The sequence below is a fragment of the Copadichromis virginalis genome, linkage group LG2 (genome assembly GCF_057382275.1).
Source record: "Copadichromis virginalis isolate Kocher_CV1m ecotype Utaka linkage group LG2, C_Virginalis_male_GT1.1, whole genome shotgun sequence".
Classification (NCBI taxonomy): Eukaryota; Metazoa; Chordata; class Actinopteri; order Cichliformes; family Cichlidae; genus Copadichromis; species Copadichromis virginalis.
In genome coordinates, this window is record NC_140619.1 from 4,133,394 (window position 1) to 4,347,234 (window position 213,841).

General features: G+C 40.5%; 9 protein-coding genes and 1 long non-coding RNA gene across 13 annotated transcripts; 6 read left to right on the forward strand and 4 right to left on the reverse strand.

Annotated features, from left to right (window-relative positions):
* The first annotated feature begins 1,220 nt into the window (after positions 1-1,220).
* Positions 1,221-68,090, forward strand: fgfrl1a (fibroblast growth factor receptor like 1a). 2 transcript variants are annotated; one of them, XM_085468626.1, is made up of 9 exons: positions 1,221-1,685; positions 2,869-2,972; positions 27,450-27,722; positions 29,270-29,329; positions 56,018-56,095; positions 59,591-59,884; positions 63,308-63,480; positions 63,576-63,756; positions 64,856-68,090. In XM_085468626.1, the coding sequence occupies exons 2-9, from the start codon at positions 2,912-2,914 to the stop codon at positions 65,275-65,277; spliced, it is 1,542 nt and encodes a 513-aa protein (XP_085324752.1). In that variant the 5' UTR covers positions 1,221-1,685; positions 2,869-2,911; the 3' UTR covers positions 65,278-68,090. The 2 variants fall into 2 exon arrangements, with proteins under 2 accessions (XP_085324752.1, XP_085324763.1); XM_085468637.1 differs by lacking the exon at positions 29,270-29,329.
* An 8,211-nt stretch (positions 68,091-76,301) lies between these two features.
* On the reverse strand, positions 76,302-83,561 carry rnf212 (ring finger protein 212). The gene is made up of 12 exons (XM_085468661.1): positions 83,441-83,561; positions 82,778-82,839; positions 82,571-82,645; positions 82,343-82,399; positions 82,119-82,177; positions 81,980-82,039; positions 81,358-81,422; positions 79,625-79,685; positions 78,523-78,565; positions 78,308-78,353; positions 77,562-77,631; positions 76,302-76,666 (listed from the first exon to the last, which is right to left on the reverse strand). Exons 1-12 carry the CDS (start codon positions 83,559-83,561, stop codon positions 76,558-76,560), a joined length of 828 nt encoding a protein of 275 aa, XP_085324787.1. The 3' UTR covers positions 76,302-76,557.
* Positions 83,528-134,840, forward strand: LOC146716827 (uncharacterized). The gene is made up of 4 exons (XR_014922282.1): positions 83,528-83,589; positions 86,595-86,676; positions 86,884-86,952; positions 134,502-134,840. It is a non-coding gene; the product is annotated as an uncharacterized LOC146716827 (long non-coding RNA).
* Positions 84,310-88,005, reverse strand: LOC146716828 (transmembrane emp24 domain-containing protein 11). Its single transcript, XM_085468675.1, has 5 exons — positions 87,719-88,005; positions 86,855-86,946; positions 86,592-86,717; positions 86,321-86,467; positions 84,310-86,084 (listed from the first exon to the last, which is right to left on the reverse strand). The coding sequence occupies exons 1-5, from the start codon at positions 87,846-87,848 to the stop codon at positions 85,935-85,937; spliced, it is 645 nt and encodes a 214-aa protein (XP_085324801.1). The 5' UTR covers positions 87,849-88,005; the 3' UTR covers positions 84,310-85,934.
* On the reverse strand, positions 90,386-98,641 carry spon2b (spondin 2b, extracellular matrix protein). The gene is made up of 6 exons (XM_085468649.1): positions 98,538-98,641; positions 97,212-97,472; positions 96,629-96,852; positions 95,319-95,510; positions 93,808-93,994; positions 90,386-91,420 (listed from the first exon to the last, which is right to left on the reverse strand). The coding sequence occupies exons 2-6, from the start codon at positions 97,444-97,446 to the stop codon at positions 91,242-91,244; spliced, it is 1,017 nt and encodes a 338-aa protein (XP_085324775.1). The 5' UTR covers positions 97,447-97,472; positions 98,538-98,641; the 3' UTR covers positions 90,386-91,241.
* Positions 134,841-136,628: 1,788 nt separating the features above from the next.
* LOC146716830 (C-terminal-binding protein 1) lies at positions 136,629-163,403 on the reverse strand. 2 transcript variants are annotated; one of them, XM_085468705.1, is made up of 11 exons: positions 163,372-163,403; positions 148,216-148,370; positions 146,613-146,757; positions 145,463-145,566; positions 144,986-145,088; positions 144,359-144,483; positions 142,900-142,989; positions 142,269-142,399; positions 140,932-141,059; positions 140,654-140,768; positions 136,629-139,274 (listed from the first exon to the last, which is right to left on the reverse strand). In XM_085468705.1, the coding sequence occupies exons 1-11, from the start codon at positions 163,376-163,378 to the stop codon at positions 139,079-139,081; spliced, it is 1,299 nt and encodes a 432-aa protein (XP_085324831.1). In that variant the 5' UTR covers positions 163,379-163,403; the 3' UTR covers positions 136,629-139,078. The 2 variants fall into 2 exon arrangements, with proteins under 2 accessions (XP_085324831.1, XP_085324824.1); XM_085468698.1 differs by lacking the exon at positions 163,372-163,403 and adding an exon at positions 156,717-156,975.
* Positions 163,404-168,999: 5,596 nt separating this feature from the next.
* Positions 169,000-184,778, forward strand: maea (macrophage erythroblast attacher, E3 ubiquitin ligase). The gene is made up of 9 exons (XM_085468716.1): positions 169,000-170,978; positions 174,513-174,695; positions 176,297-176,500; positions 179,789-179,911; positions 180,486-180,562; positions 180,672-180,780; positions 182,322-182,455; positions 182,606-182,801; positions 182,938-184,778. Exons 1-9 carry the CDS (start codon positions 170,910-170,912, stop codon positions 183,031-183,033), a joined length of 1,191 nt encoding a protein of 396 aa, XP_085324842.1. The 5' UTR covers positions 169,000-170,909; the 3' UTR covers positions 183,034-184,778.
* Positions 184,779-185,791: 1,013 nt separating this feature from the next.
* LOC146716832 (heterogeneous nuclear ribonucleoprotein A0-like) lies at positions 185,792-189,959 on the forward strand. 2 transcript variants are annotated; one of them, XM_085468747.1, is made up of 4 exons: positions 185,792-186,961; positions 187,872-188,022; positions 188,315-188,426; positions 189,855-189,959. In XM_085468747.1, exon 1 carries the CDS (start codon positions 185,867-185,869, stop codon positions 186,770-186,772), a length of 906 nt encoding a protein of 301 aa, XP_085324873.1. In that variant the 5' UTR covers positions 185,792-185,866; the 3' UTR covers positions 186,773-186,961; positions 187,872-188,022; positions 188,315-188,426; positions 189,855-189,959. The 2 variants fall into 2 exon arrangements, with proteins under 2 accessions (XP_085324873.1, XP_085324866.1); XM_085468740.1 differs by lacking the exon at positions 187,872-188,022.
* Positions 189,960-191,221: 1,262 nt separating this feature from the next.
* On the forward strand, positions 191,222-192,846 carry LOC146716833 (heterogeneous nuclear ribonucleoprotein A0-like). The gene has a single exon (XM_085468759.1). It carries the CDS (start codon positions 191,335-191,337, stop codon positions 192,205-192,207), a length of 873 nt encoding a protein of 290 aa, XP_085324885.1. The 5' UTR covers positions 191,222-191,334; the 3' UTR covers positions 192,208-192,846.
* Positions 192,847-196,015: 3,169 nt separating this feature from the next.
* Positions 196,016-211,564, forward strand: klhl3 (kelch-like family member 3). Its single transcript, XM_085468729.1, has 15 exons — positions 196,016-196,118; positions 197,790-197,924; positions 198,803-198,909; positions 198,997-199,118; positions 202,081-202,243; positions 202,451-202,560; positions 204,655-204,771; positions 205,584-205,733; positions 205,828-205,945; positions 207,070-207,267; positions 207,823-207,924; positions 208,028-208,156; positions 208,548-208,688; positions 209,128-209,271; positions 209,389-211,564. The coding sequence occupies exons 1-15, from the start codon at positions 196,069-196,071 to the stop codon at positions 209,415-209,417; spliced, it is 1,815 nt and encodes a 604-aa protein (XP_085324855.1). The 5' UTR covers positions 196,016-196,068; the 3' UTR covers positions 209,418-211,564.
* The last annotated feature ends 2,277 nt before the right edge of the window (positions 211,565-213,841 follow it).

The window sequence follows — 213,841 nt, forward strand, 5'->3', positions numbered from 1 at the left end:
ACAAAGTGGATAAGTAGTTAAGAAAATGAATGGCTGGGTGGGTAATAGAATTTGCTCATAAAGGTTATCTATTATTTTAATTATCTGTTTGGTATTCAATGTAATAATTTTTTGCACACTCAATTAACATATTCATCATTAATCCAGACATCCTCTTCTGGTGGTGGAACAAAGAAGTAAACAAACAGCTGTGGTAATGTGACAGTTTGCACTAAACATGTGAGACTTATACACATTCAATGTAGACGCTTTCTTTTGTTCCCTGGAAACTGACTTGGTTTTTGCAATGAAAATCACTCAGCAGCATTTTTAGAGCTGCAATGTAGAAGATTTGTTTTGATAATTCTTCTGTCCAGTGGAATGAGTTAATTGCCAGACAACTCCTACAAAAACCCAACTTTCTCCAGGTTTTTTACATTTACATCAGTGATTCAGTGTGCCTTCACACTCTGAGTCACTGATCATCTCAAAGATAAAGCTGGTACGCGCCCTGTGTCTGCATATGCAAATATTATATAATTTTGAAGCATGGTATTACGTGTTAATTTCATCACAGGGAGTCATATAAAGAGGTCGACTTTTAGCCAGTGTCTGTAAGCCACTGTGCAACATATACCGCCTCTGCGTGTTGTACCTATTTATTTTGTAGCTGTAATAACGTACAAGTGCCACTAGGGGGCAATGTAGCTCCATACCTGGAGACGTCTATTGGGGTCCGCGAAATCGTAGATGGGCTTGAATAGAATAGAATAGAATAGAATAGAATAGAATAGAATAGAATAGAATAGAATAGAATAGAATAGTGAAATCATATATTATACATTAGTCAAAGTAGTATAAGTCTATATTGATAGATACCATTCATCTGATTGTTATTATTATTATTTTATTAGTAGTATTAGCAGCAACAGCAATAACAATAACAACAATAATAATAGTTGTAATAAAAATCTCCTTTTTAAAGACTCGTTCAGCTTTCCTGGAGTGCCTGTTGTAACGTTTCTGTTCTTTTGTGCATTATTGCTGTAACTAAAAATTATTAATAATAATCATTTGAGTAAGTGTCCCCCTCCTCGCAGCTATAAACCGCTCCAAATTTGTCCTGCACGCTCCTGCTCTCTGATTGGTCTATTTTCTGATTGGCCTGCCCTCTGATTGGTTGAAAGTTACGTGCTGGGACAATCCGTCGACTGGAGTTTTGTTTTCTCGCCTGCGGCTGAAATACAGACTGCGTACCGCTGCTGGAGGCGATGAGGATATGATATTAAGGTTTTTATTCTAAACATAGTTATCTCGATAGTTTACTGGAGAGTGTAGATGCATTTTTTTCCTCTCTCTCTGTTTTCTTTCCTCTTTTCCCGGTTCTCTTACTCCGCTCATTGGAGCGGTTTACATGCGGGCTGTCATTCAGAAATACTACAGACACATTTTGAGCGCTCATGTGTTTGACCGTGCTCATGAATTCAGTTTTCTGCGTTTAGTCGCATGATTGTCGCTTTACTTTGTCCAAGTAGACTTAATACAAGTTGGTATTTCAGTCACAAACACGTGTCTGCACAATCAAGTTATTGTAGTCTTCCAGTCATTGGACTTAAGGTGAATTACTTTTTTTGCGGAATAACGGCGTGGTGCCCCCCCGGCTGGTAACATACTGAGGATACCGCAACACGGCTGAGAACAGAACAGTAAGTCCGTCTTCTAAAGTCACTAAAGTACATTAATGTTAATGTTTCTGCACTTCATAGTGAGTTTCACAGTGAACTTGTTTGCTATCTTTCAGTTTTATTAGCTTGCATGTTGGAAAACAACATATCCTATAGAAATTGGTAACCGGTTAGAACTGCAACAGTAACCAAATTCCCAGGGACTAAAGTAAAAACCAATTTTTGAAGCATATTCATATCGTGCAAATGTTTTAAAACGGACAGATATTGGCAGATGTGGCTTCATGATAATACGTCCACATTTTTCATACACGTACAGATACCCAGTCTGGACTCATATTCATGAAAGCTATCACAAAATACAGAATTTTCTCCCTTTCTAAATACTTTTAATGTTTTTGGTTAGAAATAACGTGAAATTGCCTAATAGTAATAATGTACTTGTAAATGCGTAAAACACCTTATGAAAACGTTTTGTAGTAAGGTGTTTAACGCAAATAAAATTTAACCTCACTGAAGATCTCAGCTTAATTCTCAGTCCCTGCCAAATCAGTTATCTTGCACTTTAAAGTGAGTAGCAGTTCCTAGTGAGCTGAGACCCAGCGGATGACAGATACTGATCAAAGATAAAGATGTGAAGTATTGAAATAAGATCTCATAAGGTTTGGGAGGAAATTTATGGGGCAGAAAGATTAAAAACGGAGTAAGGAGAGATTTATGGACAGGTGGACAGAATAAATCTGCAAGGAAAGTAGTCTGACTTCCAGAAAGTGTTCTGACAGATTTATTCTCCTGTCTGGTCGTGGATGAACACCTTACTTTGTTGTCACTGCCACTGATTAGATCAAGAAATTGTTTTAAACATATGATGCATCAAAAAGAAGAGATTCTGGGGTTATTTCTGGGGCATTTTTTTCTTTTAAAATTCCTGGCAAGGTTTTCATTTCACCATTTGGTACTGCATTTCCTTTCACAAGCAGCTATTTTGACAGCATCTGATCATAAGAGAGCATCAAATGTTGAAATGATAAAGGTGACCAGAGACTGTGAAGACAGAAGGGAAAAGTGTGGTTGATTAAGTGATCATTTACATACAGAAATGTAAAAAAAAACTGCACCTTTAAGGCAGGAACTCAGTAGCACCACAGGTGTTATACATTAATAAGAATCTTAATATCTTTTTTGTCATTTAATTTCCTTTCAGATCAAATCGTCTGACCTTTTTTCTTCCTCATAAAAATACAAAAATGGGGCTTTTCCGGGTCTGTCTGTTGTTGGAGATGGTCCTTATTTCCACCGCTGTCAGGGGTGAGTAACAAAAGTACTGAAATCAACAACTGTAGAGTATTGCAGTCAGATTGTGTGACTATCCAACAGCCTTATAAAGGTTGGTGCAGTTAAATAGTTGTGGGGATGTTTTCATGGTGTGCATTCTTATTCACTGCTACATCAGTGTATTCTTTTTGTCAGTATCTTCCTCTGCTCCTTGGGTTTCTTAATTTCTTTTCAGAATTGATATATTTGTTCAGAAACTATAATGTATTTGCATTCCTTCATTTAACTCTACGTCACTGAATTACCATAGATCCAAACACTGTCTGGTTGTTACATTTTCTGAGATGTTCCTGTGCTGTCCTGGGACCTCTTGGTTATCCCAAGGGTGCTACTGTGACACCAATCAAGTAAAAAAACCTTTTGACTATTGGAATATTCAGATCTTCATATTTTGCAACGTTATTTGGTTTTCAGTTTCAGGATTCAGATACTCTTTTGTATATATAGCTACATGTCACCATAAGCTCCAGATGTAGTCACTGTCACTTCAGTCACTGTTGCTGCTGACTATAATTTTCTCTTTGAGTGGTTGTTTTATTCATACAGTTTTAACAGAATTGCGTGAAAAACTAACTACACCCTTATCGCTTACTGGACTCAAGAAAGTAAATTGCAGCCAGGGGTTGCTAATCAAATGCATTTGATTAATTAAAAGCAAGTGTGACCATATCTATAAAAGCAAAAGCGCTGGCAATTTGCTGGTCTGGAGCATTTGCACAATGCCGTAGTCTTTCCGGGAGTGGACATCCCAGCAAATCCACCACAGACCAAAAAATTCTGAAAGGAATTGCAAAAAGCTCAAGAGCTACTTAGTTAGCTTCTTAAATGTTAAAGTTCATGACAGTGGAATTAGAAAAATACTGAATAGGTATACAGTATGGCTTGTTTGGAAGGTGTGCCAGAAGAAAGCCTCTTTGCACTAAAAACAACATGGCAGCTTGACTCTGGCTTGCAAAACTGCATCTGAACTAACCACAAAACGTCTGGAACAATGTCCTTTGAATAAATGAGGCCAAAGTGGAGATGTCTAGTTGTAATGCACAGCACCATGTTGGCAAAATCCGAACACAGCATATCAGAGCAAACACCTCATACCAAGAATCAAGCACAATAGTGATGATTTCGATTTGCTTTGCAGTCATTGAGTTAAGCGTGAACTCCTGTACAACAAAGCACTCTAGAACAGCGGTCCCAAACCTTTTTTGCACCACAGTCCGGTTTATGTCCGACAATATTTTCACGGACTGACCTTTAAGGTGTCACGGATAAATACAACAAAATAAAACCAATACCGGTACCAAAATACGGAAGATTTATTCATAACACACGGGAAATGACCAAGGCAAACAGAGTTAACAATCAAAACGATTTAAAAAATAACACTTAAAACAGATAGAAACCCTGAAAACCATGAATTTCACACCAGAGCCTCAACTCTCGTGGCCCAGTACCAAACGACTCACAGACCTCTACCAGCTGCACTAGAATCGAATGGGAGGCCATTTGTCAGACAGCAATACGGTCATAACACAGGACAACAATCCCAAACACATCAGCAAGTTTGCAACAGAATACTGAAAAAGAAAAGAATCATGGCGTTGCAAAGTCCTGTCATCAATCCAATTGAAATGCTGTGGCATGAGAACTCTACCAGCTATTGAATCATGGGATGTACTTGAGTTTTTCACCTGACCTCATAGAGTCACGTGGCTGTAAATGAAAAAATCACCGTACAGCCTTTAACGCATAACTTATGTCTGGAGTGTCAGAGCTTCAGATAATCGTGCAGATCACAAACTGAATTCTTCAGCCGTATAGGGGGGTCTGTCACCACCATCGGTTACAGAACAGCTCCTTGTACTTTGTTCAACAATGTGTTTTTTGTCAGTGAAAATCAGTGTAATAGAGACAAACAACAACAAGCTGTACATAGATGAGAGCAATTCCCTGCTTGCCTGCAGGCTTTATGGGCAGACAGTTGTGGAGCTGGCGCCCGTTCCTCAGATCACACCAACGATGAGTTTTTAGTCGGAACAAAGCTGCATTCAGCGAGGCGAGGCAGAGCCAGCATGCAGACACGGGGCCGAAAGTAAACACAGGGCCATAGACCGCAAAGAGATGAGATTAGATTAGCCTATTAGGGATGTTTGCTGTACAATGCATATCCTCCCACTCACTGACTGCAGCCTGTCAGCTTAGTCAGGCAGCAGAGAAGGACAGAGAGCAAGATTAAGGAGAATGGAGGAAAGACGTGGAAAAGAAATCGGAAGGAAGGGGGGCAGGACTAGGGAGATTGGAGTAAGAATGGATGATAGAAGGGACCTAGTGAGAAAAGAAACCAGTGGGTACAAGTGAGGTAGGAATAGGAGGGGAAATGGACAGTGGCTGAAAACACTTTACAGCAGAGAGTGTAAGAAAGGGGGCAAGAGAGCACGAGGCGAACAGAGCTTTATAGCATTAAAAAGATTGCAAATCTCACAAATCTTCCCCGTCACCAACTTTTTTTGCATAATAGAATCCAAATTACAACAAGTTAGCAGCAGATATCATCTACAAGAATACAAGAATCTAAAAGAATCTTAATCTGACTGGCTTATTTGTTACATTTTTCCACTGCACTCTAGGAAATGATACAAAGAAACATTTTAAATGTGTGACTACTGAGATATCTCAGAGAAATATGCCAGCTATGTCAGCAATAAACAAGAAAATTAAAAATATCACAGCTCACAATAGGACATTTCAAATTGAAAACAAGGTCTCATGGTATCATTTATCAGACCATTAGCCTTTCTACACAAGATGCAGTTAAAGTAAATTTAAGCTATTTTATAATTTAGGACATTATGTAAAAAAGCATTACCTTAAAATTACCACATTGTTAAAGAGAAAATGTTTATTATAATAATAAATTATTAAACATAAGGGTCTAATAACTGTTGCTGTGGATTGTGCCGAGGAACGAGGAAGTGACACGGAGATAGTGAGACAGGCAGTTAGTGATAAAGAGGCAACTTTGGTGCCCCTTGCAACAGATGTAGAGTTGCTGCACTCCAGAGGCTTACACAACTGCACTGTGTGAACTGGGGTCTGCGTGCATAAGTGTGTGTAGCTGAGCATGAGACTGAGCAGCTGAGAGATTAGCATTCTCGCCTGTTAGCTGAACAGCACCGAGCTTGGTTTCAGGGGTCAAAAAGTAGTAGGCCAGTGGATTTGAGGCTGCCTGCAGCTTTGGACAGAGTTAGATTCCAGATCAAATCAAATATTTGACATTTCCAGGAATCCTTTGTGAACTTCAGAACTGCTCTTTGGATTTTGTCACTTTTGGCAGAATCAAACTTTTTACCTCCGTTTCTGATCTTTATGCTGTTAAGCTACCTTCTGTACCTTAATATGTACATTATAGACATGAGAGTGGTAGTGATTTTAATCATATTTCACAAAATGTTAAACCATGGCAGATTTGCACATTGAAGCAGATGTAATGCAACTTCCAAATATTTCCACTGCCGCTACAAATACACTCTCCAAGAGTTTCCTTAGACTTCGAGAATAATGGCCTCCTTCAAGTCCAATTTCCCTCAGCATTAAACAATTATACAAAGAAACCAGATTCTGTAGAGCAGATGTTGCATTTTGACTTTCTACTGACTTAAACTGCTAGCTTTGGTGCTTTCTGAAGACGCAGCTGAACGATCTACTAAATGTGTTAGACACTGAGCACATCCAGTTGTGGTTTATTAGTGTATATGCTGTTATTGTGTATGCATCTACAAATATGGAGATAGATTAATTATGTGATGAAAAATGCCATGTGTATGTCAGATGGTTATCAGTCTGTCCGTTTGGTATTTATATAAGACAGCTGTTTCAGCTTGATGGTCAAACAACTGGTGCACGACTGGTAGGATGATATTAGTGCGATTATTGAAGTTAATCCACCAGATTTTTGTTTTCCTCTTTGTACGAGCTTATATGTTGAAATGGCATTTCACAGTCTTAGATCTCTCTGGAAGCAAATTCAGAAAAAAAAAAGACGTACCCAGAAATGAGATGATTTGTGGGTTTCTGTACATGGTTTCCTGATGTACTCTTCTGTCTAAACAGTTTCATGTTTTCCATGTGATTGTGCTGTATAGACCACCCATTATTTGGACGAAGAGAGAGAAACAGACACGGCAATGAGAGGGTTCATCGCCGTGGGTTGTTGTTATAATAAGTGTAAAAAAGCCCACAGCCACATTAAAAATGCATCTTCATTCCACGAAAGCTGCCAAAGAAGCAACACTGCAAACACACACTGAGAAACAGAGGGGGAGAGAGAGAGAACAGTTCATCGTCACTGCAGGAAATGACAGACAGAAAGTGCAGAGTGTAAACAGCCACATGCACAGACGCTGGAAACATATACAAGTAGAAGATTCTACCCATAAATATAATTTAACATATAAGCAGTCACACACAGGCCCCCAATCCCTTAACAACCCTCTGCCCCACACACTCACTACTGAGGAATGTAATTAGCATGCTAACACTAACACTGTGGTTAGGTAAAGAGTGGAGAATGAGACAGTAATCAGAGGTAAGTGGAACACATAAATAGCACAGGTTTTAAGTTTTTAGAAGAGCTAAAGATGGCTGGAGGGCAGGATGAAGTGATAGGTATGAAAACTACAACTCACAATCCCTTTATTTTTCCATCAGTTATTTAAAGTTTGTCATTAATGGTTAAAAATCTGTCATCAAATTGTGAAAAATTCCTGCCACAAGTTCCCAGTACCCAAGACGACAATTTAAAATGTCTGTTTTATCCAGCCATCAGTCGAGTATACCAAGAGAGGTAAAAACAAAAGATACAACTACAGAATTGGCTTTTATTTCTAGGTGTAGTAATTAGATACTCTCTGGAACAACAACTTTAAAAAATAATGGCTACTTTAAAGATAAAATAAAACGTAGCAGTAAGTTTCTGCCCTTCTGACATTTAGTGGATTTAGATGGAAGAGAGCAGAATGATTCCTCTTTAATGGAACAGCTGCTTTTCAGACCACTGCTTTGTGCTTCATTGTAACAAGACGCATTACAAGGGCAATATAGCATCACATTTTATCACAGTGTAGCAGCAGTGTAAGTAAATGAAGGGTATTTTCCATCCTTTTCCACGAATTAGGATTATTAAGGACAGACTACCTAATTCAGAGAGTGAATCTACTAAAAGCATCGTGCTAGCTTTAGCATTATAGTGAAATAGTTTTCGCATAACAAAAGTAGCTAAGAGGTTGTATCTTGAGTTGAACTTCTTACCAAGGCCCTGCTTTTCCATCATGTAAACATATTACTAATTTCATTCACCGTTTGCTCTTCCTGTCATATGGAATAATGCTCAGTGAAGTCACTTGTATAGTTTTTGTTGCACATCACCAGTTTTCTTGCATATTTGGTAAAGTATTGCTTCGTTGGAGGTTGTCGAGGTAGTCATTTTTAGGTACCAAATTGTCACCAGAGGGTGACACGCGGCGCTCACCCTCAGTGCCCGGGCATGTCTTGTTGTGCGCACTAGGGAACATAAAAGGCATTGCTATATAATAGTATCACAATATTACAGTTTGATATATACAAATCTGGACTAGTATGCGATATGGCTCACATAAAATGAATCTCTTTCACCTCACTAGTTTAAGCATTCAAAGTGTCCTTAGTCACAGCTAACAATTGTAAATGCCATTTGACATGCTGATAACCATTATATGACCTGGGGGTGTTTACCTGCCAGTCTCAGTGTTCGCACAGGAGGTGCTAAAACTAGATTACCCAAAATGGGTGAAACATTCATCAGAATCCACGCTAGGCCTTAGAAAATGTTTCTTCTCTTGCGTGGAACCAGTATTTTTTACCTTTAACCTACAGAGTTTTTTGTTAGTGTATTATGGAAAAACTAAAGAGCCCTTTAGTAAATGGTTTAAACGATTATGCACTTTAATTTAAGATTTAACTGAGGCTTTTATCCTCTATTTGAGAGAAGAAACAGACTGTGTGTGTGTGTGTGTGTGTGTGTGTGTGTGTGTGTGTGTGTGTGTGTGTGTGTGTGTGTGTGTGTGTGCTGGTTGATTAACTGACAAAGGGAAGCTTCAAAGGATCCAAATGACTCTTTCAGTTCCTCTTGTTAAATCCTAACGTCAGGGCCAAATGTTGTTGGCTGTTTGGGCTAGTGCAGCTGTGGCTGTCAAAAAAACTCCAAATACCAACAATGCACTTTAAAGAAGAGACCTGAAATATTCGTGCATGTCCCTTTTACGTGTTAGTCTAAAGTGTGAGTTTTCAAAACCTAGAACTTATTCTACAATATGACATGTCCTACAGATTAACTAGCACTGATGTGGACCTCTTCACGGGCAACGAGCTGGGACCTTGTGGAGCAGTCCTGCAGCTCACTGTTTTATGGGGTCTGCTAATGTTGAAGGCTATTAGCCCACATTTAGATAAAGTCAATGTTTGCTTTGAGTTTGCTAATGGTGGGGTTTAATGGGGCTGTCTGGACGTTCTCTGCAGGGGCTGACGCTGTGTCGCAGTATTGCTAAGACGCGATGCCTGTTTGTGGAGGGGGTGCAGGAGAAGGAAAGGCAACAGGAGAAGATAAGATAGAAAAGGGCAGTGTGGAAAAAATACTGAGAAAGAAACAGAAATATTTAACAGACAGTTTTGAACTGACTTCATGACTAAATTTGTAATCATTTAAAAATACTGGAAATGTCTTTAGAATAATTGCACACCCCTAATAGCAGTAGTCTAACATAGGGCTGTTTGATATAACGATATATATCGGATGACGATATAAAAACATCTGTCGTTTCATTTTACGCTATCGTTTGTTTCGTGGTGTCGCAAAATAAACTGTTTACGGCAATATTTTTTCATGGTTCTGATGTCACTATAGTGGCTATATTAGTTTCTTAAAGTTCTCTCTTTCTCTTATATTTAATATAACCACACTACGGACGGACAAGCTAGTTTTTATGCGTTGTGGTTAGCAACAATGACGGTAACAGCATCGCGCGTCCGCTTGCTTATGTTCCACATAAACCTTTCACAATAAAGCTCAAGATCCTGTTGAGACTTTTCAAAATAAACTGAATCACGTGAAAGATGCAGATTATTTATGGATGAGAAGTAAAAAAAGAGCCGCCTTTTCCCCGCAGCACGCCGTGTAATAAATACTCACAAAGAAAACGGCGGCCGTTACAACTTATGTCTAAAAATGTGTTGTTTCATGCATCGTTTAAAACACTCGACTCCAGCTACATGACGCGCAGCTGGAAACACTTCTCGCAAGTCGAGCTGCCCGAGATTCACAGAATTTACAGAAAATGTTACATTTTTGTGATTTATATCGTTATCGGACGATAGAATTCTTATATCGGGATATGAGATTTTGGTCATATCGCACAGCCTAACATAAAAGGAGGATTAATGAAAGGCTGAGAGTTACAGTTGCTAGTATGATGCTGCAAGGACATAATATGAAGACAAAGTAAATTTTTGTGAACATTAAATATTATACACATTTCTCTTCTGACCAGCATGTGCAACACATCTGTAATTCCAGAAGCTTTTTAATATTATTTCTTCATTCCCGCTTTATTTATATGCAGTATTTTCCCCCAATTCCCTTTTTTTCAGCTCTCTGTCTTTCCCGGCTTCTCTGTCTCTCCCTTACATGGTGCATTATTGTGTGGCGCCACAGTGCTGTATTGTGGTCTCAGTGGGGTTGGGGTATGTTTGGTCAACGCTACAGCACAGCAGGTCAGAGGGCACCTGGCAGATCAGGGAGGGGTCAGGGAGAGTGTGAGCATCAGTTTATGTACACACACTGTGAATGTGTGTGGCTGTAACGCAGGGTCAGAGAAAGCACATGCTGGCACCAGAGGAGGCTGTAATAACACTGGTGGAACTCCACAGGACAGCACGCATTAGTTTCACTGCATTTTTACATTGTTGTCTCTAGTGTGTGTTCCAAACTTCATCAAGCATGTATTAATAGATTTAATGAGGTAATATAAATTATCCCAAACTTATAACATAGGTTTTAACAATTAAAGACCTCAGTTGTGAAGTGATTATAAGTCAACAAAAATTGCTTACAATGATTGAAATCTATTGTCTTTATTGTTTCCTATTAACTATTTATAAAACATCTGTTTAAATTATGCACTGAATTTAATAAAATTAGTTATATAGCCATAGACAGCAGTGATAATTGTAAGCAAACAGTCTCATAAATGTAATGCCATTAATCTGCTGTGCAGGTGTGAAGTATAAAATGTGTTTTTAGTCTCCAGTAGACCCACATGGACTTTCTAGATACCAGTTTGTAGTAACTGGAAATGGATAGAAAGTGTTTTTAAGCAGATGAATAGAAAGACACCATAAGCAGTGTGTATTTTAAGAAAACACTCCTGCTGACACCCCATTTTTATCCATCAATATCCCAGTGGAATGATGCTCCAGGTTACTTTGGATCATTATTAGCCTTTACACTTAAAACCTTTTACCATGAACTGTTTTATTTTAAAGGTGAAACAGTAGAAAGTGTTCACAAGAAAGTCTTTTGAGTGTCACAGACTTAACTGTATGTACTTTGCTGCCTTTTACATCTCTCTCTGCAGTGTGTCTGTTTTCACTCTCACTTTCTTTCTCTCTCTGGCATTTTAAATCCTTTCTCACTTTCTTTGTCTCTGCTGTTTTCTCGCTCCTTGTCTGCCTTTAAATCAGATCTTTTCAGACCCCTTTTAACCCCCACCTACCATGCACACACACACACACACACACACACACACACACACACACACACACACACACACACACACACACACACACACACACACACTTCAGCTGTTGATTCCTGGTGGCATTACAAATGGCATATTGAAAAGTGATCATTGGGACACTTTTTTCCCTTCAGCCTGTCATACTGACGTGAGTTGAAGTTATGCACCACTGTGGGCAGCTGTGAGCTTGTATCTATGTGTGTGTGTTTGTGTTATTTGTGTAATAAACAAAACAACAGGAACCCAACACCAGCCTGACCAGCATTATCACCATTACACCTTTGGTGTCAAATGTGATTGACATGTAATAGACATTTGGCCACACTCTCTTCATTTTGTCAAACATACTGATGACCTTTGACTCTAGGGAGTGGGAACTAATTGCACAGGATGTTAAGGTGGACAGCTTGTCTGTAGCTTTAAATTATAACAACTAAAGATTTCATATTTGGAAGGATTATGAAAGTAAATACCATGCCTACAATAGGAGGAAACGCTACAGTGCTGTTTTTTTTTCCTGAAAGAATCACGATTTCTATAGAAAGTCATTTTTCTGCTGTCTTTTTTTCCTAATTGAATTAAAAAAAATACACCGCAACAAACAGATGAAAACCTCTACATAAGAGGGGACACAAATACTCTATCTTTATCCCCAGTGCCAGCTGTTGCTGTAGAATCCATACGGCAGGGGGATGTGAGCAGCATGTGGGGGTAGAGTTACATCCGAGCCATTTTAGGCATGAAGGGATAAGTTTCATAGAAAATAAAAGGAGTGAAATTGGTGTCCAAAGTGCTCGCAAGATCCTTACACTGTGTGTTACAGCCATTTTAGTACTCGCAGCCAAAGTAGTGAGCATATCCTCTGTTGTTTATTGTCAGTGGTTTAAAAATCAGCAGAAAATTGCATAACTGACATTTCTTGCTTTTTTTCCCAAAATAAGGCAAAACATTGACCAGATCTGTAAAAGATTACAAAAACAGAGTTTGAAAACAGATATTAGTTACACTGAGGCAACTCAGGACATTAATATGCTCCAAGTAACCACATCCTGCTGATTTCTTGCTGAAGGGTCTGCAGAACAGTTAGCTGTGTTAATTATTTCCCACTACATGGCCCTTCATCACACTGGTCAGCTCAGTGCATTATTATCCAAAGGTAATCCCTCTGTTGCACTGGCACCATTATCACACCAGATCACAACGGGCCTATTCTTCTATATGTAATTAACAAAGGTCCTTATGAGCTGCTTTCTGGGATTTAACTGTTGTGTTGTTGGAGCTTTAGGGAAGGCAGTGGGATGTAGTGGAAAATGGAGAATGTGGGGGAAAGGAAAGCGCTCACATAAGAATACAGCGGCACTTCAGTTTAGGTTTGAACATTTAACAGCATCTATTACACACTGAAAATTTAACCTGGGAATTACAGTTTAACTGTCAGCTAATGGACCAGTGGGAGGAAGTTACATTTTTTTTTTCAGCTTGTTGTCCCGATGCAGCCATGTATTTCTGAATAAACAGCTTTTTGTGGTTAAGAACAGTAAGCCTGTTTGCAACATGTCTCGGATCATCGAGTCTCTAATTTGGGCGAGATGGAATAAAAGGACCATAATCCTGCGTCTGTAAAAGAAAGAGAGCTGAGGTTTCTTTTACACCACATATTGATTATGTTTTGAAAAACGTACTTTTGGTGTTTGCCTTTTGGATATTTCCAGATGCTGCTTTACATGCAATGTTAGACCTGTCAGTAATGGAGTATGCTGACAGTGTGTATCGGACTGTCTCTAAAACACATCTTCATCCTCTTACTTTTATATATAATCAACTCTATTTATCATATTAGGGTCTTTTTTTAAACGTCACTATATAATGATTGACAGACTCAACTGGTTCCTCTTGATTCAAGAGGTCAGTATCACTGGTACCAATTTACATTTTGATTATCCTTACTGTCTAAAACAGGTTATCTACTAAGAAGCTCGGGTCAGTTCTTCTATAGAGTTTCTTATGTACTTGATGCTATTTTGATTGACCTGATCAGTGCCACTGAATCCTCCTATGGCAACATTTTGACCACAGTTTTTGAATTTGTCATTGAGAGAATAACAATCAATGTTAATATTGAGACATTACATGTCAGAGGGTTTTCCCTGATAAAACTGTCTTGATAAAAAGCTCACTAGAGACACTCATAACTTTGGAGACACTCATCTGCTACTTCGAGCTACCTATAAGCATGATGCAACATTTCAGAAATGTTATGTACCTGTAGATTAAACCTGCAAGCTGCAAATTATAGAATACAAAAGCTTCAGACTAAACTAGCATAATGACTACTTTTACTTCTTACTGTGCTAGATGAAAATACACGAATGAGTGAGATCCATTTACTTACATTTAAACATCATTAAAATACTGCTACTTGGTCAACTTTATGTTGAGCTTCGCAAGATTAAGATAATGTTAGCTTTTAAGTTTTAACTGGAAAGATGTAAGTGTGGAACATGCATACACCACGGTAGTACTGAGACCACCAGTCTTGTTTCAGTCGTGTTTTATTTATTTATTTATTTATTAACCTTTATTTAACCAGGAAGATCCCATTGAGATTAAAAACCTCTTTTTCAAGGGAGACCTGGCCAAGATAGGCAGCAGCAGATGTCTCACAGTTACAGAAATGACTCAAACACAGGCAGCAACAACACACATGCAACAATAAGTGAAAGAATACAAACAAAATAAAATAAAATTCAAATAAAAATAAAAAATCTGTTAAAATGACAATCAATCTAATTGAAACAGTTGCATGTTATGGACTTGGCCTCAAGGATTCGTAGTTTAGATTTAAAAGCACTTAATGAAATGAATTCAGTCATTTTCCATTCGTTCTGCAGTTCGTTCCAAGCCGAGGGTGCTAAATGGACAAAAGCTCTTTTACCAAGTTCAGTTCGGGAAAATGGAACAGAAAGCAACAAGTAGCCATGCGGACGAAGAGAATACCGACCAGCATGTTTCATTACAAGCAGGGAACATAGATAAGAAGGCAGCAACCCAAGTATCGCCTTATATATAAAACTGTATAAATGAGAGTTCCTCCGACTTACCAAAGCAGGCCGTCCTACCTGAGAGTATAACTCACAGTGGTGAGTCTGAGATTTACGGTTAGTGATGAACCTCAGAGAAGCACGATACACAGAATCAACCATTCGAAGACATTGAGCAGAAGCATTCATATATAGAATATCACCATAATCCAGCACAGGCAAGAATGTTGCAGCAACAAGCCGCTTACAAAGGCTTTAACTTATTTGGGGTAATTTTTTTTTTTTATGGTTTTGGGGGACATTTAGATGTCAGTTGACAAGAAGAGATTAGCAAAAAGAACTATGGCTTAAGCACATGCAATCTCACACAAGCACCTTATCCCCTCTCTCAAACACAAGCAGTGGACTAAGACAGTGACCAGAGCTGAACAAATGGAGTTTAGTCATGGCTGAGGATTGGTGTGGAATGTGGGAGGGGGGCATGAATTTGTGTGTGCATGCATGCATGCGTGTGTGTGTGTGTGTGTGTGTGTGTGTGTGTGTGTGTGTGTGTGTGTGTGTGTGTGTGTTATGTGCATGCTTGGAATGTTTAACTCCCCACCCAATGAACCAGAAAACACACAGGTGGAGGAGGAGGTGGAAAGATGTGAGGGAGAGGAGGAAATGCAGGATGATGAAGGAGGGAAAAAGATGAGTGCTGGATCGCTGATCTTCAAAGTGTGATGCTCAAACTGACGAGTACAAAACAAATCCAAATAGAAAGAAAAGACATGTTTATTTAAGTGATAACCAAGTAAGTATTAATTTGATGAGCTTTACTTCTAACTCCACTCTGTCACCTTAACAAAGTAGGCTTCTCACTTTTGGACAAAACACTGCCTGAGTGAGAGTCATTTAACTGCTGACAGGTCTGGACTGCAGTCTGGTCAGTTCACCGCTCAGCCTGTTTTATTATGAAGCCATTGATGTTATGCTATGTGCAGATACGGCACGGTCTTGCCGAAATAACCAAGACTTTCCCTGAAAATCATGTTGCCAGGATGGCAGCATATGTCGCTAAACCATTCAGCACTGACGTTGCCTTCACAGAGTCTTCAATGCATAAGCCTTTGTATTGCATTGACTACAGGTCATTTCTTCAGTTCACCTTTAAATGAACTTGAGTCTGGAAAAAGGTGGCGGGAATCGTTGCTCTTGGATTTTTTGTTTTTTCTTGGCATGGTAGAGTTTTATCTTCTTACATTAGCGATGATGACCAACAATATTGTGTAATGGAAATGATGAAATACCCAAATTCTCTTTTTATGTTTTATGACAAATCGCTCTGAAATCACTGAATTGTCTAAATCTTCATCCTTTCACAACGTGGGGAGCTATAAGCTATTTTTATGACTATTGCTCTCTTTCTTGCGCCCTCGCTTATCCCTCGTCTCTTGTTTTTATAGTTATGTCAATATGGATGGCTCCCTTAGAGTAAATAGTCTGCTTTCTACCACTGAAATCAGGTGCTTAACACAGGTGGTACCGCGTGTGTGTGTGTGTGTGTGTGTGTGTGTGTGTGTGTGTGTGTGTGTGTGTGTGTGTGTGTGTGTGTGTGTGTGTGTGTATGCATTCGTTATCACTCGCTGTTAATGAGTAACAGTGTCTGCCTCCAGAATGTTGATAAATGCCAGGTCGAGGACATCGCTTTGCTTTACACACATTCACCCAAATGTGCACCTAATCAAGCGTGTTAACTATTTCTTATCTTACGTCAACTATGTCTTGGCTTATCTGTAAGGCGTAACACAAAAAGACACACAAGATACAGATGTATATATTTACAGTGGCTATTTTACAGAGATTTGTAGACTATAAATGAATGTTTTTTGCCACGTACTGTACGTGTAAATAGTGTTCCTTTTGTTGGTGCCTGGGTCGTTGCAAAGTTATGTTCACAGTGACTGTAACCTGACTGTGACTAAATAAGTAAATTGACCCCAGCCTTGGATTCCTTGCATACAATCAGACCACCTGCTCTCCTGTTCTGTTGGGGAAAAGGCTTTGCAGCCTAATGAATGTTTGTTTGAGTTCAGTACTGAAGGTTGGAGTGAAATGATCTGAAACTTTTGAACAGTTGTTTTCTTTTTAAGTCAATGTTACATTTATTAAAACCAAATAAATGTTTGTTTTGAATCAGGATGAAAGTGAGCTGAGTGTGCCATCATATTCAGGCTCAGCACATCTCTGTGTTTTACTTTGCACCATGCACTGGCCAGCCAGGAATGGTGGTAATACTTTTTACTCTATTTGAGTAGTTAAAGTATTCAAGCAGACAGTATTTCTTACTCACTGGAATACTGGAGCAGGCTGTTATTGAGCTGACAACCTTCTGATTAGGAGATATTGAACTTTGAAGGCATAAAAATACACACACTAAACTAGAAGTTTGTGGCCTTTAACCTTCGTTGAGGCCTAGCATCTATTGTTTAGTGTTTAGATATGACATGCATAAACTGTGTAAACAAACCTTATCAGGCTACGTGGATGTTTTGGAGACCCTGTCGTCACAGGAGATAGACACGGTATCTTAATGTACTTCCTGTCTTCTTTTTATCTCCAGCAATTCAAAGACAGAAGTGACAGAGGGGCATAGTTTTGTGCATTCATGAGCAACTACACGATCACCTTCCAACAAGTCAGGACTGCAAGATTTCTCCAGCACTGTCAATCTTTACCTTTTCTTTTTTCCTTTTTAACTCACAGGTTGCGAAGAAAATACAGGGTTACAGAGGCTAAAGTATATTCTCTCACAGTTTTACCCCAGGTAGTCATTAAAATGTCAGTTGCACGTCCAGTCTGCAGCTTAGTTGTAAATCCTCAAATGTTAGCAGGTAGCTGTTTATGTGGATTATTTGCTTTCTGTTCATCCTTCCTTGGCTTCATCCCTTAACTCTGCGTGAGTGGTGCCTCTCCGCTGGCTTTCACACAGTGCTTTTCTGTTTTTTTCTTCTAACTTACTGTACTTTTCTTCACTTCCCTGAGTCTGCAGTTATGTAGTTAGCCCACAGTATTCCTGCACACCCACTCTCACAAGTGCATACTGTGCATGATGTGGTTTTCATAAAGCCCTTTATAAGCTTTAAAAGAATGCTCAAGGTTTAAAGTGCTCTCAGGTTCTTGTTGGTTTGCAGAACTTTACAGTCATGTTTCCTCCAAAGGCCTCTTATACCATTTTTTCCATGTTCAAGTATCTTCTGTCTTTTCTCTATGAGTTCAAACTACTCCACTGTTTATATTTCAACAGACCAGAATTTCAATGGTTGCTTAAACATTTCTTATGAATGTAACTTTTTGTATATATTAATGTTGTCAGAAACACAGACCTGGTTGCTTTACATGTGAGAAATCACGTATTGAAGACCGGGAGGAGACGCAGGGCGTCACAAGCTAGTTTACTCACAGTACCAAGCCTGGATAAACGGGAGGGTTGGAAGGTCATACTTTGTCAAATTTGTGCCAAATCAAACATGCCGATCCATCCGCTGTGGCGATCCCTTGAAAAATAAGGGAGCAGTTGAAAATATCTTGCAGGGCATACCTAATATACTTACTGCATTTACCTTTAGGTCAGTAAGGTCCATGTAAAAACGCTAAACTGTGGAATTTTAATATGTTTTTCAAGATTTTGGCCTGAAGTTAGGCAATAATGTGTTACTCATACAATGCTGTATAGTTACAAATGAAGACATATGTTCATTTCTGAATTACATATGCGTAAGGTTCAGAAACTAGGAGCCTTAGATTACACGCAGCTGCACCAGTGAGCCGTCTGAAGAGTGACAACCTTTTTAATAACCTGATCAGCATTCATTTTCTCACAGCTGCATAATGTAAAACAAAGTGAAAATGTATTACTATTAAACTCTAAACCTAAGTAAAGTAAAATAATAGCTTTCATACCTCTCTCCTGGGTGGGGTGTGTCATTATAAATGAGTCATATCTTTTTCTCCAGCAAATGTTTTCCTCTTAACGGAGCATGAACCCGAAAAGAAGCGGTCGGTGGTAGATTTCACACCTTGCACAAGTGGTTTCAGATCATTTATCTGAAATTTGAACATTGATCATATTGATCGTTGTTTCTGGAAGGAAGTCCATAATTATGTGGTAACCGTGAAGAGTTTTCATGTTCAGCGGGATTGTTGGGTATAGTTTTGAGGGTTTATTTCTTCACAAAGGTTAGGGCAAATCTTTAACCTCAAGTTTTCCCTTGTTTTTGTAATTGAGCAACTTGTTTGGTAAGTTTCTTCTAAGTGATAGCCTTGATTCTTACTTTTGATTATGGAGGAGCTTTCCTCCAGGGAAAGGCAGACAGGTGCAGTCGAGAGAAGAGAGGAAAGCCGGAACAAAATAACTAGCTATTAGAAAGGCTATAGTGAAAGAGCACAAAGAGAAGGACAGATCAGAGACTGTAAAAAGAGAAAGAAAGTGCGAACATGTAGGAGAAAATAAATCATGTCTCTCTGAAAGGTCTGACGGTATAATTTAACTGTAAAATCTATTATAAAAGCAAAATGAAAAGGCAATAATCCAAAGTTCACAACTTTTGATTGTGCGTGTGTGTGTGTGCGCTCGGGAACTGATGGTGTGAGTCGCGGAGGGGATCAAGTTGCTGAACAAACCACTCAGCAGATTCCTCAAAGTTTTTCTGTCCGCTGTGTGTTTTTCTTTTGTGTGTGTGTGCGTGAGAGAGCGAGAGAGAGACAAGTGTATGCTTTTGGTTTACGTAAAGTGTGTGACTGTATGTGTGTCGTGCAGCCCGCAGTGTTGTGCCAGCCTCAGGCACACAGTTAACTGTCAGGATGGGGTAACAAGCAGCAGCTGACCTGCTGATGGAGTGGAAGTGAATGGGTCAGAACAAGAAGAAAGTGTCTGTGTGTCCGTCTGTGTGAGAAAGCTCCTGAAATACACAAATGATTGTACACTTTGTGCTCTGCAGTTTCTGCCTCAATTAACATAAGATCAACTTATTTTATGTTTGTGCGTTTGTGTCAGTGAAAAAGAAGGAAGAGGATAAGTGAGATTTCAGTTTTTTGTGAGTTAATTCTGTCCAATAAGCTGCCTGAAAGGCTAAATGTGGCCTTACGCAAAAAGAAGTCCTGTTGGTTTATAATCAGTTTAGAAACTATGGATGTGATAATGGAATATGGCTTATAAACAATAACAGCAAGGTTTCTCCAAAGGCATAAATAGCACACTTGTGAGTATTGGTGTAATTTAAGCCTGAGAACAGACAAATTGTCACTGAAGCGTACTGCAGGAAAGTACACATAGAGTTTGGTTTTTAAAATCTTAAGTTTTACTACAGTACAGGGCAGAACTAAAGACGTAAATGTTACTTTTCAAACATACCTGGTAATAACAATGAGCTCCTGAGGATTCGTTTGTGTTGCAGCGTTCCAAACTTTTGAGACACACAATATTTTACAGATGCACACACATGCTCACACACCTCTACCTTGATCGGTACATCAGCGCTGTGTCCCGCTGTCAAGAGCTCTCCATGAAAAGCATTCCTCGGCTCTCCCCTCTCGCCCCAGTCTCGCTTGCCTGCCAACAACAACGTTGTGTTGGACTCTGCAAACCCATCTGACTCAAAGACCATTGGAACGTTAGGGGCAATAAAAGACCAGAACTCTCAATCAAAAACATAAAGGTTCAGCCCCAGCGACCGCATTCTGCCAAAATATACAACACAACAAAAAATGACCAAATTAGCGCTTTAAAAAAAGTCATGTTTGAATGCTGCTCCTCTACTTCTGATGATATTTTGCAGCTCTTATTTTGCCATGCTAGTTACGCTATAGATAGTATTTTTACCATGCTAAGAAAATTTGTAATTTTTAAATTCTTATGTGAAATGCATTCGTGAGTTTGATTTGAATAAACAGCACAGCACTGGCAATCATCACCGAATTTCTGCAAATGCAAAATAGAGAACCAGACAAAACACATTAGAACTGCGAGTTAATTTGTCACTGTGTCATATCACAAAATGTTAGCGTGAGAAAACACAGACGTGTATTCGTGGTATTTGGCACCCAGAGCCAGAAAAACAGTCTGTTTGTACTTGAGTGTAACAACTAATTGCATTTGCATTAATTTTGCTAATAAGTGTCCAATTTTAGAGCGAATATAGAATAATGGACATGGGGCCAAACCAGGTGAGTTTACTCGACCTTCTGTGGGGCACGGCCGGTTACATCAGGGCTAACTAGCCAGAGAAGAACTACAAGACAAACATACAAGACTATTATATCGACTGAGGCCATTTTTTGGGATCCTTGCAATGCTCAGATCTTGCTCTAGTATATAAATTTAAATGTAGTCACAAGGCAGTGTGATGATGTCATAATGTCATGCATAATACATGTTTTGTCGAGCAAACTTGCACGTCATTGTCATAAAATTAAAGTCATATGATGCATTTCTAAGTTTGTACTTTTAAAATGTGTAATTTTAGCCCATAGGTAGATGGTGGCTCGGCAATATGATGGTGTCATAATATGTATTATACATGAGAACCTCCACCTCTCTATATGCCCAGCTTGGACAGTGGAGATTTGGAGTATTAGAGTAAGATACTGTAGAATTAATAACTCACAGCGTGTCTTTTATCATGTCTTCCTTCTCTCACCCCAACCGGTCACGGCAGATGGCCCCGCCCCTCCCTGAGCCTGATTCTGCTAGAGGTTTCTTCCTGTTGAAAGGGAGTTTTTCCTTCCCACTGTCGCCAAACTGCTTGCTCATAGGGGGTCATGTGATTGTTGGGTTTTTCTCTGTATTTATTATTGTAGGGTCTACCTGACAATATAAAGGTCCTAGAGGCAACCGTTGTTGTGATTTGGCGCTGTCTAAATAAAACTGAACTGCACTGGATTCAAATGAGTCAGTATAGTGCCACAGTACATATGCTATTGGATAATTGGGTGTAGTTGGTGAAAGAGAGTTTATTCGTGACATAGCTTCTGCTAAAAAAAATAAATGCTTGTAGCATATTAAGGTACTACTCTAAGTATTTGTTTACAGTAACTACAGTACAGTAACTAATATTCCCCATATTGTCTGAATATAAGGTCATCGTTTGGTGAGGGTAGTTTAGGATTTACTAAAGAACTGATGATTATACTGCTATAGTCCGTCTAAACAGCCAAACCTGCCCAGGAATTCTGTTGATAGTGTAAACTTACATAAAATAAATCCAGAATAAATTTACTGATTTTATCTTGAGAAGTAAGAGCTTAAAGTGATGAAGCTAATGTGCATGAAAGTATGTGTTTGCTCCAAATACAGACTAATTCATCATCCAGGTTGGAACTTGAGCTTCGCATTTGCCGTTGTTTTGGGAGTAACTGCTGAAAGAACAGAATGTACAGTATGAACTAATTTTTTCTTTATTTGGCCTTCAGACTTTCTCCATCAGTCCATGCAGAGATCGTGCAGCTCTGAGCAGGAAGCTTCTGTCCCTGCAGGAATAGCATGCGTCTGACGTGGGCTATATTTTCCTGTAGTTAAGCTGCAGAATACCCAACGTGCATATTCAGTCTGTCTACATACTCCGTACTGTATAACCATAGGGCAGACAGAGAGGGGGTGAGCATTTGTTTATGCATATGTGGGCACAAACAAACTATCTTCAAGGAGCTTTAAATTATTGTGGGAAGTCAGTTGTGGGCAAGAGAAGCCCATTTTAAAGCCCTGCAATTTTCTCAAAGATGCCAACTACCCAAAAAGATAAGACAGTAATGCTCAGGCACTCTGAAATTCATAATTACTGTAATTGACTATATACAATGTTAAGAAAAAGTTTGTAAATGGGATCTGTGAGTATGACCTGGTCTTCACAGTGATTGGATGTAAACTGTGGTCCAGTCTTTATCTAAATGACAAATGAGCCTGTGACCCCAAGTTCAGGTTAAGTGGTGGTCCTACAGACAGCCTACAGATAACTTTGCAGACTATAATCTATATGTTTACTGTCACCAGGGGGCAGTGTCACAAACAACCAGTCTGTGTGCTGCGCTTGCTTATGTCCATCAGCCAGCGGCAAAGAAGAGCAAAGTTATAACAAATAAAGCGCTAAAGTAAAACTAGGTGTTAAAAAAAATGCAGCCTCCATCTGTGCTTCTTACGCAGTATTTTATGTTTTTAGTGCTTTTCCAATTTGTGTTGAACTCCGCTGTTATTCGGGTCCCTATTCTGGGCCACTTTTCAACATACACACAGCCTCGTCCACATCGAGCATCTTTCTAGTCACCGCTCTGCCTGGCCTGTCTACAGTGTTGCTGACTGATGAAAAGTAAAGTCTGTCTGTTTCCAATTTACATCAATATTTAGGCTTACTATCCAACTGCTTTACTCAACTACACTGGGCTTCAGCTGGCAGACAACCACAGTGACCTAATGCTATAAAATACCTTGATAAAGCTGATTTTTTTCAGCTTTTCTGACCCATAGGCAACAATGCATTCCCAAATTATGATGCTTCCTGTTCAGTATTTTTTCATTAGGATGGTGTCAGTGTGCAGGAATCTTTTACACTTTGTGTTTACATCAGTCTGTGTAAACATCAGGTGTGTAGTGAAGTTTCTTTAATTGGAAAATAGCTGCTTTTCTATCTCATTAAAAGTGTGCGTTCATTTAAGATGAATTCTTTGTGCACATCGCAGATGACTCATTACTAAATTCTGCATTCATAGACAGTTTGTCTAACTGTGAAGTGATAAATATCTACCACCCATTAAAGTTACTTTATGCAAAGCAAATGTTTCTTGTCGGAGTCTTCCAGGACCTCTTTTTTATGAGCCGTGGTTCAATTTAGCAGATGTTTCTTGTCAATGTGAAATAAAATTGTGTTTTTTGTAAATCAACACATCTCTAACCCACACCTCCAGTATTATTCGAGTGACTGGACTTGGACTGGATGGTTAGTCACTCCTGACCCCAGTTAGCATTCGTTGGTGTCGTAATTCAAGACAAATATGCATTATATTTATTTAAATTCACATGCTTTTCTTCCTGTTGAAGGTTATGTTTTGGTTTTTTTTTATATTATATTTTTGTAAACCTACTTTCAGCTGCGTATTTACCATTTACTTAATAGGAGCCTCATGTGCAGAAGTACATAGACAACCTGAACTTCGTCTCGTGAAAAAGAAGGAAAGATTTTTGTTTTTACTTGCTTTAGTTTCACCCCCAAGAGACAGATTTAAAAAGACTTTTCTGTGGTCAAAGACCTGGGAGCAGGGGAGGAGGAGGAGGAAAAGAGGCTGCTGTTCGTGTGTTCCCATCACTGGGGAGAGAGAGAGTGGGAAGGAAGAAAATTTAGAGGTAGAGGAGGAAGATGTAGAAGAGGTTAACTGTCGAAAGTTGAGAGGTTTGGATAGAGGTCCTGTTCCTGTGATACCCTGGGGACGAAATTGAGGAAGTGTGCGTATGTGTATGCGTGTGCGCACGCAAATGTGAAAAAGCCAGGAGAGGGAGAAAAAGAAAAGAGTCTGCAGTGAACGAAGAGGACGGCGTGAATGAGTGTGCTGAAAGAGGAAAAGAGTGAGCAAAGTGGAGTGGCAGAAAGGAAAAGAGTGATGTCAGGGGAAATGAAAATGAAGGGAGGGGGTTACGGACAAGAAAAAAGATTGGTAGTGGAGTAGTTTAGAGGTAAGGGGAATAAGATTACAATCTTAGAGGAAGAAAAAAGATAGAAATAAATAAATAAATACAAAGGAGAATTAGGATTGTGTGGCAGTAATACCACCAATCAAAAGAGGTAAATGTGTGCAAGAAAAAGAAAGATGGGAAAATATTTCAGACACACTAAGTAAAGAAAAAATGGATTTTATGTGTGTTCAGAGAGATATATATCAGAAGAAAATAACAAAAGCAGACCAAAAGATCCAGCGATATGTAACCACATTACCAGGAAAGAAAAGAATAGATGTATAGGGTAGGAAAAGGAGAAAGAGTGAACTCTCGGGCCCCTAATGAGAAAGCCATACAGATGAACGAACACATTCCCTTATCCAGGAATGATGAGTTTGGAGGAGAGCAGGCTCCTCTGAATACCTGTATGACTAATGTCTTTTTCACTCATTTCACTTCCATCCATCCATCACTGTGTCCACATCCTGTTTCCATGTTTAAATAACAGCCCTCCTTGTTAGCACAAGCTAGGAACTACTGTAACGGTTCCCCCATTTTTATAACTCTCTTCTCACCTCTTTAGGATTTTTTTCTTCATCTTGTTCATCTCCTACTTCTGCAGCTGCACAGTGAAGGAATGAATCTAGTTCCAGTTTAGCCTTTTTAAGGGTTTTGTTTTTGTTTATATATTTAAACAAATCTGGTGTTGCATTCCATAACCCATAATCTGCTCTCACTCTCTACACACAAAGCCCCACCCCCAGAGTCAGCGACTAAACCAGGCCTAGCTCACTTATGTATCTTCGTCATTGCTCCAAACTACATTTAGCAACATTTTTAGCCCCACGAGGTGTTGCTTTTGTACCACAGGCACACCTCTGTCTGCAGGTTGCAGCAGCATATTCATTCACAGGGAGAACATGCAAACTCCACACAGAAAGACCCCAGCCTGATGGTGGAATTGAACTCAGGACCTTCTTGCTGTGCAGCAACAGTGCTAACCACCGTGCTGCCCCTACACTGCTGAAATGACTGAATTCAGACTGAACTGAACAGTGACAATGTCATCTTAGTTCAGTAACTGTTTAATTGTACCCAGAGCTTTAAAAAAAGATAAATATAAATAAGAACAGCTTCACTGGGAATTTGGCTTTTATGGAATCACGTCTAGGTGTGGGCAATGAGAAAAGAGACAAGTAAACAGACGCCTGGAGATGGACATGTTTATTAGCCTTAGCACTTTCTGGAAAGACTTTAGCAACATGCAGGAAGAGCGTATATTTTGAAACAGGGTAAGGAAACTATGTTTTTGTGGTGTATTTCAATCAGTGTGTTTTAATAAAAGTGCTTGTGACATCTCATGGTTTTCACTTGGCACACTTAGTAGAAAATAAAGAGATATAGATTGTGTAATGCCACTCAGCCTAAAAATACAGTCATATGATTTATGCATGTCATGCGTGCCAATGCTCCACGGCTGGACAATGATGTATTTTCTTAATGTTCAAAAACCCAATTTAATTTCGGGATTGCCCCGCACTTAATAATCTGTTGTGGCTCTCGTCGCTCCTGTTTCTCACGCCAGCCACACAGAAGTGAAAAACTGGAATGCCAGCTGTGATAAAACTAGTCAATCTTTCACTGTTCTTAGTGGATCGCTACTATAATGATTACCCCTATAACCTTTTCTGATTGCACTTAAAACAGTCTGCACTTCTTTGCCTTTTCTTCTTCACTCTCAACCCCCCACACCAGGCTACTCCTTTTCTCCCTTGCACAAAAAATCAACTACGACCTCTAACACAATCACAAGCCAACCAAAAAACAGCATAAGAAGAAGTTCCCGACAGCCAACCAATCATTTTTTGACAAGCACACATTTAAGCAGTATCAAAGGGGGCAATGAATTAAACGCACCTGAAATGTTTGAACTGTATCTGTCAGGCGCGCTGTTTTCATGGACCGCCGTTTGTCCTTTCTTTCACATGTTTAACCTACAGGACGTGACCTGAAGTTAGTTGTTTAAGGGTGGATTTTCTTGCAATTGCCTTTTGTTGTTTGCTGGGAAATTGTTTGCTACATGGTGGCCTACTGTGTGTTTTTATTGCTATATTTAGAGAGTATTGTTTTAACCTAAAGGGAGTAATGCAAGGTCAAACAGAGATGCTCAGAAACGAGTTAACTCCCACGCCACTCCTGCTTCCACCTCTCTGTGTTTCTGTTTGTCTTTCTTTGTATGCCTGTCCTATTCACTCGTATTTCATTCCCTTTCTCTTCGCAGACTTACTCCCTTAAATTCCATACTCCCTTATTCCCTTATTCATTTCCTCCTCGCTTCTCCTCTTACCTTCCCTCTTTCCTTCCTCTGTTTCTCCCCCCCTCTCTTTGTTCTGTCCCCTCCATTTCTCTCCATCATTTCCTCCCACCTTTCCAATTCAATCAGGCTACTTTAATCCCTTTTGTTTTCCTAGTGTGCTATTTCACAGTAGAGCGGCTACCGAGCGGTCAAGGTCATGCCTGGCTTCGTGTCAGTGTGGCATATCAAATGATATTAAACTTACTAATTGGCTTTGTGTTTGCTTCCAATGGATGCTTTTAAGACTGTAAATTTACCAAGGAGTAAACTTACTTCTTGAACTTCCTGGAATAATTAGATTGTATTTTGTATTTAAGTTATAATCTAACTTATGAGCTTGTCAAACAACAAATTTGTTCAAAACTGTAGTATTTTGTCTTTTTCTTGGAGGGGTCAGAATGATCCATTTTCTCGTAGATCAAGTTGCACACTCTTCATTCATGCCCAGTATACTAATATACTAATTATTCAGGTCTTACATAACCAGGCTGAATTTACTGCTGATGCTACTACCGGTACTAAAGTTTTCATTTTTCTTCTACCCTCAAGGTCCCCCCAGGGTGTCAGAGCGGGTGAACCATCGGCAGAGCGCACGTCTGGGTCGCACGGTTAAGCTGCCCTGCCCTGTGGAGGGTGACCCCCCTCCCCTCATCATGTGGACCAAAGATGGCCGCAACATCCACAGGGGCTGGACACGGTTCAGGGTGTCACAGCACGCTCTGCGTATTAAGGAGGTGGAGATGGACGATGCAGGAACTTACATCTGTAAGGCCACCAATGGGTTTGGCAGCGTAAATGTCAACTACACACTTATTGTGATAGGTAAGTGTTTGGTGCATGAGACATCAATGTGAACCTTTGGATGAATTACGTAGTAGAACTGTTTGAGCACGAAATGAATCATTTTGTGCTTCAAGTAAATGGTAAATGTAAAATTGAGTTGCACCAGTGCAGGCGATGCAAACTGTTAGTCCGGAGGCATGGAAATTCCTCATCTGTGTGTGCGTCTCAATGTTAATGCCACTATAAAAGAGGCTTTGTTGTGCCATGTTTCTTTTTCCTATACAATGCCCAGAAGGCTGTATTGTTGTTAGTGTCTGGGTGGGTGAGCTGTTATGTGGAGGCAGTAGTCTGTGACTCCTCTGACAACCTTGTTGCACAAATACAAGTGTGTATTTTATTTTATGTACATGGACTCAAATAACCACTTCCCTCAACTCTTATCCATGTAAACAAAATACCTGTTGGAGGGACAGTATGTCAGCGTACATTTACACATGCAAGCCTCTGTCTTTGCCTGCTCGTGTGTCTGGGTCTGTGTGCCGGTGAACCTCCACACCCGTCTGTGTGCGCGCGCGCTTCATTCCACGAGTTTGTGCACATGCCACCCGATTTTGTGTGTGTCTCTGTGTGTGCGTGCGCGCGTGTGTGTGTGTGTGTGTCAGGTTTCAGTCAGTAGAGTGGATGCCAGCAGAGTGATTAAGGCTGCATAGCGTTCCAGAGAATCTGACTAAAGCTGTACTCTCTATACTGCGTCGGCACTTCAAAGACTGGGTTGAGTGAAATGCTCCGATGCAAATTCATTCATTCGGTGTTTTAAAAGGACAAAAGTATCTTCAATTTGAAATTAAGTCATGCACCAAAGTTAACAGGAGCCAGGTTGAAATCTTAGACAACACAACACTCGCAGAAAACCTAATGATGCAGCGTTTTATCTATCAATGAATATGAAGATTTTCTTCCTATAGATACAGCATAGATTTTATTATCATTGAAATGACAGGTCTGAATTTCGGTTATAGTGTCAACAATACAGTTTCAGTCCCAGTTTTCCATAAATTTGCATATTGCCGGTCGAAAATATCCTTTTATTTTCCTGTAATTATTATCGGTATGCATTCAAAGCTGCATCGGTCTTGACCTGAACTTCAAAGGCAAGCTGGCATACAGAGGGCGGGGGCGGTGGTGGAAGGGTTGGGGGGCAACAGCTGCCGCTGAGGTCATCCAGGCAAGCAGCTGCTGCCCCCTTCTCCCCTCCCTCATTCACTGTCCCTTTCACTCACTTCACATATGCACACACACGTTCATGCTATGCACAGTTAATTGGGCAAATGTATGTATATTATGTGTTTGTCAGTCTCACTGGTAATGAGAACCAATCCTGTGAATTACAACATCAAAACTTGAGAATAGGATCCTTTCCACTTAAAGCAAAGTAAACTGTGCAAAAGTAGACAGTCATACAATATATTGACTTTCAAGCTCATTAGAGCAGCAAGGATTGGCTTGAGAGTTTTGCATGCATGTACATGTACATGTAATTAATTAAAAATCCAAGCAGGGTAATGTAACTTGTATGTTTCCAATAGAAAATGATCGTGGCTTGCAGACTCTGGAAACTGTTTTCGTAGCTGGATCAATCTACATTGGTAAGGATGCTCAGAGCATGGAGCAGTAGTTGTTGTAATACCTTACTCTGTGGACCTTTACCTGTTTCTCTGTTTGATGTACTTTGCTGCTCTGCTAAGGGTTCTCTCACTGTTTCGCTTCCTTGCTTCCACCACACGTCCTCTTCGCTTTCATCTCCCCTCCTTACCTGTGTGGTCCTGTGTTAATTATCTTATGACCGGTCTGTTTCACAGTAATGAGCCCACACCTGCATCTTATTGTATTTCCCTCTCAATTTCTAACCAAGAGTATCATTTAACACCTTTTTCTTATTAGCACCCAATATCAGCGCTCATTCCTCCTTCCCCCAGTCAGCTGGCTCATTTTCCTCCAACCACGTTTAATTTGTACCAATATTTTCACAGTTTCCTATTTTCCCCAGATGTTTTAGCATTCGATTGCCGTAAAACACCCACTGTACTCCGCCTCAGTGGTTGGAAGGCATGGAGAGGCATTTTGTGAAGGCAGGCTTTTGTTGATGTGGGGAAATTGGAAGATTCTTTGAAGGGTTAGTTCTTTTATTGTGTGTAGGTTGGAAAATGTTTGTAAGTAAAATGTGTGCGTGTGTTTGTGTGAGTGTGTGGTTGTTTATTTGAGGACTTTTGCATGCGCGTATGTTCATGCGTCGTTGTGAGAAGATTTATTGGACCACCAATAAAGTGAAACCAAAAAAGATTTTTTTTCTGCTCTACAAACCACAGTGACCTTCAAAAAAACTGAAAAGGCGAGGCAAGCTTCTCTTTCGTACTCCCGCAGTCTTTTCGTGGAGTTTCTTCTCTTTTGTTCTCCCTTATTCGCTTTTCTTTAACTTTGTCTTTTCATATTGTGAATTTTTTTTTCTTTTATTATAGAACATTTATAGCTTAAACCAGATGCGATGACAATGAAAGCATGTCTGGAGCAGAATTGGGAAACTGTGCATAAAAAGGACGGAAGGAAATGGCTTGGAGTCGTGTGTGTGTGCGTGCATGCTTGCATTTAGGCGTGCTTTCAGTGCATGTGCGCATAAAAATGCGGTTTTGAGTTTTAATGAGCACGTGCGTGTGTGTCAGTGTGCATATGCAGGTCTGTTCGCAAGTGGGTGACATGATGATTTGTGGTGATTTAAGAGCTCAACCATAGCAGCTGACATCTGTTCATAATTGGAGAACAAAGCGCAAAGACAGGCAGAGAAAGATATCAAACCTCGACCTAACGTATGTTTGAATAAATACGGTTGTACATGATTTATGTTCATCAAGCCGTGGCTACGTAATGAAGACTGAAGCAAGACAAATCACAACATTAAACATGACAAATGGCAAAAACCAAAGCAGGACTATGAAGAAAATTGATTTAGAAAATTATTGTTTCTTCAATAACATCTGGTGATTTAATGCCAGGATTAGCCCACTAATAGCAGTGAACTCCTGACATCACACAGCTCCGCCCTGTTTGTCATGAAACTTTAATGTGGTACTGCACACCAAATAAATGGTTTCACATCGTTGCCTGAGACTGCTTGTTTCCTGGTAGGCCTGCACTTCTTTGACAGCAAATCCAGCTCGTTTTTGCACGTTCAGTCTTTCTTCATTAAACTGCATTGCATGTGTGAGACCGCAGCTGTCTTCCGGCCAGAAGCTAACACATGAGATCACGTTGCAGACCAACATCATCTCGCCATCCGTCAGTTTCTCCATCCTGATGCCCCCTCTTATTTCGTGTTCTCAAATTTCTGATTTTTTTAATTGAGATATCTGGTGCCTCATCTGGAGAGGATGTAGTGGCAGCCAAGGTTTGCAACTTAATTGGTGTGAGTCACACGCAAAGAGAGAAAAGTATGTGTCTGTGATTGCGCAGAGCTTAAAATGAATCTCAAGTAACCCAGTGTCTTGCCCTCGCTACCTCATCCACCTACTTGACAAATTAACCATTTCTGCTCAGGTTAGTTGGTGTTCACTCTAGCATTTGAGGCCTTACAGGAAGTAGGTTCTCAGTAAAAAGCGCAAAACATTAAAAAAGCTGTCATTTTAAGATAGAGCCCAGAAATCATCACGTTGTTTACCCCTCCTCCTCTTGAACTTAAAGATGCCTTAATAGCAGGGGATCTGGTTCCAGGAGAAGTTCCCTTCCTTTGTCTCTCCTTATGGAAATACCTGTTTCATTATAGCGCATAATTTTATTAGATTCTCAACTGAAGAAGTCTCAGCTGGGAATTTTTAATAATGTATGGTAAAAATCAGAAATAAGTTACATTGTATTCCAGAAGTCTTTGCATTTAAAAATGACACGAGCTTATGCTTGATTCGGCCAACAGTTGCAGAAAGTTAGGGCAGAGTTGAAAGAGTGTATGTGCGCCTGTTTCTTCGCCTGTCACAGTCATTTTGTTCGTTTCCGCATCACATTTGTTCCGTTCTCTTTGGTCCTGCTTTTGTTACAACACGCCGCCCTTACAGTGAAGTAGACAAAGCTGTTGCTCCGGATATCAGGGTGGCACTGTGGAGATGTAAACATGCTGGTGTGTATGCGTGCGTGTTCAGGCAGATATGACGCAGCAGAAAGAACGGGTTCAGGTTTCAAAAGCTGTTTACCACCTTGTTGTTTCTTGTAACGATAAACATTAAGATGCACATGGATATATTTACTGCATCTTTTTGCATATACATGTCAACAAGACGGGACAGGAAAATATTTGTCCAATCCCTCACATGCACATGTCACCGGCAAATGTGGACAAAATACAGATGCAAACTGACATCAGCACAGTCGCACACTCCTCAGAGGCCCCTGCCTCCATTTCACGCTTGTCTGTCCCACATCCTCTCGTTCTGCCTCGTTTCACTTCCAGCAAAGAGGAGGAAAGAAGATGGACATGGGGGAGACGCAGCAAAAGAAAACAGAGCCGTCAACAATGCCGGAGAATAAAAGAGAACAATAAAATCTACGGAAGTCTTGGAAAAGCTGTCTTAACAGGTTGAGATGCATTCAAAGCAGTGTAGGGATAAGGAGAGTTGTATCTGCTGCGTCTCCTTTTACCTAACACTGAGGTGGTCTGTGGAAAATAGTAGCCACGAATACTTATCTCTCTTAACTTCTCATGCAAACTACAACCAACTCTTCTCACAGTCACCTTCTCTCTGCTTTTTTTCCCGTCCTTTTTTCATCCACCTCAAATATCCTTCTTGTATTTCTCTCAAAACCCTCCTGCAGTTGGATTCCTTCAGCATTACCAGTCAAGAGGAGACGTCTTTTCTCTTGAGCGTCTTTCACCTCCTCGTTCTTTTGCCTTCTGTTTGCCTTCATGCTCCATTAACATCTGTGTATGTCCATGTGTGTGTGTGTGTGTGTCTGAGTGCATATGGCTTTTTCTCTACTGATTGTACGCCAAGTAAAGCTCTCACAGACCCCTAATGGGTCTTAAATACCCCGTGCTAGCTTTGACTTCAATTCTCCGCACTAGATGCCATCTGTCAGTCAACAAGCCTTTTTCTCAAGGCCCAAGCAGTGACTCATTTTGAGGAGAAAATCCACCCGAAAACTGAAGTGAAGCACACGTTTCATATGATTACAGAGAGTGTAAGTGGTATGTCTAACTGAAGGCTGAAAACTCTTTAAATTACAGTTTTTCTATGAAATCCTCCCATTCCTCTCACTGTCGTGTGTCAGAGTTAGATTCAGAGTTAGGGAAAACTGACATCTGCTTCCACTTTCCCACTCGTTACTTCTAATGTAGTTACTGCTAGTAGTAGAAGCTAAATGCATATTGGTATCGACAATATATGGCCAAAACTTCGAAAAGCACCATCTGCTTGATTGTGGAAGAATCTGGAAGACTAGCAGGACGGTGTGCCCTGCTGCACCACAGCAACTGCGCGGTAACAGCTCAGAGGCCAAGGCACTGACCAGGCCTCCAAACTTCACAGATCTCAGTGCCGTCAAGAGTGTGTGCGCCGAGCAAACAGATCCACAGGAGCCAAAGTATCCATCCAGACTGCTTAAGTATTACCAAGGTAGTTTTAACATTGTGGTTGATTCATAGATGTTGTATTAATGTGTTACTGTTGGGTTATCAGGTGAGAGCCGTACGTGTGTCAGAAAGATTAATGGGCTGGGAAAAACCATTAAGCTTTAGTGCAGGTAGCTTTCTTTAAAATTACACGTTCTGACAAACTTATAATGTAGCAATTTAATGCTGTAATTGCTTTTTTTTAAGTCAACTTAATAGCAAATACAGCTGTTGAGTAAAGACAGTACTGCTCAGTATGCAGAGTATTTCTGTTTTACTGGCACTCGACCTCTACGTATCCTCTCCGTCTTGCTCTTTGCTGTATTCTGCGCTCTGTTAATTCTGTTTGAGGAAGGAATTTGATCTTAACTTCATTTACCAGCTCCTCAAAACTCTAAAGCAAACACATTTTCACCCTTGGTTTCCACAGCAACTGTCCCACAGCTAATCTGAGGTGTAATGTTACCTCTCTGTGTGTTTTGGCACAGCAGCGTCCTTTGAGTGAAAAACATGAGACTAATAAGAAATGTAGCAGGGTTTTATATGTATCATTTGATGCCCCATCACTCACATCATGAAGTGCACTCCGTCCCCAGATATGGGTAAAACTACACGAAACTGAAAATTTGAGGATGCGAGATGCTTTAAAGTATCTCGGTTTGTCAATTAAGGCGGACGTGTCCAACAGTGATAGAAGATGGGAGAATCTGAAAGGCAGGGAGGGTGAGGACATATCACAATGAAAGCAAGCTAGACTGGAGGAAATATAATTGTAGAAACTGGGTTTGAAGTGGAAGAGTGGAGAGCTATGGTTATAATTCTTTAAAAGGTCTTAAAGGTAAATGTTTTTCTATAAAAATCTACCATTTTGTATTATGGACAATTAAAAAATGTTTGGAAAAAATCTATATTTTTAATAAATTCACAGAACACATGTCGCATTACATTTATGCCGAACTAGACATCGGAACCACATCTTGTTTTTTCGATGGGGTACTAAGAATAAGTGCGCTGTGTGCTTCTGATGACCATCAATGACATAGGTAAGTGCAAATTCAGTAACATTTTATTAATTCTTATTGATTTTGGTTGTTATAAACTCATAAAATTGCTTCCAAAGGGTTTAAAACCCTTAAATCTAACTGTCTTTAACCAGAGATTACTGTGTGACAAAACATTTTAATTTAAGATGCTCTGTTTTGCAAAGTTTTTACACAGTCGTATAAGCTTAAGAGAAGCTCTTAACCTCTTAACTTTGAATAGACAGAAAATGTCAGCATGATTACCAATTTAATCTCTATTTTAAACCAAAAAAGAGTCATAATCCAAACTTACATTTTTTGATAACTGTCCATCCTGGACATCAGACACCACAAAAGATAACTGCAGATAAAAGTATACATTTTTAACAAACAAATGATACATTTAGAGATCACAGCCTGCTGTTAGAGAATCAACAAGTTAAGATGTGAGCAGGTGATTTAGCAGGGAGAGCTCGGTGCAATTGTAAGAGGCATCGACAAAGCCTCTCAAGGAGACACTCGCTGTTTCCAGAGTGGGTCCTTATGGGAGATGTGTCCTGCACCCCCATCACTTAACAGCCACCCACTGCCACTCCAAAGCCTCACCCCACCTGCAAATGAAAGCAAACAAGGTGCTTCGGAGAGCCTCTCTGCATAACTTGCAGTCCCTCACACAGAGCAACAATGACGCTACAAACTCACAGCAGTGGGGTTAACCTCTCCAAAAAAATAATTGGTGAAGTCTCTCACACACACACACACTACAAATGACTGGGAGGAGGGGAAGATGGAGGAGAGGAGGGAAGAAGGAGGGAGGAAATGAGGGATTAAGAAAGAGGAGGGAGTAGCGCAACAGATAACTAACATGTAGTACGTCAAATAAATCTGTGAATAATGTAAGTTATATAATAGTTGGATAATAGTGTATCTCTGGGTTCTGTTTAAACAGATAAACAATACTTTAAACTGCTGAAACCATGAGGGATACTGCAGCACGATATTTCCATTTAAAAATACTTAAATATGCGATTAGCTATGTGATATGAATCAAATGATATACTGATCAAGACAACAACAAAAAAAGTTTCCGAAAGTTTTACAAAGAACGAAGGAAAGGGAAGTGAATGGCTGAGTGTGGGTATTCGTGCCTGATCGGAGGAGTTAGCAGGGGAGCTGAACTTCTGAATAGACAGCTTAGTGGCCATTATACGGTCTAGAGGATTAGTCCTGTTAACTATTGTTACCCTCAGGGGGTAGCAGCACACACACACACACACAAATACGCAAGCATTCATGCTGCCATACCTAGACGCGTGTATTTTTTTCCTTTTTATACACTAATTTTATTTATTTATTTATTTATTTATTTTCTATCACATAGATATTAACTCATGCGCAGATAACTTGGAACACACATGCCATACACCCCCACCCTCCCACCCTGCCCTGTAACTCCATAATAGGCCAGTCTATTGACAGACCTGCTTGTTCGCTCGAGGAGTCTTTTCTCATTAAGACCAGGATTTTGTCGCTGGCCCCGCAGGCTCCATTGTCCACTTAGAGCACGTTATTAGGCCTTCCCTCTGTAACAACCCCCGTGCTGAATAGACCTGAGAGGAGTGGAGAGCCTGCGGAGGGCAGAACAGGGTCTGGCAATTAGCAAAGACATGTTTGAAGAGAAAAGGGGGGGGAAGAATGGAGAACTGGGGGAGAAAGAGCGAGCAGACCTGTGCTACAAAAAGCTTTCGTTTGAAGTTTTAGAAACTTTTGTCTGCTTTTGCTGCTTTCACTGTTGTGCCGTCATCAAAGCCAAAGACAGGTTCTTCAGCACACACCATCCCTCCTCCTCCTCTTCCCTTCCCCTCTGTTCTTTTCTGTTCTTCCCTCGTTTGTTACTCTTCTCCTCCAAAGTGCATTTGTGTCCACGCTGAAAGGCTCTGTATCTTCTGCGTTCGCTTTGATGTCTTAATGACGACATGGAGAGCAAATTATTCTCAGCGATTCCCTCCTTTATTCTCTTTTTGTCACTTTTTGGATTCCAGCAATTACATCTGGCTTTTCCAGATGTCACTGCACTGACAGCAAGCAGGACAGGATACGACAGAACAACTCACACTGAGCTGAATAAAAAGCAGCAGGCGTGGAAAAACTTGTTCCACTTATCAAAATGCTTATCGCAGTTTGAACTATGCATCCCAAAGCTGGTGCTCTATCTGGATTTGATGAAGCCTTGTTGACTTGTCAGTGTTTTCCTGTCATGTGTTTATAGGTATGCAGTCTAAACAGTTTTTTAAAGCTGCCTCTATTTCATATCTATTTAAGCTTCAGGAAGTTTGATTAAATGCTTTATCTCGCCTATTTCTAAACGTTCGGCATAGCTGGAATGAAATAAGCAAAGAAAAAATATGATTAGAGAAAATTGCCGCAGACAGAAATATCTTAAGAAATTACATGTAATTTGAAACAGATAACGTCACCATTAAAGAAGAAATGAGCTCCAACAGACGGGTTTTGTTCCGAGCCATCAGGTGTGCGTCTGCATGTAGTTACTTGCATAATTTTGCAGCATTCCAGCGCATTATATTTCACCAAAATGCATGCACAATACATTTCCCTCTCTGTTCTCTGGGTAAGATGTGTGTGTAGTTTTCCCCATGGTTCTTAGGCAAATACAGCAATGGGTCTACGGCGCCTCTGCTATCAGGCCTGAGTTTGATCAGTGTGACAGTATCCTGAAAACTGATACACTCACACGAAAACACACACCACACACTCTGTGGCCGTGACCTCAAGCTCCTCTCCACAATGCTGTTTTCTAACGCTGTTTGCATTTTAATGAGTATATGATATTTGGAGATTTAAGTGCTGCGTCAGCCTCCCTCCCTCCTTTTTTTTTGCCTGAACATCTCAATCCTAAATTTGTGTTGTGATTTATTCTGTGTTCATCGCCATGTAAGTGTTTATGTATCAAACATACTGAATTTAGCACTTTGACATAAGATTATACACAGTTGCATCCATCCATTCGCGTCCGCTTCTCCTTTTCAGGGTCGCGGGGGGCGCTGGAGCCTATCCCAGCTGTCATAGGGCGAGAGGCGGGGTACACCCTGGGCAGGTCGCAGGGCCAACACACAGAGACAGACAACCATTCGTGCTCACATTCACTCCCGCATTCACACCTATGGGCAATTTTGATTAATCAATTAACCTATCCCCATAAACTGCATTATCTCGGTGGGAGGAAGCCGGAGCACCCGGAGGGAACCCACGCAAACTCCACCCAGAAAGACCCCGGCCTGATGGTGGAATTGAACTCAGGACCTTCTTGCTGTGCTGTAACAGTGCTAACCACCATGCAACCGTGCTGCCTGCACAGTTGCAATCAAGGCTAATATTTTTTGACAGTTAACGTTTAGCTTTACGTGTGTCTGATTTAAACTATTGTGCTCTTAGTGACCAAAAGAATAGTTACTAGTATCAGCTATAAGGTAAAACAGAAGTAAGAATATTAGTGAGAAAGGAGTGTGTATCGCTGCTGTCAGACAATTTTTAAATAATTTAAACAAGCCAGAAAGTTAACATCCAGTCGACCCATCAGATTCCTTTCTCTTTACTATACTAGTGATGGTTTGCTACATCATGACTTCAGACACCTCATTAGGTCGAAAAGACAGCGGTCCGACATACTGCATCGATTGGATCAAGGCAGACGTCTGTTTCAGTGTCCTTCGGTCATTCACAGGCTTCCAGCAGTGTCACCATGGTTTTGCTGGTTGTTAGCAGAATTTATTCACTATCAAAGAAACGTGCTATTTTGTTTTACTTTGAAGTGCATGTCAATATGTAGTTAATAGGTCCTGGGATACAGCGTGTACTTGGAACACACACAGAATGAATGCAGTTATCTTCTCTACTAAAATGTTCTCTAGGGGAGTAAAATACGACAGTTTGAGGTGAGCAAGAAAGCATCCCACTGAGTGTAGACAAAAAAGTTGCATTGTTATTAATCCACAAACAGCTCTGAGTAACAAGAATGACTGTTGAACAAAGCAGGAATTGGGGTGAGTCATGTTGAAACATGGCCCAGCGGCGCATCGTGATGTGAGGGTTAGTTTTACATTGTTGTAAATAGTTGTTCATCAAAGACATCCTCTCAGCATGTAGCCTCACACAGCAGAGCATGCCAGCAACTTTGAAGTTCAAGAAGACAACCGCATATTGTCAGCATGTACGCAATTAAATGCATACACAACAGCATGGGGACGCACGTTGGAACACCTAATGAGCACCCGTGCAGATCCGTGCCGAAACGGTGATACGTGCATGTTTGTGCAAAGTTAACAAGCTCATCCGCACACTTGTGGCATATTCACGCTCAACAGGTTCGGTGTTCGCTTTGAAGTGTGGCTAGACAGTTACATTCCAGCACGGATCACAGCAGAGTTCAGCAGTAAGCAGAGCAGTGGTCTACAGACCGGGCTCTTTGTTAGGGAATAGTAATTTCTGGGTTTCAGACTTAAAAAAATTCTACAGTTATTATTAGAACGCCAGCTTGGTGGGGGTTTTGGCAGGTTAGGAGTTGACAAGTAAGGCCCCAGTCACACAGGCCTACACACCTATTAGCGCACAGGTGTCGAACTCCAGGCCTCGAGGGCCAGTGTCCTGCAGGTGTCCTTGATCCAACACAGCTGATTTCAATAGCTAAATGACCTCCTCAACATGTGTTGAATTTCTCCAGAAGCCTGGTAATGAACTAATCGTTTGATTCAGTTGTGTTGCCACAGGGTGAGATCTAAAACCTGCAGGACACCAGACCTCGAGGCCTGGAGTTCGACACCCCTGTATTAGCGACTGTCTGGCAACCACTGGTAACAAGGAAAAAAGGTGTAGGTGAGAGGTTGTTGGCTGTTGCTGCTTGAAATTGGTTGCAAAGAGGTATATGATGCTGCAGTTGCCTTGCTCACTAGCAGATTGCCGCAGTCGCCCACAGTTTGTATGGAAATGACTGCCAAACACTTAACGGCTAATGAAACTGAAAAGTGCACCTCACACTGGAAACAGAGACCATTTGTTCATTTAAAGTGAATATGTTGCTTCAGCAGTGAGGCATAACTTTTACTTTGAAGACAGACGCTCTCTGTTTCCAGTTTGCGTGACACGTTTAAGGTTTCGCTACTGCTCAGTGGTTTGTTTCCAAGTGTTTGCAGACAAGTCTGCATCTTCCATGCAAACTAGAGGTCTAAGCAGCAATCTGCTAGCAATCACAGCACTCAAAACTTAGCTTTTGGTGCAACACCCTCAGCTGGTCAGGAAATATATTTTTTACTTGTTGTTTGTCCACTGTGACAAAATAGCTGTCAGTCAACTTGAATTTCATTGTTGGGAAGAGGGCGTAGAAGACGGAGCCCAATTGTACATGAGAGGAAGGGAGAAATGTATAGTGAACATCTTAGAACATTGTTTTATATGGTCAGACCTTTCCAGGCTTATGTATTGTAGACTCTTCATTTCACTCTCTGCACAAATTTGAAGCAATGTGTTGTTTTTACTTCTTATGGAAGTGTTCAGAAAGAAAGTGTTTTGATCAGCTTTATCAACAGGCAAGTCCTATTTTAAGTAGAAACTGAGATTTGGGAGGAAACCCAGGTAGAAAGGTTGTTTTCAGCCTCATCTACCTCTCATTGCTCCTTAGCCGCCTTGATTGCACCGATTGCCTGTTGTGAAAATTAATTAAACAATGTAAGAAGAGAAAAAAGGTTAATTGGGGACAAAACTTTTGCTAATGAGCAGATATTTGACTAGAATATAATTTGATACAGGGCAGAGCAGGGTGGGCGAGCGAGAGCATGATTGAGAGTGCTGAGCCGAGGCCGTCGGTGTCTGTTTCAAAGGCGGCACGTGGCGATGGATGTGAGAGATTCGTTAATTCTGCAGAGCAGAGCACTGCCTTGAAGTTTACTAGGGTTACACGCGCAGCAGCTGGACGGACACACAGTCTCAAAAGCATACACAGCCAGGTACAAATGCTGTCCACACGCAGACATAAAAGAGCGCACGTATGCTTATAGGCACCCACACACACATAAATCAAGGCAGATGCAGTAATTACAAGTTCAGCACACTCAGGTAATTTTATGCATAAATACAAACCCGTCGGTACAAAAACAATAATTTGTAGGACATACATTTAACTTTATTAAATGTTTCATTTGCAGCCAGATTTATTCTTTTGCTTTTTAACGCATAATAGTCGTTTAACACTGACACAAGCACATTGCTGCTGTTTTCGCATCCTTGAGGAACTGCTGCAGCGTTTCTGCCCCCTGCTGAGCAGCAGGTTCGTCACTTGGCGAGGAAGCAATAATTTATCGATGGGGACATCATCTATTTTTGGAAGATGACAGTTGTTTTACGAGCCAGGATGATTTGAGGCTGGAGCAAATTACTAAATATATCTGACTTGGTGCAACATTAAGAGCCGGTGCATTTTCTGCATCCTATCAGATCATATACCTCAGTGTCTATTTAAGTTATCGGTCTGCAGTATATTTGTAAAGCAATGTCTCAAACAAGTTTTTCAAATAGTTTTTTAATGTAATTAATTTTTTATTTTTTTTGGTTTGTTTGTTTTTTGTTTGTTGGTTAAGTCACTGGTAACTAGTCAGACTTAACGCTTATGTAAAGCACACCGTGGGAAAATAAGTCATGCACGTTGTCCAGATCATTGCCGAATAGTGTTTTAGTCACAAATGTTTCGAGTTTGAATGCTGTTATTGTTACTACCACATTCTTTAGTGCTGTGTTTTTGCTGAAACTTGTCGCTCCAGTTCATTTACAGCAATGCATATGTGCATCCTTTCACATGCATGTTAAATATTGTTTAACCCATCTATATAGTACATTGACACACTTGGTTTCCACTTTTGTTATCTCAGAGGCCCTCCGTCATCCCCTCTGAGCAGCAAACGTGAAGTAATTCAGTAATTCCACTGAATCATTTCTGACCTTGTCTGGATTGCCTCCATCATGGCTAAAGCTTTACACTGCAGCTGTATGTTTGCCAGATTCCTGCATGGCGTCCATATTGTCTCCATTTTTGGCTAATCTCTGTTTGTGTTCAGTGCTTGACCCTGCTCCTCTTTCAGCGAAGTGTGAACAGTGATGTAAAACAGCTACACGAATAAGCGCACATGCAAAGATTTATATACCATCACAGTAACACACAGATGGAAAAAAGGGTGAAAAGGAAAAGTAAGAAGAACAAATTAAATACTTTACTTTCATACTGAGGCTTTAAAAAACTAAATAAACCTAGCCAGATGCTTGTGCTACACAGACACACACCCACGTACTTCACATTAACCAACACACAAAGAAAATTGAAAACTTGATCCTTTACTGTATGTTTTCAGAACTCATAAATCCCATTGCTGTGTGATGTTTATGAGGGAGTGTGTGGAACCACTTGTGCCTGTATGTTATTTCACCACCCTGTTGATATTTTACACTCTGACACAGTCCATGTTCGGGGTTGGAGGAGCTCAAGATACTTCATGAGTTGGTTTTTCGTGACTAAACCGAGGCCTCATTGTTGTATTAAGTCTGACCGCCAAGGGTCACAGTTTCTGAAAATATACCATACATATAAACAACTGCTGCAAAACGGATCTGCACTTATTAACACTCCATAAAAACCTAGCATGCTAATCACATATTGTGTATTTAAATAATATCAAATGGTGATTGAATAAGACAGGATTTGTGCTTTGTCAGCTGGAAGAGATATCACTGAACTCTCATTACCGTATATTCTTCTGGCACATTCTGGTGAATCTTTTTGCAACTACTGACTCATTGTAGCAGAAATGAGGAGGAAATAAAATTGCTATCGATCCCAGATGGAAAAATCCCGTTCCTTTAGTTAGGGCCTGGGCTCAGCAATAGGAAAACAGGTAGAAGCCCTCAATTGTGTATTATTATGTTGGTATATTACGTTTCAATACATTCAGGACACTATATGGATAAAACTATTCTGCCTTACTCTATTCTATAGGTTTAACGTGTAGGTAGGTTTATTAATGGTACACCGGTAAGCCACCTGAGAGATAATTTAACTATATATATTAGGGGTGCAAAGATACACAAAATTCACGGTTCGGTTCGGTTCAATACTTTGGTGTCACGGTTCGATATTTTTTCGATACAAAAAAATGTTCATGCCTTTTTAATTTGTCATTTATTAAAATTATAAATATATATTTTAACTCAAAAGTACAGTTTTTAAAATTAATGTTGCTGAAAGAACAAAATAATAATAATAAAAATAAATCTATCTGATCGAGAAATCACTCATCTTTGGAAAATAGAGTTTATTACAGAGAAATGGCTCTTTCCAAAATAAAAGCTCTACTATACGCTTCTTCTGGGATATATTCTCAGCAGCATATTAAACATATCAGGTCCCCATAAGGAGAATCATGTGCTAACACTGTCTAAATGACTCAGGTAAAGTTTGTAGCATGCGTGCTTGTTGTTTTTGTCTGCTTCCACTTGTCTTTGCGCTAGGATGATGTCGGCGTAAATGTGCAGTCATATTCGTTGTGTTCCCACTAGTGCTGTCAGCGTTAATCTCATTAAAATGACGTCAACGCCATGAAGCAGCAAATCTCCGTTAACAAGTTACCGCCCTGTGCGTGGAGCTGGACAGCGTCAACACCTTAACAAGATAACTGCGCTAACCCACTAGTTCCCACCAATTGAGCATTGCGTGGCACATCCGACATACTGTTTTACTTTAGTCCATGACGCGCTTACCATCAGGGTCATACGTCACATGAAAACCAAAATAGTTCCAAACGCCAGCTCTGAATGAGGGTGGGGGAGGTTCAATTTGCCATGTTGCAACGAGCTTAGCTTCTACCTTGCTAGCTTGTGCTGCGCTCAGTGGATCTGCACTCGACAGTGCAGCCTAGGCGGAGTAATCGAACGCAGATCCACCGAGCGCTCAACACAGACAGCATCGTCAGAAGAAAAGTTGATAAAATAAATAAAAAATGTTGTATTGTTCGATACATATGCGTACCGAACCGAAAGCACTGTATCGAACGGTTCAATATCGATACGAGTATTGTTGCACCCCTAATATATATATATATATAGATATATTTATATGTAGACATACACCCCTTAGATGTCGTGGATGTCTTGGTTAGCACTTGGTTACCACTTAATATGTATGCAACCATAATACCGATACAGTCCATTTAGTTTTCTATAGCAGTTGCATTTGAAAGTAATTTGAACTATGGCACAGACCTTCAGCTACTTTTTATTATTACTATCACTGTCGAGTTTCAGAAAAATCGAAGGATTGATTTTAAGTGTGCCATATTTTCCAAACAACACAGTAATAACGACGGCCCGCTAGCATGCTCTACCAAAAATAGTGCTTTGTTGTGTATCTGACGGACGAAAGCTAAACAGGTCCACTGAAGTTGCAGCATTTTTACAAACCAATTCTGGTTCATCCGTGTCATTCAACGAGCCGCTTTTGCTCTTCTCATTCTGCGTCTCCGCCATGTGCGTATGTAAACAAAGTCACTGCGCATGCGCGTTTTACCCATATTCTATCGCGATATTTCATTTTCCTATCGTTGCCCAAAATTACACCGGTATTACCATGAACGGTATGATATAGCCCAGCCCTACATCTCGTGTTTTTAAACGTACAATAATTTTCCATTAAACTTGAACTTTGGCAGCACAAGTGCGCTCCATTTTACAGAGGAGAAAATGTGTATCATAACAGCTTTCATTGATTATGAAAAATATAAATTCACTGCTCACTAGTGTTTCAAGTATAGTATTTATTACATACATAATGACACTGTGGTAAACGCATGTAATGAGGAGAAATTTGAGTTTATAGTCCTGCTTTATTCTTCAGACACAGTGTGGACAAGAGCACTGACTTGTAGCTTATAAACTTAATATGAATTAATTTAGAAAAGGATTTGTTAGATAGAGAACAAAGGGAACACTACAGTTTAATACAGCTGTACAGTGGATCTGTACTGAGAAGTCTGTAGCTGTTGCGAGCCTTTAGGGTGGTAGGATTTACTTCCTGGAACAATTTTTTATTGCCAAGCATTTTTAGCCAAAACCCAACTCTCTGGCTTAAATTAGTTACCTGGAAGCATCAGCTAATTGAGGATTTGGTGCATAGGAACTGGGAATTTTAAGGGCTTTTCTGTTCTCAATGGGTTTTTTGTTGTTGTTATTCAACACTCGTAGCTACACATGCAGTCAGAACTTAATCCAAGCAGGTTGTGCTTTCAAGAAAATGAAAAGGGGGGAGGGGGGTGCTTTGAGGGGCAAAACACACGAGCACCACAGCAGTTCAGGTCATAGCAACCACTGTTGGGTGTAACAAATGATTAAAGTTTGCATTAGTGTAATTGCATTCCATTTTTAAGTAATGCAGTAATGTAACAAGTTACTTTAATAATGCAGTAATCACATTACAGTTATGTTGTTACTTGTGTTGCAAAGGTTCTTCAGTTATCTGCATGCTGGTTGGTTAAAAAGTGTTTGTTTGTTTTTTCTTCCATTCATGTCACTGAGCAACATGAAAGTAACGAATGACTTTTTCCAGGAGGTAGTTAAGTAACGTGCTGCGTTAGTTTTTACAAAAGTGTTGTTTAAAGAACATTTAGGCCAAGTTACTGACACAAAGAACAACTAAGCAGATTTTTAACTTTTGTTTTATAAGCATTTTATTCCATGTGTGTTTTCAGTATAGACGTGAAAAGACATTTAGAAAGCTGAAGGTTTAATTAATTTTGTGTATTCGAAATTACCAGAAATTACTTATGTAAGTTGTAGACCAGAGCCGCATGTTCCATTATTGAATCCTTTTTATTCTTTTTGCGTTTTTACATAGTTTCAAAACTTACATTTGGTAAGATGATTGGTTATTTGTAGCAGGCTGGTTCTTAGCAAGTGTATCCTATATTAGACTATCTAAAGCAAAGAAATCTGAACTATTGCCACAAGGTCACTGTAGTAGGAAAGCTTTTTGTCGCTTTCTACCCAAGTGTTACTGATGAGATAGTACTCTGACTGTATTCCTTGCACTGTTAAAGCATGTATGCGCACTTGCACTTGATTAAAAGATCAGCAAAGAACATCATCGGTTTTTAGAGTTCAAGAAAATGTATATTTTGTGGATTTATGGAGTGCTCCCAATCTGTCAAACTCCGCTCTTTGTAGCCAGAAAATCTGGGTTTTTCGTATGATTAGCTTTAGAATATTTTCTGGTTTCTTCTTGACCTTACTGAGTGACTGACAGTTGGACATACAGACTCAGACATGCCACTGCGTGGTTATGAAATACAGCCAAGCCTCAGGTGAATGTAACAGATCTGACATAAACCAGACACACACGCACAGATGGTTAATCCAACAGTGGAAAGCAGCACCTCTACCTCCTCAACGCATGATGCTATGATAGTTTTTTCCTACAAATGTGTGTGTGCATGCGTGTGTGTGTGTGTGTAGACAGAGTGGAAACAGCAGGTTGCCTTTATTCATGACCATACAGTCACCCTCCTCTCTCATGCATCTACTCATACCTTACACACACACACACATACAGGTGGCTGTAATTAGTGTGTAGAGCCCATTCATGGCACAAGATCAAACTGTGGGCCGCTCAGTTTCAGGAACTACAGAGCCCTGTTCAGAGTTAGACATACTCACTTAACCACATTCATTGATGCACGCACCTTTGCTCTGTAGTCCTCATGCTGTGTTTCTAATGTGATGCTGGCATACGAGAGGCTTCCCCTTAAAATGTTTTTGTTTAGTCTGCTCATTCAAAAGAGTTCTGTTTGACTTAACAGCAGAAACTTACACACTGTGTAAGTATTTACTTCAGCGAGGAGAGAATACAGAGAGAGAAGGTGGAGAGCAGGGGATTATGGGTTAGATAAGCCTGAAATGTTCAACATCTCCAATCAGCCATAAGACTACACACATTTGGTTTTTGCTGCAACGGTAGGCAGAATCTACACAGCTGGGAACAAGGTTATGAAAGCAGGAATAATGCTGCTGGAGATAATCACACAGCTCTGAGCGGTCAGCTTTTTCATTCTGGTGATCAGGGAGCTTTCTCTGTGAGTTTATTTGACGTTTTTTTGGCATTCCGTCTCTCGGTTGGGTTTATTTAGTCTTCTGAAAGCCTTGATGGTAAAAACACTTAGTGGTAAAACTCCTTTATTTCATTGTGTTCCTTTAGTTCATCAATGATATACTTGGTAATAGTCCATAGATGTTCCGCCTTCATATGAGCAGAATATGTGCAGAACTGTGCAACTGGCCAGTCAGTTAACTTTACAAGGCTTTGATTTATTGTAAACATTGTTTTTTACGTTTTCTAAGACCTTATTTATGCAGCCAGCCTCTCCGAACAGCCTATCTCGGTCAATCAGGCCGGCTGACTCTGTTATTTGCTGCAAACGACTGCTGAAAACTCATTTCTATAGGTTAACCTCTCCTTCCCCTTCATTTTTGGCCATAGTTTGCAACCATTTGCATGTATGTGTGTAATTTGGAATGAATGCCTGCCGGTATGACTGATTACGTGTCTGTATGTTTGAGCAAGTTCACTTATCTTCAGTGTGTGGCTTTTATTTGAACTGTAAAGCACTTTGGAACTCTGTGTTTTGAAACATGCTATGCAAATAAAGTTATTATTGTTCTTACTTTATCTCCAATTTCCGAGGCCCACTACAGTATTTAAAAAAGGACTTCCCCCAGTTTCATTTGAAACTGGATCTAATATATAATAAAAAAAGGTTTTTGTCTGACGTATTTTGCTTAATAGCTAACTAAAATATGCCTTTGGTGCCTCTATTTCAACCCCACAGACAGTTCTGTGTTTAAAGCTGGCTTAGCTGTATCTGTTGGTGCAGCATAGCTGAATAGTGAGGTAAATGTTGCTAATTTTTGTTCCACTAAAACTTATGAGCTGATATGGATAAATGAGGAAAATGTTTTTGGAGCTTACTGAGTTTGGAAAAACTGAAAAGTAGCTGCTGCTGGTTTCCAAAATGATCTGCCATATGCACCTCTTTTCAAATTCATCCAGCGTTAAAAAGTTACATTGCATTCGGGACTCTAGTCAATCAGAGTCCTTACCTTGCTTTAAAATACAAAATCAGAATTAAAGATTTCCTGGATGTCACCCCACCTTTATCCTCACACACATGCACCCTGAGCCGTCTCAGATTTTCCCTTATTTTAAAACACATGCTGCTAAGGAATGCTAGGTAATCAACCCCATATTTAGATCGCCTCGTGAATTAGTTGAGTGCGTGTTTCTGTTGGATTTGTTCACACCAAATAGGTCAGAAAGCTGGAATCAATTTCCCTCCCGAACACTGATGTGTGTTCATCATATTTCAGAGTCCAGGATGGCACATCGTGTAGTCACATTTGTAAACAGCATCGTAAAGTTGCTCTCGTAAAAAAACAAACAAAAAAAGAAACTGGTGTACGGGGGCCAGTGGAAAGGGTTGGACAAGTGAATGGGGTTAGCTGGAAGAGAAACTCCATCAGGTGTTGGTGTGCGCATGTCTGCGTGTGTCTGCATTTGAGGGGTAATGAGATCAAATGTTCCTGAAACATTTCAGAGCAAAAGATGTTTTTCTTATGAGCATACAAAGATCTTTTTTCAGCTCAAAAATTAGTTATGCGTGTGTGCGTGTGTGTGTATGTGTGCGTGAATTAGTACTTTAATGCATGATGGAAAATGTCTTCACACGTCACCAGTGTGATCACTGGCCACTAAGTAGTCTGAGCTTGCAAATGTACAAGCAGTTAATATGTCATTTAAGCCAGTGTTGCTCCTCACACGGAGCAGAAGTTAACTGCAGTGTATGAGTGTCTGCCCTGTGGATACAGCTAATAAATCTCTCTCTCCATACTGTTGCCTTTTTCTCTCCAACTCTCTTTTCATCTTTCGCTCCTGCTGCCTCCTGACCTATTCAAAAAGTCAGTCGTATCCCGTCTTGTTTGCTCTCTCTCTCTGTGTCGCAGTCCCTTTCACTGTCTCTCACTCCCATGCTGTTAATAGAGGACAAAGCAGCACAAGTTGTAATCATTTCCATAAGGCTACACAGCATCTGCACAGCCAGTAGTGGAAATCTGCGTCTGTGTGTGTGCACTTTGGAATGAACTACACATGTGCACACGTGTACACTTACTGTTTTCTCTGGAGAACATGACAGCTTTATGCATACATAAAGTGACTGCTTTTACCTATACACCATGTATCAGGGGGCAAATCTTAATTGTGCAAACGTGTTGTGTAAAATGGGTTTTGGGCAAGCGAGCTAAAGGAGAGAAAGAAGACAGAACAGAAAGGTTGATGGAAAGGTAACAGAAGTTTAGTTAAAACTTGCTGGATAAGATCTGATCATTATTTTATTATCGCTTCATCTTTAAACTTTTAAACCGGAAAAATCTGATTTGGAGAAAACAAATGTCATCAGATTATCTGCGATTACACTGAATCCAGTTTATTGTTTTGTCTATTTTCTTCACATTTGACAAGTGGGCTCGATCAGATGTGTGTGCTGATTGACTCTCAGTCAACTCTAAACATTATTATACTTAAACACCAAGTAAATAACTGACCGGGGGAATACTAGACTGAAAAACATTAGTCGTTCGGTGCAGGCAGTTACTGGCATTTTGTTACGTTTGCAGATATGGGTCGTGGAGTTCAAAGAGTCAAGTTTGCACAGTTTTCAATGAGCCACACAAAAGTGAAAGAGGACTATAAGAAGAAATGTTTTGTCAAAATATCAACCCTGCTCTTAGGTGCTGTGTGTTATAGACCTAAACTCGGGCTTTTCACTCATTATTTTATTTTTATTGACACTTTCATATTTATAGCCATGTGTTTGATGAGGCTTTTGTTTGTTCCCACACACTTAGAGGATTACATGAGCTGCTATTTACATATTAAACACAAGCCATACTGCAGAATCTGTCCACAGTCCTATATTTATCTAGAGCTACACTGTGTATATCTAACCATTTATTATAATCACTTTGGTGTAGAGTTGCAACAGACTATGCATAAATATTCTGAAAAACAATGTTGCTGGAGAGAAAAGTATGTTTGGAACGTAGGCTCGAGATGCTATGGTGTAATACTTTGTGAAAAAGAAACAGACGGATGTAAAAAGAGAAGTTTTGGATGTTTCTCTCTTTGCCATTTAAGTTTCAAAAATGTGTGTAACCTTTGGTGTTATTCCATCTCCCACAATAGTAGGCTTATAACAAAAGACAGAAACCCACAACATGTGGTTTCATTGTTTCCAGAGTCTCATTGAACTGATTGAATTATAATGATAGTGTGTTTAGGTAGAGGGTCAGAGCACTGACAGGCCAAACAGCTGCCGAAGGACAAATGTTGTTTATTCTGCTGGCTCTTATAAAAGATGGGTTTGGAGGAAGATGTATGCTAACACAACTGTACTGAAAAAATGGGATTTAACATTGTCAAACATTCAGTTCTTTTTTTAGACTGCAATTTCACCCTCTTACCCAGGTTTCTTTTTTAAATTTTATTGTAATACTGTCCACTTTAAATGCCATCAGCCCATCTTGTGGCCATTATTAGATTAAATCAGTCACATAAATAATAAATAGGTGCCCTGCTCGGCCTAGTTGAAGGTCAGAATGTGCACAGGTGCCATTCTTTTTCACCACTGATAAACTAAAAGCAACCCAGTGGTCATGTGCATGTAAAGGCTGTAGTTGAATATTTTTAGCATATTATATTATTGCTTATTATTGGTAGATGAGATGAATTGCAATGCAAAATGTAGTATTTGGGCTTAATGAGTCTTTAAAACTAAAATATTTTGAACTTCTCATCCAGATTTCTAGGCACTGCGGTCTTGACTGCAGGTTCATAATAATGAACACCAAGTAGAAGCGAAAGTAATCAGTCATTGAGAACAACAAATTCCTTCCATCTATTTTCTTCTGCTTATTCAATTCAGCGTTCCTGGGGAGCTGGAGCCTTTTCCAGGGTACACCCTGAACTGGTCGCCAGTCTACTGCCAAACAACAAAGCATGCTCAAAAAAAAGGAAATCAAAGGAAACTATAACAGAGCTTTCAGTAAAGCTGTGCTATTATTAACTCAGGGGATTGGGGAATGGTCTTTTTGTACAGCCATCACATACAGAATAGAGACAGGTTTTCTTAATAAAATGAATAAAGTCTGACTGAAAACAGAAAGTTTTAGCTTGTCAAACTACATCTGTTGAAAAGAATAATATCTATATCTAATTCAATAATATGTTCAAAACTTTAAAATATGATTGAAAGCTACAAATATTAAATATTATTTCAAGGTAAACAGTTAATAATTACTGCTGATTTAGCTTCTTCTTTAAAGTGAAAATGTAATCTGTGTAATGTTTTAAGGTTATTTTGTGGTCTCTCTGATCATTTGCACAGCATGCACTGTGGTTTAGATCCAGCTTTGGTCAAAACTGCAACCCTCTACAACAGCGGCGACCCCAACCTTTTTTGCGCCACGGACCGGTTGATGCCCGACAATATTTTCACGGACCGGCCTTTAAGGTGTCGCAGATAAATACAACAAAATAAAACTAGTACCGGTACAGAAAAAAAGAAGATTTATTCATAACACACGTGAAAAGACCCAGGAAAACTGAGTTAACGATAAAAGTAATAACAAAATAACGCTGAAAACCGATGAAAACCCTGAAAACCAGACATTTCAGACCTGGGCCTCAACTCTCGCGGCCCAGTACCAAACGACTCACGTACCGGTCCGAGGACCGCTGCTCTACAATATTTAAAGGGAGCTTAAGTGAAACTAAGTCCTCCTTGGATGAAGGTTTAACTGAACAATGGTTCTCCTTTCAGTGTTGTGTAAAATGCCTTTGCTTGTGGTAGCTCCTGTCTGAAATAAGAAGTCAAACAAGTTAGTGAAGAAAGCTGTGGCTGCATGAAGCCTGAAACTATGACGATGGTCAATTTTAGAGGACTAACAGTGGTTTACAGGGTTTGTCAGACACACAAACTCACATCAGGACTGCTGGTTTTGGCCCTGAAGCTGCAACAACCAGCGGTCAGCAGAGGCTGACCTAGAAACATCCTTTTCTCTGTCGCCTCTGTCAGTGCGCCCCAGGGTGGCTGTGGCTACAATGTAGCTTGCCATCACCAGTGTGTGAATGGGTGGATGACTGGATATGTAAAGCGCTTTGGGGTCCTTAGGGACTAGTAAAGCGCTATATAAATACAGGCCATTTACCATTTACCATTTTCTCTCCCTCAGACATGCACACACATCAGCTTAATCGCACGCACGGAGGTTCTGTCCACATATCCAATGTCTCTCTATTAAAACGTGGAAGGACATGACCCTTTAGGAAAACACTGCCCCCTGGACACACTCGTAGATACATACACACACTGGACTGTGGGAGTCATATTTCTGAGCGTGCTCATGTACAATTGCTGCCTTTTCTCTAAAGACATGAAAGCAAATACAAGAAGAGGTTATACAAATACACACACTCTCAGAGGGGTATGCGGCCGGTTAAAGTGTGAAATGTAGCACGCTGTTGAACCATTTCCCCCCTGTAGATGTAGATTTAGACAAAGATGAATAAAAAGAAACAAAGAAGCAAAGAGGCGGAAAATGAAAAAGAGATGCAAAGCACAAGAAAGAGGAAGGAGTGAATGTTCAGTTCAGAGCCAGGCAGGAATATTTAAAGGAGCGCGACCATAAATTTTATACTCATTGTGGATTTGCACATCAGAAGCTACAAGCGCACATGTTTTTACAATTATGGCACTTCACAACAGGTAGCAAACTGCATACTTTCAGTGGAAAATATGGATTTGTATCCACTGCCTGTACAGACACAGAAATAAAGTCCTTGCACATCTTCTTCAAGGACTATAAATCTTCACAATGATACAGCAGAGACAAGCACAAAGATATTATGTACATGATGTTATAATTTGACACTGACCAGAAACATGTGGCCCAAAAACAGATGGAAAATACAAAAGGTAGGGCCAAAGTCAAACCTTTTCTTGTTTCTTGTTTTATTGTGCAGTGTTGGTTTAATTGTGGTTTTTAACCATAGTTTTTTGTACTTTCCAGACTCTTTTTAACCTGTTTTTCTACCATATACCTCACTAGTAGTGGAAACATTATGCTAAAGGGACACTTGGTGCATTCAAAGGTGATACCAAGGAATCACGAACAAGCATCTGTATGCAATGAGTAGGAAGTTAGTTTGGCCAATGTCCAACATTTTGTTATTCACCACTAGACCCTCATCATCCTCATCTTTGCTGTTTCTGAATATTTCATTGTTGGCAGTCCTTACACACTGGTCTTCATGTGTGTGTGTGTGTGTGTGTGTGTCCGTGTGTGTGTGTGTATTAGCTGTTGTCAGCACCAGGCAACGTATCTGGCCGAACATTAGAAGGTGGAACAAGATCAGAAGAAAGCATTTTGTTTATTAAAAGCAGCTGAAGCAGGGAGGGTATATTTTCGACTATGTGTGTGTTCAACTTGAAACAAACAGCAAAACGTTAAGTCTGCCCCCACAGCCCTGCACTCATGTAACCGAGCTGAAGAAAGGTATGAAACTGGCTCCGCTGGCAGAAACCGTTTGAAAGCCTGGTTGTTGAACGTGCTGACAGATTGCAGATTTCACACTGAAATATGTATTTTTACTCACTAAAGGGCAAGAAGACTGCAAATCTCATTCAGTCACATTCAAAACATGAACAATATTTAGTGCAGTTGAGTCTTGGTTTGTTCTTTTGTCTCAGAGTCTCTCAGTCGAAGTTGTCCACAAGCATCTTGTATTTATAGAAGTATTTCTAGTAGCTTTGTTTAAGTAGTAGAACCTGGTACCAGGTCCTTTTTAGTAGTCTCTAAAAAGGACCTGGTACCAGTAGTTCCAAGTGAGTTGAATTGAAAATGTGACGTGAACAAACTGCATGCCACTGATTGGCCAGAGAGTGACTGCATGAGTCATGAGAGTTCTTCGAAAGAATTAAATCGGCCATTTTTGAAACCCAGCAATGACAACGCTGTGATCCAATGACAAAATACAGACGTTTACTATGGGTTTAGCAGCAGGTATACCATCGCCTCAATGTCCTCCATTGCTGTGTTGTGGTTGTGTCACATACAAATGGCATCTTGGGACTCATCTGCAATGGAAAATGACCAGTCGAGTCAAGTTGAGCTGAGGTGCTAGTAGAAAAGAGAAATTGGAGACATTTAGACCTTTTTTTGCATCTCTGAAGAACAAGTTCATCTTAAATGTCATCACAGTTTTGAATTACAGGTAATAAATATTTCCAAGGTTTTAATGACTAAGTCACCGACAAGCCACAATCTTTTAATCATGCAACATAATCATTCATTTTTTGTAGTTTTTAAAGAAATATATGGTCACTTAAGTACTTTGGATATTCTGTTTGGCTGTGCCGTATGGACAGTTGAAGGTTTTTAAAGCCTTCATCTGTGAGTGGGTCTGCAGGAGATGGCGATGGGAGGGTTTGCTTTCTGGTAAGAGTGCTAAACCACGTTCCCCCTTTAGATTAGACCCCCTTGCCGCTCAGCTTCAAACACCCTGCCTTTTCTCAGAACTAGCCGTGCGTGTGGCAGGAGGGAGAGATGAAGGGGGAGTCCGAAAGAGGGAAGGAGGAGTGAGGTTTGACAGGAATACCGGCACCTCAAGTTACCATTTAGCTAAATAATGCTAGAACACACACATCTACACATGCACTGACACACCCACGGAGAAATTCATATCACACACGCACACACACCCATAGAGACAGGAGCCCCACCACGTGGACTCCCAGTATACTATTAATACCAACCCAGAAGATGCAGGTCATGTCTTGTATTTGCATTTCATGTGTTTTTTGTTCCATCATACAAAAAGTGATGCTTTAAAGACATTTGGCGCTGCATTAAACACTCTAAGCTTTCAGGTGGTCTTCTAAAATCCCCAAAAATGGTATAGACCAGCATGCACAATAAACATCACACACAGATACACACACATTCTGCAGGTGGTCCAAGGCTGTTTGGTTCCCTTTTCTATTCCTTTCATAACCAGCATCAGGTGTTGGTTGAAGTTTCAGGTTCAAGCCAAGCAAACCACGTACAACCCCCACATGTATTCTGACAGACCTGATATTGGACTGTATCAGACCTCCCAGCTCCCTGCCATCCCCTTTAAAGGCCCCTTTTGGATGCAATGACTCTATCTTGAAGCTTTCCCTTGCATAAAGGTTCAGACAGATGTTTGTGTCTTTTTGATAATCATTGGAGGAAGACGTGGAGAGAGAGGGAACCTGATACAGCAGCATTAAAGCAGTGTGATACTGTAGTGTGTGATTGAACACATTGTATGAAGAGAAAAGCTTGTTCCATTTCATTTTTCACCAAGGGGAAATTTTCCCTTTGCTACAAAGTTGAAGGACCAAATTTAAGACCACGGTTTCTCAGAGACGTGAGTCAGGGTTTAAAAACTGCAGGGCCTTGGGTAAGCATGGTAGGGGAGTAGCATTAATGTCAAGGCTTTCATTGCTGGTAAATGCACTAACTTACTGAATCATATTGTTTATCATTTGGTTTCCTGATTTAACAAGTATATGGTGGTGATTCACGGCTGAGCGGTTTAAAATTACACGGTGGAGAGCAGAACACTGGCTGGAAAATACGTTTGTGAAAGCCAGACTTCACAGTATACTGTAAAATAATTGTTCTCTAAATATTGCTTTGACTGAAATTACTCTTGCTTGGCTCTCAAGAAGCTTTTACACATTTAACTTGAATTTACCTGCCCTTCATCATTTCTAGGATTGTTTTACGACTTTTATTGCTGCAGAGATCTCACTTAAAAACCTGCATATCTAGAGTGAAAACAATGATGCTTCTGTATTTCTCCTTCCAGCTGTTAGGAGATAAAACAGTCCTCTGATTGTAATTTGCAGGAATCGAGCAAATAATCTTGATTTAGTTATTATTAATCTGTGACTCTCTTTCATAGTGTGTTTTTTGTTCTGTCCCCCCTCACCCCAGTCAGTCATGGCAGATGGCTGCCTGCCTGAGACTGGTTTGAGGGCGTCTTCCTGTTAAAATTGAGTTTTTCCTTCCCACTGTTGCCAAATGCTTGCTCATAGGTGGTTCTCTGTTTTTTGGGGTTTTCTCTATATTATTGTAGGGCTTTTACCTTACAGTATGTAGCGCCTTGAGGTGACTGAGGTGACTATATAAGTACATTTTAATTCAATTGAACTGAATTGATTTTACATTGAAACACTGGTCCTTTAGTGCAGCTGTAGCATGTAAAAACAGCAGTCAGACACCGATAAAATAAAACCTCCACTTTTGCATTCAGAAAGATGTTTATTTTACTTAAGCTGTACAAGTGGGCTGTTTAAAATAGTAACTTTAAAAACAAGTAATTTCAGCTATTGTTGTTTTTTTGTTTTGTTTTTTAATTTAGGGTCAATCCTCAAATCCCACCTCTTGTCTTCCTGTCTCTCTTTTTCCCTCACCAGATGATTCCAGTTCAAGAAATGGAGCAGGACCAGCCCACAGTGATTCTGAACATGCCCCAGAGCTTGCCGGGAAACTGGGTAAGCACTCGTGACTTCTCGGTTCTCATCACTATCGAGATATAAACATTTGAAAATGAGAAACAAGCTTAGAAGTGAAACCTGAGACAGCATACAGTAGCCGATTGTACAATAAACACCTTGCACACTGTCAGGAGGGGAAATGATGAGGGTTTCTGCCCACACACAGACACACAAATACGCGCGGGCACACATCGCGGTGGCTGTTTGTGCAAGTAATTGGCTCTGACAGAGTGGAGAGCAGTCTATTTGTGTGAGGTGTGATTTGGGCGGACGCATTCCTTCCTTTCCCCCCTCCCAAGTGTTCCTGGACCCACTTGTCATGTAGCTTAACCCTTCTTTCTTTACTTGTTGTTATCACTTCATCAAACTCTCTCACCTTCACCTCTTTCTTTTTGCTCTGTCAGTTCAGACACACTTCTGCTGCACTTCTGTTTCTCTTCTGTGGTCATTTAAGCAACCAAACATACGTTTATATATAAACATCAACATAAATTCTTGCTCTGTGTTTACAGGACCTTTTATGGCATATTATCTAAACTGAATGATAAATCATCTTAAGTGCATGCACTAACACAACAGTTACACCATATATGGTATTACGCTTGTAACCTTTTTTTTCCAGAGTTAAATGAAAAGTGAAGATAGTGGAAACACCGGAGAGTTATTTTCAGACATAAAAAGAATGGTATCAAAATAAATCAATTAAATATTACTGGATACACTGATACTAGGCTGTCATCTATCATACGTACTGACTTTTTACTGGGAGAAGAAACAACAGGCAAGAAAGTGTGTTAGTTCAATTAAAGAATCCGAGGAGTGTAGTGTTCAAACTAACTTTCAATAAGCTGTCAATCAGAATCCAAAAAGTTTTATTAACACCTCATAAACTTATAAAAACCTTTTAAAATTGAGCTCATAATCATTTTTGTTAAAAAACAGATTTCTAGTTTTTCAACAGGAATCAGTTGGAGGCAGCCAGTAGATCTAACTAAATTTAATCTTTATATAAGATAAAAATTGTGGTTTTTTTATTCTTTTGAACAAATTTGTCCTTACTTTTCTTTATTTAAGAATCTAGTTGGTATTATTAGTCTTATTAGTCCTGAAGTCCAATTCTTAACCTAAATCTTTACTTAAATCTTAACCCTAACTTATTTTAACCCTCCACAGAACCTCACCAGAACTACTCGCGTTGGGAATTATCTCGTCTATCTCAGTATAGCATCTAAAATCCGTGCTGGATTTCATACGGCTCTTTCTGTCCCTCGCACGCACGCTCTGTCCCACCGTGGCGCTCCTACTTTTGGTCTCTGGCACACCGCCTGATCAAAGGCAGTCAGTCGGAGGGTCAGCAGTATTTTTACACTGTGAAGTGTGGCGCTGAAGTGGCCCCCGAGACCCAGAACAAGCCTGCCCTTTTGCTCACTCTGGCTCTCACCTTCTCCCCTCTCTCGATCGTGGCTTTTTTTGTTCGCCCTTGCTTCTCTCGCCTCTGTGTTTTTTTCTTCGGCTTGTTCACGTGCCCTCTCTTTTACCTTTGCTTTTTATTGTTTTAACTCGGTCTCTTTATCGTTGTTTTTTCTAACTATCACTTCAAGTTTTATTTGTCTGTTCTTGGCAATCGATCAGTCTTCTGAAGCTGCTAACCTTAATATGAACTTCACTTTTTTGCCTTTCATCTGTTTTCCTCTTAACTTGTGTTTGATTTGGTTCATCTTAGACAGTATAAATCAGTTTATTTCCATTACACCTCGCCGTATTCTATTCATTTTCCAGTTTCATCTTTGTCCAGTCTAGTTCAACTAAACTTTGTTTTGGCTCTTTCCCAGACTGACCAGTTATTTTCAGTCTAAACACATGCACCGGTTGAATTTGTGTACCCATCAAAGCTGTACATTAAACTATGAATCATTGTCTCATCCAGGCTACTTTCTTTCCTCGCTCTTTGTTAGATATGTTGACTCTGTCTCGTCACAGCTCAGCTGTGGTCCGGTAGCTTTTCTCAGACTCAGGGTGCACAGAGGTGAGACTTAAAAGCCTTTCCGGTATGTTTGTTTTGTTATCCTGCCCAGCTTCAGGCCTGTCGGCAGAGAGCTGTGTTTCCACTGAGTAATGCAGCTGTACTGAAATCTCCTAATTTGAGCGCACAAACCCGTCACATAACTCTTCTCCCTGTTTGTTTATCCAGAGCTAGAATAATAACTGTGTCTAAAGAAAGAGATGAAACTGCACTAGTTTCAGGGTGATTTACCTTCCCGGTTGATGGCTATCTGCTGTGGCTAAAATATGAGGGCTGTAAAATCAAGCGCTCCTGTGAGTGCTTTCCTCTCCTGTCTACTGCTTAGGTTTTTCTTTACCTCTTTGATCTGTTTTCACTGATTGTTATGCTTTTTAAATACGATGTGTATGTATGAATAGACTAGACTGAGGTATTGTTCAGCAATGAAATATTTGTGGTACTAAATGGAGTTAATTCTTGCATTCGGTAGAAGGATGTGGATGTTTGAATAGCTTTATGCATGGAATGAATGGCTGTTCGGTGTGATGCTAGGTCACTGTCTAGCTTTTTATGACTTGTGCAATAACAACCGAGTATTTAAAGTGATGCTTCGCTCTTGTATAGCTGCTTTCTGGTTTTTAGAAAGCAGTTCCCATGGACGCTTGATTTCAAGTCCAATGCATGGCCTTTTTATGAGCAGGAGAGGGGTACCAATGTGGATCAGTGGAAAATGTGTGTGTTTTCAGTGATGTAAGTCTTCTGTGTCAGGGAGAAGAGGAAGCGATTCAAGTTTTTTTTCTTAAACAAAACAATTAGGGTTTATTACAGCAAATTACACTGTATATACCAAGAGGCACGTTGCCATATGTTGTTACAGCACAACATGGAATTCCTGGCACTGCCCGCAGAAATGACTTCAGTCTGCTTTATGCTCCTCGCACTGCAAAAACTGTACATCACTCACCAAGTCTCAGTCCTCGCTCAGTTAAATTTTGTTAACAGCAAAGCAGGTGATTTCATGGTGCATAATTTATGATTATGAACAAGCTCTGGCAGTTGGAGGGACATAAAATGAATCTGTAATCCCAAACATTTGTAATAATAAAAGGTTTTTAACAGCCCCGTGGAGGGATTAATTATCCAGAGATGGCATTTTGCAGTTATTCGTCAAAGAATGTGGGGGGGGATAATAAATAATAAACATGTAACTGTAACACAAACATGTAACACAAACTGTCAGGTAGCATAACTGAAATTGTTATGAGTTCAGGAATGTTTTACTGGTCGAAGCAACAAGATCTGTAAATTGACTCTGTAAACTATTTACGACTAACAATTTAATTTGCATCAGACCGTTTTTCCCACCTGCAGCTGACTAAGAGAGAGAAATGAAGTGTTTGTTTCTGTATGTTTTTGAGTGGTTTCAAATCAAGCTTTATTTTCTTTCTCTAATTAATGAGCATTTTTTTTCCTTCTCTTTACTCTTGCAGTTCGTCCACGTTTCACTCAGCCAGCAAAGATGAGGAAACGCGTCATCGCGCGCCCAGTAGGCAGCTCTGTGCGGCTGAAGTGCACGGCAAGCGGTAATCCTCGCCCTGACATTGTCTGGTTGAAGGACAACAGGCCACTGGTAGACGAGGAAGATGGAGCAAGAGGGGAAGGGAAGAAGAAGAGATGGACTCTGAGTCTGAAGAATCTGACGCCGGAGCACAGCGGGAAGTACACCTGCCACGTCTCCAACAGAGCGGGAGAGATCAACGCCACCTACAAAGTGGAAGTCATACGTAAGTCACCAATGCTTGGTCTCGTATAGAGTATAGATTAGCTCAGGTTATCAGGTGATGCTGAACCACATTTTCAACTTTGGTAGCCATTAGCTGAAGCCTGACGTCAGGGAGTATTTTCAAAATGTACTATCATCCTTCTTAAAATAGCAGAGACCTTCCTCAAAGGTCAGAATACTATTACAGTATAAACAGGGCTAGTAAATAACTCATCACAAGTCCTTACTGCCAGTTAGTATGTAATGCTAAACAATGGTAACCTGAGGGCCACACTCAAGCTTTTTCTGGAAATTTCAAAGGCTTCATCAGAAATAGAGATAATGCTATTAGGAGCAACAGACACCCCATCACCCTGAATGAATGTGAAACAGCACAACTAAAGGGGGGCTCAGAGTGACCGGAGCCAGCCCTAACTGGGAGTTTTATTTAAAAAGAAACCTTTAAACCTAGTTAGAAAGCTAGAAACAAGGTGTCTCCTTCTGGGAGGTGCTTCTACAGGTAAAGCGATTAAGGCTCCGCCTCCCATTCAGAAACATGCTCGTGAAATGTTCAGTGTATGCGTTATATATGGCTATATGTGGTCATCTCATGCTGTGACACATCAAAAAGCAAATTTTGGGGGAATGTGGCGTGCAAGTATTTTAGCATTCCTGCTGTTATATTATAGACCAGTAGGAATGTCTCTCACTGAAACAATAATACACATTATGCTGTACACATCATCGTTTTACTGAAGGGCCGGCGTGACAAAATAGCAGGGTTTGAAATGGGTTTTGTTTCCAGTCTTACTCACGGTACAGTGATTATGCAGGATGTCTAAGAGCATGTGATCAAAATCACTATAATTAACTTTTCAGCCATTTAAATGATTTGTTGTCAAAGAGTCTGCTGCCAGGAAGCAACCGCTCATGCTCACATACAGGCTTTATTGAAAGAGAGAATGACATTAAGATGGTAGTCATTAGCAGATTTCGCTTACAATTATGCTGTAATTGATGACTGTTAACTTGTGCTGACAAACATTTATATTTTACAGGATAAAAAGTGCTCATAATTGAGAAGGTTCTGGCTTATCACTAAGAATAGAAGGTTATTTATAAGTCTTCTTTCAGCAGCTTTTATTGATCCCCCACTTAGGGCTGCCACGATTAGTCGACTAGTCACGATTACGTCGACTATCAAAATCGTCGACGACTGATTTAAAAGTCGACGTGTCGTTTGAAGCTTTGTAAGATCACAAAAGATGCAGGAATGAGTAGTAGGGTTTAAGAGTGTAATAACGGACTGAAACAGAAGATGGCAGCACAGCATGTACAAGGATGCCAGCTGCCGTTAAACCCCGAAGAAGAAGAAGCTGTGTCCCAGAATTCATAGCGCAGCCCAGCTCAGTTTCCAACAATGGCGGCAGCTAGTTAGTTTTAATATTACTCTTATTATTCTTTCTGGGTCACAAAATAAACGTTTAACATATTTTCAGGCGAGAATGTAGCTGTGTAAACCTCAAATATCTGCTCAGTTTATCAAGACACCGCATATTTTCAAAAGCGCTCCGACGTTTTTGGAGACGTCTGTTACCCACTAGCTCGATAGCTAGCCGGGGGCTAGGTCACTAGCGCCGTGAGAACACCGGACTCCCGGCAAATCGTTTTCAAACCCACCGCTGTCTTTCGCTACTCAGGTTAAATATATATGAGTCACTTAGATAAATTAAAAATGTTATTGTTTGGCTTTTTTAGTATTTTATTTGTTCCTGAGTAAATCGGTTTGGCTGAGATTAAAGTTAGTTTTTGCACAGCTGAATAAACATCAAGCAGACAGCTGATTATCAGAAGTGTGAGATGCTGGAGAATATACTCCAGTGTCCTGTTATATTTTAGATAGCAAGGAGTTTATTAAACTTCACCGAAACAATCTGCAAACTTCATTAAAATTTAATAAACTCTAATCTTTTCTTTATTTTTAGTTAGCACAGACCTTAAACACTTAAAGCTGTAAGCTAATGATAGTTATATAAGAGCAGATGCTGCTGGTGCAATAAGCTGTATGTTTTATGTCCAATGGATGATGATCTGATTAGTCGACTAATCGCAAAAATAATCGGTGACTAGTCGACTATCAAAATAATCGTTTGTGGCAGCCCTACCCCCACTAGTGTTGTCTGTAAACATCGGTCCAACAGGTTAGAAATGTTCAGCGGGCTTTTCAGGCTGCAGTGTGATCCGCTTTTTAAAAAGAGTCTTGTTACTGTTGAGGGTCGAATGTGTGTTATGGCGACTTGTGGGTGTTTTGTGCCGTATTAGGTTGTGTTGGAAGATCGATCGACTTAGTGTTGACCTGTTTGGTGGAGAGATGGTGTCGGTTTTGTGCGTGTGTCCACTCAACTGCGTGTAACCAAATGTTATAGCTCTGTTGAGAAGCTCAAACTAGCTCTCTACACTCTCACTCCACTTCACACATCTGTTCTATATTAAACCACAGCTGTAGTCTCACACACACAAGCGCACATAAAATAAAAAGAAAGTAAATCAAGCCGCTGCTTGCTTGTGTCAGATGTGACGTTTTCTCTATCGGCTGAGATTCATCCAACTGTCCGTCATTCCCAGCTGTTAGAAAGAGAACTAGAAAAAAAGAGACACAGGGTCAGAAACCCAATAAAGCTTTTAAAAATCATGTATAACCTGTGAGTGGAGATGCAAGACGCTATAGCAGGAGCATAAATTGTGCTCGGAGGTGAATTTTCAGCTGTATGACAACCCCTCTGTATTTAAATGGAATTAACCTCAGCTTTCTCAGGGCTTGTTTCTGTTACATTAACATTTTTAAAGTCTATACCAGCACCATGAAAATTAAGCTAGCACTGCTGTTTACAAGGGGGGAAATGTATTCTTTGAACTCTTTATCAGATACAAAGAAAAGGTTTCCATATCATCACCACCACCTAGAAATTAAGCTAAGTTTGAAAGCTGGTTTTCTTTCATTAATTAATCCTGTAATCCACCAACCAAAAAGCCTTTCTCACTCAGGCTTCTGTTGCTCTCAGATTAACAGATAACGGAAAGAAGTTGATTAAGTATCTCTGCAAGGCCTCTTTTTATCAGCTGTGTGAATTGATAAAGAAGAAACAAGAGCTACAGATAAATGATCTGTTTGCATGTCTTTAGCAGACAGGGATGATGCAGGGGAAGGTGAATACAGCAAATAATCCTCTTTACCTAAATTATTACTCTCTCTGGTGTAATTTACTCCAAATAAATTGATTACAAGTGTATACCTCCTCGTTTAATTCTTAATAAAGCAGACAATTAGAAAATAAAATAATCAAACCATTTCATTTTTCACATTTTTGTAGTTTGAAGAATACAACATTAAAAATAGTTTCTGTTTATGTTTCTGCACGTTTGTCTATTTTGTCTCTTTCTTCAGAACGTACCAACTCTAAACCCATCCTGACAGGTACTCACCCTGTCAACACCACCGTGGATTATGGGGGAACCACGTCTTTTCAGTGTAAAGTCCGCAGTGACGTCAAGCCAGTTATCCAGTGGCTTAAAAGAGTCGAACCTGGTGATGAAAACAAATTTAACTCCACCATAGAGGTACAAAAAAACCTTTTCTGAAGCAAATTAGCAGCATTATTCATTAGACTGAATTCTTTTTTAACTTTGAGGTGTGTATTGATGTTTTTTCCAAGGTTGGAGACTATCACTTTGTGGTCCTGCCTCCAGGAGACGTTTGGTCACGCCCTGATGGATCATACCTCAACAAGCTTCTGATAACCAGAGCCAAGGAGGAAGATGCCGGCATGTATATCTGCATGGGAGCCAACACTATGGGCTACAGCTTCAGGAGTGCCTACCTCACTGTGCTTCCAGGTCAGAGGAAGAAACGTGCTGCCTGCAGAGACAGAATTATTAGATCTTATAGTTTACAAAGCCACAAGAACTTCACCTAAAAGTTCTTGTGTGAGCAGAAATCTGTGGCTCTTATTCCAGATGTATGCTCTTTCTTTCTTCCAATAGAGGCACAGATAACTGTAACTGTGGATACCAAGAACCGATCCATACAAGTGTTAATTATTCATTTATACTCCTTACTGCTAACCATTCTTTATGTGGAGCAGACCATAAAGGGTAGGGGGCTGGAGCCTATCCCAGAAAGGAGCAGGGTACACCCTGGACAGATCTTCAGTCTGTCACAACCACTCACTCTTAAAACCAGTTTAGAATCACCAAATAACTTAAGCCCATGCATGTCTTAAGACTGTGGGAGGAAGCAGAAGTACCCGGAGAGAACACGCAAATTCAAAACTCAAACACAGAAAGACCCCAGACTGGATTAAAACCCAGGACCTTCCTGCTATGAGGCGACCGTACTAACCGCTGGAGCACCGTGGCGCCCGAGACCAAGACTAATAAGATTAAAATATAAATAAAACAGACGATTTATGCGATTTACCTCACTCATTGCATTTCAGCCCAGTGCGATTCGTTTCTGCTTTCTCTGCTCTTCGCATCAGTTCTTACCACACACTTGACCACAACTCGTTATCTTATCGTACATGCACTAAAAAGCTTCCCGGCAAATGCTAAGCCTCATTGTTTGAGCTTCACAGTGTTTTCAGCTCACTTGGCTACTGTTTACTGTTGCTGTACCAGAAGTGAAATACTTTCAGTCTGCCCTTTGCTATTGAGCCAATTGATGTTTGAATTGAATTGAATAAACTGGCCTCATAAATCAAAATTATTCAAGCTTTTGATTCAGCTTCAAACTGACATCCACATTTCAGATGAATCCCTAGCTACAATCTGCTTAGCTAACCTCCTTTCTTACAAACCTCTGTCTCTAATGCCACCTTTATTTAACAACATGCTAGCTTACAGCAAAAAAGTATTGTAAAGTTAGTCACCATGACTCATGTAGCATGTCTTATTTCCACTTGTCATTAATGCTCTTATTTTCTCTCCGCTGCAGATCGGAAGCCTCCCCCCAACTCAGTTCCTTTACCGTTATCTCCAAGTCTCCCCTGGCCTGTGATTATCGGAGTACCAGCATGCGTCGCCTTCATCTTAGGTGCTGCCCTTCTCTGGTTCTGCCAGTTAAAACGCACCTGCTCCTCTTCTTCATCGTCTTCTGCTCTCCCTTCTGCTCAGCGTCTGCCCGTGGCCAGTCGTGACCGAACCTGCCCAACGGTCTCTCCTCCGCCAGCCAGCGGGGATAAAGACTGTCTTTCGTACGAGGACTACGTTGCCCACCAGCAGCTCCTCCTGGCTCAGGGAGGCAGCGGATTGGCTCCCAAAATCTACCCAAAGATCTACACAGACATACATACACACACACATTCACATGTGGATGGGAAAGTGCATCAGCATCAGCACATTCATTACCAGTGTTAGCAGTGAGGTTAGTAGGAAGCTTTGGTGTTTCACGTTCGGCTCTTAAATCCAGCCATCAAAATCCACACTAACTGCTGGTGTACAGAGCAAAGGACAAGGAAAGCACATGCAAAGACTGTACAAAAGCCTGGAATTATACAACTCTGCTGCAGCCACATTTTGTGCATGAACAGACTTAAGAAAAGAACAATGAAGAATGTAAAGAAATATGGTTTTTATTTTTAATCAACCTGGCATTCAGTTCATTCTGTGAGGGGAAGAAAAACCCTAAATCTGTTTTATTCAAACTTTTTATGATGTCACTTTTTTTCCTTTTTTTGCTCAAAGGTCCTATTTGAAGACACAATTAAGTGAGCAGTTTAAAGGTAACTTAAAACAACATTATATGTCGTTATCATAACCACACAGCCTCCTCAGTCACATTACAAAAACTTTCTCTTTACTACAGGATTTCTAATATAGCTACTTGTGTATATAAATGATTATGTGGTATTCGGCAGGCTATTTCCTGTTAATCTATAAAGAGCAGTGTAGCTCGTGTGTAATGTAATAGCTTAATTTCAGAGCATATCTCAGGCGTCAGCCCAACTGAGCCATGAAAAACACAAATCAAGGCAAACTCGACTATATCCTCAACCCCAGCATGGATTAGGGCTGCTTTTGTTTTCTTCTTCCAGGCTGACAGCCGCTCTGCTGAATCACCAGCTGCTATCTGGATGCTTTGCAAGTCTTGTTCATTAGACTTTAGATTTGATTCAAGGCGGTGAAAGGTCAGAAAACCGATTGCAGTAATCATTCGATCTCTTCCTGATCTCTTCTGTCACTGAAAATCCCTTTACTGCTTTGCATCGTCACCTTTTTGCCTCATTTCATTTCATTTTTTTCTGATTTTGCAAAGGTTGCCATACTGTACCCGCATAGTGCATCTACACAGGTGCTTTTTGGGGGGTTGATAAAGCCTCCCCCAATCAACGTGAAAAGGAAATAGTCTGAGTTTGAGTTGTAACCTTTCTTCCACTTTTAAGTTTGAATGAGTCAGACCTTTTTCATTCCTATTAAAACACGCTTTGTAGGCTTAGCTATGTTCTTATATTACTTATCTTTGAATTATCCTGGGCAGGGGCCTAATTGGGTAGATTAACTGAAAACACCTGGCAAAGGGTTCAACCGCCTTCACTAAAGCAGTCTCAGCAATCACACACACAAGTCAAAGGATGACATTTATCTGCATGTCTTTTTATACCTCAGTGCTCCTGGTAGGTGTAGGGATGTTCACCTGCACCCACCAGAAATAAAAACATTTACCCTGAACAGAACATCAAAGAAAAGCAGCTGCAGCAAACATTAACGCACAGCAAGTTTCAGCAGACTCTCTTTTGCTTTTTTCCTCAGGTATCCATCTCTGCGTCTGCTCGTGAATCTGACCACTTCATAAAACTGTGTAAACCGATACGCTAAGATAAGATTTAGGTTTCAGGTGTTTTACATTATGGTGCTCGCTGAGAGGCACGTTCAGCCATGTGTCGGGTTGAAACAGTGGGGGGACTCTGTCCAGAAGAGCGTAAACATAAAAAAAAGAAGGGTAGAAATTTCATGTGGAATATGAATCAGACTCTATGCTTGCCACGCCAGTCTGCATAAAAGCAACATTTCTCTCTGCAATCCTTCCTTAGGGCTCAACAAAATACAACAGCGAGAACTTTACAAGGAAATGATATATCGGAATCATCTGGTAACTTTAATGCTTGTTCTTCAATTTATTTTTGCACATAAATCTTTAATCTCAAGAATGACAATGTACAAATATATTTTTATAGAGATACTTTACTCCTGTGTATATTTTTATATTACTCACTGGTATGCCTGGCTGTGTCACCAAGAACTAGTTGCCTGCGGTGCTTTGAGTGAACGCATGTAGAACCAACTGCTGGTTAAGCCTCCGGTTGCTTGCTTTTTTCATTTTAAGTCACCTGCAGAAAAGAAGTTCAGTACATTTGATACTGTTATCTACAGAGTAATTGTACTTTTACATTATATACATCAGACTGCCTGCATATCTCAAGCATGCAACACCACACCCTGCATCATTCTTGCAGTAAGGTCACTCTCTTATTTACAGACTTAAAGACTTTTTGTACATTGCAAAAGGGAGTTCATTTAAATGCCTCTTTGACAGAAAACATCGTTTGAAAGATCTCACTTCCCTGCTCGTGAGAAATCTTCCATTTTTTCCTGTTACGCTCACCCTGAAATGTGTGAACTTTACTCTTTTTCTTCTTGTATTGGAACAGTTACCTTTCATTCTGTCACTGTTACTTGTTATATGCATCAAAGCTAATCAACTGCCAACAGACCGACTGTGTATATGTGCACTCACCACTAGTATGTACATGGAATGACATTAGTGTTGAAATAATAGACAATGTTAGTTGATTTAGTGGTTTGGACCATACAGAAGCTCTTGCAGCACATTGGCCCACGAAACGTTGTAAATGCTAAAGATAGAAAAAGAAAGTGTGCTTCTAATTTATTTTATTTTTGACATTTTTTTTATTATTATTTTTATTTTCGTATAATTGGGCATTATACTGCATGAATTGATTCTGTGTTCTAGTCATAATGTAAGCTATGTAGCAAATACCACTTTGATGTCCTTGTAAGATACTGTATTTATACATGCTGACAAAATATACAAAATTTTATTGATAATCTTTATATTGACAATGTTGTACAGTCTATTGTCATTTAGTTTTAAAATGTTTTCCTCCTATTGTAATCGTGTTATTGGTGCCATTAAAAAAAAGTAAAATCTGGCTGATTTGCCTTTTTGTTCTTAAAGATTCACTTCTGCACTGAAAGGCATTCACTGGCTGTGCTGCTGCATCCATTTTCTGTCACACAGATGCAGGCGGGGATTCCAATTTAGTCCAGCACAATACCTTCCAGCACCATGGGACTGTCTTTAAGTGAATGTCCTTCTCTAAATAGTCAAAGCTCTTTGGCTGTGCGAGCTGCAGCCAGCGTTTCATCTGTCAGCGTGTCTGTCTGGAGGGATGACAGACAGACAAGTATTGCGTGCAGATGGAGGGTGTGAAGGCGCAGTGTCTCTCTGCTCTCTGACTCACCCGAAGAGGAAGATGATGACAGAAAACACTGCTGAAAGGATGGGGCATTGCTAAAGAGTGGAAATGGCTACAGGGCAGGATGTGAGAACAAAGTCAGTTCAGCTCCATCGCTTAGTTTATGAGAGTCCAGTGTAGTTCTGAAAGAGCTTGCTGCTTACACTTTTTAGTATCTGCAAGCAACATTTTTAAAATTCTGTTGAGCACTAGTCACAGATGCGCATTAACATCGCCCAGCCTTTAAGCCAGCTTTCTTGTTCCTCACAAGCAAAAGGTTGAAACAATGAGAGGTGAAGCTTTTGCACTCGCAGCCAAATCTCAAAAATATGTGAAATATATGATTTGGTGCATTCAGAGAAGTCTCAAACCTTAACTTTAGTGGTGAGAATGATGACCTGCAGATTCAGGGGTTCATCTTCTGTGGGTCCAAACCCAAATCATTTCCATATTACATGCAGCCATATAAGCCATTTTTAATGTTATAAAGTAAATCAGTTTACTTTTAGTTTAGTTAATAGTAATTCCATACAGAGAGCTGACTTCGTTTGATTAATTAATTAATTTAAGTTCAGGTCATGAATTTATCTACAAATTACTTATCAAACAAAAAACATTTAAATATATTCTCTTGGAGAGAGTTACAAGTGAATGGACATTAAAATAAAAGAGAAAGAAAATATTTTGAACTCCTCGTCTTGACCCAGAACTGATTAGATGATGTGTACACACTGTTTCCTAACTTCTTGGATTCATTAAAGAGTGAGCGGGGTGTTCGGCATGATAGGATGGAAACAGGCGAGAAGGGTTAAGAAAAAAAAAAACAGTGCAGGGAATGAAAATACCTCACAGGAATTTGCTGTTGTTAATATTTGCAATAATCAGCAGTTACCCATGTCTGTATGACCTCAACCAGGGAAGTCCAAATCCTGGATCCCTGACAGATCCATGATAGCTGTGAAAAATGCATGTACATATTGTGAGATAAGAGAATTAACAACATTTAAAGAGTATGTTTCTTATCTGGGAGATTAACATTTTCCTGCTTTTGTCTGTGTGGGCTTCTCTTTTTTTTTAGTTTTTGTAGTTTGATTGACTTGAAGAGCTGGGGAGAAGAACCTGGGAGGACAGACAAGGGAGAAAAGATAAAGCGAAATGAGGAGGAGAAGGATGACACAGAGCGGAGTTGCTGATAGATGTGCTGAGCTCACTGGTGTTCTCTGATGAGAGGAGATGAGATCAGTGAAGAGTGTGGAAGTGTGAGAGGAAAGAAATGCGCAACAGGAAGGAAGATGAAAATGTCACGGAGGCCAGATACAACCTGTCCCATCTATCACACATATCCCATCTGCCCTCGCTCTGGTTTGTCACTTCGTGAGCATTTCACTGCTCGTTCACAAAAGATTTTTAAGACTTAAGACTATCTTTAAAAAATATTCAGTGCAAGTTTTTCGATGGTTGGCCTACTTTACCCTATTTATGTGTGTGTATGTGCAGAGTAGCCCTACAGGTTGTATTTGTGCCTCTGTTCACCACAGCGGTGGATTCTAAGTCAGTAATGAAGATGCGATTGAAGTGCAGACTTTCAGCAGACCTTTCAACTCAAGGGTTAAAAAGTATTGCATTGACTGTTTTCAGTAAGTGAAAAAGTGCTCTATTGAGTCGGGATCACTTGACTGCCTTGGAAATGGACAAAGATCGCATTTTTTTGCCTTGAGAATTTTTACTTTCTTTTTATGAACTGCACATTCCCTCTCAGATGTGCTCTGGTAAAGTCTAATCTGGGCTTCTTGTCCTTGAGTGTAACCAGTGGATCTTGCGGTAACCCTCTGTTTTTACATTCGTGAAGCCATCTCTAGATTTTTAGATGTCGTGAAGGTGTTTTTCTTAACATTTGAAATCATTTTGCAATCACCCACTTTAATTCTCTTGGTGTTATTAAGCTACACTGCATTAGTTCTTGTTAAGAATTTACCAGATTGTATATTTGGCCACTCCAGAAGTTTTTCTCTCCCACTGATATGATCGTTTAGATTTTTCGGCCTAATGGTGGCCTGACCTCATATTGAGATTTCCAGTGAACAGCTACAAATATGCAATTTCAACACTTGGAAATAACAAAGTAACAGGCCTCACCTTGCAATGAACGTCAGTCATCTGTTCAATTACTTTTGAAAACAGAGGATTATATGTAAAACTGACTGCAATTGCTACACTTAAAGCACTTGGATTAATGATGAAAATCCCCACTTCAGTAACATCTTGACTGTCTCGGCTATCTGAAGACTCAAAATTGTTTTTGCTCAAAAACTTATGGACCTTGCTCTATGTGGCTTCACACAGGGATATTTTTCCATTTCAGAGGTCACGAACGAGTTCAGTCTTAATGCTTTTTACATACATGACTCACAAGCTGTAAATCCTATTATGATGTGTTTAATATTATGTTTATTCTGGTTTTTCCAAGTCCAGTTTTCTAATGGACCTCATGATCACTATGAGCACACTTTAATATCTGAGTAAGTAAGCCACAGTCATGGCTGAAGCCAATGTCTACATCTTGACATAAACCTCTGCATGTTTGAACCTTCTTACCTTGTGGTTTAGTTGGATCCTTTGTATTCTGGTGGAGGTTTCTGGTATGTGGTTGGATGGTTAAAAGGGTGTTAACCCAGGGAGGAGATTCCTGGGTATTTGAGTCAACAACAGCTGTGGTTGGTGATGAAGAGAAGCTGTCCAAAGAGCTTTTTACCGTCAGCTGCCTTTTTAGTGTGAAAGGAGTGCTCAGGTGAATGGAGTCAGTGACCATGAAGGGCTATCGCTGTCTCTCACATACTTACACACACACACCTGGGGGGAAAAACACATAGACAAAATGTCCTCATAAAAACCTGAAAAAAATACCTACACATCTGCACACTCACCTGGACGAGAGTAATGGTAAAGTTCATATGCAACATGTGTACACAGCGTCTTATAGGAGTTTGCACACACATGCACAAACACAAAAGCACAGATATATGCAGTCATTGCACACACACACAGATGGAAACAACGCAGACACCTGGCTAGCATTGAAGCGCTGTTCTGTTTGCATACCTCTCCCTCCCTAATCATCCTCCACACAGCCACAAAGCCACCAATAAAACTAAGAAAACAAAAACACAATAAGAGGGCAACAGGCGGCTTCAATCCTTCTTCCACCCATCCCTCCCTTCCTCTATTCCTCCCTTTTCTCTGTCTCTCTGTACTGAATGTTTACCTTCCCCTGTGAAAAGAGAGGGATCTGGACAGGCAGGGTGAGAAAAGAAAGAAATCTGGCCGAGGGGAAGGGAGCCAAGGTCTTTAAAGTCTGCCACAGAGCCGTGACAAAAGCCTCCTAATCTCAGTGTTGTCTTTCGGCCCCTTTTTCTGCCTTCACATCCTGCCAAGTTTGTGTCTGCATGTGTGTTCATGGAGAGTAAAAAGGGAAGAAACTAACAGTTAGGGCACTAGCGTGCATGTGTGTGTATTTTTAAAAGAGCAGTCAAATGGCAAAGCAAGATAGTGTGTGCTGGTGTGAAAATTTGTGTGTCTGAGTCTGTGTTTGTGTGTACGACAGGAAAGGAATCTTTCCGTAGTCGTGCTGACATCACTTAAGGAGGCCCCTTTCCAAAGGCAACAGCCGACTTCACGTGTGGGATGCCTGCATGTATGTGTATGTTGAAGAATACATGAGTGGACTCGGTCACCAGTCCTCACCTGTTTCTCGCTCCCTCATAAGCCCCCCATTCAGCTCTCTTCCGCCAAAATGCCACAGGAGTTCCTGTGGGTGTGTGTTTGTATGTGCATGTGCAACAGTTCCTCAGTCTCATCCTCTTTAACCTCTACAAAAGAAGCAGTTGTGAATAGATGTACGTGCATGTGAGTGTGTGCATACTTGAATTACTCATGTTTTGGGGGCATAAAACCATCTATACAGTCACACTGAAGGGGCTAATATCCCTTTATAACATATATCATTAGTGTAAGGCAGGTTGTGGTTTGGGTATGTCCTGAGGAAATGCACATAAGTCAGTTTAATGCCGTCTAAACTGATGGAAGCACGATTGCATTCGTGTGTGTTTGCATGGTTGTGTGAGTATTTGTGTGCAAGTGACCTCTTGAGCGTCCCTTCCTCATCCTGCAGATCCCTATCTGTGGCAGCTGTGGTCCACAGACCTTCACACTCAGCAAAGGAATGCATAGTGGAGCCATCAAGCTATATAAAAGGCAGCGGTGGACTATAGCCCCATCTAAAGGCAGATCAATTTAATGTCAAGTCCACTGTTTACTGAATGAAATTCAGCTCTGCAGGTTGTTGGAAGAAATCTTTGCGTTCAGCTTTGTTGATTATTCATCAACCTGCTCCACATGCTATGCAGTGAACTACAGTATAGAACAAATGACTCACACCATTATTTTCTGACTTTTTCGACTTGATTTGTCAAGCTAGGCAATAGCATTGCTAAAATGGTGGCTGTGAATCAAAAAAGATGTCGTATACATGAAAACAGATTAGATTCGTTTTTCAAATCAAAAAAGTGAAGATGTAAAATGTATCTGCCTTAAACCCTCGATACCTTAGTACCTAAAGGCCTTAAAAAAAAGGGACATGGATTTGTGGCTTAGTACCCTAATTCTTTTCTCTAATGTTGACATTGCTGATACTTTCTCATTCCCTATAATAATATATAGACCTCAAATAGTAAGGACATAAAGTAAGGATATCAATTTTAAAAACATTGTCTATTGTGTCCATGTTTTATAGGTTTATGTATATTTTAAATTTATTTGTTTGGTTGGGTTTTTTTGCTCTCTCGCTATTCAAGTGATGGCAATTTGCAACAAGTGAGATATGTCACTTGTGCTGTCGTATATGAATTATGCATATTAAGGATGGTGCTCTGTAATTATCAGAAGTCTGAGGAAGAAGCTTTGGCTATCAAACAGTAAACCCATCAGGGTGGTCACTTGCAATTTACCTATTAAACATTATGTTACAATAAAAGCATATCTCATCTTTATCACATGACGAAACAGTGGAAGGAAGAACTCCCTTTTTAATTGGAAGAAACCTTCAGGGTGGTTCAGGGCAGAGGGAGGAGCAGCCATCTGTATGACTGTATGATTGGCTGGAGGATGCAGGGGGACAAATACAGCCATAGACAAAAGCTAATGATATGCAGCAAAAGCATGTAAACGCAAGGAAGTGAAGAAACGTTCAGTATATCATGGGGAGACCCCCAGCATCCTGAGCCTTTAGGGGTGGTTCAGGGTCACTTGATCCAACTATAAACTAAATACTTTAAACTATATGCTTTAAAAAGGGGGGAGAAAGGGGAGTTTATGTGTAACTAATAGGGAGGCTATCTGTCTCCTAAATGCAAACTGGTTGGTTCCACAGGGGAGCGGCCAGAAAGCTGAAGCCTCTCCAGCCTGACAGTGAAATGCTCTGTTGGTTTGATATCCTACTAAAAGGTCCAAGATATGATAAGGCATAATCATTCATGACTGTATGTGAGAAGGAGGAGTTTAAATTAAATTCTTTATTTAAGACAGAGCCAATAAAGAGAAATGAATAAGTAAGATATCTGATCTTCAGTTCTAGTTTTACTTCAGCAGTTTGGATTAGCTGAATGCCTTTTAGGGAGCTTTTAGAGCAGCTCCATAATAAGGAAATATAATAGTTGAGCCTAGAATGAGTTGCATGAACTAATTTTTCTGCATCACTCTGAGATATGATATTTTTTTTTTCCAATTTTAGACATATTGTGCAGATAAAGGAAAGCAGTACTACATATTTGTTTAATGTGTTCATTCAATGACATAGCTTGCTTGAAAATGACTCCAATATTCCTCATAGTGTTACTGGAGGCCAAGAGAAAGCTTTAGGGGCCGAGTACAATATGTTTTTTCTGAATCTAGAAGTAACAAGTTACAGATCATCCAGGCTTAACACCTTTGTAACATGCCTGTAGTATTGATTAACTTGTGTCATCTGACTTCACATAAATTTTGTAGAACTGAGTGTCATTTGCATAACAATTAAAATGTATGCAGGGTTTTCTACTAATACTGCATAAAGGAAGTATAAAAACATGAAACATATTGGTCCCAGCACCAAACCCGTGGAACTCCGTGACTGGGCAAGAAAGTGCAGAAAAACCCACAAAAACCCACTTTGTTTACATTTCAAAAAGTTGATTCTGTTCACTTTTTGGGATTTTCTTACCTGGATGATTGAGTATGCATGAAAAAATTACAAGCTAACAAATAAATACAGTTTCAACCGGTGTAGCATATCGTCTTTAAAACCAAAAGTGTATTCTCATCTCTGTAGTCAAATATTGCGATCAACAGTATGGAAAGCACTGCACTGAGGTGTAACATGACAAGCGCAGATGAAACCACCGCAGGGGTTGCACTGCTCTTAAACAGTAAACAGTATATGAGGTAAATCGTTTATGATCTATAAAAGTAAATTCAAAATTTGAATGATAAAACTTTGTCAATACTTGTTCACTCAAACACTTTCATTACATTTCTTTGCTTTTCAAATTACATCTTCGACACTAAAAGTGATTCGACTTTATATAGAAGCAAGTTCTCTGCACCTCACTAAGACAAATAATTCAAATGTGAAATCATTTAGTTCATGTCTTGTCTTGCCTACAGGGGATTACACTTACCACACCAAAGTTATAAGACTGAAATACTGAGTGACAAAGTGTGAAGTCTGGATCAGATCAAGTGAGAAGCTTTTTCCTTCTCTCTCACACACACACACACACACACACACACACACAAACAGGAGAGTGAAGATAGAGAGACTGAGAGAGGGAGGGGTGGACAAGCTGTGGGAACATGCTGCTGAATAATTACCACTGACATCAGAATAGTTTTCTTTAGCTCTCTGAAGTGGCACAGCTCATTTGTACAGCCTGGAGCCATGCAGAGGTGTGTGTGAGTGCAACAGAGAAAGTCAAAGAGAGACCAAGAGAGAGAGAAAAAGAAATTATAGAAAAATTGTAATAAACTTACACACATTAAACAGTATAACACTTATTGAAGTTTCTTGAGCTTAATAGCACAAGAGTTCACCTGGTTTTTCTGTGTGTTTATTTGTGTGCACCCATAAGGTAGTGATTATTTTGATTTAGTCTTCTAGCTGTCAATGTGTGACACCACGACAGCTGAACATGCCCTGGGGAGCCATTTCCCTCTAAGTGGACCTTAAAAAACAGGAAACGTCTTCAAATCCCACTGAAGCGAAGAAGAGGATCAGGCCTACAATTCTCTTACTTTACAAACGAGCACACACCCAAATGCAAGTGCCTGAACATAGCGTGCACAGACCCAGAACACACACACACAGTCCCACCTGAGCCCTCCTGAATAGACACCATTCTCCACCCTGACAGCCGGGAACAATAGAGGTGAAAACACAGCTTTTCAAAGACAGAATTGACCTGTCTGAACACATCAAGCGTCCTCGCCACCCGCTTCACTGCGTAAGCTTTTCCGTGCTGAGATGACTTCAGGTGATATCGTGTTTCTACGCGGCTACACTTTTCTTCGCCTTCACTTGCATTTGCTTTGTAACAGATATGAGGTTTGTGTTTCCAATGTTAAATCCAGCGGGCAAAGAAAACGTCATGTCAGATTGTGCCTTTAGCTAAAAGCTTGTAAGACTTTGTGGGCTGAGGCCTTTCTCCACTGGATTACTCAAAGTAATTTGGCCTGAATATTCTGACCTTTGACTACAAACCAGTCATTAATATAAAAGTGTACCAGATTTCACCAGAACGCCAAAGTTTGGTGTGAGCTAAAACTCTGTCAAAAATAGAAAACATTGAAACCATTTCAATCAGCAACAAGCCGCAGTGTTATCTTATCATCTGTTTATTGAATTTGTAGATTGAACACAATTTACCAAACTTAAATTTTAGGTTTGTAATCAATGTACATAAGAACAAATCTTGGCTTTAAGCTAAATACATTTAATTGTGTCTGTGAATTCACAGGTGTGTGAGTGAAACCAACATATAAACCGGGTGGTGACTCATTTTAGCTAGGCGTACTTCATCTAGAGACCTCATGACAGTTTTCGTGTGTGTTTATTAAGGAGGTGGTAGACCAGTTAGGACATGGAGTGCCTGGAGGAGGACGGTGGTCTAAAGATTGGAGACTTCCATCCAGAACTCTGGCCGAATGACACGTCTGGGGTAAAAGGTCCTCCTTGAAAACGGCTGGGAGACGATAAGAGAGGCAAGCTGTTAATCTACTGTAACAACAACGAGGCATAATTGGATACACTACATGTCATTAAATGTAACCTTCTCTTTTTTTTACGCTCTCATTGATGCAGTTTTCTTGTTGTGTTTTATGTGGGGCAGAATCAACACAAATTTCACAGTAGTGAGATTTCTACATGTTCTCTGCGTTTTGAGTTAAAGTTTCTTCTGGATGACCCATGTTTGAGTTGGTTTCAGCTCTATACTCACCTGTTACCGCTCCCCTCGTTATCTGTTGTTTCTATATATATTGTCTCTGTCTCTGTTTATTCATTATCCCTCATAGCTGTGTGTAGCTCTCCACAGTACCTCGGCACTCTGAGTTTGACAGTGACGCTGTATCTCCTAGTAATCCTTAGAGTTGTTCATTCGCTGGCTTATCTGTTTGTTCCTGTGTATTTTTAGACTATGAGAATTAAATGCTCATTTTGAGTTTACTCCTGCCGTTTTGTGTGTTCTGAAATTGTGTCCACAAATAAATAGCTCACACAGTCATGACACCGCATGTTTTTCTTGAAACAAATGAACTGTTCTACAAAATGAAAAGCACACAAATGATCAGCACCAGCAATAAACGTAGGAAAACCTGAGACGTTTTGAAGTGTTTTTTAAACTAGCAGAAGATTATCAGACTTTTCTTTCCCAAACGAATACACAAAAAACAAAACTAATCAGTGAAAAAAACATCAGAAAGGCTCACAGGATATAAAATCTACACAGAACAGTGGCCCCAGCCACACCGGAGATTCCAACCACTAGCCTGCTTGCTGTGAGATAACACCGCTAATCACTACATCACCATGCTGCCTATGATATTGTTTTGATGTATTTAATGAATTAAACTTGTTACCTCACTGTGGCTGAGCATGCGGCGTGACTGGCTGACATGTTTGGGTTGGACGATCTGTGAGGCATGGTGCCTGCACATCACACAAGATAAAACCATGGTTAATCCTTAACACATGTCAGATAAAAATGGCTCACAATGATTAAAAAAATTCCTGGGTCATTATAGGCTTATGTGTCTCTTGTTCCACCTCACGAGCTTTCATTTGGAAAACCATCAGAGATGGCAAGATAAACAGGTGAGTCATCTTCCAGAGTAATTTGCATCAAACTTGCACAGATGTTGCTACCAACAAACCAGGCAAAACACCTAAAGCTTGTACACGCGCCTCTGCAGCAGTTAGGTCTATAATTAATGACACAGCTCATCCTTATCTTGCAGTAACCATCAATCAAATCTTCTGTAAAAAGTATTTTTAATAGCATAATCAATCCACTGATGGTTACAAAATGATCCTCTTGTATATTAGCGTATGTCCTGAACTAAACTGCTATGTAGGTATAGTAGATATCTACAATGTCTAAAGTGATAAAGGAAGAGCAACTAAAGGACTGTCACCTTATTTATCTCTATTGATTTATTTACTATAGGTGGTCAAATCATCAGTTTCTAAGTCTCAAAATAGCAATAAACACAAGTGTACAATGACAGCATTTCCAGCAAATGGAAATATCTGACACAGATGACACCTCTTCCATTAGTTAAAACCAAAACCAGTAGCTGCATAACAGGCAGTAGAAAGCACATACCAGTCCATCCATCTTGTGAAGCTCTGATAAATGAGCCAGAGTTAGGCTGAAAGACAGATTCACAGAGAAACAGCACAAATCACAATGTTTTATTTGCTTAATACTTTCCATCATAATATACCAAAGCCTTAAAGTCAATGTCAGGATGCTGTGTAATCTCGACAGAATCTCATTCATAACAATGATAGACAGCGAGCGAAGTAACTGGGACTTACTTTCCAGAACAGGCTCCTTTGATCCACCTCCATGTTTTCAGTGCTGCCAGACAGGAAGGCACACTTCATTAGTTCTGTTGGCTTCAGTGTTTTTAACAGTGCACCGATACCTGAATGCTTTCGATTTTTCTTTAATAGGACAACATTTAAAGTTACATTAGTATTTATTTTTTCAATAGTAAAACACTGACACATCCTTAGTGAACAGTGGACGTTGCAGAAATTTTGCAAAAATTCATGTACAAATGAATACAAGAAAACATGGTATAATGTAGTGAAATAAATCTGACCTTCTATGTTCTATACGCATTTTAAACAGTTTTAGATAATTTATTAAATCCTTTATTAATTCTACACTAAACTGTAGAAGAAAAACTGTAAATGAACTTCAAAAATTATATCATTCACATTTTATTTTTACCAAAATCATGACTCTTGTGTGTAGTTTACTGTACTTGTGAGAGAAAACACAGATTATTTGAGTTGGGGGATTTTCAAAATATAAATCATTCACTCTGTGATACTTTAAGCAAGATCAAAATAATTTGAGACCAAATTTATATTATAATGGCACCACTTCACCTGCATTGCCACCCAGCAAAGCAGAAAGACATCTATCAGCGACTAAAGTGCCAGCGGCTGAATCGACCCTGCAGGAAATGACATTTATATCCGCTCTCCATCTTTTAAAGCCAGTGTCTCAGTGGATAAAATAACAATAATACTATTAAATTCTGACACTCAATCAGTCCTGTGTCAGTACTGTGTAGGAAACCCAGTACGTTTTCCTGATTAAACCCAAGCAAAGATCAGCTTATTCAGGTGTGTGGATAGCCGCAGGGCAGGGCAAAGCTCACGGCAACGAAAGCTAACATAAGACATCAGTAGTGAAGCCAGGATATAACATGTTTGTGCTGTGAACTACCTCCTACTTTCTCTCTCTCTCTGAAGCCTGAGGTATAGTAAGAGAATAATATAGGCCAAAGAAGAAAAATTAGCAGCATGAGATAGAATGAAGAGAGTATTAATCAAAAATGAGCAGAAGGAGAAGGTCAGCGCTATTAAGGAAAATTGTGAAATAGTAGACAGAGACTATACTCACACATTAGTAGCTGAAGAGTGTCGTGAGAGGGACACAGAGGAGTTATATGGTATCTGTAAGACTTAGACGAAAAAGAAGGAGCAAAATTTAAAGTAACTTAAAACATGCTGTATGCTTAGTGACAGACATTATTTAGTTATTCATAAAATGAACCACTTAGATGGTTGTTTTACAGTCTAAAAGTAATAAGGTTACAAAAGTTTCTGGTCTTTGTGCATGGTTTTTTTTTTGCAACAAGCACTCATAGATTTAAATAAATATAATCTTTTATTATAATTAATTATAATAACAGATGTTTTATCTGCTTCATTGACTGTAGCATTAACAAAGTGTATAAAATAAACAAACCATGTGTTGTATAATAACTAAAAAAGTCACTTTGTTAGGTACACCATGCTGTTAATGATTGGACCCTCTTTTGCCTTCAGAACTGTCTTAATTCTTCATAACACACATTCAACAGGGTGCTGGAAACATTCCTAAGAGATTTTGATTCATAATGAAATGACGACATCACACAGTTGTTGTAGATTTGTTATCTGCAGATCCGTGAAACTCTCTTATTCCATTACATTCAAGAGGCGCACTGCTGGATTGAGATCTGGTGATTGTGGAGCCAATTTACAGTAAACTCATGTTAAAGAAATCGGTTTGAGTTTTGTGCATGGCACATTATTGTGCTGGACATCAATAATATCAACAATCCTCAGGCAGACTGTGGTGTTTAAACAATTGGCATTAAGCGGCCACCCTGAACTCACTCATACAACACAGTTCCACTCCCCAATCCAAAGACTTCCCTCTATACACAGACTACACAACTACCATCACCTCTGTGCAATACTTAATTTACGGGCTATAACCCACACTGTAAATATATAACACTATTTTTCCCCCAGTTTGTATATTTGCAGAGTTCTTACTTGTGGATACTGTTCATATGTACATACTGTAGTGCTACAGAACTGTGTACCTCACCCCCCTTTTCTTTTCCCACGTGTCTGCACTGAATAAAGACACTTTGTATCTCACTGTACATGTGTATAGTGACAATAAAAGGCATTGTATTCTGTTCAAATTATACCAAGAAATCCCCCCCGGACCATCACACCACCGCCAGCCTGAACTGTTGACACATGGAAGGGTAGATCCCTGCTTATTTATGAGAAATTTTGACCCCTACCACTAGTATTGTCCAGTTTTGGTGAGCCCATGGGAGCTGTAAACTCACCCTCCTATTCTTAACTGACAGGAGTGGAGTGTGGTGTTTAAGGTCAAATGTGTTATCCATTCAGAGATGTTCTTTTGCTGCCCTCCTATCAGCTCACAGCAGTCTTATCCTCTGACCTCAGCTATCAGCAATAGAGAACTCCCTCTCACTGGATATTTTCTTTACCCATCTGACACCAACAACCACGCCACGTTCAAAGTCATTTAAATCAATTTTCTTCCGCATTCTGATGCTCAATTTGAACATCAGGTTGTCCCGTCCACGTGTACATGACTAAATGCACTGAATTGCTGCTACATGACTAGCTGAGTAGATATTAATGTTAACAAGCAGTTGAACAGGTATATCTGTGAAGTGGACAGTGAGTGCACATATACAATTCTTGCATAGGACAGAATTAGTAATAAAAATTGTTAATGGTACACAGTATGTCTGCATAGTTTGTCAGGCGTCATCAAAAAACAGATCATTACAGTTGCCAATACAATAAGAGATAGTTTACCTGGTTTATGTCCATGTGGGGTTTGGGAACTATGGCTCATATGGTGCCCAGATGAAGCTTTGGTACTGAGTAACAGGAGTAATAAATAATGTTAATCACTTACACCAAGCGCACCTGCTGAAACCTACACTAAGATAGCAGATGATGGCGTTTCTGCATGAAATCAGAGTGGATTAAGACATAAGAGATGAATGGAGCTGTAGTACTTTTATAGATTATTCTACACAGACTAGAAGTCTGTATTTTTATTGCTGAATTCATTTCAACATGCCCATGGAAACACTAAAGCATTACTATAGTTGAACCATAGATGTGCCAGGAGTGACACCTAGTGAACGGTGCGGAAGAACAACCAGTTGGTTGTAAAAGTCTTTAATCACAGGCTTTTAACTGCCTCCACTAATCATTATTTACTACTTTTTAAATTTTATTTTACCTTAACATCATTATTATTGATGCAAAACCCTAAAAAATGGTATTCAAATCTACAGCACAGGGAATTTAGCCAGACATTTGTTAATCAAAATAAAACATAAAATAAGAATTAGGGGAGCAATAACTGGCTTTAGCAGGCAGAAACTGACAATTACACATTGGGTTAACTATCTATTCAGTGTTGTACCTCTGAAGCTTTAGTGCATTTTCCAGCTTAGCAATGTAGGCACTCTGTTCATTCAGCTTCCTGTTAATTGGAAAAATAAATAAGAAACCCTTCCATCTTTTCACAAACTGCAGCTTATTTCAAATCTAATTTAACTTACTTTGTCATCTGCTGCATTTCTTGCTTCATCCTCACTACTGCCTCCTCCAGCTTTTCATTCTGCAAGTGATTAATTGATGAGTTTGGTACACTAGGTGGCATAAGCATCTGTTTCAGTTACTGTTGTCTTCAGAGCTAGACAGCCAGTGTGGTAGATGAGTTAAATGTTGCAGACTGATTGAAAAATACAATTTTAAGGCAAAGAAATAATAAGAAAAATATCACCCTTTGCTCGTAGTGAGTGAAGAGCCTCTTTTGATGTTTTTCCTGGTACTTTATAACCTGGGAAAATGCAGAATAAGTGCTGTTTTTGCAAGTTCTGCATTACACTATTGCATTTAAATCTCCATCTTTTGGATATATTTAAATGCTATACAGCACAATTGTTTACAGGTCACTGGAGATATACAATCGGATTATAGGTGTTTATATGAAGCAAGAAAATGACTGAACTTGGCTGATTTCCGTTAAGTGCTTGGCTGCCACCACCTTGATGTTTGAGAAAAGGGCCTTCACACCAGGGCTGCTCTGAAACGAGCACATTTAACATAACTCTAATGACAGCAGAATATTCAACTTTTAACAGTCTGATTATTAATGTGGCTATCCCACCCCAACACCCACAGTTACCTGGGAATTTCATGAGAAAAGAGTGCTTACTTTGTCAGACAGTGGTGACAGTTGGCATTTAGCGTTGCAGATATAACAGCTGCCTGGTTGGCCTGAAAGAAAGATTATATTTAAACCAAAATTACAAAGTCAAGAATATAATGCTGGCTCGCAAGGATAGGAAGACATGGAAGGACTGAAAATTGACATCAAGGGTTTCTGTCTGTGAAACAAAATCAGTTAAATGGGTTTGTCTAACCACGGGAGACAAACAAAGTCAATAGTCTGATTAAGGTGAGACCAATCATGAACAACTCCAGGGCTAATGAATAGTGATTAAAGGACCTCCAGGAGTACCATCCATTGGTGAATGGTGTAATTTCACTCTCAATTTTTGAATGAAACATATAATCACAGAGAATCACTGGTTTTCTTTATAATATAACAATCTCTAACACTGATATTTAATCTATTTTAAACATAGACCCCTAGGGAGATCCTTTCCTTTAGAGACAACTTAGAAACATGCAACACTCAGTGCAAAAAATAAATAATCAGCTCTGCAATATCACTTAGAGCCCAACAGATGTCCCTGTCTAATCATACTTTCATTTGCTGGGGAGTAGGAAGGCTGTAGACTTGGTGCTTAAATATATGCAGGTATTCCAAACAGTGATTGTTTTGACTGTGTTTGCAACAAAACTGTTTATGTACCTCTCTGATAACCTCTCTGATAACAACCACTACAGATGACATGGCCACAGCTTGTGACCGCCAGTTTGCGGTCGGCACTTTGAGGAAGAAAGCAGGAATTGCAGCAAACCCAGGAAGCCATTTCAAAACCTGCAGGAAAACAAGATTAGGTGAGGAGTTAATGAGCTAATTTAGCTAACGTTCTTTGCTAAATTACGTTTATGAATTAGCAGATTTAGCTAAACGGTCTTCTAACTCTTATTTACACATGCGTATTAAAATTGTTGCTGCATATCTTCTATATATAGTTCGTTTTTACAGCCATATTTCATTAAGGTTTATTAGATAACTATATTTATTACTTTGAAAACCTTGTGACTGCTGGTGAAGCTAAAGGCTAATTTAGCTTATATTAGCTCTGTCCTACTCCCAGAGTCATTAATGGATAATATATGTCCTCACTGCTTATAATAAAGGTAACTTCACCTTTTCGCTGATGGTCAATTGTTGTTGAAGCTGTTTGTCCAACTTCTAACTTAAATTGCTGAAAACCTGTAAATACCTATTTAAGATTATGCCTGTTGGACATTTGAACACCAGGTAAGCTATGAGTGAAATGCATCATAATCACATGATGATTCTTATGCTATTAGCTTATATTTTCTAAAATCATGGTACCTAATTATAACACATTCAACCTTTGTAAACATTGTGTATATTTTCCTAATTGCTGTCTATGATTTTCACCTTATTTAGGGCAAAATTGCAGTAATATAAACGATTATATTGAGTTAATGTCACACAAATCAAAGATTACAATGACCTAATGCCTCAAACAATACTTTATTCAACAAAAAACATTGCAAAAAACAAAAAAACAATTTTGCAAGCACCATTCCAAGTTTTTATGCAATTTTTTCACATTTTAATTTGCAAAGGATACAGTTGTGCTCAGAAGTTTACATGCATTCATCGTGGTCATGAGTTTCATGGTAACTTTGGACTTTTAATCGTGTCTTTGAACTGTTCTTTTTCCAGAGTGAAAAGCATACATCTTTAAATACTTTCAAGCTCTATGCACCCAAATCTTGATTTTATTTATTTATTTAGGATTTTCTGTAATCCACGACATCAAGAGAAAACATGCAGGCTCAAATATATGTCCACATTCATTTAAGTGCTTTAATAAACGGTGCTAAATGTTTTATGCTGTATTTTAACTTGACAAGACCAAGGCCAGTTAACTTTTGTGATCATGATTAACTACAACTGCTAGTTTCTCTTTTTAGCATAAAAACGATTTGATTGACACCACTGATTAGATTGACCAATGAGAAAGTCCAAGGAACTCAGATTTAAACATGAGAATTGTAGATTTACGCAAGTTGGGAAGATCTTTGGAAATGATTTCTAAACAACTGGAGTTTCCAAGATCATCAGTTCAAACAATTGTACAAATGTTATTTGGATGTTTCACCACTTTTTCTTTCTTCTGAAAGAAGACACAAACTGTCATGAAAGAAAATTGGTTAGGATGTTGAGGAACAACCGGGGGAATGAGGATCAAGCCTGCCACGAACTGGAAACTGCTGGAAGACTAGTGTCACTGTCAACAGTGAAGCGAGTTTTATATCGCCATGCATTGAGAGAATGCCAACCAAGAAAGAAGCCCTGACTCTAACTAAGAACACTACCAGCTAACAAGCATGAGGTGGTAGCCTCATGTTCTGGGTCTGTTTTGCTGTCAGTGGTACTGGTACATTGCACAAAGTGGGTAAAATAATGAAGAAGAAGGCCTACCTCCAAATTCTTCAACTTTACCTCAAATCAGCAACTAGATGGTTGAATGCAATTGGGTGTTAGAACAGGACAGTGATCCCAAACACATCAAAACTGATTTTAGAATTGATAAAGCAGGCTAATATTAGGTCTCTGGAGTGGCCTTCCCAAAGCCCTGACCTCAACGTTATTGAAAATTTGTGAACTATGCCTAAAAGCTGGATCTTTGCCAAGAAAGCAATCGATCTACAAGACACCTACCAATTTAGCCAAGTAGAGTGGTGAAATAGCCAGCCAAAATTATAACTTCATGGCTACTAAAAGTGGCGGATGCAATTTGAGAAGGGTCTTGCTAATCAAATATGATTCGGGGTATATGTATATATTTGATCCAACATGTATAATTGTGACCCTGTGAAATCCAAAATAGATTGAAACTTGAGCACCCAATTTTTGATTATAATCATTAAAAATGTGTGCTGCACAGTCATTCCACAGTTCACAGAAATCACTAAAACCCCAGATCACCACAACTTCATGCCCATGACGAATGTATGTACTTCATACCACAACTGTATATACAATAGTCTTAAACACCATACTCTAGAGCATCGCACCAGCTGTTTGGTAAAAACTGGCCTTTTTATTAAGCATTATAGCCCTAGAGCACTCAAACTTCACTGGTACAGGTATGTGAAATAAAAGTAAAAACAATGAGGCTGGTCAAAGTTGTTCATCAGACCAGTTTCTTCTCGATGAAGAAGTCTTTGAGTCTTTTCATCTGCCAGAAACCAACCACCAGCAGAATGGAGGTCTGCACTGCAGCCCACCACAACACTTTGCTGTTGGTGTTCTCACTGATCTGACGAAATACCTCCTCCTTCTCCTGAATGACAACAGGCAACAAAATAAAAAGAAAGAGAGAAGAATAGAATTGATAACCTGTTATATGATGTAATTTTACCATTTTAAAATGAATATATTCTCCTTCATTGGTAGCAGTGGAAAAAAGTACTTCACAATTCTTGACGTAAAATGAAGCTTATATCTGATATACTGGTCTCCTTACTGTATGTCAGGTTTAAACAACTGTTAAGACAGTGCAGTAAAATATTTATTTACCCTCTGGAACTCCTGCTGCCTGGTAATGTGAATCATCTGCTCCGTCAGGTGTCTAAGACTGTTCTCCAGGGCCTCCATGCTGTCCTTGGTCCTATCAGTATTGTGACCAACTGTGAACCCTCCCATTTGTACATCCAAATGTAGCTTCTGTGTAGCAAAATTGATAAACAGAAGTTAATGTTAACTATTAGTCAGTGTTTAAACGGGGAGTCCATTTATGTATTTTGCTTTGTTTTGAATAACATTTGTTCTGTGTGTCCACGTTTCTCACCAGACGTTCACGGGCAAAGACAGAAAAACTTGTCGAGTTTGTTTTAAAGCATAGAAGATGCTGACCAGAAGTGTGAGCTGTGAAGGTGAATTTACCAAATTTCCCATATCGCTTGGACAACATAATCTGAAAAGTAGGAAAGTTACTATTATTATTAGGCTGTAATAAGCACTTGTTTTTGTTTATTTGTTTCTTTTTCATTTCCAAAGATACATATTTTTAGTGTAACATCATGTGAAGACATTCAAGTTTGAGTCCAGTACCTCACTGTTTGAATCTTTTACTGTCACAGTGAGGCCAAGTTGAGGTAATTTTGATAACGCCTTCACATCCCAAGGCTCCAAAAGAAAAAAGCCTAAAGGTAAGAGACACACACATGAGTGCAGACATATACACAAACAAAATTACACACACAGTAACTGCAAAGACCCATAGCAAGCTTGCAAGATTCGTGACATATGCTTATGATAAGATTGATCATTTCCAGTTTATTCTGTGGTTATCAAAACTCACCGTAATCATTAAAAAGTCTTAAATAGTCTGCGATGAACATCAAGGAAAAAAGATCTGAGAAATGTTAAGTAATGTAAAGTATCGCAAAACACTGGCACACATGCAGCTCAGTAAATATGGAAAACTGCAGAGAGAATCACTGAACTGCCGTGTGGTAAATAAGAACCAAATACAGTTTGTTTTAGCGACTCTCAGGTAGCTGTGTACCCAGGTGTTATTACTTGGTTATACATCCTTAAATACACTGCTTTTTCATGAGGTTCTTTCGTGAGGAGATCTTAAAAAGCACTCATTTTGATTTCCAACTCCATGAACCTTGCAGTTGGTGGAATGCTCTTTATATTTCTTTCTTTATTGTATTCATTTAACTACTGGATACATTGGAAGTGTTTCATTTAAAACAAGGCTCGAATAGCTTTTTATGGTTTTTGCACTTGCTCAAATTAGAAACGTAATATTGTGCATGTAAAGCTACTGTGTGATTCAAAAATCACATGGTTTTTAACATTTGTAAATAATTACATTCACCCTCAATCACTGATTCCACTTTTATTGCTATGATTGGGTATCATAAATGATACTCAGGAGGACTTTTCCCCATCTAAAACACTCACCGGTCACTAGTGTGTCTTCAGGAATCTCCTCAATGATGCATTTCTCCTCCTGCTCTCCAAGATGAAAAAACATGGCAGCAGCCAGCATCAGGTAACACTGAAGGAGAAAGCCAGTGCCTTGCAAACCCATTTTATGTTAACAGCAAACTATTAGATTACACTTAACAGTGACCTAATGCTTTGCCTGCAGTTCCAGTAGAGCCTTTATGTAGATCTGCAAATTCTAGCTCAAGTTTGAGGTATTTTCCATCTAATGATGTCCATATGTGAGAGTGTGAGAAACTCACAGGTGCTACTTTGTGTGACAAGTTATTCTGGTAATTTTGTAACTGGTTAACCTGGCAACCAATAGAAAAGCTGCAATGGCAAGCATGTACCTGATATAGGGTATCTAGCTGTTTCTTCGTTTCACTGCAGATTATATTTATATTCTGACACTAACACGAGGTAGGAATAAGCATCATGAACTTTTGGTCACATATAACAATTTGTAGTGTCACTTATAAAAAATGTTGTGTGTTTATCAAGGATGTACTTTACATTTACCTCAGTAAAATTCAAGAAGGTGCTTTCCAGTTTTTTTCTGTACTTTAGAGTACCAAAGGACAATTATATGCAAAATATTAGCACATTGTAATATAGTAAGTTGATTGTTTGACAGTGTCCCATTATGTAATCAGTAGGGATGGGTACCAGTATCAGGTGAAATGATGGCACCGGTTCTGACATAAACGGTAGTAACCAGACCGAAAAGCAGCGCACATTTCGGTGCTTTATTTCGGTGCTTTTTTTTTCCTGAGCTGTGATACACTTTAGATTCTAGCCAATCATTTTAAGTTTCCAAGGATAGTAGGCGGGCCCAGGTACGTACTTTCTTTTAGAGCAGAGCTACAGATTAAAAATGCCCAAGGCGAAGCGGTCAAAAGTCTGGCTGTACTTCACAGCAAAAGATGCAAACTCAGCAGCAACAAGTGCTTTAAGCTGATACTATGATACTGTCAAAGGAGGTAACACCTCGAATCCGATGAAACACCTGGCGACGCATAGCGTTTTTTTAAAAGCCGAGAAATGCGCCGTATTTGATAGCTTGCTGTGAGACCTCACACCGTGCACATATCGGAGTTAGCAACATCCCCCAAAAACCCGAAGAGGAGAGTCCTGGCCCCTAGCCCTGCCAGTGTAGCAGAAATGATGAGGATGATGATGCAGCAGCAGCCGTTCTTCTCTGCGTGAGTAGCTTAATGTTGTTCGTGTGTAATTTACGTTGAGTAGGCTAACCACGTTATTATATTAATGCATGTAAGGTGAACTAGCAAACATCATCATAGCTACATGCTGCTGTCTTCTTGTTTGATGGCAGATGCTCCCTTCACCCTGGCCAAAAAGGCTAAAATGACCAAAGAAAAAGTGGAAAACAGCTGAACATGAGAGGTTTTTGGACAAAGTTTGTGTTTTTTCCATTGTTTAAGCACTGCTTCCAGCCAAGAGTGATGCCATAAATCCCCTATAGCTGCAGAAAAGGCTAACATTGTTATCTTTTTACAAAAAAACAGCTGAACATGAGAGGTTTTGGGACCAATTTTGTGTTCTCCATTCTTCAAGCACCGGTTTGAGCACCGTTTGAGCACCGGCACCGTTTCAAAAGTACCGGTTTGGCACCGGTATCGGATAAAACCTAAACAATACCCATCCCTAGTAATCAGTGTAGGAAATGTAATCAAGTCCATTGCGTAAAATGCCATATGTTTACCTTAGATGAGGTCACATGCAGAGAAAACTCCCACACACACTGAATGAACCCATCTCATATTTAGCATCTGCAAAAGTTGTCATTTCTAAAGTAAGCAAAGAATCAGATTTCCTTCTCATCCCACACTCTGGTAACTTTACAGGAAGCTTGAATAGTAAATCAGTACTTTTATCATACCAATAAAATAACCACAGGTTTTATACTGTGTCTGTTAAAAATTCAATTTCACAAACAAAGCAGGGATATTTCTCGTGACATTGCACCAAACTGGATGTTTACATTACTCTTACTTCTAACACATAGTTAGTGAACCTACAATAGAAATGCTAAAACACACATCTTTAGCTCAGTAATTTTCCTCTCCCTCGTCATTCCGAACGGAAGGACATCCCTCATGTCCCAGATGTTTAGTTCTTATTGCTATTCAGTCTGCCGTCTGTAGTTTCAGTGCTGGCTTGGTGGGAATATCTGTTCTACATATTTACGCTAATATCGTTTACTTAAAATTATGTCGTCTTCATCGTGCCCTGAAAGAAAAGGTCATTTTTCTATGTACATATATATTTTTGTGCAGTAGGATTTATGCTTTATAGCCTTTATGTGAAATTAATTTCTTGCTTTAAGATTTTAAACTTTGAGTTCTAAACATTTCATGAACTCTTTAATCACTGGAGATCACTTGTGTTCACTTTATGACCAACACTTCATTAGGGTGAATTCAGTCCAAAACTGTGTGAACCGAGGTCAGCTTGTCCTCTACACTCCATTGGATCCTGCAAACGCAACATCAGTAATATTAACTTAATGCATGCCTAATATTTAAAGGTGATAATCAACAGGCCATGACAGTTTTAATTAAACGACGCCACCATTTGTTTCTTGAGAAAACAGGAATCAAAGAGGAAACAGTATTGTAAGTTGTATTTACATTTTATTGACCTTTACAAAAAAAATACACATATTTTTAGTGTTTTAGTATTTTACAAAGCAAGTTTTTCTGTTTTAACTCAGTAACGTAAAGGAATACAAATTATTTCAGATTTCATATGCTGTACACTACAGGTTAAAATCCTGTCAATAAATATATCCATTTTCTTTAGGAAAACAAGCGCAATGTTTCTTTAAACATTATGTTTTAAATTTAGGAAAGTGTATATGTCACTTTTGTTATCATATTACTTCTGCTAATGGGGCTATTGAAGCACCGTATTTCCACCTTTTCTTAGTTTGATATAATTTGTATAATTTTGGATCTTATGCCAGGATTTATTTCTAAATCCTCTAAATAAAAGCTGCTGGGAGTAGCAAACAAATATTTGTGATCTTCAGAAGTGTCAAAGCAAATCCAATTACAGTGCCAACTTGTGTTTTCAGCTCATTTTCTAATTACCAAACAGCATTGATCTCTCCCCAGACAATTTTGATCATCTGCCAAAACTGAATTGGTGTCTAATGGCTATTTTGCCAAACGACACCTCTTTAGTGCTGTCAGATCTATCAATATGAAGGGAAGATTAAGGATTTTTTTTAAGGCACACTCTCCCAGTTGAACAGTCACATAATCAGTATGTATATTAGTGATTTCCACAGAAACAGTTTGGTCAGGGAGAGCCGATGGAAGCTGGTTTGTGATGGTTAAACTTCATGTGATTAAATCGTGGACCTTTTACTGTTGCTGTTGCGTCTTCGTCCTTTCCTCCCTTTTCTGGCTTTCCTCTCCTTCTTCTTTCTCCTCTCCTTCCTCTCTTTCTTTTCCCTCCTTTCCTGGCCTAGTCATAAACAGTTGTCTGGGAAACACTTCCGCTCTTCCTCCAGCAGGGGACAGGCTGCTCCATTGTTGGCTGGGTGCATTATGATGTAGCGCGTGCGGTGCTGAACGCCTGACTCTCCACATTTGCCCTTGCACAAGCCCCAGGGAGACCACACTGACACTTCACAGTCCAGAGGGGTATCTGCAGAGAAGGGCGGGCAGCATAGCAATCATATTAACAATCAGGTTTCCATTCTGCTAATTTGTTGCTCTTAACTTTTTGCACATGACTTATAAGATGAGTAATATGTCGTAATCAGGAAAATCTTCTTTTCTTTTTATAACACAAAATTATTAAAGGGTGTTGCCGTGCTTTGTGTGTAGGGCTTATGAACCCACATTTTCTCATTATAGACTCTTTGAGTGGTTGCACTGCTGGAGTTAATTTTCATTTTGCCTCAGAGTAAACAGTGCTGCTACTTAATGACTCCTCTGCAACAGATCATGATTTAGCCCCTTATTAGGAGACACCTCAATTATAATAGAGGGTAAGGAAGCATCCTCTGACTTTCTGCTTTTTCAGCTAACCTAATAAAAATGTAATCCTTTTAAAGTCTTATCATCACATCATGTTTTTTGGTGCTTTCAGACTACTTGCTGATGTACCTCAGTCAAGCTCTTGGTGCAGCTGATATGAATCGCAGTTGTCAGTTAGAGAGTAGAAAAGCAGAAGGAAGGGAGGTTGTATGGAAGCTGCATAGATGGACATTTGGATATCAAGTGAAAGGCTGATAACTCCCTTTAAAATTTATGTTCAAGAATAACAAAGCGAAGGTTAATGTGACAAAAGGTTGCAGAAACGCAAAGATGATTTAACCTGATTTTCCATCAGTGTCTCACAGATCTAGAACAGGTGCTTACTGATCATTAAAGAAAAGTTTTGTTCAAGCTCTGGGGAGAATACACAAATACGATGGAGGGATAATGACAGGGGTAGGATAAACAGACACAAGGGTAAGATGGAGCATTGGGAACAGGGGGAGGAAACCCCAACAGATTGTTGGCCATTCTCTGTTGTTTGTTGATGGGTTGTCGGGGGAACGGTCTTGTAGTCTGTGATGCTGACTCAGACCCTTGCAGTTACCCTCAACCCTGCTTCTGATTAATGCTCTGTCAGCTCTTTTGCCAGGCCCCAACATGCTATCTATTACTTTTTCCCCCTTAAAAAAACTTTTCCCAGTCAAGTCATCTATTTAGACTTTCCATGGTGAATTGTGCTTTTATAAAAGGCTGTTTTGCCCTCCCTATCACATGCATCATTCACACAAAGTTACTTGTCTGCTGCATTGCTAACTTTTAGTTTGATACAGCTTTTCCATGTACATTTTCCAAGATGTCTTTGTATTCTTCCTTTCTCTACAGAAGAGTCTTAAATAGTCTCGGAACCCACATATCCAGCTTCACCCATGAAATAAATTCCAGTGTTTATGTCCCACTTGGCATCATGACTAAAAATTTACTGTATATAATTTCTACACAGTTTTCATAAAGTACTCTTTGACATCTTTTATCACACATCTTTTGCCTCTTATACTAGATGCCAGATGTGTTTCTGGTATTTTCTGGTACCCTGACTCTGGCTTGGATTTTCTGGTCTTTGGTTGGAAACAGTTTAGTTTGTGTGTGGCCTGTAATGTTTCCTAAATTCCCCCAAAATGAGCAAGTCCCTGCCTTATGTTAAAACCTTACACCTGAGTTTGACAAAGCATGTAGAATTCTGTATTCATTTTGTTCTGTATATACTTTTAGTTTAGCCTTTAACAACAAATATAATATATATAGTATCAGTAGAATAAGAAAGACACTATAGAGTTGGTGTTCTTCTGAAGTCTGTCTTTGTCTCATATGTTTGCCTAATTCAGTTATGGATGCATTCAGGGTTTGTCACCAGAATGACTTGTAGCTGCCAAGACAGTATCTTGAATGCAGAATAAAACATAGATAAATATATGGGGATAAAAATATCCCTATTGGTGTGTTAACCAGGTCAGATTGAGAACCATTGAGGATTGGGATTAATGTAGCAGGGCTCAAGACTAACTTTTTGCCATGGGCGTACCGGTACGCCTAACTTTAAAAAGTTAGGCACAAAAGTTAGGCGCACACAAATTTTATAATAATTTATATAATATAATGTGTTTTCTGGAAACACTGTGCTTTTGCGACCAAATTGGTCGCACTCTAGAGCCCTGTGTAGAGTTCTCTTTCAATTGTCACTCAGTAGATTACTCAGTTTTCAGAGAACCGGGGTTACGCGAGTAATGGTTCACGCATGGATCTGTGTTAAGACATAAAGGAGGACATGATGCCATTTAAACGACTGCTCCTAATTTTCCCATAAACATTTCCCAAAACATAGGACTCTAGTGAGTGTGAAACTGAGACCAAACTGAGATGTTAACTGCCACATCCTTGAGTTCTAGCTTTTGTTATTGTGTTCTGTACTATGCTGTAAAATGCATGTTTCAAAGAAAGTAGATGAATCATATAAAAACAGAAATTCTTCATTTACTTGTTATTCAGACTTACTTATGAGCTTATCTTCAATCTCATTTCCTGTTGGCAGCTGGTTGGATTGAGTGGGCTCCATGGGCAGGCTGATGATCTTATTGGTCTTCTTTATTTTGGTCAGTGTGACCTTCGCAATGGGTGGTAGGTGCTTTAGGCGGGGGTAGAAGAAGGAATTGGCTGGGTGACTAGGGAAAGAGGAAGTGATCTGTGAAGAGGAAAATGGACAAGGAATATCTATCAAGATATGTGTTGTAACAAGCCTCTTCAGACTGATTTTGCTGCTGCATGGGCTTACAATTGATACTAAAAGTTGAAATTACAGTTTAATAGAGAAGAAAGCTGGTATCACGGCAACAGCTGCCATATTCTTTTGATTTTTGCTGGAGGATTTAGGGAAGTATAAATGTCTTTAGGTGCTTCCTGGAGGCAGATAGTGCACACAGCTGTGTCGGTGGTGGCTTAATTACCTTTATCAACATTACTAAACCTCAAATACTCTCATATAGTTTACTAGTTACACTTTAATTGATTTTCTGTTATGTCTCACTGAACTCAGCCTGGTGATGATTTCCATATACAGTGGAACCCCAACTTTCGAATACCCCATTTAACAAAAAATTCAAGTTACGAAGGCACTCGCAGCAATATTTCTGCCCGCGTTACGGCAAAATGCCCACGTAACGAAATCCGCTGGCTGTGATTGGCTGAGCCCAGAATGCCTACAATGCCCACAATGCCTTCCGAATCATGTGACAACCCCCTTGGCTTTCGTACTTGCGCTTTGCTGTTTCACTTGAACGACGTATTGGTGTTCCAGTTAGCAATTAGCCTATAGCCTATCGTTCACTCAAAAGGCGCGATGGGTGCTTCGACTTACGAAAATTTTCGACTTACGAAAGACCCTCGGGAACGAATTAATTTCATAAGTCGGGGTTCCACTGTAGTGCATTATAATATAAATTCAGCAATATGACCAAATTGTGAAAAAGTCAGAAAGTTTCTGTTTTGTTTCCCTGTTTATTCATAGTCTTTTTCAGTTTTTTGTACTATTTTGACATTACTGTCTAACCAGCTAACTTAACATTTGTAGCTGATGAAAAAGTCGTCTTAAATATGAAAAAAAGATGCTGGTATTGACCAGACCTAAATTATCCCTGGACCATTGTGCTTGCAGTGTACTGATGGATAAGACTTACACCATGTTATTGGTTGAGGGATGCATTTTAAAACTTATAATTATGTTTAAATTTACCTTAAATATAGCCTTATAGTTATGTCTCTATTCTTTTTGCTTTTTCTGGTTGAAATGTGCAGAAATAAATATTCTAATGAGTGTAGTTTATTTTGTTAAAGCAGTGTTGTAATTTTTGGGCAAATTCAGCAGCCGTAGAGTGTTGCTGTACATCACTTCAATACAGCATCTCTGTATGAGTCTAATAGAAACACTAATGTTTTCATTACTAGCTGTTGACAATCAGGATTTCTAAATACCCGGGTTTACTATGGATTCATGCACCTGTGCTGCCCACCTGTGTGATTTTATCCTGTGGGATGGTCTCAAAGTTGGGAGACGAGAAGGTGAACCCACTGTCAGTTCCTGCATCATATGGAAAAAGATCCACTGACACATTTTCTTTCCAGTGGTCGCCATCACACAGGTCTATACTGTCCACACCCACAAACCAGTCCGGGCTTGGGACGATACGTACAATAAATGACAGCTGTGAATGGAGAAAGTAAAACATAAGAAGTGAGTTAAAATGTAGCCACAGGCAGAGATGAGAATAGAAAAGGAAAGAAAAACATAATAAAATCCTTTCCAAACATCTTTCCAACATCTTAATTCTCAAACCTCCTTCAAGGACCACTAAATACTTCTAAATCATATATGATGTCTGTGTTTTACAATGATTTATTTTATTGTGCATTAATATGCTCTTTTTTTAAGCATGACATAATAGAGATTCGTAGTCTTGTACCGGATCCACCACTCTACAAGTGCACTTTTGTTCCAGCATGGCTTGCTTTTATTTTGGTGACCATCTTATGTTTCCAATTGGCTTTTTCCAAGCTTAACAAATTTTCGTCAGATGTGCCAGAGGTTTTATTAGCTACCCAGAGACTCATCAGTGGGAAGTTTAACTGCAAACTTCTGCAGAGGTTACATAATTCGAAGAGACATTAATTAGACTTGTTACAGTTACAGAAGCTCGCTTTTTGGTGTAGTTTACAGGAAAAAATAACTGTCAGGAGCTTGTTTTATAGGAACATTTTGTTGCTGCATCAGCCTAATTAAAGAGGCATTATGCAGTTTTTCTCACAGTATAACTTCATATTATGAACAATTATAAGTAGTGTGGCAGGTTATTATTTGACTACAAAGACACTGGATGCAAATTTTAAAATGGTTGCAATTTTGATATATATATTAACATATAATATATAACATAGCAACAAAACATCTTCAGTAGAAATAATGTCCGAGTTTACACCAAATTTCTTATTTGCACTTACATGAAATTTAAATAACAGTGAAACATTGAAAACTTCACTGACACCGAAATATTTGTAACCTTTGCAAACTACAGTGGAAGTTATTGTATAATCTGATGTGGTGCTGATTCCTAGAATGATAATTTCCACTTTAAAACAGTTTATTTATATTATGGTCAAATTTGAAACCTGTTTGGTCTGGGTACCTATCTGTAAGGCTTTATTATTGGGCTAAACAGAGCTATGATTCTAAGTGCTTATTTGGGAATTCTTCACACCACCTTATCTATGCTGACCTGTCAGTGACAAGCCTTGCATGCACTTAATGCCCTGTTGAGAAACTTACAAAGGAGTGCCTGGCAAAGACCTCAAACTCAGTGTTCATCTGGCCTGTGCCGCCCACGACAGCGGGAGCGGAGAGGATCCCATAAACACTCTGGATGCGTTCACCGGCCGTCTCAACTTCCTTCACAAGCGTCCAAGCCTCACCTTTCTCCGTGAACTCCCTCACTCCATTGCTGGCAAACTCATTACGTTGCCACATGTGGTAGTCAGAGCTGTGGGTCACCCCTAATGGAAAAGAAAGGATGAAAAATTGTTGTTTCAGCAGGTGTTAGTCTGAATAGTGAGATCATGTACAGTACATCTTGGCAAAGGGAAATTAATGGAGTTCTGTGACTGTTTTCTAGTGTTTTTGGACTGAATTGGGCAGATGTATAACATCCTACTAGTGGGTAAAATGTGATACAAATAAAAAATAGGATTGTTTTTTAATAACTCTATAGTAAACAGTTGGTGCATTCCTCTTCTGATTTATTCAAAAGACATTTTATGTTGTAGCTTTCTGTTTTTCAACCACCCAATAGATCTTGCCACATTGACCTGAAAATAATGTGACTAATAACTTGCCTTAGGTTAGATGCACTTACCAATAAGATTTGACCACTGTGCAGGAGGACGGTAGCGAGGATACTGCTTAGGAAAAGCTGCCTGGGTCCACTTGCCAGTAAATGTTAGACTATACTGGGCAGTTTCTGAAGCTGTGCACATGGGGATGTCAGTAGGGACAGGCATCGAATGAATTCCTTGGCCCAGACTTAGCATCAAGACAATCAGGTGACAGAGTGCCTCAGAGAAGGAGATAGTCATTTTTGTGGTGTCCATGATAAGAGTAGATCGGGGGAGAAGACCTGAATGAGGTGCATAAAAGAAAATGGTAAAGAAGGAAGACTAGTCAGTAATAATATAGAGCTGCAAAGAAGTACCTGGTCAGTTACTACACAGTAAACACTATTTTGTACTTTTTTCTTTTATAAAGGTCTTATAACAGCGGCCTAACCATAAATATTGGTTTTCCAAATAAAAGTCTTCTCATTCTTTTTGATTCTTATAATCTTATATATTTAAGACAGATCAGCACCAAGAAAACTGTGATCAGACACCAGTAACATTGGGTTTAACAACTTCTTTATACAAGGGACATTTGTTTCTAGGCAGTCTTTCCACTTTTTATACTTGTAAAGTTAGTTTAGCGTTGTTAAAGTGGCAGAAGGAAATCTGACATTTATTAGGATACATACAGCGAAAGTGTAATCGCACTTGCAGTCTGCTAAACCATCCATCTCTGTATTACCTGCATTAAAGGTACTAAATAGAAGTAAGCTATTCTTCTTCTCCATTGGATATCTCATTATTGCCTTCTTCCAGTCATGGCTGCATCTTCCCTGAACTCTGTCATTAAAGCTCCAGTGTGGGTCTTCTGATTTAGTCGTTCAGTTAGCAGTATCACTTTCATGCTCATATGTGTCACTGTTTAATGAAGAGTTCAAGTGCTGCATCCCTGCTTCTCAGAGGGTATATAAATGAACAGCTTTCGCATAGATTGCAACACATTTTTAGTATTTAACCCTGAGCAAGTAAGACACTTTATCTTGACACTGCCAGGTCTTTCAGAATTAGCAGCTTTTCCATTCTTTTAACATTTTGTTCTTAATTTAAATATTTACAATTAAATTAAAAATGGCTACATTTACATTTTTTATCACCTTTGCTTACTCTGAATATGTTATCACTTAAATACTTTGTACTTGTTTAAAAGTCCTGTGTCTTAAAAACTGTTAATAGCTCACAGCTCTGTAGCTACCTATGGTTCAACTCTTACATCCATCAATTTGTGTAGATTAGTAGTCTAAGCAGTCTTTTAGCTGGAAGGCTATGCAGAAACAGGGTAAATGTGTGCTGTAGAAACTACTCACTGGGTTTGCTCAGGGTTCCAGATGAATGATGGACTGCAGCTGAGTGGAGTAGAGGGCTGAAGGTGAGGAGAAGGGGAGAGGAGAGCTGTGGATGTGGCTGTCGGGACGAGTGACTGCAAAGTTCCAAGTCCTTTTCCGCCTATTTATGTGTTTTAGGAGTTTCACCCCTCGCTTTCCTCCCCTCCTTTCCCCTATTTCCCCCCCTCTTCCCCCTTGGGCTCCACTCCCCTCTCCAGCTTGCTCCACGCTTTCACTCAGTCTCTATCTTCATGCAAATGACTTCCTTGCCCCCTTCATGCCCTTTGACTTTGGCTCTCCCTCCTTCACCCGCCTCCTCCTCTCTCCCGTACTCTTTATAAGTATCCCATTAAATGAATAATGCGTTCAGCAGTTCTGCGTGCACTGCCAGGGGTCCGATGCAGTCCGTGGTTAGAGTTTCAGTTCACAGTTTGATACTGTAGCTCTCTAAACCTACATATATGACTAATGAGGTTAATGGTGTACTTATTCTCTAACGGTTTCTTGGTCACATTTTTGAATTTCAGTTGAGCTACTAGATCCAGTCCCAGTGCTGCTTTTTAAGTCACCTAGGAAGTTTTATTGCCTATGTCGTTGTCAATTTGCATACTTTCTTTGATGTGTTTTTCAGGGGCTTATAAAGTCAGTCAGCATTATATTACAAAATGCAGAGGAGTTACAGGGTTTCAGACACAACAAGATTGTGTTTTTGGTGGCTCTTGGTAAGTGATTGGCAAAAAACTTACTGATCTAGTATAGTCAGTGGTTTAAGAAGTTGTGCTTAAGTTGTACTTGAAAAGTGATGAGCTGTGTTTTGTATTAAACTGTATAAATTGTATTGAGCTGTTGCAATGATTACCATGATTGGTCACCTTTGTTCAGAGAGCTACTCTTCCGAACTATTTCTGGAAGATTTTACATTAATTGTAACAGTGTCATGATTCTTTGTTATTATTTTCTGAACACTTTTAGAACAACTCGCATGTTTTCTACAAAAAATATGATAAGCATTGAGTGTTTTTGATCAAACTTTGGCTTAGACTGGCTATAAATAAGTATTGTTAAATATGCTTTAGTTCCACGCCTATAGGAAACCTAACTAACAGTTGCAGTTTTCTCCCATTGTGTTAGTCTCCCAGTCAGCTTATAGAGCATACTTTAGTATTTGTATGCAAGATACTTTTTACTTTTGTTTGGTCAAATATTTAGTCTAAGCCAGATTTCTGAGGACATTTTGTTATGTCTCTGTGTTTGTATGTGTGTGGGTGGAGGTTGGGGGTGTGGTACTTGACTTGCTGAACTTGGAGGTGACAGACCCACACTCACGTGCAAACACAAAAATATGTTGGCATGCTGAATCAGCCCACATGTAATGATTTCCATATGGTCAAGTTTCTTTAAAAAAAAAAACCCTCAACCAAAACACCTACACACATACAGACACACACACACAGACCAGTTGCCTTCACTCAACCTCATTTCCACGATTTAATTTTTGGCCTGTAGAATTCAGTCTGTTTTGACCCAGTAACATTTGAAAAGGAAAAGTTAACTCATTACCACCCTCATTACCCAAGCTGACAGTGGTGGAGTGTGCTCAGTTTTATCAAAGTAATTCTGGCAAAGTATCAAGTGACTCAGGATGGGGAAGAAGTGCTGCTGACTTAGCTGAGGATATAGTTAGGTAGTGGAAGTAACCCCTTGGAGATTTCCTCAATCCCACTGACACTTTCTATAATGAAAGCAGTGTGTGGAGACAAGGGGGATGACTGGCATAGTCACACAGTTCTTTAATGGTAGAACCACAGGGGAGGATGAGGTTCACCCTGAATTCTGAAAAGCTCTGGAGTTTGTTGGGAAGTCCTGGTTGGCACATCTCTGCAGTGTTGCGTGCGGTGGCGGTGCTGGATTGGCAGGGGATGGTTCCATTTAAAAGGTTGTAGTCGCAGAACAGTGGACCAGTTCTTTATCCTGGATATCCTGGATTGGATAATATTCAAGGGTGTGTGTGAGGTTACCCAACCAGTCCTCAGGTGTTTTGGGAATTTGAAGAAGGCATTTGACCAAGTCCCTCAAGATATCGTATGAGGGGAACTACAGGAGTATGGCTAGTTGCAAACTACAGCAAAAGCCAATGCATGTTGGATTTCTCCAGGGCTGCGCTTTGTCACCAATTCTGTTTATAATTCTTATAATTATAATACTCTGCTGTAGCCAAGTGGTACAGGGTCTGTGCTTTGATGGCCTCAAGATATTGTCTTTGTTTTTTGTGGTTCTGTTAATCTGCCGATGTGGTTTTGGTGGCATCACCTGGCTTCATCAGGTGATGGCCTCCAGTTTGAGTAGCTCAGGGTTTTATTCACAAGCGAGTGGAGGATGAGATTTACAGATGGATTAGTTATATTGGATTATTATATTGTTTATTGTCCTTTTTGAAATTCCATTTGTGTTTCGTGGCAGCTGTCAGAGAAATATAAACTAAAACAATAAAGAGGTTATTGTTACAGACATTACTGAGATTAAAAACAAGAAGTTGCTGCAGAAATGTAGAGCTGTCGCTCAGGTGGTAAAACAGGTCATAAATGGAAGGTTGGTGGTTCACTCCCTGTCTGCTCCAGTCTGCACGCCAAAAGCCCTTAGGCAAGATACTACCCCCAAGTTGCTTGTATGAATGCATGTGAATGTTAGATAGAAAGCACTTAGAGTGGTTGTGTGAGGGCTCATATCTCTAAAACCATTTTTATAATGAAAGTATAAATAAAGGGCTTTTGAGAAAATGGTGGGCAAGGGATCTTGATATTTTTGCATTAGAGAGAAATGGAAACACTGTCCAAGTTCAAGTTGTTTTTATATTGTTGTCTCTTCTGTTACTGTGGGATGCTGTGGACACACCCATTTCAGCTCTACTTTTTCATCATATAAGGTCGACCCTGACTAGCTGGCCTTGATTTAGAAACACATAGGTCTGACATGTAAGTCATCTTATGCAGAAAAAAAATCAAGAATCAAGGAAAAAACATTCAGAAAAGACAACAAGGGCCTCCAGCCAAAGTCGGTCGCATGTGTAAAGGATATAGGCACATATTGTGGTATGGAGGTGGGTGTATTCTATAAATTTCTAAGACTCCAGGACTCTGAAGTTAAGAGTAATATGGCAATTTTGAAGACCAAGTTCTTCTTAAATGAATTGAAGAATTAATAAAATAGACGGTTTAATTCACAGATTGTGGAAATTGGCAGCTGGCAAACAAAAAATAAAACAATGTCATGCCCGAAGCTGTAAAGAGCTTAAGTTGTGAGTTTATTTACAGTCAGCTTATGAAAATGGAATATTTACTATGTTAGAATTGTTGTTGATACTTTCACTTTGTCAAATGTAATTTTAGGGAATAGTCATTAATATATTTTTCAATTAATGTTGCTGGGTTCTTAAAAAAAGCAATCTATATGAAACACTATAATGTTCTTCAACAACTATGAATATGCAGTCTTGTAAAGAAGAAAGACTAGAATTATGTGTAATCAGACAGACGTGCAACCTTCAGAGACATTGCAAAAAGCCAATGACAAAACATCAGTGACTCAGTGACTGTACCATTGCAGTCATTGAGTCAACCACAAACTCCATTGTATACAGAATACAATGAGAAAAAAAGAATAAAGTTGCTGGTCCAGACAAAATCCAGATGTCAACTTGAATGAAATGCTGTGGCAGGACTTTAAGAGAGCTGTGCATAAATGAATAACTGGAAACTTGAATAAACTGAAGCAATGCTGTAAAGAAGAGTGGGCCAAAAGTCCTCCATAATAATGTGAGAGCCCAAACGTTACTTCAAGTTATTGCTGCTAAATGCTTTAATAACCCTATTAAACCATTTAGCAGCTTAGATTTGCTTAAATTTAAGCACTATTTTAATAATTAAATCATTTGTGATTAATTATGAACCTGTCAGGCACTGTCCCAATTATTCTTGGAAGTACAGACACAATGATTGCACTACACTCACTAGAGTTGACAAATGGAGTGTGAATGTTTTGCTCTGGGAATTTATAGCACAACAGAGGGAAAAGTGGATGATTTTTTTCTTTATCTTGCAAGCCAAAAGTCAGATCATCCAGTACACTATTCACCCCTGGCTGCACCCAGTGGCCTACCTAGTGCTCATATCAGGTTATGAAACAGATTCAGTCTTTTTATGACACAAACTTTGACGGCTAAGAAATATTATCCAAACTTGGTTTACAAGCTGGAATTGGTTTTGCAGCCAAGTAACATCACTGAACTTTCTAGCAGAAAGTAAGAAACAGAGTTGAACGCATTGATTTCAGCGACTGGGTGAAGATATTGAAGGCTCCCTGATGCAAACCATGAGGCCACTCAATGGACCGTACAGCCTGTAAACAAAATAACAGAGATGTTATTGTTTGGTCCGTCGCCAGGGTTGCTGTAGTGACACAATGTGAGGTCATTGTTTTGTCGTCCTGGCTTCTAAGAAATATCCGCAATCAGACATGCACACGAGGACACAAACAAATCTAGAGTCTCGTGTGTCAGGACTTGAACACACAGAGATGCGTGCGGTGCTTCACGTAACAGCTTGTAATAAATTAAAACAAAAGTCGCATCAGTCGTTCATTATATATATTTATATATATATTTGACCTGTTCCTTTTCGAGCTGAAACCTTTCCTCACCATGTCTGTGAAGGTTCTCAGTCATCCAGGTCATCGTACTCTAAGGAGCTTGGAAAGAAAAGCGTCTGGACTTCTTTAAGTTGCTTGAAGACGTTTCACCTCTCATCCGAGAAGCTTCTTCAGTTCTAAGGGTCAAATGGTGGAGAGTCCCAGATTTATAATCCCAGATATATAATGCCATCTATAATCCAGTTTTGAGATCCCTTCCCAGACGCCTTAACGCCCACTCACATCCTGGGCCATTTGACCTCAGGAAATCACATGATAGGGTGGGGCCAGGTTTCACAATGAGCTCACCCGAAACCCTGGCTGATTGTGACCCACACCCGCTTTCACACCTTGGCTCATATGATTAGAGGATCATCAGGGGGTCCTTTTGTCCCTCTGTGGGGGGAAACTCCCACTGGGTTTAAATCTGGGACTCTCCACCATTTGACCTTAGAACTGAAGAAGCTTCTCGGATGAGAGGTGAAACGTCTCCAGGTCCAGACGCTTTTCTTTCCAAGCTCCTTAGACCCTTTCCTCACTATATAACCTTTTTCACACTGTTCTCTTTACAAGCCTTCACTCAGCATGTCCCCAGGTCCTTGTTATTGTAATAATCGCTGTTGATTTCCAGGAATAATTTCCTCAGCTGTGTGGGAGCAATCTGTGCCTGTGCATTAATTTGCACATTATTGGATAAATTGCGCATATGCGTGTGTGTGTGCACGCACACGCCCCGTCTAATGGATGCAGCAGGTCAGCACAGAAAGAAGAGACAACAAGTTTGATTGTGGTATTTTGTATCTATGTAGCACATGGCTTGCTGACATGTGGCTGCAGTACTATCAGAGTCCCAGATTTATTTACATGATGACACAAACATATAACCCATTTGTATGTCTGTCTGAAATTGCTACTTGTTTTAAATCACTGAGATCTTAAATTTGGATTCTTATAATGATAATTCTAAAAATAAAAAAAAGTTTAATCGCATAAACCCTCTGACCTACCTTAACTCTGTAATGAATCATTCATGATTCCTACCGTTTGCCTCCACAGGAACAGAATATTATAACTGACTTTGTTGAATGTTTGTGCAATCAATCATCAGAACCCACCACATTCAGACAAGCCAATATTAGATGTCGAGACCAAAGCGATTTATATCTGAGAATTATGGATGAACAGCTCTGTTTAGAGTATTAGGTGACAGAAGAGTATTAAAACACAACACGTAAATTTACCACAAGGAACGCACAGCTGCTGAGCTTGCTGTTCCAGCTTCCTCTTACTCGATTTTGTGTCTTTTGTGGCAATTTTCGAGCAGTTGGCACCTGGATTGCGTCGTCTAGGTTTTGTTGGAAGGCTTTTAAAAGCTTCACAGAGAACATTTGCACAAGGGTAACTTCAAATAGACATGAGGGTTCATGTAGAGGAGAGAAGCGCTGTGGTTAGTGACTCGTGTCATTTACTTCTTAGTTGCAATAACATTTGCTATTTCTATTTTTTGGCAAGCCTTTCTTTGCCTTCTTAGAGAGCTTGCGTTGTGCGAGTAACTGTTGGTGGCTATAAAACCCTAAAGAGAAATTATATATGAAAAATTGTAAAAAACTGCATCAGATGGCCACTAGGTATACTTTAAAATTCTGAAATGCCTCCATGACCTGAGTGCCAGATCCTGAAATTGTTGGTTGGCAAGCCCTCATTTCATGAAGTACAGTATCCCTTATAAATAAATACATGTTTTGTCTTCTCTCGTTCTTTGTCTTTTGTTCAACCATATCTGCCATAGGAGTAGGAGACACTTTTAAACTTTAAAAAACGCTAGGGCCCATGAAAAGGTCACAGTACTTTTTCTTGTGGGGACATTCAAACATGATGATTTTAATGAGGCTTACTCACAGGTTAAAAGGCAACATTTATCATTAGTTTGAGTACTTAAATCTTTTTTTTATCAAAGGTTATTTGCTGGCAAAAATATCTACAAACATGGGACAAGGGTGGAAAATTAGCAACCACTATAAGCTCTATAATCATTTTCATGCTCCATCTTGGTACTTAGATCAAACTCCTTTGCAGAATTCATGGCCATTACCCAATGCTGTTTTTCGTCTCTTGAGACCCTCTGATAGGCATTTACTGCAGCCACCTACAGTTGTTGCTTGTTTGTTGGTATTTCTGCATTCAGTTTTGCATTTAATAACTGAAAGGTGGGCTCCAATGGGTTCAAATTAGATGATTGACTTGACCATTAAAGAATACCCTTACCTTGAGAAACTATGTTTGACACATTCCATTTCCATCATAGTCTTGAAAGCATCTTTTAGTTGTGACCTAGACAATGATATACCTACCTCTTTGAGAGTGTTCTTTGTTAGATGTCAAGTTGTTTTTCTTAACCATAGAAAATAACAGTCATCGTGCATTTCAGTTTCCTTCTGTGGTTTTTCAGGCCTGTTGGTGTTGCCGAGCTAGCCACTGCGTTCCGTTAATACATTCATTTATTCAGTTGAAATCAACTCGAGAACTTTTATGTTCTTAATTTTTCATGGAATAAAAACAGATGTCATCTCGCCATGAAACTGGATCTCCAATTAATTTTGATCCTTCATGAGTGTCTGTATATAAGAATGACTATTACTTCAGAAACAGTTATTACTTTTGTTAAAACCCATGAACCAAAACTGAAAGTCTGCACTTCATTTGTATCTTAATTTATTTATTTAAATCTACAAATACAACACAGCTACAAAAATTGTGCTATTGTTGAAAAAATGATGGTCGAACCAATAAGGAGTTAGGAAGATTTATGTATCGGTTTCCCTTTTTCTTCCTTTTTGTTTTTGAGTAGGTCATGGCTGATGTTTTAGTATATCATTACATTTTGTGCCCTTTTGCTATTACAGAGTTAAAGAGTTACCGAGCTGGCCATTTAAAATGTTTTGAAAGAGTAAGTCTAATTTTTATTACTGTTACTGCAGTTTTATGTCTTCATAGTCTTGTGTCTTTATTTGTCTTTCTCTGACTGTATTTCAATATTTTACCCTCCTGCTGGTTTTGTCTCTCTACCCGTTTGGAGCTTCTCATTCTCGTTTCCCTCTTTTCTCTCCCGCTGTCTGGTCTGACGCACTAAAGTAAGATCCCATCATGTTTTTCCCATCATGCTCTCCTCCCACCCTGTGGTGAGGCACTGAACCCCCAGCCGGAGGTATAAAGGACATGATTTACAGGGCTCCTTTGCAGCAAAAGAAAAAAGAAAAAAAGACATAAAAAGAGAGATCAGTTTTCCAGCACAGTAGCCCTGTGCTTCAATGCAGGTTTCACTCGTCAGTGTTTTTGGGGTCTTTTTGGGTTTTTTTTTACTTGATATATGTCAGTTCAACAACGACATGGTGTGGTCCAATTTTGTCATCCTGCAAAAGTGCCAAAATGCATTTCCACAGGAGAAGAAAACAATGTTAAAGCTGGTTTTGGTTTTCTCCATATGGGTTCTGTTGACATATCTAGATGGGCAGCACAGAGAACCAAATGAGGGAGGAAGTGGGAACAACAGTTAAACATTAAGGCCCAGGGCTGTGCTATTGACACTCAGGGATGCTGTGGTTTAAAAGAAACCATGGGGTGTGAAGTCCCAGTTAAATGAAGTCTCATTTTTTTATCTTGTGCAGCAAAAACTTATACATACATAAATATATACAGTGTGAAGCTGAACTGTGCAGCCTTCTACATGTTGAAAAAGAGCTCAAAGGTGAATGACCTGATTTTTAATTTTTAAATAGATAGTGTCCTGGAAAGCTGTCTGCAAGCATATCATTAATGTGAATTAGCAGTGGAGCTGGGTTGCTTTTAGATGACAAAATCAAAATAAAATGTGGACTTACATGACTGCCAGTGGAATTCTGTTTTGATCAGACAATACTGGCGTTGCAGTCAATATTTCTCAGAAGTAAGTACTAGATGTTTGGTAGTCTGGAATAGAGGAAAATTCTTTCTGAAAAACATCACACAGTGGCTGTTTTAGTTAATAATATTTTGAATTACTAATCCAAGATACCAGTTAACCCTGGAATGTTTTTTATTTTGTAGAACCTTGGAAGCATATCACGATGTTTTTAACAAATAGAGGTAACACTACAAAGTCTTCCAGAATAAATGCTTTCTTCTGATTTTGATTTAGTTATACATTATAATCAGTTATGAGTTTGAAGCCAAAGACTGATTCTGTTTAATAGTACAAAAATCTAGCCTGGAAGTTGGAGCAGGAGATCTGTGGCTAGAAAGTCAAGAATTTACATTCTGGACAGACTTAAGAAGAAAAAAAATCAACAAAAGTTTCTAATCCCTAAGCAACAAAGACATTTTAACCCCAGCTGGTCAGCTGGAGTAGGTCCATGGTCAATAGCAGAAGACTGTTTACACTGGAAAGCTGAAAGGTGTCAATTTGTAGAGGTAAAAAGCCCGACGTTTTCTCTCCAGACTCTTATGTGGTATAAATATCTAATTGTGCTTGTTTAGTTTGACTGGGATGAGACTCTTGCACTAAATGCAAAAATTAGGTTCTGATATTTCACCACATGCCACAAAATCATAGCCTCACATCATTGCGGTATTTAACGCCTCGTATCATATTTACACAGTGTTGGGAAGGTTACTTTTAAAATGTATTCCATTACAGAATACATGCCCCAAAATGTATTCTGTAACGTATTCTGAATACTTTGGATTACTTAATATATTACCATGTTTTTTACAACAACGTGAATGTACTATTGCTGTGTGATTTATTACTATTACTGAAGGTCCGCGACTCTGAACTGTAGTAAAGGGACCTCTGACTAATACGGCGGGGTCCCCGTCGGCTCGTAGCCGAAAAATAGCTTTACTTTGTTGTGTGGGTCAACTTTTCTTGCGAGAGACAGAGAGAGGCGTTGAAAGGCTGCTCCAACGGAACTTATTGTTTTCGGAGGAAAACAGGAACACGGTGTACAGTCGAGTCTTAATAGCTTACTTACAACTGGGCTCGTCAGGCTCTCTTCTTGGCTGCAGTGGTTATTATTATATTTACATGCTTCCAGCTCCCGTTTCTCCTCGATGACAACTCGTACCTTTCCACTCCCCTTTTTCTCCCTCCTCGCGCTCACAGACCCATAACGTGTATGGCAGTCCATTCTCCCTGCAACACGGACTACACTGCCCATGAGGCTACATTCTTTAGAGCTATGCTTGTAGCATTCTGCCTGTTAGCTTAGCACAACAACAACAACAACGAAAAGGCGCTCTCTCACCCAGGAAACACACAGTCACAGAGAGAGAGAGAGAGAGCGTCGCCCTGTAACCATGGGAACCGTAACGCTGCCTGGAACAACAGAACGTAGCTGTCAAACAAAACCCAAACAGTCCTGACCCGCGACAAAATGAAACAGGAAAGTACCGCAGTGTAATCCATTTATTTCAACAAAGTAACTGTATTCTGAATACCACCTTTTTAAACGGTAACTGTAACGGAATACAGTTACTCATATTTTGTATTTTAAGTACGTAACGGCGGTACATGTATTCCGTTACTCCCCAACACTGTATTTACATAACATCAAATCCCAAACACCTGTCATGTGTGGACTGCAACTGCAGTTGGAGCTGTTAACCTCAACACTGTTATGTGATTCAGGTGAGATCAGAAATGATTCATGTGGATTTCCTTATGGATGTTGTTATTGTGACCAAGATCTTCAATGTTATTTCAGTTCAAACCTGAAATGCTACAGATTGCTTCTACTGTATTCTTCTGGCAATGCGAACTGTATGTCAATCTCGTGGTCCACTCTTTTCTGGTTGCGAACCATGGTCTTGGATTTGGAAATGCTCATTCTCATTCTTGCCACTTCACACTCAGCTCTAAACCGCATCAGTGCAAACTGAACCACTGCTGAACTACAGTTTGCAAATAAAAGGCCACCAAAGTGGAGACTCTTTATAACCTGACTATCCCTAGATGGTTTATCCTTAAAAACCTTTGATGGCCCTATTTAAAGCCAGTCTTTACCAGATGCAGCAGAGAGGAGAGGTGAGTTGTGTTACCAGATCCATGGGCTGGTGAGGGTTTTTGGGGTTGTTGTTGGGGGGGAACGTTTTGTTTAGTTATACATTAAATTCAGTTCACTGTAAATAAATTGCTCGCCTTTGGAAATGATAAATGGCCTGCATTTGTATAGCGCTTTACTAGTCACTAAGGACCCCAAAGCGCTTCACACTACATTCAGTCATTCACCCATTCACACACACATTCACACACTGGTGATGGCGAGCTACATTGTAGCCACAGCTGCCCTGGGGCGCACTGACAGAGGCGAGGCTGCCGGACACTTGCGCCACCGGGCCCTCTGACCACCACCAGTAGGCAGACATGGGGTTAGTATCTTGCCCAAGGATGTTTTGGGCATGCAGCCAGGAGGCAGCCTGGGATCGAACCACCGACCTTCTGATTAGTGGCTGACCTGCTCTGCCACCTGAGTAGTCTACTTCCCTACCACATTCCTTGACGTTCGAGTCTGACTACGTCACACTTGGATACCATTAAGGCTTCAGTATAGGAAATTCAGCTGCTTTGATTGACAGGTATGCTGACAAAGAGAGCTGTAAGCTGATCGGTTTGTGCTAGTCTTTACGTCTGCGATTCGAGTCACTCAACTGAATGATGTTTGTGATGTTTTGCCATTTGGAGCATTTTAAATGGAATTACTGGCAAATGATGTGGTTTGCTGTCTGATACAGACTCTCTGCAAAGTTGTGCTTCAGTTTTTAGTGAGTGAAATTCAAGTATTATGCTATTAAGCACTAATTCACAGCCATATGTTGGGAAGATTAGGGAGGTTACCATGCTCTTACGTAATCAGACACACACTGTTTGCTGCTCAACATCTCATCTCTCTTGTCATTTGAAAAACAACAACACCCAGACAGACATTCCTCATGAATAAAACCACTGTGAAGTTGTGACAGGCTGAGCCTATAAATTTTACTGCTGGAAACAAACCAGTATATCTGTGCTCCAGTGTCAAAACAAACCCCAAACACCCATTAAGGCTTTTACATATGGAAACATAACAAGAAACAAAGTAATTACAAATCTAACAAATGTTATGAGAAACTGAAAATATGCAACTAAACTAAAATAAATGATAAATAAACCTGAGTGACTGTACTAATATAAATGCAGGCAGGTAAAGCAAACAAAGGTGACCTTTGATTAAACTTACAGAAGAACAATAACAAAACACAGTGCCAGGTAACAGGAAATTCTAGCATGTCAAACAGAAAAAAATCTAAAGCAATGACAAACTAATAATTATAGGTGGACATGATTAGATATGGAGATGTTTAACTGTCCTAAATGTGTTTACATTATAAATATATGCTACACTAAAAGTCTACAGCCAGCTAGCAGAGTGAGGATAACATAATATATAGTCCATTCATCCAACCATTATTTTCATCTTTCAAAGATTTTGGTGGCAGCAGGCTAAGACAGATTAGATATATAGCTTCTATGATGAGTTCTGGGTATTCCCCGAGGTCTCCCTGGTGGTTGTGCCAAAAAAACATGCAAAAGGAGGTGCCCAGAGGGCATCCTAACCAGACTGCTGAGCCACCTCAACTGGCTCCTGTTGACACGAAGAACCAGTGGCTCAACTGTGAGGTTTTTGATGTGTCCAAGCTCCTCGTCCTATCTGTAAGCTTGAGCCCAACCATGCAAAGGCCAGCGATGGTAACTAATTTCAGCTGCTTGTATTTGAGACCTCACTTTTTTGAACATTACCCAGATCTTTGTCCTTGATGTAAAAATGTAAATATTTTGGCTAAGCTATTCTTTCACCTTCATAGTTCGATACAACACCAACGTTGTTGCTGATTGTGCACTAATCTGTCAGTCCAACTCACGCTTTGCTCTCCCATTATGGGTTAAGAATATCCCAATACTTGAACTCTGTCACTTGGGGGTGGCCTTTCTCTCCTGACCCAAAGGGAGCTTACATCCAACATAGAGCCTCAGACTTTGCCTTGCTCACTTCCATTATAGCTGTTTCGCAGTTGGGTCACGATTCGATGAATCCAACAGAATCATCTGTGAAAAGAAGGGAAGCTGTTCTTAGGTTCACAAAACGTCTATAACTTGAAATCCTGCCCCTCGTCCCCCAAACAAGACTAGAGACGAGATTGGATCCTGTCTGTGATCCGATCCTGTTGGTATAATTGAAATCACAAAAGAAAATAGAATTTTGAACTGATGACTGTGCTGTTTGGAAAACTAATGGTTCAGGTTTGTAACATTCATCTTGCATGAAAACAAGAATTTGATTCATAGTAATCCATTGAATCGATGTCAACATCATGGTGCCGCTGGAGTGCTATTAACAGTTATTGTGCTTCCCAAAGTCAGATTGTTGAAATTCATTTGCTTGCAATAGCAAAACTGAAGAGGTAAAATAAAATGTAGTTTATTAAACTTCCATGTCAAATAAAAAGGGTTACAGTTAACGTTGAACAGAGTAAATGACTGTACAATTCAATAGGTAAAAAAACACATTTTAAAGCTGCCTTTTAAATAGCTTTAAAGCACATTCTAGGTCATAAATTCTGGTTATGTAATTGAAGGGTTACAGTTGAAGCAAAATGATGGCAGTGCTTTCTCTGAACATGATGTGGTAAAACAATCAAGCTTTGTATGTACTGTGCAGAGAGACCTTGGCTAGAGTCTATCTCTACTTGATGATTAATTACCAGTTTGAGAATTTAGACTAATTATTTATGTAGATACCTGATAAAACAATGCAATCCAGAAGTTCATTCAAGGAACAGGAAGTTCTCTATATTGACATGTTTCAACAAGCCTGAATTATGCCAACTTATCATACTGTAGTTCTGTTCTTTAATATAATGTACATCAAACACCGAATGTATTGGTCCAACTTTTGCAGCCAAAGCAAACAGTTGTATCTATAACTTCTGTTCCCCGAAGGAGAGGAATGAGGTACAACGCATAAGTATGGGATACCACGCCCTCTCGTGTCCTGGCTGAAGAAACTTTTATTCATGCCTCTAAGGCAGATGAGCTGTGTTGACATGCGCAGAGCCCCACCTGCACATATACCCACTGTCATCACAGTCATCCCTCAGTTCGATAGCTCAGAGGCTTGCCATTTGTAAGCGTACAAGCCTCTAGTGGATGACGCCCTAGCACTCTGAATTGTCACTAACACACTAGGTGGCAGACCCTTAGCAATCAAATTGAAGCATGAAGGTGCCACAGATCCAGGTGCGGATGAAACACCTCTACTCCCGCCTGAGAGAAAAGGTCCCTACGGAGAGGTAGCTGCCAAGGACTCACTGCTAGCAGACCGATTATCTCTGTATGCAACGGCCTTGGAGGCCACCAAGGGGCCACTAGAATCTGAGAGATACTGCCGACACACTCTCTCTAGAACTGGAGATATCATTTCAGCTGGAGGAAATGCACACAGGAGCACGTCTGGCCATTGGTACACTGTTGCGTCCATGCCCAAGGGTGCATCGTGGTCAATTACGGAGAAGAACAGGGGGCAGTGAGCGTTTACCCTGCAGGCAAAAAGATCTACTTACGCCTACCCAAATAGATCCAAATCTGGGACACCATCAAAGGGTGAAACCTCCTCCCCCTCGTGCTCTGAGGGGTGCTAGCGCTGCCTTGGCATATTTCGCGAAGGTCCGAGAAGCGAGAGACAACCCGAACGGCAGCACAAGGTATTGGTAGGCTACGCCCTCGAATGCAGTGAAACTACCTTTGGTTTGGGTGAAAATAAGCATCTGTTAGATCGATTGTTGCACTGGTCTGTCCAGATACACAGCCCTGTCCCTGTCTGGGACATCAGAGAGGCTCAGCCACAGGTGCCTCTGGGCCACTACTGTTGAAGCCATCCCTCTGACTTGGGAGAGTGCTGTACAGTGGGACGCACAGAGGATGTAATCTGTGGCGACTCTGACCTCGTTAAGATGCCAGACGAGAGGAGAGGGTCATGCTATGCGACAGCAGTCCATCCCAGCACTTTCTCCACAAACATCATCCGTCTTTCCAGGGTTGAGCGCTGGTGCTGGTGACAGAATGCACAGGCTTTGGGCTCTGTCAACGCTCTCCTAGCATGGACAATCCCCAGCAAACAGGACAGGCATGATGCTGGTCACTGTTGGGTGATGTGATGACAGGGGATGTATGCGCAGGCAGGGCTGTGCATATGTTATCACAGGTCAAAAAGGCGTGAATAAAGGTTTCTTCAGCCAGGACACACGAGGATGTGATATACCAAACTTGCGTGTTGCACAGAGTGGATCGACTGAAAGGAAACAGCCCTGACCCATCAATGCATGGACTCCACTAGAACCTTGAACGTATGCTATGGTATTTGGCACCAACATGTTAGCAACAAATTCTTTGAGTCCTGTAAAATGCCAGTTGAAGCCTCTCAGGATTTGACTTGTTTCTCTGGGGAATTTATATGCCAAGTTAACATCTAAAACTTGTTGTTGTGCTGCTTTAAACATATTTGTACAATGATTGCTTTGTGGCATGGTGCATTGTCCTTTTGAAAGTGTACAAGGTTTGATCTCAGAAGCTGAGAGAAGGGAAGTAGACACAACTAGATGCAAAATACATGACACAAACAACCACCAAAGTAAAACAGGAAGTAATAGATGACAGACCCACACAAGCGAATCTGACATAGGGACAAAAACAAACAGAGACAAGGGAACCGGATGGGAATACAAAAGGGAACTAACAAAGGTATAATCAACAAAGCAGGCAGAGAACTAAATGCACAGTGACATGCCAAAGAGACATAACTGAATGGGAAGACAAGAATAACTTGAGACAATGAAATGGGGAAACCAGTCAACCATGGGTACAGAACACAGAGAGACTAGACAAACATGGGGACAGGAATGGAAAAACAGAAACAGAGAAAAATCCTACATAACTAAGACACATGGACTCAACTAGAAGATACATAATTAGATGGACTAGAATACAAACTGAGCGCTGGAGGATATAGTAATAACATAAAAGAAAATAGCCTTGTGGTAGGAAGGACCTGGCACTTGGCAGGAAACTGTTTTTATTTACAGTGATTCATGTACAGAAAGCTTTTCAGCTGCCCTCTCCAACTCACACATACCACACAGCCTTCTTCTCCGGGGTTAGGGGGCTACTGAAATAGGGAAGGCATAATTGGTGTGATGGCTGACAGCTGTGCCAGCCAGCCTCCCCTGGCACTACCCCCTCAACCCACTGCTCCACCCCTCCTTCTACAACCACAAACCACACCCTGCCACAAGCATTCTTACTAATATTAGAAAAGAGACAAACTAGGACAGAAGTGATCCTCAAAAAACAATCATCAAAAACTAAATGATAGCAAGAGCTTCAGTTCTCTTTCAAACTCACTCAGTGTGGGAAGCGCACTCTGGCATGACCAATCCATTTATGACCAATCAGAGGGCACTTCCAATAGTGAGATACCGAGTGAGGTTGTCAGAGAACATGAGTTATGCATGTAACCAAATGTTTTGGTGTCACTCTGTCACAGCCATCACAATTTTGCCTTGCCAAACGCCTTCAAATCCTTACGCTTTCCATTTATTATTACTGCTTCTTTCAACTTTGGGGAAAAATGTTCCCTTGCTTCCTAATATAGCCTACCCACTAACAGGTACCATGATGAAAAGATGATCCGTGTTATTCATTTCACTTGTCAGTGGTCATAATGCTATGCCTGATCGATCTATATAATTTATTGTTACTCAGCCGCCTCCAGCCCTGCACTTAATTGGACAAACTGGTAAGCTGTTTATAGCTGGTCAAACATACAGTACAGTCAAATTACAAAGCTGTTCACATGTATTATTAAATGAAACAGTAAAGCAAATATGGCCCATTATGATTACACTAATACTGTGCCATCACCTTTAAGCCGTACTTTTTTAAAGATTTGGGCACTGAACCTTTTTTCGGTGAGGTGCTTACCACTATGTCACCTCGCTAACCACTTAATGGTTAGTGAGATGACCAGATGTACCTAAATGACCAAATGAACCAATCAAAGTGAAATCATACCAAACCAAGATGCACCTCCATAGTTTACTTTGGACTTACCATATAACGGCATCACTCTTTGCTGACTAATGTTAAAAACATATAAATGTAAATTACTACCCACATCACAAATTACATTAGATATATGTAAATATAACCTTTGGGTAGCTCCTGGAAAGAGCTCACTGCTCTGTAGGACACACACACACACATGCAGTGATGGTGGATCACTCTATTTTTCCTCTTGCTCTACAGATGCTGTCTTATGCTGTCATGTTCTCATGTAACTGTATTGTAAAACCATTAGTGGTTACAGGTGAAAGCTTTTGCAGAACAACTGGGGGAAGACAGAGGCTTTAAGCTTATCGTCCACATCAATAATCAAACAGAGCTTTTTTGATTAATGTATGCCTGAAGAAGTCATAGTCATCTGTTATATAACATCATTAACATAGTGACATAACAGACTAGTTTTTGTTGTTTTTTTTTCACATTTGCAGCAGGTATTAAATGAATCCCTACTCTGCTGCTTTCACATGCTGGCTTTCTGTTGATGCATGCCTAATGGGCATAGAAATAACAACAGTCAATTTTGATGTCACATGACAAACTATACCAGCAACCACATCCCTTTCTCATAGACTCTGTATGAGATATTTTCATAATGCAATTTAAATAAATGTGATTTGATTTGTTGGCATCTGTACCGGTGATTGTAGTATTGAACTCTTCACTGCAAGCACCACAAACAAAGTGAAGCAAAGCATTCCCAATTCAGTTTGGTAGGCCATGGAGTCCCCATATTCAAAGTAAATGAAAAAAGTATTGCATGGAAAAAAAAACAAATTTCCAGCCCTGTGAATGAATGCAGATGACATTTCTCTTCATGAAAAAATAAGTATATTTACTACGTCAGCCTTCAAAAGTATCTTTTTTTCTTTAGCCTTTCACACTGTGGGGAGTAGGCCATCTATAGGGGACCATCAAAGTCCTCTGTCCTGTAGCTAATTAAAACTGTTGGATTGCCACCTTATTTTGATCGTGGAGCCTGCATGTTTCAGTGAACCCTAGAGTTATCCCAGGTAGGTTCACCCATGCTGGAAAGAGTTAAAGAGTAGAGGATAGACCCAGAATGATCCCTAGACCTCCAGTTTAGAGGTTGGTTTGCTCTGAAAACAGCTTTGAAGGCAGGATAATCACTCTAAAAGCCACAGCGAAGGAGACAGATGTAAAAATGTAATAATGTAATAACTGTGCCAGTTAACTTGTGTTAAATTAGAGTAACCGGTTAACTAACTGTTGCTTTTTTTGTTCCTAATTAGGTTTGTGTTTGTTCCCCTGTTTTTAATAGACTTGATAACAAAGCCAGAGATATGCTGTGAACACTGGTGTCTAAGCTGTCCCAACAAAATGTGATATTGACGACACCTACAAAAACTGAGAAATCAGTCTAAGTAAGATCCTGTATTACGTACTTTGACTTGTGATTGTTTGAAGCTCTTTCACTGACAATGAAGAGGAGAAACCTCTATCCAACTGTCAGGCTTTGCAGATGAGTTACTAATAGTTGGGAAATAAAGAGACAAGGAAGGATATTAAAGTATCACTGAAGTAAAAACAAAACCTCAAAACCTTAAATCCCAGAAGACATATCATCATGCAGAAAAAATTCTTAAGATGTTGTTTTTCTTTTAAGGAGGTGAAAATGTGTGAAATAATTTCACTGGTTACCAGAGTGGTTTTAAAAACAAGCGATGACATTGTGAAATACGGATAATATCATCTCAGGATTATCAAGCTGACATTACTTGAAAATTGCTTAAACAAACCAGCTTGCTTCAGCAAACTTCACTGTCTCCTGCCAGGTTTTGCTTCAGTAGCTTTCTGCACAATAAGGTTTAAAGCCTCCATTCTGCACTGAAGGACTTGTTACAATAGATTGATTTTGCAGCACAGCAGAAAGAAAAAAGCAATTCTTATTTCATGGTGAGGCCTTTTTTTGGGTAATGGAATGGGTTCTGCAGACACAAAGGTCATATCACTCCCTCAGCATGTTGGAGGATGATGTCAGCTTTAAAGTCAAGGTGAAAATGAAGCAAAAGCCAAATGTGAATATAGGAGATTTCCACACAACCGTACTGTTGTGTAACTGCATCTGGACAGTGATTCTTTGTTCCCAATCCCTTGGTGTCATTTTAAACTTTGGCTAGTTCTTGCTGTAAATCAAACCCTGATTGACAGGCTGTAATAATAATAAGTCCAATGTCTGCAAAACAGTGCACATCGCTGATTTTTATTGCAAACATAGTGACAGGACTGCACTTATGAATATTGAACAGGATGAATAAAAATGCAAGAACACATTCAGAAACCTTTTGGTGAAGATGTGGTTTGATGTTAGACCAGATGTCTGCAGAAAGAAGAGTCGACCTTCTGCTTTTGTTATTATGCAAAAGGAGAAGTTCTCTGCAGAAAAAGTGCAGAACTACTGACCCACACTTGTGCAGTCTTGTAAAAATACAGACATTTCTTCGTGGTATTATTGAAGAACAGCACACAAGAGATTTTAATGCACACGACATACAAATGCACACAGCAAAAGTGACATAATAGAAGCTCTCACACACACACACACTCACTCACCTTATTCCCTTTCAGTAAGTCAGCCAGAGGGATCATCTAGTACCTCTGGTCTTCGTCTCTGTTCAGGGATTTACTGTCCCTCTCTGAGGAATCGTTAAGTAATGCTGCTTCACTGCCCAGAACTCCTGTGATTCTCAAGAAAACCTATCAGGAGCACCTGCTGTTTCCATGAACCGTGCTAACCAAAATGAACCTAGGTAAAACCTATGATCCCTCACTCACCTAATCACCTCATAAATTCCTCTTTGCCATGGTAGCTTTTGACAGGTGATTTTGGTTCATACATGGATTATTGCAATTCAATATCACAGTCACCAAAACTGCAGAGTGCAGTTCATAAAAAGGGATTGTGTTGGTGACATTTCAAGACATTCAATAGGATGTTGCAAAGGGTGCAAAGGGACAGTCATTTGAGACAATGGGCCATACTTTCACTGTACTTTTTTGTAACATTTGTCATTATTGTCATTTGTCATCAGCAAGTTTTAAGTTAAAGCAAAGATTGCATTTCTTTATTTATTTTCTGCGACTTTTTTTGGTTTCTGAAGACTTAGAGGTAGAAAACTTTATGCTTTTAACTGTTTTATGGAATGGAGATTCAAATTTGAGGGAAGACCCTTATTGGACTAATGAAGTACCAACTAGAGATAGGAACCGAAGTAGTTCAGTTCCTTGGAGTTGTTAGTCTGCTTGCCTATCAATCCCTATCCCGCTTATCCGTTCCACTTGAAGTTGCGCTACAATCAGTTGATTTCATTTTGTATGCCGGAGGAGGAAAATAGTATAGTTGTAGTTTTCACCGTGGATATGGACACTATTTTTATTTTTATTCCACAAAAGGAAGTCCAAACTGCATCCAGGACAGAAATGGCTGCATTATGCTGTTAACACAACTTCGACTCTTTGCAAGCACTTGCACAGTAGGTATGTTAACACTGAATGTCGACCCCAGCCTAGAGGCAAGACCCAGAATTTCAGCAGGTAACAAACTGAAGGGCAGCCAGGCTGCAGCCTCCATTTCTACATTTGTAAACTGACGGTTTTGTATACCGTCAGTTTACAAAAAACATTAAACTGGCAGGTTTTTGTGTTTCTGTTTTAGTTTAGAATCTGTTTATCATGTACTTTTGGCAGTTCTACTTCTAACATTTGTTCAGTTTCAACAGTTGTTCCCGATCAACCCCTGTTTCCCTTTGTTTCCTTTGCTAGATAGCAATGTTCTCATAGTCAAGATTAATTTTTCTTCTGTGTATTTCTGTATTTTGTCAGTTCCTCACTGTCTATAGCGCTGCTCGTGACCCTGTGGTAGGTTGTCTGTACTTTTCCCTTTGCCTGCACCTCATTTGCTTTGTTCATCTATCAAACTACTTCCACATGGAGACCCAACCTGGAAACTAGGATTAAAGATTTAAATGAATCTGGACTTAAACTGCGTCTCATGTGTCCTGCGTATGCGTCCTTCTCCTTTGCCTAATCTGTTCCTTGTTGATGTAATGGTTAATGATTTTAAACCATTAGACTATGTTTCGGTCCAGATGGTTGCACTAAGACCCCAAATGACTAAAGTTTGCACAGATTTGAGTCGAAACTCTTTGCAGAGTTGTACAGTAATGGTGTTGTCCTTTGTATTTCTGATGTCAAGTATGTAGTATTACAGTAGATTAACAGGATAACTGTGAATTACAAAGTAAGACCCAAAATAGTCCAGATTGTGTATAATCACAGCTCTGAGCGCATGCTTGTCCAGTTCCCCATCTTAAATTCAGTATGCCACTAAGTGAGCTAACAATCTCAGCTGTAATGGGTACAACATTACCACGGTTAGTTCTGACCTATTTCTTCCATGACCACGTATTTCTCAGACAAACCAAGAGTCTTCATTTGTATTGACATTAGTGGAAAAAAAGAAGTAAAAAGCTGTCAACTTTATACATGTCTTCAGTGCCAATAGTGCTAATAATTTGAATGTGCACACTTTTTGCCTTCAAACTACAAAATATAAGACAAGACAATCAGTTTATAGTATATTTATTATTTTGTATCCCATAACTTATTGGTTTCTTCATCAGAAAAGTTTTAAATTCTGAGGCTGTTTGTGACTTTGAGACTTATCCATACTTACCTAAATGCAAACAGATGCCTGAATTATATGCGCATTGTGTAATTGGAAATGACCTCTCTCATATATCTGTCAAATGTTACAGTGAGATAAGATGGTATGTGCTTTAAGTGAGATTACTGTAACACCTTAATCTCTTTCTTCCTACCTCTGACATCTTGACAGAGCCATAGAGTCTCCACTTTGTTTTCATAGGTGTGAGCAGTTACTGCACAATATTCAGTGTTAATAGCCTTGCCAGAAGGTGTCTCTCAGGTTTCTATTCTAATGAAATAATGATGACAGATGAGAGACGTGCTCACCAGAACTCTGACAGCCGAGGGGGTGATTGTGAGGAAGCCTGCCCACCTATGTTTGTGGGCTTTTATCTCTCTTCCACTCCTGTCTGTGTGGGCCATGCTGGGAGGTTAATGAAGACAGAAGCAAACTGCTCAAATTTAGGTGTATAAATAATTACTGTGTGCTTAGTTTCAACTCTGCTGTAGGGATGTAGTTTGAATCTGAAGAGTGATTAAAATAACTTGTTTATCTGTTCACTGGAGGGCTTGTTATCTGTATAGTTGGAGGCATTTGAGAGTACCTAAGTATGAACAGATGCCCTTGTAAAAGACAATTGTGGCTCTGAGTCTGACTAAAACTGAGCAGTTTTTTGACAAATAGATACAAACTCCAGGTTGGAGATGTTTACATGTCAGTGGCATACTTTGAGTTTTTGATTCGTAAACCTAACTGAGCCTATTTCAGGACTGGAGTGAAATCCTGTCTGTATTTAGATGTAAAAATCCCTTCCTATTAGGGCTGCTCGATTATGGCAAAAATGATAATCACGATTATGTTCACTGAAATTGAGATCACGATTATTTGACGATATTTATTTAACCCTTTAAGACCTACCATAGAACCAAGTCCACCAGAGCTTATATTTTTTTTTTTACATGCTGTAGTGCCATTTGTGGGAGCATTTCAAGTTGCTATACATCAATACAACTGTTATAGCCCATATTTTAATAATATGTATGCATTAAGTCCATAGTAATTACATAAATTGCAAAAAAGTGCAATAAACTACAAAAAAATTGAAAATCGCTTTTGTTTTGTTTACATATATTTCTACTTGGAGAAATTTAAGAGGTTTATCCCTCAAAACTTTAAATACAATAAAGTTGCAAAAAAATAGTTTCCCACCACAGGAAATTTATTTTGAGTGTCTTCATAGTTTTATTTTGGAGATACACCAATTTTTATATACTGCAGGAAAAACAAAAAACAATCCTATGATGCAAATTTGCAAAGAAAACAGCATGTGCATCATTTCACTGTGGGAAGTGTTACGAACAGCTGATAGGAACGGCAAAGCCTGTTTCTGGAATATTATGTTTTTGTTCCTGCAAGCGCTTTTTATGCAATTTTTGCAAAGCTATATGTGGAACGAAACCGTGACCGAGGACAAGCTGATGGCATCAGATGTAAGTACAACTCCTCCGGTTTCATATGCAAAACAAATTATTGCGCTAGCTTACACGGTTCAGATTCTACAGGGATTTAAAAATAGTTACGCAAAACGGAGCGTGCTGCTCTGACCGGCTTTAAAGGGTTAACAATGACTTTAAAAAATAATATAACATAGTGTGCAACACCACTGAAGTTTTTTTTTTTTAAACTCTCTTTTCAACCAACGGCAGTCACTCTCCAAATAACTTCTGCTTAGCTTTCCGAGCTTCCCTCGGGTCCTCTTAATCAGCGGTCTCCAACCTTTTTTGCGCCACGGACCGGTTTATGCCCGACAATATTTTCACGGACCGGCCTTTAAGGTGTCGCGGATAAATGAGGGAGGGGCTAATAATCGGCTCAGTCATTTTTAATGATCGTTGAAAGCCCAGATCGTAATCGTGATTAAAATTCGATTAATTGAGCAGCCCTACTTCCTATGGATAGAATACAAGAACAGACGTCCTTCGAGACTGAGAGTGCAAAAGCTATTTTGCAGTAACGTTACAAACAATTGTAGCCTTTGTCCATTAAAGCCAGAGGTCTAACACACGTAAAAAGCTGGAAAAAAATACCCATCTGGCACGCAGAGCAGCCATGAAGTTTGAAATGTTACCAAGCAACAAGTCTGTTTATCAGCTGCGCACAAATTCAACTCTTTCTTCTCTGTAGTTAAAACACTGAGGTTTAACTACATGCAGCAATTGTACTGCTTGATGATAAAACCTAAAGCTGCTTATTTCAGCTTGGTGAATTATTCAAATGAGAACAAGAGTTTTTTTTGGCCATTTCATGAATGAACATGAATGATATAAAAGTATCAACTCAGATTTTCTCATTTTTGCTTTTTTTTCATCTGTCAATTAATTTAAAAACTTTTAAACCGTAGCAAAGGTGCTTTTTAGAAAAGTCATGCCTTGCTTTAAGTAAAATTGGTGACATGGAAAAAGTTCCCAATCATGGATGTGATCTTATTCTTTGAATTTATTAAAGTAGTACTCAGTGGTGATCTCAATAATGTCTTGTGTGGACCTGCTCAACCTGAATTCAAAGTACAAATCCAAACCAGAAGGATAACAATCTACTCATTTGTTCTCCAATGGGAATATTTTGATCTGAATTGTCCCATCTCTGAATAAAGGGACATTATTGGCCAAGACAGCATTGATTCGATTTTATGATTGCTTTTTAAAGTTGGTTTAATTTCCCTCACTGAGTTTGATCACAGTCATTGCAGTTCATGGGAAAATCCAGCAGGTGGTTGCTCCGACTGGTCTTTACTAACATTGGTCTTAACTGCTGAATTGCTCTTTAAGGTGAATTTTGAGAATCGGGTTTAGTTGCACCAGCCAAGCAACAAAGAGATAAAAATGGCATCAACAAAGTGTTGTTGTCATGTCGGTATGGACCAACGTTATTTCACGACCTTGTTGAATCCACAGTCACTAAGGTGAGGATTATATTCTGCTGCCTGCACGCATAGGTGCAGACATCACTACTCAGGCTTGGATCTGTGCAAATAATCACATGCTAATATTTATTCATTTTGCATTCCTGTTGGTTTGTTCTTAATATTCCTGTTTATAACATTTACAACAATCTGCCTTGGCCTCTAGGACATTAAACATCTTACTGGATCAACATTTGGAAAACATGATGTTGTTCATTTTTGAAGGAATGAAGCACTGCCCCATTATTGGCAGTGCTTCAGTGTATCTGTTGCTCTTCACCGACTAGAAGTACAAGAAGACTCAAGATTTGTTTAAATGTTGGGCACTCCTGCTGTTGGGTAAATGTTTCTTGGAAATATCCTGCTTTTGGATTAACAGCGTGCCTTTTGTGGGTTTTTCTCTGGAAAAATGACAGGGTCGAGGTCTATAAAAACAATATTCTGTTTTTTGGCTTAAGCAAATAGCATCTTGTATGTGGTAACCAATTTATGAATGGAGATTATTTGTCTTTTATTATGTTTTTGTGGATTATAACTGATCTTCACAGTTTAAAATGAGGATTGTCAGACCAGACATGGAAATTTGAATGGCCCTTACATTAAGCCTGATTGAATTGTTTCCATTTACCTTTTCTTAGCTCGCAAACGTGTTTTGGAACGAATAGAAACTTGCACTAAATCTGTCAGCTAGCACATGTAGTTTGCCAATTACAGCGGTTCATCTACTCTGCAAGTAGTAGTGGCATTACATTACCAAAAACACACAAATCAGTTTTGCTGTAACACTTTTTAGTGTGATTGTGATCTAATACTGAAGTTTGAAAGGACATAACAACAGAATAAATGTGTTACGGTTTCAAGATGTACTTTTTGAGAAACTTACCAGCAGTGAAACTAGTCGACAGACTCTGAAGCATATAAAGAACTTCATTGAGCACATATGTAGTCCTACCAGTGTGTGTTTTTCTCTATGTATATGTTTATATGGACCACATGGCAACTGTCAAGTGTCAGCTCCTCCCACCTCAGACACGAGTGGGAAGAAAAAACCCAAACCCCAGGAACTTGGCAGTAGAAAGTGGGTCACCACCTTCACAGGTTTCTTTCACGTTGAGGGAAAATGTTAAAACGTGACTTAGAGTTCCTGTGAAAAATGTAAACTGGATGGTTGAAAAAAAAGCTTTATTGTTCTCCTAAAATATTAAATCCGAAAAGTTATTCACGGTCATCTCCATGTTTATTCTATATTTATCTAAAGCTGCCTTTCTCATAATCTTCATCCACCCATTTAGTTCCTGTGGTTTCTCCAGCAGTGCAAGCTCTATCCAACAGTCTGTTTATTTTTTTAGTGCGCAGGGTCTTCCAACATTGTATGGTCCTAACAAAACCCAATAGACCAGAGACAACAATATAATTGACTTTAACAGACACATTTGAGGAATTAGAGCCAGTCTTTGTGCCTCATTAAAACATCAGATTTTCATTGAGGCACATCTGAGGCAAAAAAGTAAAAAATCAACAAAGGCCTGCATGCTTGGTGTTAAGGGGAGTGATTGTTGTAAAAATGTATAAAATGCTACAAATTGCAGACGTATTGGAATTAAATCCTTTTCTACTGGCCAACTACGAAATGATGACCTGCCAAAGCAGCCGATGGAGTTGGCATCTTTCAGGCACCAGCTAGCATTTACAAGCACGTGGCTGGTGTTTATTAACCACCAGACATTTTTCTTGGCAGGGTTGAAGGACCCTATGAAACACTGTGTGTGCCCAGTGGACACTGAAACCCACCACTGAAACAAATTCTAATGGAAATCTTACACTTTGTGGGGAACTCATCTCAGCATGATGCCTCACCTTCTCAGTGTTAGGGCTGCCACTGTATTCCACTATACTTCTGCACATAATAATCCTCTGTCAGGCTTTATTTGGACTGTGACCAGTCGAGGGGAGAGGAGGGCAGAGTAGAAAACAGAAGGGAGAATATTGTCAGGAGGAAAAACCACAGAGAGGTGAGAGGAGATGTAAGAGGAAAGGTGAGAAGAGCAGAGAGACAGGAATAGGAGATGCAGAGAGGAAGTGTGAAAACCACCCGATTTATTCCTTTTCCATCATCAACCAGTTCATCTGTTAAAGCCTGGCACAAGCTTTGTTAAATTCACAAATTCTTTCTGCAGTGAGCGTTCAAATCTGACACAACAATGAATTAACATTTCATCAAGTAGTCAGACTGTGTAGTCTATAATCAAAGCTGGTTTTCCTTGTACTGACTGCAGCTGACTAAATTGATACCAGATGCATATAGTAGGCTGTGGATGCTCTAAAATATCCTCCAATGTAATTTTCCTTAATGCGTCATTATTAAGGTCAGTTATATTTGGCGCACAAAACGGGAAATTAAATAGAACCAGAGACATTTTAAGACAGACACACTCAAAGAACGTGAAATCAAGGGAGAATACGGTAGCAGCAAAATTGATAGAGACAAAATGTGCAGGTAAAAAAGAAGAATGAAGCCTCTGAGGCTAAAAACCAAAGCCAGTCTATCCCCCAAAGATCCCAAAATACTCCTGTGTTAAAATTCTTAACTTTATTGCATTAAAAAGTACGTTTTGCAGGAAAGAGTTTCTCCTTTCGACTGATTGTTGTATGCTAGATCCCAACTAATTCACTAAACTGGATCTATGCTGTCTTTGTGCTGTTGGTGCTGTGTGATCTGATCTATCAAAAGCTGATAAAAGGCAGCTGAAAGTTTGCATTTTGATCAGATCTTAATGGATTTAAAAGACTATTTAGTGGTTTACAAAATAACAAAAAGAACAAAATGTAAAAGTGTTGTTGACCAAAAAAAAGAGACCAAATTGTAGTTACTGATGAAAGCACTATTCAAGTTATATTACTGTTCAGTCTTGTTGAAGTCTTTAATAAAATTAGAAATAAATAAACTATTAAAACTGTTTAAAGTTAGAATTTTGAGCGAGACCAAAGGTTCTTCTGGTGCAGAAACAGACGTGTGCTTTAGCTTCTCTTTGCTTTTCTCTGCACCGATCCCTGTTTTGCCCTTAGCTTACCCTCAATCTCTCCATCATGCTCTCTTTTTTCTTCTTTATTTCTTCCTCCTTCTCTGGTTCATCCATTCGGGGTTACAACCACTGGAACAGGCTCCTCAGCAGCTGGAAACTCAAGATGGTTTAATCTAAACCTCAGGAAGCAGGATGGGAACCAGATGCAATAAAGGAAAAAGAAAGAAAGAAAGAAAGAAAGAAAGAAAGAAAGAAAGAAAGAAAGAAAGAAAGAAAACAAACATAGGGCACGTTTAACTCGGCTAGCATGGGGATCTCCAAAGGGCACTGTGCAAAGGGGAAGAGGAGTTTTCATGAGACTGCATAAAACTTTTTGTCAGGGAAAAAAAATAGGGTGCATAAACCTCAAGACTGTCAGGGTTTCTGGGTCTTTGACCCAGTATTCTTAGTTCATGTTCACTGTTTATATTCTGTCTGCTTCACCTCCTGTTTTATTGTGTTAGCCTTGGTCCATGTGCATTATGTTCCGTCCTCTTCCCATTATCATTAGTTCATTATGTTCAGCTGTGTACTCACCGGTCTCTCATTATCATCATTATCACCAGTCTGTGTATTTAAGCCCTCTGTTCTACCCATTCAATGTCGGGTCATTAATGATGTATGTCTGATGTCAATGTCGTCTGTATGTCCAGTCAGTCAGTCCTTTGTTCATTCAGTCAGCCAGCCATTTCCTCCCTCTGTACTGTTTGCTCACTCCTTCGGCAATAAACATCCACCTTCACCTACCTGCCTGTGAGTCCAGCGTTTGGGTCCTCCTTCTCTCATCCACGACACTACCCCTGACAGAATGACCCGACCCCGCGTTGTGGACCCAGCGGACCCTGAACTTTTCGAGCGGCAGGAGGCAGCGCTCCTTCGCTGGACGGAGGGGCTTCGGGGAAAACAGCGGCTCTTCGCGGAGAGAGAGCACGTCTTCGAGGGGACTCGCCTGGCTCTGGGCGGGCCTCGGAGACGCCACGTTCCCCCACCTGCTGCCTCAGCTGCACCGGAGCATTCGCCGCGGAGAGTGGGCGTCACAGCCCAAGCTTCGGCCGCTCGCTCTCCCGCCGCTTCGCTCCTCGCTCGCCCGCCAGCCTTTTCACTCTCCAGCCTTTCCGCCTCGCCACGGCACAGCGGCTACACCTCCCATCTCGGCTCAGCGGAGGCTACCGCGCCAGAGGCTCAGCCGTTTACCCGGCCCGCTTCCTCTTCCCGGGGAAAGCGGCGCACACGCCGCCATAAAACGGACTCTGTTCAGCAACTCCCGGTGGTGAGTTCCAGTGACTGTTTTCCACACCCCTCATCTGATTATCCACTTAAAACACACAACAGACTCTTTTCTGATTCATGGGGAGTTTCCCTCCTTGAGGATGATGTGGACTGGGAAGATTTTTTCTGCTCTGGCTCCCCAAAGACTGTTCAGTCAAAAACTGTAAATAGTGGTGGCAGAAAGACCAGAATACAACCCGATAGACCTGTCAGTGTCACTCACCCAGTCGTTATTTCCACTCCTATCAGTCAGCCTACACCCACTCCAGTGCCAGCTCCCAGGAGGAGGGCAGCTGCGACCCAGTCTACCTCCACACCCGCTCCTGTTTCTCGGGTGGGGGTGACTGGTGTCCAGCCACCTTCTGTGCCTGTCCCAGCGCCCAGGCTGAGGGCAGCCAGAACCCAGCCTGACCTCCCTGGAGGCTTGGAAGAGCTAACCGGTCCACCTACTACTTCACCCTTTCATCCACCTCCTGATCCAGCTTTTCACGCCCTCGCAGTATCACTGGTTAGACTAGCTGAGGTGTCCCCTGCTCATGCACCAGCTTTATTAGCCCAGGCCGTAGCTTTATCTCCCTGTCTAGCCCAGTCTGTAGCTCAGCCGTCAGCCACACCAACCTCAGCTCCGTTGTCAGCCACGCCTGCCTCTGTTCCTCCCTTAGCATCTCCACTCCAGTCAGCTCCCTCACCTGCTGTTCAGCTTTCCCTCCAGTCAGCTTCCTCACCTGCTGTTCAGCTTTCCCTCCAGTCAGTTCCCTCACCTGCTGTTCAGCTTTCCCTCCAGTCAGTTCCCTCACCTGCTGTTCAGCTTTCCCTCCAGTCAGTTCACTCTCCTGCTGTCCAGTCTCCTGCTGTCCTCCAGTCACCTCCTGTAGCTCAGTCTCCTCCTGTCCTCCAGTCACCTCCTGTAGCTCAGTCTCCTCCTGTCCTCCAGTCACCTCCTGTAGCTCGGTCCCCTGTCCAGTCTGCTCCTGTTTCCCAGTCCCCTGTCCAGTCAGTCCAGTCGCCTCCTGTTTCCCAGTCGCCCGTACACCATCCTGTTCGGTTCCCGGACCTGCAGCCACAGCACCCAGAGCCAGCTGTGACCTCTCCCGCTCCTCAGCCAGGGGTTTCCGCACCCGCTGGCCCGGCCGCTCCTCAGCCAGGGGTTTCCGCACCCGCTGGCCCGGCCTCTGCCTCAGCTGCACCCACGCCCGGCCCGGCCTCAGCTGCACCCACGCCCGGCCCGGCCTCAGAGCCTTCGTCTGCTGCAGCCTCAGAGCCTTCGTCTACTGCACCCTCAGAGCCTTCGTCTGCTGCAGCCTCAGCCTGTGCTTCGCCTGGCCCCGCCTCGACTGGTCCTGTGCCCACCGGGCCTCGGCCAGTACGCCTGACGCTGGAGAGCCGCCGCCGCTGCCTTCCGCGCGGCCGGCCCCCTGAACTGCACCGTCATCGCCTGAGTGGCCGCCGCTGCCTTCCGCACGGCCGGCCCCCGGACCGCCTTCGCCTGAGTGGCCGCCGCTGCCTTCCGCACGGCCGGCCCCCGGACCGCCTTCGCCTGAGTGGCCGCCGTCGCCTTCCGCACGGCCGGCCCCCGGACCCTCTTCTCCTGGGTGGCCGCCGTCGCCTTCCGCACGGCCGGCCCCCCGAACTGCGTCCACGTCGCCGCCGTCGCCTTCCGCACGGTCGGCCCCCGGACCAACGCTGTCATCGTCGCCGTCGCCTTCCGCACGGTCGGCACCCGGACCAGCGCTGTCATCGTCGCCGTCGCCTTCCGCACGGTCGGCCCCCGGACCAGCGCTGTCATCGTCGCCGTTGCCGTCCGCACGGTCGGCCCCCTGAACTGTCTCTGTGTGGACTCCGTCCCTCCGTCCTGGGCCCCCTCCGCCCGCCCTGTCCTGGTTTTTCGTTCTTTTGGCCGTCGGGTGCCGGCCTTTGCGGGGGGGGGTACTGTCAGGGTTTCTGGGTCTTTGACCCAGTATTCTTAGTTCATGTTCACTGTTTATATTCTGTCTGCTTCACCTCCTGTTTTATTGTGTTAGCCTTGGTCCATGTGCATTATGTTCCGTCCTCTTCCCATTATCATTAGTTCATTATGTTCAGCTGTGTACTCACCGGTCTCTCATTATCATCATTATCACCAGTCTGTGTATTTAAGCCCTCTGTTCTACCCATTCAATGTCGGGTCATTAATGATGTATGTCTGATGTCAATGTCGTCTGTATGTCCAGTCAGTCAGTCCTTTGTTCATTCAGTCAGCCAGCCATTTCCTCCCTCTGTACTGTTTGCTCACTCCTTCGGCAATAAACATCCACCTTCACCTACCTGCCTGTGAGTCCAGCGTTTGGGTCCTCCTTCTCTCATCCACGACACTACCCCTGACAAAGACCATCAACAGGCTGTAATTCAGTAGTTGGAGACATTGTACAAAACCATCAGTAAGCTCAAAGCAGTCACATCTTCCATTGTGAAGCTTGTAGATTTAAGAGATGGTGGCTTGTTTTAAGTAATGGAAAAGTTTGGAAAAAGATTGGTCAGTGACTAACCCTCTCTAAGGAGCTTGGAAAGAAAGCGACTAGACCTCCTTAAGTTTCATGAAGACGTTTCTCCTCTCATCTAAGAGGCTTCTTCAGTTCTTTAGGTTTTGTTAAGATGCTCTGAGAATTGAAGAAGTCCAGTTGTTTTCTTTCCAAGCTCCTTGGACTATCATGACCTAATATTAAGGTACTCTTAAGATAACCAGGAATCCATGTTTCCTGGTTAAATCTCTTTATTTCTCACGCAAAGAGAACAAAAGCTTAAAGAAACCCACACAAAACCCCCAACTCTTTAAAACTGATAATACATTTATAATAATACCTAATAAAAATGTTATAACTTGGAGTGTTCGGCTTCCGGTGACGCCATGATCTAGTCAAGCAGCATAAGGAACGAGCTCCATCCAGATTAATACATTACTCCTAACTACAATTTTTAAAACTCGCTCTGCGAGCGGGCAACAGCGACGAAATAACACATTGTGTTTTTCCCCCACGGAGGACTCGTCACCACCCTCCGCCCAGGGTACACCGCGGACTGGATTACTCAGGTTGTTATTAATCCAGTCGGGTACGTGGAAGCTACTGTTCTTAATGTTCTTTGTTTGTTTAGTTCTAAATGTTTTTGTTTATCTTGGCCTGAGACCAATTGTGGACCATTATTTCATTGAGTACAATAATTTAATTTTGTCTGTATAGGATATGAGTCTAAGATATGAAAGATCCAATTTGTGTTTCGTATAACGTAAAGGGTTTGAATAGTCCAATTAAAAGAAAAAAGGTACTGAACCAACTGAAAAACTTTGGGTGCTCCATAGCAATGCTCCAGGAGTCTCACCTCTCTGAAAGGGAACACAGGAAGTTGGGGAGAGAGTGGGTTGAACAACAGTATAGCTCTACTTATCAGGATGGGAGAAAAAGAGGAGTTGCAATTCTTGTTAACCGGTCAACATATTTCCACCATGAAAAAACATTTGCGGATAGGGAAGGGTGTTATGTAATGGTGATTGGCTCTGTAGGGGGGGGGTCTAAAATTACTTTACTAAATTTATATGCACCAAACAAGGACTGTCCAAATTTCTTCAAGAATATTGCATCATTAATAGCAGAAAAATCTGAAGGAATGATCTTGGTGGGAGGTGATTTCAATTGTACTTTGAAAGCAGCTGTCGACAGACTCCCGGCACACAATGGCCCCAAATCCAAAAAATCTTGTAGTTTAAATACAATGATTAAAGAATTGGGCTTAGTGGATGTGTGGTGCCAGTTCCACCCCCAAGAAAAAAATGTTACTTTTTATTCACATGTACATCGCAGCCATTCAAGGATAGACATGTTTTTAATGCCTAGGACGAACCTTTATAGGACTAGACAGTGTAGCATAGAAGCAATCACTTTCTCTGATCACGCCCCGGTTTGTCTGACATTAAGAATGAATCCAAACAATCATTTTAAATATTGGAGAGCCAATGTATCTATCTTGAATAATGAAACAACCCGACAAGAACTTCAGAAGAGTCTGACTGAATATATTCAATTCAATGATAATAATGAGGTGTCTCCTTCAATCTTGTGGGAGAGTGCCAAAAGTTATTTGAGAGGTAATATTATAGCAGTTTCATCAAGACTGAAAAGGAGAGACTAGCAGAACAAACAGAACTAGAAAGCAAAACTAAGAAATTAGAAAAAGTCTATCAGGTAACTAAAGACACTGGGACTTTGAAATCATTGAAAGACCAGAGGCAAAAGTTGGATGATTTACTAACGTATAAGGCGGAGGGACAACTACGCTTTGTTAATCAAACTACCAATACGGCAATCGGGCAAGCCGACTGCTGGCATTTCAGCTGCGTAAAGAGCAATCAAGTAGGGTTGTTCATAAAATTAAATGTCCAAACTCCGGAAAAATTGTATGCCAACCTAAGGAAGTTGCAAAAGCATTTTCTTTGTATTATCAGGAATTGTATAAAGAAGAAAATGTCCCAAATAAGATTGAAAAGATTGAACAATTTCTTAACCCAATTAATCTTAGTAAACTGTCTCAGGAAGAGGCTGAACTAATAACAAATCCAATCACCATTGAAGAAATAAAAAAAACGTATTGGAAAACTGAAAAACAACAAGTCCCCCGGAGTGGATGGCCTGCCTGGGGAGTATTACAATTTTTTGAAAAAGAGCTAACACCATTGTTATGCAAAGTTCATAATTATGCATTATTTAAAGGTGATCCCCCCCCCAGTCATGGTCTGAAGCTATTATTAGTGTCATCCACATTAAGGGGACGGCTGTGGAGCGTGTGAGCAGCTTCAAGTTCCTGGGAGTCCACATCTCAGAGGATCTCACCTGGACGACCAACTGCTCCAAGCTGGTCAAGAAGGCTCACCAGCGCCTCTTCTTCTTGAGGACTCTGAGGAAGAACCTCAGACATCCTGGTGAACTTCTATCGCTGCACCATCGAGAGCATCCTGACTAACTGTATAACAGTCTGGTACGGGAACTGCTCTGCCTCGGACCGGAAGGCGTTGCAGAGGGTCGTGAAAACTGCCCAGCGCATCGCCGGAGCACCACTTCCTGCCATAAAAGACATCTACAGGAAGCGGTGTCTGAAAAGGGCTGGGAAAATCATCAAAGACCCCAGTCACCCATCGCATGGACTCTTCACCCTCCTGCCCTCTGGGAGGCGCTACAGGAGCCTCCGGACTAAGACCACCAGGTACTGGAACAGCTTCTTCCCCACAGCTGTCAGACTCCTGAACTCTGCCTCCTGACATCTGACCCACGTTAAACTCATGGACTGAACATACACACACCCACAATGGACAACTGTACCCTCAAACACACAATAATAACATGGACTGAACCACCACTCACAACCACTAGCACTTTATATAGCCTCTGTAGAAACTATCTACACCCTCACTTATCTTAACTGCACTACTGTATAGCTCTGTGTAAATAATCATTCTGTACATTCGATAATCTTTAATCCTACAACTGTTTACAACTTGCATAGTTCCCATTTCTGTATAGCTGTATATCCCAGATTCTGTAAAGTTATTTATTTCATATTCTGTATAGTTTTTCATATTTATATCCTGTTCATATCCTGTACATAGCTTGTACTCACTACAGCCTGTACATACTTATAGTTATAGAATATTCACAACATACTTCATACCGTGTACATTATAACATACCATAATAGACCCATTTCTGTAATATACTCACATATCTATATTATTGCTAATATATATTGTAATATATCTATATCACTAAAGCACTTCTGGATGGATGCAAACTGCATTTCGTTGCCCTGTACCTGTGCATGTGCAATGACAATAAAGTTGAATTCTATTCTATTCTATTCTATCCATAAAGAAAGCAAGGACCCGACTTTATGCATGTCTTATCGCCCTATCAGCCTGCTTTGTGTTGATTTAAAAATTCTTACAACCATTATTGCAAATAGAATACCTGTGCTTAGGTATTGGTATGTATGTATGTATGTATGCGTATACATGTATATATGTTTTTTCTTTTAAATTAAGTTTTTGCATAACCCTCACCATTATATGCTGCAGATTTGGTCTCAGGTCATGTTGTTGATGTGAATTGCCTTGTTATTTTTGGCAATAAAAGTTAAAAAAAAAAATGTTATAACTTGACCATCTGTATTGTATTTTTCCTTTCTGTGTAACATCATCACTCTGATGCATATCTGTCTGCCTTGGAGAGGGAAACCTCCTCTCTTATTCTTTCTGTGGTTTCGTCCATTTGCTTCTTCCATTTGGGGGCTTTATTTATCTAAAGTAATAATCTAGAGTAAAGCGGAGTTCCCAAAATGATTTCCTTAGAGAGCTAATTTGACAAAATGAAAGTCACTGAGGCATACTCCTGCTTCGTATTACTAGTTACACATCTTATCAAAGCAGTCAAACCTAGCTCCAAACCAAACAGCTGCACAAGCTCATTTTCTGTACTAACAGTTATCACATATCAGTAACCAAAACAAATTTAAGTTCCCATTAGTAACTTCTTCGTGTTTTCATTTCAGTGTCAAGCCCAAAAAAGGTGTCTCAATATCTACTGTATCTGTATTTATCTACTATCTGTATTTTAAGCTTTCTTTGTTTTTTACCCTTAATTATTATCCTTTATATTTCTTATTAATGTATGGGATTTGTGCATTTGTGTCCTCCCTACACAAGAGAGTGTGCTGGTGTGCTAGGTTTACTTAAAAGTCATCCTCTTAAAACTTAACAGCTGCTCCACAATAGCTGATCATGACAAAGCTAAAATATTTACCTAATGGCAGATTATTCTTTTTTTTAATATCTTTAAGATGTCTTTAAAGTTTTTTTCTAATCATATACATTTAATATTAGCTAGTATTAAACTCTGTCGAAGTCCTGTTGTTCAGCACCCAACATAAAATGTCACCAGGGCTCTATTTTGCAGCTATCCTGGTGCATTATTTAAAATAACCACAGACTCTGTGAAAGTGGACATTGTTTGTGTTTTTGAACTTTCAAGTTATGTTTATTATTAAATGTTAAAGTTTAAATTTTCACCTTTCTGTATCCCATCTGTTTCTGAAGGCGAAGAAAAAGGACATTCTACAACAGCAAAGGCAGTCACCTACCTCTGCAGAGTAGAGCCTGCTTTTCAGCTACTAAATACAAAACTGAAGGAGAGACCCACAAAAAAGCAGCAACTGAACGTGGCTGCAGTAAACGCCCAGCAGAGCTGGTGATGTCCTTGATTTCTAAACTTCAGCTGATCATTGATCGCAGGTACTAAAAGTAGTCATTATATTTCACATTATGTTAATTTGTCCAATTAATTTAAGCCTCTAAATAGACTAATATAAATTTGGCTGGAACTCACGTATAGCCAATGCTGTGCGTTTATGAAGTTTGCACATCACTCACATACTGAGTGTCTGATTTGGACTGCACTGTGTTGGTGTACAGAGGTGAGATTACAAAAATTATGCCAGTGTTCAGAAAAGTATACGGACCTACCTTTACGTCTATCTGCCTCATAGCTGATAGATTTCTATTCTTTTTGAATTGAAATGAAATTCATTATTTATTGTGGATCCGTAGCTTGTACAAGATTTGCAAAGACATCTGACTTCCTGTTTGCTTACTCAAAAGTCCAGTGATATGGATGACATTTTATTGATTTTGAGAGTTTTAAGTAATAATTTTGATGCCCTGTTCTTCTGTCTGTGTAAAATATAATTCATAAACAATTCTCTAATGATTGCACGCTATTACCTAATATTCCGCACCAGGCTTTTTGCTTGAGCTGCCAATAACTGCTGTGGTCGGCTGAGCAGTCCAGCAAGAAATATTGACACCCACACATATAATGTGACACAGGTGCGTGGTATAAGTCTGGAATAAGACACAAAGATGAACATAAATTTGGTGTGAATACATTTAACACATGCAGGTAGCAGAGCAGATTCAGATGTTACATCTGGCTTGGATGTCACAGTGGCTGTTGCAGTTGTGCTGGTGACATCTAGTGGAATAAAGTAGGATATATATTCAAGGTTGAATAACTCCAAATGAATCATATTGATTAAGTAAAAAGATCAGAGTGTGTTGTGCTTAATTATAAAAAGAGAAACCTATCTAATGTGCCACCTTTGAGCAGTGTAGTAGTAAATGTGACAGCAGTTTTAAGTACTTGTCATGTTTAGTAGAAGAGCATAAAGGAAGACTTTTTTGTTCTGGATAATATTATGTAATAATAACTAAGCTTGTTTATCCCTTTAATTCTTATTCTCGGTTGACTATTGCAATGTTTTTTTATTTGCATCCTTAAAAAGACCTTCAGACAATTACAGTTACTTCAAAATGCTGCTGCTGGAATTTCAAAAATCGTTTGATTGTCACCTATCTGCAGTTGCTTCTATTAAGCTATAGATCTGTATTCACTCAAGTCTTTAAATGGCTTGAGCATTTAATATATAGATGTTTGATACAAACCTGGTTTTTAATGCTGTGTCCCATTTACCTTGGAAGCCTGATTTTAGAGTTGGGAGTCACTTCACTACCCAGTTGAGCGCGTTGAAGGAGTAAAGTCGGAAAAGGAAGAAAAAATAGGGATTGTTTTGCTCTTTAGCCATTCGTGCATGTCTAGCATTACACCGTGGTGCTTGTTTTTTGGGGGGATAAAACTCAGTCTTTCCTCTCCATGTATTGTATTTAGAAACTCACAGTTGCACTTGTCAGTACAGATTGCTTATGCTTTACAGTGGCATTTACATTTGCATTCACTGCCACCGTCCTATATTCTTAAGTTGTGGTTGGTTGGACAGCTTCAATTTTACAAGTTGGAAATCCCAGTTGAGAACTTTGACTAGGAGAGCTGGTCACCTCGTGGTGTAGAGATTTGAAACTTAACAAATTTAGCCACTATGCTGCCCATTGCTGGACTAACTACCCTACCTTACGATTATTAAACTATTAAAACAGTTACTTATCGTGTTGTATTGACCACTCAATTCTTTGTTTTAACTTAATAATTTAAAGAATGAGCTTCAAACATCAAATTGTGGTGTGTGTTCCATAAACATTCAGTAATCGTTTTTTTTCTTGGTAAATTTACCAAAATTCATGCTTACTTTAAATCAGAAATTCTCTCATACTCTTGTACATACTCATAACTTCCCCTTAAAACCAAACACATTGGCATTAAGGAAGCAACCATCACCTTTCCACAGTTTATTTCTTTTAAAATAATTCATACAAATGCATACAGTCACAAACGTATCTTTGTCAGGTTGTCAGTTTTGACCAAAAATAATGATATTTACTGTAGAATATAGATTATGTATACTGTATATTGCTACGCCTACTACTTTACCATAAAGGGGACCAAGGTAGGCAACAGTGGACTGTGTGTTACTACCAGGGATGGAAATTCAAGGAGCACCTCGACACTTAAAAAGCTCGTCTGATGTGGCGCCCATCATTTTAATAAAGGAATGCTCGCAGTTTGTTTTAGAAAGAAACAAGCAGAAGACTTTCGTCCACAGAAAAAGAATGGCATCTTGTTTAAGATTCAAGTTCAAAACAGTTCAGCATGATGTTGAGGATTTTGGGGCTCTAGCCTGGCAGTACCTTCAGTATGAGGCGCCCCTTTCAGATATCGCTGGCAAAATTTCCATCCCTGATTGCTACGCTTACTACCTAACCATGAAGAAGACCAGGTAGGCAACAGTAAACTGTTTTTTTACTACTCAGCTGCTGGTAGGAGGGGATCAGAAAGCACCTTCACTCAGATGGCTGGTTAACATCAGCACGCGAGAAAAGGGTTTGGCAGAGTTTTACGCTTGCATGACACTGTACTCTTCTTGTTATGTGGGAATGTAACCTGTAAGAGATTTAATTTCTGAGAGATTGCTAGGCTAAGTTTGGAATCAGTTTCAATTTCAGGTGTTTATAGTTTCGTATTAAGTATTTTGTTAATGGCAGTCTTTGTATTGATGTTTGTGGAGAGCACAAGCCACCACCCCTCCTCCCAGTGCTGCTTTTTTAGACACAGATACAACCAACTCACATTGACACAGGCAGGCAGAACACCATATGTACACATAGACACGGAGGCCACAGAGAGTGGCTAAACGGTATACTCAAGGAAGGACCCATCTTGAAATGTTAAAGGGATAGTAGTCTGGATAAATGAGATTTTTATTTTATTTACTGACTTTGCTTTGAATTTTAAAATGTCCTAAACAGTATGAAGATTTCATTTGATTCAAGTTCATGCGCATGACTGTTTCTCATCTGTCAGTAAACGTTAACTTTGCTTAACTAGATGTGACATCTGGGAGTGAGTTTAAAACTTCAAATGGAAAGTTGAGTGTTTTGCAACTCTTCGGGCTGATTGGAGAGATCTATATCTGCAAGGGCAACTTCAGTAATATACTGACTTTGCAGCATGATGAACCATGACTCAGTGATTCATCAAACTGTTCATGCTCCATGACCTGCACATTTACTGTGTGTGATAGGGGTACTGTTGTATCATTAGACAGGACAAGATAAACATCCTTGTTTCTCAAAGTGCGGTCTGCTACAAGCTCTCAGTGCATCATTTTGTCGACATATATATATTAATAGAGACAAGGAGATAAGTTCCCAGCCTTGGCATACCATTTTACCGCTTTCTTGCAGCCTTTCCTCCCACAACCCTCTTGATTTCGGTCAAGCATTTAGACAAGTCCCAAGAGCAAAGTCACATGCCCCTTAAACATAACTAACAAAAGCAAACATCAGTTCAACTTTAGCTCTTGTTAAAGTTCTTTTTCTAATGTAGCGGGACACGAAAAGGCAAGCAGGTAGAAAAACAAAAGCACTAAGTGGCATGAAAAAAGAATTTATAAAACAAAACTAAAAAAAAAAGAACAAAAAGAAACAAAAAATAACTAATATACCAACTGCGGAAACTTACTCTCCTGAGATGGTGTGCAAAAAGCTGCCTCTTTTTGGGGGGGCTTGCTAATTTGGGGACATTAAAATAAAATAAAAACGGATATTGTATTCTCCAACTGGTTCAGCTACATAGAGAGATCACTTTTGCTTTTGTTAAGACTCAAATACAAATATCAGTATCTTCTTGCTTTAAGTCTAAAACTGTACACAGACAGGTTACATTCATTTTATAACCTACTAACTTTGCTTGTACATCAAACTAAGGAAAAGACACAGAAAAGAGAGAAAGACATAAACCCCGCCCCTCTAACTTTGGACACACTACAGTCTAAGACAAAGGAATTTGATCCTAGTTTTTTTCCCAAATCAACAGATAGTTATTGTTATGTTGTTGTTTTTTTTATTTACTTCTGGCACAGAATCTGAAGATCATCCAGCGATCGGAAGACCAACTTCTGGTCGGGGCAGCAGACAGCTGCCTTGCTCTTTAATTCATCACCACCTTCCTTGTCTTCCTCTTTGGAGTGTGAACCGGCTGTTGGAAACCAGTTGCCAGAGAGTTCTTGAATTGATTGTAATTGGGACGTCAACCGGTCAATCTGACACCAAACCTGATAACAATTGTCACTAGAGAACTTATCGCAATGACACCGGTTGCTGTGCCAACCACCACCAGTCACTAGACAACACGGGAACGTGTGTGTTTTGTGTTTGTGGAGGGGCTACAGCTGGTCATTTGGATGCTGCTCTCTGTCGCCCTCTGGTGGCTTCACTGTGTTCTGTCCGGGAGACGGGGCGTGAGGAGGGTGTGTGACGGCGGGCGGAAGGGTGTGCGCGATTGGCACGGCGCTCTGTACAATGCCTTCAACAGGGGGAGGGAGGCCGCCAGATGGCAAGTTCACTACTCCTGGGGGATACCTGGTGGTAACAGACATGGGGAGAGAATAAAATCTGAGAGAATAAGAACTGAGTCATCTTAAATGCAGTTAAACTAATATGATTAAAGGCATTTTGTAAATTCACTTATGCAACCTTAATAACTCACAGGGTAGTGTCTTAGAAAGGATTCACACCTTACTTGACAGTAATAACCCACACCTTGGGTCATATGACCTTCGATGACTCACATGATTACAGGGTGGGTCAGTAAATCTAAGGTCCAGCTCCAAGAGGACACCCCCACCAAGGTGGTTATTCAGTTCAAGCACTCAACAAAAACAAAGCTAAACACTAAACATCTTAGAATGGATAAAAACAGGAATCGCATAAATGATAAAAGAGTGACATAACTAGGGCTGTTCGATATAACCATATATATCGGATGACGATATAAAAACGTCTATCGTTTCATTTTACGCTATCGTTTGTTTCGTGGTGTCGCAAAATAAACTGTTTACGGCAACTTATGTCTAAAAATGTATCGTTTCATGTATCGGTTAAAACACTCGACTCCAGCTACATGACGCGCAGCTGGAAAAAACCTCCTGCAAGTCGAGCTGCCCGAGATTCACAGAATTTACAGAAAATGTTACATTTTTGTGATTTATATCGTTATCGGACGATAGAATTCTTATATCGGGACATGAGATTTTGGTCATATCACACAGCCCTAGACATAACCATGTCCACATGTTAAATATTAAAGACCACTTAAAAACCCCATGGACACTTGACACTACTTCCGATTACGACAGCATGTTTGATTATTGTGTGTCGCTGTGGAATATTTAGATTTGCTGTACGTACAGAAATTTGGCCTCCATTTTTTGTGGTTTGCAGAAATCTGATTTGAATATAAACTAATAATTATAAGTGGGATATTCATTACCTTCTTCACATCACCAAACAGTGCTTTGCGTAGTAGATGTAGTGCAGTGTTTGGTAAGCTGAACTGTGTTGCTATTTCAGGATGTGATACACCCTGCAAGCACTTTTCAATACCCCAGCAGCCAGTGTTTTGTTGTGCTGACATTGCCTGGCTGAATTCCTCATGGCAGGCAGCGACGCTGTCTACCCATCAGTATAATTATAGACTGCCGTGCGACCTCTCTTATCGTGTATAGTCAGAGCTGTCATCACATCTGCGAGTACTAACAGACTGGAAGTCAACAGGGCAGCAACATGCTCCTTTAAAGCTCGAGTACATTTGAAAGACCAAAACAAACATCAACTGATGATTGTAGCTCTTTTACCCTGAAAGCTTAAGGGTTAAGGTTTCCATATAGTTGGAAAATATGTAGAAATATGCCAAAAGAAGGAACAACTAAAAACCCAGTCAAGTAATTGCTGGTTGATACCTGTATGCCCCATTGAGCTCAGGGTGGACGGTAGCTGGGTCAACACCTGCCCAGTGGTTGTTCTGGGTGAGGAACTCTTTATTGACGCAGTTCTTTAGACTGTCTGGGATGCGACCTTAAAGAAAAGAAAAATAGGATAGAAGAAAAGGAAAGAAGGCCCTTAAAATTCCTCGACAGGAAGCATGGAATTCCTTAAAATACCACTTTTTGGGCTTTTTTCATCAGAAATCATGCTGTCTGCTAAAGTTTGTGTTTCTGTGACCGTGTGTGTGCACTACCTGTCACAGCCCTTCGGATCTCCCTGGCTGCTTCCTCTCGCATTTCCAGTGATGCCTGTTCGCTGTACCAGGCAGCGTGTGGTGTGCAAATGAGATTGGGGGCATCTTTGAGCGGACCCTGACTGAAACTGACAAATACACAAGCAGTACAATCACTCTGAGCTGCAGCAAAAATGATTTTGTGCACCACAAAAGGCTTTTGTTTTGTGTTTATTGATGACCTATGCTGTGGCACAAATGTCATTGAATACCATGATATTATAAAATTAGTAAACATTCCTGTAAACTGCCCCTAATTCTTCATGGAAGTGAAGTAAGATGCTGCAAATATTCAACAATGATTTTGGTCCATAAGATATGAAACCATCGTGCAGATTTATCAGCTGCCAATCCATGATGCAGATCTCCCGTTCTATCACATCTCTAAGGAGTAATATTGGATGAACATCTGCTGACTATGGAGGTTATTTGAGGACTTGAACTGATCGCTATGTTAAAAAAAAAAACAGTTTGACATTATTTGAGTTTCGTGACATGGTGTGTTGTACTGCTGGAAGCAGTCATCAGAAGATGGGTACACTGTGGTCACGATAGGCTAGAGAGGGTAGGCAACAATGCTCAGCTAGGTAATGGCTTTCAAATGATGCTCACTTGACAGCAAGGGCCTAAAGTGTGCCAAGAAAATATTCCCCACTCCAATACAGGGTAGGGCGGATCCATGCTTTCAGCATCTAAAGACTGCAGCAGAAATTGAGACTCATCAAACCTTCTATTATCTTCTATTATCCAATTTTGGTGAACCGTTGTGAGTTTTAGCCTCAGTGTCCTGTTCTCCTTCTGCTACTGTAGGCCATCTGATTCAAGTTTCAATGGGTTGTGCATTTAGAGACGTCCTTCTGCATACATTGGTTGCGCTGAGTCGTTAGTTGAGATTACTGTTATCATCCTATCAGCTCAAAGCAGTCTGGCCATTGACCTCTGACCTCTGGTATCAACCAGCCATTTTCTCGCAGAAAACTACCACTTAATAGATTTTTTTCTCTTTTTCTATTTTCTGTCAGCCTTACAGATGGTTGTGTGAAATCCCAGCGGATCAGCGGTTTCTGAAATACGGGCACCAAAACCATGCCATGTTCAAAATCAGTTAAATCATCTTTCTTTAACATTCTGATGGTTGCCTTGACTGAGTTGCTGCCATACGATTAGCCGATTAGATATTTGCATTAACCAGCAGTTGACTACATACCTAATAAAGTGGCCAGTAGCACTGATGGAATAATTCATGAATTCATTAACGATAAAGTCAAATATAGCTAGCAGTTAAAACAGGAGGTTACCTGAAAGGCTCTGACTCATGAACATCCAGGGCAGCTCCACGTATCCTTCCCTCCTTCAAGGCCTGAGCCAGAGCCTTCTCATCCACCAGACCCCCCCTTGCTGTGTTCACCAGAAACGCCCCCTGACGCATCTTTAACACACACACACACACACACACACACACACACACACAGTCAGTGATATATGTTCAGTTGAGCTTAACACCACATTTACATTTTAAGATCGGTGCCCCTGTACATAAAGACTCTGTGATATTAAATATGAAACAAATCCCTTTCAGTAAAGCTAATAAAAAAGAAATCACATTTTCTGCTCACAGTGCAGAATTTCCAGTAATATTTTATAGGCCTACACTGAGCAATTGTCTTTTCACTTATCCTCTCCCAGTTAGGGTAGAAGTGTTTAAAGCTAAAATCCTTTAAGGAGAAAAGCCAATATCTGATAGTCCTTCAGACGTGGTACAGAACCTCATTAATCTGTAAAATGGTGGGCTTCCCTGGGTGTAGGCTCTTTAATATTTATGGCTATGGGACTCAGTAGTTGATTTGAGGCCAAAGAAATCATTTATGCTTCAGTGTACCTGCTCAGTGTTGCGTGTGTTGGGCGATGAGTGCGAATGCCGATCTTTACCTGTTTGATGGTGAAGTCATTGATCAGGTGGTGGTTGTGTTCGTTGAGGCTGCAGTGCAGAGACACACAGTCAGAGTGGAAGAGCAGATCCTGAGGAAGAGAAAAAAGGAGCCACTTAATCCCAATCCCAACAGAAATGTTGAACCAGGTCCAGACGACAGTTACTGTTACTTTTCCACACACAGTGGTCACAGCACCATTGCAATAAATGCCTATTTGTCACGGCGGATTGTGGAGAAAGCATTCTCGTCAGCAAAGAGAATTGGAGACAAAGGATTTGTTTCCCTGTAAAAAGAGGATTTAGTCTGAATCCATTTAAATGCTGTGCTAGTGATGAGCTCTTATTGGTTAAATACGAGCTGAGTGCAAATTGTTTTTGGCACACACGCCAGGTGAGCATTGTTGTGTGACAGGTGCTTTGCTGATATTTGTGCAAAGCATTTTGCTCTGCTTCTCCTCATGTTCTGTCATGTGCATACTGTGACAGCTATAGCTTCACATTGATCTAAACACTGGCTTTCTACCAATTTTTGGCACTGTTGGGTCTCTATGTTGTCAACAATAGCCTTCATACGGTCAGAGCTGGGCTCAGGGGTCGTGCTCACATGTTAGTTAGGGGCAGGCAGTCAGAATAAAGTTAAAGGAAAAAGAGCTAAAACTGCCTGTATCACACAAAGCATGAACTGAGGAGATACACCAAAGCCCAGTATAAGTATAGGTAAGTATAAGTAAATATATGTATATATTAGTATTAGTGTATATGTATAAATAAGGATTCTTTCTTGTGAAAATCAGTGAAAACATGCAAATATGCAGATGGAAATGAGCATAGCACGTCCCCTTAAAATCTGATTCTCAGTAGTAACTCACAAGCCATTGCAATTTTTCATTAAACGTAGCCCTTAAATCCACTCAAAATCAAATTAGCTGTGGAATTTAATTAGCTTTCACTTCTTTTATGGTCTCAGTGTCACATAGTGTATACGACCGATGTCTGTAGATGTCAAGGATGCAGAGGTATGAAAAGGCTGCCTATGAGTTTAACTTTCTATTGATCAAGATTCACACAGGACTAATGGACTTTTATTGTAACTTTGGCTCCAAAATTTGTAAAAAATAATCATTCAATATCAATCAGATAATAATCAATCAGAATAATCATTCTAATCTTTCATTAACCATTTCGATTTTCTCTCAAATGGTTGAGGAGTAAGGTGACGTGCACATGGTAAAATCTAGGCGGAGCTTATTTTTTCTATCTGCGTTCAGACAGGAGTACCCTGTTTGTGCTTCCACAGCATAAACAGTGATGGAGTTACCGTTTGAAAATAATGACTCCATGGAAAATAAACTGTTAAAAGATGTTTTGGGGTTTTTTTCTATTATACAGAAGAGCTGACAAAAGTGAAAAGAGGCTGATGTTTAAAATATAAAATTGTTTAACAAGTGTGTGTTTTACCTGTAGTGTGGTGACCCTTTGTAATCCCAGGGATCTTTCTACACCGTCAGCCAAATAAGGGTCATAGAAAATCACACTGAAGCCAAAGGCCTTGGCTCGCAGGGCTACAGCCTGGCCCACTCGACCTAGAAACACAGGAATACCCGCGGGCGTGGAATTACATTAACATCAATACTCATGCAGGGGCATTAGAAAAACTGCAAACATATACAACCTATATATCTAGACTATATCCACGTGCATCTAATATTCCGCTTTTTGTCTTTTGCTAGCACAAATTACATACTGCGATTCTCTGACTGCTACCCACGTTTGCTCATTATTACTGGAAAAACCCTTTAGAATGTACATGGAAGAGATTTGCATTGCTTCTGGTTAATCCACTTATATTTTATTGGCAGTAACCCCTTGCGAAGCCAATTTAGCAGAGCTAAGGACAAAACTAGAAACGACAGAACAAATGTTCGATCACTGGAAATGTAAAAACAAACAGACAGCACATTCTGACCAGCTGACCAAACATTGTACCTGCGTGTTAGTATGATCACTGTGAGCACCTCAGCATGCTGACCTCGGTGTGTATTGCTGAGCTCTGCTTCACATACGTTCGTCTTTGTTGTTACTCACCGAGCCCGATGAGTCCCAGGGTCTCTCCTCTGATCCTCGCTGCTCCCGATGCCACCTCACGGATCTGTTCCACACTCTGAACACGGGTCCCCTCCCGCAGAGCCTGGCACGAATACCAATTAGTTATTACACGCATATACAAGGCAGAGCACACAAACGTTACAGTTGAACATGATCCAGCCATACATCATAATATCTGGACTCAATGACCAAAGTCTAAGTCGTTTCAGGTGATAAGTCTAAATAATGATTTGAGGAACAAATCATTTTACTGTACCTTCTACATCTTACATCAACGTCTTTCAAATACAGCCACATTCTAAAGAAAATGAATGAACGTTTCAATTTTTCTGATTAGTAACTGTCGAAACTAAAATTGTGATAACCGAATGCACACCACTAACCAAGACATTTAAAATAAGTCGCTTAAATCCATTTAATTTGAGACTCTTTTATCAGCCACACGGAGCTACAAACCTGATGCAGCCAGGTGGTGCGTCGGTACAAGGTGAGGATGTGACACAGCGTGGAGTCTGCCGTTTCCTCCACGGAGGCGGCTGGCATATTACAAACAGCTATGCCTGTTGGACCAGAAAGCAGATAAGGATTGGTAATAACTTTTAAAAACCATTTTGAGAGAGAAATGACGTTTGGTGAAAGCTATTTTTGTGGGGAAGTACGAGCTGAAGGTGTCAGCAGTTTTTTTTTTCCTGTGCAAAATACAAAACTACTCGACACTTTAAAATGGAAGAGGCTCTCGGTAGAAGAAGATAAGGGAAGTTAGTAAAGTTCAGGCTGTTGCAGGAGCAAACTGAGTTTTAAAAAAGTTCTCCTTTTTTCTATTACAGATTTTTTGCAAACATGGCAACAGGAACTGGTAGCTAGGAAGCTTAAAATTTGACTTAATGTTTAGGTCATGCATTTACACAGCTTACAGTCGACTTTTTCGTGTTTCATATATTAAATTACTTTAAAAAATGTATTTAAAGGGGCCCTATTGTTCTAATTTCGAAAATGTCTTTACAGATCTGGCTCACTTCTCACACTCTTTAAGCCAGGATTCTTGTGATTGGCTGTTCCGCAAAAACAAAAGGTTTAAACACAAGGTGGGTGTTACTTCTGTGTTTATAGCAAGATCTGTTCCCAAAGCATGCAAAAAACTTTGTTTGTCTTTTTTATTTTAAATTTTGGACACATCAAAAGTTAACATCCATAGCTGCAAGAGTAAATTTACAATAGAAAGTAAGGAACGGTGATGAAATTTGTGGTTAATTTTGGAAAAAGCATCTCTTTACTAAATGAGGCCACTCCCCCCCTCACATAGGAGAGACAGTGGGTCATACCAAAGACTGGATCGTTTTTTATTGAATAATAAATTCATACGCCAATGCTCATCTTAAGTATTTTAAAACATAAAATATAATAAGAAGCTGAACAAGTAACTTGGCTGTTGCAACAATACAGTAGACCAAATTGTCAGAGACGCTTCTTTCTTGTTAGATTACTAACAGGAAAATTAAAATCTGTGCCAGTTCTGCCTGTGTCTTTAAGACAGAGCACTGAAACAGCTGGGAAGAACTATTTTGCTATTATGCAAATATGTGCACGTATGTGTGCATGTTCCTACCAAGTTCTCCAGCAGATTTAATATCAATGTTGTCATAACCGCTGCCGATTCGGACGATGATACGCAGCGCTTTAAACTTCTCCAGGTCTTCTCTCATTAGAGTGATGGTGTGGTACATCAGCGCTCCTACAGCTTCATTTAGGACCTGGAAACACACACAACACAACATATAGAGCAAGTTAACATATAAGAAATTATTATTATTATTAACTTTTTTTCCTGAGAATTACATTTCATTGATATTTTGCCTTTTGAAGTAAGATTAAGATAAATTAAGATAAGGTGTCTGCAGACAGAGCCGACACCTTTTAATTGGTGTGATCTTTCTGTAATGTTGCCAGCCCCCTGGTTCATATGTGCGAGGGGATGAAAATGACATGCGGTTCAATTACAGTAAAGAAGCCCTTTTAATTACACAATGAGGTGGCTGCTTATTAGAGAACCAGAGACAGAGAGCAAGAGAAGGATTGCGAGGGAGGGAGTGCCATCTGTTTCTCCCACACTGTGGCCTACTGAGCGCGCTCACAGAGAGGGTGCGCCTGGCAGACACCCAGTACAAGACATAACCCTGCCAGACATACAAACCCATTTACAATCGTAGTGACTGTTGCAGAATCTGACCCACATTCAAGTTTGTACTTGATTTTTGTGCATCCCTTTTGTTTTAACATCATCTATTTAACTTTAGACTCTTCTCTTAGGTTAAACGTTTCTCATTGAGGCTAGAGTCTCTGCTCTGTGGTGGCCAGTGTGAAAATAATGTCTCATGCTTCCTGAATCACTCTTCTCAGTCTGAGTCTGGCGAATCCTGCCTTTGTCATCCTGATGGAAAAACCTCGTCATTCGGTATATTCAGTTGATTTTTTTTTTTGAGCACATAGCATTTCTGAATGTAGACCTGACCAACTGAAGGAAGCCCAGACATAACACTGCCCCAACAGACTTGTATGGTAAGCACTGGGCGTGATGGGTAAATCACTTCATCCACATCTCTTCATTCCCATCACCCTGAAACAGGGTAAATCTGGGCTTCTCAAGTCTCGTGAACTTTTTCCATCGCTACAATCTTTATCCTTCGGGACAAAAAGAAGCCTTTTTTTCCGATTACCCTCACTTTTTAAAGACTGTGTAGCTGTTTAGTCGTAATCCCTTGAGTTCTTCTGACATTGTGTGTGTATTGTTACCTGTTTCTTAGCTAAATCCAGATGGTGACTTTTTTGGGCTAGGCAGTATTATATTTCAAAGCTTTAAATTAAATCTTCTTTTTGGTGCCATTGCTTTACCGATTCATATCTGTTTAAGCATTCTAAGCCTATTAGATATGGCAGCATCATTAAGTCAGGAAAGCATGAAAAGAGAGTTTTAAATCACTGGTTTCTGAATTGGTTGACGTTGCTTTCATTATTCCTTTAGCCCATGGTGACAAGTTTCATGTCAGCTACTTGGTTATCTTTCTGTTTAATCCATATATGCAAAATTAGTAAAAGCAAACGCTTTACTTTGCCTGTTTTTTTTTCTGTTTAGCTGAAACACAAAAACATCCAGATAGAATTATAGAATTATTATTGCACTTTATGTGTACATGTTACTTCAAGCATGTTACCTTCTCGTGGATCTCCTGTGTGGACTGAGCGTCACAGAACGCTACAGTTGCTACGTCTTTTAGGATGGGCATCTCCACAGTGCAGTCTCGCCCGTCCAGCAGCGCCACCAGGGGGCGCGGATGCATGGGCCCGTTCATAATGGGGGGCCTGATGCCTAAAAACGCAAGAAGTGAGGGACAAAGAGTCAGATCGGCAGAACAAAAGAAGAAAAGAAGACAGGGAAGACATGGGTGGAAAAGTAGGCTGTGGTGGTGAAACACCACCAGTGTAAATCTCCTACAAAAGGAATGGGGATACTTGTTCTGTACTTCATTCAAACTTCCAGCGTTTACTTTTGTGTAGGAAATCTTAAAGTGAAAATAAGGATGAGGTCCCAGGCACACACGAGGCCGCGGCTGTATCTGCATCCCATAATGTTTCTGTTCTGAGGTGGTGGTTGCCATGCCAACAGTGACAATAGGCGTGGAGGAAAAAAAGCTGTTTCTCGGAGCAGCTGTCTGCCTGTTGCGGAGCTAATTCCTCTTGTGTGAGGTCATGTTTCACAGCTGTTTTTCTCCTCATAACTTTGAAATATTTCACTGTTTTTGATTAATTACTGCTGACTTATGATTAAATTTGCTGACTTTATGAAACAGGCGGTAATTTAGAAGATGGATGAGGTGGGTGTCGTAGCTATTCTAGTAGAAAATAGCGTTGAAAAGGCAAATCTTGCTATATGAATTTAGTGTTATTAATAATGAGGAAAAACAACAGCCTGTGATAATGAAGAATACTTTTTATTCCAGCCTGTTCACAAGTCTTTATATACTGAATGTAAATGCTCATCCCCATGGACTCAGAGTGCATCTTGGGAGCTGCTTACGTGGAAAAAATGGGGCGGTGTTGATACGAAAATAACTAGGCATGCAGCCTGAAGCACTAGATTATATCTCAGTTGTTTATTGTGCAGCACATTTTGGATGAAACCAAGTGTCTCTTTATAAATATACAAGAAAAATGCAAATAGAAAAACATCGAAACATCGCTGAAAGGGGTAAACGTGCAGGTGCGTAAGGAAGTGCAACAGTTCGCAAGGGATAGAGCGGTTTGCCACGCGAGTCTCTGAAATCCGACTGAAATCTGTCAATAACCGAATTACAGCGAACTCCTCCTGCACCCCTGCCGCAGGGTGTTTTATTAAATCATGCCTAAAGATTAAACCATTACCCTGAGAGTGCTGCTGGGCTGTACAGGAGGAAAAATGGTATTTAACAATGAAGATATGCCAAATGACCCCACTAGTGGGCCTTTGTTGAAGTTATAACAAGAACAGGGGTTGATAGGAGGTGGATTTATTAGTTTTCCTTGAATATTCCTTCCTGCTGCATTTTCCTGCATCGTTTCCCTCCCTTTCTCTTTCCACATAACCGATGGAATAATTATTCCAGATGACTGAGGGCCTTACAGCCTGAGACAGAAGACATCTGAGGGACATAGAGATGCAGATTCTGAAGAAAGTCCTGGCTGTGTGTGTGTGTAATTGGGATTTTTTGACATGTAAAGTTTTGACAGCCCTCTGAAACACTGCAGATGAAATAAGTGCAGAGTTATGCCTGTTTTTGCTGATGCTGACAAACCCATCATTCATCGCTGACTTTTCCCCCCATCTGAGATGTGCAGTCTGACATCTCGAATAAGCAGCCTCCTCTGTCAGTTCACTCAAAATATTCCACTCAAAACTCAAAGGATACACAATTGACCTTCCCCGAGTTTTAGCGTGTTTTCCATTTGCATTACCAACATCGTGCAAAAGAAGCCAAGTTATTAAACCAGTCATTTAAATTAAACGAAATCAAGATTCCAGGGTCTACGCAATACTTTGCATGCCAAGAATCCCTGAGAACCGTACTTGTGGACAGAAGTTTGGCAGCTCCTAACTTATGAATTAGTTTGAGAAATCTGAAAAAATAACACTCTTCTCCTGGCAGCTACAGCTTCACCGAGAGCCCAGTTGAAGCTCATTGTCATTTTGGGTTTTGCTGCTGTTTACTTGTTTTCTTGTACTTAAAGGCTGCGTTTCTCTACTTCAAACAGTGAGTTCATGCTTTTCAGATTATTGAAGACAGAAACATGGGGCGGGGGGGAAGAAGCAGAATGAATGCAACTTTCAGAATGACTGAAACATAAAGGGACTTTCCAATTTATTAAACCTTTTGAGTAATGCAACATGTTTTTTGAGGTTGCATCCTGTTGTTGGAGAAGTCGGTGTCCCAACCTTTCCTGCAGCGGATTGATTTCTTCCTGTGTGACTGTTTTATGTTGCTGCAAAACAGTTCAGAGAGACACCTCTGCTCTTTGATTTGGAGTGATGTCTGAGCCTGACCTTTAGCACTGATGTTTTGATTATTTAATCTTTGTTGGCTTTCTGTTAACACTGGAAATTTGCATTTAACATTAATTACATTTGGCCAGGAACTGGTTGCTGCTTTGATCTTTTTTTCCCATTGGCTTCACTACAAGATGAGGACTGTGTTGTATTTGTAACCACTAGGAGTAAATAAGTGTAACTGTATAATTAAGAGAAAAGGGGCAGACTGGGGGAAAACATCCAATTAACTTCTATTTATAAAAGTATGTATGATGATGGATGATGATTTTTTTCTCATGTGAAAGGCCCACCGTGGGAAGTAAATAGGTCATTAAGGTTGAAACTCTGTGACTTTCTCCCCCACATACTTGCAGCAGTTTTCACTGGTGTGCATGCATGAGGAAGTAATGTATGCAGCGGTACATTGCATTTCAGCTCGTACGTCTCATTAGGCTGCAGCCATTAGAGTTCTGCTGTGACACAAAATAAGCTTTCACAGTCTATATTAAGAAAACCGATACAAGGGGTCTGCGTTCAGTTTGTGTCTCGTTTGATCCGTCTACCGTTAACTTTCCCTTTGTTTAAAGCAGCATAGTCGCGTGGTTATTTTTAAACTAGCACGCTATAAGTGCATGACAAAATACATAGAGAGACGCTTCGCTGTCGGGAATTTAACACCAACAGTTGTGTTCAAACACGTTTCAGTTTTGGTTTCATGTGGTATGAAGCTGTCGTGCAGCCACAACAGAAGCTCAGCTACTTGTACGTGAGCTAAAACTTGGTTTCCACCTCAGTTTTGCCCACAGCACGTTCTCCTGGTTTAATGTGGGCATTTCCTTCATACTTCCACTGATAAAAAAGAAAAGCAAGAGCACTCAGAAGCTGCACGGCGACAAAGAATAGCTCCCAACATCGCGCGACCCGTCACTCGACTTCTGCATTGTCTCTTAAATCTGCATTGTCAGATTACAGCATGAAACTTGATCTGATGAAGCAGTCCAGTGAGGTGAAACTCAAATCTTGCACATGGTGCCTTATGTGGCCTGCTAAAACATCAGCTATACCTAATAGGATTTGCCTGGAGGCCACTGCACTTACACATCAATATAAAATCTATGGTGCACAGCTTAGAAAATGGAATACAGCGGCAGCGAGAAGAATTACGGCACCGCGCTGCTCAGTTTTTGGCACTGACATGGAAAAAGTAGTAGTAACTGAGCAGACAGGATTTTCATGAAATCTTGTCATTCTGGTATTATTTTTATGGGGGGGGTTACAGAGATTCCAGACATTTCTCCAGCACACACTTGGTCAGACTGAGGGAGGAAATAGCTCTCATTCCAGCCCCATGAATGACCTTGGGAGTACCAGCACTTCAGCCTGCTGAGTAGTACTAGGCAATAAAACACTGCTTTATTCACTGTCTCTGTCTCTTCCCCCACACTCACAAACCACAGCAGTGCCCTGTAAATATTAATCCTCCAACTCAAATGGTCATTATTTCTTGGTCTTTTTTTATTACTGGTATTTTTCTTGCTCTCCCGTCACTTTAAACACTCATTAAATCCTTCATTGTATTAAATAATTGGCCAGACTTCCAGTTCCCTAACTGTAAACGCTTATCCCTCTCCTTTCCCTCTCTCATTATATTAAATACTCCAGTAATCTCTCACTCTGTCTTTACCTCTCCCGTAGCCCCGGGGCTTGGTGACTGCTGGGGGCATTCACAGTGCAAACAGGCCTCTTGACAGCCAGAGCTTCAGCTCTGCTCGTGCTTTTCCATCCAGCATTTCTGAACAAGTACTCTTTAACTCAGATGCACAAGCATGAACAGTAGACATTTTGAGTAAACGCAGCAAAGCAGTGGTAGTGATTTGCAACTTGGGAAAAGCGAAAACAAAGAAAGTTTTGTTCATTGTTCACTATAATACAATAACCATCTGTACAGTAACAGTTGAGCCTGGGGAGGGGGGGCAAGATCAAATGACATCATGGATATGAAAATAGGCTCCATCCCAAAGTAGCAAAATGATGGTAATGCCATTTGATTGACATTTAGAAATTGAAAAAGCATCTGCCAGTGACTGCTGGGACTGCAGCACGAGAGCCAATGGGAAAGCCCTGCGGCCTGCCTGCATCCAGCTGTCATTGACCAGCTCTTAGGAACAGCTGGATTTTTGTCCCCGAGGAGGGAGACCGTGTTTTCACACTGTCAGTCAACAAAGACAATTAAAAGGATCAGCTAATTTCATGCGTTTTAAACGTACAGGTCAACGGGACGTCGGCCAGCCTCGATGCAGAATGATCTGCCAAAACAAGCTGCAGCGGACCTGATTTTTCCCACAAGAACATGCACTCTAGTAACAAGGGTAAACCGCTCCGAAGCATCTGTAGGGCTTCCTCTGTGTTGAACTATTAGTCAGCTGAAAAAAGGTCATAACTATTGTTACAGTTTATTTATTAAGCTATAAGCTAAGAATAGTTAGAAGAATAGTTCCCGTTTTCTTCATTTCAATATTTAAAAACAAATCTTCACATTCCTTTTCCTCGTCTGACTACATTCAGCTCCAGCAGATCAAGTGTTTTTATGTTTCACTGTGCGAGCGAGAAAAAGGAAAGGAAGAAAAGCGGGGACGACATCGCTGTCGGCACCTGTGATCGCTCAAGTCGCCTGCAGCCGTAGAAACCAATCATCGAGCCACAGCATGGCTGATTTATAATGCTACTGGCTCTTGTGGCGTGCAGCAACCACAAGAGCCCCCGTATCCTCCTTCTCACCCCTTCAGTGTTCGTCTCAACATCTCTTCATCTGATGTTGCCTCATTTTTTGGTCTCCATCTCTCATTTCAGTCTCACTTCCCCAGGCTTTCTTCATCTCCCTTGCCGTTTTTCTTTTTTTCTCCCGCTCTGCACAACTCCCTAGCAATTCATAAAGGCGTGCTTTGTATAATAGTTGTATTTATATTGATAAAAAGCGGGTGAATATCCAGGAACAAAGTGTTCAGGGGTGGCTTGATGTTTCTGTCTTTCGTCTTTCTCCCCCTACCCCCACTTCAACTCCCAGGAAGGAAAAATAAGAAGACAGACATATCCATCACCACTGGTCCTCCTTCTTTCATGGACTCACACACCTACACACTAACACAGGTATTACACTTTTGCCTCGTCAGTCAGTGCTTTTGGACATGACTAATATACAGTGATGTATGACACACACAGGTGCTTACACATAGAAACGATCACCATGCAGGGCTCTCATTTGCAGGTATGGTGTCAGCAAAGCAGTTCAGGTTTGTCAGGTCTTTGTTCTCATAATGAAAGACACCAGCAGCAAACCAGCAATAACATTTGACAGCAACTCAGTAATGGCAACCAGTTCAAAGTTTGATGAGGCAGGCTATAGTTCCAGTTGTGCTATGTGCCTATACTTTAAATATTCCAGAGACTAGCTTAATAGATCAATAAATTGTAATTGTTAAAAATAATTTATTATTGGAAGCTATTTCTGCTGGAAAATATTTATTTTACAATTGTGAAGTCAATCATTTTCAATTTGACATGACTTAGGGTTCAATTTCCAGATTGCCACGAATGTCACAAGTACCCACTGTTTGTTTGCAGGAATTCATAAACTGTTTATAAGTACTGGCTTAAACAGTATTTGCACTAGAGGAAAAAAATACATTTATAAGGCTGTAACTGGATTATTGTATGGCTGCTGGCCTGTTACATTGGATTAATTGTTAATATACATTTTTTTAAAATCACAGTCACTTTGAAGTTTCAATTGGATTGGGTCAGTTTGGACACTCTGGTGTAAACGCCTCCCCGTAATGGATTATTAAGGCTATGAAGCATTTACTGCATTTAGATTACGGGTTTGTTGAAGTGCGGGGACCCGCAGGGGGGCGTTTGAGCGGTTTCAAGGGTATTCCCAGCAAAAGGAAAAAAGGGTTTAGTTTCACACATTGCACCGTTTATTTGAGCTGAGCTAAAATAACTGCTTAAAGTGCTGTTTGGTCGTTTTAAAGAGGCTGCTAAAGCCATTTTACAGGTATCATCTTAAAAGTTATTTAATCTGCAGGTTTTACCCCAATCAGACTCACTTGACAGTGTTGACATATAAATTAATAACGAGTATGCACGGACTCATCATAATGCAAAGCTGCTAATTACCTACCATAGCTGAATTATAGCCTACCTGCTAACTGTTGTTTTGGGGTGGTAAATTGTAGGTCTGTTGGTTTTTTGTTGTGTTTTGTTTTTTCTGTACTCGTCTTTTGATCTTGCCACTTTGTCTCAGTCACATTCCCCCCTTTGAACAGCCCTTCTCAATAAAAAACGAACTTGTCAAATGCAGCTAGCAAGTATTACATAAGGCTAACCTTGACTGAATAAAAGAGTGAGATGTATTAGTTCTGACTGGCACATCTTTCACTATTGATTCCCATTTTAGTTCAGTCGTTTTTCTGTAAGCATTTGACATAATAGACCAAGCATCTTAATGGCTCTTAGTGCTACAGTCTCTTTGCTGAGCACTTTATAGATTTCTAAGTGCTGTAAATTACACCTGAGGAGATTCCTGCCTTTTATATGGCAGTAGTGCAGTATAAAAAAACCTGTATTTGTTTTCATAAGTGTGTGAAATGGTACTGGAGCCCTTATTTCACATTCCAACATAGATGTGTAGTGACTTGTAATCTAATAGCCGTTTCAGATTACTCTGGATTTCTCTAAACTAACAACATGCCACCACATGAGCGGTTTCCCTCGATTTTTGCCTTTGACATTAGGCGTCTCTCAGTGGGAAACTGCCTGGAACTATAACAGTCGTGTTTACAGTGTAAAGGCCTCATGGGATGCGTTTACCAACATTCGATTTTTTGTGTTTTACCAGCAGATCTGGTTTAACATGGTTTTAGAGGGGTGTCACTCATCTAGGCCTTCATAATCAGCTCAGACACGATACAACACAGAGATCAGAGGCTCCCCTGCCTTCAGAAAGATGAATCAATCAATCACCTGAAACTGCAAGCTGATTTTACAGCACCCTTTAAAGGTTCAGTGCTTGTCACCGTGCACTGAAACAGACCCCACGACCCAATCAGTGTCACGATTATTGACTGGTGGAGATTTGTGCATGAGCGTCTTGAAAAGGACAAACCTTGCTGAGCCACAGTCATTTAGTCCTGTGACCTTGGATTCTCAAGCTGCCGGCGTGGATGTGGAGAAGATATCTGCCCAAAGCGAGGGGCAATAAAAAAAGGGTGGGGGGGTAGTAAGATAATAGCTGCAACTTTAATCTTTGATGTCATCAGGAAAAAGAGCCTGCAGCCTCTTGATGACATCAAATAATGTCTGCTTTCTTTGAAGAAGAACTGGATTCACAAATGCAGATTTAGCTGATATAATAACTCGATAACACGGGAATGATCGTTTATCTTCACACCCTCATCCTCCTGCTCGACACCCGACCCCCCTCTTCCTCCTCCCCTCCCACCCCTTTCTTATTCCTAGCAGCCCTACCTTGATCCCATTTTCTAGAACAGTCTTTTGCAGCCCCTATCATAAGGTGCATCTATTACCTGTGAATCCGGCTGGGGGCATGCATGTTTATACTTGAATATGTGTGTCACTTTAGTTCCCTTTTATGTCTGTGAGTGTGTAAGTGTGCTTGCACGTAAATTGTGCGCACACTTCAGTGAAGGCAACCACTTTCCATTAAAAGAAGCACAATGAAAGGCAAATATGTGTCATGTCCTTGCTAGCCCTCGAAGGAGAGGGAGATCTATTTCTGTCACCGCAAACAGAGGTGTTCAAGCAGCTTTCAATAGCAGAGATTTGCCTCTTCGTGCACATACACTCACTCACGCACAAACACACACACACACAGATCTTTAGAGAAAGGACTAACCATTCTTGTGTGATGAGAGCGGCTGAGCGATTAAGGAAAAACAAAAGATAACAGTGTGAGTGAATTAAGAAGAGAAGGAGGAGGAGGAGACGGAAAAAGGGAGAGGAAGAGAGAGAAGGGGGAGGGGAGAAGGAGGCAGAATGATCTACACTGAGTTCACAAATATTGGCACACACACACTCATACACACACACAGTGATATGCAGTTCCCACATAAAAGCAGAGTGCTGGTTGTTTACCTAAAGGCATGCCTTTGTTGAGGAGATGTGAGCTTCCCATGGTGTGTTCCCCAGCCGGCCAGCACACAACAGAAACCTACAGTCTTCACACAGCAGACATGAACAGGAATCCAGTCAGCATATGGCGGCTGTGGCCAGCTACCTCGCTTCCCTTAGTCCTTCTCCCAGCCCCTTAGTGACAAGCATACACATGTGCTCCCCCTCTTTTCGCTCTCTCTCTCTCCCCTCCCTTCCGTCCCCTTCGCTCGCCTGCTCTCTCTATCTCTTACCCCTCCCTCCCCGCTGTCTTTAGGTACCTCCCTCCCCTTCCTTTCTCACTTTCTAATACAGAAAATCTCTCTGTCTTTCCAGCTCTCTGTCACCAAAAAAAAGAAGCACACACAGTTTGCAAGAGCTGCTGCGTTTATGAGAGCGGGAGAGTGCAAAAGAGATGGCGGGGGGGTATATAGCATAGAAAAAAAGAGAGAGCGATAGGGAGAGCAGGAATGGGGAGGAGCTAACGTGGGCCAAAATTCATCTTTTGTTTCCTGAAAGACGACAGGGAGGAGGAAAGACGAAAGAAAGAAGAGTTGTGCAATTTCAAGGCTGAAGCAAGAGAGGAAAAACTAGTTCTCTGTGATAAAAACGAAACTATAACAAAACTTAATTTGAATAATGAGGAGACAAGTTGTAACACTGCAATCAATGTGTGCCTTTAGTAACACCCGTTTAATCACCATCTTTGGTTTATACGTTTACTCTTGCGTTGTGTTTGTTTGAGAACATTCAAACTTTTTATTTTTGCGAGGGATTAGTTATATTTTTGACTTAACCCACTTCCATGAGTAATGCACACTATGGGTAAATACACTGTGCTTATGTCATGCATGAATACAGGTTCATGTTTTTATATTTTAAGGAAGTTACTTGAGGAAGTCAGTGCTGTTAGTCTACCCCGCCTTAAGTAAGCGTATGAAATGTGCTGATTGTGCTATAGTTCCTTGTTATATACGTTTAGCTTGTTTTGCTTGGCTAAATATTTAACCTGTGACAATGATTTCCTCCAGAAAAAGAACATTAAATTTTATAAGTGAAAAGTTCTTATTACTGCATTATGGTGTTTCTTTATTAAATCATCCATCTATTTAAAAATAAAATGTTACTATTCTATTACTATTACTATTCTTTCTAATTATCTTGTTTATGTGCTGTCCTGGCCACTTTATTAGGCACACCTTCCTACTACCTAGTTGACGTCTTCTTGCCTTCAGAACTGCTTTTTGTATGGTGTAGATTAAAAGATGCTTAAATCCATATGAATTTGTTGGTTGAACATTCATAATGTAAAGTTGCTCTACTGAATTGCCGATATCCTCCCCCGCACCATTACACCACCACTGCTAGCCTGAACCATTGGTATAAGGCAGGGTGGATCCATGCCTTCATGTTATTTACAGCAGACTCACCAGATCAGAGCTTCATTTGTCCAATTTTAGTGAGCCTGTGTGAAGTGTAGCTTCAGTTTTCTGATCTTTGCTGACTGCATTAGTACCTGGTATGGTCTTCTGCTGCTGCTCTGCTTTAAGGTTCAAATATGCTCTTCTGCATACCTTGGTTATAATAGGTGATTATTTGAGGTCTTGTTGCCTACTTTCTCTGACTTCTGTCATCAACAAGGCATTTTCAGCCAGAGAACTGCCACTCAGTCCATATTTTTTCGTTTTTGGACCATTCTCTGTAAACCCTACAGATGGCTATGTGGAGAAATCCCAGAATATCAGCAATTTATGAAATATTCAGACCAATCTTTGTGGTGCTAACAACTAGGCTGCATTCAATGCCACTTAAAAATCACCTTTCTTCCGCATTCTGATGCTCGTTTTGAACTCTGTATACCTAAATGTACTGAGTTGCTGTTGCATGAAATATTTGTATTAATGAGCAGCTGAACAGATGTGCTTAACAAAGTGGGCAGCGAGTATATATGTCCTCGCCATTTTTATCATGTTATTTTCTGTTGATTCCTTTTGCGCATAAAAACTAAGCCTTTAAAGTAGACCATTATCAGAAGGAGAAATCTTATCAGTGATGTAATATGGCCGTTCTCTCCTTCATGCTCTATTGTTCCCTAATAATACCTCATAGGTGTGTCCAAAAATGCAAGCAACAGCTAGTGTGTCATCCAATTAGTCTCCAATTTTCCATCTGGGTGCTTTGGTCTGGTCACCGACAGTAAATACCTGTCCAGACTGACTGCAGTGATGGCTTTAGAGCTCCTGTCATCTACACATTAGCCACTTGATAACGGCTGTGATATAAACGGCCTCAGACGCCCCTCTAACTGCCGGCGCCTAACCTAGTTTAACAGCAATGATGGTTACATCACACGCTCACTATTGGTAAATGTCACAGACAGCCAGTGGGCGAGTTGTTCAAATCCAAAAAGAGGCAGAGGGTTAGCGAAACTGTTGTTTTCAACACCAGCATTTCCTCCCATCATTCCTTTCATGCACTGTTGAATTGTTTGAAACAAAATTAAAAATGAGCAGTACCCTCCTCCCTTACCTTTTTCCCCCCTTTAGTTACACAGTGAAGTGGACCATACATGGCTCTGGGCCACTGCCTCTTTCTTTAAATAAAATAACCCAACCTCTTTTTTCTGGCCCTGTTTCAAAGAACTATGATGGAAATTACGTCGACTCCAAATTTTCCAAAGGTAAACATAGTAAAAGGAAAAAAACACAGTTTAGACAAGACAACGCTAAAAAAAAAAACAGGTCAAAGGAACGAGCTGCAGATTGCCTCATATTTGCAAATATATGAGGCACGTATATATGAGTAGCCTTGACATACTGAACCAGAGACCTGTCAACCGTGACAATTGATGTACTAAAACACGTTATTTTGGCTGTTTTGGGTCCTCCTGGCTTTTTCCACAACACTTTCATGCTTATTTCACACTGCAGCACCGAACAGTGGCAAGCGATGGCATTTTCTGAATGTTTCTCTTGTAAAGCTTGACTTGAAGTAATCTTTTCTATCGCAGCCAGTTGCAGCAGCTGGCGGGAACAGACCTGAGACGCTTTCTAACTTAAGAAACAAGGTTTTCCACCTCTGCACTGTAAACATGTGTAACTAAATGTGTTTCTGATCAAATTTGCGACGAGGAAAAGCCCATGAACCAACGTATAAATTAGGTGCAAATTGCAGCAGATACTTTAAAAAATTTGCTGTGGGATTAGGAGGTTTGTGAGATTTGCTCCACACTGCAGAATGTATCAGCCACTTGCTGTTTCAAGAAGAAGCACCCGAGCTGTCTCGTATTTTAGTATCATAACCGTGATATATTGAACTCAACAAATTATGCCAGTTAGTAGTTAAACTGATTAGTAATTGAGAAATGTCTCTCTGACACATCACAGTTGCATGTATCCTATTAAAAGGAATGTGTTAGGTGCTCGAGGTCTCAGACCAAATGCAAACTGACATCCCTGTGTCGACTAGAGAAGCAACAGACGTGTTTATCTTGTTTCTGAGGCTGACAGCGACTTCAGCTAACATACGAGAGACAAATATTCCCCAGGAGATGGAAGAAATATGAAGCATATTTGGTGCTTCTAAATAAGGACAGAGAAAGGCGACACTGCGGGGATATCTGAACTGTTCAAGCTCCACAGGGAGCAAGGAGGAAACAAAGGGGGGTGGATGGGTAGTAGAGAGATATAAGGGAAAAAAGAAAAAATAAAAGAGATTGAATATTTAATGATTTTCAGGAGGGAAAAGGTGAAACAGAAGAGGGAAAGAACTGGGGATAGACTTCCTTTGGTTTTTCCTGTTCATCCTCTCTCTCTAACTGCCTTCACCTCGCCTGCATCTGCCCTCCTTATCTGACTGTGATGATTTTTATCATCTTCCTCTCCCAGTTTCTATCTTGATCTTATTCACACTCCATCAACCACCACGACACACTCCACCCCTACCCCATTCCTCATTCCTGCATTTCTCTCTCTCTTTTTCCCACTCTCATACATCTCCACCCTCCCACTCCTTTTCTCTCTATAGTCACTGCAGCGTGTCTTATCAAGACTGACAGCGAACTAGACCCAGAGCTATCGCTAACACACACACATGCTCACTCGCACAAACAATTGCAAAGATACACGCCTGCACATCCACAAAGACACAAGCTTAATAAATGCACACTCATGCAAGACGAACGTACTGACACTGAAAGGCAGGTACACGGAAATAATATTTCTGCAGCACACACAAACAAAAGGATGCCTGCGACACTTAAATGCACTCACGCGGACAACTAAACGTAAGGCAGCTGCATCGCATTGAAGCACACATGCAGACGCAGGCACATACAGACACACGCATGGGCAACAAATTGGATTTATGGATGCTGACAGTGAGCTGCAGAACAATGTGGATGCCACTACAGAAGAGAGTAGATACTGCAGAAACAATCTAATCTACTGTAGGTGGAGATGGGTACCGCAGGCGTGAAGAATCCAGCCAACATGTGGAAGGGAAGGAGGGAAGGAGGGGGGGCGAGATGAGTGAAAAGAGGCTGACTAGGTGGGACCAACGGGAGAGATTAAGGAACAGAGCGCTAGAAAGGAAAAGGAAGGGGGAAGAGGAAGTTGAGGAGTGCAAAAGGATGGGCACAGTAAGAAAAGAATAAAGGAAGTAGTCAAGTAGTCTCTTTGATTCTGGCCTGAAACTTGTGCTGTGTTATCTTCCTGTTTCATTCAAGGAGTAGAAAAGAACCTATTTGAAAACTCAATAACAGTATGAGAGTGTGAGGTTAAAAATGAGAAATGCTCCAATGTCTGATCAGCATAACAAAAATCAGTTCTTACTGGATGAGCTGCTTTCTTGAGCTGTTTAATAAAAGAGGAAATGGACTCTTTTAGATGTTTTCATTATGCTAAACAGCAGACCAAAACGTAAAGATTAGAACCATGCATCTGGGCTCAAACAAGGCTGTGTGAGAGTGGTTACAAACTGGATACTCTGACGCTCTAGTGGCTGGGACACCGATCATGTTATACCTTGATCATATACAAGCACAGACAGCTCGAGGCGCAACGGCCGAGCAGTCATTCCTGTTATACTTCTTGAAGTCTGCCGCCTGGGGCGCATGGGTAGTTGGTGCATTGTTATGTAAATCCTCTGCGGACATCTGCAGAGACCCTCGCTGTCACCGTTTACATCTCTCGGACCCAAGTGCTTATAAGTGGATGTAGAAATAATAATTGGGCACTGGATGATTTAAAACCCTGTAAGCTGCCAAAAAAAGATATAGGAGAAGAAAGCCTGTTCTCTAAAAAGAACATGGCAGCATGTTTGGAAAAGAACAAACAGAACATATTAGCACAAACACCTTATACCAGCCGTCAAGCACGGTGGTGGACGGGTGATGATTTGGGCTTGTTTTGCAGCCACAGGACCTGGACACTTTGCAGTCAGAGAGTCAACCGTGAACTCTTCTGAATACCAAAGTGTTCTCGAGCCAAATGTGAGGTTGTCAGTCCGACAGCTAAAGCTCGGCCCAAATTGGATCATGCAACAGGTCCGTTATCCCAAACACAGACGCAAAGCTACAACAGAATGTTTAAAAAAAGAAAATAATCAAGGTTGCAACCCGATTGAAATGCTGTGGTGGAACCATAAAAGAGCCGTGCATTAACAAATACCTGCAAACCTCAATGAATTTATTTAAGCAATAATGTGAAGAAGAGTGAGACAAAGTTCCTCCACATCAGTGTGAGAGACTGATAAAGCCATACAGTAAATAAATACTTTAAATTATGCAAGCTGTTGAGACAAAGTGTACTAAGTTTTTAGTTTTTCACTGAGATACCTGTAAAATTGTTTGTTCTTTACACAAGATTATTGTATTTTAACCGTGTTATTAATGGTGATCTATTGGATTTTGTTTAGATTTTTACCTATTAGGCTCCTTTGTGTCATTTGTTATATTGTATTCACTTCATTCAGCTTTTCTACTTTATTTAAGTTATTTTGTTATAGATTGTGTTTAATGTTTTAGCTACAGTAAAACAGGGGTTTTGCAACTTTTGCATGAAGTGTCCTATCTAAGCTTATTAATATTAATTTTTGGGACTCACAGTGGTTTTGGCTCTTAATACCTCACATACTTCACTGATCATATGCGCTGAGGAGTGCACAGCCCTCTCAACACTTACGTTTAAAGACTCGCTCTCTAATCGGCTCCCTATTTATGGTTCATAAGGATGTTTTAGATGCTGTATTTGTCATACGATGAGAGCTGATACTCAGACTTTTTTCTATATAACCAGCAGCAACATGTAAAAACCCTTCTGGGTAGAATTCATCGAAGCAGTAATCCCCACGTCTCTGCAAACATCTTACTTACTAAACAACAACCCTTTCACAGAAAAATAAACAAATTCTTACATTCACACACAACCAAGCCTTCATACTGTTAAGTACACAGAGGAAGGGGGTGGGGGGGGGGGTTTGTTTCACCCTTATTAGCTTGGCACAGAGTTATCTCTTCAGACCTTAAACACACTACAGAATAGCCGCTGTTATCACACAAACCTGCACACACATACATAGACACACACAGAAAATTACACACAGGAAGTCTGTGATATGGGGCCAAAAATACATCACAAACCTTGCATCACCTTCCTCTCAGTGTGTCCACTCTTCCACTGTGTCCCAAAGCTGGGTGGAGGTGTGTGTGTGTGCGTACGGGAGGTGTGGCATGCAGTAGATAATGGGCCAATTGTAAGTGATTAGAGTTGGAGCCAACCAATCAGCACAGCCTGGTACTGGACTGTGGCCAATGGCAAGATGTTCAGCGCAGCTGGGGGAGGGCGCTCTCGCTCACACACAGGAAAAGAAATGTGGCCGAGCCTTTGCACAGTACCTCCTATAATTCAGTGCATGTGTGTAAATATGTTTTTACAATTTTGTTTCATTTTCTTTTTCAAATTGATTACATACAATTTATTTTTAGATGGACGTCCTTAAACAAAACCCAGAGTTGGTTTCCAAACAGACTAATGTGAACAAAATGAATAACTAACAGCTTTTTCTCCATCAGTGTCATTTGTTTACACTATGCCACAAACATTTTTTCATCTTTATCCTTTTTTATCTCTTTCTGCCTTTTCTGTAAATGTAGCAACGTGTTATTAATGTTTAAATATGAGTCACTCCTGTGCACCACATATAACTCGTTGTCATCGTCACCAGCCTTTACTGTAGTGTATAATTTTCCAGACTCCAGCTCATCATCTTGAGTTTGTTATTTTGTCCTGCAAACTTCAAAATATCCTTTACGCTGATTTAAAACAATGAAAGCAGCCGAATTCTGGCATTTGGAAAGCTAAAAATGTTGTTTTCAGACTGATATCTCATCCTGATTATTGTAGGAGTAGCAAATTTTCTGTTCTTCCACCAGCTTCAATAATTGTTTAAGCATTATGCAGTTATACAAGAACTCTGGGCCAGGCTTTTTGTCCACAGCTTTGTGCTTCAGCTCTGAGCTTTTCTAGACTTTTACAAAGTCTGCATGTGTGAGACAACTCATGTAATTACGCAGTAAATTCACAGTAAACCACGGGGCATCAAGAGTCTGCCTTCTTGCACGCTCTACCCTGGCAGCTGCCTCACCTGAATATTTACAGTCGTCCTTTTGAGGCCAACATGTAAGTAAGAGAACTGCTCCTGCCTGGTTGATGCATGTAAATTGCTTCTCCTCTACCAAAGAGACACAAGGGTAAAGTCTAGAAATGTTCAGGGATGCAGTGCATGTTGAAAGCAGCTTAAGTGTCTCCAGTGTCATCCATTCGTTCTGCTTTTAGCCCAAAACCTCGTTTTTCTCTTATCCCTGTTGGTTTTCATTTAACTGCATTTCTATTGTATATATAAATAAATGTGATGAGTGACTAAAAAGGATCAAACTAAGCTCTGCTTGAAAGGGATGATTCAATAAAACAAGCCTAGAGAAACCAATAAACACAATAAGAGGTTATTAAATCACACATTATTATTTTTATTTGGATGAAAGATTTGGTGCCAGGTGTTCATGTGAAATATGGTTTTAATACTGCGCGCTGTTTACATCAAAGCTGTTAAATGCATCATCTGTTTGTCTTCCTCAACATCTTTGTTATGACTTTGGCTCGTGTTCCCACGTGCCACTAATTTTTCCATTAATTTTTTTTGAGTTTCTTTATTTGAAGCATTTTTCTTTATCTGGGCTTTTAAACCATTTAAAAACTAAGATCCATGTAAATATAGCCACTATTTATTTACTGATTTCATTACAGAAATATCTCACAGTAACGTTGGGTGCTTATGGTTGTTAAAGCTATTTTTCTCTATTATTGCTTGTTGTGATATCATGATAAGGGACTGCGAGAAGCTCACACTCTCACATGACACTATTCTACACACCAATCACCAGGTCACGACCATTCTAGCAAACATAACTACACAACATATGCAAATCTCACTATAAAAGCGAGCAGCACACCCAATTCGCCAGCACATTTATTGATCCATATGCTGTATTCTTCTGACCGACAGGATGGCTCAGACAGGCTTGACGATCATGACTGCATGACACGTATACAGGAATCCACAGCACCAAGTCCAGATTTAGAGCAAACACCTATCTCAGACTCAGCCACGGTTTATGTGGACGGGTCCTGTTCAAGGCCGAATGACAACTCATTTCTTTGTGGCTATTCAGTGGTGACATTGCCTGACATCATACTAGAGGCTCACTCATTACCATTTCACTCAGCACAAAAAGCAGAGCTCATGGCTTTAATACGCGCCTGTGAGCTACATTTGGATAAGCGTGTGACAATTTACACAGACAGCCGCTATGCGTTTGGCGTCGTACATGACTTTGGCACATTGTGGAGACAAAGAGGATTTAGATCTGCTGACGGAAAATCAATTGCTAAATTCTGATTTTGTTCAAAGACTTTTGCAGGCTATACAGCTGCCATCGGCCGTTGCAGTTGTAAAAACGAAAGGACACAGTACAGCTGACACAGACGAAGCAGCAGGTAATGCTCTAGTAGACGTGACTGCCAAGGCTGCAGCTGCATCGCAGCTCCCACCTCCCACAGGAAGTATTATCTGTGCCCCTACAGTTGCCACTTGTTACACTCCCAGACTATTTAGAAACAAATGTTGATTTAAACTTTATACAAGAGCAGGCCTCTGCATGTGATTACACCTATTGGGAGGATAATGACTGTACCTTAGATGACAGAGATGGCCTATACAAAATTTTGAGGGTTTGATTGCCCTCCCATATTCCCTGATGCCAGTCCTTGTCCGACATTTTCACTGTGTGAGTCATGTCGGACAAAGAGGGGTAATAGGGGCAATAAAATCAAGATTTGTAATTGAGAAAACATCACATGCAGTAAAAAGCATATTAGCAACCTGTCTAACATGTGCACGAACTAATGTAGGAAAACCAAAAGCAAAACATCAGCATTTACCACAACCAGATTTTCCATTTCATACATTATGACTCCATCTGCAGTAACCAAATTATCTCCATTTGAAATAAGACTATTTCCAACACCATGGTCAGCTTCCAGAGGGGCACCGCTATTGGAAGGGGATGTAGACACTGCATTGTCCGACTATGTTCACAATCTGGTAGAAACACTGAATAATAACTATCAGAAAGTTTGTCTTTCTCAGCCTCTCCCCTCCACAGTTCCACCAGTGGAGACCAGGAGATGCGGTGTTGGTGAAGTCGCTAAAACCAAGGACACTCGGGGAGGCCGCGCGTTTTCCAGCCCCCAGACTGTACTGGCAGTGACGAAGAACCAGCATCCTCACAGACGGACAACCTCAGTGGATTCATGCCAGCAGGGTTAAGACCAGCCCAACCAGACCATCTCAGGCGTCGGATCAAGCAGACGACGTCTCCGGCGAGCCAACGCCCGGAACCAAAACAAATAAACACACAACGGGTAGATGACATCTCCGGCGAGCCAGCGCCCGGATCCAATCCACCTACACACACGCAATCACTGATTAACACACAACGTCTGAAAGAGCCACAGCAAGGTACTCGAACATCCAGCAGGAATAGAAAGCCGAGAGTACCACAGGATGTCTAATCTGATAAAGCTAGACTCATTCCATCCTGATAATGGAGAAAATGAAATGCCCATTGTCATCATACGACGCTTATTCAATGTCTCTCGAACCTGGGACCAGGCCAGGAGACGACTGAAGAACAGTTTTTCTTATATATTTTCTTATATATTTAGGTTATTTATCATATCTATCGCATTAACCTTAGGATTTTTCTTTGCTATTTTGTATTGTAAACTGCAACCATGTTCACATTTCTGCAGGTCATATTTTGCTGACAATACCTCATGCTCTACTTTGCGAGACACCTACTTAATACGCTCCTCACAATCAGTAAATAGCAACATAGACGCCACTAATAAACCATTTTATGCGCCCTCTAGAGCAGGAGTTAACTCCTGGTATGAAAATGCCAGAACAGCCGCTCGTGATTTAGGAAACAGTAACTGTTATGTCTGTTCAAAGGGTAATCCAGAACAGGTAATAGTAGGATACCCCATATACGGTTTCCCCCTCACTGAGGGACTAGAGAAAATCGGCGGAGATAATGCTCTCCTTAAAGACGCTTTACAGTTGACTCTGAGCCCTCTCGACTGCCTACTTAGACACACACACACACACCAACTAACCCTGAGACTCCATTAGGCGAATTATTGAAGTTATCTAATGACACCGCAGGGACCTGCGCCCCAATGAAACGCCCTAAGACTAGGTTAAAGCCCTCACTACCCCTAGGACAGATCCCTTTCCATTTTAATACTAGTATGATATGTCTGCGTAGACTAAAGTTAACTGGCCCAGACACACACATAGATTATACAAAGGATAACTATACATTCTTCTCTGACTCCCCAGGTGCACGCTGTAATGAGACATGGCTAGCTGTCTCTGTGGCTGAAGTTGTATCATATCTGGAGGAACACACACACAGTTCAAGTTCGAGCGGAGAATCGATCATTGTTCCCCCAGAGGGTGTATTAAATGATACTGACTGGGGGGAGTTAGTTAAATCACACATGGTCACGCGCCTGACCAGACCAATCCCACATGCTTATTGGTTGTGCAATAATACCCTTAGATTAGCTTTACCTGTTAATTGGACCGGTACCTGTGGTCTAGTAACCGTTGATGTATGCTGTACTTTCATTCCCAATAACACCGCCCCTAACGGTTCATTCACACAAGCTATGAATAGACTTGAAGCATTGAAGATAGAACTAATTGCCAATACAGGCCACGGTCAGTGGCTAGATAAGTGGCTACAGGACACGTTTGGAAAATGGAAGGAACTAATTGTAGCCTTTGTAACCGTTGCCGCATGTTTTCGATAATTATTGTCTGTTGTGTGATACCATGTATACGCTCTCAGGATTTTTGATATTAAGCTTGCTCGAAGGACCAGTTACATTTATGATTTGTTTTATGTTTATGATTTGTCTTTATATTATGTTATTACATTCTGTCTTTATACTATGTTATCATTTCATAAAAGGGGGGAACTGTTGTGATATTTTGATACCACGGTAGCATTTACAGGATATTGCTTTGTAGTGAAAACTGTTACTCAATAAGGCCCATTTACTAGTTGTTTTTCTCTTTCTCTGTGACCCAAGAATTAATGTGTAAGAATCACAGGATGGTACCTCAAGGTCGAAAACACCACAGAGATCACTTCCTTACTCCCATCCTCCCTTCTTTATCTCCTAGAAAAGAGCTCGTTAAAGGCCAGGTGGTTTGTTTCAGAATTCACTAATGAAAGAACTCTGTATTCTATGTCTAGGAGTGTATTTTGCTGGAATGATCATAAATTGTAGCTGAACTGATAAACTACACAAAGGATACTTCTTTGCTCAGAAGGCAGGAAGACGTTTCCTTATTTGGTCTGTACCGGTTTGAACTGAGAATCTGCTGACACACGAACCTTTTTTTTCCTCTATATAAACTGTTGTATACTGAATAAACCTTTGAGTTGATTTTGGAAGAGCAACCTGAAGCAGTTTCTGTGTCATTTTGTTCTCCCAAGCTACTCCCGGCGCTGTAACTAACCTGCTGAACGGCATACCTGAGCTTACTTTGAATAATAAATTTTATACAGAACTCTGCTTATCGGTGCTCACGCCTTGGAGGAAACCCGATCCATGGAGAAACCCGGGACGGAGATTTCTTTCATTGCTCATGACATTCAAGGCTGTGAAATGACAAAATATGCCTTTTTCTTTTTTACATTATTCTCACAAGTCTCAACACTTAGAGGACAATAATAATAATGATGATGGCTGGGCTCTTTTGGCTGCTTCCTTGTTTACCCAAGGGGCTCTGCAGCGGATAGAACTACATGTTTGATTTGGCACATTTTTTACCCCGGATGCCCTTCTGAATGCTCCCCTCCTATTTATCCAGGCTTGGGACTGGCACTGGGAGTACGCTAATACTCCTTAAATACAAATAAGCTGGGGGTTAGTTGACTGACACTGGGTCTGTGTCCTCCCAGCCCTAAAGAAGGGATATTTCATAACAATAATAAGAATGTTTCTTACCGACATGCAAAAACTGTTTACATGTTTCCAACACTAAAGGGTTATTCAGTCATTCATCCCTTTCCCTTGATGCTTTCTTTCTTCCTGCTGAATAACTTCAAACTTTTTAAAAACACAATGATGGTTAATTTTTTAACCATCATTGAACCTGTGACCAAAAAATCTACAGTAAGTTGTGTCAACAACTATTGGCCAATTCCTCTTACCATGATCATTCCTAAATACTTTGAAAGACTGCTATTCAATCACATAAAGCTATGCGTCACAGCGGAGGTAGATCACCAGGTATGAGATTTTAACACCAACTGCTCTCAGACTGTCAGCCTGGGCAGGCAAACACTCCCCATCCTCACTCTGACCACGGAGTTCTGCAAGGCTATGTGCCGAGACCCTTCCTGTATGCTCCGGACAGACATGACCATCAGTGCATGCACAAGACGAATACCACTGTTACGTTTACAGATGATACGACAGCCATTGCACTCAATTTGACATCATAACAATATGATGTCATGTGTGTGTTTTAATAACACACACACCAAAGAGATGATTATAGAGTCCCGAACCAAAAAGAAAACCACAGACACACCGCTACACATCCATAGAGAGAGTCTACTGCGCACCACACTGCCACCAACACTGCAGCTTTTACAGCACAGTAGAGAGCATCCTCGCAGCTTGGTGTGGTAGCTGTACCAAAGCTGACAAAAGGCCCTCCAGCATGTTGTGGAAAGATTGTGGGCACAGAGCTACCATATCTGGATCATCTTTACACCACTTGCTGTGTGAAGAAGGCCACAAAGACTCTCCAGACCTCCATTTGTTCAAGCTTCGCCCATCAAGCAGGTACTTCAGAGGTGTACAAACACGCAAATAGGCTGAAACGCATCCTTACACACAGAAAAACAAAATCACCTTTCACTAAACAGGACAAACTGGAATGGGTTAAAACAGTGCAGCGCTCATCCTGGATGTCACCACCTTTCTGTACTTCTTCCTGGAGGTGTATTAGTCTTTTTTTTCCCATTTCATTTCTCAGAGTTGCAAATCTGAAAGTATTGGTGGAAGTTGCACTTGTTTAAATGTCTTATGTCCTTACTGTTTACATCCTTTTTTACTTAGACAGAAATACCCACCAAAATAATGTTCTATACCCAAGTTTGAGGCAACACACTGGACTTCTCTGAAAAGTGAGGAATAATCAAACTACAAAAACGTTTATGTTTAGGAATGCAAGCAAATAACTGTAAGATATAAATACTTTTCTATTATCCTATTTATTTTTTATTTATTTTCCTCCTACTGTTTGTGTATGTACGTCCGTGCGTGTTGTGCTGTGTGTAAATGTTGTGCACAAGGTTAGGGAGGGAGTATAACTGTCACTTCGTTATGTTTCCATAGTAAGTGCTGAATCCTGAACGTCTTCAGAGTCAGTACTTACACCGTCCCACCAGATGGCGATAGTGAGCGCTGAGCCCATTCTGAGCTGATAGAAAAAAAACACAAACAACCACAAGAAAACCACAAAACCAAGATGGCGGTGCAGGAGACAGCATCTCAACTGTCCATGGCTCTCAAAGTCCAAGAATATCCCACCCTGAAGGTAAACACAAACGCATAATGGTGTATATTGATAGCCCAATGAGTCTGCTGTTGCAAAAATACGCGATGCGTGCTGTGCCACTTGGAAAGAAATCGGAATTAGTCGTTCATTAGATAGCGAGTGAACTCGTCAGGGAGGCTAACGCTAGCTGAATTAGCTTAGCCAGGCACCCAGTGTCCGTAAAGTGCTTGTTTTTATGAACGGATGTAAAAATATGAGTGGTCCCCTAAATGATATAAGCTGGGGGTTAGTTGGTTAGCTTCCTGCTGGGTTAATTCTTTTTATTATGGACTCTGAGTCCGTCAGAGGCCCAAAAGCTGATCGCTTGACTTTTTGTTGGGTTTGGCCTGATTATCCTTTTAACCATGGCTCGTGAGCTCACCTAAGTACCTACCACCTACCTAAGGGTGCATCACCTTAAAGATGGCTGGCCTGTGGGAAGCATGCTTTTTTGTGTAGTGTATGTGTGCGAGTGTACAGCTTGTCTCCTGCGCTGACCTGGACATTTAAAAAAGACACTGGGATAGGAGGTTTAAGGGTTACAGTTTATATGGTTACATGGAAGCAGCATGGTTACTCGCTCCCAGTCAGAGAAGTGACATGCAAACGTGATTGGCCTGCTAACTCGGCCGTTAGCTTAGCTACGGCACTTAAAACCAGTATTTGTCGTGTTTAACGAGCAGCCTGCCCAATTCATAACGTCAAAGCAAGCGAAATCCGGGCTGGTTCGGAGATACGTGGGTTTAAAGCTTTCGGGGGAGGAGGAAGATCCCCTAACCCGGTGCTGTCAGGCGGAGAAGCAGCACTGTGAGTTAGCGCAGTGTCATCAGATTGCTGCTGCTGCTGCCTCTCTGTACTTCAAAATGGCCAGTGAGAGAAATCACAGCCTGCCGCCGCCGCACACACGCACGGTTTTCCTCCATTCCACATAACGCTGCTGCTGCGACACCGCTGCTAAAAGACAGGTCCGGGCTGCTTCCTGTGATCAGGAGAGCGTCGTCATATAAAGACAGCAGGGCTGTGAGTACCGGCGCATTTACTGCTTTTGTGTGGTAACTAATTGTGTAATGTTGCATGATGGATAGAGGCATTTCCTGCTGCAGCTGATGTTAAAATGCCTCTGTGCTGAGCATGCATGGCTTTGGTTTGGGGATGTCTCTGGCTGCTATGGTTGGATGCTGCAGTGAGATGATGGGCACCATTTTAAGACAGGAGTGATGGTTGTAATTGGCATCAAATGGGAGTCTACAGCTGCAGGACAGCAGTGTTGATTACATTTGGAGCTGTATTGAGCAGAATTTTATCATTGTAATAATGCCTGTCCCAGAAACTGAAGAAGGTTCTAATCTGATCTGTATTTCTGCATTACTAAGCATATATAAAGATCTCACAATTAAGACACAAAGGTATTAAAATGTTGACAGCAAAATGCAGTCAAAATGATAATTAAATCACTTGAGCCTTGTATTGATTATTACTGTGATTGTTATTAATATGTAATGTTTGCTGTTTGAAATGGGCTTCCTGTTGTCTCTTCCAAGGATTCACTTAAAACAATTATGAATGATAACCACCATACTCATATACTGTATGGCTTTTACTGTGATAACAGTCTGCTTTGTGTTCATGGCTGAATTACATGTTCACTCTTGACTAAATCAAGGTCATATCATAAAGGGGTTACTAATCTTAGCAATGTTATAACATCTAGTAGCCAGTCAAATTCAGAAAGGGGATATTTCAGTTTTCCCAACATGCAGCTAAAGATTTTTTGCAGACATGGGCCTTATGGATTATTTAAGAATATGTGTTATTTATTTTATAAAAATGTATCTGAAAAGCTGTTAACAAAAGACTTTATGGCTAAATTATAAAGGAGAATGTGTGCTTCCATGTGTGGTCACCACCCTCAAAGCCTTCTTTTTGAGCCAGGAAAAACCCTGGGTTAGCACAGTCTGTGCCAGCAGGTATGCCATTGACATGACCACCTACAGAAAAAGTTATGAGTCTGTTTGAATTGCCATGAGGATGAGTCTGCCACAGAAAAAATATGTAATCATTTTCAAGCAGCTTTTTAAAAAAATGAGCACCGAGTTTTGTAAAAGTTAATTAGAGCTTACCAATCTACCATTTAGCTACTATATTACTATGTTACCAAAGCCTGCTACATGTGTTTTTCCCCAGAACAAAATCAAAAACATTGACATGTTCAATAAGTGTTGTGAACTGAGGAGACTACACATTTGTGCCTGTCAGCTGGCCAATAACAGCAGGACAATTAATAGATTTATATTAAAAATGTAACACAGACATATTGAAATGACTTTGACGTAATGCAAACTGATTATCTCTAATGACCCTCTCTGAGCCAGGAAAAACCTTTTACCTACGTTATAAATATACCTCGGCTCTTCCTTACATCTTGCTAAAATCATCGTCTTCTGTGTTGAAAAATTTGAGTTGTGAGTACCGGTAGTTATTTGTTGATCTGGGCAACCAGAATATTTGCTGGTCAATAAGTAAGTATAAACCTTGTCTGTGGCGAATCCTGACTCTAATGTAGTCGTCACTGAAAGATATTAGGGAGTGGAGGCTGACATAAAGGTAATGTTTAATCTCTGTTATATTCTGATGGGAGCTGTTAGTGTAATACCAAAAATCCATCCAATAATTTTTTTGTATATACCAATATGTGGTAAAGTAAGCTATCTGAGAAATGCGGCCCATTTGGTGCTGCATTTTCCAGTTTGTCCCCCCCGATTCCTTCCTCGCCATCTTAGTAATCTGTGACATAAACTTGGCTCTGAGTTAAAAGAAACGCTCCTTTCAATCGGTCAAAGCACTTCTTTTGTTGATCCAGCATGTCAGCAGAGGGAATATCAAGAATCACATGAAACTAGTTAAGTACTTTTATTGTCGTGCAAAGAAAATAAGTACATCATTTAACAAAGCAGGTTTCTCTGAAAAGGACGTGGTTTCGAATGCTTTTTTAGCTTTTTCAAGCTGAGTTTTCAGAAGTTTACAGACTCTGACTGCGCTCCAGTGTGTGCCAACTGGTGAGGGGAAATGGTGTTTTTTTTTTCCCCCCTTCTCTTTGTGGTCTGGATGAAGTTCTTGAATCTGTTGTGACAGCTTACTTGCTTTTCTAAAATTGAATGACCATAAATTGATATGGAAGTTTTATTTAAAGTGAACTGACGGAGAAAGTAACATTTTTACAGAAATCTGTTGCAGTTTTTCAGTTTAAGTATTAGGAAATGTTTAAGCAGGAGTTTAGCATCATGTTTTTGTTCTTCATTCCAGATGAAACGGCATAAATTAGAGAACAGAACATCTCAAATTAAGGATAATGATGGCCAATTGTTCTGTATCAAGGATAAGAAAAAGTAAAGCTTTAGTATTTAAACAGTTTTCTACCATATTGTCTTGAGGTAATTCACATATTGAGCTATAATCGTAGCTTATAAAATTACACTAAGATGCATTAATCCCCTTGAATGAATGTCTGAAATAGAACATTTATGATGTCTACAGGTGCCATACGAGACTCTGAACAAACGCTTTAGAGCGGCTCAGAAGAACATCGACAGGGAGACGAGTCACGTCACAATGGTAGTTGCAGAGCTGGAGAAAACGCTCAGCAGCTTCCCCGTGGTTGACTCGGTGGTGTCCCTGCTGGATGGAGTGGTGGAGAAACTCAGTGCCCTGAAGAGGAAGGTAAGAGATACAGGCATACACATTTTCCAAGTGTAACAGTCAAGTCCTTCCAGACTGGTAAGAGTGCCAAGTTTCCTTTTAGTTTTAGTGAGGGAGTTTGCAGCTCTTGAACATCATGTTTTTGAAGGCATAAAAGTCGATATTTTCCGCCACCTTTTATGATAACACTTGATTTTATGAACATGCATAGCTTTGCACATGTTCTTTTCATCCCTAACAGTAAATCTCCGATGGCGCTGACTCTCTGCGGTTGCTTGTTTTCTGTTCCACTGAAGCTGACCACACAATAGAGGTTCTATCAGTTTCAACTTTAGCCTTTTCTCTGGAAGCAGTCAGAAGCACTGCTTTTATACAAAAAGGCAATTACAGAGATAATCAGGCCCAACAGGAAGATGGCTTTCAAGTGCAACTGTGCAGCTGTATATAGTTCTATCATAATAGTCATCCCTGTGTATGTTGTCATTGCTACACTTACAGGCCTGTGTTTTAAAATGTTTCTGGCATTATTTAAAATCTCGCTTCTGGAAAGAGAGAAAACGGTTTCCAGAAGGCCAGAGAAATCTCAATTTTCCTTGGCAGCTGTTTGAATGCGATTGAGGGAAGAAATAATTTGATGCTTTTTGTAAAGAGATAAAGTGCACGCCTTAAAAGAGGTACTTCAATCGTGCAGCTAAATTTTGGTCGTGCTCTGTGGGCCTTTCTAAGTTACTCGAACCCGTCTGCACACCATCATTTTGCCTAACATGTAAAATAGTGTGAAGAGGTAAAGCAGAACCAACCACCTACATCTTGTTAACCTGGAGTAGAAAAGCTGTTATACATCTATGCATCACACGTATTATCTTCTTTACAAACAAAATCTTGCTTCACGTAGAGCCGACCATGGAAAACCACAGTAATCACTGTTTTAGCAAAAGCACCTCATTAGGTGGATTGCATTTGTTTGCCAAGGAATGCTCCAAGGGTGGCTCGTGTGTTGAGCTGTCAAATCGCACTTTTGCTTTTTTTAAAAAATAAAAAATTTACCTTTATGTCGACATTCTCAGCAGATACAAAAGGTTCATTTTGGGCGGAGGAAGGGGGGGTACTTTAATTGTGTATCAGATGATGTCATTAGACACTGCACTGATTGGGCATCTGAAATCTGAGAAGTGAAAAATAAATCATGCTTTGTTCCATTTCTACCAGGAAAACAATGCTTATCTAAATTGGTGTTATACAATTTTATATTTGTTTCTTTTTCAATTTACTCTAAAAGTACAAGATGTGCTGAAAAGCGAGCCTAGGATTGTAATTATGTGCTGAAGGATCACCGAGTCCTTACTGCATGTAACAGTGGAAAGAAATTACTCCTTTGTGGTTGTGATCCATAATTTCCATCCTGCCATGTCTGTGAAGCAGAAAGCAGCAGTTTTGTTCCAACGAAACTTGAGCAGCGTTCAAGGTTTCTGACTTCTTGGTTTCAGTGTTCAGGGTTTGTTCCTGTTCTAAAGTCAACCATGTTACATGTCATAAACATAATTCATTTTAATTATCCTTCTTAGAGAAACGATTAACAGGAAGCATTTTGTAGCTCTCGTGATTGTGTTTGTGTCCCGTAGGCTGCAGAGTCCATTCAAGCAGAAGACGAGAGTGCCAAGCTGTGTAAGCGTCGCATCGAGCACTTAAAGGAGCACAGCAGCGACCAGCCAGCTTCAGTTAACCTGTGGAAGAAGAAACGGATGGACCGCATGATGGTGGAGCATCTGCTGCGCTGTGGCTACTACAACACAGCTGTGAAACTGGCCAGACAGAGCGGTATAGAGGTAATTACAGGGCTCCTACAGTTCATGTACAGAAAGAGGCAAAGGTTTTGGGTTTTCTGTATTTCTTCATAAATATGACCTGAAATCATTTTTTTAAAAAGAGAACCTAATTAAAGAAATTGTTCTATGATTTACATTTATTTACTGAGGGTTTGATCCAGTATTATGTATCTGCAAGGGGAAAAGGTATTAACCTTTACTGTCAGTATGTAGTGCAGGAGTAATTGCAACTTAACTTCTGATGTGCAGAACTTGTCGTTCTGCACATCAGTTTAAAGGACTTTTAACCAGTTCCTTATATACAGAGTGTTTAACTCCAAGAAGGATTTCGCTGATACAGACCAGCTGGTTGGTCAGTGGCAGGCCCTGTTCAGATCTGTGGCAGATCCCTGCTGGATCTCCATCTGCTCCTTGGCTGTTAGGAGATTTAGTGAATACAGCCCTGACTCTTAAAGCAGAGTTAATGGTACTGTCCTTGTGTTTCTGTGGCTTTTGGCTATTGAGAGTGAAGGATTATGGATGTTCTGTCTTTGCACATGTCCTTGCATATGGTCATTCAAAACAACAGCAGCATGTGGCACTACGGTGGTGATGATAGGCAGAGGTAGAGTTGAAGGGAGCAAGAGTGGAATTCAGCAGCAGCTTGAAGTACAGGCTGTGGCTACACTGGACAGCTTTCATTGTTCTTAACACTCTGTTTCTTTACACCATAAAAAGCTCTTTGTTATGATTTAGACTTGCAGTTGAAGGTAAACCAAAAAGACCAACAACAGCGCGTACACGAACAAGACAACTTTCCCCACTGCCCTGTGTTCATAATAAACAGCTACAACATGTAGACACCCCTAAGTAGGAATGTGGTTTTACATTAATAATGGATAAACATTAGTTTGTTTATCCAACAGGAAGAGCAGTGATAATGGCAACTCATATTTAATTGTATCTGCAGCGATATTGATCTATTTGTTGATAGGAAATCTAAAATGGGGGTAGTTTTAATGGGAGAACAAGCCAAATGGCCAAAAGGGAGCCTGCATTAGGCTACGTTCACACTGCAGGCGAAAGCGCATCAAATCCGACTTTTTTGACCCTGTGCGACTCATATCCGATCATGGTATGACAGTGTGAACGGCACAAATCCGATATTTTCAAATCCGATCTGGGTCACTTTCGTATGTGGTGCTGAATCCGATACATATCCGATGTTTCAGAAAGCGACTGCTGTTTGACGGTCAAGTCGCATTAAATCCGTCTTTTACGTCACTGACACAAGACAGACGCCAATTATCAGCTCCGGAGTAGACACCATGAACACTTCCTGGCCATCCAGTGTAGATGTCAGTGAAACTGTTGGGAAAAAAAACGTTGGAGAAACGTGAACATTTTATTTGTATCTGCAGATTCTGACAGAAATCTGCAGCTATCCTTTGAAGCAGCGCTCCTCTTAAACAGCAATAAGGATCATTATTAGGCTATTTACATTATTATTTAAATAACAAAATAACTTAAAGCAAAAATTGGGAAACGTAAAGTCCAAAGTCTTTATATTAAGGGCCATCAGTCAAACAATACTGTTGCTCTGGGTCTAAACAGAGCGCGTTGTGTGTGACGTCTTCTTTTGCGCATGCGGCCGCTTTGAGCGTTCACACTAGAGCGCGTTGCTGTCGCATTTTATTTGTAGTGTGAACACGCTGACAAAACAATTCGGATTTGATCAAAAAATCTGAATTGAGCATCAAGACCTGCAGTGTGAACGTAGCCTGAGAGTACTGTTTCTGTAATGTGGAATCACTACAAGATTAAATGCAGTGTTTTAAACAAACACTGTGAAGTTCATTTGTCTGTGGATAATACTACTGAAAAGCATGGAAATAAATTGTGCTGTCAGTTAAAACTGTCTATTTACAAACATGCCCTGGCCAAACACACCAAAAGCATTACAGTGCTTCTCTTTTTCTGCAAGATTCAGTTGAATGCAGCCCACACAATCAGAGTTTCTGCTGGAAGAACGACTACTTGAATACTGAAGCACAGACATCACTTTGCTATGAATGGTGTGATTTCATGAGCCAATGCATGAAATCTACACAGTATTTTAAAAACCGTGTCACCAAACTAGTTGTAATTAGTGATTACTATACAGGACAGGACGTCCCCCATCCACGCCTGTCTCTAAAACCTTTCCCCTCACTTATTTTACAGTTTTTTGTCCTCGAGATACTGTTTCAGAACATTTTTTTAAATATTTATAATATTTTTTTAATCATCTAAGATGTGTGTGATTTTTGTCTTGGACTTAAATGGCCTCCAGCTGGATACAGAAATTCTGAGTGGCTTCATCGTTTTGAACTGCTTGCTTTAGGTCCTTTCAGAGCATTTGTATTGAATTTGCTCAGCACATGTTGCAAAACATTACCTTTACTCTTTTTAATCCTTCTTTTGTAGAATGACATGTGCTGAGCATTGCTGTCTTGCTGCACGACCCAGTTTGCTTTTTCTTTTTTTTACAGGCACATCCTGACATTTTAGAATTTTGTAGTATAAATCAAATGAATCCCCCCCCCCCCAAGGACCGGCAGACAAGGCCTACAAACCATGACTCGAACAGTACAGTGCGTTTCAGATGGGATGAGATTCAGATGCTGGAATGCTGTCTTTTTATTTCTTCAAATGTAGTGCTTATGATTTACACCAAACAGTTCCAGTGTCTTTTCTCTAACAAACAGCAGATGAGCAGCTGTGTTCTTTTGGAAGACCAGTGGCATTCTCCATTCAACCGTGACATGGATAACATTTTTGTTCAGTGTTCTGCTGATGGTGGGCTCAAAAACATGAGCGTGAGCCAGTGTGAGAGGCCTTTAGTTTCTGAGAAGCACGTTACCCGGGGTTACTTTGTCACCTCGGGTACTATTACACATTTTGCTCTCTGAGGAATATTTGTTAGTCAAGTATTCCCAGGGAGGGTAACAATGGTCTTGAATTTCTCTTTTTTTTTTTTTGTACAATGTCTGTCAGCCTCTATAGAGAGTACTCAATAGCCAGCCTAATGAGCATCACGTCCTTGTTTCTGAGGTCCTCGGAGATTTCTTTTGTTTAAGCCATGATTGACTTCATGAAAAATGTGTAGCGAAGATCAGACTTTAATAGATCTCTTCTTCTTTCAATTAATATCCTCATAGCTGTTTGTCAGCTTGTTAGTTAAAAGAAAAGTCTTCTCGTTCACACATACCTTTCACATACAGAAATAACCTGTGTTTTTCTGTTTTTCTGTCTCTGTTGTGTTTTTAGGATCTGGTGAACATTGAGATGTTCCTCACAGCTAAGGAGGTGGAGGAGTCTCTGGAGAGGCAGGAGACAGCCACTTGCCTGGCTTGGTGCCATGACAACAAGTCCCGCCTCCGCAAGATGAAGGTAGAATAATTAATGATGTTTCAAGGCATTGTTAATACTAGCTTTGATACCAGTGAACCCTGAAAAAAACCCTGCTATCAGTTTTTTACATTGCATAGTTTTGGCTCTAATAAACAACAGTCAGCAGTGTAACCGGTTTTTGATGCAAAAAATTAAGTCTTGATTGCTTTTCTTGTAGCTTTCGCTCTGCTGAGAATCTCAGCAAGTTCCCATTTTAATCCCAACATTATTTTATTAGACAGGGTCTGAGTCCTCAGTAGAATTCAGACGGGAGTCAATAATCTGACTTGTTGGCTGTTAATTATTTATATGGACGTGGCTTTGTTTTAGTAAAATTTGGTTTAGTTTATCTTCTTGCCAGTTGGGCAATATGTAAATCAGAAAAACTATAGTTCCAGTTGGTAACAGATGTGGGTTTTTCCCTGCTCAGTCCATTTAGATGGTAAAATATAAACAGATCATTTTGCTGTTTGTTCTGTCTCGATTTCCATGGACATTATTAATTAACCATGGGGGGGTCGCCTCATTTTTTTAAACTCGATGCCTCCTCTTCCATCTTTCCTTTCTCTGGCAGAGTTGTCTTGAGTTCAGTCTGAGAATCCAGGAGTTCATTGAGCTCATCAGACAAAACAAGCGCATGGATGCAGTGCGGTACTTAAAACACACACACAAATAATTTTTTCACCTGAAGCCTTTTACTCACGTATTTCCACATTTGCAGTTGCGTTACTGAGATTGTGAGTCTCTCTGTGTGTATTAGACATGCTAGAAAGCATTTCAGCCAAGCAGAAGGTGGACAGTTGGATGAGGTTCGGCAGGTGATGGGCATGCTGGCCTTTCCATCAGATACGCACATCTCTCCATACAAGGTAACATTAGAGGTCTTTATCAGTGTGAATGTCTACAAGGATATCATTTGATTTGATCAGAAGTCATTACACAGCAATAGTTTGTGCTTTGGCTCAATAAAAAGGTCAGATTTTCAGTCAGGCTGATAATTCTGACCTGGTCATTTTTGTTTTGTTTCTGTGTTCAAATATAGATAATTTATGCTTTCTAAAGAAAACTGATATGTTTAGAAATGCTGAAAATCTCTTGCTCTGTGTTAAGAAGAAAGAAAAACACTTGGGAAAATTTTGAGAAAAACTTTAAACTCCATGGGTCTGTCCTCGTGGAAATATTGGTACCACTTTGGGCAGAGCTGTGACCAAACCAGCCTGACTTCTTGTGTGTTTGAAGTAAAGAGAAAGCGCTATAGACACAGACCAGCCACCAGAGGGCCTCCATTGTCTTTTACAAAAAGCTCAATTCCCTTTTTGTACAGGCTTTCAGTGGCACTGCTGTTTTTAATTTTCCACTCCAACATCCTCTGAATTGTACTATGGCACACTGTCACCAAGGCTTTTTTTCTTTCGCTTTTAGGCAAGCCAGTGTAGTGTTTGTGCCAGCTGCTTGTGCCAGAGTTACAGAAACAGCCTCTCTTCCCTGCCAGTATGCTATTAACGGGAGAGCTTAGTAGCTTTCATTATTATCATAGTGTTTTTCCTCAGTGTCATGATTACTTATGATCATAATAAAAGTAATCATAAATATAATCATGCTCAATAAAAATACTGCCAGGGGTAATTAGAAAGGATTAAACTGTAATTAATTTAGACAACGCAGTTACATTACTGATAGGATTACAGTCTCAGCTGTTCTTGGAAAAACCGTTAATCACAATTCACTTGAAATCAACATCGCTGATTAAAGACCAAGTCAGAATCTAAGACTTTCAGTGGGGCTTCTTTTTTTAGGTGGTCCAGAAAAGAGAGCATTACTGTAATAGACTCTGGAGGAAGTAAAAATGTGTCATAGTGTTGCTATTATTGTTATTGTTGTTGTTGCTATAAAAGTAGCTTAGAAACTGCTCCAAGAAGATAAATGTGATGAATATGTGTGGAATCTTGTGCCCCCCCAGAATATGGTCAGTGATGGTCCAGCCTTGTGAATCAATTTGTTGAGCCACAAAAAATGCAACACAAATTTCATTGTTTTAAACATTGAAATTTCAGCTCTTTGTATGTTATAACTTTGCTCTCCTGGAATGGAGAGGACAACAAACCTCTGCTCGACCATAAATTTCGTTTTATACATGAAGTCTAAGGTGCACCCTGTGGTGTCCCAACATTACTAACCAGACAGGGTGTAGCTTCAGTTGTGTTTTAAGCTGCGCAGACCAAAGACAAATGTATGCCTTTTATACACAAAAGTAGACCTTTTTGTTTAATTCAGACTTTTTTTATATTGTACAAATTATAAAAGCCCCCTGTGCCAAATTAAACGTGATTATTTATTTATTAATTTTTCAGAAATGCAGTTGTAAAAAAAATCTTCCTTTTATTTTCTCTTTTTCTTTCTGATCTATCAGGATCTGTTGGATCCAGCCCGCTGGAAGATGCTGATCCAGCAGTTCCGATATGACAATTACAGACTGCATCAGCTGGGAAACAACTCTGTCTTCACCATCACCCTGCAGGCTGGTCTGTCTGCCATCAAGACACCGTATCCTTCCAGTGTGTGGTTACTCTTAACCCTGTCATTTCAACTTCTTAAGCTATATGAAGATGGATAGTGCTTTTTGTTCTAAGGGGGGTCTATTCTGTGTGTTATTCCCTAATCTGCATTAATCCTTAACTCCCATTTCCAAACCAGTCAGTGCTACAAGGAGGATGGCACCTCTAAAAACCCAGACTGCCCAGTGTGCAGTAAATCTCTTAACAAGTTGGCTCAGCCTCTACCCATGGCCCACTGCGCCAATTCCAGACTAGTCTGTAAAATCTCTGGAGAGGTCATGAATGAAAACAACCCTCCCATGATGCTGCCTAATGGATATGTTTACGGCTACAATGTGAGTAAACTGCATGATGCCAGCTGGGACTGTATAAAGGTGCTTCCATCCATGTTGAAGCAATTTAAAATGCAGACTTAAAGGATGATAAAGTTTCATAAAACACTCCTTGATATTTCATTATTATCTCTTCCAGTCTCTTCTGTCCATTCGCCAAGATGACAAAGTGGTGTGTCCCAGAACCAAAGAAGTCTTCAACTTCTCTCAGGCGGAGAAAGTGTACATCATGTGATTGCTCGGATGACGCTTCTGAGTATCAACCACATCAGATACGGCCCGTCGCCCATCACCTGTGACCCGGCCTGCTCAGAGCCACCTGTGGAGCTGTGATCCAGTGCCCTTCCTCCCACAGACAAAACCCACATGTCCGTGGAGACTCCACCACCCCAACCCATCCAGTTCCTCTACATGATTAGCTCAAGTTAGCCCATCCAGACCCCGTGCCCCCCCGCCCCCTCCATTTTATCTGACAAACTGGGCTCCTCTCCTTTAAGACTCTGTTTTAGATGTGGTTAGAAGTTGTTTAATCTGATCCATTCAAGCACATGGACTATCAGCATTGTCATTATCTTACAGGCCTTCACACTGAAGATTAGAGAGTAGAGAAAAAGACTGAAGAGTGGAAAAACTGCTAGATAGATGTTTGATTTTACTACAACAAATAAAATCCTGTTGAGGTTACTTTTGACTTTTTTCCTTTTACAAATGTTGTTTGTTACTGAAATAATGTGGCAGAAATGTGTTAAGTCGCTGCTTTAACCATTAACACAAGATTTGAGCCTTTTTTGTGAACAGACATGGCTTCCTAGTCACATCTCCTCCTGTGGTGCATGCTGTCTGCATCGTTTGTCTTATAGCCATGTTTATGTTGGTTGTTAGGGAATATTTTTAAATGCTTCCTTTAACCTACCTAACTGGATTAATTACATTTATCTCCCTCACGATTGAAACTGGAGGATGTTTTGGGCTACAAAAGGCTTCAGTTTTAATGTAAATATTAGGTAGGACTTGATCTTCATTTATAAATTCAGGAGTTTTAGAGAAATGTCATTTTAAAAAAACAAAATATTTGCCATCTGCACAGATTGCTGTGTAAATTTGAGTGTTTTCTCGGGTGTTTAAAACCTGATGTAGCCTTCAATATCCTCAAGTCAAGCGGTTTTTGCTTATAATTTCTCATATCTGGAGAAGCTCGTAGTTTCACAGACAGTAATATAAATTAAGCGGTACTTGCTCCCGTAAAGAAATGTACTAAGTTTTCAGACAAGAAAACCATCTCTGATGTTTTTAGCTTCCAAATGAAAAACACAAAAACAGTCTTCCCATTTTTGGTGTGACAGGTTTGGTGTTTATTTCAGTTTGTTTGAAATTTTGCCTTTAAAAAAAGACATTCTGGGTGATTTTTAGTCAACTGGACGTTGCCTACAGTCTGAATTTCATAACTATTTTCCCAGTGAAGCCTCGATAATAAAGAGAAGGACAATGGCGCTGCGTTACCAGTCTTGTACTCTATGTTGAAGCTGCTTGCAGCACCATTATTACAGGCTTTAAGACCATTTCATTTAATATACATTCACATGCCTTTACTGAAGGTAAAGACTTTGTCTTTCCTTACAAAGACAGGAGGAGGAGAGGAGTCACATTCAACCTTTATGGCTTTCAAACGTACTATAGAAGGACTGGGATATAAAATAATATGGAGAAGGACCTAAAGGTCACTCTGAAAATCAAGCCTGAACACCCAGAATACTCAAAAAATGCAGGTTAACATAATCAATTTTGTGGTCGGTCCTTTCTTCCATCTGTTGTTTTATCAGCAAACCACGAGTCACCTCGTTTGTGTCCATCTATAGTTTGGAGCTGTATCTGTGCAGACACAGACTGTCCTGTGTGTTTGTGTTGGTAGAGTAGAAATGGGGATTGTTTCATGAGCAATATGCCTCATAAAGGTTTCAGTAAACTTTGATTTTGGTGTTTCTTTGTTTGCCGTCTGCTTTGCTCTTGTCTGCTCTGAAATCTGCATTACCATAAGCTGTTGGTAGGTGTGGTTATTCTCTGCACAAGGTAATTAAATCAAGTGCCGTGTCTTTCACCTGAAACTACATCGCCATAGCCCGAGGACGTCGGGATTCGAGGGGAATTGGCCTTTTCTTTGTGTTTGATCACTTACATGGAGATCGTGGCAGGAAAGATAAGGGGAAAATAGGCAGGACGATTGGCTTATCTGTTACAACCGAAACCTGCAACTTCTGCAGAAAACACATCAGCCACTGACAAGGTTTTCTTCTCCAGATTAATCCAGTATTTTTCTCATTTTCTGTTTGACGTGTAAATTAGTGAAAAATAATGTCTGCTACAATTTCACACACTAGTTGAGAGCCTATTCAGTTTCTACAGCCTTTCTTACCTTGATAAATACGGAAGAGGATTAGGGCTGCTGGGGAAAAGTGAGCACGTCTTTTTTCTTCTTCTTCTTTTCCAGAATTCTGAGAAAAAAGTCAGAATTCTGACTTCAATCTCAGGATTCTGGAAAAGGGGGAAAAGACGTGCCCACTTTTTTCCCCCCAGTGGCCCTAATCCTCTGCCGTAGATAAAACCAAATATAAAAATTTTAATTTCATTAGCAAATCTTCCAATGCCATATTTCGGAGAGATAGAAAAGAGAATAAGTCTTTTTTTGTTCATCCGATTTATTGGGTCATAGCCTCGCACTCTTTAAAATAATGAGGAGGAGATACGCAATACATAACAAGGTTCCCCACCTCCATGTTTTAAGGTCTAAGTTTTTGAGATCGATGTGGTTTGGTAATACGTGAGAAAAGGGTAGCATGGCCAAAACTATTCACTGTAGTTAAGTCTTTTTAAATCATGGGTTATTCATGTATCTTCAGTCTTTTTCTACAAAAGAAACAGCAGTGGACCGGAAAAGGCGGCGCTAATAGTCAGCCTAGCATGTCGTCACAGCGCGTATGATATAAATACAGCTGCGTTCTCCCCCACCTCCATCTTGAGTTCAGAGCGTTGTTGAGGGTGTTCGGGTGTAATCGATTCGCCATTTTTCAAAAATGACCGACCAGCTTTGTAAACTTTTCGTCGGTGGGCTCAACGTGGACACCGACGACGATGGCCTACGCAAGCATTTTGAGCAGTACGGCACGCTCACCGACTGCGTTGTCGTCGTGAACAAGCAGCTCCAGCGATCTCGCTGCTTCGGCTTTGTAACCTACTCCACGCCGGAGGAGGCCGACGCGGCAATGGCGGCTAGGCCGCACACCGTCGATGGCAACGCGGTCGAAGTGAAGCGAGCCGTGGCAAGAGAAGACGCAAACAAGCCCGAGGCCCTCGCTAAGGTGAAGAAAATCTTCGTTGGCGGTCTGAAAGACGACATCGAAGAGCAGCATCTGACCGAATACTTCTCCCAGTACGGACAGGTCGAGAAGTCCGAAGTGATCTCAGAGAAGGAGACCGGAAAGAAAAGGGGCTTCGGCTTTGTGTACTTCACCGATCACGACTCGGCCGATAAGGCGGTTGTCGTGAAATTCCACACCGTCAAAGGACACAAAGTTGAGGTAAAGAAAGCCCTGACCAAACAGGAGATGCAGGCAGCCAACAGAACCTCTATGACACCGAGAGGCAGAGGCGGTAGAGGTATGAGAGGAAATCAAAATGGCTACGGCGGCAGGGATTATGGCGGAAACTACAACTACGGTAATGGCGGAGGCTACAACTGTGGCGGCTACGGAGGGTACGGCAGCGGGCCATATGGGGGTGGCTATGGAGATCAGGGAAGTGGCTATGGCGGTGGCAACGGCTACAATGAGTTTGGCAGCGGCTATGGTCAGCATCCTTCTGGCTATGGCCCCATGAAAGGGCCACCTTTCGGCGGCCAGAGGAGCGCAGCTCCCTACACCAGAGGCGGCGGCGGCGGTGGCGGCTACGCAAGGGGGGGCTACGGCGGCGGCGGCTATTAAATGAGACTGCACGATGGAAAGCAACCCCTACTATTGTCCCACAAATTGCCCTCTCCCCTCAGCCCGGAATTGGACGCCAAGAGTCAAAGCCAGTAACGGGGCGTCTGCCGTGAAATCCAACCATGGCAGAGATACGGACACAAAGACCCCCTCCCCCAAATCATTACGAAGACCTCCAAACCCAAACAGGTAGGAAGGTCACTTCCCAGAACACCTGATTATAACGAGAAGCGGTTGTTGCCGTTCAACTAGGACACATTAAGACGAAGAATAACATCGCTTTTTATTATGTACTCACGCCTCCGGCGTCTAGTTGTCTAGAGTTGAATTTATTTTTTATTTGCGTTCACTCGTTGTTTTTGGATTTTTTCGATGTAGGATTGTTTTTCTGACAAGTTCTGATTTATTTTTAATATTTGCATTTTAAAGCAGTTCGTTTTCGATTTTGTTTTTTTCTGCAGAAAACTTAGTGTGACTTTTCAATGTATGAGGATGAGAAAGCATGTTTATGGTTTTTCATAGCTATGTCATTATTGATAACGGACATGTATTATTTACTTATTGGGTCATTCAGCAAAGGCGGGACGGGATGCAGGACCACTGTTTCCTTCTCCCTTATTGTACCAAACCTCTCAGCCAGTCTCAGTCTAAATATTGTTCATGTTTCCTTTACCTGTAGCAATATCTAATGTATATTGTATACTTTCATGTCTGGAGAACAAAACCTACTGTTAAAAAAAACAATTTGCTATGCTCATGTATGTTCATTTTAAATAAAACGTTATACCACTTAGCTTAGTTATTTTACTTATTTAACCAGGCTTCCTCAAGTTCATCCACAGGTATATAAGTGGCATCACCTTGTTGCTCTTTAGTTACATGGCATCATTCCCACAGTTTATTCCCTTACACTCAGGTGGGTGAAATGGTTAATGGTTGTCTACCCACAGCCAATGCATGTAGGCTTTGTAGGGTGTGACGTTGTTTTAAAATTGTGGTTTTTAGATATTGCTAATAACTCTTTATTTTTCTTCTGAATACATATATTTATGTGGACATGAGGGCTCTGATATTTATCTTTGATTATTCCTACATTTAGGTGTTCTTACTCTTATTCCAGTAGGCTATCCCAGCCAAAATAGCCGTAGCAGTTTGTTTGTAGGCTACATCAGGACCCTGTTGATTACCTGGGGTCGATTGTGATAGGAGTCTGAAATATCTCTTTAGGATATCCACATCCAGCAAACTAGGTATGTAAATCAACCTGTCTTCACTCTGTGTTGGTCATTGTATGGCATATCTTTGAGATGGTGCACACGTGTGCCATTATTTAATTTATCAGCGTCTTATATAGCTAATCTTAAAATAAATAAAAGGGAGGGGTGGGTGGGTTAATTATTTTTTGATGGGGGGTTGGAAGGGGGTCCAAGTATTGTTCCATAATTAAATGAAACGATGGAACAAGTAAATTGGAGTCTCCTCCAGAGAAGCTTTGCTCGGTGCAGAATCTCACCCTGTTGTTTTCTTTCTCATCTCCTCCAGGTTGCTTCTGTAACCTGGGCACGAGGACGGTAACCCCCGAAACGATGGGGGTGTGTGTCTCTCCACGCTGACAGTGGGGACCAAAGAGTGGTTGTGCCTTCTTCCCCCACAGGTGAAGTCAGTTTTCAGAGGATTCCCCCGGTGTGGTCAAAGGCAGTGTTAATGTGCTTTTTAATGTGAACTGTTACTGGGTTTCCAGGGAATTTTGATTATACAGTACCCCAGTGCTACTGACTAACCAGTGTACACCTTTGATGCATTTGTTTTAAAAAAATAAGTACTGAATCCAAATCGGGGTTTTCTAGCCTTTTTGGTCTGGAACACCTTCTAAAATAAAGCGTTTTCTTAGTCCTCGTTAGTGTGTTCTTTTTGGTGTATTTGAGCTTTTACAGTTTTGACTTTCATCTAGGTAACTTATTAACTTGTGTTTAATACCAGAATAAATCCTCGTATGAAAGGAGAACTTGGCATTGAGTAACAGTACCCAAATAAAATTGAGGTCAAGTCTGAGAATTTTCTACTTGATTCAACATCTTGGTTGGAAACCACCAATGTTCATAGGGAGCATGGGCGTTTTTGCGCTGTTTCAAAAGTATTTAACACTTGAAGCTGATAATTGTAAAGCTTTTTAAGATGCATTTCAAGTCAGTCACATGCTTTGTGGGGTTTTGGCCAAAGGGAAACTGTTCAAATGGCTCTTGTAGTTCTGGTTTTACTTGTTTTGCAAGACCAGTAAAAATCTAGTTGATCTTTGTAAACAACACAGTTGACTGTACATTTGTCTACAGAATTGACTTCACATTTCATTTTATTAACTTGCAAATAAGTAATTAAAATAACCCACTTGTCGGGTTTTAATGTGGTAATGGATGGTTGTAAAATTAAAACATGACGGGTCAGTAAATGGAAGGGGTGGGGAATAAAAACATGGGAGATGGTGGCAGACCCCACTGCAGCTCAATGCTTCTTACCTAAATTATTAAAGTGTTCAACAGCTGCAACGTGGGCTAGCTGTTAAAACTGCCTCCACATTTGACAATGAACGTTAGTCATATATAATTGAACAGAGGGGAGATGATGCTACTTTGTATCAGGTAAAAGCCATAATGCACTCAGAATTTGCATAAACAAACACTGTAGACCAAACTAGTCATCTACACAGAGTGGACTGTTATATTCAGCTATTTGGTTTTTCCAGCACTGCTTTAAGTCTTCAAGTCTGCTGACCACTGTCTAAAAGTGAATCTTGGTCTTTGTGGTTCTTGAAGCAGTTTTCTCAGATTAATTGAAAGATGTTCTAAAGAGCGCTTCAATGATGAAATGCAAGACAATACTTGATGTCTTGGCTTTAATGAGCACTAGAAAATCAGTACAAGAGTTGACTAAAACTCCCACAGTAATCTTAAGTATTTGTTAGGGTTTAAATAATAAAAAATGAAAACCAATCTGAGGTTTTGTGCTGATTTAAAAAGGAACTGCTTGATGTGGTCATGAGTGTAAATTATGCTTTTGTTCTCTTACCTTTTTTTTTTTTTTATAGGATGATGGTGCTTGGCGAATTCTGATCACCCTGTAGGAAAAGGAAACTTATGTTGGCCTTTCTTTTTATGAATTCACAATAAATCAATATATTTTTGTATATCAAGATGTCTGTTATGTTGCTTTTTTACACTGAGGGCAGTCTGATTGCTTGTTTTCAATCTGTTGGGTGGAGGGTTTGCAGAGGTGGGAGCCCAGAGATGTAAAGCTGGTATGTGTTTTTGTTTTAGGGGTGTTTTATAAAACATGCAGAGTGCCCTTCTTTACTGTCCATCCCATGTGTTCCATAATACAGCTTGGATTTCATGGTTTTTCCATATGCATAGCACATACTGTGCCAGTTTTGAAGGTGCCTTGTGGAGGTCTGCCCATCACCATCACTCCTATTTGGCCTCCTTCCACTTTGGTTTTGCCTGCACATTGCTGCATGTTTTGGCTAAATAACTAGCTGAAATAATAGTTCAATAGTGGCAATAATAATAAAACCTTGGTGGTACCTTTTAACTATATTTTCACTTGGTTACAGTTGGTGTTTTGCAACATGTTTGCCAAACAAGATAAATAAGTATGTGTTAAATGAATAAATTATATCCAATCTCAGTTACCACTACTGAAAATTCACATAGAATTAAATTAACATAATTTACATTTGAGATCTGCACGACCACTAAGACTGAAGTTTAAATGGCTTGCAGAACAATCTCCACAAGGTGTCCTATCAAAATGTCTTTTTTTTTCAATCAGAAATTAGGTGGATCAAACTAAGAAGCTGAATTTGATAGGAAAAATGCTTTTCGTGTGTCAGACTATGTGATGGGAGTTATTCGCTTCTGTCGGGCTCAAATCGTGTTCCAGGAACAAGGGGGGAGGGGCGCTGAGAGAAGTTGCATTTATTGTGAAGCGCCTGCCTCCAGCTAACCTAATTTATTAAGGCTGTAGCGACTTCAGATTTTCTCTGATCATAATAGTTTAACAGCGAAATGACTGCATTTCACAGCTGTAATTGCTGGAAACAGCCAGTCGTGCAGAGCTAATATACACTTAAAAAAATAAAACATGAAATTCAGGCTTATGAGTTTCGTTTATTTTAGGGTTGAACGTGGTTCACGTACACACTTGGAAAAAATATATTTTGTCCCAGTGGGTCTAAAGTGCGACACAAAATAAAACACGGATTGACGTTTTATGTGTTTTAAGTAAAATTAATTTATCGGGGGTGTAGCTTTATTACTGTATTCGAAGAAAAACAAAGGTCGAAATTTACGCGGTCCTTTTTCAGGAAATTAAGATTTCCGATGGGACCTGAAGGGAACAGGACAGTGACGCCAATCGCGCGCCGATTGTGAGGGGGTGATTTGGTTTAAGGTGACCAATCAGCGAGAGGAACGTCTTACGAAGACGTGAGTGAAACGGCCCGCCCTTACGTCGGTTCATTGAAGAAGAGGGACGGTCTGAGCTGCGCACCATCCTCCGGAGGAACCATGACATCCAAACTTTGTAAGCTTTTTGTTGGGGGATTGAACGTGGAGACCACCGATGAAGGCCTCCGCAAGTACTTCGAGCAGTATGGTACCCTTAGCGACTGCGTGGTGGTCATGAACCAGCAGCTTGGACGTTCCCGCTGTTTCGGTTTCATCACCTACTCCACGCCGGAGGAGGCCGACGCAGCAATGGCCGCTAAGCCACATGTCGTCGAAGGCAACAACGTGGAGGTGAAAAGGGCCATAGCGCGAGAGGATGCCAACAACCCGGACATACTCGCCAATGTCAAGAAAATCTTCGTCGGCGGCGTGAAAGACCACATCGTTGAGGAGAACCTGACCGAGTACTTCTCGCAATTTGGCGCGGTGGAGAAGGCCGAGATCATCTCCGACAAGCAGACCGGCAGGAAGAGAGGCTTCGGCTTTGTCTTCTTCGAGGATACCGACTCCGCCACCAAAGCGGTCCTGACCAAATACCACACCATCAACGGGAACAAGGTGGAGGTGAAAAAGGCTCTAACCAAGCAGGAAATGTCCACCAGCGGCCGGGGAGGAAGGGGTCGAGGGAGAGGGATGCAGAGTTACGGCGGCGGAAGAGGAGGCGGCGGCGGCAGCTACGGAGGCGGCTACGGCGGTAGTTACGGGGGTGGCTACGGCTACGGCGGGGGCTATAACGGGGGGGATGGCTACGGAGGCTACGGGGGATACGACGAATACGACAGCCAGATGGGTGGCGGGTACAGCAATGGGGACTTTGGGGACGGCTATGGACAGCAGCACTCCAGTTACGGAGCGATGAAGGGGGGCAACTATACTTCTTACCGGAGCGGGGCTCCTTATAACAGGGGTGGTGGATTTAGCAGTGGCTACTAATGGCGCCCTCAAACGATGAGAGATTCATTTCTAATTGAAATGGACTTGATTTACACACACGAGCTACACATGTCCAGGTAGGGGGTGAGAGGTGGTCTTCGAGTTCAATTAAAAAGAAGCAACGCCCATCACCCACACAGCCTGCTTTCTGGATCCCATCCACCCCCCACCAGGACTTCCCTTCTTGTCCTCTTATTCCACACGTTATGGACTTTAATACTAAGAATTGTGAATTATTGAACTGTATTTTGTTATGTTGAATTCTTTAAGTATAATTTTTGTCAGTCACTGCTTCAAATGAGAAAAAATCGATTGTTTGATTTGCAGATCTGTCAGTTTTGCCTGTTTTCACACCATGAACTCAGGGTTTTAGGTAAAGTTTGTGGCAGTGTCCGGCAGCATGGGACTGGATTTCTTCAGCTTCTTGACCCTAAAACATTTTTCTTTGCTCTCTTTTGTTTATTGTTTTGAGAAATGTCAGGGACTATTTTCACTGTACTCTTGCCCCACTTTCCCGTCCCAGTTTTCTTTTTGTTTTCTTTTTTTGTTTTGCCTAGATTAAAATCCTTTGAAATTCATGTGTTCAGCTCACCCCCTATGTTCTGCTTTTATTAAAGTTTTTAATGTTTTAAAAATCTATCTAATCTCGCAGTCTTAATTCAGATCAACAGAAAGTGCTTTTAAACCCCCCACTTTGGGAACGTTTGGGAACAATTATTTTTATTTCCTTTTTAAATCCTAAACTCTCCTCTTTAAATTGGGTTCAGGAAACGACCACTAGGAGGTAGTATTGCCTGGAAATCATGGATTTCTGCTACATCGGCCATTTTGGAGGTGGTGAATCACCAAAGCAGTATTTGTTATTCCTATACAACATAAAAAATAAACGAGCATCCTCATTTTGATTAACTGCTTTGTTTGTTTTTTTTTGTTTGTTTTTTTTAAGACTTACCAGTTGTCTTTTTATTTTTCCTCCATATTGATCTACAGAAACGCATCGATGACAGGTTTTCACAATATCAGGCTCCTAAAACCCTCACAGATTCAGCCAGCTGATAAATATTTTCACCTGGGAGCAACCAGTATTTAGTGTCCATCAAACAAAGAGAGGTGTTAGGTATTGGCAGATATAGATGAACGTAACCGGCCATGGTGCTAAAGTGTGTACCAAATCCGCTTGTGTAAGGGCTGGATGTCATCAGCAACACCTACATGACCTACAAGATTTTATGGAGGAAAGTAGGTGCACAGGCAAAGGAAGAATAAAGTGAGAGCTCTCACTCTGAACCTGTTTCTGGTTTGGAAAATATCCAAATACTGGGTGTTTTTATATGAAAGTATTTTTCTTTTTAACATTGAGTGTTATAACCTGATGTTGTTACAGCTGTACACTGCATTTTATCACTCCTTTCATGCCTGATTTTTATAAAGCACGTTTAGTAGCATACATTCATTGTTTGACTGAATCATTTTGGCTTTAGATTAAATGGAATGAGAGTTGGAAGAGACCTCGAGCGAACTTAAAACTGAATGCTGGTCTTCTATTATCAGTTTAGTACATGGAAATGCACATACTCATCACAAACCTGACCTAAGAGGCCTGGAGATGAGAATGTGCATTTCCAGGAAGGAAATCAGAAATAAATGCAGAAAACAGGCCTGGAAAACCTATGATTTTAACGTTTCTGTGCAGCTTTGCCTTGTATCCTGTTTAATATATTTAATGAAAAGTTACACTTCACAAAAGGTTTGAGCGTTAATTTGTAATGCTTGTTTTGCAAAGTATTTTGAGCATAATCTTGCTAGATATAATGCTTGATTTAAACCAGATTAACAGATCCTAATAGAAAATGTAAAATAAAAAACTAAGGAGTAAAAATGATCCCCTGGGGTGTCGAGACTTAAGCACGAGCAGCAGAGAAAGACAAAGTGCCGCTGACACCTTCTCTCTTTGTTATTTAACCACATGTATTGTGCACAAGCGTAGACTCTAAATGCATATTAATGTGAAGCACCTCTCACATGCCAAACATATCAGGCCAAGCTTTGCTTTTCCAGTGTATTTGAGCGTGCCTATGTTCAGCATGCTTCCCAGTGTTTACTCCCTGTAAACTGTATGACAACCTCCCTTCAAAGCCACCCTACAGGGATCTAGGTACAGCTTCCCCAAAGGTCACACAGAGTTCAGTTCTTCAGGCACAGGGTTGCAGGTTTTTTTGTTTTTCACAGGTTACAAATAGGATTTTAAGTCAACTTCAATTCATAGCGAGTGAGATTAGCAATATTAAATGAGGCTAACTGAGAAGGTTCCGGTGTATAACTCATAATTATTCCCTTTAGAGTTTGTGAGAGGAGTGCTGTTGACACCAACCCGTTCAGTGTTTTACAACAGCAGAAAAATCTCTGACTCACAGGAAGCCAGAATAAAGCTCCGATCACTGGACAGATGACTGTGAATGTAAAATACTAAGTCAAACAGTGGGTGGAGCTAGAAAGATTTATTATAGAGACGACCATTATTTACACTACGTGCAGAACTTGATATGTAATTTTTTTAACTGTAGTCCAAAGAGTTATTTTTTGAGCCACTTTTATAATTTGCTGAATCCCTTGCAAATAGTGCATAAAAGTGCTAATACAAAGCCTATAAGCATTTTTATTTTAACCTCAACTGATAGAAGAAAGTTCCTCAAGTTATTTTTTGTTATTGCTGAAGTAAACTAAATGCATGTTTGTGCTGTTAAAATAGGAACAATTAACTTATAGAAATAGTTCTGCATACCCCTTTTGCTTAAATGTGAATTCAAAGGGTGGCTGACTTACGTTTGAAAGCTCACAATAATGGGTAGGAATTTTGCTTCGTGGTATTTGCAATCACTGAATGCTCCCATAGATTTTAAAATGGGACTCCTTCAGTGCAGATGTGACCAGATGTGACTATTTGTATTTGACTCCTTAGTAAGCATTTTATGATACACTAATAGACTAAATGCAGGCCACCAGTTGGTAAACAACCCTCCAGTAAGCAATTTTGGATTGTACAATCTTGCTATTTAATAAAACCTAAATATTCATAATGTGGGCCTATTTAAGATGTGATTTTTAAGTCATCTAAATTCTTTTACTTTGGCAGTCCTTCCATTGCAGAGATTTAAAGACTAACAGCTCTTGCAATACAACTAAAATAACAAAAAAATGGCTTTATTTTATGTCTACAACGTTGCTGCATTTCCTGTTATCTTAAGTAGCTGGTAACGCCCCTGCTTTATACCAGGTGATGGATTTCACATTTCTTGTTAGAGTTGAAACAGTGATTTGATTAGCCAGATGATGGAAAATCAATTGTACTCATGAAGTCCTGCAAATGCAAAAGCATTTATTGACTGTGCTGCCTTTATAGTGCAAATGGAAACAAAAGGCATCGAAACGCATTTTCTTTTTAGTTAATCGGAATATCTGAATTATAATCATCCAGCTAATTTAAATTCAAATCAGTTGTGTTTTTAAGATAAGAGAAATTCAAGTTTATCGTGGGAGGAGCATTTAGTAATTTCAGGGAAATGTTGATCCCTGATCCTGTTTTCACTGGAAATGACAACAAAAGACGAATGATACAAAGAAAGAACGATGAACCCTATAACTCTTATGAAATTGTGGTCTTGTTGATAATTCTTGTCATTACTTATTATCTTTCAAAGGTTGGCTTACTGTGTTTTAATACAGTTTGTATAACTATTTTTAAAAATGTGCATAAAAATAAAGGGAGTGAGTCACCATATAAAACCATCTGTGTATGCCAGTCTTGCGGAGTTACTCATCTTTCTAATAGACGATCTGCGTGCAGCCGGCCGCTCGGCGCTCATGCCCGCTGTGTTCTCTGACTCCGGGAGGATGGACGGTGTGTCGTTGGGGTGAGTTGGCTCATCGGTGGGGATTATGTTTTCTAAAGATGGGATTCAGGCTGCTTCTGCATCTGCTGGATGACATTTGAACCTACGCGATGTAGTGGCCAGAAACCCAACACGGACAGCTCGAGAGCTCGCTCACAGCACGCGAACTCGGGGCTAGCTGTGTAGTTAGCGCCCGTTAGTCAGCTAGCATCACTGGCTGCTCAGCTGATGGCAGCCAACCAAACCAGACTGTAGATAGTTGACTGAAAGTGGGTTGGTTTGTAATTATTTTTAAAGTAGCTTAGAATACGATTTCAGTTGATATCCATGGCTGTCATAAGGTTATATGTTGGTTAGCAATGCTAGGAGCTAGCTAACTTAACCCACAACAAACTTAAAATGAATTGAACAGCTTCCTGTTGATTTGGTTTTTTTTTGGACGCATGAAGACAAGCTTACCGTAAGCTGTTAAACAAAAACGAATTACCGGGCAGCTACTGGGACTTTTCAGTGAAGCATCATAAATTCTTCGAAATGCTTGATTATCTGTGGGTGAAGAGACGGCTTGTTTTGAGAGTTAAGATAGCACATCGTACAGTACATGCACGGTGGAGACGGCCAAGCACTGTTTAAATAAACAGCGGTTTTTCTGTCCGACACTATCAGATGTGCTTTCAGCTCGCTGCAGGTCACATTTGCTTGTAAATTAATATCCTAAGGTTTGGGCTGAAGCTTCGGGTCTGCATGCTCTTTCTCCCCCCATTTCCTTGTAAGCATGTGTGAGGGCTTCTTTTTCTGTGCAGTCCCTGTGTAAAAGAAGTTACCAGTAATATGCACATGCCATCTGTGTGGCAGATGTTTGTTAATCTTCCACAGCAAATAGGCACTAATTGCTTAGCTCGTTAAAAGAAATGAAACCCTATATATTGTGGCTGTTTTTACCCTTTTAAAGGATGCACTGACCGTAAAATGTATCCAGCTTTAATCCTTAATAAAGGATAGGGTCAAAGAACACCCGTCCTCCAATCATCTTGAATAGAGCAGGTATCCTCAGTTAAATAGACATGCTTGAATGGTTATTTGGTACCTTTGGATTAACGCGAAGATGACATCCATCAGTCTAATGGATCAGCTTTGAGTATACACATACTCATTTTTTTGTAGTTTGCTTCCAAGAAGCCAGACTCTGTTGTTGTTGTTTTGATTGTCTTGAGAAATCCAAACTTTCTACTTAACACTAACCAGTTAACCATTCAAGGATAAAAAGGCACCTAACTCAAGGATGAGCCAGTGTTGTATCTACACAAAGACGTGACACAGGATCTGAGAGATGCATATGAACCTTCAGTTGATCTGTCCACTGTTTGCTGAAGCCTTATCAGAAATGGTCTCATTGGATATGTGGCTGTTCAAAATCTGTTCCTAAGGAAGGGAAATGAGGAGACAAGGCTGAGCTATGCCAAATTACATAAGAACTGGACTGTAGCAACAAGTTTTATGGAGTGAAGAAGCCGTATAAAATTATTTTTGGTTCAGATCATCCATATGTACAGAGGAGGTGAGGGGAGATGTACAACAGTGAGTGTCTACAGTCATCTGTAAAAGATGGTGGAGGCTTTGTTATGGTTTGTGGTTGCCTTTTGTCATCATCGCTATCCGCTGATCCAGACACCGCCTCTTATGTCTTACCAGTCTGGTTGCCACACTGGCCTCACCGCGTCCACCATGTGCCACCGATTCAGAAGAGGACACGGTGAATGGAGGGATGCACACCTTCAACCAGACGCACATGAGGAAAGCGTTTCAGTTGATGAACGACCTGAGGAGGTGCGTAGCTCAAATTGTGGTTTCTACCGTTTCGTTTTAACTTGAGAACGAAGAGGCCGTATCGAGTTTTGTAAGCCAGAAAGGACATGCAAGTCTTCGCTTGTTCACCTGGCTTGTCTGAAAATGTCAGTGCAGCAGTACATGACTTCTGCCTGAACTGAACTGCTGCGTTTTTAAAGAAGCGACTTCAACTGCAAATCACTGTCGAACAGCTACTGGCAAACCTCTTCTGTTGGGTGGGGATGTTTTATTCTGCACATGCATGACAAAAACGACTGTGGGCTTGTTAATTGTGAAATGTGAACCTCAACACAACTGGCCCAGGTTCATGTATTTTACTGTGATATTTCATCAACTGGTGATGAATACCAGAGTTTTTTTACTTCAAAGGTGCCCCTCTTCCCTGGCTCGGCTCTTGAGTGCAGATTTAACTTCACATTTGTACAAAAAACATTTTAATAATTCTGTCTTATATTTTTGACGCAACTCAAATAATCCTTCCAGAACTCTCAATTGACAAAGCAACTGGAATGACCAGAAGCATTAATGCTTATCTGTTGCTCTATTTTGTGTTTATCGTATGTCTGTGACATATTTATGTTCTAATGTCAGTAATTCTTTTAGTCTTTATCGAAAAGTGAGTTAAATTCTCTTTGTTTCAATGCCTTAATCTCATAGTGTTACTGCCACATGTCTGTTTAGATTTACTTTCTAATAAACGTCGTGTTTGTAGGTGTGTAACATTAGGAAATTGAGTGTTTCTGCACAAAAATAATGACGAATCTGAAAATTGCAAGCGATAAAATCAGATGTCTAGTTATGGACATCGTCAGTTGAAGGTTCTCGTACATAACGCCGTCTGTTTGTCCTTCCTCCAGTAAAAAGATGCTGTGTGACGTCCAGCTGGTAGCCGGGAGCGTTGAAGTGCCAGCTCACAGGGTGGTCTTGGCGTCCTGTAGCCCTTACTTCTGTGCCATGTTCACAGGTACATGCACACTATTGTTGGTGCATTGTGTATGATGCTGCACACAGTTGTGTGTATGCTTAGCTGTGTGTGTCTGTGTGTGCGCAGGTGATATGAGTGAGAGTAAAGCTCACCAGGTGGAGATCAGAGAGGTGGACGGTCAGACTCTGAGAAAACTGGTCGACTATATTTACACAGCAGAGATCGAGGTCACAGAGGACAACGTCCAGGTGAGAATCCTAGATTTCCTTCCCGTTTCTGCTCTCTTATGGTGGCTTGTGTGTTCATTTGAAGACTGCTTGTGCTTTAAAACGACTCTTGTATATTAGCAGCAATAACATAATCACCTTTGCTAATAACGCCTAGCCCTGTAAGCTGGTCGTCTCCTCTGTTTAATGGTTAACAGTGGAGAAGTAAACATGGAGCTGCCTGGGGAGCTGCATATTAAAACATCATGTTGTCACACTTTCTTTTTTCACACTTGTTTAACAAGTTAGATAATTATATCAAAGTGGTGCTGCTGCTGCTCCAAGCAAAACGATCGCAGCATAAGTCTGGCTCTTACAAAACATCCTTTGTTTTAAGAAGGAAATTTGTAACTTGCTGCCCTTTTCTTTATCCTGACCTTTGTTTTTGTTCACCAGTTTAAGTACAAGAAAGAATAACTGCATATTAATCCTGTTTGGGGTGAATAAAAGCTTTAATTTTTTTAAACACTGTTGCTAAACTATAAACTAAACACATATTTTGAACTGTCCTTCTTGGGGAAAGTGCCTCTATTTACCTGTTTTAAGACCTAAATTAATTTTAATAAGTGTTGCTCACAAAGGCATTTTAATGATATTATTGTTTTTGTTTCTAATCATAAATGTGTTTCAGACACAGCTGCATAATACCTGAAAGGGATTGTCGTCATTTTAAGTCTTTCCCTTTTATCAGGATGGTCCGATTGGCCGTGTTTGAGGAGCAGATGTTTACTACAGAGGACAAACACAGAGCTTTCTGTGGGGTTTTCTGCTGTGAAAGCACAGCGCTGAGGCTTTGGTTAGCTCGGTGGCATTAACCTGTGGTAGCTGCATTACTTCTCTCACAGCTCAGCTTGATCCAGCTGCAGGCAAGATACTTCCTCTGATTATTAGTGCAGGAAGTGTGCATGGACAAGGCAGGAAATCCTCCAACTGTTAGCAGCGTGCCTCGCTGATTGTGTGTGTGTGTGTGTGTGTGTGTGTGTGTGTGTGTGTGTGTGTGTGTGTGTGTGTGTGTGTGTGTGTGTGTGTACAAAAAAAAAAATCTGTCAAAAGTTGGATTTAGACTCTTTTTCTTTTCTTGAAAGTCAGCGTTTCTCTGTACTAAAAGTGTTTTTGTTTTGCTTGCAGCCGTGTGTGTTTTGGTGTGTCACAGCTGCTGTAAACAGAGTTTCACTGGGCCTGATGCTGTGTTTTAGAAGATGCAAGGCTTCGGGGCAGCTGTGTACAGGAAACAGAGGACACAGTGACAATACTCATTCAGTGGATGAGTGTGTGTGTCTGAAGAAACAGCGAGGTGTTGAGGCAGGCAGACACTGACCTACTTAAACTAATGAGTAGCTTTGTTAGCATCAGTTTCTCGGCAGTTCCCTAGATGCTTGTCACAAATGTTGAAATGGACAAAAAGCGGCACCCGTTTTAAAAACATAGCCGTAGCCAAAAAAATGAGGGCTGGTCTAGAAAATAGTTTCAAGTGGCCAAGGTCAGTACTGATCGAGCAGTAAGTGTTGCCAGTTGAATGTGTGCAAACTCTTCTTTGGTCTTATTAATCTTTTTTCTTTTTCGTCTATCTTTATGTCACAGTGATGAGTTTAGCATAATATCTAGTGTTCTAACAATAAAATCACAATACAAACAAAAGCTGCAGAAGGCGGACTGGAGCCAGATTTTTCAGATAACTCTTTATTTAGGACTTTATTTATATCGTGTTGATAAAAAGCTCTTTTCTAGTTGCCTTTATTTGAGCTGCGATAAACAGGGACTCGGTTTGGCGTGCCAAGGAGGGGTGAAAGCGCTCTGCTGTAAAGGATAAGGACTTGCTTTGTTTTTAACACAACAAAAAAAAAGGCAGATTTACAGTGAAGGCTAAGCTTTTCTCCCTAATTGCAGTAAGTTGCAGGATCTTCTTTAGTGGAAAGAGGTACACGTAACTGAAAATGAGTTGCTGCACACCCACTTTTACCTACCAAACAGAAGCAGGTTCAACAGGTTTATATAACAAAATCAATTTCAGGTACTTGAATAATGTTTCCAGTGTTCCTAACTTCAGCAGACATCAAGCTCTTTTTCTTTTTCACTTGTCTCTGCTTTGAGCCTTTGCTCGTACCGAGGCTGCCGTCTTAGTCCTGGCTCTGAGCTCTGGATAGCTTTAGCCTTTGTTAGCCTCAGTTAATGTCAGTGTTCAGCGAGATGAAGGTGATTTTAAGTGTCTGATTAGGTTTGTTGTTTCAAGTGTTTTTGGGGTCGTCGCCATGCGGTGTTGTGTATTCACGCCCAGTGAGAAGCTTTCATGTTGGCGCGTGGCTGTCAGCGTGTATGTGTTGTGCATGCGTGAATCGGACTGGCTTGTGATCATATATGAGGTCGACTCTGGTCAGGACCAAGGACAATGGCTATTGGCTGATTATGGTCCCGGGCTGGATTTATTTATTTTTCATTGCTGGTAAAGAAAATAGAGGGATGAAGAATTGCAGAAAATTGTTAAATCCATGATGTTTGTGTTTATAAACTCTAAGTGGCAAGCATAGCTGACATGTTTGTGACCTTTCGTTTTAGAGGCTCTTGCACCAAGTTGAAAGTCTTGCAGGAAGTGGTTTAGTAGCTCCTCATTCAAAGTAGAGATCAAAACCAAATGTGAGTTTCTCTACTTTAAGGAGCTTGCAAAGAAAAGCGCCTGGACTTTTTTTAAGTTGCTTGAAGACGATTCACCTCTCATCCGAGAAGCTTCTTCAGTTCTGTCCGATCCTTAAAGTTAATCCTACTGATAAACTTACCGGGTATCAGTTTGCTTCCTAACCTGAATGATGCGTTTGAGTTTGTTTGATTAGCTCACTGAATAACAGACCTGCTGTGCTGATGAAGTCTTGAGTTGTGTACACAGGGAATGGCTGTGGAGGTAAACTGCTAACTCAACTTTTTGTGACTTTTTAAAAAAAACAAATATTAGGTACTGCTGCCTGCAGCCAGCCTCCTCCAGCTGATGGATGTGCGTCAGGTTTGTTGCGAATTCCTGCAATCTCAGCTTCATCCCACCAACTGCTTGGGCATCAGAGCCTTTGCTGACCTGCATACATGCACACAGCTTCTCAACCAGGCTCATGCTTACGCTGGTAAGATTTTTGTTTTTTCTTTCTCTATTCGCGCCACATAATCTGTCACTTTGTGAGTTGGCTGATTTATGAGGTGTTTAAAATCTGACACGAGTCTAGGGAATACATTAGGTGTCTTGGACAGCAAAGACAACGAACATGTTTTCATTTAAGCTTCGCTTGCTGGGACAGTGTTTAATGTGTGCTGTGGATGTTTGTGTCTCTCAGAGCAGCATTTTACTGATGTGGTGCAGGGCGAGGAGTTTCTGAGCCTTTCTCTGCAGCAGGTGTGCAGCCTCATCTCCAGCGACAAACTCACCGTGTCAACAGAGGAAAAGGTCAGGCGTCACCATAAAGATAGAGATTTTTATTCTTTTTTTTTTTTTTTTTTTTAAGATGCTTGAGTGAAAATGAAATCCATAACAGATTTTCACTTCAGTGATCACAAAATCTCTGAAGTAAAGCAGACTTCAGAAAAAGGGACAGTAAAAAAGAGTCATCCCACACTTGCTGTGTATGATGGGCTGAATCTGACAGCAGACGTATATTCCTGGGGATGGCGCATCTGTCTGCAGTTAACCTGTCAAACAGCAAGAGTTTGATGTAGCAGCTGTGTGACATGCTGCTGTCAGAGCACTGACAGCAAAGGTTGATTCAAACATAAACGCGGGGAGTTGGATGCTGTCACGCTAACCATGAAGCGCCAAACAAACTGCATCAGCAGACACAGTCATTTAGCTCTGATTTACCTGCTGCAGCTGTTTTGTGAGTGGATTAACTTCTTGAGGTCATTTTTGTGTATTGTCTCAATTTGACTTTGTTCTTCCATCATGTGAGTGTTCATGCATCATTGAAACAGGGTTCCCCCTCTATTAACCTCTTAGTTGAGAGGAGAATAACCCAAATTGCAGTTTTTATTGCTTTACATTGTGCAAAAGTCTTGCATCAGCCGTTATTTCTTTATATTTTGCAAGGAAAATTGAAAATGGGTGCAGTGATGGATTGAAATGTGCAATCCTATATAAAAATACAGCATATAAGGCAAAAACAGAACTGGTATAAACACAAAGGAGCTTGACAGTCTGTATTTGCTATGATCACCTTTATTCTTAAACAGCCGGACTCTTAAAGAAATTACTAGAAAGCTTGTCTGAGTTGTCTTCAGGAGTAGTTCTCCAGGCTTTGGATGTTGGTGGCTGCCTTTTGTTCTGTTGTGTCAAGATGATCCCGCACTGCTTCAGTAATGTTGAGGTTTGGGCTCTGGTTAATCCAGTCCAAATTTAAATTTGGATTCATCACTTCATCAAAACCGCTGCCACTGGTTTTCAGTCCACTTCTCTTCCATGAGAATGGCTTCTTAACAGCCACCCTTCCCCTCACACCATTTCTGACGAGGCTTTAACAAACAACTGGCTCAACAAAAGGGCCAGTTGGGTTTTTGCTGGATTTTGTCTCATTTGTTAAGGACGTAACTTTCAGATAGTGATTTATTTGCTGGTAGTTTTTAGCTCCCAGTTGCCCATTTCTGCTATTTGACTAGTTTCCTCTAATCTTGGAAGTGCATACTGCCACAATAAGTTAGGTTTCCACCTAATAGCACTTTGGTATTTGCCCTACTGGTGGAAAAACACGATTTCTATGCACGTCAAACTGTTATCTTTGGTGTTTTTTTTTCTTTCAAAGATTCAGCTAAAGAAATGGGAACAAATTGTGTTTGCATTTCTGACAGGCTTTCTAGTAATGAATTGTGTAAAGATGCGATTTAAAACAGTTTTTTTTGCTAGGTTGTTTGTTATGTTTAGAGAAAAACTGGTGCATCCCTTGAGTTGGGTGAGTCTTTTTATGCTACCATCGCTGGAGTCCTTTGTGCACAATGTGAGGGGCACGCAGCCCCCCCTTTGCTCTTGTGGAGCTGCCCTACAGGCAATCAAGAGATAAATGGGACTGAAGTGGCACAATGAATATGAATGTGGTGTGGCATGAAACTAGTGTCTGCAGCCTCTGTTCTGTCGATTGCTCCCTGGAGCGATCAGTCTTGAAACTTCACGGCATCTACAAAACAGGAAAGTCGTTGGGATTATGAGGTGTCGTGTATTTATACACTGGTAGTCTCACTGTTTCAGTCTCAGCCTGCACATTTCTAACATCCAGCAGCTTCCAAGAAAAATCTGTCACGCCCTCTTAACTTCAAGGGGATGGGATAAAATTGGGCTTGTGTCAACAGGTTTTGTTCCCAGTTTTAAAATTTTTGATCCCAAAAGTTTTCAAACTTTCACACACCCCTGAAAATGTGGAGTACTGATGTAGATAAGCACCTGTAAATACAAAGTGGGGCCAAACAAAGTAACTGAGAGTCTATGTAATAAACTGCTGTGGTCGCTTCTACCTCGGAGCAGTTTCTCCATATCCTTCATATTTTTCCTTGTTCTTAGGTGTTCGAGGCAATGATATCGTGGATCAAACATGATAAACCAGCTCGTCTGGAATACATGCCCAAACTAATGGAGCATGTGAGACTTCCACTGCTTTCCAGAGATTACCTGGTACAGGTAAAACGAATTCTGTTTAAACATTATCGGTCTTTGACCAACAGGGGACGGGGGTTAATCATGGCTTTCAGTCAGCCGTGCCATCAGATATAATTGAATATTCAAAAGAGCTTTTTCAAACCTAAGACTGCTATCGCTCATTATGTGAGCTAAAAATCTCCTCTGGCCAACCCACAACTTTGACCATCACACCAGTGTATCAAGCATTTCCTTCATTATGTTGTCCTTGATTTGATTGTTAATGATTTGCTTGTTTAGTTTCTCAATCCGCTTTACATTTGAGAGCCCCACTGTTAATGTGATATACAATAAATTCAGCTCGTCCCAGTTGGGAATCGCTGCTCTACTAAGATGTTAGACTAGTTTCTGGCCTTTAGGTTGGATAACAAAGTCACTCCCACAGCTACAAATGGTTTTCATCACAGTATGTTAAGAAGAGTTGATGCTGAAATAAATCACTGTTTGTTCGTCTTTGTGCAGTACATTAGTCATCGTGTTTGTGGGCCAGCTGCTACAATTAGTGTGCCTACATGCAAATCTTTCAGCAGCACTGATTTTTTTTTTTTTGCTCAAGTCACACACAAGAAACCGGTTTCCCACGTAATTTTTTTTTTTTTTTTTTCTCTCGCCTCCCACCTGTAGTGTTCATGTCTCTGCCACTGTTGCCACATTTTAAACAGGTATTGCAACAACAGAGGGACTTGATGAAAGGAGTTATTACATTTAGAAATGCCTCCAGAGACTGAAAGGCTGAGTACTCAACAGAAATCTACTGTGTCTTCATCTTGAATGAAATCTGATCCTTGTTTCAGATTGTAGAGGAAGAAGCTTTGATAAAGAACAACAACACTTGTAAAGATTTCCTCATAGAAGCAATGAAGTATCACCTGTTGCCTGCTGACCAGCGTCACCTCATAAAGACTGATAGGACGCGACCACGAACTCCGATCAGCATCCCAAAGGTACACGCAGAAATGTGCCAAAGCTGAAGGTTTTTAACATAAAATACACGTGTGCGCTTGTATTTTCTTACTGTGGGTCTGTGTGGACGTGCAGGTGATGATTGTAGTGGGTGGTCAGGCTCCCAAAGCCATCCGCAGCGTGGAGTGTTACGACTTCCAGGAAGATCGTTGGTACCAAGTGGCCGATCTGCCCTCTAGACGCTGCCGGGCAGGTTAGTTCATTACTTGGTGTGTCTAGTGACATCTGAAAACAGCGGGTTGGATAACACTGCTGCAAATGCACTTCTGATGGAAAAATAGAAATAATGGCTGCATTTCAATCAGTTTTGGGGACTGTCTGCACTGTTCCCAGGGAATTGTGTACCGCCCAAACCTTATTTCTCACCTCTTATTTCTACATTTGTTTGCAGTGTGTTGGATGCCCTGTACTATGTTGACAGGAATATATGGTCTTATATACCAGGTTAAAATGTATATTATATAGGATCAATTTACGGTGCATTAATATTTCCTTATTTATCCACTTTTTAAGGTTTACATGTATATTTTTGCAATGCTGGTGGCTTGTGCTGCATTTATGTTCAATGACTAATCTATATACATGTATACCTGTACTAGTTTTGCTTTATCCAGATTACTCAAGCCTACATATATGTATGGACCAAAACTACTGACTCTGTAGTAGCAGATAAAACAGCCCCAAAAAGTTCTGTAAACTTATTATGGTTTTGGTTCCTGCACTCCAAAATAGGGCTGTTCGATATGACGATATAAAAACATCTGTCGTTTCATTTTACGCTATCGTTTGTTTCGTGATGTCGCAAAATAAACTAAACTGTTCACGGCGATATTTTTCATCATTTTGATGCTCACTGTAGTGGCTGTATTAATTTCTTAAAGTTCTCTCTTTCTCTTATATTTAATATAACCACACTACAAGCGCCTGTTTTTATGCGTTGTGGTTAGCAACAATGACAGTAACACCTTCGCGTGTCTGCTTGTTTATGTTCCACATAAACCTTTCACAATAAAGCGGGGTTATATCAGGATATGAGATTTTGGTCATATCGCACAGCCCTACTCCAAAAGCACTGAAAAAAGGAGAAACAATCAGTAGAACAATGCAGCAGACCAGCTGTGGTCTAGTAGAGTCCTATGAAGGAGGTTCAGCAAGGGTGTAACAAAGACTGTTAAAGATACAAGGATTCAAGACAGACTTTGTGCATTTCTGACATGTTGGTTTCTAAACATTCTTGTGGTTTCCTCATAGAAGCAATGACTTTTGGAATTTAACAAGCTATGATCTCATCCCCAAATTCTTTGTCTTGTTTCCCAGGTGTGGTTTCCATGGCGGGCCGAGTGTTTGCGGTTGGAGGTTTCAACAGTTCGCTGCGGGAGCGTACGGTGGACGTGTACGACGGCACAAGAGACCAGTGGAGTGCGGTGTCGAGCATGCAGGAGAGACGCAGCACGCTGGGAGCCGCTGTGCTGGGCGATTTACTGTATGCTGTGGGAGGCTTTAATGGAAGCATAGGTACACATAATGCATGTAGCTATTAATAGCAGTGGGTTTATGCATAATGTGCCTGTTGGTAACTCAAATAAACACATTTTTAAGTTTAGTAAATTTCAGTCGGAATAGATACATTTGTCACATTATTGCAGTTTGAGAACTATCACACATCCAGTTGCTGCTCACAGGGATCTCATTGCACTGCCTTCAATTAATATAAAAATACTGATTATGAACTGTTTATACTGAAGGAAATTAAGGTAAATTTCTATGCAAGTGAAGAAAAATATTTTCCCTTTAGAAAAAAAGTTGTTTTTCCTTGGTATCATCATCTGACTGTTCTCCTCATTTGATACATTTGCTTGTAGTGGCACAGCGCTCTTATGCTCTATTAAACCCCATTAAAACACAGGAGGCAGGAGATCTATTTTCTTCTCACAACACATCTACCAGCTGGGTGTAGAAGGCTCACAGACTGATGTGATAACGCACTCGGTAACCCTTTACCGCAGACCTTCGCTTCCAGTCTTTCCCATTTCTACATCTCTCCCTTCTTTCTTTGCATCTGTGTCTCAGGTTTGTCAACAGTCGAGGTTTACAACTATAAAACCAACGAGTGGACGTACGTCGCCTCCATGAACACCAGACGCAGCAGCGTGGGTGTAGGGGTGGTTGATGGTAAGAGTGACTTGTGTGTCAGCTACCTTTTATGCCATCAGAATGAAAATCCAAGCTTTAAATATGTATATGCTGTTTTTAACCGGTTTGTGTTTATCTGTAGGTAAACTGTACGCAGTAGGGGGTTATGATGGTGCATCACGCCAGTGTCTCAGTACAGTGGAAGAATATGACCCAGTCTCTAATCAGTGGTGCTATGTAGCTGAGATGGGCACACGGCGAAGTGGAGCAGGTACCACACACTGTATCCTGCCTACTGTACATCCACACAGGGAGCAGCATCACAGCTCAACCCTTAGTATTCAGGAAAAATAGAAATTTCCATCAGTGGGATCCAAGCGAATGCTCACATGCTCTGATCATAATGTGTTGTGTAATATCAGTATTAGAAGCATCTAATCATCCCGCTCTATGATGGTGAATTGGCCTTTTTCTAACCATTTAACTGGTAGAAACAGCACCCCCTGGTGGACGCTAACTGCTTTGTAAAAATAATCTGAACAAAATCAGAACTTGTTTTTTTAAAGCTCTTCATTTGTGGTGAATTTGCACTATATTTGGGGTTTTGGAGGATTTCACCGTCACAGTCTCCTGATATTTATTTAAAAAACATTTCTGTCCAGGTGTGGGTGTGTTGGGTGGTCAGCTGTATGCAGCAGGAGGCCATGACGGTCCTCTGGTGAGAAAGAGTGTGGAGGTGTACGACCCACAGACCAACACCTGGAGGCTGGTCTGCGACATGAACATGTGTCGACGAAACGCAGGTCAGACTGCGGTCACAGCATCTATCGATCTATTCATCGTACGCTCTGGCTAAAGCTTTATTTCTCCCTCTGAAAAGCTGATGACTGCCTTTCTTTTTGGTCCTTGAGTTATTTAAATTGTTACTAATAAATAACTATTCAGCTGCCGTTTATGGGTAAGAGAGCCATTTGTTAGATTTACATGTACAAATATTTACAATATTTTCTTGCATGATGTTCAGATTGGCTTTAAGATGTTCATGTACTCTACTGGCCTGTGCTTTAAAGATATTCGATCTGTAAGAGATGACTAAAAACCTTTATTCTCCTGTATTGCTAATAAAACATACGTAAACGTGGTGTACGCTGATTATTTTGTAAATTGGGTCATTTAATGATAAATGGGACAAATTTCCTGTGCTGATCTTTAAAATAAACATGTTACATTGCTCCCCCCCAGGTGTTTGTGCCATTAACGGGCTGCTGTATGTGATCGGTGGAGATGACGGGTCCTGCAATCTGTCCTCTGTAGAGTTTTACAACCCAGCCACAGACAAGTGGAGCCTCATTCCCACCAACATGAGCAATGGACGAAGTTATGCTGGTAGGTCTCCTTGCAGGCAGTATTTCTACAGTACCGGGAGAAATGAACGTGACGGGCTGAACACGTATTACCTGTTTGCAAATCTGCTTTCTCTGATTGGTCGTCTCGTTGTTTCAGGAGTCGCAGTGATTGACAAGCTGTTATGACGGCATCTGCTCCGCATCAGCGAACTGAAGCTCAGCAAGCAATCGGGAAAGCGGAACAAACACGAGACGCCCTCAGTCTTCAGCTAACGTGATGATTATTATTATTATTTTTTTTTTAGGGGGGTACATCTGTTTTGTTTTTCTTGTCATTTCAATTCAAGCTGTGTCAGATCCTGTTTGAGGGCAGTGTTGCACTGGATAAGAAGCAGCAGCCACAGGAGAGTGGGCTTTTTCAAATGCTAAGCACACAACCAGCAGCTGTAATAAGACTCAAAGGAAGGAAGTGATCCTAGTGGACCAAATGGAGACGTACGGTTTTCTTTTTTGGAGAATTTCCTGGAGAATTAAAGCTTTGAAACATCAGCTGAGGAAGGAAAAAAGAAACAACTTGACTCGATGGACTGCACGAAGGTTTCAGACTGCTCACAACATCGTTGAGGCGATAATCTCGACGCTCCAATACTGGCCTGTGATTGGCTGCTGCAGGAACATCATTCACAAGATTATTGTAATCTGGGTGAGCAGTTGAGACCTTTCTTCTTCTTCCTTTTTTAAATTATAGGACTCACCCAGCAACTCTGCTCAACTTTATTCTGAGGAGTTGAGCTGGTTCGCCTCCAAGAATCCTGGACCCGGAGAGCTGCACAGTTAGTGTAAAGAATGTATAAAATATGCAAATTAAGAGTGATATTTAATATTTTTAGGGGCTCTGACCTAGGCCGGTTGATGGGACTTTGCTGTTGTCGACACACTACTGAAGCACTGATCACTTGCACTGACTGACGCAGAGCGGCGGAGCGGACACACCAACCGACCTCTCTCTGACTGACCAACGAACTTGATCGCTCAGCTGTTTCTGATCGCACTCACAGGAGCTTTTACATTCACTTCTTAAAGGCCAATAATTGTAAAACAACAACAACAACAACTGTATGCCAGTTTGAATCGTAATCAAAAAAATGCTGGAGATGTTTTTACCGCTTAAGTAAATTAAGAATCGATCGTGTCAAAAATGCACTGTAGTAATTCAGCTGTAATGTGTAAAACATGCAGATTTAACATTTTATTTATTATTATTATTATTATTATTATTATTATTATTATTATTAGGTTGACTTTTATCACACAGCATTCATCCGCATCCAAGTCTTAGCATCATAATGTCACTTTGTGCCCCCGTCTGGATGATGGTGGGTGTCTTTTCGATGTAGATGACTGACTGGTGCCATGGCTTTTGATCTGAAGAGAGTTTTATAAAAAAAAAAAAAAAAGTTTTATGTAACGTCGACTTTTGTAATTTCTGTTTTTGATTTCCCTAAAATCATGACATAATGGTTAACCTTTCAAAGCAGTCTCACAGAGAACTATAAATACTACATAGTTCTTAAAATTTCAGACTTGGAGTGACTTGAATTTGCTCGAGATATATGAATGGATCACTGTGACTATTCCAGTTTGGGGTAGTGATCTGAAGAGCTAGAGTTCAGCATCAGGACAGCCTTTAACACTTTAACCTCTACACTGTGTAGTATCGCAAGTGGCTCGAGCCACGTGGTGCATTTAGGAGTCCATGTCACTCAGTGAGGTTAGAGGCTCTTTATTCCTTCATGTCCTCTGCTGTGTTTGAAAGCATTCACCACTTCCTATGTTATAGATCCTCAACGCTGATTAGGTGAAATGTGTGTAAATTTCTTCTTATTTTTCAGGGCACTACTTAAAGCACAGATCGCACGCCGAGTTTTAGACACTTAACTAAAATGGGTGAAACTTTAGAGACATGCACTTGGCAGCAATAAGAGGTGATTTCAGAGCCTCCCATCAGCACTTGAACGCATCACCAAGTATTTTTGCTTTCTTAGATCTTTTCTTCACCTAAAAAATAAAACCTACTCACACTTGCATCTGTCTCGAGCAAATCTAAGTGTTTATTAGCGGACGTTCACATTGCTCTACCAGAAGCATTGGGATTTTTTTTTTTTTTTCTAAAAAAACAAAGCTATGATAACAATATGCAGTTTCATGTAGATGGCAAATTAAACCCATTTGGTCATGATTATGGCGATTTTTATCGAAGCTTCAGGTTATAATGATGTTCTTACAGCAGATGTTATATTTTTTAATATAAACTGTGGATGTTGTGACTGAAACGGCTGCTGTTGTGAGTTTGTTAACTGTTCAATGTGTTCATGAAATGAAGCTGAGCTAATGTGCAAGAGGAGCTTAAAACTGACTCTGTGTGGAAATTTAAGGATGTTTTGTATGAAGTGGACTTTGCCTTCTATGGAAAAGTAGTAAGCAGCTGGTATTGAGTGAGCAAGTGCACAGTGGTGGTTTCTAATCAGCCCAAATGCATAACATTTATTGCCACAGTTGATGGTGTCCTGTCTGTCACACCAACCCTCTGCACACCTCCTTCACTAACAGAATCTTTTCGGAGAACTTCCTCCTTCCTGGCAGCTCCATGTTTAACATCCTTAGTCCAATATATCCACTTTCCCACCTCTGCACGTGTCCAAACATTCCAGCCTTGCATCACTAAGTTTGTCTCCAAATCGCTCAACCTTCTTCTGCTGGCTCCCCCCACCTCTCCAGGCTCTCTACTCTCACAACAGGTTGCAGTTGCCATCTGCAAAACTCATAGGCCAGGGAGATTCCATGATCCCACCCCAACCTTGAACCCGTCTGTCACTACTCGCCACTATCTCATTGTCTTCTTAAATCTCCTGCACCACGCTCTCATATTCTCTGCCACTCCGGGCTTTCTAAGATCCTCTATTTGCAACCTATTACCTGTCTGCTCTTGCTCTTGACGAAGGCGGTCGCACTTTTCTCCTCTCCCTTAGCTTCCCTGCTTAGCCTCTTATGTCCTTGTCTAGTCTCGTGTTTTTTGTATTACTTTTCCCTGAACAGTCTCTCACAGTCTGTTCTCTAAAACCTAAAAGAGAATTATGGATTTGATCAACTGGTCTCTGAATGCAATTGACACCCCTTCTCAACGAGAAGTCTGGGCTCGGGTGAGCCTGACTGCTGAAGATATCTACCTATTCGGAACCATGGTAACAGGGTTCTGGCGGATCGGAGCTGGCTTGGCCCTGACTTATTAAGGAATTAAGGAAGCGGAACCGGCTGTTCAAACCCCCACAAGGCTGCCCGCTGGGATTGAAATGATGGGAGAGGCGTGAGTTTCTCAAAATGGGCTCATTGAGTGCAGCACGGAGAAGATCTTGGAGAACGCACGGCTGCCGTGAACACTCAGAACAAGACCTCCGAGTGAAAAACTGGATTACATCTGGAGGGGCTAGCTCGAACAACACCTTTGAGCGCAAATTCAATCACATCTTGGGGAAGTGCACTGCGGTCGTGAGTTCTCAGAACCTGCTCTTTGAGCAAAAAGAACGACAACATCACAGAACGTAAGTTTGGATAACATCATAGAAAGCTCACGGCTCTCCAACGGGAGATTGAGAGACCAGTGTTGGACTGTTAGAACAGCTTTGAAATTCATGAGTTGTTCGCACTAAAGTAAAAAGCACCATCACTTCATGCAGATACCCTCCTTCCTTTCCTTCGGGGTCAACCTTCAGGATCAATAAAGTTTTATTGAATTGAATATTATATGATTTTGTCTAATCCACAAAGACTGTGCAGCTCCTTCTGGCCTTCTCTATGTCTCCATCATTACATCTCTTTGTGCTCTTTGCATGATGCCATCTTCCTCTTGACAAAGCAGCATATAAAACAAAACCATGATCTATTTTAAGGGAAATTATTTCCTTTTATAAAGAAGCAAACCTTTAAGGAGAAAAGACATTCTTAATGTCTTAATTTCTTTTAAAGGTGTGCGTTTTAAAAGCAGTTGAATGAGTTCGGATGAAAAAAGAAAAGGGTCCATGTGGGCGTGGTCTTGGTTTTGTTGACAGGTGCAACGAGCCTAATTAGCTACGGTGCCGAATGTAGCAGTTGCTATTAACAGTTAGCCATTGAACTATTTTAATAATAATATAATTAAGAAAAAGGATTTATCAGGAAACGTGTGTGCCGCAAGAAGAGCCTAGCGGGAGGTGAGTTTGAATTAATTTTCGTTCCCGTCACTTGTTTCCTTCTCTACCATGCTTTTAACTTTAAATGACCACACCAGGTGGGATGCAGAGAGGCGCCGTATTGTTGCATACTGGAATAAATTAACAGACTCGTTAAGTACTCGTTTTAGTAGTTTGTAAGCCAAACCTGCTAAGCTAGCGCTAATGGCGGTGTTCTGAGAAACCATCCTACTCTGACAAAACGTCCTACCCGTATTATAGTTTGACGGTGACTTGAGACTAAACCTAACCATAAAGAATGGGTGAGAGAAAAAGAAGTTAATTTGGCGTTGGTGTTGTGCGCATGCGCCGCGTCTGCGCAGAAACATTGGGTAGGATGTTTTT

Coding starts and splice junctions, on each gene's coding strand:
- LOC146716830 (XM_085468698.1), bottom strand. CDS start 156,756: ATGGGAAGCTCACATCTCCTCAACAAAGGCATGCCTTTAG. Junction 145,567..146,612: donor TAAATCTGCTGGAGAACTTG/GTAGGAACATGC, acceptor CTGGTCCAACAG/GCATAGCTGTTTGTAATATG. Junction 142,990..144,358: donor AAAGGGTCACCACACTACAG/GTAAAACACACA, acceptor TCTCTTCCTCAG/GATCTGCTCTTCCACTCTGA.
- rnf212 (XM_085468661.1), bottom strand. CDS start 83,561: ATGGCTTCCTGGGTTTGCTGCAATTCCTGCTTTCTTCCTCAAAGTGCC. Junction 82,840..83,440: donor TCAGAGAGGTTATCAGAGAG/GTACATAAACAG, acceptor TCTTTCTTTCAG/GCCAACCAGGCAGCTGTTAT. Junction 78,354..78,522: donor AAAGGAGCCTGTTCTGGAAA/GTAAGTCCCAGT, acceptor TCTGTCTTTCAG/CCTAACTCTGGCTCATTTAT.
- LOC146716832 (XM_085468747.1), top strand. CDS start 185,867: ATGACCGACCAGCTTTGTAAACTTTTCGTCGGTGGGCTCAACGTGGAC.
- fgfrl1a (XM_085468626.1), top strand. CDS start 2,912: ATGGGGCTTTTCCGGGTCTGTCTGTTGTTGGAGATGGTCCTTATTTCC. Junction 27,723..29,269: donor CTACACACTTATTGTGATAG/GTAAGTGTTTGG, acceptor TGTTTCCAATAG/AAAATGATCGTGGCTTGCAG. Junction 63,757..64,855: donor CTACCTCACTGTGCTTCCAG/GTCAGAGGAAGA, acceptor TCTCCGCTGCAG/ATCGGAAGCCTCCCCCCAAC.
- spon2b (XM_085468649.1), bottom strand. CDS start 97,446: ATGGACACCACAAAAATGACTATCTCCTTCTCTGAGGCACTCTGTCAC. Junction 95,511..96,628: donor TCTTTGCCAGGCACTCCTTT/GTAAGTTTCTCA, acceptor CTCCATTCACAG/CTGTCATTTATTGTACGTAT. Junction 91,421..93,807: donor GATTGAAGATAAGCTCATAA/GTAAGTCTGAAT, acceptor CCTTCTCTGCAG/ATACCCCTCTGGACTGTGAA.
- maea (XM_085468716.1), top strand. CDS start 170,910: ATGGCGGTGCAGGAGACAGCATCTCAACTGTCCATGGCTCTCAAAGTC. Junction 170,979..174,512: donor AAGAATATCCCACCCTGAAG/GTAAACACAAAC, acceptor TGATGTCTACAG/GTGCCATACGAGACTCTGAA. Junction 174,696..176,296: donor TCAGTGCCCTGAAGAGGAAG/GTAAGAGATACA, acceptor TGTGTCCCGTAG/GCTGCAGAGTCCATTCAAGC.
- LOC146716828 (XM_085468675.1), bottom strand. CDS start 87,848: ATGGGTTTGCAAGGCACTGGCTTTCTCCTTCAGTGTTACCTGATGCTG. Junction 86,947..87,718: donor TGAAGACACACTAGTGACCG/GTGAGTGTTTTA, acceptor TCTTACCTTTAG/GCTTTTTTCTTTTGGAGCCT. Junction 86,085..86,320: donor GGCAGCAGGAGTTCCAGAGG/GTAAATAAATAT, acceptor GTTGTCATTCAG/GAGAAGGAGGAGGTATTTCG.
- klhl3 (XM_085468729.1), top strand. CDS start 196,069: ATGCCCGCTGTGTTCTCTGACTCCGGGAGGATGGACGGTGTGTCGTTG. Junction 198,910..198,996: donor CTTCTGTGCCATGTTCACAG/GTACATGCACAC, acceptor GTGTGTGCGCAG/GTGATATGAGTGAGAGTAAA. Junction 208,689..209,127: donor CATGTGTCGACGAAACGCAG/GTCAGACTGCGG, acceptor GCTCCCCCCCAG/GTGTTTGTGCCATTAACGGG.
- LOC146716833 (XM_085468759.1), top strand. CDS start 191,335: ATGACATCCAAACTTTGTAAGCTTTTTGTTGGGGGATTGAACGTGGAG.